Source organism: Lampetra planeri, chromosome 12, assembly GCF_965212315.1.
Source record: "Lampetra planeri chromosome 12, kcLamPlan1.2.h2, whole genome shotgun sequence".
In the NCBI taxonomy this organism is placed as follows: Eukaryota; Metazoa; Chordata; class Hyperoartia; order Petromyzontiformes; family Petromyzontidae; genus Lampetra; species Lampetra planeri.
In genome coordinates, this window is record NC_136118.1 from 6,606,604 (window position 1) to 6,876,934 (window position 270,331).

Genomic DNA, 270,331 nt, shown 5'->3' on the forward strand with positions numbered 1-270,331 from the left:
ACTTCTTAAATTAGTATGTGTCAGTGCCTGTGGTGTTGAAAAAGGGGTTAACCGTATAAATAAGTAATTGCTCTACAATCTAATCACTATAGTTTAAACTGTTTTATGGTGTCTTTTTGAGACATTAACCTTCTCGTGCTTCAGCTACTGAATTCATTTTCTAGAATTTATGGTGTAACATGACCAAATGGTTTCTGGACGATCATATACCATCTGTCTTCACCGTGGGAGAGACGTAATGAGCGTGTTTCAAGCCTAACCCAATGTTAGGTGTGGTCAATTTATCCAGTATGGTCTCTTTTTGAAAAAAGAAAATATTGGGTTGTCCTAAATATCTGACATTTGACTGCAGCTTTGCTGGTCATATGTCCTTAGACAGCATATTGTGAGCTGCTATTTATACTATATGACAAAAGGATTTTTACATTACTTTTTAAGCTGCAGGCTGTACGCTAAGAAGTGTGAAAGCAAATAAACGGGCTGTACAGCCACGTATTGACAAGGTGTCAAGCTGCCACAGTTTAATACAACTGAGAATTGCTGTTTAAATCTCATACTGTTTGCAGGGGGTCAAAAGAAAGATCTTGATTCATTGTGTGCTCAGTCCATCATTTTCTCATTAGACGTGTGCAGCAGTGCACATATGTCTCCTGGTAGGGGGCAATCTATAACAAGTTTGGGGGCAATTCTTCTAAACAAGTTAACTTGCAGTTGTGTAAGTGCATTTTTGACCAGGTCGCCAGTATTCCACATGAAGAGCCAACAAGTCAGGAGGCCAATGATCACCAAGCTGTGCTTGCACTACCGAAGAAGATATGTCCGTCTAAATTTTTGCTAAAAAGTATATTGCAATATATTTTCTTGGTTCTTTCGGTAAAGTCACGTAGAAGGGAAATAATAAAATAATAAAAATAAAACAGCAGAAAATAATTCTCACGACGTTTCGGCCACAACGCAAGCAGCCGTCCTCAGGTGAAGAACAGGTCTGTCGGAAAGACAGTGTCTGAATGAACACCACCAGGTTTGGCAGCGTATATTTAAGCTGGGTTGGAGGGGGAAGTTGCTTGCGTTGTGGCCGAAACGTCGTGAGAATGATTTTATTATGTTTTATTTTTATTATTTTATTATTTCCCTTTTACGTGACTTTACCGAAAGAACCAAGAAGATGAATCCCTGCAGTCACGAAAGCTTTAAATCGAAATATATTGCAATATGTTACATGCAAAACAAGATCATATAGAACGTGTCTTTTTTCATAGGTAAGTGTAATCGATTGCTTTCTTTCTGGTTGTCCAGTTGTATCATTTTCTAGTTTAATCATAAAAGAGGAAATAACTTGAGTATCGGAGCCTCAGCATGTGCTGTTTCTTGTTTGTTATCAGCGTATGTGTACGCATTTTGCAAATAACGATAACAACTGGAAAGAGAGTCTCCATTTCCTTTGTGACCCCCCAAACCATATTGTGGTGTTAAGCCTGAAACCAACAAAACGTGTGCACGTTTTTGGTAAGCTGATAACAAAAACAAACATTTACACATGTAGAACAACTGTGAAGTGCATACTATGATTTTGGAATCGCTTCTAATACTGAGTTTGATGTATTGTTATTTTCTCCTTAAATCGCCTCTCCACCCAAAAGCTTAAAATGATGCACTACATACATGTGCACTACATACATGTTTACTCGTGTTCTATGTGAAGCTAAAATTACACACAACGGTTCTTCTGAATAAATATTTGACACAGCAGACTGAAAATATAGTTACCAAACAATAAAATTGGCGCTATTGAACAGGATATATGTACCATGTGTCCCGAATGCTTATGCTGTAAAACATGTGATCATATCCGTTGCATTTTGCAAACGCGCTATAATTGCTGTACATCAGGAGCCAATTTCAAATCAACTCGCTGAAAGTTACAGCAACTATGTGACAAGTGGAACACTTGCATCAACAACGTGACTGAGGGTTTTATTCATATGCACTTTTCATTTGGAGAAAAGTCAGTCCCGAATTGTTGTTTCCCATCTGATTACCCACATTACCAACCAAAAAAGCCATAAAACCATAAAGCTGAGGTTGGGGGGGGGAATTTCCTGCCGATAAAAAAAATCACCCAGCTCTCGAGCAATCCTGGGAGGACCCGGAGGTTTTTAACAAAAATTAAACGCGAGCTGACAAGCACTCGACTACACAGCAACTCCGGGTGAGTTCATACCTTTGATCATTCTCACACGGATTATTGCTTCTGTTGTCATTTATAGATGAAAAATTATGGCTTTGAACAAATTGCGTTTCTCTTTCATGTGTTAAAATACGAAACTGTAAAAAATTACGAATGTTTAACATGCTCTACAGAATTGCAATATCAACACGGGTACACTAAATACAATAGTTGTGATGTATAGGTATTTAATTTATGTCATTATTTTTTCATACGCACGAATAAAAGCAGCACCACCACACATTCTGAACTTAGCTTTGACCTTCACAGACTCACCAAATGTCTACTAATAGTGCCTAAATTATCAATACGGGGCAAATTATACATTCATAATGCATACAAATGTATGTAAATGTAGCATGTACGTTATCTCTGTGTAGTACAATCAGGAAAATAATTATGTTGCAATTCTACGTTTTCAGATGCGCTTCTGCGGCCATCTGAAATGCCCTTGCTTCCAATATTAGAAAGCAACTGGATCTACGCGTTTTTCAATCTAGATTGAAAACTCATTTCTTTAGAACTGCTGTTTGTGTTTAGTTTATTGTTCTTCCCCGGCACCTCTGAGTAGCACGATTGGCTACGCACGGTTTGAAAGAAGTTCAACATACGTACATATATTCATGCGGGATGCTGCTGTATAGTGGTCAGCTCGCTTGACTTGCAATCCAAAGGTCGCCGGTAAGATCTCCCGGTGCAGGGTAAAAAGTGGGGCATGTTTTTGAATTCCCGCCCCCCCCCAACCTCCGTCCACTCAGCAGTATAAATAGGTACACCACAAAGAGTTGATTGGCTTGTGGTGGGGTAAAGTGTGGGTATTCCTACCTATTCCAAGACGTCTGGCCAGCATGCAAGAGTATGTCAACAATACTCTCTAGAGCTTCTCTAGGGATCCCTCTAATGGAGGCCATTTTGCCAGTAGTGGCGTTGGCGAGACAAATCATGGCTGCACCTTTAATCTTTACCTTAATACATATATATGCTGCAGTTGTCCCATTGTTTTCCAAAATCCCCAAAGCTTGATCATGGCTCATGATGATGAAGCTCGGGAAAATAAGATAAACTTTCTGAAAAGACAACCATTGATATTACAGTACTTGTGAAGTATTGGAAATGACGGCAGGAAACTCCTTGACGGGTAACACACTTCTTTTATTAAATCTTCACTTATCTCGATACAACGTGTGGTCTCTCTTCTTCCGAGTACGGTCACCATACACCGGTACAACTCGTAACTCTATTCTTCTTATAGCACACTGTGCCTGACTCGTGTAGACCCTCTGCCTCTGTCTACACTCTTCACTCGTCTCGTGTAGACTCTAGGCCTCTGGCTACACCCACATCACTCGTCTCGTGTAGACTCGTCTTGTGTAGACCCTATGCCTCTGGCTACACACACATCACTCGTCTCAGGTAGACTTGTCTCGTGTAGACTCTATACCTCTGGCTACACACACATCACTCGTCTCGTGTAGACTTGTCTCGTGTAGACTCTATACCTCTGGCTACACACACATCACTCGTCTTGTGTAGACTTGTCTCGTGTAGACTCTATACCTCTGGCTACACACTCTGCATGCTGACACTGCATGCTCACCCTACACTCCGCCTCTGGGTTACACAGAGTCCCGGTCCTCACAGGACTGCGGGACTAGGTACCGCAGGGCCCTATCTCTTCCTCTCCGTCTTCAGTCTTCGCTGGTTACACTCTCCCCGTGCGCCTGTGCGCATCACCTTATATAGTCCCTCCTCCCGGGAGACGGAGCGGATGCGGACCTCGATGCGAGCATCGCTCCTTAGCGAACCAATCACAACGCGCTATCTCTACGATCCTCTTTCCCCCAGCGCGTGTTTCCACTCACCAACCAATCACGCCGCGCTGCCACCCGATCACTCCCACACCAGCGCGTCACCGGCACCCAGCCAATCAGCACCACACAACCCACGATCCCGCGCTGACCCCTGATCCCTCACCGTCAGCGCGCGTCACCACACACACATCCAATCACGACGCGCTGGCACCTGATCGCCACCCCAGCGCGTATCACCACTACACTTGCATACAGTATTGCGGAAATATCAACCCGAAGTTGCATTTGTAATTTCCTTGTGGTTTAATGTTTTGCTACGATTAGAATATGTCTTGGCACTAAAGTCGGATATTAATCTTTCAGCTAATTGCATGTTTTTTTTTTCTGCGTGGCCTGCTGATAGCTCATTTCACGGTGTGAGGTTGACAATGGCAAAATGTTTGGGAGAAAAAATCATTTGCGAAGGATATTTGAGAAAGTCTCCTCCTCCAAATAAAATTGTCTTCAAAATATCGGTGAGCAACTTGTTGGCTGGGTTATCAAAGTGACTCGGCTCCCCAAGTCAAGCTACGTCTGTTGGCGCAAATGATTACTTTGAGTTGTAGACACCGCATTTAATAATTTTGTGTCAAACTGGGAACCCCCTATCATGAGAGGAGATTGCTTGCCTGCAATATTGGCAGTTCACCAGCATTGATTCAAGCAAGCCTGACTACTGATGAGATACTCTATGTCGAAACCAGTCCAGAGTTCGCTTGTGAAGAAACATTGCTGCTGAAACGATGTACTCCCAGAATGTCATGCCACTGCTGGGTTGTATAAGTAATACTTTCATATGTTTATGTGCACAGACAGATATATGGAGGATACAATTTGTCTAATTATTTATTTCATACTTGCGGAGTATGGATTGGGAGCAAAGGTTAACTTTATCAGGTGGAAAATTATGAACCCAGAGACCTGAGTTTTATTCCCGGCCATGGATGATTTCAGTTGGGAATGATATCTGAACCGATGCTACCCCTCTCCACCCGCAATTACGAAGCAGCTTCCATGAAATGTTTTTCAACATTGACTTAAAACGCGAACCATCATTTGAAAATTGAACCGCGGCAATAATGTGTTCAGCTGAGCGATCCTCCGCGAGATGTAATGAATCATTCTCGTGCTGGGAGTGAGTGTTTCTGTGTGGGCATTTAAATATACAGTAGACTACTGTGTTCCGACTTACGAACCGTTCGACTTACAAACGGGTCTCAGGAACGAATTGCTTTCCTAATTCGAGGGCTGCCAGTTAAATATTTCCTTTTTTCGTAATAAATATCGACATACTTGTTTTTCCATCGGTATGTTATGACTGTTTTGCAATGAACTATTTCATTTCTGCCCCTTAGAGATGCTGTCAAATGTTAATGCTCAACAAGAGCGATACTTGTTGCAGTATTTTTCAGTTCGATTATTACTGAAGGTGTAATACCCATAATACTACACGGCCGTCTGCTTTACAGTGGACGTTGAAGGTCCCCTGACGTCATTCGCAAGAGCAGGCCATTTGTGTGCCAGAGTCAGGGTCCACATTTTTTCCCGAATTCGGAAATTACCTGCACCTTACTCTATTAGGATTTTTCATAACAATCATCACCCTCTACTGGCATACTAACGCCTGCTTGCAGTCCAGGTGCTGCACATTGACAGCTAGCACTGTGGGTGCTGTTTAATATATGAGACGTGATTTAAAGTGTTTTGAGTTGTCCTGGTGTTTAGGGCGCTATACAAAAGACGATGATAATTTTTAATATTGAATCTGTATTTGATCAGAAGTATTTCCAAGTTCAAATAATGGTTTTAAATATATGGAATGCGATATAAAATAATGTACTTTTGGTAAAGTTTAGATAAACCTCTTTCAACTCTTCTCCAATGACTTTCTCCACGACCTGTAACTAAATGTTTTAAATTGTCATTTACTATTTGATATAGAAATCATTTTATATGTGTGTTCTTTCTCTGTGCAGATCTCCTGGAAGAAACGTTACTGTGTTCTTTGTCAAAATGAGCAAGGCAGTTACAGCTTTAAATATTACAAAGACGAAAAGGAATTCAAGGAAGGAAAGCCTCTTCTTGGGGAATTTAAAATAGGAACGTAAGCAAATAGCATCAGTTGTATTGGCACATCCATGTTATATTTATGTTTACCATATTATCTTGATTATAATTAGACACACTTCTCCTCCCCCTCCCCCCTTATTTTTTAAAGCAAGAGTTGGGGGTGCCTCTTAGAATCCACTCAGTGTGTGTCCTGTGTTGTATAACTCGATTGACTCTCGGCACAATTTTAGGATCTGTCTTACTTGCTGGAGAATTTTATAATCCGGAGAAAATGGTCAGGACGTTGCTGTGTAAAATAGTTGTTTTTTATTGTGTTAGCAATGAAACCTGGACATTATATGTTTTTTTATGTAATGACATTTGGGTGTATTTCAGATGTACCAATTAACAGAAACGTTGCCCCACTTTATTGACATCGCTTCTCTGCTATTTTCAGTCTGCAGGAGCTGACAGATATCCCTGAAGTCAGTGATGTATGGCTCATTGTGCCAAGCGTGATCATGCACAGAACAGAATCCGTTATATATTTTAAAACAGAAAGCCGTGAGCTCTTCCTCTTCGCCGAAGATAGGTAGGCCAAAGTCTTCTACACAACTCGTCGTGCAGTCCATTTGCAGTTGCTTCCAGGTTGTGAATAGAGATGAACCTTGCTTGATTCATAATTGATATTTGGGTTAGGCCACCTAATGATATGGACAAGTTGGTGTCGTCAAAACTCTCCACAACCCAACAAGTTAACTCGTCACATGTTGTATAAATGGTTAACCAAACGCCAATTGTTTTGTTTCATCATAGGGTAAGTTGAAGAACAATTCCCACAACGAAATTTATTTTAAACAACCCAAAAATATCTTATGAATTGTATCATTGGCTATTAAAAACTATGTGCAAAGTGGCGAACCTTCAAGATTAAGATGTCACCAAGATGTCAGCATGGCCAAAGTTGATGATACCACCACAACGCTTTCCACCCTCTGGTAGATTCCACAGTTGTTGCACAGCAGATATGCAACTTCCAAGATGTGTCCTAACAGTATACTACCATCTGGCCTTAGGTCTTCCCTTGGACGTCGAACTCATGGAGATAATTCCAATGTGTGTCTCGGAAATTGGCCCTCCCCCATGCTGCTCTCTTGAATAAGGTTTGCAATGAACCTTGGTGAGATTAAAATTGAGCTTTATCGATATTCTCGCTGTGGTGGCAAGATGTTATCTCTGTCACCTGGTATGCAGGAGGTCATGGGTTCGATCCAGACCCTGACGCCTGTATATTTGGAGTTTGCATGTTCTTCCCGTGGTTGCGTAGATTTGTATCCGAGTCCTCCGGTTTTTCCCTTTACATTTAGAAACATGCGTTTAGATTATTTGGCTGCTATACATTTTCACACGATAAGCCACTTCGTTGAGCTGTCATTTGTGGCCAGGTCGCTTCTGAAAAAGAGCTATACAGCTCAGTGGGCTTTACCTGGCAAATAAAAGAGTTTAGTAATATATTAGCAGCATAGTGATTCATACATATTTCATTGCATAATATTGATTGTAAAGCAGACGGTGCATGCTTCTAATCACAAGTGGAAGAAAGTGATATGTTTCAATTCGGATATTGTCCAATCGGTTCTCATTGCCCAAGCAGCCACTAGAGGCGCTATTATTCACAGTTATGTATTTTTAAAAAATCTATAATTAATCAAATGGTTACCCTGAATCGCGACAACGTGTTGCAATTACTAAATCATTTAGGGGTGAATTGTTCCACCTCTATTATAAATAGGAAACATATAACAGAATTAACATTCCACACGTGATTTACATATTACATTATTCTTTTTAAATTGTCATAAATGTAACTTTTGTTAAGAAATATACTGCATCTGTTCACTTGTGCAATGTTTCTACATTATGTTTTATGATCAGAGAGGAAACAAAAAAGTGGTACTTGGAACTAGAGAAAATTAAAATGTCAAAGGTGAGTAATGATACCATGTCGGATGTTTATATTTTTATCACCGCATTAAGTTAGCTACTTATGAAATTACACGTGGAATGCCGATCTCCAAATAATTGTACATTACTAATTGGATTATTATACTTATTTGATTTTCATGAAAAAGCAAACATAAATTTCAAGCTATTATCTTTTTCTCATCTGCTAACAAGAGGCAAAATGGCTATGTACGTTACAGTCATATGAGAGATGGAATGAACAAATGATTAATAAAGGTCCAAGGCTGGAGGACGTTTTAACAATTCTGGCAACTGCCTGATGATTCTGGTTGTAATTACCAGCGAAACATTGCACCCAATTGTTGTTGAATGTTTGGCTTGCTCCCCAACATGCCGGTGTGCTGAGGCAGTAATACATTGGCACATTTGTTCACGCGACATCTTTATTAAGTGGCTGCATAGGGTGGAGGAGGGTGTACAACACACACTTTACTTACACGATCCGACCCAAAAATCTATTATGAATCATAGCATTGGTCGTGAAACATATTGTACGTTTCCACACTGGTCAGTGGGGGAGATAACTGGTGAGGGTTGGTGGCATAGACGTTGAAGCATAAAAGTAAAGTACAGGTTTGCCTCGCTTAATCCGGATTCAGTCACACGTGGGACAACATTGTGGGACTGTTTGCGCGACTCGGCGGCAGCTGTCTCGTGTGTTTTCACTTTGTGCGCCCTTTTTTGGAACCGCATGAAGCGAGGAAAATCTGCAACAATAAATGTTGCTGAACTACCCTCTGCTCTCTGCTGACACTGTAACCTCACAGCAGCCCACCACCACACTTGTATTGTTCATGGATGTCACCCACCCAAGCACTATGCAGGCTCAATGCCAACTTATTCTTAGGCTTTTTTCGGTAAAGTCACGTAGGTAAATTTTTTAAATTAAAATTAATAAAAGTAAAATAAAATAAAAAATAAAATAAAAATCACGACGTTTCGGAGGCAACACAAGCTTCCGTCTTTAGGTGGAACCGTCACAGCACGCTTGCTGTACCTACGTGACTTTACCGAAAAAACCTAAGAATATGAATCCTTGCAGTCACGAAAGCTTCAAATCTAGAATCAATGCCTACTTAGCATCAGAGATCTGAAGAGAGTGGTTCCAGGTAATTTGATCTTAGGCGTAAAATGTTATATATATATCCAGTATGTTGTTACGTATACGACACATATATTTTCACAGAGTGAATACGAGTGCATGAATGTGAGACCAAGTCCACTGAAGCGGGTCAACACACATATAGAGAATCACCCACCGAAGATTTGCATTCAAAAGACCGTCTCATGCCCGCCGTGTCTCAAAGGAGGATTCTGCTCGTGTCATAGGCAGCTCACGGTGCCTCTGTCCAGCGAAAATGTAAGGAACTATGAGCAGACATAAATAGGTCAAGGTAAATGTGGAATGGCTTTCACGAGAAGAAGCTTGAGAGAGCCCCCTCTAGAGGGTATACAGAGTGGGCTTACTCTTCCACAATGGTCGTTCACTAACGGCAGAGGAGGGGATTATTTAAGAATATTGCGAACGTTCAATTTCCATGCCATGAGCTTGAACCAGTCACCGCGACATTCGATACAATATAAGACTTTGCTAAAATATTTTGTGAATCGGATTGATAATTATTAAATGTTGATATTATTCTGTACAATGTATTATTGTTTTGTTGATATATGTCACAAATATTAATTATTTAATTTGTTGTATGATGTTCACATATGTCAAAGGGTCCGAGCATCCACAATGCACCAATGGAGCTCATCACATTGAATGTCCCAGAGGCCAGACCATGTTCTGATCACTGCTGTAGACAGACCGAGAGCATGACGGTCGCACAACAAGAGACGGGTTTCCTGCATTCGGCTCGCGACATGCAAGACATTGATCCACGATCATATCCAGTGAATATCAGGGATGATAAACTACTAACGGGAATGTTCTCAGACGCTTTAAATCGCAAGTTAAGGTATAATGGGACTTTTTTTGCCAGTATCAAAGTTTGAAGAAATAATAATAAGTTTTACCCTTTCTCGCAATTAAACAGGTGTTTAGATGTTTGATTCCTTGCTAAAGGTTTATATTTGGTGTTTTAACATCTTAACACCTGTTATATTACCACAAAGGGTAAAACCTATTCTATTTTTTTACACGCTTTCTTTTAACTCACTCTGTTGTTGTTGTTGTATCCTCAAATCTTGTAACTTCCCAATGTGGTATCGACTGCAAACTTGGTATACTTATGTCATACTGATGACAATACTATATTCTATCATAAAAAATATATATATTTTTCAACATAATTTTTTTTATATGTTATGTTTCGGCTTGGGTCTAATTGTCCACGCTCAACTGACGTTGGCTGTATATCACCACGGTTCGTTATGGCAAGCTTCGGGGCCACTTCCTGGAGTTGTGGAGTTCTGCCATTACTAGTACAATTAATAAAAGCGTGTTTTGAAAACAGTTTTTTTAAAATATTACTTATCTATACTGAGGTATAATGCTTTTAAAAAAATCAGTATGAAGTTATTAAACACGCTGACGTAGTGTGGTTGGCATGGGCCATTGTGCAGGGAATTAAAATGACCCTGCCCCCCGCCTTCTTTGTAGCCTGGGGCCTGAGCACTCCAATCAGTGGGCCTCAGTGCTGTTGCAATGTCTGCACAACACTCGATAGCTAACCAACTGTGGGCACATCTCACCTTGTGGCACAAGCGTGGGTTCTACGTTTTCTGCGTGGATTATTATGGGTGGTGACGTGGCCAAGTAGCGGCGCGTTCGCCGCTTCTTGCAGAGGTTCATGGCTCGAATCCAACGGCCGCCCTGGTTATTACTGTGGTGTGTATTCACTATATTAATACGACCGTCGACTTCACGGTGAACGTTACAGATCCCATGACATAATTCGCAAAAGTAGGCTTTTGTGTGCTGGTGCCATGGTCCAAATTTGCTGATAAAAAAAAAATACTTGTAAATTATTAATTTGGGATTATATATCGTAAGAAATTGTGATAAGACTCAGTGAGGATTTCCTGGGTAAACAAGATTAATATATATACAATTTGCAATAAAAAAAATATAGATGTTGCAAAACATGAACAATGTTCTTTCTTCCTGTATGAAATGTGGCATCACTGTTACAGAAATCTGGAATCTGAAAAAGACATGAAAGAGGTTTCAAAGTGTATCACTCTGCAAGATGTAGAAAAAATTGCATTTGTTAAATTCCAGGAACAAATATGGTAAGTACTGCCATGAGAGAGCACAGTTCTACATTCTACTTTCATAATTTAAGGAATATAACACTTAATACCTGATAGTGCATACGAGAAAGTGTATGGGAAAGAGTTTACAATCTTACTGTGTAGGTTTCCATCCCTGTGGTGTGTTTTCCTGTTGCGTTGTTCGGCATTATATCACACAATTCACTCCATATCTTGGGAACTTCTTCCTGAACAACCTGTTGTGCAACCCGAAAACGCATCACAGAACTGTCAATCCGATTAAGAAGACGCATCCAACCGGCCACACTGACCTTTTCTGACCGAATACGATTGGATGCAGTGTTGCTGGCTGGAAGGTGGACCCAGGTTCGGAATTGAGTGAAATCCTGCACATAGGCGACTGGGTCATCACCGTGGGTGAAATGAAACCTCACAACCCCGAGGATATTTTATTCTTTGCAAACCGCTACGCCAAAAATAAGGTAAATGTTTACTATTGGTATCGCTTTGCACAATGGTGCTGAACAGCTCTCCGATGTTTTTGCAGCTTGTAGCGCGTGTTGTTCGGCACGATGCCTTATGTTTCTCTCTATGTGCTGGAAACTCCTTCAGTAACTAAATTCATTTCCCGAAGAAGCTCCCCACGCATGGAGAGAAGTATCACGCCGAAGAACACGTCGTGCCACCTGAAACACACCAGAAGGCGAAACGGCACAATGATATTGCATGTTGAAATGTGTTCGTTTCCATTTAGGTTACAGTACATATAGTCACATCATACTCTGGGAAAAACATTTGGTAAGGCTTGCTTAAAGAGCCTTTTCTTCTTATCTTAATATGGTGCCCATGGGAGTGGTGGTACAGTGGTTAGCAAACAGTTCCATTATTCTGGCTACATGAGTTCTATTCTTAGCCACAGCTAACATCAGTAGTGAGTGATTTACAAACTGGTCCTTGCCTACCACTCCTTCACCAACCTGTACTGACCAGTGTGGTGAACTATGGTCAAACAATCTCCTGTGATTGACACAGACAGGGCAGGCCATCTTCTAGCAGTGAATTAATAGACGTGGCAGCAAGGGTAGCAACTGCTGCCCTTGCTGCCATTGCGTGCGTTGCCAGGGCGACCACGGGGGTCGTGATCCTCGATTCAAACATCAACCGCCAAACGAAGTGCCCGATGTGCAGGGGTGCGGGCATCTAGATGACGAATCTGTCCAAAGAACGTCGTCCGCCTCTTAATAGACACGCTCAATGAATTGACCTATTTCATTCGCTGCCTGTGCGATGCAAGATATATATTTAGAGTTTTGTCACGTATACATGAAGATATTTGAACAGTTTATAAGGGAAATGCCATTCTTTTTTGGATGCATACATTTTTCAAATTTTGTAACATTCTACACTATTGCATAACATGTTTTTAACCATTAAAGGGTCAAAGTAGCCCTGTAGATCATTGAAAATTATCAGCCAAAACCTTTGCACGTTAATAATTGGAGAACAAATTAGGAAATATGTATACTGTAGTAAATTTACATCTCATGCAGTATGCATGGTGGTCAAGATGTTTTCATGAGACAAAAACTGGCTCAACCTAACATATGCATATTTTGGGTACATTATGTATAGAATACATCTCATTGTATGCCGGTTTCATCAAATCTAATTGTATTAAAATAATATTGGATGAGACTGCATATTTTAATATCCTTTTCTCAGAATGTTTTCACTACTTCTGATTGGATGATATACATATTCACATGCACACAATCATATAGTGTATCGGAAAGTTGGTGTCTGTGTGGTATTTTTATTCTAGATTTGAAGCTTTCGTGACTGCAAGGAATTTAAATCACGACGTTTAATTTATTTGTTTTCCTTTTTTAACCTACGTGACTTTACCGAAAAAACCAAAGAGGATAGTATTTTTACGTTGAGGATGTTTGCATATATGCCGTTGGCATAGTACTAACACACTTCTGTGTATAGATTCCGATCACCTTTGCTCGTCTCCCGCAAGGAAAATTGTTATTCGCCATCAAAACTGAAAACGAAGACTGGGGGATAGAGACCGAAGGACCTGTGGTATGTCACGCCTTCACATATTTTTGCACACAGCGTTGGTGTACGGTGCCTTTTCTGCAATATTTTGCTGTCTTTTCTTGGATATTCTGTTTTCACATAGTCACTTTAAGATGTTTTCTTGTTCATGTTTTTGTTTTTTGTTTGTTGCGGTTGCACCCGATTCAAGAGCCGAATGGCTCACAGGGCTATACCGAATAAATGAAATTGAACTTGTATAAACACCCATTAATGGAGTTGGCCATACATCCAAATCTAGGACCACAGAGTTTGGGAAATTGTTTTTCTGCTGATTAGAGCTGCCTCCCAACTTATCTGTGCTTTCACACATTTGCGGAATCTGCGCCATGTTACAAATTCTACTGATTTTAGGAGATTCATTCATTATGTTCGCAATGCTATTGCATTTCTACACACTACACCCGACTAAGTTTATACAGCGATGGGAAAATATGGAAGTCTATTTGGAAAAAAGGGATTATATGTTTTTTTCTTTTCAGATCAAGCACATAAAACCTCGTTCAGTGATAGCACAACATGGATTAAATCTACCAATATGCATCACGGACCAGAAAACAGTGCCTTGGCAAATAACGGAGATTAACTTCCACTCTATCAGTCTTGTTTCTGCTGATAAACATTCCACTCAGGTAAGCCATTCACTCCCAAATAGATGCATACGCACATCATACATAAAAACAAAAAATCTAACAAAAACATTGTAATATTTACGATTAATTTATCGTCGTATTTTCGTAAAAGTAAAACCTAAATTCACTCTGGCAAATGTCTCTCATGATGGCATCTTTACATCGCTATAAAATAGTTCAGTTGATTTAATTCAAGTTCATCGCCAGTGGTTTTTGCGATTTCCACAAAAAATGCAGAATTTGCTGTTTATTGCTTATGATCTTTGCAGCGTGTTGGGTGCCTCCTGAACAAATGTACCACCAAACTGTTGCTAGTGCTGCAGCCGAAGGACTATATTCAAGGGCTTGTGAGCGAGGTTGAAAAAATGTACCCCCAAAAGGAGTACGATACCGATATGCACTAACATTTATTGTTTCCCAGTCTCGTACTGCGCGATTCACGTATGTGTAGAGGCAAGGATATGAATCTTGCGTGCAAAATAAAAACGGATTCAGTCTTGTATTTAAAACAAGGTATTAACAAATCACAGCGTAAACAAATGGAGCTAATAAAATATAAGCCTCTCAGTCCCAAATGGACATATGCACACTCAAAGTGAGGAGTGACATTAAAGATGGAATGTTATTGTCAGGTGTGCATGTACTCGCTTTTTAAAAATATTTTTTGTAAGCTGGATTTTTTTTTATAATGCAACTTTTTTTTATCATTTAACACCTGCTTTAACCAACGTGTGCTTAGAATTTTTAAAGCTATATTTCCTGTCTATGTTAACGTGTTTATTATTACACTGGTTTGTGGTAAAGAAAACAGTTGTTACTATTTGTAGAAATATTTTTCTTATTATGTGATGTTAAAGCAGCACATGCCATTGTTAACTCTGTTCTGTATATTCAGGGTGGGCCAAATGTCAGGACACGTGGTTATTTTATTTGAACACTGGCATTAACATGTTTATATATGATTTAAGTTAATATTTGATCTATTATTAATATCTTTTTTCTTCTTTTTTTTAAGGCATCATCTCAAATCCCTCGTTTAAAAAATACTCGACCGAGAACCCTGAATGAATTGAGATTAAACATAATTGCTGAATGTTCAAAGATTACACCTCTAATCTTAAATAATGCCTACATTCATTTCGACAGATAATTCATGCATGCATTAACATTAATGGAAGTCAGTTTGAACATGTTAAAATAAATAAAATTACCCTTTGTGATTTGTTAAAATAAATATAACCCGTGTCTTGACTTTTGGGCCAACATGTCTTATTATAAGTGAGGTATCTTTATTGCCAATTCAATAAAATTTTATTGTTAATTCTTTGCTCTTTCAATTATTTGTTCACTTCAGTTTTCTACCGATTACCAAAAATAATAAAAATTCAAAGCAGCATCTGGAATTAGCCACGGCATTACCACTAGGCTTACACTGTTGTCACATCGATGGTGAAAATGTAGTGGTAATATTTGAATGTTCAAAACAAATTATGTTACAACTTGTTGTTTTCGCAAAAAAATCGGAAATTAAAATATTAGTGTAATACTCTTTGGTTATTTCGGTAAAGTCAGGTTGAAAAAATAAAACAAATCACGACGTTTCGATCGCAACACGAGCAATCCTCATCAGGTGGAACAACCACAGCAAGAAAAAATGCTGAAGTAGGCATGAGAGCTGCCGTGGCAAGAGGTTATATAGGTAGGAAAGGGGGGAGGAGCAAGGGGGGAGAAGAAGGGGGGGGGGGGGGCTGCGTGAGCGACAGGGGTAGAAGAAATGAGGCTGTGGGGGGGAAGTAGGCGGGGCTAGAAGTGGGAAGCTGGGGACACGGGGTAAAAGTAACTCGGAAAAATAGACTAGTACCCGGCAGGTATGATGGAATCAACCACAACCAGTTCAAGCTTTACCTGGTTAATAACATCCTTCCAATGATTCCTCAATTTGTATCCATCTTCTCGGTTGAAGTTATGTCTACGTTTATATATCTGGATGGCTTCATGACCAAAACTTTGATAGTTGCCCGAAGGTTTGCAGAGTACCTTGGTCTCGGGAAAAACAATATCATGCGAGCCCACAGCGTTATAACAATGGTCAGCCACGGCAGAGGTGTTGGTTCTGCCGTATTTCTTGCTGTGGTTGTTCCACTTGATGAGGATTGCTTGTGTTGCGATCGAAACGTCGTTATTTGTTTTATTTAATTTCTACCTACGTGACTTTACCGAAAGAACCAAAGAGTATGGATTCCTGCAGTCACGGAAGCGTCAAATCAAGATTAGTGTAATATTTTGAATAGTACTGTGCTGTGTGTATCAGGAACAGCTGAAATAAAATAATGGGCATGATTTGTGACAAAGAATGATTCGCTTTATAGGATAGTTTAGCAAGTCTAATCTCGAGATTTTGTTTTTTATATATTAGGTTAGGTAAATCACATAACATTTACCATTATTTTTTAAAATGCGAATACTGCACTGTATTACATATGGGGGTGGAGTGGAGATGCAGTGGTTAGCACACTGCACGATGAGCCTCGAGATCTAAGTTGTATTCCTGGCCATCAGTGGCAAGTGAAATCTGAACCGATCCTTGACCCCCACCCCACATTAGCCAGTGTGTGTTGAAGGATGGGCAAACACAATCCATGACCTATACTATGGGGAGGCCTTCAACCATCAGCGTACTGACAAAGGGTTGAAATAGCTATTTTTAAAAGTGTACAATATTACCTATTTTGAGATAAGCTTTAGTTGTTGTACTGTGTATGGAAATTCAGGAATGGTAATTGGAAAATGTGTTTTGTCATGCAATTACCTGGTAACATTTCACAGCGCACAAACAAAATGTACAACCATTTTCAAAATGAAATGAGGACACTGTTAAGGTAGACAGCTTTTTAATTTATGATAGAAAAACACACTTACAATCCCATAACAGTTTAGAAATTATGAAGTGATGTTGAAAAAATAATTAAAACCTTGATATTTTGTGTGTGAAAAACTTATATTTAAAAACGATAGAAACATAGAATCAACATATACATTATTCACCATATTTTGCTTAATATTTAACACCAATTCTTTTTATGCATTTGAAACATTTCTTTTTCTCATAATAAACTCTCAATGAGCAAAAATCTTTTTTTTTTACATGCGAAGATGTAAACCATATTTTAAAGGGTTGTATTTACCATTAAGTCACCTATTATTTAAGGAGGCTAAAGATCAATTAACACGGACATATTTGCAAAAAATAACATTGACGAAGGTACAATGAAAGCCAGTTTGTTAACTGTAGAATTCACGTGAAAAAATGGAGTAAATGTAAAAAGCCACACGTTTTTCCATTTAAACACCGCTGCCATAATCATGGACACAGGCTGATACATCACATATAATTCGATAATTGAATGGTCACACCAAGAGGTTTTGACTGGTCAAATATCAGTGTGAAAAAAAAACTGGCATCTCTTCATTGAAAATTGGCACTTGTATTCTGACAACTTAAAATTGTTCCACAAATTCTTTGGTTACCCTGAAATGGAACTTCCTATAAGTCTTCCTAAAATGACCATGTTGATCAGTTTCACTTGGAGCCACCGGTGGCAATGTTGAAGCGAGCATGTGTGTATCTTTCTACACACACACATACCTACGTTTTGTTTTAGAGAACTCTAAAGCCGAGAGTGAGACGCTCATTCACACACACACACCAATGAAAAAGTAAACCATCGCTACTGCTACAGCAACACGCATACGTTAAGCACGGGCGAGATGCACGTGTCTGTCGGTTTTTTTTTTTGACCAAATCACTATAAATGCACCAGGTCTCGTCAGAACGCAGGACTTTGGCCTGGCTAGTACATTGATGGGTTAACACCAGCGCTTGTCAGGTATTGTCGGCGTGGGACTACAGTGTGGTCATGCCGAGGTGGTTCTCCAGGTTCTCTAGTGTCCTCCCACGTGAAGTCAATCACTTATTTATGGTATTGGTCAAACATCACCATGTAGCCTGGCCCTCATGAAACAAAATGGTCTTGAGACTCATTGAGACTTTTGTGGTCAAATTATTTATATAATATTTCTTTCCGCTTGATTAATTTTTTGACAAATTGGGAATTTGGGTATTGACAACTGCACACGATGACCTACTCTGACAAATGTTGAGACAAGGCTTCTTAATGCCTAATATGTACAGGAGTTGGTGGTTGATTTTGGATCTCTTTCAGTTATTTAGGTAGCAGCAGCAGCAGCTTCTCACTGTCAAAACCATACAAACTGTTTCAGTGGTAATTGTGCTAACAGTAACACTACACAGATATGAAATATATACAGCGTACACTGTTGCATTAGTTTTAGATACTATGTACAGGGTAAGAAAAAAACGATTCTGTCAAAAACGTGTCTAAACAAAAAATGTGTGTTGAGATTTCTTTTAAACAGGCAGTTGTGACGATCTGTCTTATTCCTAATATTATGTTTACATTCCTGCAACCATCATCTTGATGTTATCCAGTGACAGTAAACGTTTTCTGTTCTGTAAAAAAAGAACTTTAAAACAGTTACAAAATTTCAGTAATGCGATCAATACATAACACCTAGCCAAAACATGAATGTCACGGAATGAGTGAGCTATGACTGTGGCATAAAATACACATTGCAATGTGTTGAAAAAAACATCCTCTTATTGAATGAAGCACAGAAGTGTGTGCAGTGCCTTGTGGCATCATCTCAAAAGCTGAGACTATATCAGAACTCCTGATGTATTCAGCATTCCTCAGCTCAATACATCCCAGTTGAGATGACGAAACTCCAATTAAACAAGCAGCAAGTTCGCATAGCCCTGTGCACTAGCTTTAACGTCTGCACTGCTCTTGGTCTTGATATTTACTGTAACATAACACGTGTATGGAGGGGGGGGGGGGGTGCTGGTGCAAGGGCGATATTTACCCCATGCGATGACGGCCTGAGTTGGTTCCCGGTCAAGGCTCACATCAGTAGCAAGCTATATATGAACTTTTGACGTCAAACTTTCGTGAATGCAGGAATTCATATTCTTGGTTCTTTCGGTAAAGTCACGTAAATAGAAAACAAAAAATCTAAAATAAAATTTCAATAAAAAAGTAAAGTGAAAAATAAATTGAAAATAATTAAAGCAAAAAACCCACCCGATGCAAAAAAGCAAAAAACCGCCTGATGAAGACGGGTTGTGTTGCAATCGAAACGTCGTGGGCTTTTTTATTTTATTATTTGAAATGTATACTCTTTGGTTCTTTCGGTAAAGTCACGTAGGTATAAAAATAAAATAAATCACGACGTTTAAAATAGTCTGCCTCAGCAGCAGGCTACGCTTTCCCACCTGATGACGGACGCTTGTGTTGCGCCCGAAACGTCGTGATTTATTTTATTTTTATACCTACGTGACTTTACCGAAAGAACCAGAGAGTATGGATTCCTGCAGTTACGAAAGCTTCAAAATCAATATTTGAAATGTATTTTTTTATTTCGTTATTTGTATTTTATTTTGATTATTTTTTTAGATTTTTTGTTTTCTATTTATGTGACTTTACCGAAAGAACCAAGAATATATATGAACTGGTCCTGTGCACACCCCACCCCCAACCGCCCCTTTCCAAGCTCACTGACCCGCACGGACCAGCGTGACAAAGGACGGTCATACAAAGGGTTGGTTAAATTATTTTCGTCGTTTTTGTTACGCACGTGTCTGGGGTGTTACTCTGATGCAAGCCATGCACTGCACACAGAGTGTCACAAAAAAACATTTATATTAGCACCGAAAGACAAATTAAAAAATATCTTCTTTATATTTGTTGAATTCAATCAGAAATGTGCCCAGATCTAAATGCACATTGGGAAAAACTGTTAAAAACCGCATTGATAGTATTTTTAATAGACACCTGCTGAATTATTACAAGTTATGAACGTTGATGACTTCTCACTGATGCACCAATTCCTAATCGGGATGGTTGAGTAAGTGCATTATAAACGTTTACATTAAATATTAAATTATCACCTATAAAAGGCACCTCACTGTATTAACAATTGCACATAGTAAAGCAAAACAATGAGAAGAAAAATAAAGAAAACCCCAAAGCTAGCAGTTTAATGTTAAAATGTCAGATAAAATACCGATCTGCACTACGAGAGTACGGGGAAACAGATTGCGATGTTCAACGGTTTAAGATTCCAACGAGACCAGGTGCTCAGCTCTCCGATCGTTTTCGGGTTGTACCGCCGTATTGTTCGGCACGACGTCCGACATTTCTTACCACGTGCTGGGAGAATCTACTCAATCCAGTTCCTGGCGAAATTCTGAGCACACGCGCCAAGTGAGACGTCGTTGCTCGGCACGATCCACGTGCCGAGCTTCGAGTCAGAAATCACAACCCGGAAACGCAACCCAAACGCAATTCGGATATTTATGTATGCACAGCACAACAGCCAAAACTTGCGCAGAAGTAACACTGGATACAACTGCATAACAACTGTCTAATTTAGAAAGTTGTTGTCCCAACCCGAAAAAAAAAATTGAAACGTGATCCTTGCATTTCTTTCAATGCAATGCACCACAAAACATGTGGATTGGGCAGAACTATTGCATACGTAAAAAAAAAACCGCGTACATCTACATCTTTCAAACACAAATACTGCCGTAAAGCGGCTGTTTATCGTAGTACTTGCGGCAGTTGCTACGTGTCCACAGAGAGGAAAGAAAGAACCGTGGCAAGAAACGCAATAGCGAGGGGGGGGGGGTGTGACAATTCTCTGGAACGCTTTGATGACTGTAGCGGCCACGAGTGGCTGCTCTGGGCAGGGATCACGTGAAACCCTTCCATGCAGGATATAAAAATTAAAAGGTGTAGCCCTGAAATTGCTCGCTCGTGCAATTTCTGGTGGAACGGCCTGCACTCGAGGGAGCTCGAGAGCACCCCTCCGCAGCAGGACATTTTTTTGTTATCTCCTCTTTCACTCTGGCCAGATGTCTTGGCAGAGGTGGCAGTACCCATACTTGACCGACCACACCTAGTAGCACAGTTGGCTATGTACGGTGCGATACAAGTTCAATGTACATATGTACGTGACCTGCCGATGGACGAACTATGTCTACCCGCTGAAATGACTTGGATGGACCGAAGCAGGGGAAGGGATTTCAGAAACATATCCAACGTTTCAACTGAAACACAGGGAGATTGAACTGGTGACCTTTTGGAAAGTCCAGTAAGCTAACCATTACATCACCGCAGCAGCATCTGTACAAGATGTGTGAATCGATAAACATTGATTGCACACATGATTTGATGCAGATATGATTTGATGCACACATTGGTTAGCTTAAGAGCTGATATTAACTAACAAATTAATGCATCAGTACACCTCTCCTCAACAGGACAACCTTTAGCTCATGTACTAACGAGTATCTTAAACAGCAAGATACAAGCAAAGCGACGCTTGATTTACACGCCATGAAATGTCTGCAGAACACACGTCGTTGTATAAAAGTCAGTTCATTTTCAGAGACATCACTTTACTTTGAGCAGAGATGATTTGGCTGCAGTTCCATAGACGTACATTTTTTTGTCAGTGTTTTCACAAAGTTGTTTTTTTAAATATAGATATTTTTTGTGGTTGATATACCGCATGCCACACCGCCACAGTGTAACCATCCACTTTGGATCCCGTCTCAGTTTGTCCCCTTCTTCTCCCACTCCTGTGAACGAGAGCAACATTTGTTCATTAGTAAATGTGAACATTCAATGACATTTTTAAATCCCTCTTAAACCACATGAGCTCTTAATTCTAGAATACACACTTAAAGTTTGCACATGTAATTAGCATTGCAACAGTTTTTTTGGAAACCTATCCATACAAATATTTCACAGCTTAAATTTACGTGTAAGCTTAGCCATAATTTCAGCAGGCATTCACAATAAAGCTTACCAATTAAACATGTCTGCATCGAAATTAATTGAGACATCGGCATGCAGTCAGGCATGCTGGAATACATGACAAAATGATCTAGGTTCAAACCACCAGTGACCTTAAATGAATCTTGACTTAAAGCTTTCGTGGCTGCAGGAATTCATATTATTTGGGTCTTTCGGTAAAGTCACGTAGATGGGTTCAAAGAAAAAAACAAAAAAGTACGACGTTTCGATCGCAACACAAGCGGTCGTCATCCTGAAAAAATATGACCTCAGATGAGATGTGATGTTCTTGAAGTCACAGTACAGATAATGTTGCCACTTCCGAGGAACAATTAAATGGGACAAATCATGGAGTGAATATCTCACGAAAAACACAAGTAGGGAGTAGTGTATGCTTACGCAATTGACAACTTTTAATGTCCTGGGAAGATTTAAAGATTTCCCAGGACAGCTACCTCAAGAAGATGATCTTGCAAAAAGTGGGACAAGGTAGCAACCAAAGCACAATACCTTGGCCTTTTGAATGACGTGGCCTCGGCCAGTTTGCGGTGCAGAATTCTGTTTCCTCTTGAGCATGGCCGCACAGTTGACGGGCAGCATCGCCATATCTGTGTCGCTGGGTTCTGGACTGGAGCCGAGGGAACTGCCACGCTTCACCCTCTGTACCTGGGGACTCTACAAAAAAAGATCGATGCAAGCTGGTTTAATTGTGTTGGGATTGTTTTGTCATTGACAAATGAGAAACGGCTTGACATCAAGCAGTTACTGTAGCCAAACCACGTTAACAACATAGCTTTTGCGCAATAATGTAAAACTTTATCATTATGCTTGTTTTCAGTTAGTCTCAAGACTGCAGTTTGGGTCAATTTTGCTATGTGGAGGACAAGGGGGAGTCCCAACAACCCCCCCAACCCCTCCAAACAAAAGATTCCTGATTGTTGTATGCCACGGATAATTTTTGAGATTTATTATAAATATTAAATTGTAAAAAATATACATACAATTTACCCTCTCCATTACTTTTAGCTAGGTGTGCCACTCAGAACAGGTAATTTATATCCATTGAACATATTTTGAAATTATATTTTTACAAGAAATCTTCTCGCAAAAGGAAAAAAACAACCAAGAGTACGCATGAACAGCAGAAGCAAGGTGAACGTTCACACAATGACCTGTAGAGGAGGGGAACCCACGACCTTCGGGTCGATGGTGATACCCAGCGAAGGACCTCCGGCCTGGGCCTTTTTCAGGCTCTCCTTGACCTCGGTGATCTTGAGCTCCAACTCTACACGCTCCTGCTCGCGCATCCGGCACTCGTCTTCGAGTTTGTGCAGTCGCTCCTCCAGCCTTCCGAGCCGCTGCTTGCCACCACCTGCAGCAAGTGCCACCGTTACAATGGCTGGAGGTCAGAGGTCAGAGCGCTGAGCCAGCACCGCTGATATCCTGGTTATGAATGTAGGCAGCCGCCTGTGATTAGACTGCTCAACCCAAGAAATGTGTTACAGGTAGGTACAACAGGTTCCACACTGCCCACCAGGGATTATTTTTCTGTCTGTCGTGCATAGCTCCTCCCAAACATGTACGCTCCCGGTTTGGTTGAAGTGCGTCACGTGACCGCGAGCTTTCTGTCGTGCACGAATGCGCTGTCCAACCAAGTTCCTACCTGCCCACTCTGAAGGAACGTGTTGATTATTATCTATCACAACTTGCACAGTGGTGTTTGTTGCTGGCTTTTCGTTCAGTGCTTAGCAACCATGATGGTCTCAAATAACAGCATGAAAAAAATATCCGTGACAAAAAAATGTTGTCCTGCACTTAATTGGCTAAATTCCTGCTCTGAGAATGAAAATATCAATTTGACCATCATGCAACAAACATTACTCTCACATACAGAGCAGGTGGGAAAGTTCTGCCCTCTACTGTGTGGACCAGAAGTCACTTGAAGAGATCTCTCAGAGGTAGCTCTGTGACATCCACTTCAGGTGAGCTCTTCTATAACTTGAAGGGTTGCACGGCTCTGCAAGAGATCCACTTACATTATGTTTCATGGAGTGACATCGATAGCCCAATCAGGATACAATTTGGATTAAATTACAAAATATATGTTAGCAAAAAAAAAACAATGGCTGGAGGCTGTCTCCAAAAATACACCCAAAAAGCATCAGGGACAGCCGGTCAGTGCTGGCTGCTGAACAATTTCAAGTCGTTAGAAAAGTGCTGCCCTGTGGCAAAATTTGCCTTTGAGGAGTCTTACTTTCTTAGCATGAAAGCTTCTCCGGAGAGTAGGCATTTATGCCAAAGAAAATGTAGAATGTCAAGTAATCTCAGAAAAAGCTCTGCATTTTCCTATTGTAATAAACAAAACATTTTATTACAGTCTCATGATTTACTAAAACAAGTTACAGATTATGAATGTGCATGAATATTTGAGATTGTGGAACATAAAATGAATTATTGTTGTAATTTATTTGATTTTGTTACACGGATGGTCCCATTTAGCCAGTTGTCTCACTATTTTAAAAGAGAGGTCCGTGATGTATGAGCACAACAGCAACATTTATAAAAGACAAAAATTGTTGAACATTTCGTGTTGTTATCTATTCCAAACTTATTTTTAGCCAATGGGGACCAACGCACGATGACACGACCATGTACATAATAATAATGATACCATATTAATTCTAGATTTGAAGCTTTCGTGACTGCAAGGATTCATATTCTTAGGTTTTTTCGGTAAAGTCACGTAGGTAAAAAAAAAATTAATAAAAGTAAAATAAAAATAAAAATGATACCATAGTTTAAGAAAACCAAGAAAAAAATGCACAACCAACTAAATCAAGAACTGTGTGGCGTCGCTGCAAGTTTCCAGAGTGTATGCCAGCGGCTGCCCACCCACCCACCCGTGCATTTCTCCATAGCCTCCTTGAGTTCCTTGCGCTGGGTCTTGAGTTGTGCCAGTTGGCATCGGAGACGTTCCTTCTTTTTCTCCAACTCCTCCTTTTCTGCCTGGAACCTCTTCGCGTCGGCCTCTGCACGATGCTTGCCGTAACGCTGCGAGTCTGCGTCTGATAGTAAATGCAGAGCGTGCATTTGACGTCGATTTTGCTTTTGGACTACAAGCGCAGTTCTGATTGAGCTGTATCGGTCAATCCTGGACAATCCAGCTAATATCAGTGGCGGGTGGCATCGTAACTGGTTCTAGGCCCTCCTTTTCACCAATCTGCACTGACCAGCATGGGGAAGTATGGCGATACAACCCCCATAAGGGGGGCGCCTCCGCCCAGCAGTAGATTGACAAAGGGGCTGCAAACTAAACGAATCGTATTTAGGGGTTAATAATTTATTATCAATATTATTAATTATGAATTGTAATTCAAAGCACATTAACATCAATGCAATACAGTTATGCATTTTTACAACACCAAAATAAATCCCTTGGATTGAATCACAAAAACTCAGCACATTCGTCAATAACACTGCCCTCAGAGGAAGAATGTGTAATTGTCAGCATTATCGACTGTGTCCAGGTTTTGTTACGTGTGCTTGTGCACCACCTCCGTAAATATGGTATCACAACATTTTAAAATATATATCACTTTATGAAATACATACCAGAGAAAACCCCACTTATTTTTTTCTAAGGGATACTTTATTCCATGCACGTGCCTTTAAAAGCAGGATATCTGGAGCCCTGTCTTAAGGCAGCAGCAAAGGCATTGGGATTGCGTTTCCTTCTTATCACGTGCTGGGCGTATGGAATTTGCAGCTCTCAAACGCATCTGCAAAAGCTAAACATAAGTGGCAGAGCAGCTTACTTGTGTCCACAGCAAAGTAAAGACATCTGTCATCAGTTTGGGTACTTTGGATATATCAGAAAGTGAAATTGCAAATACTTTCTAAACATTTACGCAGAGTCGCTGAGTTCAGTTCAGGAGAAGTGTTTGTTTTAAAAGCAGACGTATAAAATCAATAGATATTTACTGGAAGGATTCCTCTTGACAGTTGCGTTCTGTTGCGGTTTCTCCTTCTGTTCGCTCAGCGCTGCCGCTTGCTGTTTTACAGTTGTTCTTCTGCCTGTGACATAAATCTTCTTATCCTGCAAACAGCGGACATTAAATTTGTAAATCTATAATGAAAATGTTAAATATTTTAAAACCCTGAGAGTATTTTTTTTGGTGACCGCCAACTGTATCAAGCCTAAATTTAGTAAAAAAATAAACTTCAATAATAAAAATCCATTTAAATCAAACCCATTTAAATTTACTGCAGTAAAAGTGCCGTAAGAAGATTTACAATTCACCAGCCAGAAAAGCAATAAACTGCAGGAAAAAAAAATCGAAGCAGCAGTAGCAGCAAGCATCCTCGCACATTACCTGCTGCCTGCGATCCCGAGGCAGAGACTTGCCCCCCTGGTCACCAGCACTGGGTCCCGTGGGGGGCTTGCCCCCCAAACCCTGTGCTCGGCGTGTGCTCGGGGAGGGGCTCTGGTAGTGCAGAGGGTCAGAGCGCTGGCGGGACAGAGCAGCGTGTCTGCCCGCCTCCCCCTTCCCCTCCTGCAGGGGGCAGCCCAAGAGAAGCAGCAGCAGCAGCCGCCCGAGAGGGAAGAGCAGATTTAAATGAAAACAAAAGAGTGGGAAAACGAGCAGCATAGCTTACGCAGGTCAGCGTTTCCCGAACTCCAGTCATTATGCACCACCAAGGCACACCTTTTCATGTTTGCCAAGCTTCTCTGTGAAAGTGCAAATGAAGCCAAGCGCATGTTGCGTGCAAAACATCCCACAAGTGGCGTCGAGAGATTTCTGAATTTGAATCTGCGCTCTCTATGTTGCGACGGCCGTATTTACCAATCATCAGCCATGTGTAGCACATGTCAACTAAATTTGCAATTGATTGGAAAAGACTGATGAACGTGAAAAGTCAAACCATGCTGTGGGTTGTGAGGGCCGGAGTTTGGTAAACCCCGCTACAGGCAATCGTAGCACGAGCCAAAAGGGAATTTCTTCAGAGCAATTTGACCACTTGGCAGACGTTACATAATGGTCCTGTTGCATTGGACTCCTCTCTGACAACCAGTTTATCAGTGTGTCTGCATTGGACTTGATTGCCTTGAAAACACCCCTGACAGGATTTCAAATGAGCGGCAGATAGCATAACAAAGCATTAAAAGACAGTGTGGCATATGAAGGAAGCAGTGATTGAGTCATCAAAAGGTATGTGCATGCATGTGTTTTGCCTTTTTGTTGCTGCCAGGCTGTGCTAGAGCGGAGGCTTGGGCTAGGGTATGTCAACGTTGGATAAAAGTAAAACATCCCAGGCATGCGTTTTTTTCTATGGGTGATGGATGAGCACTATCCGATTGGCATGGCACGGTTGAAACATCGCAAGTGCCAATCCAGAAACAATGTATGTAAGCCGAGGTAAAATAAACTATGGTGTTTTTCTTACGTTTAAGCCGAAATAAAAGAACACAATGGTGTTTTTAACGTTAAAGAATTTATATTACACGAATAACATTCATAAGAGGTTTTTGGGTTAGATCGTGTAAAATATAAATGTGTCGTTAAACCCGCCACCACCCGACAAAGCCAATTAGTAAGGTTTGTCACGCAAACAAAATATGTCAATTAGTTACGAGTTCAGCACACCGGTATGTTGGTGAGTAAACCCACAACATTTACAATTCGAGTACAACGTTTCGCCTTAAAGACACAGCCAAACCTTACTAATTGGCTGTGTCGGGTGGTGGCGGGTTAAACGACACATTTATATATTTACACGATCGAACCAAAAACCTCTATTATGGATAATATTGGTCGCGAAAGCCGACATGTTAAATTGACAAATAACATTACTAAAAACCATTTGCACCTTGTTTGGCTGCTTGTAGGGACCATTAAGCGAAGCGTTCCGTCTCACACTTGTTTTGGAATCAACATTCCCGGCCGTAGACCTCTGTAACGTCCGGCTGTACGACAAAATAACACACGTTCTTTATTAGCTAGATATGAAAAAGTGACCTGAAATCCCTCTGGACTCCTGAAGTATCGCGTTTTGGCTTAGCTAAACATGAACCACTGAACTTGTAAAGATTCACCATGTAAAAATGCTAAATTTCTGTTTTAAGGCCAAGAACTACAGGACTAAAAGAATATATTTTATGCTGATGTCCCTGTTTATACAGCTGCAGGTTAGAGCTCTTCACTTGGATACGACAAGCAATAAAGCTACACGGGCTACAAAAAGCAGTTGTTATATCCTTCCAGAATGTGTTTTCAAAGCTGAGCCAAACACCTTCAAAGACAGAGAAATAATGCTGAGGTTTGGCTGCATTAGAGGGCATCGATTGAAGTGGATGAGTCACTCAAGGCAGACCTGTGCTGCGATTGAGATGCCTGGATTTGTCCCTGTGAGCAGCAGCATTTGGAAAAGGGTCAAAGGTGAAATAATACAATATCATAAACAACATGCTTGACTTTAATGGGAGAGTTATGGCTAATTGGTTCATTTGGTAGTCTCAGGTGACATTTTGCCAATAAAAAAAGACCTCCCACGGCTGAAATGACAACACAACTGACCCATAACCCAGATATGATTAATTTTGGGAAAACCTTGTTTTTCATAATATAACTGATGAAACAAATATCATCATAAAAACTATCCAAATTAAACTTGACTACGAAGTCAAACATTATGCTCACACTTTGTCCAAATGATGTTCAAAACTTTTAGCCATTTTGGAGGAATCTCTATATTTATCACAAATCACAATAATGTCCTCGGCACCTGACTTGCGGTGTACGGTGAATATTGCACGAAGAAAATGAGCTGCAACCAAGGCACACGCTGCGCACTCACGCCATCATTAAATGTACGATGAGAGACCGCGTCCCATGTATAATTGAGCGCGCCGCGGCAATTGAAGTGCCGGACGTCGAGACAGCTCGGGTCACCTGCAGGCGTCCTGCTCTGCCTCAAAGACGTGACCGAGGGCGTTGATGTCCACGTAGTCGTAGGGCAGGATGACGGGGTCAGTGCCTCCTCCGGCCTCCGACAGCACGAGCCCCAGCCAGCGAACCATCTCCGCGTTGCAGCCCGCCTGGCACATGCGGCGACACAGCAGGGCAGGCGGCGATGCCCTTAGTGAGCAACTACCCACCGACAGACAATGCTATAGAACGGTGGTTCTCAACTGGGGGGGGGACATGGACCCCTGGGGGTACACGTGGCAATGTCTCAGGGAGTTTGTGAGGTGATTTATAAATGTGTGAAATTATATTATACATGAGTCATTGGTGAATAATCATGTATGAATCTGCCAATATAAAATAACTGCGATACATTTGTAATCGTATGGTAACCCAGGACAATATAAAATACCTTTCTGAACTCATTGATAGGAGAGACAATGTGGTTTCAAAAACGTCTTGCATGCAGAGCGTCTGTGGTATTTCTTTGTATTCGCTTTCAGTTACTAGCTAGTTAGGATACCTCACAAAATGGACATTTGGTTAAAATATTCATGTTCATTATTCCTAAATATATTTCTCAGAACCATGTTGGGTCAATTTAACAAGGGGTGAAGTAGCCAAAAAAGGGTTGAGAACCACTGTCATATAATGTAGATCACCACCATCAGCCATGGTCAAATCCACTGCTGGATGAAGGTCTCCACGAGGCACCAATATTTTATCATGATCCTGCGATGTGACAATCCAACTAGAGCCTGTGTACGAGCGGATTTCATCGCGACGTCACCCTGGTGGGCGGTCTCTCTGACGCGTTATTATTCCTTCGCTGCAGACAGTAGACATTCATTGTCAAGAGGAGCGGTGACACAGCAGTAAGCGAGCTCCACTATGAACTCGGTGAACTAAGTTCGATTCTGGACCGTGGCTAACATCAGTGGCGAGTTATTTTGAAGGGGGTCAATATAAATCAGTGGGGCTATATATACATGGATGCATGAAAAGGAATGGAGGATTCGAACGGGCAGATTTTGGCCTTAGGCCCCAGTGCTGTCTCACACTCGTCATGACACCCACCATCAATGTTAATGCGCTGGCGAAAGCCTAGAGCCTCGTCACCCATAATGAGGTCAATCCTGTTCGACATTGCAGATGACGCAGGATTGAATCTGTGCCGTTTGTTTGGAAATTAAATTAAACGTTGAGGTATGAGGCATCATACGCAGACAGATGAAAATATTCTGTCGCGATAGTTAGCAAGCTCGTCTTAACTGAGGGTCACAATTCTATTCAATTATTTACACTTCTTTTTAACATTGTGGTGGCTGGTGAGGTAACATGGACCCATTAAATAAAATGTGATGCTCATATTGTGAGATTCATTGACGTAAATAGATGAAAGGATGCAATGTTAAACTCAGTAGTCATGATCTATCCACTGTCGGATGAAGCATTCTCCAAGGCGTGACCACCTCTAACAGTGTCACAATATAACAAACCATTAAGCACCTACACGGAAGCTGATCTCATCGCTCCATCTCCGTGGTCCGCGTCCTCTCGGTGCGTGTTCCCTGCTTTGGCCACCACATCATCAACAGTCTGGACGAGCGGCCATCATCCTGACTAGCAATGTGTACTGAACCCAGCCCTGAACAGGCCAAACATCTCAAACCCTCAAATGCGAAATATGTAAAGGAGCACGGACAGTTGCATGCTCGGACTTACACTGAGAGAGGTTTCACACAGATTGAAGATTTGAGAGCACAATGAGATAAAGATGCAGCCCTGCAATTGCTTGCTCATGCCACTTCTGGCAGATGGGTCACCACGAGAGGGAGATCTAGAGAGCCTCTCGAAAGGCCATTTGGTCTGCTCTTCCATGCTGGCCAAGCATTTTGAAAGACGTGGGGGTGCTCAGACGTCACCTCCACCACACGCAATCTGCCGACCGACTACCTGTGCTGTACCCATTTCAACTGCTGGGTGGACAGACGAGGGAAGATTTGATAAACTTGCACCATTGTTTCAACTGCCGCGTCAGGAGATTGAACCAACGTGGTGACCTCTGCATTGCAAGTCCAGTGTGCTCGCCATTGAACCACGGAAGTTTAGATGTGAAGAGCGCCGAAATGAAATTCGCATTTGATCGGAGATTTGCCGGCGACCAAATGTAACGGTCACTTAATATTGACAAAACAAACAGAAAGAGAGGACCGATAATCATGTACGTTTGAAACCATATGGGTAACACGATTGAAATAAAATACACTGCTCCACAACTGGAGCAATCGGTAACGTGTTTACGTTCGCTCTTACCCTTCCTTTTAATTATCTTTCTTCATACAGAGCTCTCACACCCCAGCCACTCCATCTCCTCTCCAAGCCGTTCCAATCGCCCCCCCCAATCTCCCCCACACCAACTGTCACCACGCACCTCCAGGGCAACGGCCTCCTGCCCATCGCGCAGGACGCGGAACGCGTACGGGTGCTTGGGGTCCATCCCGGGCAGCAGCTGGCAGCCGCCGAGCGGCACGGTGCTGGCGGGGACGGCCACTGCGGAGCGCCCCTCTCCTCGCTCCTTGTGCACGTGGAGCGCGCCGTCTTTAATATGGCACCACCGCTCACGCCACCGGCCCCCGATGAGGACCTGGAGGTATCCGCATGCCGAGGACTCCTCCTCCGACGAGGAGGGCTCCTCCGACAGCTTCTTCTTCTTGCCCAGCCCCATGAAGCGAGTGATCCGCTTGCCTGTGGCCTTGCTGACCGAGTCCTTGAGTTCGGCCAGACTCGTGCGCTTGCTTTTGTCTGCGGAGATTCCAGTTACGGGTTGAGGTTCAGACAAGCGTGACTTTTGCTGATGAGCCCCATGAGGTTGAAACTGGTCATGGGTTTGCTTGCTTTCAACGATTGCTCCTGATGGACACAATTTGTCTGGATGCACTATCGGATGTTTGCCGAAAGAAAAATACTGTGGGGAGGTTATACATTAAGTGCAATGTCACCACTCAGTCTGTTGCCCTCATAAGTCTGGACCGACCTTTCCCAGCCTGCCGTGCCGTCGACTCCCTGCCTTTGTTCAATTCCAGGTTCAAGACTTTCCTCATCTCCCTCTGTCTATGACCGACTACCTCTCTCTATGAAATACATATGCCGACTGTTTCTGCACAGCATCTTGAGATGCGGTCGCGTTTTGGCACCTTATGAATCCAAATTGTGAATTGCATATTTTAAGAAGAACAAAAGCCAATAGGCACGTACAGGACTGCTCAGCCAACAACGAGGTGATCACATTAATATCTCACTGTAAAAAAATAACCCCTTGTAAGTGTTGAATAGGAATGTTTAAGAAGATGAGGCAAGGAAATAGAGTACATATGTGTTCCATGAGAAATAATGTGAATTAAAATGCTTTAAACAATCACCTTTGTCTTTGCCATCAGTTCCATTCATCATGATAACTTCTTCTAAGCCATTCTTGCCAATCGTTCCCTCTTCAATTGCGATGTTTCTTTCCAACGAAGAGCTCTTAAAAACAAAATACCGATATAAGTAACACAACACCAAACACAAAGCACAATATTCAACACAATGTTGCAGCAGCATTGATTTGTGTCATGTGGTTTAATCAGAAAATTATTGCATTGTGAGAACCCCCCCCAGAATATTGCTTTTTTTGCTTTCAACAGGGACCCATTGGCTAGAGGGTGTGCTCCTGCCAGTAACGTCTGGTAAAGCAGCAGCGATATTTAATAAGGATGGCTCTGCTGGTGAGCCGAAAAAAATGACGCGGATTACATTTGTCTGAAAGCCAAGAGAGTGATGGACCAAAATATTTCATCTTCATGTGGAGACGCAGAAAGAAGATCTGTTTATAAGATATTACCCACACTGCTCAAGAACAACGCGTAATACGTTTGTATACGCTCTTCGTTCCAGTTCCTATATTAGGTACGACACAGATAGATATTACGTGGTGGTAGAGTCTCGAGTTCTGCAGTTTGATTGTGGAAGCTAGAGAACGCCACCTGCTGGACCGTGACTGAACGATAACAACAGAGAATGTGGCTAAAAGTGCACGGACAAGTGGAAAGCTCAAGCGGACCTTGTCCGTTTCCGCTCTTGACAGCGTGGACGTCGGTGATGGACAATCTATGTCCACAGTCCCTTCGCTCACCCCGCACACCTCCCGGATGATCTGCCCACATGCATACAAAATACATCATCATCATGAGCCTCGATCCATCCATTGCTTGATGAAGGCCTCCCAAAGCCGTCACCAACAGTCCATCAATACTGGTCTCATTGCGCCATCTTCATTTGGCTGGCACTCTGTCGTTAGTCTCGAACACCGTCCATCATTCCTTCTAGAATTGTGGCCTGTCCATGCCCACTTAACAGTTAATATGTTGTCTCTAACATGATCCATGTGTTCCTAACACTGGAATGGCACAAAGCACTGCAGGTAACAAAAATCATGACCCGTTCAGAGTACGTAACAAAAATAACATGTAAGCGATACTTTGTAGGTTTTCGTAGTTGTGCGGTACAGCTCTCCGATGCGTTTTCTCGTTTTAACACGTGTTGTTTGGGCTCAACGCCCGACGTTTTCCTCCCAGCACAAACAATCGAAACTACTAGGGATGAAACAACACGCGGCACGACCCGAACAAGAGCGCTCTCGAGGCAAACCGGGTGATGGATGGCGTACACCCACCTTGAACCACTCCTCCGCCTGCTCGGGACTTTGTGTGGCGAGCACCACGCCGTCAGTGCCGGGCGGCCCGTTTATCCGCAGCTCGTACTTGCGCTTCCTCACATCCTTGGGGGAGTATGCTACGCTGCAGCCCAGTAGCGGCAGGTCCAGCAGTGGCTGCTGATCCTTCGAGCTCTTGTAGCACTGTTGAAAGGAGCACGTCATCATTATCATCAGCAATACATTCCTGGATGAAGGCCTCCCCAAGTCATTGCTATCTCTCGTGGTCCTGCGACGCCATCGTCCAATTAGGATCTGTACGTGAGCTGATTTCATTGCTGTTGGTGTGTTGGTGGATGTCCTCTCAAGCACGTTCCCTCCCTGGGCTGCCACTCGATCATCATTCTAGGTCATCGGCCATCATCCCTACTAATGACGTGTCCTCCTACCCAAGCCCGCTTCCTTTTCCTGAAAGGCATAAATTCGTATAAAAACTCTCTGCAACGTCCTGCCACTTTATCTATCACATTGTGGCAGAAAGCAATACTGTCTTTGTCAAGGCACTGTTAAATTAGGCCAGTTCAGTCATGGGAGTTGTTTGACCATACTTCACCATGCTGGCTAGCGTGGATTGGTGAAATGGGGGGTGTACCCAGGACCATTTAAATCATCACTCACCACTGTGTAAAACCTGTGGATAGGAATCAAACTCAGGTTGCCAGGTTCATAGCACAGCGGTGAAGCAATGCGGCACCACTCACTCGTTGGGCTTAATGTGAAGATGGTACTCTTTGATGTTCATTCATTTGAAATTTGTTGACTATTTAACTGTCGTATTTTTACAATTCTCGATGGAGGCATGCTCAGTTGAAACTGCAAAAAAGAAAGGAATAAAAATCATACAACTACATGGCTTCTGCAATACTTTCCAGCGTATGTTGTTCTCAAGAAAAATTAGCGATGATGACGTTACGTTCTAAGTCACACAATGAGATGACGTAACACGGTGCATGATATGTTACCTCATCCCCTTGGTCGATGCGATGGATATCCTATGAGCTCTGGTTTTAAATCACCACATTTTGGGCAATCATTAGATGAATTTGGACAGTATACGCTAATAGTAACACAACCTTATGCTAACATTTTGTTATTAATGGATCACCTTTACCAGAGGTCTTACGACCCCCGCACTACAATCAGACACAAGAACAAAGCTAATGCATTAAGACTTTTGGATTCCTCTAGTATAAATACCTATTCCGATTCTGACTTTCAAAACTAAACCATTAAACTAAAATATGTTTATTTTACCAAGTCAGGGCCGCTGAGCTATATAGCTCTTTTTCAGAAGCGACCTGGCCACAAATGATAGTTAATGTAGAAACTTATAGTAGCCAAATACTCTAAACGCACATTTCTGAAAGTGGAGGGGAAAAACCGAAGCACCCGGATAAAAATCCACGTGACCACTGGGACAAAATGCAAACTACAAATATGCAGCAGGCGTCAAGGTCAGGATCGAACCCACGGTCTCCCTGCATACCAGGCGAGGCGGATAACATCTCGGCATTGCAGCGCCCAACCCGAGTTGGCGTATATAAAAAAAACAAAATCACGATTCAAAGCAATATCCCCACTTTTCCAGAGAAGCCTCACCAGAAGGTGAGTCTCCTTGATGACGCAGAGCTGACGAGACCACTGCCCAAAGCGTTTCTTGCGCAGCAGGAAGGCGCAGATGCGGCTGTCCTTCACCAGATTCATGGACGCCTCCTCAGAGGGCCACTGCCGAGTCAGTGTCTCCCCTTTGCCGTCCTCCTCCTCGTCGTCGTACGACTCGTAGGAGCTGCTCGCCACGTCCGAGTCATGGTCTATGGAAAACCGCATCCACCACATTTTTTTTTTACGTGGCATAGGCAGAGTTTGCCCACTTTTTCCCGGTGGAAAAAACCAAGACAAAATGATGGAAAGGAGAATATTTCACAAGACCAAAAGAGAGAAGAGTTAATTGCAAATGCATTGTTTTGAGTTGTGTATTATTATGTATATTACTAAAGAATGTTTAACGTCCTGAGAAAACGAACATAATTGCGAGGACAACTATCTCAAAAAGAGGATGACGCTAGGAAACCCAGGACAGGTGGCAACTCAAAGCATAGGTGGGCTTATGTATAAAGCAATGTTCGCATTTCTCCCTCTCTCTCCAACCACATATTTACCGCTAATGTAAAGCCGGGTGGTAACCCAGTCTCACGTTTGTTGTGGTCCGATTGAAGCATGGTGTGCACAGCTGCAATCGTAATTATCTTCATTTCCTCCAGGGTACAATTAGCACTCTTCACTCTCTAATGAAGACTGATGATCATGGCGGCAGCTGCTCATAGCAGTGAATGGCAACAGCCAGTCTGGGCCTGTCCCACACTGGAACGGTGCCAATTTGAAAGGTAGAAACCATGTATTAATCATTACACCTAACATGGTGCAATTTTAGGTTCGCAATATGCTCAAATATGGGCTGTATGAAGAAATGTTATCATTTTTAACGCATACAAGCATTGTGGGGCGGAAGCAGAGAGCAACGTGAGAAGTTTGTAACTTTTTAAATGACAATTCTGGAGGACAGAACCAAGAAGGTCGGGTGGGGGGTAAGGCGTTATTACAGAGCGCATCTCTAAAACGACGTGAATATTCCACAAATAACTACACAGGCGTTCATTTGTATGCAGGGGGGGAGGGGGGCAACATAGGCTTATCTGCATACACACAGGTGCAAGCGATGATTATGGCCAAATTCAATTTTCTCAAGGGTTTATTCTAGCTAAGGGGCTGTTAGTGGAGAAGAGATCCTCGTACTTTTGGGGTGACAGCTGTTTGCCAGCACCTGCCGCTCGTCCGCCTCTTCGTAGAACGCATCCTGAACAGGCCCCGTGCTTATTCCGTTGCTGTCTGCGAGTAAATAAGAGCGGGCAGCAGGCACAATTCGATTTAAACGCTTCTTAATGCTCCGGGATAACCAACTGCCGGAACATTTTTAGTCTTCATGTATTATGTTAATGGAATAGAGCCAAAGTTGGCTGGGATCTTCGCAACATGTGGTCTTGGGAGAACTCTACTGTTAAGTGTATTCTAAGGCTGCGAAAAACTGTGCATGCCGATAAATAATACAGAACCTGGGGGCTTTAATTCTACGAAAAGCATAAAGCCAGACCGAGCATTAAATAATATTTACATAACTTGCATAAGTTATCGCTTAGGAATGCACAGGCTACTTATTATATACGAACCATACCATGTCAGCGAAAACTATGGAAATGCATGTTCCTATTTAATGCGTCACATGCAAGGGCAAAACATTTGCCTTTGACCTGTCGGACACATTTTAAAAGCACCGCAGAAAAACGGCCTCACTTTTTTGCACGGCGATTTTAAAACATACTAAAATCTTATCAAAATCAGAAAGAATGTGAGCTTAAAATCAAACAAATGAGATACATTAAAATATTTTCAAACACAATCAGTGACTGCACTCTCACATAAGATATTTAAAGTGCGAATTCTCACAGGCTCCCAACTGTTATTCCATCGCTTTATAAACATTAATATTTTTCTTCCCCATATTCTAATGTGTTTTTTCAAAAGGCCGTTCTAATTTAACACGAGTCACAAGAGCGTGTTCTCTGAAGGCAATTCTTCTACATTATTTACTTGTATTTCATGAGTGTGGTGCACTGGATGCCACAAGCATACTTACTCATGTACATGGTGTATTGAGGCGCCCGACTTGGGGTTAAAGGGTCAGCCACTTCATAAGCATCATTTGCCCCAGCAGACAGACTGGCCCCCTCCTCCGCCTGCAAGCCACGAGACATTACATCATTGTGTGTGGGTCAGCACGCCAGTCTGTGTGACAAACTATTCTGTGGTGAAAGAACACGTAAACCTTGTTTACATTTTTTCTGTAAATGCTTCATGCGTTCATTCCGGAACTTGCACTATACCTGCACAAATGACCATAAAGCAGCGAAAACAAAGTTCAACTTTGCCAGTTTGGTTGAAAGGGAACGGTGTTTATTTTGAATAAGGAATGTTTGCTTTTAAAGAATTAATCTCAATGTAACGTCAGAAGCACAAGCAACAATGTTGTAAAACATTCCCCATGGTTGTTTAAAGCGAATTAACTCGTACATTCAACAAATGTCCTTGAACATACACGAAACATTTCGTGCTCATTCTATCAATTAATTTCAAGTTTCACTGGTTGTAAAGTTTTATCCTGTTACAGGTGCTGATTGAGTTCAGCAGGCACATTGTATGTGTAAGGGACCGTAAGGACATAGGAATGTTGTAGACGATGACGGCCGAATGGACACGGCGAGTCATCTTTCAGTGAACACCGGTGATTTATATCAGCCAAGGGAGAGAAGTTAACGCAGCAGCAGCAGCACCCCCTTCAATTTTGTGTTCAGGGTCAAAAGGAAACACAGACGCACAGTAAGACCACTCCTGAGACCCTCCACAGGGGGTTAGCCGCAATTGACAGAGGCGCTGTGCGCCATAGGTTGAGCATTCCTGAGTCTGGCTGCCTCTTCTCAAAGGTGACGGTGCATGTCAGGTTTTGGAGTGCTATAAGCCATGAAAACGGCTGTGATGTTTCTGTAACTCTTTCAGATAGCAGGATTCCATGCCGCCTGATCTTAAGCAGCCCTCTGCAAACGACGGTATCCTCAAAGTCTTTGTAATCAAACTGTGAATTTAAGTTTACACTTTAGGATGTATCATTGTCACATTGTACAGAGCTCTCGAGCATTCAGAATGGATCTAACAATGACAGTGTGTTATCTCATGCTATTGGTACTTAGTAGGTATGCAGCAAATTCACTTCCCCACAAAATTGTCATGGTTCAGCACCAAAATTCAATTCAGAAAAACATTATTTCACGTATATATTTTTTAAACCTCTCTTTTGTATTATTTCAAATTTTTTTGTCATGCAAATTTGTGTTCGCTCCATCAACCTTAATGAAACACAAGCGCATCATCAGCAAATAATTTGTATCATTTGTAATGAAAATATTCTTAAATGCACAAATTGCACTCATTTCAAACACAATAATCGCTTTCAATCAAAGAATGTATGCATTGATACATGCCTAGCACCGGTTGTACAGATTTCTACATCCGCCGATATGACTTTTGCTCACAGCCGCTCTGTCAATACGCTGCTGGAGAGAGAGGCTTCCCCGCCGTGCCGTATCCATCGTGAGGTTTGTTTCACCGCACTTCACCGCACCGCTCGTCAGTGCGGGTTGGTGAAGTGTGGCCCAGGGTCAGTTCAGATATCACTCTCCACTGATGCTAGCCATTCCAGCCCACCCAGGCACTTTCAAGTACACCCAGCAAACTCTTTAAGAGCACCCCCTGCGCACCTCAGGAATTGATAAACTTATGCAATGTGTACTTGTTTACGTTATTTATTTATCCGTATATATTTGAGTGACGTGCTTACATTTCCTATACTCTGCACTCCTATGGGTTGTTGCATTGTTGTTGTAACTTTCTGACCTAACCCCTGCTGTACATCTGTGAGAAAGAGTTTCATAGGCTCATCGGATTCCACCAGGATAAATAAATATTCTGATTCTGTTCCATCACTGGCCAATCTCATGTCCCCCACTTGCCAATCTCATGCATTACTGGTCTCCAAAATTGAGGACTTTGCATTATAACTTCCCAAGGTGTTGCCCAGCAACCACTGGTGAAATTTTCTAACATGGAATACAATGAAACCCAAAAAAGGCTATTTTAGCAAGTGTGTCAACTGAGGTGGTCACTGATTTACCACTTCCAGAATAACGTTGCATAAAAGAAAATGGACCACATTTCAACACATACCTTTAGTATTAACTGCGGTTATAAAATAAAAGTGGACTTATTTGCACCTGACCTTGAATTAGGCTAGGGTCTGCGCCAAAAACAATTCTGAGTTACAGATCGGGTAGCGCTGTTTGAGTCTCTGTCGGCATCTGGTGCCGCTCCAGGATCGTTTGAGCGTTGGGTATTTGCAGTTTCACAGCAGTGAACTTTTAACTGTAGCAGCAGCAGCAGCTGCCGTTGGTCTGCAATGTGACTCACTCTGCATGTTCTACATCTGTTCGTTCTCAACCCAACATATACATATAGAGTCTCAACCACAAAGACAGCCATAATCAATCTCATCTACCCGATTCTCCTGAATATTACACAGGTTTTTTTCACTTGTATTTTAAAGTAAAAGCTGGGGAATACGTCTTATAATTCAGTCGGTAGTTATGTTCGTGTGACCATATTTGTATAACTTTATTGACGGCGGACACAAGTTTATGTTGAACTTCTTTCGCACCATACATAACCAACCATGATAATCAGAGGAAGGACAACAAACTAAACACAAAAAGTAGTTCTAAAAAAATTAGTTCTCAATCTAGATTTAAAAGTGCATATCACCTGTGGCTTCCTAATATCAGAATGAGGAGCGTTCCAGACGGCCGCAGATTCGTATCTGAAAGCGCGCAATGCAGTAACTGTCTTTGTTCGATGGTTCGCCAAAAGCTGCTGTGAGGATGACCGGATTTTGCGTGATGGTTTCAGCTCCTTGATGAGATCCGCAAGTTGTGGTTCATTTTTTCTTCAATAACATTGACGATTATTTACAAGAGTAATTCACCATTGTGCAAGTGTGCACATATGTATATATGTATATGGCAGTACTCATTCCACCTTTATAGACCCACATTTTACTGAGTCATAATTAATCTTAGCTGCCTGAAGTTTCAAAGAGATTGTAAAAAAAAAATGCTGGACCATAGCCACATATAGCACTGCAGCTGTTCTACATAAGAAACATGCGGAGACTTTCACTCCCACGGGCAATTACCGGCACAACCCGCTCTATTTATAAATCAAAGTCTACTTAAATAAAAAAATATTTTTAACGAGTCATAATAGCATCAACAAATTGTTTACATTTTTTTTTTGCATTCAACAAAGTGATGTGTTCGTACAAGCTGTACAACGATATCACCAATAAAGTAAAGCAATTGCAATTGCTTCCTCACACCACTGCTGGTGGAGGGGGATTCCCTTAGAGAACTCCTTTGGAGGATATTTGACCTCCTGTTCAATGCTGGCCAGAGGACTTTGAAGCTTTTGGAGGGAATACCCACACTTTACTCCACCGCGTGCAATCTGCCAGTCGACAAACTCTGGTAAACTCATTTATACTTCTGGGTGAACAAAGGCAGGGGAAATTTCGATTTAAAGCTTTCGTGACTGCAGGGATTCATCTTCTTGGTTCTTTCGGTAAAGTCACGTAGAAGGGAAATCATAAAATAATAAAAATAATAAAAATAAAATATAATAAAATCATTCTCACGACGTTTCGGCCACAACACAAGCAGCCGTCCTCAGGTGAAGACCAGGTCTGTCGCTGACTCCCCGACAGACCTGGTCTTTACCTGAGGACGGCTGCTTGCGTTGTGGCCGAAACGTCGTGAGATTTATTTTATTATTTATTATTTTTATTATTTTTATCATTTTATTATTTCCCTTCTACGTGACTTAACCGAAAGAACCAAGAAAAAGGCATGGGAGTTTAAGAAACTTGCCCATTGTTTCAACGATCACGGCAGGAGATGGAATTGAACCAGTGACATCTGGATTGCAAGTCCATTACACCACAGCAGCATCCTATATCAGCGTTGAAAAATAATTAAATACAAAACGGGGTTCTCTTGATTGTCAGTTCTTTAGTGTAACAATGAGTTAACTTTTCTATGTAAATCACTCAAAATATACTTTTCTATGTTCATGTTACATGCATATCTTTATTTACATTTCAGGAAACAATTTGCTAACACACACAGATGAAATATTTTGTTTGATCTGAATTAACTCTTAGAGTGTTGAAGTAGAAAGAATGAAAACCTGCAACAGAATACAGCTAAAAATAAATTGCTCTTAGAAAACCGAGTTCAAAAATGAAGGTCGTTTTATAAATTTGGAAATTTAAGCACCACGACATTCTCAATAGAGCTCTGTTCGGGCTACCAAATCGTGTCTGAATATGCTATTGTGAGCTCCATATTCCTACGCAATTAGTTATGTGCCTGCTATGAAAAGAGGCACAGTTCATGCCAACCATTGGGCTTCCAAGCTTCCAAGAAAAGAATATGGAATTCATGAGTGATAATTTGCACAAAACCCTACATACAGAACCCAAACACTATTTTGGCTGGAATCGATCAAAGAATCAAAGAATGGCGGCCATACTTAATTTCAGCTTCGCTCTATGACAGCCAGCAATGGAAACTAAACAAATCTCCACCATCTACAGCGACGAAAGACGCTCAAGCCATCTTGTAGTTATCGCTCTGTACGCTGACATGTGTATTTTGAGACACCGACCGGCATTTAACCCCCTCAATGCACAATTCAGTTTTGTGAGTGAAGAGGCTTTTGGAGGGCGGCCAGCTTCTCTCCCACAGAAAGCTGCTGGGAGGACATGCCGAGGGGACACAGGGAAGCTTGTGCTGCCCCAAATGCTTTATGTGTGCACATGGCTACCGGAATTTATTTTGGAGCGACTGAGCTATAATATGAGAATAGGTTTTCCCCTTTTTTCTGGCAACAAAACAGTTGTTAGGATGTTAAAACATGAAACTGAAACCTTTTACAAGGAATCATGTCTGCATTAAACACAATACTTGTGGTCAGAATGCAAACAAGAAACGTACTTTGATAATATATGTTGGTACTGACAAAGGAGGCCCCATGATGAACTATTATGTATTGAGATTTAAAGCCGTTTCCTTATATACTAATTACCCAGAGAGCTTTGAACGATTAAATAACTGTTACTTAAAAAAAATCATAAAAAAATGTAAGGTCAGGGGCATATAATAATTCATTCTTTGTTTAAAGTTACAATATTAATTCTATACATGCTGAAATAAGAAAATACATTTTAATGTGTGCGTTTGTAAAATGATACTGCACAATGACAAAAAATATTTTTTTAGAAAACCACTGTAATCGTCACTACAGTATTTTTACTTTTTTTTACATTTCAGCTTCACCTGAATAATTTGGTCACATGCGAGCCACCGGTGAGTGAACACATGACCAGCAGTGAGGCACTGAGATTATTATAAACAGCAATAGTTCGGAAGAAGCTAAAATACTTTTTTTTAAAACTCAGGTTACTTTTAGGACCAAAATAACACCTTTAAACAACAAGCAAACAACATTTACCTGGAAGTACCATTGTCCTGTGACAAGCTTGCCTACTTAGGTTAGGGTTACCAAGAAAATAGCAGCATTTGTAATCCTTAAAGTGTTCCCTCACGTCACCAGCAAAGCAATATAGCAAACGCTCTATTGCTCTAGAAAATAATAAGGAAACCTGCTGATTAGACGATGAATTTCGAAACCAGGCCAGAGTTTTCTTTCGCTGAAATTATGCACTTCCAGAAGGCAGTGTGGCTGATGGAATAGGTAAGATTTAATTTACTTCATGTAGAGGGACGATTATGTGAAGGAAGCACATTTTGTCTTCAGTTATTTTATTGCTCTACAAGCTCATGTTCTCACCACGATAATGGGTGCCTTTTGCAATCGCACAAAGATCACACCTGACTTATCCAATCCTGATCTTGTGACCACACCTCTGCAAAGGCCAGCGTTGTTGTAGAGCAATGCTCGCCAATTCAGCCACACAACATTCGACATTGTCTCGAAAAAGACACATCTTGCCAAATGTGTTGCTGCACATAGTTCCCATGTTTTATTTTCATATGAATCAGCCTCCTATGGCCTTCGGGCATTGTTACATGTAACCTCAGACTCAGACCTGAGCAATGTGTGAAGAAATCCATATAATGTAGCCAATGGCATACAACATTATTTTTAAAAAAACTTTCCGCATATTCCGAGCAGATGCTTATTCGCGTTAAATATGAGCACACCCCATTTTGGCTTTAGAATGTGGGTGTGGTGAGGAGTTGTTTGCTTGGAAAGGTGCCAGTGTGTTTGCCTCAGGTAGTTTCTTTAGAAAAATTGGTAAAACTATATCACCATCTGGAAATGTACAGCCAGTCCCATGATTAGAGCATTCAGTCAGGCAAAGTAAAGACTGCATGCTCAATCAGTTAGGAGCTACAGGGAACAGTCAGTCATCGATAAGTGCCTGATTTCGCTACAGAGTATGATTACGTTTTGGCTATAAACCAGACACCGACATATCAAGCACTTGCACTGTGAAGAAAAAAAGAATGGGAATAAAATGCCCATCCCTTGTCCCAACATCACAATCCTCCATGGCTCTGAAATGTGTTATTCAGCTGTTAAAAAAAAGATACCCTAAACCTGCCAGACAGTGGTTAATCTCCTGTACCGTTGTGAAGCTCGATGTGCTTTATTTAGTACTGACAACTTTCACCGATTTCAAGCGAAAAAATGTCTTGAAACCCAAACAATAAACAGAACTTGTTTTACGTAACATTAAGTAAATAAAATGACATAACACAATTCTAGGTAATACCTCGCTCAAGATAAAGGCACTGCCAGTACCATCATAACAAATAACATTGATAAAAAAAACTCTTGGAACCTGTTCTGAGGCCCTCTGTGGGGTTATCGTTCTGACTTGCAAGCGAGAAATGTGGGAGAAATTCAAGGCAGGTGTTGTTTTCTGTATTGACTCACCAGCAGTAGAGGCAGTGGGATCTCTGGCAGCGGGATCTGAGGTCTGGCCGGAGCGCGGGATGCTTCTGATTTGTGGCCGGTGGGACGCCAGCAGTGTTCTGTGCAGAGGGGAGCCCGTGGGGATAAGGTCTCTTAGAAAAACCCACCGCGCTGACACTTGTGCCTCCTTTCCACTGCACAACCGAGCCATGCTGGTGCCATGGCCGAGCCGGCCCTGCGAAGCATGGTTTATAATCAGAGTCGTGCCACTGATGTTGCATATGAATGATTCGGTAATGCCATGCCATCAAAGTGTACTGACTGACGTCACACTAAATTTATATATGGTGAACTTCTTTTGCACCATACGTAGCAAACCCTGCTAATCATCGGAGGTACGGGGAAGTACAAACATTTCTAAATTTCCCCAACCCTGGTCCTACATGGCCTAAATCCAAATTCAGATGTCTCGTGATACCAGCGTATCACGGTTTGGTTGTGTGGCTCGGCAAGGCAAATAGCTGGTGGAAAAGAGCCAATACCTTGGGGCCCTCAGTCTTGTATGGCATGGATGTGCCAGTGGAAAAAATGGTATTGCCGTCATAATGGTGAATGCTTGCAAATGCTCAACTTAAAAAAAAAAGCATCACTGGCTCAATAAAAATCTAAGCAGAACAAAAGTCACGTACAACAAGTGCCAGAAACAAGTGGTGATATCTGTCGGAGGGACGCAACCGTAAAACACAGCAAAATGTATACTGTATAAGACAACTATTGCATATAGACCAAGTTCGATATGGTTAAATATAGAGATGGATGACAGCAGGCTAGTGTGTGCTCTTGAAAATCTGAGCTTGATAATGAAAAGTAGCAGAGCAATGTGCCTAAAGAAGATCTTTTTTTTTAATCCGAGTGTATTATCTAGTATGTAACTATGACATGGATCGAAACAAAGAAGCATGCAGAGGTATTTGCTTGGAATTATATTGAGAAACAAAATTAGGAGCACTTGGATTAGAGAACATACTACTGGACTGACCGACCCCGACTGGACATGTGTGAAAAAAGAGCTATGTAGCTCAACGGATTCCTCCAGTGTAAATAAAGATTATGATGTTTGAGACCAATCGACTGTAAAAAAAATGGAGGCTTGGGCAGAACACGTCGTTAAAAGAGATGATGGTCAGTGGTCAAGACTAATAATGGTGTGGCAGCCAAAGGAGAGAAACTTGCCCAGGCGTACGTCTACCGCGGAGATGGAGTTATTAAATCAGCTTGTGTGCAGATGGTCGATGCACTGTTACGTCGCAGGATCATGAGAGAGGGTGACATCTTGAGCAAGCCATCCTGAAGCAGTAGGTTAGTCTTGGCTAATGCTGATGATGTAGAGTGTTTAATTAACCAGTTATTAGGCATATAGCAATCCCTTGATTATTTAGGAATTCTTAAGTTTACAACACACGTGTCAAATCCTTTGTACAAAATAACACATGATTTTTACTAACTTATGCTGTATACATTGAGTTCGTGTATGTATGTTGAACTTCTTCCACACCGTGCATAGCAAACTATGCTAACCTGAGGCAGAAAACAACAAACTAAACACCCCTGCAGCCAAAAGAGGCGTAATATTCACCTCCAAAAAGCACAAAAATAAAATAGTATATGATCGAATCGCGACCAATGAAATGTGACAATTCATTGAAATGCAAGGGGAGAAGAACATCGTTACGTGCCTCACAAGTAGCACAATGCAATATTGATTTAAACAATGCAGAGAAACGGTGGGTGTATTCATATGATAGAGAAACGCCATTGGTCATACACACGCAGAGGGAAAGAGCAAGTTGTTTAGCATAGCTTTGGATAAGGGCAAAGTCGACTGTGGATTTGTGTGGATACATTGTGACCAGGGGGTGAAGAATGTCAATATCAGATGCAATGGTGGCGCAACGTTTCACTTTACTATATATAGCATTAGCGTGGCAAATAAACTCAAGGCCGCATTGTATTTACACGCACTATGCAGTGAGTTTATACTCTAGCATCTGTTTGTAATTTGTTTTTGCCGAATACTTAACGATGGTATGCTGAACTGCAAATTACACAACAAAAATCCCACACAGGTCAACTTGGACGTACGGAAACACACCGATGTAGACATGACGAAACTGGGCACAAGACATATGCATACACAATGCGTAGAAAAGACAATGGAAACCTGTACTAAATGACCACGTGTTAATCGACAACAATGGTTAAGTAGTGCTTCATATGAAATTATTTCAAGACAGGCCATAGCAAATTAAGGTTTAGACCGTTAGTGGTTACACGAGAGCCTTATAGATCTGGGCACATACCAAGAACTTGCCATAAGCTCGTTCCGTTTCTAGAAAGGTCATAGCTCATGTAAATGTACTCTTTGTCCTCCACTGTGGAGAGAGCAAGGGATTAAATGAGTGCAAACATCTGCGAGTTTTGCTTTACACACTAGGCTTCAAACGTAAAACAGGAGTAGCAGAGATAATTCGGTAAATTGAGAAACATCTTTTTAGGCAGTAAAACATTATAACTATTAATTCAAAAAAGTATATAATTATATAACTTTAATTATATCACTCTCTCTGTCTTTATATATTTGTACATAAGAGAATGCTTAAGTTTAATTTGTTAATATCACACATTAAATACACTCATCGTTTACAAAATAGCTTGATGACACGCATCATGTCAGACGGATACGAGGGGTGTGACAATGCATTGATTCATATCGATTCTTAATGCTTGCGATGTTTTTTGTTACATTTTTGGCCATACATCATACTTCGCTGCTGTGACAAATGTAGCCACTGGAGGCGCAACTATGCGTCGAGATGTTGAAACCACATTTTTTAATAAATTGCAATAATTAATACATTTCTGCAATGAGTGGCAGGGGGTAAATCATCACACCTGTAATGTCATGCTATGAGACGCTCGTGAGGTATACGTATGTTTGTTCAGTGCAAATGTTAAATATTTATCAAATAAAGACTAACTTGATGCCACAAAGCATAGCAGAAAGGCAAATAGAAATGATCCATCTATATTGTACTTCAAATATATTTGTAATGACCAATTTAATAGGATAGAGTTTTATATGCAAAAAATATAGCGTATTTATGTGCTCTGTAAAAGTTTTAAACATTAAGCTAACAACGACTTAATAACTTTAATTATCTGTTTGTTTCATAATGAAATGAGCCACGATGGGCCCAACTTGCAAGCGTAGTACACGGACAACAATACATTTTTGTGGATACGTTGGCTTTAATACAAAATGACAGCAAATGTCCCATTAAAAACATTGCTAAAGCAACAGCGGAATCCAGAGAAATACAAATTCCGCACACACTGCACTCTGGTCATATTGTAGAGTTAGCAGATTGCAGAGATTTTTCCCTTCACTAAATTATTGTTTTAAAAGCAGAGGCAATGTTTTTGCAGGTGGGTACACTAATTTGGCAGTCACCCACACACATATCCTCTTGGCTGCCATTTTACAAATCGTGTAAGTCTATCGTGGCCACTTATCTATAGTGCTTGTAGAATCTATCGGAAATGAGGCCTTGTACGTTACCATCTGGAGGCTGCAGCTTGCTCATCAACGCCACCACGACTGTCTTCTTCTCCTTGGTAGCTCCGCTCAGATGCTCTTTGTCGAGCATTACCAGCAGGGATCTTATCTCTGGCAACAGTTCTTCCAGCACTGAAAAAAGAAACAACGTGATGTAAATTGTCATTTAAGAAACGCAAAACCATGCTAAATATCATATCTAATGCCCTTTGCTGTCTGGTCACAGAGTGTGTTCATTAAATTAAGATATCTCCTCAAGTAGTTGAACGCAAGCTGTTTGTTCTTGTGTTTGTTGGGTAGAGAATTCCATGCCACAGCCCCCCCCCTCCGCCACCTTCTGAAAAGTACGCTCGGTGTGCCTCTCTTTAAGCGGGGTTCGTGAGACCACCGCGGATAGCGGTGTTGTCGTTTCTGATTAATTACTGGCGACAGGCGTGCACAACTACGACAAACACTTATACATAGTCAGCCAGAGATAATTATTCTTTAAATGCTGTGGAACTGGCAGACAATCATACACGCATGATATTCCGGAGTCCGTGATCGTATTGGCTCGTGCCAATGAGTAATACGGCTGTTGCATTCAAGAGAACGCTGATGATTGATTCAGCGTGTCCCGAAAGCAATTGGGGAATGGGAAAATATCGGCGTCGAAAATAATCCAAGGCAAGGTGATTCCTACTCCAGTGAGCATTTACAGCCCTGAGCCAGTGGAGGAGATTCCACATCCCTGTTGACTTCCCCAGAAAGTGGAACTTATTTTATCGATTCCAGAGGGATGATGGGCCGAGTCAACCCCCACCCCCCAATGAGGATATGAACTCGCCATTTCCAATTGTGAGCAAGCCACTCGGCAAGGGGAAAGCTTATGAATGAATGAATGACGAAATACAGCAACACATTTTATATTCATTTGAAATCCAAAACATCTCTTCATTCTTGACATTATATTTCACGAGCAAGATATCAAACGAGGCTCTATGCACTCAGAGAAGCATTTGTGAAACTTCTCCAAACCCCTCGTCGTCCCATCTTCTCTCAACACCAGAGCCGGCCCAGCCACTAAGCGACCCTTGCAATTGCAAAGGGCCCCGTGGCCAGCAGAGGGCCCCCCTAGAGTCACTGCTAGCTAGTGGGTGAAAAAAATCATACATCAAAGGGGCCTCCAACCAAATTTTGCTTAGGGCCCCCAAATGTCTAGGGCCGGTTCTGCTCAACACACACCGTCAATTCCTTTTGCACAGAGTCCCTTGTTGACTGTATTTTCAAGGGCTCACAAATTCCCATCAGCAGCACAGGTTGGAGGTAAATCTTTCGGGGTGACTTACAGCTACCACTTAGCCACACTACACAGACTCCACTGATGCGAAAACCAATCTTTAACTCCAAGTCCAGATTGAAAGGGGTGCTGTACATCCACCACACAGGTTAGTCTATAGGTAGTAAATAAGCTGTTTAACAAAACATTTCAAATTGTATTGGTGGTGTGGCTGTGTTGTGATTGGCGCATTGCTATCTAAAAAGCTGGCAACCTGAATTTGATTCCAGCTCATGGCGAAGAGCAGCGAATTATATCTGAACCAGTCCTGGGCTTCACCAACCATCCATTAACCAGTGCGGTGAGGTATGGTCAAACAACCCCCACACTCAGAGGAATGGCTACGCCTTCCTCCAGCAGTGGATTGATATAATATAACGGGCTGTACATTATTATCGTTATTCTAGTGCCAAAGCTTATACAGTAGCGAGGAGGAAAGCAATACAAACAAATATGAACGTTTTTATGCATTTCAAATACGAGTTGATATATCGTGCGATTTTACGGATTGAATGAATCACTTTCCACGGCTATCCTATTGAAAGGATTGCTTGTTATTTTCCCGTAATGTGCAGCCGTGCAAAGGGAGGAGTGGGCTGTTGGAAAGGCATGGGGGGCTGGGAGGGAGAAGAGGGAGCAGTGTGTGTGTGCTGGGGTCCACTGCTGCACAGGAAGGAAACCACGGGCCCTCCGCCCAAAACGTAAACAAGACCTCCATTTAACAATAACCTTGAAAGTCTCCAACTCAATTCCGCTAAAACCTAGCATGCAAGGACGTATATCAACGTCGTCTTTTGACGAATTTGATTGAAGACTAGGAACAACACACACACGCACACATAGCACAAAAGGTATCTGCTTTCTAATAAATGGCTGGATGTTGAAAATCACGAAAGTATTCCTTTAATATATATGATTGCCATGCTCAGCAAGTTTGCCCAGGCCGACCATGGCAAAGCAAAACAGAGGCTGACCTGCGGAGTTCCCATGAAGCACCCAGGGAAATAAACGTCACAAATGGGAAGCTCCACGATTTCGAAAATAAATTTCGGACAATCTTAATTTGGAGCTTTCGTGACTGCAGGAATTACTCTTTGGTTCTTTCGGTAAAGTCACGTATAAAGATAAAAAAAAATCAATTAAATAATAGCATACTACGACGTTTCGATTGCAACACAAGCAATCATCATCAGGTATAAATGAAATAGCAACAAAAATCTAACCAGAAAACTATAGACAGACATATAAGCAGACAGATATCACCAAGATATGTGTTGCTCTCTCTCTATGTATCTTGGTGATATCTGTCTGCTTATATGTCTGTCTTTTCTGGTTAGATTTTTGTTGCTATTTCATTTATACCTGATGATGATTGCTTGTGTTGCAATCGAAACGTCGTATGCTATTATTTAGTTTATTATTTTATCTTTATACGTGACTTTACCGAAAGAACCAAAGAGAAATTTCGGACACTTTAAAGATGTGCGTAATCATTAGCATAATCAGGATATGGATTGTTTTACTTGTGCATAGCATGTCACCCGAATAGGATTGTAATTTAGATATAAATAATGTGCCCACCTTTATTGATAAGGGAGACATTTTCATAAAATTTGGACTAATTTACTTTTTCACTCATATTGGTTCATTTAGGTGCGTGTAAGTGTCAAACTGTTCACTTATTCCACACATAGGCTTCATTTTCTAAGACTCAGCTTAATTAATACACCTTCAAAATTACATCCCATATGTATTATAAGTGTGGTTTTGAAATTTGCACTGTGAGAATTCCTACATTTCTTTTGTAACTGCTCCTGAAGTAGCAACTTCATAATGACCTAATATAGCAGTTGTGTTTGTTAATTAGAAGCTGGAATGATAAACAAACAAATCTGGATAAGTCATTAGAGTAAAGTAATTTCTGTCCGTGCAATTAAAATTATGCATTTCATTTTATTCTAACTTTAAAAGAGAAATCATGAAACACTTAAACCAATGTTTATTTAATCAAAACATAGTCCACTTAGTGAAAGCACAAGGACTCATAACTCAGGGTCCCCTTGAGTTTAGCCTGCACAGGATTTTGATTGTAAGGAGATAAGGAAATGTGGTCACAGACTGTGTACTTTATAAGTATAGCGATCTTTTGCCTCTCATAAAAATGTATCCTGGGTGGAAAATTGGATTTTTTTTGTATTTCATGTGCAATGATTTTAAATTGAACAATGATTTTCAACAGAATGCTCAATTTATTATATTAATTAGCAACTCTGCTTTAGTTCAAGACAAAGCCTTCCTTATAAAAACCATGTCAGCTAACTCATTTTGGTCTCTGCAAGTCGGTACCACTTTACCCCGAGTGAAACATGAGTTGGTGATCAAAGCTGCCTTTGGCGTTGCAGGAATTCTTCTTGAAATACGACAAATTGAGTGAGGAGGATCGCAGTTAAAAAGCAGCCGCTGGACCATGTCCAATGAGATTATATACGGACAGTCTGTCAAGGTCCTGGTGCACAAACACCAGAACAGACCGGCGCTCAAACCAAGCCTGCTCTGCACAAGGCAAGGAAGACTGAAATATGGTTATGAACCACTGATCACCATAGAAGCCAACCAGGGTCATAATCTGTCTGGGAGGTCCATGCAGACCAGTTTTTTTCCCCAGCATATTTTGACGCTTGGTTTTGTGTCCCAATTGTTCAAGTCAGCATTTTCATGTTTCTTCATCTCCTCCTCGGTGATCACACTGTGTGTTAAATGGACCGTGGCGGGTTACTCACTAATGGCCTGGGAAAGTTACATTGAGCCACACTGACAGGTATATGATTAACACAATTACGACTAAAGTTCGAAATTATGGCCATGGTTGACATCAAGTGGTGAGTGAAATCTGAACCGGTCTTGGGTTCCTCCTTTAGTAACTCGCCGCGGTGGCGAGATATTAACTACATCGCATGGTATGCAGGAGGTAGTGGGTTCAATCCTGATCTTGACGCCTGTATATTTGGAGTGTGCGTGTTATTTTCGTGGTTGCATGGATTTTTGTCGGGGTCCTCTGGTTTTTCCCTCCACATTTAGAATCAACATGCGTTTAAAACATTTGGCTGCTATACATTTCCACATGATCAGCCACTTCGTTGAGTTATCATGTCACCAGATTGCTTCTGAAAAAGAGCGATGTAGTTCAGCGGGCCTTCCCTGGTAAAATGAAAAATAGTTAGTAGTTAGTTCGTGGTGGAGAAAGGCAAATGATGGCCAACACGGCATGGCAGGTTTTTTTTGGCATAAGTAGATTGTCAATGGGCTACAAATTAATTATTGTTGTTTTTATGATTATTATTGCACATATGTACAAGCATATCGACACAAAGTACGTTACAGTAATTGTACATGACAACATGCGTTTAATTCTTCAATAAAAAACATGTGAAATGGCGACACAAGACATCCAGCAGCCGTGGCTGCCTTGCATTTAACTATTCCGATCCTACTACAAAGAATAGGAGTGTTTAATACCACACCCCCAGGCCAACATTCCAAATAGCCGCAAAAACAATGGTGGCTTTTTTTTGCATCAGTTTCCCCACTTACCACCCGAAGTGAATCAGAGCAGGGGGAGGACTGGTTGTATCTGACAGAAACACGACCGTGTCAGAACGGTCGTGTCGTAGCGGGGTGCCTCAAGAGTGCCTTTGTCTAAGCTCGAGTTTAGGGGCAGAGGAAGTCACCGGGGGTCTGACCACAAACACATACCTTGGGCTGTCTCTCTCACCTCCTTGCTGGGGTGGGGGTGGTTTGCTGAAGCCAGCACTTACTGAGCAAGCATGATCACAGACGTTTTGCAAAAGTGCCACAGCAGACCTCTGCTGGATTCATTTAAGGTGTTATGTGCCATAATAAATAATAATTGGAATGCATTACAGTGTGTTTTTATCTGCAGTTTATATTGTTGTTAAATGGTGTAGTTAACTTTCGGAAATATAAATATGTCTAGGACAGTGCGATAAAACTAGGCTGAAGACTTTTCCTCTTATCTTGTGTTTCCCCCATCTGTAAAGTGATTTTAATTGCATGTTACATTTAAAAAATACCTCCAATTTGTCCCTGTTGTGAACATCAGGATTTTCGTACTGCATCCAGAGATGCGTTTTAAATACATAAATAAACTGGCATTTTCCTACATTCAATTAAACACCGCTATATAAATCTGAATTGTATTCTAATGTACGTGCCAGACAACACCACACAAACACTTTTCTACCATTTGTATTAAACACAAACTTACACTGAAATTTATTGCAGGTGCAGTCGTGCATCAGTTTCCCCACTTACCACCCGAAGTGAATCAGAGCAGGAGGAGGACTGGTTGTATTTGCAACGTCCGGTAATTGCCACCACTGACCACGGTCTTTGGCTGCGGTCGTCCTTGTAAGAGCTGCCTGTTTAACTCCTCAATGTGCCATACCAGATGAAATACAGTCTGAGTGTTCACCCCACCCCCATAGTTACAAGAACTAAATCAATTCCATGCAAGGGCAATTTAAGGCATAAGGTACATATACCATGCCTTGTTTGTGAAACGATTCATTGTCATATGTTGTGTCTAAATATACCTGGGAGGTCTAGGCCCAAGAGATCTATCACATTGAGACCCCGAGGCAAAGATATTCTGGTTGGAAGCCCCCTGTCGGCCGAGCTAATAATGTATCGTGGGAACATTATCAAATTAGCGTCTTGTTCTTTGGAGGGGAAGTGCTGCCTACTGGCTTTTGGACGTAAAAGATCCCATGAAATCAAGCGTGAGAGCGTGCCAGCGTGCGTTGCAAGTCAAGGCTACAACCAAATCTGCCTGCAAATCTTTACACATTTGCTAAATATATATCTACCACACTTGAAGGTGGGAAAGAATCTCCTTGGACACAGCGTAACTAATCCAGTTTAAAAAATTTAATGGCATATGCGGAGCTTCACTGGCAACGCATTAGTAATGATACCTTATAAATCAGTTAAACCCAGGGCTTAATTTCAGCCGGTTCTGTACGGGTCAGCGACCCAGAAGATATTTTCACACCCAGCACACTACATCCAGCTTGCATGCCTCTCACCATGGCTGTGGCTACGAGTCATGTGCGTACTCCAATCTACCAGCAACCTTTAAATTTTATTCCGGAAGAAATGATGCTTGGTTGCTGCTAGAGAAAAAGTCTACGCTATAATCAGTCACCCCAAATTAAAATGCAAAGAGTGAACAGGTTGTGAATCTGCAATTGTTAAAGGTTTTTTTTTACGTTCTCAAGCTCCACAGGGAGCTTATTCCTGGATACACTTCAATCGTCCGCGTGGGATGCACCTTCATGAACGCTAGCTCTGCATGTTTGTCCACGTGGAGAAAGAGATGGAGACCAGGCCTGGCCTTTACTGATAAAAAAAAGATATTTGAAGAAAAAAAGATGGTGTGTGCCACATCTGTGATCTATGAGCTCTCTATTATTGTTTCAGCTTCTGATACTTAGAGACACTGTTGACATTATAGCCCCCTGTCAATCCACTGCTGGATGAAGGCCTCCCCGCTCCATGACATTTTCTTTGACAATACTTCACCATGCTAGTCTATATAGGCTGATGAAGAGGGATAGAGGGGGTGGGGGTCCTGGACCGCTTTAGGATCTCACTCCTCGTATATGTTAGCCGTGGCAGGGAATCAAACTCAGCTTGCTGGGTTTGTAGCACAATGCACTTAAAAGAGCACAACTACTCCCTCAAATGCTGACACTACTCAGGATTAACAGTCAACCAGAGGCAATGAGATATGCAAAAATAATGTTAGAATGGACGGAAAACATGCCAACATTTTAAACAAACCTGGCAAACCCCTAACAGGTCCAGACAAATGGATGTGGACTGGACTGTGGTATACTGATTAGACTGTGGTCAAAGTCTATCACTCTTTCATCCGATTCAAACTCCATGTGCCATCATGTCAAATTAAATGAATGCTAGATTAAAGGCTATAACAAGGCCCAGCTTGCCCTCTAAACAGAGACGGAGCTTAGGCAATCATTTAATTGAGTAGAGACTGGCATGAGTCACAGATGTGGAAAAAACATAGAAAGTGTAACCTTTCAGCTCAACAAAACCTTGAAGTTTCCAACCATGTACGTTATTACACTATGCCTTAATAGTTTTATGACAACATTCAAATCTTACACTATGCTATGAGCAGCATGGCCACTTAATAACTGCAGATGCTTCATCTTCAGCACGGCACTGTGTAATTCTGGATACTATAAAGGAATGGTGCAGCCAGTGCAGATTCAGACTAAAAATCAATGTTTTACGTTGATATGTGTTATATGTACAACATTGGCTTCAAATCATCCCTGCAGCCACCAAAGGTGCTTCTATTCACTTAAAAAATAATATTAATTATTGAATTTAATCGTGACCCTATTGTGAGAATTGACTGCATCGAGTCAAGCCACTGCTGCCATGCTGGTGGTCATGGGGTTTTGCTTGACCATATTTCACCATGCAAGTAAGTGTGATTTATGTACAATGAAGAAGGACCATTGCCTAAAACATTGCCGATTGTATCGTTTTTCTATTTCGGCAGTGTTAAGTGACGAATGTGTTGAGTTGTTTTGTTCAGTGTGGGTTGAAGGGAGGAACCTACGACCGATTCAGATACACAGTAATTCGTCACTTAGGCAGGGAATCAAACCTTGCATCGCTGTGTTCATAATGTGCGCTACAAGCGACTGTGCAACCGCTTAATCACATCTCGAAATCTGTAACTAAATTAAAAGCCACGCTTTTCCTTGCAACATTCGGTACAGTGCAATGATTGTTATAGACATAAATATTGAAAGCAAAACAATGCTCGCTGACGCACCGAAATGCCACATGCTGAATTACTTCACAAGGCAATGTGATCTTATATAAATAATTAATTGCCCGTTTCACCAACGAAACCAAGCGGAACACAATATATAAAGACCCTCTCTCCTCACACTTGTCTCACCGTGCCTCATAAATTATGTGCTACCTTCCCTGCGTTTTGCATTTGGTGCCGACAGACGAGCACCAAACCCAGACGCCCGTGGAAGGGCCCCCGCTTCACGAATGGTGACCTCTGCTCCGGAGGTCTGGGTGTGATGAGGATTGGCATTGACCACAAGTATAACCCGTAAAAACAAAGTTTTTCACTATAAATCCTTTACATGCGTGGCGGCTAGAGTCTTCTCGTCCTCTGGCTTGAGATGGCTGCCACCTATGGGTCAGATGATTGTCTGCCAGTATTAAGCAATTGGTAATTAAATATTTAATTTGTTTTCCCTAAACAGTGTAAAATTTTGGGAATTTTTTTTCACGAACATTAATTGTCTCGCACAACGAGTCTGTGTGGAAAATGTCAGCTCGATTGGATCACGGGAAGTGGGTTAAAGAACGACCGAAAGATTTGCACGGTCGTAAGCAAGCAAGCATGCAAGCAAGCAAGCACGCAAGCAAGCAAGCACGCAAGCAAGCAAGCACGCAAGCAAGCGAACTTAATATAAAGGATTTAAAAAAGAAGGCGGGTTTCTCTCTCTCTCTAAGGTAGTTTATTCAACAGCGGGTTAGAACAGCAAACACTATCGCAATGCAAAGGTTATTCAACTGCTGGAAGGGAGAACATGCAATTGAGAATTAAAACACGTGGCCCACTTAACGTGTTATTTTTTGTTCAAATAAGAAATCATAATTTGGATGTAGTGTAATGAAAATGAAGTGTACCTTTCATTCCCCCCCAAAAAAGCTAATGATATCACGAACCATACATTTCGTTGTTTGCGTTTAGAAACATTTGAAGAGGGTTATTCACTTTACATTGTAATAGTTGTATAGTTGTTTGTGAGACTATCACTAATCCACTAAATGATGGTCAAAGCAGAAAAAGTACTGTTCCATTTGTAATGAATTCATGCCACTCTTAAAATGAACATTATTCTGGGTGTACCACACATAGAAGGATCTGGCTTCCTCTCAAATAAATAGGAAGGTTCGAGTGTAGATTACATTGAAGGATGGAAACAGCTGGAAAAACAAACAAAAGCATGTTATCAAATTCTAATCAAAAAGTAACCCAGGAACTTTAAAAAGTGCAAATAAATAGAAATTATTTGGGATGTGCTAGTTATCATTTTACATTGAAGTAATCTCCTGACTTGCTTATGAGCTTTCATTTTTTTTATTCGTAGTTTACTTTACAGCCCTTTGCCACTTTTCTGCTGGATGAAGTTGTGGGGGATCTTTTACCACACTTCACGAGGTTGATGAAGGTGCTCAATCAGTTCCGATATCACGCGTTGCTGATGTCAGCCGTGGCTATAAATTGAACTCAGATTCTGGGGTTCATAACGACTACGCTAACCACTGCTCCACCGCTCCCCCCCCCCTTCATAATATAATTATTTAAATTAAGCTTCTCAAGCTGCTGTATAAAGAAGCCGAATTATAATAATGAACGTTTGCTCGTGAACATTGTCTCACACGTAAGGGTGCAACGTGTTGTAGAAGCTGCCCATGAGTATCTAAACAATTTTTTACTTAAAAGTGGTTGTGAAATTTTACATGCAGAAAGCTGGTCAAGCAGTCGAGGGCACATGTACACATGATGACAATAATCCCCTCCACCCTTTCTGGCAGCAAAATAACACTTTTACAATTCAACAAAGTCTGCTCGGCTTAAGACTAAATGAGAAACATGTGAGAGAGCAAACGGTCAAAATGTGAGCTACAGCGCGGTGGCCAGAGCTGAAATACTACAGCCATTGTTTCGGTCGAACAAGACCTGTATGCTGTTTACCACCACGACGCCATCAATAATGCCACCACACTGCTTACCAGTCACCTTATTTTTGCGAAATGTTCAGGGGTGGGGGAACCAACCAAATCTTAAAATACTGTAACACAAGGTCCACTTGAATAGCATGTTTAATCAAAGCCAACAACGATTTATGTCAGTGGGTTTAAAATGATTGCAGCCCAAAGCCACCGAGGAGGGCCCAGGTGGTAAATGGAGAAAGCTGATGCGGAGGGCATAAAGACGACCATCGCAGCACCCCAGGGCATGCTGGGATTTCTCATACTAATGTACCAGCTGGGGCAGCCCCTGATGGAACCACTCCCTGTTCCCAACCCCCACTCAGAGAAAGCCCTTAGCAGCCAACAAGGAGACTCCCCAGAGAAATCCAGTTCAACTGAACATCTCATATGGGCTAGCATGGGACACTTTTATTTTATTATTTGTATTTTCCTGTATACGCCCTGGTTTAAAACATATAAATGAAGCAGTAATAACACTCCCCTACAGTACTGGCAATGTTTTCACAGTTGTGCTGTATCGCTCTCCGATGTGCTTTTGGGTTGTACCGTGTGTCGTTCTGCATGATGTACGACGTTTCGCTCCACTTGGTGAGAGCTTATTTCAGGAAGTGAATTGAAGAAGTATGTCTAATGAAGCATCGAACATCGTTCTGAATAACACCCAAAGGCACATCGAAGAGCTAGTAAGCCCAATACTGTAAAAGTATGCACGTCTTGGCGAAGCGGTGTCTCATGCTCATACACAAAATAGCCAAATCAGCAGAGCTGCACGCGTTTTACTCACGAATGCGTCCCATGCGAATTAGCAGCACACTTCCCAGAACACTCCTGTTCAGCTGTCTGCATCTGCCATCAGCAAACCCTGTTTACAGACAGTATCAGTGCCCCACGTGTCTCTCAGTGTGTTTCATCCCATTGCAGCGCCCTACAATAAAACCACGCAGTGTGCACAAAACGAATACGATCGTAAATTATTTACAAACAGTGAAAGTGTCCCATTATAAAGTGAACATGAATGGAAATCAGCGTGTGTCAAGTGAAGGTTGCAGATGCCTTAGGTGAGATACTGCGAAGAAAAAAGTACGTTCCAAAAAGAGCATCAGTGTCTGTCGATCCGCAGCTTATCAGTTATCGCGTCGCCAACGTGGGGTGAAGGGTTATTTGGCTCCCATGACGTGGCCATGAGAGGCACATGGCTGTCGTCACACCTCCTCTTGCAGACGCTTCCTGTCCTCGCATTAATGCTGATGATGATGCAACGCTCGGGCAACACATCTTCACAACGACAGAACAAATCTTAAGGCTGATATGTAGTCAGCATTCACACATCATCACCAACATAGCATTAACCAGGAATTAGGCGAATCTACATTTTTTTTGCGTCTGATTTTCATTAACATTTCCAGTAACAGATATCGCGTAGGGCCTCGAGTCTGGCATAATTAGAAACATTGCTTTGGCATGTGGATGTTCACTGTTGCTTGGCAATAAAGCCCCAAAATGTGCTACGATAACACAGATAGAGCTGAGGGATTCACGTCTGGAGGGTCTATCTTGTTCTGCTGTGCAAATGCGGTCAATGAAGGAGTGTACTTAAATACAGTGCACACATCAGCTGTTTGTATGGAGGAGAGTGCAAGCAATGAGAACAGTGGGTATTTGTTAAACTTGAGAAGAAAAATTCGGGGCGATTATATATTGCACTAACCATCTTGTATATATCGACCCGTCACAGTGCTCTGAATGTGTATGGATATTACACTGGAGCGGCCTGTAATATAGTACACTATGTATGCATCCTTTGTTTACAGTGGCTGCATCTGTTGGGAAAAATAACATGTTAGCGGCCAAAAGAGGAAGCACTTGTGAATCCCACGAGAAGTCAGCTAATGATCAAAGGGATGTGCACAGTCGATGCCCCAAAATGTCTCACTATTTAGTGGCAACCACGAAATAAATGTGTCACCGAGGAAGAAATGCACGGCCCCTTTGCTAACCGTTAGTTTACCAAGTCCACTGGCCAAGACTGTACAAATTTGTGATCACCCAATAAAAAAAATATTCAGAAACGCACGAAATTACAGTCGATCGAAAAATGTGCGAAACAAGAGCAAAGGCTTAAATGTGATAAATTATTTGTGTGCCTATGCACGCATGACTGTGTGCACGATGCATTTCTGATGATTAAGGCACCTTGCTTCGGTGCTTTTTATGGGCACCGTTTTGTCAGTCAGCTGGGACGCAGTCACACTGGGCTTGGTGATCTCAGGAAGCAGCAGTGGAATGGCAGGATGTGGAAGAATCGCGTACATCCTCTGCAGGTCGAGTCTCATTTTCAGCCAGGACGTGACGGCTCTGCCATTGTTTCTAACCCTCACCTAATGGCATTTGACCTTTTGACAGGATGGCTTTCCACTACCAACAACACCGGTCGGAAAATGCACTCCGACAAGCGTAAGCAATTTCGCAACAGCTTTAAGACTGAAACATAATTCAGGCTTAATGGACATCAGGCTTCTGGGGCAACATGACATATGAAACCACTATTAAGTTTCCAGCTTATTTTTCAGGAGGCTTATTTTACGGTTTTGGTAAAAAAAAATATCATATGATGGTAAGGGTGATCTTAGCAGTTTTTGTTTAACGTTTAACTTTAAAACGCCTCATTGCTGATGATTGGCCCTCCCCCTCCACCTTCGACCCTTAGTGATATCACGATGTAAAAAAAGAAAGCCAGCACTGTGGCACTGGATCATTAATTTTGAGTGTTTCAGGAACGCAGACAATGCTTTCCGATTCATCAGCACACACAGGGTGTGTGCAAGTATACCATCGTGATTATACTGATTATGCATCAGAGATCAGAATCCATCAAGTGTGGCACAGGATATTTGTGTTTTTAAAAAAGACAATTACCGGTTGCAGAAGATACTGGTTGTCACGGTGACATACAAAAGCAAAAAACATAGTACAAAGATCTAATAAATAATCATATCAAGTCTACCCATTCTGTATATCAACATTTCCACACTGTGTACCTATTGTAAACATATTTTTGTATAATAATACAATGGCAGTACTCAATCTGCACTGTCTGAATTCATTGTATTTATTTGAAGAAAAAGACTACCAGTGATAATAATGCTTTTTATTTACTCAGGAAAACCATTCTGAGTCTCAACACTCTACCTTTCGAGGGTTCTGCGTGAGAATGTTTTATCATTTCCCTGAATGGTGTGTTTGACATGCACACGGTGTATCCGAACAATATCCAAGTACACAGGGAGGTAAAACCTCAAAAGCTCCACGTGGATTCGAGAATCTACCACCTATCGATCTCACAGCCCATGGCTACAACACTCGAGTGCGAGGGGTGCGAGTAGCAATCGTGACACATTTAGTTCTTCTTCAATAGCAACGGCAACACAGCTGGCTGAGAAAACCCGGGGGAAAGCCCTCCAGGGATCACAGAGACTGGAACTGAATCGGGGTCACTAGGGCAGAAGCAGTACACATATAGCCACTGCACACAACCCTGCTACTGCCGTATGCCTCCAATAGCGCCCGCATATCACACAATGTTTGTTTTCATTGAATGCCATCTGATAAAACGGGTTTTTTTTGGCCTGGTATATCAAAGCGGTTATCGATAGTTCGTATCGTACATAATAAACAAAGAGCCATGCTGCGGTGTTTACAGGATAATCTGCTGGACGAGCAATTCTGAGATGCCCGGTTGAAAACCCGGTCAAAGCAGTTGAATCTTTGGCCAAGTGATTTAATCAGACATTGCATCTCTTTGCCCATGGGTACAGCGCAGGATCGTGAGAGGTGGTGGAGGCGTGAGAAGGCCTTCATCCAGCAGTGAACTGGCCATGGCTGCTGCTGCTGATGATGATTATTATATTTCAATTGGTGGATCAGCAGCTGAGCCACTCGGCATTAGTCCCCATGATCAATCAGAGGCATATCTGCAGCCAGATGTCACTGGATTGAATTATGGCTCTTGGTGCACGTTCACATTAACCGTTTTGAAAAATGAGAAACACACAGAGACAAAAACCTAAAATAGTGGCCACACCACAAAGAGGGTGGCCACGGGATGTCGGAGGGCCTCCATTACCAGTGTTGTGGATGATGCCCGGGATACCACCTAGATAACCACCGATTTGTTTACATTTTCTTCTAATTGCCCAGCTCGTTATTGCAATTAAGTGAAAGAATTAAACGCCGTTTAAATATTGCTACACGACAGTACTGTTTGCCAAGGGCTTAGATTTTTGGGGGATTTAAACAGACAGTGACCAATCTGCGCTCTGTGTAATCCAGCACACAGCAGCCTAATGCATCTCAATCGCTGCGATTTAAGGATTAATGACATACATTGCACCATATTGCAGTGCAATGTGTTGTCTAACGATGCTGATTATGAGCATTGAATTATTGTACCGTGTCTTACAAAGAGATCTTCATCAACCCGGACTGACCAGTGTGGTGAAGTATGGTCAAGAAACCCCCACGATCCACACGGGCATGGGTCGAGGGGCCCTAGGGCCCTAATCCAGCAGTGGATTGACAACATGTCAGGATGGTTGTTCATGCATTCCGCTACGAATATTTACAATACTGTCCAGTGTTATAATGTAATAATACAATACAAACGAGGTTGCTGTGTTTTATTATGCAGTACATTACTGCTTGTCGATGCATCCACTGCATTGCTTCAAGGACAAAGTCACCGGGCTATGCACCCGAGGCTGGACAGCGATTTCAAGGGGTCACCGCCATGCACAGGAAGGTGGCCAAGTTGTGGGCAGCTGAGGTCAGTGTGGCCAAATCCATTACCGTATTGTACGGCAACATCTATGCGCTCCCCCAATTTCATCTATTGGACATCAGTGGGGTAAAAAAAAGGAGCTTTAAAATTCATTTGATACCTCCAGACGAAATAAATATTCTGATTCTGATCTCGCAGTAGTCAGATGTGCGGGGTGGTGCAAGCAACTCTTCCATGCCTGTGCGGCGTGGGGAGGTCTCTTCCTTCCAGCGGTGGACTGACAAAGCGCTGTTATAATGTGCATGAGATGCACGTCCAGGTAGTCCGACCGCTATTCAGTGTCGCACGCAACAAAGGGCATATAACAATAGGGTTGGTCATATCAAGTCTACCCATTCTGTGTCTCAAGATGAACAGGAACTCGGTGCAAAACGTGCTTTTTCCGAGCCCTGTAAACAATGCCATAGCACTCGCTACAACGTATTACATGGGTGTTATATATATCGACACACACACACAACGCGTTTAAATGGCACGTGTCTCGCACACAATGCGCGCGTGTTGTGTTGCACCTCTCATTCATTCATCCGTTCCGCTCACTCACGTGGGCGGGACTCGACGACGAGAACAGACCCAATGTAACGAACACAGCATCCGGCGGCTACAATGTTACATTCGTCTCCAACCTCCGCTGAACAATTCGCCACGTACCTTTCACCTTGTCCATGGCTCGCCTTCCGCGTGAGAGCAACACAGCTGAGAGGGCTGTGTCCCCCTTCGCAAGGGAGGAGGAGGAGGAACGCGGGCGGAGGAGGAGGATACAAATCTCTGCTGCTCACTCAACCCCGACCCGGGTAGGCCATGGAAGGGGTGTGGATTGTGGAAAGAGGGGTGGGGGTCCGGTCTCTTTTTGCTCCCTCCCATCTTCTCCCTCCCCTCCCCCTCCATTCCCTCCCCTCCCATCCATTCCCTCCCATCCCCTTCCTCCCCCTCACTTCCCTCCCCTCCCCATCCCTCCCCCTCCCACCCCCCTCCCAGCCTCTCCCTCCCTCCCCTCATCCCGTCCCATCGCATCCCCATCCCTTCCAACCCCTCCCATCCCATCCCTCCCTCCCTCCCTCCCCTCTCATCCCGTCCCATCCCCATCCCTCCCATCCAACCCCCTCCCATCCCTCCCATCCCTCTCATCCCATCCCTCCAACCCCCTCCCATCCCATCCCTCCCCTCCCTCCCTCCCAACCCCTCCCATCCCTCCAATCTCATCTCTCCCATCCCCTCCCATCCCTCCCTCCCTTCCCTCTCATCTCACCCCCTGCCATCTCCTCGCATCTCATCCCTCCCATTCCCTCCCCTCCCAACCCCTCCCCATCCTTCCCCTCCCTCCCCGGTGTTGCGAGCGGGGTTGGATGGAGGAGAACCAAGGTCGGGGCCACGCCCAGCTTCGGGGCTATTTACGCCTCATTGCCAGTCTCATCGGCAGCTTGATATCGTACTAACTGTAGTTGATATACATGTGTGTGTTGGGGGGGGGGGCACTCTGTCAGCGGATTGACAACAGGATCTGTATCTGAATCTTTATTTATCCTGGAGAAATCTATGAGATATCCGTATCTGGACATTCATCATCAAGGGCCGATTGTGATTCATCGTGCTGTAAAATGCGGGAGCTCAGCAGTGCAGTACAACAATGGATTTTTGCAACACTTTCCCTCTGCTGACCACACAGCAGCAGCAGCCGACCAAGCCGGGTCTATGCACGGCACGACGTGGCCGTCCAACAAAGCAAACCCTCGAGTTGTCGTCCTTGGCTTCCGAGATCTGACCAATTTAAACGCATTCCGCGAGAACTGGGCGTACGCATTAACAATGCCACGAAATCCATTCGTTGGGCTAATGTATTTCAATAATAAGCGGAGGCCTTTATTCAATAGCACGCACCCGAAAATGTTCATTTACACGCAGGTGAACAGCTTCCACGGGATCCTGCGTTCGGATGTTTGGCCGGTTCCCTTTGTGAGTGAGTTGTGCGTTGTGGAAAGACATTAGCGCACCCGGAGAAAAGCCCATCACGGATATGAGAGGACTGCTCCCAATCCGAGGGGATACTACACACGGGGTCTGCATGCACACACGGGGTTTGCATGCACACACGGGGTCTGCATGCACACACGGGGTCTGCATGCACACACGGGGTCTGCATGCACACACGGGGTCTGCATGCACACACGGGGTCTGCATGCACACACGGGGTCTGCATGCACACACGGGGTCTGCATGCACACACGGGGTCTGCATGCACACACGGGGTCTGCATGCACACACGGGGTCTGCATGCACACACGGGGTCTGCATGCACACACGGGGTCTGCATGCACACACGGGGTCTGCATGCACACACGGGGTCTGCATGCACACACGGGGTTTGTGAACAAGCTGGCTCGTTCCCTACCACCTCATGGGGATCTCGCAGTCCAGGTGAATGCCATATTGAGTTTCACAAATCTGCGTGATCCACAAAGCCTCAATTACCTCCAAAGTGCTGGGTTACAGGCATCCGCCACCCCTTAAAACCTTTTTACCTGCACTCATACGTGCCCATGAGCAGCTCTTCTGTCAATCCACTGCTGGATGAGTGTACTATACGGGTACTGCTACAGGAAGACCCCTTTCTCACAGTCACTAGTGACTGTATTTACATATTCAACAGCAGCATTCACATTGTTTTCACCGTGTAGATATGCATGGTATTTGTGAAAGTTAAAGAAAATGTAAATAGCTTAGAAAATGTAAATGTCACCAACATGTGCATCCTCTTTGTTGATATACACCAATGAGTTAATGTCCTTTGTGGTAGTATACAATGCACTATATGAATGCGCAGGCCTTTGCCAATCCACTGCTGGATGGATGCCATTTGTTGCGGGTCGTGGGGGTTATTTTGTTCATACTTCACTGCCCAGTTCGGTTTGGTGAAGCTCGTTTAATTAAAGTTGTATTGAAAGTGTTGAGCCTTTTAATTAGTCGCATAACTGACGTCTATATGGCTGCGTGCATGAAAATGCGTGTTGTTACCAGAGGTGTGGACTCGAGTCATGTGACTTGGACTCGAGTCAGACTCGAGTCATGAATTTGATGACTTGCGACTCGACTTGGACTTGCATAACAATGACTGTCCCACCTATGAGATGTGGACTCGAGTCATGTGACTTGGACTCGAGTCATGAATTTGATGACTTGCGACTCGACTTGGACTTGCATAACAATGACTTTGTCCCACCTCTGGTTGTTACACAACAGATCTTCAGCTATTGACTCCAGGGCAATACCTTACTACTTCAGCATTCCGAAAAGGTGCCTACACAGGTATTGGTGGGAATAGATGAGGTTCACCTGCATACTCGTATACATTTTACGACGACACGAATACTACACATCCTTTGTTGCCACTGTTTTCTGCACGAGCTTGCATTGTATGTTGTATTACCTACCGTATTTGTTTCCAGTTGTATTGTTTTTGCTATACTTGGCATACCATGTCTTCCTTGCAACACAAGAGACTTGTCGAAATGTCCACTCCTTTAGTTATTAAGTCGATGTACAACCCCCACTTTAAAATTTAATACACTGGGTGGATGTGGAAAATGGGGGTTATTTTAACCAAATTTTACCACGCCGGTCAGGGCGGGTTGGTTAAGGCAGAGAGAAATGTACAGTCCGAGAATGGCCATGTTATGTATCTATATAACGAAGTGCAGCACTTTGTTACCGTGAATAATTAATTCCTGTAATTTATAGTACATGCTTTGCCATTCCACCTTATGGAAAACCATATGAATTTTGAATTACGACATCTCAGAACCTCAATTCCCCTTATCCACAGATAATTATCTGTGCCACTATCATACAGCGCATTGTGCTGAACAGTATGTAGTAAATATTGCTGCATATTCGTCAAATGTTACATCAGATCGTTTTAACCGTTAGATTTCAACATCAACTACAACACGTGCCATATAGCACAGCACTGCACTCACGACTCCGCCTTTTGGTTAAGTTCCATAACCGTTTTTCGTCGGCGAAAGGAAGTGGTTATTTCTGGAATTCTACAAAATGCACATGTGGGCGGGCGTCACAGATGGATTAGGGTTGCAGTGGAGGAAGTGACATCAACATTGAGTAAACAAACTCCCAACAGTGGACAGAGAATGGTTGTTCAGTAGAGGTGCATCTATACACTATTTCTTAACTTTATATTAGCATGCAAATTGAATATTTAAGCATGCTACTTGTGGTTATTAAATGAAAGATGTATAGTACTGTAGTTGCATGTTAATTATAAAAAAAAAAACGATTTATTGTGCCAAGCTTTCAACTACTCCAGTTCCAAAATAATTTGCCAGGGAATTCTGTAAATCGTTTCTGCATTTTTAACAAAAAGCACACAATGTCGTTGCAGACTTTGAGGAAAAATGAACTGAATAGCACAAGGCCACTAACGTAATTGTTTGAAGGGAATAAAGTTGGTGGTGAAGACTCACAAAGGACTGGCAGCCAAAAGGAACACGCCCGGCCAGAGTTGGAACGATGAATCAGCTTGCGTGCAGATGGATTGTTGCATTGCGAAACTGTGCCAGATGGCGATGCTGGCTTTGGAAGGCCTTCATCCAGCAGTGGATAAATCATGGCCGATGATGAATGCAATTGCTCGTGGCTACATCATAACTATTTGGCAGATGACTTGGGGTAACCAGTTAATAGTAATGAATGAAACCATTCACGCTTTGAATTTCCACGAGGTCTGCCAATATAACACAATGTTTTCATGTCATTCAATGTATCATGTTCATAATCATAGCCCGACTCAAACAGTAGCTGTACTTTATTTTTTGTTCTTAAATAACCCATTGATATTTTTTTCCAAACATTTCTGGTACAGGTACTACTGTATTGGAAAAAAAAGAAAAATACTGTTTTAATGTTATCCAATATTTGCAACAAGGCATTGCGTTTCTAAGCCAGCCGCTCCAAACATGAAAACATACACCAAAAGCTCCGAAAACAGGTCTGCAGTGCCGACAGACGTGCAATTTGAAGCGATGCAAAAAACATTCTCCTTTTGAAGTATATTAAAGAAATGCTGGAAATTGCAGGTGAGCTGGGAGGTGGTTGCACAATTAAATTTGATGCAAGAGATAGAGCATTATCACAGAACACGCATTGGACACTTACGACAATTAGTGTGGGATAAACTCTAAAATTAATGAAAATATCAATGATTATTGAGACTATTAACATTTACATTTGACCAAATTCCGAAAAATGTTCACAACAAACTGTTTCATGCTGTGTTGAGCTTCAGGAATTTGAAACAATGAGAAAAACTTCCACAACTACATGGCTAGCCACTATACAGAAAAAAGAATGAAACAATAGGCACATCCAAAGCAGGTAAGCAAGCTGATATTACAGCCAAAGGGGTTTTGAATATACTTTACAATCAAACTGTTTGAGATGAACAAGATGAGCAGTCCAGAATCTTTATTGTTTATTCTACAAGCAATGGCACACACTTCGATAGGGACCGAAACAAAAAGGTGACGACACAGTTCTTAGGATGAGAATTAAGCTCGTGCATAGGGAAGAAGAATGCACCTTTGATAGGCTGACAGGGGTCAAGCCAGTTTCCACAATGACACACAAGTCTTGCTGCATGGCAAACGTTGGAGCAAAAGCCATTCTAAGCGAGGGCTACTGAAAGCAAAATCTGCTGTAGCAAATGGCCACTTCTGTACACCAATACACGTAAAGCACTGCAGCACCTCGGCGCTGCTACAGGTTCCTGAACGTACGGTCCCTGTGGCTCAACGTTAGTGCCAATTCCGCGCACAGGCAATGCAAGCTAAACACTGGGATTAAAATGAACGACACACGGTCTTTACGTTTAAGCATATACGCTTCCTATCTTACCATCCTGTCGTTTTACTATTACTGTACTGTGTAAGCATTTTTTTGTTTTTATTAATGCATTTTAAATGTGCACTATTACTCTGCCATATTAGCAAAGAATATGTGATATGCATCATAACTACTTTGGCAAACATTTAAATGCCCTTGTTTTTAGCAAGAAACTAAATTTCTAGATAATATATTATCATAATAATTATGCATACAGTATTCCTAAGAAATTAGAACTTCATTAGGGGTAATACATTCTTATTTCATAAAATGTCACAAATGGTTAATCTTTGTTAAAAATACATTGGCTAATAACTGTCTTAAAAAAGAGAAAACAAGTTAATGGTGGTGATTTGTGAGGCATTTTTTTGTCCTATAACAGCAAAGCAGGCACAGAAAGCATTATCACTACGACATATCGCACTCCACGATATACCAAATGAAACATCGGGCTTTAAAATAAGTATGGTTGTGTATGGTGATGTTAAGTAACTATTGACTTTCACTATGAAACAGAGCAAGTTCTCGTCATTTTGTGCTTAATAAAATACAATTTGTACATTTCAAAACTCTAAAAAGCTACTGAAAAAGTGAGCACAAAATACATTAAAATTTGTTCAGTGGAAATGTGTTTTTTGGTAAATTTAGATTTTTAAAAAGGAAAATATTGAATTTTAATATAGACATTCCCTTAGAAATTGATTGTTTCATAATGAAAAGTCAATATCATTTCTTTTTAAAATATATTATTTCTGTTGCCAAAAAGTTGGTACAATATTAAACGCATGACCAACTGTGTCAAAATATGATTGTCATTAACATAATTATTAACAAAGTAAAATGGAGAAATAATAATGTATTTATCACAATCTCGTAACTACAGTAGAATAATTCCAAGAGTTAAAATTAAAAGGAGACAATTATAAATAATCTTTACCAATACTTTCAACCACACAAATTCATTTTATTTGATGAGCATGAATAAAGAAAGTTGAAGCTAGAAGTGACAATCTTACATTTAGTTGGCTCTTTGCAGACTGCTTGTGTATTGTATTCTGTACAGTTTCCAGTGTAACTTTAGACTCGTCAAATGTCGTGGTTAAATTCTGCTTCACATGATAATATTAAGGTGTACACGTTTAAATAAGGGTATGTTAATTGTGGGTGTTTTTATGATGTAATAAGATATGCTACACTAAGCACTTAGTCCAAATACTGAAGTGTAGCTTTGTGAAATACATCAAAGCTGACTACAGGCTGCTTATTGTGGCAAGTCAGGCTACATTAATGAAAGCCAGAACATGATTAAATTTATATATGTAACATCAACTTCATATAACACATCATATAGTCACTCATCGGTATAAGTGTATGCTAAGTTTTCATCCCTAAAGATCACATGTTGAGTCTATTCTATGCTTACAAAATAAAACAGAAGCTAGATCTGCTTAAAACTGCAGCAAAGCATTTAGCTGTTGTAGCTCGTTAGTCTAACGGACAGCAGGTGACAACACCATCTCTAGACAGCAGCTAAAGGCAAACAGGTCATCATTACTACACCTATAGGTGTCGTGTGAATATTCGCCGTCGCCGCTATGAACTGCTAAGTGTCCTGGTAAAGCTTCAATTGCAGCACTATCACAGTGAGATGCCTTGGCAATGTGAGTGAGCGTTGTGGCAATATTACAGAATGCTTAACCTTTGTATAACATAGTCATACACTGAACACCTTCTACATTATTCCTTACAGCCGAATGCACTCGCATCGATCCACTGTGTGTACTCCTTGAACATGTATATGGGAGTACATCCCTTCAGTAACTGCATCTTTTCATGTAAGTCGTGGAAGCATATTATAGTATTTAACATCACACAAATTGCTTCCTCGACTGTAAATGTGTGCAGTTGCTACATACGATTCCTAAATATCTCTATGTCTTTCATGCAATTATCATTTTACCAAATAACAAGTCACTTGGTCTAAATCCAAAGTCGTCCTATGTGTGTGTTGTAATTATCTATGTACTATTTTATCCTTTATATGTAGTCTCATCATAGTGTTTGGCTATTTTTTTTAGCAATGTGCAGCATGGAGTGTCATCCCTGGTGATTAAATAAATTTATGACCACCGCGCCAAAAGCTATTACTTGTGACCGATTCTGCTTCCTCGAAGACTCTGCTGTGTTAGAACAGACGGGCCTTTTTCTTGAGGTCATTCTTCTTCCAGAGGGCCAGGCGATCAAACTCCTGGATGGTCATCCCAAAGATGTTGTCAAACTCTTCTGGGGACAGGTGGCGCTATAAAGAGAACATAAAAAATAATGGAAACACGTCTGTGTCACATTTTTTAAGATTAATGAACAATATTCATCTTCTTCTAAATAGTGACAGGAATGTGATAGATGGTAGTGGGCTGAGGAAGCCTTCTTCCAGCACTGGATTGACTATGACTGATTATGATGAAAGGGAGATGATTAAAATATTGTGAGAAAAAAAAATGCTTATTTTCATAAATCATAACCTTTAGTCAAATTAATGTACTGATCGTCCTATGAACCGCTCAATGTAAATATTCCATAATTGTTTTTATTAGAAAGAACAAACATGATTGAACTTAATACTCTGAGGGGAAGCTTCTATCTTTTACCTTTTTTAAAGTATTCAGATTGAACATCATAAAATGCATATTTTTTCCTTAAAAACCGCTTGAATCCAAAATATCTCAAAAACAATAAAAAATAGAACAATGGTTCTCACTTTATGCTGTTTAAAGCTCTATCAAACAAAAAAACACAATCTTATATTTTGAACGGTTTCTGAATGTTTTTGTGGCACTTAAAATTTAGATTTGGGGGCTTTAAAATGAACAATCTCCCATTTTCAGATTGTCTCCTGTAGTTTGTGTCCTAACAGCTACCTAGTACCAAATTTCAGCTTTCTACCCTGTCAGGAAATACCCGAGAGGTTTTTGAGACACAGATTAAGGTCTCTATTTATACAGATATATTACACAAACACACACCATTTCATGAACAATTGCACCATCTTTCCTGTTTGCCGGAGTACTGCACTTTCCAGAGAAAATATGTAGTATTACCTCTAGGCGGGCACGATCCACATCTCTGGGTAGCTTGGAGCGCACTCTGTTGGTCACGAGGAGTGCCTCATATGGATACACCTATGGTAGAACGTTTATTATGTGAGTCATCAACATCCACCGGAGCTCTGATAATATGAATTCAGCACATTCACACTGCATATCACCCATGTTTTTCCATGATTGTTTTTGAAAGTTAACCAAAACATGCTCAATAATTAAAGGCACACTTGTACATTTCCTCATCTATTCCACATCATGAAAATTGAATACTGACTTTTACGAAATTGTTAAGAACTTCAAACACTCATTCCTTAAATGATTAAAGTAATACATGTAACACTCCCACTAACAGGCAACTACCGACCACCAAGCCAATAAATAAATAAATAGCAAGAAGATGCATTCATTGGTGTAAAGTTACCATAAATGTTGAGATTAGTAACCAAGGATTTTTTAAAACTGAAATGAATAAATATTCTGTGCAATACTGGAGTGCAAAAAAATATACAATCACTTTTTTTTATTTAGCAAAACTGTATTATTAATAACCAATGAACCCACACCCAACAAATAGCATAGCTTGGTCATCTGAGCACATTACAATACTTTACACCAATGAGGGAGGGTGCGCAATACAGATGCTGCGCCTACCTTGTGCGCTAACAGAGAAGGCATGGAAACACCTTTCTCCATTCTGGGCACATGCATGACACCAGCATGCACTGGCTACAGGAAGACAAGACAAAGCCACGTGCAGCAGGGGAGCAGAGCAGCAGTCGAGCAGACACAACAAATGACAACAATTATTATAATTATGGCTGTAGCTAGCTTTGAGTACACCATCTTGCTCTGCCGAGTGATCACACAGAAGTGACGCCAACATCAGATTATAATCCAATTTGTCATGACAGTTTAGACATGACATTAATATTTTGGACCCAAGTGAACTTGGGATTCTAGATACAGCCATGAAAAGAAAAGGTCAAAAATATTCTCCCATGAAATGCAAAGGCCATGCATGAATATTGCATTCTGCAATGCCTTAAGGATTGGTGAACCTGAGCCAGGTTTCCAAACCAAATATATGTTCATTTGCAAAATCATAAATAGAATGCCAAAGAAACGGAAAGCATTGAAAGGTCTTTTCCACTTAACATTATCCCATGGAATGCTGTTAGGCAATGATAATTATTGCCACTGGTGTTTTAAAATTAAGTTTTTTTGCACACACTTGCATGCTATAGAAAGCATGCCCACTGCATATAGCTCCATGGGTTCACCTTAAGTGAACAGACCAAAAGAAACATATTTAGGAAAAGCTGTGAAAGGAACATGTCAGAAGAGAAAATGCAGCGATGATGCATTCTAACTGAATGACATTAAACGATAATCTTACCTTATATTCTGTAGTTGAACAACATGGAAAAAAACAAAACAAAATATGTAATGTTACATTATACATTCACATGTGGGGAATGCACAACTAAATAATAAATAACAGAACATTAACAAAGGTTTGGGTTATGAAACTTCATTTTATCCACAATTGCATAAAAATATACAAAAGAAGACACATGCTTGCCTCTGGTTCCCCAGCTGTCACTAAAGTTGTTGGATCCATACTGAGTGAAGTCCATTGACTGATGCTGCAAAAACACAAAAAAACTAAAATTAAGAAATTACATGACACACTGCATTACTAAACAATGCATTGTATCCGAGAAGAGACAAGGAATAAGGCAAGAATGGTACCCGTCTGACGGCAGCTAAAAAGTTAACTTGGATGATGAGGACATAAATTAAGGAGAGGAAACCCCCATCGGAAGAAAGGTGATCAAAGCCCAAGAGGAAAGTCTAGAAGAAGGCGGTGGTTCGAAGTGGTGAGCCATGATGAAGGAAACCAATGGAGCTATGCACTTTTAAATCCAGATTGAAAACGAATTTCTTTAGAGTTGCGTTTTGTGTTTAGTTGTTGTCCTTTCCCCGCACCTCTGATTAGCACAGTTGACTTCGTACAATGCGAAAGTTCAACATAAATCTTGACTTAAAGCTTTCGTGACTGCAGGAATTAATATTCTTTGGGTCTTTCGGTAAAGTCACGTAGATAGGTTCAAAGAAAAAAAAAATCTATGAGGTTTTGATCGCAACACAAGCCTTCATCATCTCCCTGATGACGAACGCTTGTGTCGCGATCGAATCGTCATAGTTTTTTGTTATTTTCTTTGAACCTATCTACGTGACTTTACCGAAAGACCCAATCGAATACAAGTTCAGCATACATATAGACATAAATGACTCTGCAGTGGATGTGGAGATGGCCCAGGACAGGAATGAGTGGAGAAGGGCAACTTTAAGAGAGACTTCTCATCAGGGGGGAATAACTGAAATAGCAAACGCTTAAGTGTCCGTATTACATTTCTAAGGGATTAAATTGTTATACTCTCTATTGGTAAATGAACTGCGCATTATTTCAATACTTTACCTGTCCAAACTCAAAGTAGTTGAGTGCAGCTAGGCCTGACGAGCCAAACCCAAGCGAGATGCGATAGCAGCAGGACATGCACGTGACAACCAATTACAACACCAAGTACGTTTAACAGAGTGGGCATGCACAAATAACAGCATCAAGATAGCCTTGAAATAAGTCTTAAAACAGACATTGTAATTCATAATATAGGTTTTTGGGTCAGATCGCGTTATCTAACAGGACCCTGCGGGGTGGGCTGGTAGGAACGAATAACCAAAGAATATAAACATAATGTATTATTACACTTGTTTAGCCAGAAAAGCCCCACTGAGTCTAAAGGTTTTTGTAGGGTCCTGCCAAGTGTTTGCAGTAGGGGGCGATGTTGCTACACCGAATCGGACGATACGAAGGGAGAGTGAGGCCTAGTTCTAGGCTTTAGGCCTAGCTGTAGGCGTTAGGCCGCTGTGAGTTAATTTGTAATTGAAATGTTTTAATTATTCATGTAAAAGCTTTAAATGTAAATGTTTCTATTTAAAAACATCAGGGAATGTAACATTGTAAAACATTAACTCCCTTTCACACACGCGGGGGTACGATACGAAGGGAGAGGTTGAGGCCTAGTTCTAGGCTTTAGGCCTAGCTGTAGGCTTTAGGCCGCCGTGAGTTAATTTAAAAATTAAATGTTTTTATTATTTAAGTAAAAGCTTTAAATTTAAATGTTTCTATTTAAAAGCATCAGGGAATGTAACATTGTTAAACATTAACTCCCTTGCACACACGCGGTGGTACGATACGAAGGGAGAGTGATAGACGTACTTCGAGGCTTTAGGCCTAGCTGTAGGCTTTAGGGCGCTGTGAGTTATTTTTTTATTTCAAAGTTTTAATTAAAAGCTATCTCAGGGAATTATAAGGGAATGTTACACTTGTTTAGCCAGGAAAGCCTCACTGAGTCTAAAGGTTTTTGTAGGGTCATGGCAAGTGTTTTCAGTAGGGAGCGATGTTGCTACACGTAATCGGACATCGGACGGACGGACGGACGATATAATTTTTTACTTTCAAAGTTTTAATTAAAAGCTATCTCAGGGAATTATAAGGGAATGTTACATGTGTTTAGCCAGGAAAGCCTCATTAATTTAAATGTTTTAATTAAAAGCTATCTGAGGGAATTATAAAGGAATGTTACACTTGTTTAGCCAGGAAAGCCTCACTGAGTCTAAAGGTTTTTGTAGGGTCATGCCAAGTGTTTGCAGTAGGGGGCGATGTTGCTACACGGACGGACGGACGGTCGGACGGACGGACGAAATAATCTATTGGTGGCTGGTCCACTTCGTTCCTACCAGTATAAATGTGTCGTAACCCTCCACCACCCGACATGGCCAAACAGTAAAAAATGTGTCACGTTTTTCAAAGGACAAAATAATTCACTTCTTTTTTTTTTAAATGCTGTTGATTCTCTCTACAGCACACCAGTGGGCTAAAGAAGTGAATTATTTTGTCCTTTGAAAAACGTGACACATTTTTACTGTTTGGCCGTGTCGGGTGGTGGAGGGTTACGACACATTTATAAATAACGCGATCTGACCCAAAAACCTAGATTATGAATAATATCCAAGACCATTTTACACGCTTTTTAAAATATATAACTGCACCTGAAATGAAAATTCCTCATCACTAAGGATGCTTTAATTTCTTAAAGTAAAAAAATGGTGGAAACAACAGCATTGTTATCTTGTCTAACAAAGAAACATTTTGCATTACATAGGCAGCACCTACTACTACTACCACCTCCTACAAATGCTCTCATTACTCATGACAGGAAGCATCAGGGGGGAAACGTAGGAAAAAGTAAAAAAGGCACAGATGAACGCGAGGCCTCCCGAGCTGTTGTCCTTACCCTCTGAATTCCGTTTGTGCCGTAGCCCGGAAGGGATGCGGTCTTGGAGGGGTCTACAGTGGGCACATAGGCGAGGAAGCAGACAACATGATGAGGGGAAGGATAGTGGGGACAAATGCAGGGGGGTTCAAAGCCTCCAATGCTGTGCCCTTGGCACTGAGCTGTGGGGGTCCTCAGTGGAATGGACTTTTCCAAAAGCCTTTAAATATTTTCAGGTATTCTCCAGTACTTTAAACAACAACAAAACGAAATTTATTTACTGTGTCGGTTTTCGTGGTTAGGCTGCAAAGCTCTCTGATGTGCTTTTTGGATTATTCGGTACGATGTCTTACGTTTCATTCCACGTGCCGCATACTTCTAGAAATTCTGGGACATAATGTTGAACTGCAGTACAAGCCAAAAAACTATTTGGAGAGCTTAACAATATTTTATGTTCCAGAGACATCCCACCTTTCATTGGGAAAAAGGACTGCTGAAGATGTGCTCAGTCAGGTCATTTCCAAGGGCACATGTTGCTCAATGCGCTACTCTGCCACAAGAGGGCAATCACTAAAAGCACAAACGCGTAATTGTGAATCCCGCCCTAGTTGGGACTAACTCAACAGGTACAAAATAAACACCCGTGTGTGTGTTTCTTTTCATGAGCTGTTAAGCAACGCATCTATGATCTACACAACTACATGTGCTGTGAACCTACCAGCTTCCCCAGAAGGCTGCACTGTCCGTGTGGGTGCTTACAAAACAGTTCCAACACAGAGAATACATTTGAGTTTCACACACATTACAGGTGACCAACAGAGAAAACCTCGGACAACTGCGACAATGATGGAAAATTTGTTTTAAGAAAAAAAACCATTAAGTAGATGTAAACCAGACTTTATAAGTGTACGTACATTCATACATACAAGGAATTATGTTACACACCATATTTTTTTTGTCCTACAGCATGTGTGCTGTGGCCAGTTAAAGAGTGTATAAATGTAACAAAACTAATTTCAGGCACACCAACAACATTACATATTATTTACAGAACTGTTAAAACAATTAAACGGTATTAGATGTAGCACAGCTTATATATGGGAAAAACATGAAAATAGTTGTATGTATACTGCTCGTTTGCAAGGAGTGACACCTGGGATGAACAAAAATCAGGACGATTTCATGGGAAGACAAGTATCTCTCAAGACCGGAAGAGGCAATAACTACACAAATACATTATCGAGCGGTGTATTATTATGCAACCGACAAAAAACTAAGAAATGTTAATGACCTGGGGACAGATTTTCCTCAAAATAGAGGATGATCCTGGGGAAAACAGGACTGGTGGCAACCATATTCTTCACACGCATTTTACTTTCCCTAACAGCATCGCGGCTAAGAAGAGACGATTATTGATTACAGTTCGTCAAACTCACAGGCATTGAGGGAGGTGTCGTGGCGCTTGCCGAGAGGTGACAGCCTGCTGCCGGCAGTGGGACTGCGCGATACCAACAAGCCGTCCTGTATATCAACTCCCTGGCCCTCCTTATCTTCCTTCAGAATCAGCTTGCCTAAGCCTGACTGCACCTGAAACACACACCGACACAATACACTTCAAAGCTTTACCCTTGACGCTGACACGTGAAGGTGAAACATGCGAGTTGACGAGTAGACTAGACAGGAGGGCAACTTCATTATAGATTTGAAGTTTTCGTGACTGCAGGGATCCATACTCTTTGGTTCTTTCGATAAAGTCACGTAGGTATAAAATATAACTACAGCAAGAAAATGTTTAGCTGAAGCTAAAAAAAATTATTGCTGTAGTTTTCACACCTGATGATGATTGCTATTGTTGCAATCAAAACGTCGTGATTTAATTTATATTTTATACCAACGTGACTTTACCGAAAGAACCAAAGAGTATAGGAGGGCAACAGCAAAGTTGTTATTGGCCTCTGGGCGAGATTTTGTCAAGGCACCGAAAGTGACAAGGTTACCTTGCCCAGCTCCTGCCCTTGTAGCTGCTTTCGCTTCTGTTTCTCTTCATCGTCCATGCTGGGCAAGGAAGGGGATTTCTTTCTCCATTCTGAACCTTTGCACACATTCAGAAACAAAGATACTCCACTTAGCCTTATAGATTATACGGGCAAGGGGTGATAGCAAGCATCTATTAATGCCGGAATGACCTTTACCAAACACCACCCGGACCACCATTCTCTCCCCAGTGCTAATGCTTTCACAATCCACCAAGTACTCAATTAAGACCGAGTCGACCTAGGGGAGGCCCAAGACAAGTCCTAATACTACTTGCCACTGACATTGTTCATGGCCAGGAATCGAACCCAAGTTACCAAGTTGTGTAGCTCTGTGTTAACTTCTGCACCACTCTGCTAACACTCTGCAATAACTCCCCCCTCATCTTCCTCCCTTTGCCCTGCCACCCCCACATAAGCACGTGCACACAGACAGTTTCTGTTAATCTTCCACGAGTGTCTCTTTGATGTTATGCTAGTATCAGTGATGCATGGAGAAGCTGGTTTGGTTTATGGCTCATGTGCAGTACGATGTACATTGTGTAACCATACGTGAAAATGTACAGACTTGTGTTGGCACGCACCTGCCATACTGTGCTCAGAGTTACCACCTCTGACGTACAAAAAAACGGGACAGCCATGAGAATAAGAACATCTCACAATATCTGAAGAGTGGAGAACTACAAGTAAATGGACTATGATAAAACTGACAAAACCAGGTATAGTTAATGTCCAAAGAAACCTTACAAATCTCCCAGACCAACTGCCTAAAAAAAAAAAAAGAGGACGATGATGGGAAAACCAGGACAGGAGGCGACGCTGATAGGTGCTGCGGGTGTACGTACCAAGGGAGGCGGTGGATGGTGGACACGGCCAGTGCTCGCTCTCAATTTTGGCAGGGACCTCAGGATCGGGGGCCTGCGCTGCCGGGAACTTGGCCGACTGTATAATTTCCTCGCTTGTCTTACGCTTTGCAGCCATCGCAGCTGGATCTGTGTGATTTGGGGAGAAAAAAATCTCAAGCTCAGAAAATGCACGCTTTAGTGCGCTGGTCACGCATTTGGATATATTATTGTGACTATTACAAGCATGACTCTAAAATAAAGCACCGTTTGATCTTCATGCACTTTTATGCCAAATAAGTCAATCATATCTGTGAATGGATATGTTGCTAATAATCTTATGATGCATTTTATTATCATTAATTAAATACAGCAGATTTTATATGTAAAAAACTACAAGAAAATGAGCATAACAAATGTAACTGTATTAAATGGCGTGGATAATAGAACTACGCATTTTTATAAAATGAGGAAACCAAAAACTTTAAGAGTTGTTTAATATTTTTAAAAAATCAGTATTATTAGGAGCAACCCATACTTACTTTGAAAAATGATGATCAGAGAGGTTAGCAGCCAGTTAATTGTTTAGAATTATGTGAGACAACACAAACAAAAACAAAAAGAAAGTAGAAAGTCAAAATAAAAAGTGAAATGCAACCCGAAAGCAATCATATTTTACACACACACACACAGTGCAACAACCAATACCTGGTATTAAAATGAAATCAACTCATGATATCTCAGCAAAAACATTCCGACAATATAGACCATGCAATTATTAAACAGTTTATTTGAGTAAGACAATTTGGAAAGATTGGTAAATTTTCATTAAAAAAAACACACTACCATCAACCATCATTATTCAATGTCGAACAGGTTAAAGCTTTACCGTGTTGTTTGTAGATTGGAGGCTTTTTGTAGATATTAAGTGAAGCATCTGTGAAGATAAATCAATTACGTTTAATAAAGTACACCAAGCATTGCTCTTGGAAGGGCGAGTAATAAATACAATTTCCAACTGAAATAATAATAAATAGTATTTATATTTGCACACAATCAGAAAAGCTAAACAAATTTGCAAACACAATCAATATGTTTTAACGTCGTTGTACATTGCATTGATGTACAGTTATTGTTGGAAAACTCACTCAACAATAGAATTTATACGAAATTGAAAGCTAAAACTTATTCAATTGAATGAATTATCTAAAGAGAAAACATGCAACAAACCACAAGACCAGAGCGACATCAATGGATGTAATGTGTTGCAAGAAGTGTTCTTTCATTTACACTGGACTGCGATTCCAATATTATAAAAGTGCACAAGAAACATCACAAAACACTATTAAAATGGAAGTTATAACACAAATGGAACAAGCCGTCGTCAGTTGTGGTTGGGGTCGAGTTTTTATGAATCTGATGACAGACATCTGGATAACATGGTGCTCGCAGATTCATATTTATTAGCCCTTTTTGACTTGATCCAAAAGCAACTCTTTAAGCCTTTGGTCATTTGCAGAAATGAAAAGACAGATGCACATGTGCTTGGCGGCGATGAATGGAACCCTGAAGTTTGAACACAGAGATGACTCTCTCTCTCTCTCTCTTTCCCCCCCCCCCCATCAGGCCCTGCAGTAGTTGGCCCTACCTGGAACGTGAAAGTGTTTGGGAGCCTGAGACAGTGTCGGAGTTTGGGGCCGGCTTTCGGACCAGAAGGGGAATGGTGAATTCCGCCCACTCATTGAGTCTGGCCCTTCGGCATCGACAGCACAGGAAGCAAATGAGAAGGTAAAGGGGGGGAAAAAAATCGCCAACGCAACGGAAATCAAACAATAACGGAGTCAAGTTTTGAAAAAGGAGGGAGAGGAAAAAAGCATGCAAATAATGTCAAAGGCCGCTGCAAGATGTTAGTTAAGCAGAAACGAATTCAGAGAAAGGGGGTCTCTTCTCCAGTTGCTCATTTCCAGTGTTCCAAAAGATCACAGAAGTGCTATTAACGAGGGGTTGTTTTTTTGTGAAAGTTTTTTTTTTGCGTTCCCTAGTGCTTATCAACAGCGCAGCACTGCTCATTTCAGTCTAATCTATTCAATAAACAATCCAGCCAAGTGACAATGTTTCAGGTTGGAAATTGAAACAGGGTGTTTGTGTTGAGGGTATAATGAGGAAAGAGACTACGTACGGTGCAATAACTCACCTCAAGAAAGAGCAAAACAAATCTTTTAAAAAATGTTAAATAGTAATGAGGCTAAATTTGGATTTGATCATGTATTTTGTTATTTATATTTGTATTGTTTAAAATATTTCAAGATTAAAACTTGATATTGGTATATACAAATTGGCCTCAAATGAGTCCATAAAAATAATATAATTGTTGAATAATCTAAAACAAGCGAATTGAAGATCGTTAACACAACGTGTCAGGCATTGAACAGTTAAGTAAACTCATGCGGGATATATCTGCACAGGGATAAAGCTGGGCACTCATGCTTTTCGTTTAAATGGCAGGCGTGTGGCCAAGTGTTTGTTTACAACTTGTGTGCAGACACCCTAAAAAGGGTAGCACATGCATTGCATTACACAGACTGCAAATGCCATTCGAAAAGCAACTGCATTGTACTGCATTTGCTTCCCCTTCCATCACGCCTAGAGTTTAGTATAAATACACATCGCCACTGCAAGTGTGTGTGCAAAACTGAAATTACACCGAAAGCTCAGACACAGCAAAACTTTCAATTAGAGCCACTCGGGGGGATGAGTTGAACATTGCGTGCGGGGGTGGGGGGGGGCAACCAATGCCAGAAACCTCCTCCCCTTACCTTTGATATTGGGCACATAGTTGTGTTTGTTGGGGGAAACGGGGCGGCTATTGATGGTGGTGGTGGAGTCAGTGTTGCTACTAACAGTACGTGACTGTGAGCGAGGCACACCGGATGACAGCGACTCTGCAAGCGATGACCATGCGTGTGCACGGGACAAGAAAGAGATAAGCATGATTCTGCGGTCTTTATTTAAATTGCTTTGCTAAATATAAAGCAGAAGAGTCGAAATATGCAAAGCATCTTTTTCATGATTTTAAATCCTCTTTTATAGCGAAACAAAGGCTGGAAATTACTTATTGAGAGGCTTAAAATGACTTATGAAGAAGCTGGAAATGACTCAAATTAGAAATAACCCTTGATTTCCCTTGGTAAATGTGAGGCACAATGTGTTTTTAGTTATTAGGATGGGGTATTACAGTACAATGTGATTTATAAATCAACCAATGCTTCACATACATCATCTAAAATTGACATGCTGAGCACAATGTAAGTGGTTATGCTTTCGTAAGTACCCAAAAATAAATATATGTGTGGGGGGGGAGGGGGTGATATATTTTTTTAACAAACAAAAAAAATCACAAGCTGCATCGGGTTCATTGCTGGAAACCAAAAAAACTGAGCGGCTTAAGGCGGTGGTGGGCACTCGTGGCAGCAGCTGGCAGTGACGTCGTATGGGATTAGACGACAGTTGCACAATCCCCCCCCCCCCCCTGTTGAGGGGAGGGCGAGGACACCACCTACGTAACCACTGCTACGAAAACTTCACTTTGTGGAAGGGTGGGGGGGGTCCGGGGGGGGGGGGGTCCGGGGGGGAGGCTGGCAGCTCAGCACACAGAGTCTCTGCTGGAGCTGAGGAGGGAAACAAGAGTCGGGCAAAGCACGCCTTGGCGAGAGAGACCGCGAGGCTCACCTGGGCGGTGGAAGTGCTGCGGGGAGCGTGCGGTGGGCGGCACGTAGTTGTGGCGGGCAAAGTGGGAGGCGTTGCCCGAGCTCTGGCTCAGGCGGCGCTCGCCGCGCTCCCTCCCGTCCTGGTAGCTCTGCAAGGACACAACGCGGTTCGTAATGCGTGAGCTTAACCTACGGGGAAAACATCAACAAATGTACACGCGTGATTGTAAACGGACACAAACATTTATTTGGACTGCATTACAATTTTGAAATTGATACAATATGTTCAGAGAAAACTAAGTATATTTTAGTTGTTTAAGCAGCGGTGGTTTATTGCACTGCGCTATGCACCCAGCGACCCGAGTTTGAGTCCTGGCCACGGTTAACAAGTAGCAGTGATGTCCGAATCGGCCTTGGGTGCTCTACCTTCACCAAGCCACAATGACTCGCGGAGTGAAGTATCGTCCAATAAGTTCATGACCGAAAGGCATGGGGAGGCAATCATTCAGAAGTGGGTTGACAAAGGGCTGTGCACTGTGATTAGCAATTTTAATTAAAAAAATATTTACGGCATTTGCATTTACGCCGACACATTCACTAGTCAATTGTGTTATTTTACATGTACACATTAATCTTCAACCCAATAAATGTCAGGCTGCCAATACGTGAGAATTGGCTCTCATTAGTCAGCGGGCATCATAATCTATGCCCCTATTATTTAAACCAATAAAAATAAGCTTGAAAACAAATGCATATATTGTACTGTACATGAAATATACACTCGCTTACTATACCATATATGCACTATGTATGTAAATATGAAGATTACATACAATGACACACACAACAACCCTTGGCCAAAATGGATGACAAACATGTATATTGTGTATACTTAAGGTATAAATAAGAGCTACCAGCATTCCAGCCAGTACTTTTTAAAAAATGCACAAATACAAAAACGACACACAGTTAGGTTTAGAAACCATACAATTATACAACAGCACCAAATAACATGTTGCATCATGTGATAAAGTAACCAGCAAACACAAATGTATGTATCTATGAACATACCGACACATACAATTGATATTTGTACACGCACAGCCCTTTGTTAATGCATTTTTGGATGAGGGCCTACCCATGCGGTGGAGGTTGTGGGGGGTTATTTGATCATAAAGGTGGGAGCACAGAAGTACAACACTAGATTTTGTTGCACTGCTTTCCACCATGTATTCCCATAGCAGCCTATAACAACCTGTCTGTGCATGGTGGTCACCCATTCAAGCAGTCCAGGCTCAATCCAGCCTAGAATCTGATTTGGTCATAGGCAATTGATATTTAGGCTGGCCAAAACTGTAGGTGGTACAATTCTGTTTTTTTTTATTTAACATGTTTAAACCCCCTTTACCTCATAAGACGGGGTCGGAGAGATGGTCCGTGGGGAGAGCTGGCAGCAGTGACACAGAGAACACGTGTGTTAGACCAAAGCAGAACGGCAAAAATTAGTGAGGTGGTGCAGTTATATCTGCAAGCCATTGTACACCCACCAGCCACACTCCAAAGTCGGGTTAGTGCAACGCTGAACACATTTTTTTTTCCCCGAGTCATGAGTTCTGCACAACATTTGGGTTTGGCCAGTGCAGCAACTGTGGCTCATTTTGGCATTTGCAAAACTCCAACAAGTACTGCTGCAGCGTGGCCTGCGGTCGAGCAGTGTTTTCATTCAACAGAGGCGTGCACAAAGCAACAGCCGCAGGTCACATTATAAATCAGCCAATGCTTTCTCTTATATATTTTGTAGCTCCGTTTCCTAAATCATACCTCCCCAACGCTCTGCCGTTCGCTAAGGCTGTAGCGTTCCTGGCGCTCATCCAGGCCGTAGCTAAAGTACGGCTCGTACGTAATCATGTCCGGGCGCTCGATCTCATAAATGGCTTTGACTTTGGGGATGGCGGCCAGGTTCCTGTAATCCAGAATCTCATTGTCCACTTTGGCCTAAAGTAGGGGAAGAGGGAAGGAGGGGGCGGGGGGGAGATCAAAGGGAAGACGAGGAGGGAATTGTAAAAGACCAGGAAAGGGTTCGGAACATTGGGTATAGGGGAGGGGATCAGGATGAAACAGGGGAAAATTAAGGAACAAGGCGCTACAACATTCTAGCAAAGAGACTTAGCTAATACCATCAGTGCAACATTCTGTAAACTGCATTGTGTGAGTATACTATTTTTATACACTACTCCAACATTTTCAATAATTATTATTATAGCATAAATGGTCACACACAATGCAGAAGTCAGACATTTTTAACTACTAGGATTGCCACCTCTGATATATTAAGAAAAAAACCCGGGACATATCATGGTGAGAAGAACGTCACAATACTGGAAGAGAGGATGATCGCATGTCAATCAGAATCAGAATATTTATTTATACTGAGAAACCCGATGAGCTATAAAGCGCTTATTCACAGATGTCCAGAAGGGGCGGTCAGAACATTACAACAACAAACAATACAAAAACATCAAAGGCATCAATCTTGAGCGGCGTATTGTTAAGCAAATTACTCCAAGCAACCATTTGAATGTCTTGGGAAGGACTTGCAGATTTCCCAGGACAACTAACTCAACTAAAGGACGATCCTGGGAAAACCAGGACAGGTGGCAACCCTATCGAGTACCGGCATTGCACTGCTCAAAGCATTTTCTACAAAGGGACCTAACGCCCCAGGCCAACGTTAAAGCTGCCACAGCAACAGGGGCCATCTGGGACTCACATATATGGTGTGCCCAGGAGAGCCGAGGCTGGAGCCTGGTCGCGAGGAGATGCTCTCCGATGAGGACCGGGTAGGCTGTTGGGGGGACACACAGCGAGAAGTGATTGCATTACACGGAGCCGCGTGCCATCATCATTCTTTTATGAGCTGCACAAAAGTGAATGGAATGATCACTGAATGGAAATATAACATTTAACAAAAATCTAATGCCACATGGGCATACATCACAAGGAGAAAAAGACTGATAAAAAACAAAAAACCGTGTATAGATATTACGTTGTTAAAGAGATATTCTTCAAAGATAATTCTATTGGTAACAGTTGTGGTGATATCCATTGTAAACAGCGTAATGAAATGCATCGCTTGAAGATTAAACTGTTCTGCAGGTTTGCTTGATGCTAAGCTTGAAACCAACTTGTTTTACATCATAGTGCTGGTTCATGTGATCAGACAATATGAATTTTCTTTTTACAAAACCTTTGCTCTTATTGAGTACTCTTTAAAGCAATATTTTTTCACCATCATGTAATATGAATTCATAAAAGACTACATGGTATTATAAACAGCCATCACTTAAAATGTAAAAATATGTTATTGTTCCAAACCACAAACATAATTTTCCACTTAAACATAGTATAGCATTAATAAAACTCAGCTCTGAACAAAATACACCTTTATACAGATGTGTGAAGATATGTCTGTAAAAATACATGATATAACAGGACATTTAAAGTCCACTGATAGGATCACAAATACGAGAATCAATTGCTAAAAAGGTGAGTTTGTGTCTTAAATAAACCGGGAAACAACACAGTTAAATATGAACATATTCTCAAACACAAACTAATTCAGTCTTATAGCTGGATGACTTAGAATTTTAATGAACTTAAAAAACATGTCAAAATATGTGGCTCAAATTAATTGCATTTTCAAGTGATGTATACGTGTGAGTAAGAACCATCCTCGCCATGTTAGAAACATTGTGATATACAGGTCAAATGTTTGTCTGGAGTGAACGCATTTTTTTTATCATAAAGGTATTAATGTGCGCAATGAACTCGCAACACGTTCAGAATCGTATAAGTTGTTAACGTGATATGTTGCGTAAATACCATCGTTAAAAAAATATCATACGGTAGCCAACATTAGAAAAATAATGAAGTTCAAGCTTGTCACCCACAGAGGGCGGACGAGACCAAGTCAGAATGAGCCTTGGAGAGAAAAAAAAACATATCCAGTAGGTGTCGCGTGTCTTGCTTGTCAAGCCAAGAGATGGGTGAGTTAAGACGTGAGGAATGGGGCGAGTGAAGGAAATTAGCAGTGAAATAACCCACGCATTAAGGCCCAGCCGGACAGCGTGGAAGCAGACAAACCTTTGGGCTGAAGCGCCAGCGAGGCTGGGGAGAGAGCTTCTACAGGCAGAAGGTACATGGCATCAGAGACAGCCAGACAGTAGGGCAGATTGGGTGTCAGAAGTCCTTTGCGATGTTGTGGGCGTTTGCATTCAAATTGTCACCGATGACTATATTCTGCAGATGTTGCCACTGTTGAGCTGTATGACCTCATGGATTGTGAGATACTATATTGAGCCCTGTAATTTACCGCGTAATTTGCACGTTTTAATGAAATGTGACACAGGTGGGATTTTGTCATTGAGGCACACTGCTCACAACGCGACCACAACGGTTCATGACCACACGGTTGGTAAAAGAAAATGTATTACCTTTTGTTTCTCCTCCGCCCTTTCTGCCCGCTTACACTCCGGGTGCCAGATGGAAGAGCCTTACATACAACACAATAAATAATGTCAACGTTTTCCACCAACACAAAACAACCCCCTTATTCGTACCATCAGCACCATTCCAAAGAGAACATGCCCACATTGCGGGAGAATCGTGTCCGCCACTCAACGCCGAGAGGGATCGGGCTCACCTTGCATGAACATCTCTTCCCCCTCGGAGAACATCTGCTTGCACCTGACGCATCGTGCGCAGCTCGGGTGGTAGTGTTTCTCCCCTGCCTGCGTGGACAAGCGGAGAGAGAGGGAGAGACGGAGCGTGACGTCAGCCACGTCACCCGTGTGTTAGGTCACTGACGGCCGTCAACCCAACTGGTCCTGAAAATGCAGAGTCAAAAAAACCACACACTCACACGCCACACGGACATTTTTCACATAAACAAACGAGCCGTGATTTATTAGAGATGGTACAAGAAATAAGCCCAGTGTAATGTAAATGAGTACAAATGTAGTTCCGGGTTTAGGGTTGTAAAAATATCACACGGTATGATGAAAATACATGTAACACTAAATCCAGTCAGACGAGTTCAACCGGGTGAGCTATTCTTTAACAACGATGAGCAAAGCAGTCATTACAGGGTGTACTTTATTATGATAATAAAGGGTGTGTTATTTCGGTTATATAAAAATAACTGCTGGAGAAAATACTTGTTATTGTAGACGTTAGAAATCGTATATCATTATTGTTGCTTGGATAAATGTAAAACTATTCACCGAAAACAACGACAATATTTCACTCGAACACAAAATGCCAAGGAATCATTTTCTACAGGTCACGCCGAGAGGTTTAATACCAACTGTACTTGCAGTACCGACCATGAAAGGAGCTATCGCATCAGGATGTAAACTGTGAAAAACATGCTGAACATCACAGTGATCAAATAATATCATCTGTCCTGTGGCAAATACATAGAGTCGGAAAAATCACGTTCTCCAAATACATTCATCAGGTACAAATTCATGTTGTGCAGAACCCCATTACATTTCTAAAGAATAACACGACTCAAATAGTCTCAACACAACAAAAATAAGACGCAGCAAAATGTGCCTGCATTATTCTTAATGAGAAGCAGCGCACTCCACTCTGCAGGTCTCTGCTTGTTTACAACCAAGCCACACATCTATCGGTTGTGGCTTGCCTCGAGAGCCACACTGCAAATGGCCGATTCATTTCTGAGACGTGCGATGTGCCAGAAGACACGACGTGTCGTCTGCCAGAGCCCTCTGTGTGTTCTCGCAGATAGAAACACACGTGTGTCTGAAAGGATTGGTGGGGGTTGCGGGCCATGTGAGTGGGGCATTTGCGCGCTGGGTCTGCAATCATGTTGTTTTAATCGATGTCCTTGTTGCAGGACAAGCAGCAAGCACTGTGCAATGGGCCATCCTCCTTTATATGTGTACCAATAAAGGGAACACGAGCGCGGCCTGTGCAAGAGTACCATTCTCACACTTCCCACACAGTGACAAAAAAAACCAAGCGTTTGATCTATTTTAAAATACGGTTTTGCATTATAAACATGCCAGTAAAACAAATCCAGAAACTCATTAAATATTGATTGAACGCTGACTCAAGTTATTTTTTGCTAAGTAGCATAGATACAAATGAGAATTACCTACTAAGGAGGGGACAGTCCAAAATGGATTTGATTAGTTTGTTTAAATATAGTCTAAAAGAAAGCACGTGAGATCATGCAAATGAAAAACACCTCACTTATTAAATAAATATGTCAATATAGTTTCAATAAATCTGGGATAAAGCGTGTGTGAGGTTTCATGAGATAATGTAAGATAACAAAAAATTGTATTTAACACTTTCAAGACATTTACTCAATCGCTGGAGTCCCACCCTTGAGAGGCCAACCAACTCACCGGCAGCACCACACCTGAGTGGTAAAACACCTCAGAGAGCGTAAGCCTGCTGCTCTTCAAGAGTCAGCTAAAAATTACAGGTAGCTATGAAGACAATTATTTGACAAAACTGTAATACGTTATCAATAAATAATTATGTTACAATTATAACAATGTTTTGCAAAACACTTATGAATGGAATTGGTCAATCAGTCCAATGCAGGACATGAAAATGAGCCTTGTGATTCTTCAATGAGAATGTATGTTGAACATCTTTCGCACCATATGTAGTCAACTGTGCTAATTGGAGGTGCGGATACAGCATTGCTATCATTAGTGTATTGTGGTATGCACAATTTGCAAATTAAAAAATGTTCAACACACCGAGGTAAAATTGATATTTAGTTTGAAAAACATTGCTGTAAAATAAACATATAATAATAGCGTAAAGTGATTACTTCTCAAGGACAAGAGCATCATTATCACAGGAATGAGGCTAGCAGTGCTGTTGTGATTGTGAAAGGTGCTACTGTAACATGGAGATAATCTCTCAACAATTTTTTGCTTTGCTGTTTCATTGGGTTTTTTTCCCCTTTCTACCAGTAAAAAATACCATACTATCTGTTCATTGTAGGAAGTCTACAATGAGAGACATTTTTCACTGCAGTGCTTTGATAAAGAAAAGTTTGGTAATACAAAACGATTCGTGACCAAGGTCGCTCGAGAAAATGAGACTATCTGGGTCCTCTTGAAATCTCACATGGTTATACCAAATAAACGTCAGACTCGATATATTAATATAATTTTGCATTGGTACAATTCATGTAAGGTAAATCGTAGTTGTACGGTAAGTCATAGGTATATGGTCCTGGCACGGTAATGAGACACCAATGATATTCTTTTTAAATGTATACATAGAGCATTCTATGTTTTGGCAATAATATCAAGCGCAATAATGTGAAGCACATCAATGCATAAATACATGAATGATTGCAACCTTTACTTATAGGGCCTGCATTTAGTAATTCTATCCCATGACTGATGCTTTAAAGCCTGCATTGTTTTTGCACTCACACCATGGAAGCAAATTTATGGCCCAATAAATAATGTCAGGAGCATGCATCAACACACATCCACTGAGGTTTTATAGCGTGAATCATGGGGCACCCAATAGCCAATACGAGTGCTGATTAAAATTCTAAACCGGTCCTCTTATAAATGTGCATCAAAGTGGGATGGCATTATTCTCCATTCACATATACAAATCCCATGTTCTTTTGTTTTAAATATATTGTATTCGTACTTGTTTTAACATATCACCAAGATTATATGCAAAAATGTCTAAACCAAGAAATTGGTTGAACAAATTTGAATAGAAGAATGGGCATTCCAGTGTGAAATGTGTTGCCAAGCCCAAGTGGTATTGTTCTCCCATGCATGGGAGGCCATGGGTTCACGTCTGCCTCCTGCCCAGGAAGATTACAATATAAATTAAACAGTGTTGGGGGGGGGGAATGTGTCCAACAGAGCATTTGCTGTGTGGCCATAAAAATCTAGATGGACAGGGCATGGTGGTCTTGAAGAATTTCCCTTTTATTAAAATTACAGAAGGTAACGACCTCGGTGTCTGTTAACGGTGCAGTGAGTATTTGACCTTAATTACTGGCACAAGTTAGAGCATATTGAGTATGTGCGGATGAAGATAGGTGGAAGACATATTTGCCACAAGAAACTCAACTCGTGAAGACCATTCATTCCTCTATTTTAACCATGTTCATTTAAAGCTTGACAACCTAAAATATAGTTTTTCTTGATATCGAATAAATGCAACACACCAAATTACAGAACAGAATTTCCACATCAATGAAGATACTAATCTGTACTTAAAAAAAAATAACACGTAGCAGTGTGAACCCACCTGTAAATGTTTATGAATAAGCAACATTACGTGCATTGAGTTGAATTTCCTAAATATATTACAAAGAATAGAATTTGAAAACTATCATGCACTAGCTAAGATCTGTTGTCGGTACATTGACAAAGCAACAAAATAAATGATTATATCATAACCAGCTAGAAAACAAGAATTCTACAGCAATTTTAATACACAATATTATGTTGACATAACATTCAAATTAATCCACTTTCCATTTGATTTCCAGAATTGTATGTTCACATTTATTTTCATTTTCAGCCAAATAACCCCACTATATTTACACTGTGCTTACTTGAGTCTGTGCAAAAGTCTCCGAACATATCTATATGTCAATGTTGCAAGTGCCCTCCTACCACAGTCCATCAGAGACACTTGCCTTGATGTTTGGCTTGACGTTTTTAAAAAGACGTTCACAGCACATAAGCATCTACTCGCTGTAAGTGTGCTGGTTATGCTCATTCAAATAACGCACTCTTGCGGTATAAAGTGAGGTCAGCAAAGCATGTGCCCAGCTGGGAATGTTTAACATGTTCAAAACACTGTTGTAATTCTGTGCGTATCGTAAACACATAAGCATAATTATACCTTGAAGGGCCAAATTAATTCATTCATATCATACACTGTACATTCACGTCATTATTTTCAAGGTCTCTCTAATCAGATTGAAAATGTTTGGTCTGCAAATAAATGCTATATTCCTGGTTTTTTTTTAGTACAAACCTTTTAACATGACATAAATGACGATTGTACTGAACATGCCACACCAAGCAAAGCAAAAATAAACATGTGCAATGTCCACAAATGCATTGTACTCTTCCCATAGCACACACGAGGCAAGCTGTAGCTATTTAAAACACAGTACAGTATTATCATATCATATGTATAAACTCGACGGTGAAATTAAAATAGATATCAAGATGCACAACATAATTTACATATACAACCGCATTTTTTCTGTTATCATAATATATGCTAGATTGTTCACGCGTTTCTCATAAATGCAAATGTGCAATTAGATTAAAAGCCAGGAAAGCAACCACTGATGTATTGGAAAACGACTGAATGATCCCCCACCATGCACAGCCAGAGATAAGGAGCTATATTAAAACCTCACCTCTTTCCTTTCCTCTCCACAGTCCTCTGTGACATTAGAATTCTGACTGTCCTCTTCCTTCGCATTTTTAAAGACAGGAGTCATGAAACGAGATAATTTCTGACAGGCGAATATGAACGAGAGGTGGCTCTGTGGTTAACAGCGTCGGGTAGATGAGTATTCCATGCACGAAAGGGGGAAAGGAGAGGTTTGCGACCGACGGAGGGGTTTTATCTCCATACGGAATGCTCAGTGCCGTTGCGGATGTGATGGCGCGTGTGTGGGTGGTGGTGTGCTGGTGTGGGTGTTTGCCTGTGTGCGAGCAGAAACTAATGAGACAGTGGCTCAGTCGATTTGCTGTACGGGAGAGGGGGGTGAACGTGCAACGTCCACCGAACCAAATAAAAGCACATCGTCCATTTGCAAATTGTGGACGCGTGTATTTTCAGGTGAGGTTGTAATGTGCAAGTTGAACACTTTGCACTCAAAACACGTTGTGAATAAGGTAATGTTTTTTTTTCTTCCAAGTTAACATCAATGACAAAATGAATGCGGTGCATTTTATTTTTCTTTGCAAATATTTTCATGTATTGTAACAGTGCTTCTTTGTTACTCTTTCCCCCAGAAATGTCCAAAAAATTTGAAGACAGGTCACAACTTTCATTATTATTAAACCAGTAATGTGTGTATTTAAGAATGCTTTACACAGCTATGAATTGCGACTGCGTAGATTTACCACTGCCAAACATTGGAAATGATGCTGAACACAACGGTATAACCTGAAGATGCATCACAGAGCTATACCAGCTATAGATTACTAGCTAAGACGAACAAAATATTAAAATAAAAGGAGCATCTGCATGTAGAGATGAATCGTAATATGGATCGGTAATGAAAGACAACTGTGACCGACATTGCACTCACACACGAGTCAGTGGCTCATTAAAATATGCCTGTTATTCAGCTCCTCTTCCAACATGAAATGTGGATATCCATTATTGTGTTAATGAAGTTGTATACCGGTGTAAATATGAATATTTAGACATGATATGCACGTTAATGTATCTGTAGTTGTTCACGTGAAATTTAAATATCACTAAGATACGAGGTTTTTTTACAATGTAAAATCCCCTATATATAATAATTTGGCATAAAAAAACAATATAGCTTTTAAATAACCAGAACCATACATACAAAATGCAATTCATTTTAAACCATTTCCAAAATTGTTGTTATCCTGTTTAAAAGCATCTATTAAATCACAGGTTAATTTAAATATTCCGAAGATAAATGTTGCACATGGTACACATAATTTCTTAGAATAACATATAAATACCGTTATATAGCCTTGATAAAAGGACTACAGTATATGTAAAATGCAAATTATCCAAAACCATTTGCAAAAATGTTGTTGAGGGTGTTTAAAGACATGCATGGAATGACAGCTGCATCATAAAAATATGTCAATTGACATAAAATCCCCTGGAGTCCGTAACCCTTAGCAGCTGACCCTTGGGGGGCCTTGCTTGGGTATTCCTCTCACTCGACCAATTTCCAAAGAGCATTCATCCTGCCTATGCCAATCTCCGAATGTTGTAAAAGCCCACACTTTAATAATGTGCAATCATTCACGGTTCCTTTAAAAATGAATTTCTCATTGGGAAATTTGCCAACCCGGTTTCGAGGCAAAATTAATTATTGCCTGGAAAATATACACGCCTGTGTGTTGCTTATGTGCCACAATGTAACACTGTTTTTATACCAGATTAGCAAAAGATTGGAGGCAAAATTGTTGTACCTGAAAATGTTTCTAGTTTTATCTGCACTGTGGCAGTCTACGTGTTAAATAACGTGCAATCAACTTTATGTGTCTAATATTACGGCGCTGCTTAAATGTTTTTGTTATTTTTCTTTGCGGTTTAAAAACAATTATTTGAAATTCATGATTGTTCTCCACCCATTAGCCATGCAGTGTATCAAAATACACCACCCAGACGTCTCGCTTATCACGGGTCCTATAAACTTAAAAAAAACTTTTTTTTTTACAGCTGATGAAATTCCAACAATACATTATGTAACTAAATGCTTGAAAATGTCAAAAATGTCCAACAAACTGGGCCAATCTTGCAACAACACAGCTGGAAACGGTAAAAGTAAGCTGGGCAACAAATATATTATCAGCCATGGTCAATCCACTGCTGGATGAATGCCCTCTTCACATCACACCGTCACCATCCCACAATGTGCTGAGATGCCAAAATTCATCTACACATTAACACATTCTGTTTTCCAAAAGCACTCCACTCCATCCTGTTCGTATTCGCCTCTTTTGTTTATAATTTTGATCCCAATCCACCTTAAATAACTGCCAAAAGGTACAAGTATTCTACTGTTTCTAGTTGCTGCAAAAAATATCTTCTGTAAAGAAGGAAGTTTAGAGACTTACACAACATGTTTAGCTGAAGCAAGAAAGAAACACGTGTTCCTGTGGGATTTACGCAAGGCTAGAGAACAGGGAAGCTCGAGCATGCCATTCTAATGTTGTCACTGAGAGTCAATTCAGTTGCCACAATATGCCAAGATCTGTTATTTTTATTACATTACAACAACCCGCAGTGACCAGTGTATTAAAGTATGGTCTAGCAACCCTCATGAGAGATACAGAATTTATAATCAGAATATTTATTTATAGTTACAACATTAATACAAAAACGATAGGAGTGCAAGGTATAGAAAAGGTAAGCAAGAACTAAAGTTGAATTTTGATTTAAAGCTTTCGTTTAATATTTGTATTATTTTATTATTTCCCTTCTACGTGACTTTACCGAAAGAACCAAGAATATAACTAAAGTTTAATTTAAAAATATAATGTAAAAAGTACAAATTACATAAGTACATACATTTCTGACGATTTTTTTTACACTAAATGTAAGCTTGGTCAAGGCAACAAAACAACAACAAAAACAGTTCCAGGCCACACCAGCAGTGGATTGACAAAGGGCTGATCATTATTATAATTACTAATCTCACTGCATCTGTGATTGTCCAATCTCACCAAGCCTTTGTTTAATGTGATTCACACATAATGTAAACCAAATAAAATGAGAAGCAAATATTAAACACGATCGCAAAACAAGACATATACTTACCATCTCCAAGTATTTCATAATGGCCAGGAAAGCAGCTAGACCAACAATACCACGTAGTTATAATTGTAAGCCACTAAACAATTAAACACTGCTGTCGTTGTTGGGTTTAACAAAATAAAACCTCCAATTCTCCTGCATGAGCAAAAAAGACGGCACCTATCCTAAACTCAAAAGACAGGTCACGCTGGATGCTTGAGTGACTGCTCACGGCATGCATGTGGGGCAGCCAACTGCAAACCTTCATTTTGGGTGGCCAATGGCTACATGGGGAGTGGCTTCACACAGGAACGAACAGAGGCAGCTGCACAGCAGAGATTGTGCTCAGTTAAACGTGTATTTCTTTTGTGACAAAGTAAGCCAGTCTTTCCTTCAAGTGTAAACCAAATAATCTATAACCTGCAGGTTGCTGAAACATTGAGATGTGTGACCTGTTTTGCTTGTTTAGACATTCCATGCGATCTTCGTTTCCCTCGATAAGAGGCTTTTCTTGCAACATTTTACTTTTCACCGATAGAGCACAACCATGCCCTGTCCCTATGGCTAGCATTCCTCTTCTGCAGTAATTATCACCGGCTCCACAGATAATTAACTCTGCAATGGTAAATGGTCACCAGATGTTACAAATGGTGCCCAAGAGTTTCTTAAATTGCCAAAGGTCACCGGTACAGTCTTGGCTATTTTGTAGACTACTCATGTTAATGTAAAGCCAGTTGATTTGTTGTTTAAATTTTTGTAAAAACCGAGTTTCTTAATTTGTTTCGTAAACCTCACAAGAGAGGAAGTGATCACGCCTGCCTCTGGATACATATATACCATTTTGTCTATTTGCCCATTCGCGAAATGCTGTACCCACTTTGAAAAACTGGTCTGGGGACTATAGAGACTAATCCACTAGCAATCTGTAGATATAGCGGTGGTAAACCAACATTTTTATTTGAACAAAACCCCTACTTATGTATGGAACAGTGTAGACCAGACTCCAGTTCGGCACGTACCTCGAGCACTTTCCCAGTGATGAACTTCCCGCACTCCTCGCACTTTATCCCAAACTGGCTCTGGTAGTCCTGCTCACAATATGGCACGCCATCCCTGTCCAGACATCGCATAAAAACCAAGTTAGAAAGAAATCATGCAACCGCAAAGAGGATTAAATACTGTCCAAACAGGTGTTTGTCTTTGGATGTCTCTGATCAGCAGTAAGACAACGGGTAGCTGTCAGGGTAAATTGCATTTGAATATTTTTAAGTGCTTTTTTTCTCTGGTTCGTCTAAGTTTTGGGAACCGCTTTGATCAATAGGGTAAGTGCAAAATTACAACAAAACTGCAGACTACAAGTTGGTTCATATTTGGATCATCTTTGGAAAAGTTATAGTGCCTCCCCCACAATTATGGAAGGGGAGAGCTGAAAAGCATAAACACTTTCACCCGAAGGTTCCAAAGTGTTAAAAACGATTAAAACAAATACATTCTTACAATTCAGAAAGTACAGGAATAGCATGTGAAGAAGACAGGTTAAACAACTGTACTCTGCATTCAGGATTTACATATTTCATTAGCTGGTTTATCATGCAACATTCACACCATAAAGCACCCACAGTTGAAAGAGATTCAGGGCTCAGCGGCACTCACTTGCTGATGTACTCGCCCGTGAGCACCTTGCCGCAGGTCTTGCATTTGAAGCAGCCAAGATGCCACTGTTTATCAAGTGCCAGCAGGGCTTGTCCGTTCATGATGTCACTGCCACAGCCAGTGCAGTCTGCAACACGCAAAGGAATGGATGAACAATGAACAATGTCATTGATACTTCCTGAATTTCCTATCTCGTTTACAGCCAGCGTAGGCCAATGCTTTATTCATGTTTTCAATGAATGCAGCATACACATTCACAATCATATACATTCAAAGCAATTTGTCAATCCACTGCTGAATGAAGATATCAAGGGGTGGGGAGGGTAAAAGGTTTGTTACATGAGGACTGAGGAATCGGTCATCGGTTTCATTGCACAGAGTGAGAAGAACTGCACCACTCAATGGCCACACATTATCATACACAATGTGGAATAATCAAACAGGTGAAACTGAAAAGTACATCGAGATACATGGACAGATGCATGCTTCGTATAACATTGAGAAACACAAATAAGAACACGCGGATCTGAGAAAAAATGTTGACTTAATAAAAGTAACTGTGTGTGAATAGGACACATTGCAAGAACAAACAATAGCCAAACGACAAGGCTGGTGATGAAATTACAGCCAAGGGATAACCCCCCCCCACCCGCCATTAGGATGGACCACCATGGAAAGGGGAGTGAAAAAATTAGCTCATGCACAGGAACGAGATGGATTGCGGCTGCACAGGATCATAAATGATTGCCGCAATGCAATCATCATTGGAATTTACTGATTTAACCAGGAGAGCGCCATGCCGAATCGGAGAACTCTTTTTCAGGAGGGTCTTGGGCATTGGGTTTTTTTTTTATTCAAACATGTTTTCATCCAATTAATCCATGTTTATACACATGGGAGGAAACCGGAGCACCCGGAGAAAACCCGCGCTTGTAAGGTGGCGACAATGTTATCCCCGTACAGATGGAAACTGTTGGCAACGAATCCATTGCTGTACTGCCTTCTGGCAACACAGGGTAATAATCGACACCTCGATAACCATGGGAAGGGGGTCTCACAACATTTGCGTTAGATCCACCAAACCTTGCCTCCGCAGTTCTGTATTTACAGGCATGTGCCTCCACTGTGGGGAAACCTTCATCCAGCAGTGGACAGATTATGGCTCATGATGATAAAACTACCAAGAACAGACGATTAAATTAAATGTATTTCCTCTTGTCCAATTGTGAAAACTGTCTTAAATATAAATTTCACGTAATAGTGTACATTGTAAAGTACCTTGTTAAAAATATACCCTAAATGCAGCTCACAGTGATACTGGATAACAGTTCACAGTTGAATACAAAATTTACACCAACGATAGGGTCATCTTAACACATTACATAAGTGTCTTTTCACAAGACTGAAGATTTTCAGATGACTTTGGCCCAACTACATTTCACAAAATATAACAATTATGCGGTCAATGTAAATACGACTGAAGTTGACTAATCTGGATGTTCTTACACAAAAAATCCAACAAAAAGCTGGTAATCTTAGCAGGCGCCACACGCAACAGCATGTATGGTAAAAATATAAATTAAGCAGGTTGGGTAAAAGATTTGTTACATGAGAAAATGTCAACGATTCATACTTACTGAACATGTTAACGATTGTTGTGCTTCCACGCTACAAAAATCCAGCTATTGTACAAAGCTAATGCGCTCGGAAACAATGACTTCAGAGTTTCCACCACCAACACACACACTAGGGCTGTGCTTCATATACTCACATGCTTGTTTATCACGAGCTTGCCCCTGAACACCAAGATAACCCCCTTTCCATCCATATTGTCCCCGGAGGGGATTTACTTGATGTAGCCACACACACACATCCTGAACATGCACTTCCTGCACATTCCCAAACTGAATATGAAGGCATGGGAAGTTATTCACGCAATGCCTGCTGCCGCTGCATTGCACCGTCGTTATTCTAATGGCGCAAATTCCAATCATTTTCTTGTGGCTTTGATTTGCGTTTTAAAGAATGCTTGTTTGATGAAAATGTGGTTGCAGTTCTACTCTGCAGTATGGCTGGCGGCATTCCAGGTGGCGATGGTAAAGCGATTGTTTTAGTCAAGCTAATGCACTATAATGATGTCAGGATGCAATAATGCAGTTATCCCCCAACATGAGGAGAACATTCATGGAACAGTCAAATTACGGAAGTATGGGCATGCTCATAGACATACCGTCGTTACTTACTCGGTATGTTTTGAATTTTACCTGGAAAAAACAACACAACGTTTACAAAAGTGTATTTCCCATTTTCCACTGACAGGGAGTTGCTGTATATACATGTTTAAAGGTAAAATGGTAATGGTGCATCCTGGAAATTACTTGCGCATGCCACTACTGGCAGAAGGTCCTCCACTAGAGAGAGCTGTAGATATAATCTCTAGAGGGTATTTGAACTAAACGTTTTGCAAGAGATCGGAGTGCCCACATTTGTACACTTTAGCCCACCAAACGCAACCTGGCAATTAACTGTCGTCTACCCATTTATATTTCGGGACGGACAGAGGTGGGGGCATTTTAGGAATCTTCCCATTGTTTCAACTCCCCGTGTCGGGAGATCGACCAAACGACGAACTATAGATTGCCACTCCGGTGTGCTGACTATTACGCCACAACCTTATATATTTTCAGTAATAATAAAAAAGACAAAACCAATTAAGAAAGATTTACATGTGCACATATTGTCAAAAATAGTGCAGATCCATCACAGGCAGGATGTTAGCATCTGTAATAAAAACATGGCTTTGGCTTTCGCATGATGGCAGGTGCATTGATTGATGGCCTTGGCAGCTGAGCAGCTGAGCAGCTGTGCAGTGTGGGTCAAGCGCTTACTGGTGGAAGCACCGATGTCCTTGGCATTGGTTGCGACAGGCTGGATGCAGCGCTGGCAGAGGCAGTCCTTCCCGTTGAAGGTCACGCGGTCCCCGGCTGGGAAAGGGCACCTGAAAAACACAGCACCGAGTGTAGGCGATGTTCGACTCATTAGTGGATTGAGTAGATGTAATCGCATGAGACGGCCAATCTAATTACACACCACCATGAATAAAAAGAAAACGATGAAAGGTTACAAGCCGAGTGGGTTATAATGCATCTAAATTTTATTCCACTTATCTCTTTATACGTATTCAAATTCATTGTTATTTAGTTTTCCTTAAGGATAAACTCAAACCAATTTTAATTGGCTGTTACAATATAGGTGTACATATAGATCCAAACGTATATTTTTTTGTTATATTAGGTGAAAATGAGAAATGTTAATTTAAATCACAGTCCATGATTTGTACACCAGCTTCAACAATATAATCTGCAATAATAACACGAACCAGATGGTGGCAGAGGAGCACAGTGGTGAAAACCAAACTGTGTCATAGTATATAATTAATATTGTTAAAATGCGCTTGAGAAAATTATATGAACTAATTGTTACCAATATTTTCAGTTTCGTTGATGATGGCGTTTTGTTATTTATATATTTTCACCCACACGCAAGGCCCTGCAAGTTGTTCATGTAAATGGCTTCTATTACACACAAAGTGCTTGCCACAAAAGAACCACAACACATTGCTGATCTCGTTAAGGAGCAAAAACCATTACACGAACTCCAGTCATCCTCACAGCGGCTTTTGGCTAACCATCGAACAAAAGATGGGCACTGCATCGCGCACTTTCAGACGCGCTTCTGCGGCCATCTGGAATGCTCTTCCTTCTGATATGAGGGAGCCACTGGAGCTATGCACTTTTAAATCAAGATTACAAACTAATTTCATTAGAACTGCTTTTTTTGTTTAGTGTGTTGTCCTTCCCCCGCACCTCCAATTAGCACAGTTGGCTACGTACGTGTGAAAAAAGTTTAACATGCATACATACATACGATCCACAAGCATGCACTTTCATAAATACAGTATATGAAGCAAGTCTCATGAGTAACATTATACTCATGAAATTGCAAGGTAAGAGGTCACCTGTCAATATTTTATTTACAGAGATATTTTGAATAGAGCAGGATTGAAATTGTCTGTCTAAATAAAATATAGGCCGGGATTCCCGGTAATATTAACAACCATACATATCAATCTTGATTTGAAGCTTTCGTGACTGCAGGAATCCAAATTCTCTTTGGTTCTTTTGGTAAAGTCACGTAGGTAGGAATAAAATAAAATAAATCACGACGTTTCGATCGCAACACAAGCAATCTTCATCAGGCGAGATAACCACAGCAAGAAAACTGCTGAAGTGGGCGAGAGAGCTGCCGTGGCAAGAGGTCAAATAGGCAAGAAAGGGGGAGGGGCAAGAGGGGAGAGAGAGGGGGGGGGGCAGAGATAGAGAGGGGGGGGCAAGCACTAGGGGGAGAAGTGCGGCTCGGGGGGGGGGGGAGTGGGCGGGGCTAGAAGTGGGAAGCTGCGTGTGGGACACACATCACTTTGATATGTTTGCTGTATCCGTTCAACAAATTATTATGAGAAAGAAAATCTGTTATCTGTATCATTATCAATGGATTTTTTTCGGTTGTCGAGTAAAATATAAATCCATAATACATATTTTATTAATATTATTAATAATAAAGCCAGACTGCAAAACGACAAACACAGTGCTGCATAAATAACTTTCTGCCACTGTTTTTTTCATGCTGCACTGTTAGAGCCTTAGAGGAGTTATCTTTTTTTACAAAATAGTACAAAATACTACTGAACATTTGCTTTCTTTGAAAGAGATCTATTTTCAGATAACAAATTACAGCATTATAACCTACGGAATGAGTGATAGTGTCGTGGTTAGCATGCTGCACTATGAACCCAGTGACTTGAGTTTTGATTCCTGGCCACAGAAAACATCAATTGCAAGTGACATCTCAACCGGTCCTGGGTGACACCCTTCACAAAGCCACACAGACAAGCGTGTGGTGAAGCATGGGCAAGAAAATCCCCATGACCGACATGGCATAGGGAGGCGTTCACCCAGCAGCGGATTGACAAAATGCTGTAAAATAATATTATCATGCTATGGAAGTAAAAATAACAAGTTATTTTTTAAACCTACATCTTAAAATGTGTGCAAGCAATAAAGAAAAAAAACTCGCGAGCATGGAAAGAGTTTCCAAAAAGCTGTTATGATCGTCTGCAAAAAGTTTGCGTCTTGAAATGTTTCATTTTTTTCCAGAAAAACACATAATTCTACGTGGAAAGTACAAATTGAATATCAAAACACAGAGCAGGAATAAAGAAAGGGTGGGCCTTCAAAATAGGGCAGTGTAATGTTATCACTAGGAAGTGAGATCGTTGATCATAGCAGCCTACTCCATTGTTAAGGAAATGCAATGGGGCCATACATTAGTTTTCTGAGTGGTAATACTCAAGCTAACTATAAATAATGTATTACGATAACACGACATGTTTGACAGTTCTGTTCTCTTCCTGAAGTGTGGTTTTATTTTTTCCATTAGAAGTGGAAAGAATATGTAAAGCTACATCAATTATGGAGCACTTATCAGTCTGCGTTAAAGGTAGTAGTTATGCCAATTCAAATGCCCATTTAGAAAGCACAGGCTATTCCATCATCTCGTGCACGGCTTTTCCCCTTCAGGTGCAATAAAGCTCTTGTACCCTTGGGCAAAAAATGGCTTATCGGTACCCTTCACGGTGGCATATGCTAGCAATTATATATTTGGAGAATGTTATCTCTAGATCACAAATATGTCGATAGCAAGATCACCATGGTGTTTCTATGGAAAATGTTTATTTAAGTAGGGCGCCAGTATGTTTGACAGAGAATATAAATTTAGAACAAAAAACCAACCATATTAAACATCTACGAAGTATGAAAATAAATAGAAAATGTGTTTATAAAACAAATGGTGTGCTTACGAAGCTTTTTGCCCATGGTGGACACTCGTAACATTTGCCACCCCAGGTGGCACCGACCAACCCACTGAGCTCATGGGCTAATGCCAAGCACAAGACTATACAGCCAGGCCACCGAGCCGAAAGTCCACTCAAGCTCGAGGAGACTGTAGATACCTGATAACATGGAGAGCGCGCCTATGTGTATGGTGTGTCATGTCTAAATACATCTCTCACAAGAAGACAACATATTTACAAGAAAAACAAAGCAAACATTGTTTGCCCTTGCACTACCGAATGGAAATTCCCCAAAGAAATAAAAATGTACACAGTGATTAATACCAGTAAAATAAAATATTACAGCAGGACACAAAATGACATCACCATACAGGTTGTAAGGAAGTTAAACAACTGTTGTTGCAATAAGATAGTGGAACATAAAAACCATTGTTTACAATGCGGTCATAAGGTGAAACCAACATGAGTTCAAAAATTAGGCTTTAGTGTCTGTGTAATCAGCAATTTATTGTACCCTAGGTGGACATGCATCACTGCCCGGGAATTAAACAAAAAATAAATGAACATGGATATGTCTTATTAGTCAAACACTTCCTTTGGTTATGGGAGGGGACCCAGAAAGGAAGAGGAAGGGAGTGTGGCGTTTACAATAAATACACTTACGAGACCGTAAAAAAAAATCACTGCTCTTTAAAAGCATTGCTGGCTGGACATTCTTGCATTATTTATCTAAATATACCTACATCTCTCGCACGCTCTACTGCCGCCTTGTTTTCAGCCACCCACTGCAAGAGTTTCTCAAGCTCCAATCTTTTTAACTCCCCATGGTGCAGCTACAGTTTTCCTAATTATCTATCTTTTCCAATGAAGTTTAAAATAAGCCAAGAGTTTCCCAGGTGGCTCAGGAGTCAGAACTGAGCAGGCACCGTTGAGATCCTGGGATCGAATCGAGAGCAGATGCTGATTAATAAGATGGGTTGATGGTCTCAGCTTGGTCACACATTAGAGTACAAAAAAAAACATCAATAAAATGTGTTTTTTCACTTAATTGGTTAAATTCCAACACTGAGCTTTTAACATTTTGCTTTGACTGACATGGGAATATCGAAGTCATGACCCAATTGTGGACATTTTAAGTGACCTTGGTAATAGTTATGTTGACGCCATCTCCTGAGGGGCATTCTGATGCAGTGGTGCACTGTAAGCTGTAAAGTTCCAAAGAAAAAAGGCTTTGTCTCATGACATAACACCATTACCAACATTGGAAGAAAATAGGAGAAACTATTAACAAACTGGAACAAAACAGGCTACAATCACAGAGAGCTGCACCACGGATTATGAAAACTAAACGATTGAGAAACACGGCAAAGTAGGATAAAGCTTGCCATACCATAGCACCCTACTTACACTTCTTCTCAGCCAACTTCTACAAGTCAATGGAACATGCCGGGTAGCTTACCTGCACACGGCGCACACGAAGCACTGCGGGTGGTAGGTCTTGCCGAGGGCCGTCACCACCTCCCCCTCCACAAAGTCCCCACAGCCTGTGCAGCGGGTGCCGTGCTGCTGCTGGTAGTCATGTGTGCAGAGGTACTCGCCGCTCTTCATGAAGAAGCCATTCTGGGCCAAGTCGCACCCGCACACTGAAGCAACAAAGACAAAGATCCCCTCGATTTATGCATGCTGAACTTCTTTCGCACCATACATAGCCAACCACGCTAATCGGAGGTGGGGGGGGGGACAAACTTAACACAAAAAATAGTTCCAAAGATTTCGATTTAAAGCTTTCATGACTGCAGGGATTCATCTTCTTGGTTCTTTCGGTAAAGTCACGTAGAAGGGAAATAATAAAATAATAAAAATAAAACATAATTTAATAATTCTCACGACGTTTCGGCCACAACGCATTCAAACGCTGTCTCCCTGACAGACCTGGTCTTCACCTGAGGACGGCTGCTTGCGTTGTGGCCGAAACGTCGTCAGAATTATTTTATTATGTTTTATTTTTATTATTTTATTATTTCCCTTCTACGTGACTTTACCGAAAGAACCAAGAAGATGAGTTCCAAAGATATTCGTTTTCAATTTAGATTTTAAACCTTAGAGACTAAATCTTGACTTAAAGCTTTCGTGACTGCAGGAATTCATATACTTTGGGTCTTTCGGTAAAGTCACGTAGATAGGTTCAAATAAAATAACAAAACGACGACATCATCCTGATGATGAACTGATGGACCAAGTGCTGTTAGCGAGCACCTATGAAGGCTGGCCACTGTGGCCGACGAGGGGGTGGGTGGCCAGCATCACGCCTGGTTGCCTTAGTCTCCCCAGTGGCGAGGTTTTTTTTTTACACATCGCACCAGATACTCATTTAATGCCGAGTCAACCTAGGGGAGGTCCAGGGCCGTTTCAGATGATTGTCAACAATGTTTGCCGTGAGCGGGAAGTAAACTCAGGTCGCCGGGCTCGTAGCACAGCGCGCCAAGCGCAACACTACCGCTCACCATACACTGAAGTAACACATACACACACGGCGGCAGCAACAAGAAAACATGCATCATACATTCACATCTTTGCAATTAATTACTGGATGCTTACAATTCGAGTCAGTCGAGAGCCAAGTCGAACACACAGATTATGTATGCACTGTTCTTGCTTGTAGGGTTTTTTTCCTTACTTGGAAAGGGCAATGGCTCAAAAATGTGAATTGTTTGTCAGTTGAATGATAATTGGTCAATAGATTTTATTACACGCTCGCAAGTATGTGGACAGAAATACGCTAGTCTTATGAAATTAGGTCAACATTCTTTCCATTGGATTTATGTCACGAAAAAAAGTGCATTAATGTTCATCGGAACTGCTTGGAAAGTCCAAAAGATTAGCAAGAGCATCTGGAAAGATGATAGCCAGGATTCAAGAGCTCAACACCTGATGTATGTTGACCACTGACAAGTATCAAGAGAGGCCTCAATAAACCAGACTGCTCATGCAAAGCAAAGAGTCTAGCTGATTTAATAACTACCATCTGTTTCTTCAGACTGAAGCAATATGATCACCGCCGAGCAAGTGGAGCTCTGTTACAAGTGGCGGTGCAGGAAGTCAGCAACACTTAGCTTCGATTTCCCAAAATGCCACCAGAAGTTATCAGAACTCTATCTGAGAATGTATTCGAACACATTCTCAAGTAGACAAACACATGGTAGGGATTCAACACAAGACCTATTTTAACTTTGAAAATAATAAAGAATGCTGGGTCTCTTTGCCAATGTGAATACTTAGCACAAATTACTTTCACTCCCATATGGGTGGTTGGTTAGTTCAAAAGTCAGAGCAACGAGCCAGCACAGCTTAAATCCTGGGCTTAAATCCAGGCAACATCTGATGAATAAAAAATAAATAAATGCATAAAAAATTATCTATAATAGATTTTTCACTAAATTTGGGTACATTACAGATCTCATCGTGAAAATAGTGGTTTCACGATCATGAGACAAACACAAATCTCATAGCACGTTGTGTGGAGAAATGCACCCTCTGTAGTGTAAAGCTTAAAAGGCCACTGATAAAAACATATCTTACGATCATGTACTGCCAGCAACATTGGGAAAAAGACCAAAACATCTGAGACTCTTTATATTTGAACTCATGAAATAAAAGTAGTTTTGAGCTGCATTTTGCGACTTGTTATTTCAACCAGACAGTAACAAGGGATGACTCACAGTAAACACCACACCTTGCTATAAATTCTAATTAATGTTCTTGTTATTGCTAAAGGAAGCTACCACGCACTAAAATTATATTCACCCTTCAACATGCAGCACATCTGATTTCCATTCCACTCACACTCTTTCGATATTTCCATGATGCTGTCATGTCTGTTTCTGCCAAAAAAATTTTTTATCTCACACGTGTACGCTTTCTTGTCCACCAAAAGCCAGGGAGAACAATCGGCACAAAGGCCGAACCGTGCTATAACAGAGCAGTCCATTGTCCTGGCCAAGGCCAAGACTGTAGAGACAGGAAAGAGAGGACTTCCTGGAAACCACCGGTTCCAGAACAAATAGATGCAAACAAGCCAACCGATGGATATGCATACAGTTCGGGGTTAAGGCTCTCTCTCTCTCTCATCTTCGCAATGTGCCGCGCAATGTTTTTTTCCTGTAATATCGCTGAGAGCGCCATACATCTGACTGACTTACACTATTGAGTGTACGGAATGTCAGTGATGTCTTGTTGATGTCATTCAACTTTCACCTTACATTCGGAGCTTTTATGCGTGACATAATCCGAGACCTTTAAGATCACTTAAGGCCTTTGTATTCACCTTCAATGGGCTTTAAGTATGGCTTTCCGTGATGTAGAATTTGATTTTAGTAGTACATTTCTCTGCGCAATGTTCTTATTGCTCACTGTTTGCAAGGAAAAGGCCAAATATTTATACCATGCAAAAGGCAGTTTTGCCACTGCAGACTAAAGGTTAGGACACACCACGATGCTACAATTCACACTTTCTTTAAAAATTCCAAGTAAAAAAATGTTCTTTCTGTCAACACAAATGTGGTTTCAACAACACTGTTTTTTGTCTTTAGAAGTTTTCCATACTGAACTTCTGGAATGTCATAAAATAAATCGACCTTAGTTCCTTATTGCCACATGCAACCCTCAACTGGACAAGCAGATTGAGAAACGAACAAACAATTTATAGTATTTGTTGGTATATCAGACAATTGGCCTTTCCATATTTACATCAACCAGCATCATTTGTTTAAGCAAGCTACCTCTAAACTGGGGATGACGGGGTCTCATCTAAAGCAGAGCCAGGCCTACCAAACAAATTCCCCTAGTTTACCAGATGTTATTGCTTCTAGCGCTTCCTCCAAATGACAGGGAATTGTCAACACAAAAACAGTGGCCAAAACTCATTATGCACTGTTGTGCAACATTCTGGCCAATAACATCAACTAATCAAATTCCATTCTTACTACCGGATGAGAGGATTACACTAACAGTTACTTGTCAAGATACGATTCGACGAGCCATTACACAAACACCATTTAGGGTTGGATTTGTTGACATCAAGTGCCACTGGCAGTAGATCACGTGGACAACGATGTCCTAAAATATAGTTATCCACCACTCAGCTTATAAGTTTGGTCTCTCAGTTTTGATTAGGTAATTAAAGAGTATGTGATGTTGAGTTTTTAAAAGATAATTAACTGGAGTATTATTTGCATGCCCACATGTGTAAAATGACATTGCAAATGTTGCATATACAGAGATTTTGGAATGCACAGGCATTCATTTAGCAAATTAAACATGAATCGTGGCATACAATAAAACAAGACATGTTTACTGAAAAAAGTAAAATAAACAGTAATTTATAAACCAGTAAACAAACACATTTTTGGCCGATGTGATTTTCCATTTGTGCCGCGGACAGCTCCAATCAAAGTAAAAAAAGAGTCCAACATTGCCAATCCTACAAACAGACAGAGCTCCTCCCGCTTGGAACACACCGACTCGAGCCAAAATCCTTCCTGTCGCGCTGTCCCCTCTTGCCATCGTACATTTCACTTCACCGGCTTATACGTGTCGTCCAAATGCACTGGTGGCATTTGCATTAACAACACAGGGAATGTGTTGGTAGCCGGCACTGAAAAACGTTCCCGATCGGGCGTTGCCGAGGGTGAGTTGCCCCCGGAGCGGCCGAGTGGCCGCTTGCCATACCGCGGCGAACAGATGAGTGCCGGCGATCTCTCAAGTTACCACCTCTCCGCACATTGCTGGAGCTTTTTTTTATTTCCAACAACACCTGCCCACATCAACCACAGCCTCTTGGCTTTGACATATGGCCACGTCACTATGCCTGTCTGTGCCATTGTTGCCTGTTCTTCTGTACGGATCACGTTGATGTTCTTTGCTCTGTGTTGATGCGCCATAAATCTCCCTTGTAAACTAGCTGGGTAACTGGCTAAATGGAACAAACCATTCAACAAACAAACATTGATTGCTTTTGTCAGTATGCCAACTGATCACGTGAACGTCCCATTGATGTAACGATAGCAAGGACCGATTTGTATTGACTGTCTAAATGTCAGTATATAACTTTTTTTCAAAGTTTATTCCAATTGTGCTCGAAAAACAATCTATTCAAGAATCTCACAGAGCAGCACATGCTGTGTGTGAGGGAATGTTTCATTAAAGAGATGTTCCATATTTCCTCTTATGAAAAATCATTCAAGTTGCTTTACTCTTCACACGATAGGTCGTACACTTTGTCATTATGCTCTGCAATTAGATTGCATGACAGTCAAACTAATATTGTTAATTATTATAGCTGGAATTATTTTTGTGGAGCCAATGGTGACCAGGCGGAGACTATTAACTTGTTTATCTTGAAGACCCAGTTTTATCATGGGTCGTTGCCTGGATTAAAACCATGGTTGTCAGCGGTATCAGCTCAACACTTGGCTATCCGAAACACTTGGCCACCTCAAGTCACATTTTCAAAGATCTACGAGAAGGAAGGAAGCGATGGTGAGGTGTGGTGGCATCAGTGGCCTTGACCACGATGACCTCTTAGCGTTGTTAGTACATTTATTCATGTCTTAACTAAGAGTAATGTGATGTACTAACCTTTCTAATTGAGCATCCGAAAGATTTACAGCACTGCCCCACATCACTGTATGACATTTCATTGTGTGGGACACTAAAACCATGAAAGCGTACGAGGCAGTAATCACAGACAACCATTGTGGTGGTTGCTAAGCAGGAAAAAATGAATGTGTAAAACTTTCAATGTTGTTTATCAATCTCACATTCATTCACTCCCATTTAATGATTGGCCTGAAGCTGCTCGCAGCATGTTCTGTTTCACATTTCAAATGATTGCTTGTCAAGGGTTGCTCTAAGACACAGTGTGATGTGTTCTCCAAAAGCCACACCTTGCATTAAACAAGTGATGTCACCAAGAGATGGCTATACCGACTATGATGGCTTACAACATTCACTGCTTGGTTCTCTAACTTATTTCTAACATATAACAAAACATTTGATCGACTTAAGGCACGCATTTAATTATCATGCTTCTAAAGGAAACCACAAATAGGCTACACTGTGATGTTAAGCGATGACTTCCATTGCTTACAACCAAATCACACTGAATGCGCTGAATCTTCTCAGATATCATAGAAGCTAAGGTGGGATGAGTGCTTTAAATGAATTACTAGTGCATAATAAGTGTTGTAGGTATGAGGCAGTGGGCTGCGATATTGCTAGATGGGAATAAGCAATGGGCTTAGTCCACGTGCAGATTTAACTTTTTGCTTCTCTCTATGGATTGAATCTGTGCGGAAGTTTTTTTAATTTGTAGATATGGATTTTCTCCAGGTATTCCAGTTTACTTCCACGTCAAACATTGATAAATGAATTTACCCAACATTCCATCGTAGCGAGATCCTCCAGCGAAGCTTTCGTGGTTATATAAATCACTACGGCCAATGCAATCATTAATTAATGTTGACATGAGAACAAACAGTACATTTATTGCAGACATCTCTAGTACACTTGTTTAAATGCTCATGACTCAAGCAGAGGCGTAAAATGTTACACCTATAACATAGTCACACTCTCATCTCACTACACTCATCTCCAAGGAATCTGTGTTTCCAATAGTCTGGTAGGGTGAAACATGGGAGTGTGAAATTCAATACCTCTGTCTGAGCAAGTAGGGATTGGAACACTATGAAGCTATCTCTGTTCATTATTATTTGGGCACATTTCCTTCGGGACATGAAACGATTTGCCACCCCATCGTGATTTTATGAACTGGCACGATTCAAGGTCGCGATTCAATTCAGGGACAACTTTATCGTTCCTGACCATGCGCTGAATGTCATGGCTCTAGTGGCTGCAAGGGCCACATGAACCAATTGCATTACAACGTATACATTTAGAAAAGACAATTGTTACACGCAATATATTGTACATTTTGAAGGTTACAGCCCTTCTCAATATACTGCTGGATGAGGATCTCGCCACGCCGTGCCGGGTCATGGCGACTGTTCACGCGTTACACCAGCATGTGTTGATATATACCCGACAACGGCGATCACCATTAGCATGTGATATCTGAACCACCTTTCACCAAGCCATAAACTCATGACCGACATGGCACGAGGAGGCCTTCATCCAACAGTGTATCGATAAAGGGTTGGGAATCATAATTGTTTTTTAATCAATTGGTGCATCGTTAGATGCCTACCGTCCTTTATACCAATAAAGGGAAACCCCTTGCTGAAGTTGTATGGCTATGATCTACAAATGTATATATCAAATCAATAACTGTATTATGATAGAGATATTCACCACTGCACATCAAATAAAAACGAATGCTTTAGCAGTGGTGCTGCACCATTATCACCTTTGAATAATTAATAAGCAAAATAATGTACGGCGCTTTGTCTTTCCACTGCTAGATGAAGGCCACACACTATTATCTGATAACAGAAAAAATACACAGTGTAAGTGGCTGTGTGGCGCAATCACCCATATTTAGGGGAAAGAAGGGCAGAGTCAATGGATGGCTTATAGTTGCAGATCGCACTCTACGGTGAGATGCCTCACATTACGTACCCACATGTTTTGGCAGTGCGGTTCTTGTCTTTGGCTTAAGTGTAAAAAAACACTCCTATGGCTTCAGTGCCAGGGTTATGCGGTTTAAACGAATAGAGCCATACTTTCTAAATGACTAACTAAATGACAACCACTTATTTATTGGTTTTACGCATTTTACGATTTACCCCTCCCCGTGCCCCTTCCTCCTCCTGGTGATGCAATAAAATGTCACAAAATGGGATTACAATTCGGTTTAAATATTTATTTTTGCATTTGTAGTCAAATTTGGTTTTGGTTACTGTATTATCCAACATGTAACATTATACTCTCATTTACATATAAGTTGTATATTTTGTAAATGCATCGATTCTTACATGCAAGATTTGATGCATGTGTAGCGATACATTGTATTGCATTGTACTTCACAATAACTACTGATTTATAAATAAAATAAGCAGCCAACGAGTCTGTGATGTATAATAAAAAACCTGAAATATGGTTTGAGTTTTCAGGAATGTTAGATAATTTATATATATACTGTACTGCAGTTCATTCAAAAACAACGAGTGCATTTTATACTCTGCGGCTTTTCCACAGAAATAAGCGTATGTCAAAGTGAAGGTTGACACACGATGCACCGAGAAGCATATCATGTTTTGTCATGTCCGTGCTTGTCCAGCCCCGGCTGAGAACTGGGATTAATCTCATTGTTTGGTTCAAAGGTGCCAGCATTGAAAATGTAATGGGCTGGGTCTAAACACTGGGCACGATTATGTATACCTCATAATGCACCCTTTATGTGTGCGTGATGCGTACGTGTAGTCGTAGTAATAATAATACTTTGCACTTATAAGGTGCCTTTCACAAAGAGTCTCAAAGAGTCTCAAAGAGTCTCAAAGCGCCCTTTGTCGATCCACTGCTGGGTGACTATGCAGGTCTTTTATTTGACCATACTTCACCGAGATGGTCAGTGCACATGGTAAAGGTGGGGAGCATTGGATTTGTTTTTTTTCGCAACCTAACCTGCATCAGTGCAGCCCTATGACAACCTGTATGTGCACTGTGGCCACTTATCCAATCACTATCCAGGCCAAAACCTGACTAGCTTAAGGGACCTGACAAGGCCTGGTGCATTCCGATTGATCTTATAATAGGTGTTTGTCTTAGAGGATCTTAAACTGCGTTATTCAGTTGTGTTTCTTCAATGGGCACTGAACTATTACGGTGGTGCAATATTTTAGATAACATGAAAAACAATCAGCATAATGCAACACTGCCCACATAATTTTAAATTACATATTAGACAGCTGTTACGATACTGAAGTAAATACAAATTGGTAGCACATTTCCAGGGCACTGCATCTCAATGAATCTGCAAAAATTAGAGGATTAGAGCAGAGCTTCCAAATTCAGGATCAGCTTTTAATAAATGCGTTTGCTGAGTAGCAAACATCCATCAACATGCGTATTATTTAATCAATTACCATACTGAGCGCATGGTGGTAAGCTATCCAATACTTTCTCAGATAATGTTTGAGTTGACAACAAGAGAAAGACAAATATTGTTGAAGGTAATGTCTCATGCAGTCCAACGTCGCATATGTGACCATCACATATCCACCGTGACCAATTAACCACCCTCACTCAGTGCAGTATATGGTATTACTGTAAGTTTCTATACAGTACTTCTTCACATATCCAACCTTTTCACATACCCGCCGACACCTCCGTCCCCAGCAAGTTATATATGTGGCAGGGTATTGCACAACAAACGCTTGTAAATTCTAAACATGGCAGTGGACAGGCAGTGACCTGAGGTATGGCACGGGCTCTCGTAAGTTCAAGACGCTGCATGGGGTGCATGCATGGGCTGCATTGGTCGCATAGCAATGTGCACACCGACATGTCCCAGAGGTTCTGCATTGTGAACCATGTGTGCCTACATGCCGCTAAAAAGGGTGTGGCCAAACCCGATACATGCCCGCTGTATAACATCTGACCTGCAACACAACCCTTCACGCGCAGGCTCAAATCTGCCGGTGGTGTTTATGAAAACAAGTCCTCTTCGCTATATTGGATGACTGTAGTGTGAATTTTTTAGAGCGGTGTAACCGCACATGCATGACCGGATTAGGGTATAGTCTGCAGAGGCACAAGTTTATGGACCCCTTAGTTGACAAAGAATCTATCTCTGTTGGGGGCATGATGCATCAGGAGTGAGTGAACAATAGACCACCTGCACATGCCAAATTCGTGCCGAAGTGGAAGAACCACTTTTGAAATGTACAATGCACAGATAAATCATACAATTCTCAATGTTAACAGTTATTTTCCGTGCCAATACGTCATCATATAATTCTATTGTGACACTTAGGTCAGTGGATAGAAATGATGGAAGACTTAAAATACCTAGAGTAATGGTCATCAAAGCATGCATATTCGAATGATGTGGTAATGTTATTGAGGCAGAAATTGTGGCGCAGTGGTTAGCACAATGCACCATGAACCAAGCCACCAGCGGTAGATTTCCTGGACATGGCTAACAAGAGTGGTGAGTGATATCTGGACAAGTCCTGGACCACCCCCTCTTCTTTTGCAACCCACATTGAACAGCGTGGTGAAATATTGGCAAATAACATTCACGACTGACATGGCATGGAAAGTTTGTTATGGTTATCCAGTCGTCAATCGACTAAGGGTTCCAATTATTTAATTACTTATAACTTACATTGCAACTGCAGATATACACGTGGTATACTTAGAAGACCTACAGTATTTGTAATCAATTCGCGATTTTTTATAACTTAGTAATAATATTAGAATTGAAAAAACAAATACAGATAAAGTTTATCTTCACAGTTTTTTGACAAGGAATGCAAGAATGGCTTATTGTTTAAAATCTTATATTTCATAAACATGGGAGTGAAAATACACATGAATGGGTGCATATAATGAGATTGTTCATGCACACTCTCCACATGAATAAGTATGAACACCAAGCATTATTGTGGTGAAAACAGATGCTAGATACTCTGCTGAAGCAGATACAGTTTATTTCTGCATCACTTACCAAACATCTCGGCACATATACGACATTATGAAATCTATATTTCACTTTGTCAACAGCCAGCACTTTTAAATTTTAGCTCCACTACAGGGCACAGAGCATTGGGAATGCCACCATGCAGTTGTATCGAAAAATAACAGATGCTTTTACTTAAGCTTGTAACTGCTTCTTACCGAAGAGGAAAACCAGCCAAAAACTCAATGTGGAAAAAAGGCACATTTACATTGTAATATATCAATATTATACATGTACAATAAATGTTTTATGCATTCGCTATATATTTTTTAATGTAATATATCACAACTGACAATTGTACGTTTAGCTATATTTTCCAAACAGATTTGGCGACAATGCATCCAGGCATCTGAATGCCCCTTGTGGTGTGCAACCATTGAACAGAACAGCTGTAGAGGCTCACTTGTTAAGTAAATTTATTGCAGTGTTTTACAAAACATAAAAAATACTTTATGAAGTCCCTAGATCAGTGTTCCTCAACTCCAGTCTTCATAACAAAGGGGGGGGGGGGCACAGGAGGTCATTCGGATTGGATTTGAGTAAACACTGCCCGAGAAGAAGCAGGCGGCACGGTGATTAGCCATTACAGGTGGCACATATCAACTTTAGACACTCACAGCGTGCCAATAATAGCGGGTCTATTTTAGTAGAGATACTTTAAACTTGAAAATGAATTTGTATCCATTTATATATTCTAATCGTGTGCATTCAGTGCCACGTGAGTCCTTCTGCTTGCGTTTCCAACATTTTGACACATGATAGCCTACTCTTAGTTTTTTCGGTAAAGTCACGTAGGTAAAGAACTCGCATCTTGGAATCCCTGCCTCACTTGATACAGCAAATCTGGCTGTGACGGTCCCACCTGATGACGGAGACTTGTGTTGCCTCCGAAACGTCGTGATTTTTATTATTTTAGTTTTATAAATTTTAATTTCATTTTTTACCTACGTGACTTGACCGAAAAAACTAAGAGTATGAATCCTTGCAGTCACGAAAGCTTCAAATCTAGAACATGATAGCCTCACAAGGATGTAATGTGTCCATTCTGGTGGGGGGGGGGAGGGATTACCTTTGCAAATGAAGCATTTGATGTGAAAGTGGCGATCCTGCACACGCAGTGCCTCTCCCTTGCAGGGCTCCGAGCATTTGTGGCACAATATGGGCGGCTTGTCCTTGCCCGAGGTTGGGGGCTGGGCTGCATCTTGCTTCGGGGCCACTGGGGAGTTAAGCATCATGAGAGGGGGTCAGAAGGAGCTGTTACAAATGAGTACATTTTTCGTAAAGTTACTTTTTAAGCTGGCAACAAATCACCCCGCATTGTCAAAAGTCGTCAAGAATCTTCTTTTAAAAACGTATTTAAATCCAAATTATCCACAACTATTTAAACAAATGGGGGAGAAATGTTAATATCTTCAGAAAATGCTGATGGGAAAAAAAACACATTTCATCGTAAATTCCTGAGACTATGACGCAGAATGTGGGTGGAGCGCGTGTCATACTTTGAGAATACTATTACCACCACGCGACTGACCTCATAGGGATACAAAGCATTGCCTGTCAGTTTCCACGCATGACGAATATGATGTCAAGATGTTACAATGCCTCGAAAAATGTGACAAACAGGTGGCATAGTTAACCGGGAAAGGGGTTGGGAGAAGAAAACGTGTAACCCTTGCGCTTCCGTGTGGAAAACAAATAAACAGCCCGGCCACTTTGGAGAATTCAGATTAAATCCTTGTGAAGGCTTCATAGTCACAACAACAGCCCCAAACTATGCCTTGGTGATCTGATTAAGCCATAGTCCAGACTTAGCGGGTGGTGGCTCCACAGACTTTGATCACGGTGGGATAATTGTAGTCACCTGCACTGCACCGATAATTTGGAACTCAGTCCTGCGCATAAGCCGACAAGTGGACCTACATCTTCACAATGGCTTTTCCAGAATGATTAATATTTTATTGCGACAGGAGACTACTGCTTTGTTGCATTTTTTTAAATATATTTTTCTGTTCAATATCATAGCGTCTCATTCAATTATCTACCCTGAGATTTGGTTCAACCCGGGAGCTCAATATAAGAATACATTATTTGTAATAATTCTGTGACCGAACATTCATCACATTTCATCTTCAAGTATCAAAACTCTATGCATACATATACATGGTGGTGGCATTCGAGATCGTGGTTGCTTAGGGTATCAATCTAAATCATAATAAGTCAGAGCCGTTTGTAAATCCACTGCTGAATGACAGTCTCGACCATGCCTCTCAGTCATGGGGGTTGTTTGACCATACTTAGCCAGACTGGTCCGTATGGGTTGGTGAAGGGTAGGCCAATTCCGGTTCCAGGTTCATAAATCCCTCGACCGATGTTATCGGTGGCGTGGGAATCAAACTCAGCTTTGCTGGGTTCATAATGTGATGTGCTGACCTTTTGGCCACCACCCCACCAACAGAAAATATTGGGGGATGGGCAGGGGGCACAAATAATGCATTTTACTGGTACCCCCTAACTACCCATAACAAAGTGGCAGAGGTGGGACAAAGTCATTGTTATGCAAGTACAAGTCGAGTCGCAAGTCATCAAATTCATGACTCGAGTCTGACTCGAGTCCAAGTCACATGACTCGAGTCCACATCTCATAGGTGGGACAAAGTCATTGTTATGCAAGTCCAAGTCGAGTCGCAAGTCATCAAATTCATGACTCGAGTCTGACTCGAGTCCAAGTCACATGACTCGAGTCCACACCTCTGCAAAGTGGTCAGAAACATCTCTTGAAATGCTGCCTAGGGCTCTTTCATTGTACTGTAAACCCAGCACGTGAGCCAAAACAACGCATGGTTGTGTTGACAGATGTAGTAAATAAAAGAAATTGCTTGTGTCTACTGATGGTTAAAAGTACTTGGGGGGAAAATAACATCAGAATGTTTTAAAATGTATCTTCATCAAATATAAGGAAGCCTTTTACATAATTTAATGTTGCAGATCGAATCCCTACTATAGGGAAGAAGCAAAGCCATGCAAGAAAATAGATTCGCCAAATGTCATTAAAGGATTGTATTGGATTCTCATCAAATAAATGCATGTGTACATTATTCAGGGGTGTAGCAATTTCTCACCCCTAATATATTGTACAAGACAGGGACCACAAATGCAGTTTCCTGTAAACGTAAAAACGATGGTGTTGCATGTCCCATAAGTTATTATCTCATGCCAAACCATGTATCTTTTTGCTGTCGAATTCTGACACTGAAATGTAGAGTTAAATAGTTAAATTGGGAGCTCGTAAAACAAAAAATAAATATTATTGTACCGTCAAAGCTGCTCTTAAGGTGATTTTTGACAAATATTTATCAGTGAAGAGTTGTAAATTGGCAAATGCATTTGTCACAACCACAATTTATTACATGTCAGACTAATTTCTTAAATTTGAAACTAATTTTAAAAACCATTCATTAGGTAATATTTTCTAAATGTAATTCTCATCAGGCCCCAAGGTATATCGTGTAGCTTCTCTTCTCTGGCAGCATTACTTAAAATGATAGTGTGAAATGTTAATCTGTACTCTGAGCTATATTTGTACATTGTGTATTGCACGGGGCCAGTCTCTAATTATAAAACACATCCACACAAAGCATTCCAGAGCAGCTACATGCAACCCACAAAGTATACCAAAGTAAATATCTCACACTGTTTACACAAAGCTGCACCTCTCTCAAGGCAATACCCCAACATCATAAACTCCCTTGGCATTCTGATGCAGGCAAAACAAAAAAAGAGAGATCCCTTCCACAAATAAACACTGGCCCAATGCATGGTTGCTTTTTCCGTACATGTTTACTGTTCAACGTAACCCAACGCTGCCACGTTCCTTATCTAATGTGGATGCCAGCTGCCCTACGCTGGCTCATCTCCCTGGCGAAATCACAGAGCCAGCATTCACAAACGACCAGGGGAGTTGCTTTGCAAGTCTGATTGTGCACATGGGTCCACGCAGCTCTGTAATCCTTCAAAGGCCTTAGCACTCTAATTAAGTTTGGCACAAATTGCATCAATCAACTTTGAGGTACGTAACAGATTTGCAAACCTAACCGCTAATTTTGAGACGAAATAATGGTATTGCGTTTAAGGTTGCGGATATTATGGGTCATGTAATTTTCGAATTATTGCGTTGTTGTTCTGTGAAAACGTTCGCTTGCTTTAGAGGCCTTCATCCAGTAGTGGACAGTGGTTGACGGTATTGAACTGTTTTAGCAGCAGTAATGGTGTCACCCCGAGCAAATGTCCTTCGGGCGAATATGGACAGCTTTCAAAATATCAGGATATGATTTATATTGCTCATTGCAATGCACAAGGGTGATTGCACAATATCCATTAGCGCTCAGCACAGCGGACACAAAAAGCTACCGCATCGCAAAAAGCCACCACATCACCGCTTTGTTTTGCCATATGTCAGCACCTCCCACTGAACACTTACTCCCACAAGGATATGAGACGATGAAACACGAAGCGTATTTATTATTTTTCACTATTAGGTTAGTTAACTTAAAAGGGAAATGTGGTCATGGTAGAAAATCTAACAAGCTAATATATTTAATGAACTGGAAACACAAATCGATACAAATGCTAACGACTATAGTAACTAAGAAAATACATTCACCAAATACGAATTACTGCAGTGCATATATTATATATTTTAAAAGTTATTTATGCTTTCCTAGAAGTACAAATATTTGTGTAAACATTTTGAAAAATGCTAATTTAAAAAACTTGAAACAAAGAATAAGGCGATTGGAATGCTCCAAAAAAAGATTTTATTTCCGTAATTGAAATGCTCTGCTGCATTCTCCTCTTCTATTCCCTAACGAGCCAATTACATCCACTTTAACACCAGTTCCTTCCTGTCCATTTTAATAATAGGTTTGTGAATGAGCAAGCTTTTATTAAACACAAATTCTGTACATTAAGACCGGATGTTGACGTGGTGTAATGGTTAGCACTGTGGACTTGCAATATGGTATGATTCGATCTCCTGGAAAAAAATCGGCGAGTTTCTTAACTCTTTCCCGTTCCAACGACGTACAATTTTTCTTCCAAATTCTATTCCGATTTTTGCACGTTTATGTCAGCGGAACGGAATAGATTCCGAATGGAACGGAATCGATTCCCAACTGAATCAGAAGTAAAAGGCCACGCGGGAGGGCGTGGCATAGTTTGACGCCAGCTATCAGTGTGGTGGTGTCACTACAGTTCTCTGCGGGGAGTATATGTCTTTAAAAACAGCTGTGCTACGCAAATTAACGCCGAACCGCTTGCGCGTTCCGAATTTCAGCGGTGAACGGGACCCACCCTGCAACTTGCAAACGTCTCGGTAGGGGAAACGGTAAAATCCCCCCTACCTCTGTCCTATCAGTAATATGAATGGGTACTCCACAGTTAGTCGATGGACAGGTTACGTGCGGTGGGGTAACACGTGGGTACTCCGACCTCTTCCAAGATTCTAGATTTGAAGCTTTCGTGACTGCAAGGATTCATATTCTTAGGTTTTTTTGGTAAAGTGACGTAGGTAAAAAAATTTAATAAAAGTAAAATTAAAATAAAATAAAAATCACGACGTTTCGGAGGCAACACAAGCTTCCTTCTTCAGGTGGAACCGTCACAGCACGATAGCTGTATCATGTGAGAGAAATTCCAAGAAACAGTATTTGTATATATACTGGTTGAGGGTGGGAGGAGCCAAGGTAGGCCCTGAATATAATTTTTTTCAGGGCCTACCTTGGCTCCTCCTACCCTCAACCAGTATATATACAAATACTGTTTCTTGGAATTTCTCTCACTTGATACAGCTATCGTGCTGTGACGGTTCCACCTGAAGACGGAAGCTTGTGTTGCCTCCGAAACGTCGTGATTTTTATTTTTTATTTTATTTTAATTTTACTTTTATTAATTTTTTTACCTACGTGACTTTACCGTAAAAACCTAAGAATACTCTTCCAAGATGTCTAGCCAGAATGGAAGAGTAGGCTAAAAATGCCCAATAGAGGTGCTCTCTAGGGTTTCCCCTACTGGAGGCCCTACCCCCACAGCATGAGCAACTCCCTGCAGGGCTGCACCTTTACCTTTAATAAGACGACCGACGATTTGAACCCCATAATAAAATATAAAAAGTTAAATTATACGTATATTTCAAAGCCAAGCGTGAAAGTATGCCACTGTCAGTTTCTCCTCGTACAGTATATATAACACTGTCAAACTGCTCTGATCGGTAAAGTCTGTGGTGTTGGACAGATTCACAAATTTTACCATTATCTGTGAATTGGCACTCCCATTAGCAGATATTTCATATGTAAGAGGAAGGAGTCATGGAAAGTCACTACATTTATCCCTATTATCCGTGAGAATCCACAGATTACAGAGATGTAGAAGACGATGATGGGAGCCTAAGATGATGGTGACAGATGAACATGATAACTTCCGTCCCTAACGTAAATGCTACCACTACCATCGCCTCCCGCTGCTGATGATTGATGAAGACATTGATGATGGTGGCTTCAAACACCAGTCACTGTCACTGAAACGGCTAATGGGACGCGTGTTAGAGTGGCATCCCAAAAGGTCAGCTATCACTTAAAAGTCGGCACAGTTTTGCCTCGGCGAAAGATGGTGCCGTGGTGGCAATATGTTAACTATCTCGCCTGGTATGCAGGAGGTCACGTGGACTTTTCTCCAGGTCCTCTGATTTTTCCCTCCACATTTAGAAACATGTGTTTAGTGCATTTGACTGGTGTAAATTTCCACATAAGCCACTTCGTTGAGCTATTATTTTTTGCCAGGTCGCTTCTGAAAAAATAGCTATAAAGCTCATTGGGCCTGACCTGGTAAAATAGAAATAGTTTAGATTTAGTTTAGTTTATAGGCGGGACATCGTAGGACACCTCACGGGACAGTGACAATAGACCAACAACTGCGGAATCAAGATGACGATGAAAATGTGTGATCGCATTTGATGATGTTGAGGATAATCTTGTTTTTCCTGACATCTTCAGTTGCTGTCAATGCTGCCGCAGTCATAAAGTCCAGATCAGTACGTTATGCTCCAGTACACTGCACTGTAGCAAGGAGCAAATGTATGATACACAGAGTGATCTCTGATAACGGTTGTGGTACTATGTGCTAAAATAAATCGAATGACTCACCATTATCACTGATAAAGAGTTGTTTTTCCAATGTATTTTAGGAAGAATGTTTGTTTTATGTGCAAATGTATCTACTATGGGGTTCATTTAAAATGTAGTATTTTGGGCACGTGGCAACTTGGAAGCCATGAGATGGCAGTATTGTTACCCCCTGATTTGTTTCCTCCCAGTAATGTGGTTTCCTCCCACATGTCAAACACGCATTTATGGTATTGGCCAAACATCAAAACGCAGAACCTTCCAGTAAATATTATCTTGGTACTCAATGAGGCTTTTCCTGGGTGATTGGTATTCACACAATTGGCATAATTTTTGAAACAACAAATCACACATAGTATGCACCCAATAGACTGTATTAATGGTGGTTTAATATTAATACCAATAGGTTTTTTATCACTGCAATATGGAAAAGTAATATGGAACAATATCCTTGCTTTCCGAGGTTTAATGAAGTGGCTCAAAGCTGTAAATGTAGGTTGAGTTTGAGGATACCAACAGTATTGTAGTTTAGAAATTGATGTTCAGGAAACAAGACAGCAATACAAATGTAAACACCCTTTGCTCCTAACTATTCCCATTGTTTTAAAAATTTGTCCTTGAAGACCACAGGGCAAGCACCATCCAAGCCGTGGTTTCCACAAACATGGAATTAAATGAATGCCTTAAGCTTGCATTAATGAGAAAAGCTCACTGCAAACTGTTATCAATATGGTGTTCTACATTGACAAAATGCGTCACTATAATTTTTTACCAAAATGAATGCTCAAGAAACACAACTCCACCAAAATGTTGTGAAACAACAACTGTTGGGACGACTTGACGAATACGTACAATACGTGATGCCAAATTGACAGTTGTTAGCATGCTGAACTTTGAACCCCAGCCACAGAGTTTTATTCCAAGCCACGGTTAACATCAGTGTCAAGTGATATCAAAACCAGTCCTACCCTTCCCCACACTTCTCCAACCCTTGCTGACCAGTGCAGTGAATGATGATAAAAATGGCATGGCGAGGCCTTCGCATATAGATTGAGAATTACTCGTATTTATGATGTATTATTTTATACAGAGTATCTACATATTACAAATCACAATACTGTTTTTTTGGGTTAGATCGCGTAAATATATGTGTTGTTAAACCCGCCACCACCCGACAGCCAACTAGTAAGGTTTGGTCACGGCAACAGAACATGCCAATTCGTTGCTAGTACTGCACACCGGTGTGTTGGAGAGCAAAGCCACAACATTTACAATCCGAGTACGACATTTCACCAATAATTACAACTAGCTTCATCAGGCGACAGCCAGATTTGTTACAAATACTGTATCTTGTAAATAACCTAACTCCTTGAAGGAAAATGTGTTCTGCTTCGAGTTAATTCCTTGGGATAGCCAAGCCATGAACTTAAGACCACCCCACTTTAACATTTTATGTTCATTCTTAACATAACCTAAATTCCTGTGGCCATCCATAATTCCGTCCATTGCAGCAGCCTAAACCACTGGGGTTAACTAACAAATGCATGTTCACTTGGGTAATGAAAACATGATCTAGAAATACTTTAAACAATGTACTCTATTGCAATTTTCATTGTTGACTGTCAGTCCAACTCACTGCAGAATGTCAGTGTTTTCAGATTAGATTTACAATGTAATACAATTAAAGACATTACACAATAAAACACTGATAAGGATTTACAAAATAATATTGAAAGCTTTAAGAATTTCCACCATTAAATGTTACCCTTACCTAGTTTATTGTATGCTGGGTGGATGATCTGTCATTGTTAGATGATGACATGACTAGTTCAACTGTCATTGATATCAAATTAACAGCACGTTTAGGATTTACAACACGGAATTATATTCTCAGTACTGTATGATAGATTAAATAATTATCGGGCCTTTGCCACCAAACTGCTGGATGAAGCTCCCACCCCCCATGTGATGTGAGGCACGTGGGTTTGTTTGACTATATTTCACCATGCTGGGCATTCCAAGTTATGTTGGTTCAGTGGATATCACTCACCACTGATGTTTTCCATGGTTGGGAATCAAAACGCAGGTCGCCTAGTTCACAATCCAATGCCATAACCACTGTGCCACCACTCCCACCACTGTACTACAGTGTCTAGTTGACTGTACATGCACGTTTACATTTTTTTACCACAATAGACTATCAATATGTAATTTCTAGAACCTCTAACACGTAAAAAAATAAAACCCATAAAATATAAATCCTTATGCGGTTTGGAAAAATGAGCCCCTTGTAGTGCACACAAATAGAATGGCATAACATGCATGCCGGAGGCTGCTATTTTTTGCATGCCACAGAGTGCATCCTCTTGTCGCTGTTTGTGGGCGGTCACACACACGTACACGTCACAAAGGTAGGGGAAGTGTTGGAAAGGGGCCAGGAATTTTTGAGATTTGCCAAAAATAAACCGAGCAGGCAATTAACTGGTGGCGCCGATGAGTGCACGCGGCTGGGGCGGCTGGCCGACAGCTAACGTCACCGATATCAATAGACGTGCTCGGAATTCATAATCCCGCCTACGGGAAGCACAGTTCACTCCGCATGCATTTATAGGGCAACTCGAATAATGAGAATGCGGCAGAGATGTTAGTTACCACTGAATCAAAGATGCCATTATCACAACGTATTTAAATACTACAATAGTAGTATATATAGGCTCTTTGTCAAACCACTGCTGGGTGAAGGCCTCCTCTACATGCCATGTTGGGCATTGGGGTTGTGTGACCGTACTTTACCACACTAGGCAGTGCATGTCGGTAAGAGGGGGCCTAGGAATGGTTCAGACATTGACACTCATCACTGATGTTAGCCTTGGCCAGAAATCGAACACAGGTCTCTCTGGGTTCATAGCAATGTACTCACCAATGTGCCACTACTCCCACGTCAATAACATATTTAAGTTAACATAGATCACAACGATTGGTGTTGGTCATATAATATGTATGTACCTGAATTACACTGCTCCCATACAGTACAATGTTTTATAGCTCCTTTATTGTGCTTTGAATAAAATCCACCCAAGGCTTTCGTATAGAGGTGAAATATTCATAATCCAGATTTCTGGAATCTTCATCCGAACGTCTGCTTCCCGTCCCGAGAGCCCTGAGAGGGGAAGGCAGCAGGACGTGTGGGGATGCTAGAGACCGGGGTATATTTACATAATGTGGAATGTGCCCGGCATGTAAGAGGCGATCTTAATTTAGGAGCTTTCGTGACTGCAGGAATTATTCTTTGGTTCTTTTCGGTTAAGTCACGTGTAAAAATAAAATAATAAATTAAAATAACATTATTTTAAAATAACATTATTTTAATTTATTATTTTATTTTTAGACGTGACTTAACCGAAAAGAACCAAAGAATGTAAGAGGCGATTTTGGAACTTGAGAACCCAACATCACAAAGTTTTGGTGATGGGAATATATTCCGAACAACAAAATAGAGATGCAAACAAATATTGTACATACTCATTTGGGTGCGGCAGTGGCGCAGTGGTTATCCCGTTGCAATACTAATCCAGCGACCGGAGTTCGATTCACGACCCAGCTAGCAGCAACGGTGAATGATACTGAACAGGTCCTGGTATCCCCCGTTCACTGACCAGCATGGTGGTCAGTGCAGCAACTTTATTTTTTTACCAAGGCCCTCCGTGGATCATTCTTGTAAAAAAAGGGTTTTTTTCGTTTTCGACCAGTAAAATTTGTCACCGGTCACATATTCCTGCAACATGTAAAGCGTGTACCGATACTTGTAGCGCGATTGATATAACCACGATTGTAACTAACATCTGTACTGTATAACATCTGTACCATCGCAGGACGCCCATGAAATAAAGCCCAACATCTTATCGGGCCCTTCGTGCTGAAATTAATAAAATCTAAATCTATAATCTTACGGCTGAAAGTTTCATACCAGTGTCAACAAATAAATACATTAATCAACACCATGAGGAGCCTTCACCAAGCAGTATATTTACAAAGGAATGTTACGTAGATGTACAAATTATTATTGCTTCAAATGTCATGCAACATATCTGATTCCCTTCATTCAGTTCAATGGTGATTCATTTTAGAGCCTCCAGATTCAATATATGCACAATCCTGTATGGAGAAAAACTAAAGCAGAAGGGCCATAGATGTGATATTAAAAAGCAATCATCATTACCAAAACAATTTAACCAAAATTGTATTGATTCCATGTAATAGCCTTGCTGCAATATTGCACCATGTTCCAGTTTACCCTTTGGCATCTCACAAAGGAAAATAAACGACTGTCAAATTATGCCGAATAAAAAATATTCAACGTGAAGCAAAGTACCATACAGTAACAACAAAAATCACCTTCCGTTTTGCGTTTGTCATATCAGTTTCCTCTCATTTAGAGGAATGTTTGCATTTTTACTTGTCAGTAACATAAATCCGTACTGGAAGAGCATGAAAAACATTGAATGCTTTTAAAAGGGGGCACTGTGCTGAAATGCCCTGTTTGCAAGACAACGGATAGAAATGTTAAGTTATTACCAAAGCATATTTTTTACGATCACATTGCACGTACACGAAATATGCTTTGAGGTTAACTTTCAGCTACTTGACATAATTTAGCAGCTGTGAAGGAGGCTGTGTTTATAGCAGACAGATGTCACTGCCAACCTTTGAATTCCTCCGAATGGCTGCTTTTTTTCGGCCAAAGCAAGACATTTAACACATACCAGCGTTATCACACATCACAACATACCCCAGCCAAGTACGTTTAAAAGATTACACCTATGATCGGCATGGCCATTTATTCAAGCCACTGCATCTGAAATAATAGCCCAACACCAATTTGCCATATATGCATCAAGTTATAATTTGCGCATGAATGTGGCCATTTATTTCGGTGGCAATTCATTTCCACGAACGCTCCTGAGCGCACAACAACACAGTGTGTGAAACGGAGTCACGTGACTGATGGAAAATCGTACGCAGGTAAAAATGTGTGAATCTAAAATAAGCACCATTATAGGGCTGCCGCTGTTGCCGTCAAGTGACGAACGCCCAAAATTATTCCATAAAATTGCAAATTATGGAATAAAAATGGGCGGTGGGTGGGAAACATCACCACTACAATTACACGTCGTGATGAGTCAAAATGTTTAAAGCCCTTGTCAATGTCACCATCGTAATGGCAAATCGTACTGCACGCCACACAGGTAACATTCCAACACATTTGGATGCTGTATAAATCCACAGCGTATAGTGCATTGTAACACTCTCTCTCTCGAGGTTTTTTTTTCAACCAACATGTGTTCTGCAGCCATAATGCACCATGATTTATAGAGCTTAGCCAAGAATTAACATATTCTGAAACGGACTACATGCAGAAATGTTTGCAGTCTATACATTATAATGACAACAGCCACGCCACAGAACAACAAAGCAGACTCATCTTATTTTTTTTACCTTGTCCGTCCAGAACCACCATTAGCACCGGTTGTCTTCTCGATTGCCGGAGGAAAAAAAAGGGGGGCGGCGGGGCCCGGGGCGCGCAATCCTCCTCGCGCGCAAAACGAGTGAGCGTCTCTTTTATTGACACGGGTGAATCCAACTCGCAGCAGCAGCAGCCGCTGTGTCAAACGCTGCTGCCCCCACAAGGTTCCGAGCGAGAGCTTGAATGCGGATCCTCCCCACACGCCCCTCGGCAGAAGCGACGAGGCAGGACCAGCTAGCGTCACGCCCAGCAGGCGGACAAGCAACCCACGCACGCACGCACGCGCACCCTGCGCACGTATTGCGTTTCGTCATGGGCTCTCTGATAATTCGGCACAGCTGCAATCTGTCGTCAGACTGTTCCCACCCCAACCCACCCACTCCTACCCCAACCCCCCAATGGATGGCTGCCTCATCTGCTCTCTGCACCCCCCCCATCCCCCAAGCATGCTGCGACGACGCTTTGCACCCCCGCTCCTGCACACGAGCAGGCGCATGATGGGTGCGGCTCGGCTGAAGCATTTCAGTGCGGCCAAATCGAGTCTCCATTCACGCCATGAGCTTATCAGTGTTAGGCGAGGAAACACAGGCCCCCCCCCTCCCCAGCACAACAAAAAAAGATAGAGACATGTCGTTTGCGACTGATAGTTAACCGTGGAAGTAACGGTCTCCTTGAGATATTTGAATCAATAAACAGCTACATATGTACATATGTACATAATTTGACATTACACTGTGCCAATCTTGTATACGATTATTGTACTTGGATTATTGGATTATTAATGTAAATGTAATGAAAAATGAGATTTGGTTTGACTATTTATAATTGTTATAAACATGCCAAAATAATGAAATTCAATGTCATTCATCATGTGTCCATGTTTAAGTCACCATGATCGGCACTGAAACATATACATTAAACAGCAGGTAAGAGAATAGTGCATGTTCCTATGTAAAAATGCATCGACTCATCGATTAATATTCTTTCTTTAGCTCACCATACACACATCGATCCATCAGTGAAAAATCAATATTTTTGGATGCGTAGAGCAGTATAAATGGGCACACCGAAATAAATTGATTGGCTGGTGGCATGTTGATATTCTAAAGTGGGGGTGCTCCCATCACTTTAAACAAGTCTGGCCAATATGGAAGAGTAGGCCAAATACCTTCTAGCAGCTCTCGAGAACTCTCTTTAGTGGAGGCTCTTCTGCCAGTAGTGGCGTAAGCAAGCAACTGCAGAGCTGAAATATTTGCCCTTTGTTATGAGTAGCGCATAAATGCACATCCTAAATGTTGACCTTTTACTGAAAATGTTTTCTAGATTTATTTACTTTTTGTTCAGACATGTCAGAAATCGTAAGGGCAAGTGTCAATGTTTTCACTTGAAAATCTGTCATGAGAGAAAACTGAAATGACAAAAAATTAAATGGTGAAAATCAGATTTGTTTTTATTGTATGGTAATGCATTTTGAACAAAAAAATGTTAATGTCATATTTTTTTACGTGGGAAATCACTCATAGCAGCAGTGGTGCGTTTATGCATCTGCCAATCAGTTTGATTTCCACTCACAGCTAACGTCAAGCGTGATATCTGAACCAGTACTCGGCAACTCTTTCACAAACTCTCATTAACCAACGCGGGGAAGTATGCTTTTATAATCCCCATGACCAACACAGCTTAGGGAGGGCTTTATCCAGCAGTAGACTGACCCAGGGTGGTAAATCAATTATTTATTAAGTAATTTATGAGCTATTAATAGCTCATTAATTAATAGCTCATAAATGGGGATTGAGCATACTTATTATCGCAGAAGTGACTTAAAGTGTTTCAACTTAGAAAGCTTTGTGGATTTTATGCCATTGGCCAACTGCTAGGCCCATTGAATGGGATATCCTCACAATGGGAAAGGTAATTACACTTCAATCAAAATATCTAAAACAAACTTTTGGGATTCATGAAAAAATAACGCTGATGATTCTCTCAACCACAGTGAGCCCATTATCTGACAACACCCACGATGCAACATCACCTACCAGAACATTTCAGACACTCCCTGTAAACCTCAATATATTCTCAAGGAGGCAAATCACCCAAAATGTCAAAATCGTACTTTCCTCTCAGTGCCAGTACAGGCGTGTCTCACTTAACGACCGAGACACGTTGCACGAAAATTACTCGGCAAACGAAAACGTGAAATGACCATTAGCTCCCGTGTTAAAAGCTGAGCTACGTTTCAGGCACATTTTCCACTTTTGAACAATTTTGTTTACGTGTGAAATACGAATTATAATTTTTAAATAAAGTAATAAAACATCAAATGCAACACTTACACATTAAGGACCACAGTGCAATATCTCCCATATAGCCTTCACAGACTGTTGGAGCAAGTGCTGTTAGCGAGCGCCGATGAAGACCGGTCAGGCACACGATGGGTGGGTGGCCAGCACCATGACCGGCCGCCTTTGTCTCACTAGTGGCGATGATTACACACCAGGTACTCATTTGAGGCTGAGTCCACCTAGGAGAGGCCCAGGACCGGTTCAGATAATCGTCACTGGTGTTGGCCATAAGCGGGAATCGAACTTGGGTCGCCAGGTTCGAAGCGTTACATGCTAACCGCTACCCAACCGCAACAACATAACGCGTTATCTCCCCCTGCCCACCCATTAGTGCCACCATACAACCAAACACATGCGCACTCAGCACAGGAGAGTTGGTAAACAAACAGCTGCGGGCCATCATGTGCCTGCTATCAATCGGTATCTGGTCGATAAGCAAATTTTTTTTCTCGTTTTGCAAACAAATGGTTCTCAATTCAAATTGTTCGTTATAGCGAATTTTCGTAGAAAGAACACTAGTTAAGCGAGACTCACCTGTATTCTTATTAATCAACCTGCTCTTTTATCTAAAAAATACTCTAACCTGGATGAATACCTGACAGCGAGAAGAGGCAAAGCGAGTGGTAGCAATGGCACAAACAACAGCATTTGCACAACTCTACCAGAAGCTTCACAACATAGGAGGCGAGAAAATAGTATACCGTTTGGCAAGGGCCAGAGAGAGAAAGACCATGGACCACGTGAATCTCGTTAAGAACAGTGAAGGATGAACAATCTTAGATGAAATAAAGGTTAGAGAGAGATGGAAAGAGTACTTTGAGAAGTTGCTGAATCTGGAAAACCCAAGACGCGAAATGCTTGATGAACATCAAGGAATTTAAGTAGTTGCAGATACTCGAGCCAGATACTATAACCAGATACTATAAACAGAGAAGAGGGAGTGGAGGTTCTGGGGAGCATGAAACATCAAAGAGTTGAAGTAGTTACAGAGACTATAGCCAGAGAAGAGGTAGTGGAGGCCTCTGGGGAGCATGACACATCAAAGAATTGAAGTAGTTGCAGATACTATAACCAGAGAAGAGGTGGTGGAAGCTCTGGGGAGCATGAAACATCAAAAGGCAGTGGGGCCACATGAGATTCCAATTGATGTGTTTAAATTAATGGGAGTGAAGGGGGATGAAATATTTATGGGGCTGTTTGGGAAAATCTGGATGGAGAAGACAATGCCGGATGCGTGGAGAGAGAATACATTGGTTCCCATCTTTAAAGGGAAAGGCGATGTACAAGAGTGTGGGAACTACACAGGAATAGCCTTGATGAGTCATACCATGATACTCTGAGAAAGGTTCATGAAAAGGAGACTGAGGAAGCTCGTGGATATTGGCGAGATTCAAACAAGGAAGGTCAACAATGTATGCAATCTTTGCACTGAAAGTATAGATAGATAAGTTCAGAGAGAAGAAACAGGACCTGCACATGGTGTTTATTGATCAAGAGAAAGCACAAAACAGTGTGCCGAGAGACCTCATCAGGTGGCGTATGAGAAGAGGTATTCCTCAGGTACATGTCCGGCTGATCCAGGATATGTATGAAGGAGGGAAAATGCGTGTGCAAAACAGCTGTGGGGTGTCGGAGAGCTTTTAAGTCAAGCGGGAGTGAAGCAAGGATCCGTCCTGAGTCCCTTCCTGTTCATCCTGGTGCTGGACACATTAACGAGAGATATTCAGAGGGAGTTCCCCTGGTGTATGCTGTTTGCAGGCGATATTGTGCTATGTGATGAAAGCAGAGGGGTAGTGGAAGATGATTTGAAGATCTGGGTTCAAAAGATTGAAGGTAATGGGTTGAGGATCAGTCGGACAAATACGGAGTACATGGTGGCAAATTTCAGTGGAAATAATGCAGAAGGATTGCAAATTGAAAGTGACCAGTTAATGTTAATGAACAAGTTTAAGTACCTGGGTGCAACGATGTGTGCTGACGGATCACTAGGAGAGACGAGAACAAGGGCTGGATGGCTGAAATGGCGAGAGATGACTGGTATGGTGTGCGATAAGAGGGTCCTCCCCACTTTGGTTGAAGGGAAAAGTGTACAAGACGGTGGTGAGGCCGGTGCTGTTTTATGGGGCCAAGTGCTGGACACAAGAAAGAGGAAGGACCAAGCTATGGCAGTCACAGAGATGAGAATGTTGTGGTTGATGTTGGGTTTAACAAGGAAGGACAGGGTGAGAAATGAACAAGTGAGAGGAAAACTCAAGGTGGTAGAAATCACAGAGAAAATGAGAAAGGCCAGTGTGGTTCAGTCATGTTGACAGACAACATGAAAATTAAGTGGGACAGAAGGTGCAAGTGGAAGGAAAGAGATCAAGAGGAAGGCAGAAGAGGTGGAGCGATGTGGTGCGATCGGACATGGTGGCCCGAGGAGCTGAAAGAGAGATGGCGGAGGACAGGGCAGTGTGGAGAAGGTTGGCAAAGACAGCGGACCCCACATGAGTGGGAAAAAAGCGTGGAAAAAATTAACCCGTAAAAACAAAGTTTTTCACTATAAATCCTTTATATGCGTGTTCAATGGGCCACAACCCAGCCCACATTGGTCTTTGAAACGGGCGGCTAGAGTCCTCTCGTCCTCTGGCTTGAGATGGCTGCCACCTATGGGTCAGATGATTGCCTGCCACCATTAAGCAATTGGTAATTTAATATAAAAAAAAATTCCTAAAAAGTGTAAAATTTTGGAAAAAAAATTTCACGAAAATAAATTGTCACGCACAACGAGTCTGTGTGCAAAATGTCAGCTCGATTGGATCACGGGAAGTGGGTTAAAAAACGACCGAAAGATTTGCACGGTCGTAAGCGCGCAAGCAAGTGAACTTAATAAAGGATTTAAAAAGAAGAAGACCCTTACCTCTTCTCGGACGTCTGGCCAGCATGGAAGACCATGTTAAATACCTTCAAGAGGGCCTCTCTGTATGTGCCCTTCCACTCGCATTGGCAAGCAAAAACAGGACTTCACATTTACCTACTTAACTTAATGTAATTTCACTTAAGCAGACATCCCATACCTGTCATAATGTTCTGCTACACTGTCCTGCAATCAGCTACGTATGTCATATCCTGGATGAGATTCAATTCAAAACCTACTATTACTCGGTTTTCCACTTGACTTTTGTACTCATCTCCATCACAACTATGTCTGGGGACAAGTGTATTTATTTGTAATGAATGACATTCGTGTGAATGTTTACCAGTCAGCTGCCACTAGGCAAAGGAAAAAGAGGCCTCGTGGTGGCACTGATGGGTGGGTGGGGGAGCGGTGGTTTGGGGTGGCAGCGATAATTAATTAATTGCAGACGCCGAGGACAAGGCAAGCACTGTGGGTCTTTATGTGTGGTATTACATTTGATGTTTTATTACTTTATTTTTTTAATTATAATTTATTTCTAACGTAATTTTTTTTTTCAAAAATGTAATATTTTGGGGCTGAAACGTAGCTCACCTTTCAACCTGGGAGTCAATGGGAAAAATTATAATTTAACGAGTTTTCACTTCACGAGCAATTTTCGTGCAACGCATGTCACTCGTTCGGCGAGACATACCTATATTTGCGCAAAACGTAACACTCTACCGTCATAGTAATCCATGACAGTGGATGTCAATGTTATCTCGGGTTACCCTCATACGGAGTGGTGAAGGCACTAAACAAATACACGATAGCCCTACACAGCTGTGGGACAGCAAACATTCCCACCACGGCTTACAGCAGGGACGGTCAAACTTTAGCTCACCAGCCGCATGCAGTTCCCAGGCAGTTCAAGTGCAGCTTGATACAGGTGGAGCTAATTTGTAACATGTTCATATCCATCCTATTTGAAATAATAAAAATGTGTGCAAAGCAATAGCGGATCCAGACATGAGTACGGTAATCCTGACGCTCTCACAGATTTCTAAATTCAAAACTCAACAGCCAAAAAGCATGACCGAATTGGCCATGTGACCACCCAATGTAAGCTACTCGGCATTTTGCTTGTGTATAAAACTAAAAGAATAATTTGTATTTTACCAGGTAAAGTCCACAGAGTTGTACAGCTCTTTTTTTGGAAGCGACCTGGCCACGGATGACAGCTCAACAAAGTGGCCTATCGTTTGCCAGTACAAAAAATATGAGAATAGGTTTTCCCCTTTTTTCTAGAAACAAACAGGTGTTAAGATGTTGAATTAAAGCTTTCGTGACTGCAGGAATTCATATTCTTTGGGTCTTTCGGAAAAGCCACGTAGATAGAATTTTTTTTTTTTAAATATCACGACGTTTCGATCGCAACACAAGCAATCGTCATCAGGTGAAAAAAGATAGCGGGAGAGCTGCTGAGGCAACTTCTCCCGCTGAGGCAGCTCTCCTGCTAGATTTTTTCACCTGATGACAATTGCTTGTGTTGCGATCGAAACACCGTGATTTTTTTTTTCTATCTACTTGGCTTTACCGAAAGACCCAAAGGTGTTAAGATATTATAACACCAAACTGAAACCTTTTACAAGAAATCATGTCTGCATTAACCACAATACTTGTGGTCAGAATGCAAAAAAAAACGTACTCTGATAATTTATGCATGGTCCTTGAAACTGATTGGTCCACACCAGACAGCTTTCTTTTGAGCCTAGTCTCAAAACGGTGTTAGACCAGAGGACGCCAAAAGACCAGGGGATGCCAAAAGGACATTTATAGCAGCCAAATACTCTAAAACGCATGATTATAAATGTGGAGGGGAAAAACTTAAGGACCCGGATAAAAACCCACACGACCACGGGGAGAACATGCAAAGTCCAAATATACAGGCATCAGGGTCGGGATTGAACCCACGACCTCCTGTGTACTAGGTGAGGTAGTTAACATTTTACCACTGCTGCACCTAATGCACCTCGTAGGGCCCAATTTTTCCCCCCACTCCGCTGCATATACAGCTTCTGACTCGTTAAACCAACCCTATCTGTAATTAAAATGCAATTTAAAACTAATCAAACACCACCTGGCGATCGTCTCGTATGCTTAATCGCAGTACAATAAACAAGCATAGCAATGTGATATAATATAGCCACAACGACATCCAATGCAAAATAAATGACATTTAGTCACTTAACTACATCGTTTTATGATTTCCATGTTTAATGCCATTTCTTAATTTACTTCATTTGTTGTAGTTTTGCATGTTAAAAGTATTAAAATCATACATTACATGTGAAAATCCACAGTCCTATGTTAATCCACAGCTGAATGAGGGCCCTTCTAAAACATGCAGGTTTGTATGGGTTATTGACCATTCTTCACCATGCTGGTCAGTGCAGGTTTGTGAAGATAGGGAGCATAGATGCACAGTACAATGGATTTTGCTGCACTGCCCTCTGCTGCCCTCAATGCAGCACAAGCCCCACAAACTGCCTGTACCAGGGATCGGCAACAAAAAGAGCCATTTTTTTCGAATTATAAAAAAAACCTAAATATTTCAAGAGCCACAATGCTGGTAAATGCAAGACGGTCCTTATTAAATAATGTCACGAAGAAGCAGTGCTTAAAGAAGCGCGTGTGGCTCCGGAACCGCAGGTTGCATACCCTTGCCCATGGTGAACTGGACTCGCATGGGCCATTGTAAACTGGATTTTCATGGTAAACTGGACTTCCATGGTCAGGGGTTAGCAACCAAAATAACAATAAGCGCCATTTTTTCCAAGTGGCACACTGAACCAAAAACTCACCGTGGGCCCAGGTGGGTAGGAATGCGTTATAGCCGTAAGATAATTCACAATCCCTTGCTTATACTGCACTATACTTATTTTGTGGAGAAGGACATTAATTGGTGCTAAAATGTGTTAGTGTGTCCATGACTCTGTGTGTCTCCATGTCTGTGTCTTCATGTCTCCGTGTATATCTCCATGTCTCCGTGTATCTCCATGTCTCAGTGTGTGTTTCCGTGTTTGTTTGCCCAACTGCACATGCATGACCGAAGCAGTTGAGAGGGCCTGGGGTCTGGGCTGACAGCTGTCGGTCACACTGTGTCACGAGCAATGGAGGGAAGGGTGGGGGGGGGGGCCTTGAAGTTTTTTCGTGGAATTCCGAAAATAATGTGGCACATTTCGATTTAAAGCTTTCGTGACTGCAGGGATTCATCTTCTTGGTTCTTTCGGTAAAGTCACGTAGAAGGGAAGTAATAAAATAATAAAAAATAAAACATAATAGAATACAATAATTGACCTGAAGACGGCTGCTTGCGTTGTAGCCGAAACGTCGTGAGAATTATTGTATTTTATTATGTTTTATTTTTATTATTTTATTACTTCCCTTCTACGTGACTTTACCGAAAGAACCAAAAAGAATGTGGCACATCTTGGACTTCGCTGCAGCACATCCATGTGCCCCGTGGCACACCAATTGCAAGCACCGTCTTTTGTTACAGATGTTGTACAATAATAGGGTTTTTCCATTATTACTATTACGGTATAATTTAAATAAACATGTATTCAATATCACATTCTGCAGCACTCAGTCCAACTTCAAGTTAAGCCAAGCACACCTCTTTACCCCCCGAAGATTTAATCAAACTTCTCACGATTACCCCAACTGTATGTGCCAAGTCAACATTAACCTGATAATCTTCACACGGAAATCGGCACCACTCCACCTTAAGTCTCACAGAAACCTATACAAGAATGCAGCCAATGTTGGCACACTGGAACGCCCAAAATTAAACGTTACTTAACTGCCTCCCGGCCTTCAATGTGGCAGCCCGAGATGTTATTCTTTAATTAACTCCAATATAAGAAGAACAACAGGTCTGCAATAGCAAACACTGCAAGTTAATCACTTAATTACACGTGCATCTATCATCAATAGTTACAGTAACATGTAATGCGTAATACAGCTGTTGATACGACAGGGCAGGTTCAACCCATTGCAGTCGGCGTACCGGATGTTCCACAGCACTGAGACGGCTCTACAAAAGATCACTGCTGACCTCTGCAAGATCATGGATGACCGGTGCACCGCAGCATTGGTTGGCCTTGATCTCTCCGCTGCCTTCGACACCGTCGACCATGAGATATTCATCAGGCGGCTAAGGTCAAGGTTCGATATATCGGGTACGGCACCGGGGTGGATTGAGTCATACCTACATCGATCACAGTTCATCAAGCTGGGTAACAAACAGTCATTGCCTATGCCCTGCCTAGTTGGCGTGCCTATTTTCAACATACGTCTCTCCGATCACTGATGTCATCTTATGGCATAACATCAAGTTCCATCAATATATGCTGATGACATGGAGGCTTGGTGGTGAATGATTTTCCAATGCTGTAAAATATTATTTCAGAAGCCACTGGAGCTTTGCACTTTAAAATCTAGATTTTAAACTGATTCCTTTAGAACTGCTTTTTGTGTTTCATTTGTTGTCCTTCCCCCGCACCTTCGATTAGCACAGTTAGCTACGTACGTTCAGAAAAAAAGTTCAACTAAACATTCATACATTATAAGACAAATTCAGACAAATCCTGGGTGCTATGAATATAAGTAGCCTTAAGAAAGCAGTTGCAAATGTAAAGTATAGTAAATACTGTCGCAATGACATTTATTCTACTGTATGTCTTAGTTGTCACAAGCATTTGCATTAAATATACACCACCTATATGATTTACGGGAACATCTGAATATTGGACATCCTTTCCCAAACATTTATAGATCTGGGTATATAGCAACGCAATTAGTTGGGCCATATTTCCCTGAATCTGAAAGTGAGTGGTACATACTCATTAATCATTTATATTCCCTTTCATGGTCTGTGTCCTTGGAAGTGGCAATCACTCAAAGATGGAAATGAGGTTCGCATACATTCAAGCAGGCACAAGCCATGGACCACAAAAGGTTTAGCTTTAATAGTTCCACATTTACATAAAATATTAGCCTCGTCTAAAGTGTGTATCCCAGTCTTATTAATTATCATCCATAAGCCTGCATTGCCGTATAGCAATTTATCCTACAGGAATCTATAAGCCCATTTTAACAACGTATCGGAATGCTTCAGGCATCCTAGATTTTTCACATTTGAACAACAGTTAGCTTTCCTGTGAGGAAATATTCGTAGATTAAAGTTGCTATATAAAAGGGTTGACCGAACACAGAATAGCTTGACGACGTGAGAGATTGGTGCCAGAAAGACATACACAAGACAGAGGAAATTGGAAACAAATTATGAAATGTGCAGTGGACACCTACAGGCTATCTGCCCGTGGATAATGATGACAAAAGGGGTTTAACTATGAAGTGCATCACACTACAATGATACGTAATGTACAAATTGTGCTGTTACTTTATTTACTTATTAGAGCTGGGCTGTCTGATTGCATACGTAATTGAGTATATCGATGATTGGTTCCATTGCTGGACGAATCGGTTAACACGACAGTAGCCGGGTGGCCAAAAAGTCTCACCCACGTGTGACGCTGGACGGGAGATAATGGGAGGGGCCTTATGACGTCATTTATATCATGAGCCGCGTCACGTTGGGCATAGTTTGTAGGGGCGGCCGCTATTTTTAAAGGGTCCGAGTAAGCAGAGGACAAAAAAGGTGTCGATTGTTAATAATTTTTTGATTGATTGACAAAACTAAATCATCGTAGTTTTAAACATTTTTAAATCGTATATACAGTGTGTTTGCCCTTTATTATATGCCATAGACATACACTACTGAGTAGATAAGCACTAATTCAGTTACATATTGGGCACAGACTCAGTTGAAGGCAATAGGATTTTTTTCTCTGGGGGAATGATACTAAACATAGATGATGGTATATTTTTTTAGTGACATGATGGAGGCACTGGATTGATCTGCCCGTCTCCCATCTGTTATTAGATTTAGACATACTGTACTGATTTCCAAGTAACCAGAGCAGAAGAACTTGTACACCTGCAGTGACCAAATCAGATATAATCTATCGGCACTTTAACACCTCATCGAATATCCATTGTATGCTAGTGTGCATATTTTATGCAAATTTTACACTTAGGTCAATTGAGTGCACAAAACTCTACGTAAGTGCCAAATAAAAAACAAAACTAGAAAAACAATGAAATGACAAAATAGAATCCTCAAATGGACATAAAACCTTGAATTATGACAATTCATGGAATAGATGGAAGGGGCCTGAGAGTGAATCGTTGCACGTGTAATATTTTACAAATTTACACACAAAGCTTCGTAAACCGGATGTTATTCGAAAGGTAATGTAATGAACGCAAACAATAAAAACATTTATATGTTAAAATGTGTTGATTTCTCACATTTTGATTGTAACTGTCATAAATGACCATTAACTTTGGGGTGCAATACAACACCTGGCCATATGTTTTTTTTATCCTGTGGCATAATTAAAATGACACTTGGGCTGGTGGAGAACGATTGCAAATACTGTAGGATATTACTTGTATACACTCCATCCTGTAATTTACTTTTCAACGGAATAAATTACACCGATTTTAATCAATAACCTACCGATAATTCACGATCTAAAACATTCATAACAAATATTATACACTATTCTTAATCCATGGCTAAAAGCAGGGGCGCTGAAAAGTCCAATCATTGTTTAACCATGATACCAGTGCGAGGGGGCATGTCAAGACGATGGTTTCACCAAGCATTATGAAATGCCACAAGATTTTAAAATTCCGTGCTAGGATTTGGCCAAGAGGCAACAATTTAAACCCTAGCTCCCTATTGATACATACGCATTATCTCCAACTGGGACGAGAAATGTGTGGTGTATTGAAAGCCATTTAGACAGCTTACCTGAACAACAATTACGATCCAACCCAGGGGCCAAAACATTTAGTAATTTTTATGAAAGCAAACGCACACTGTAGCAAAACACAAGCTGGCAGTCACCATCTCTTACCAAGTACAGCAAATTCACAACAAGAATAGATGAGGACTCATTCAAAAATACTGTAATACTATACATGATTGGTGTTCATCTTCTTGGTTCTTTCGGTAAAGTGACGTAGAAGGGAAGTAATAAAATAATAAAAATAAAACATAATAAAAATAAAATAATTCTCACGACGTTTCGGCCACAACGTTATGATTCATCTTCTGCCCCTTACCCTGGCATTTCATGGATGCGAGCCATTTACATTTGTTTTGTCCCTGTACACGTAGCTTCTCGTGATTAGCGCCGAACAACACCAGTGAGCGAGACGGCACAACCATAAAACAACTTTGCAGCGTTATGTTTTTTTACTTCAATGAACCTAAGCACAACTCGAAGCAGACATTGTGCATTTGTAGCCTCAAGAATCTCTATTTATTAACAAATCGACGCATCATTACACCGCTACAATACATTACTAAATTTGGCTTATTTAATTTGTGGAAATTAACTGTTATTTGTGGGGGGAAGGAAAATATTTGGCCACACCTCAGCATTATGAGTCATAATTACAATGTAACCGAGGCCTGGTTGGCAAATAGTAACAGACACGCTGGAAAGAACATTTATGAACGCTACACATGTGCACTTTGTGACTGCAGGAGTTAACTGTGTCGGAGCTTATTGGGCAACTCCAGTTAACTAAAATTAGGCACAAGACACTCAGCCACGGTCCCCCTATAATAAAGAAGAAAAAAGCATCCACCGCATCTGAATGATCAAGACCTATGTTACCTTATTTGCCAAATCCAAAATTAATATTAGCTATTTGTTCCACAATTAGTTAAATCCCAGATGAATAACAATAATTAGAAATTGACTTGAACTGTATTCCCAACAAGACACTTTGTTTCTAAAAACAACCCATTGTGACCTGCGACTTCAACCGATCATTTAAACGGGCATAATCACACACTTGTACCTACAAGGCAGGTACATAGCAAGATAAAAATAGAGTTTGTAACAGTGTTTGCTTTATTAATGTACTTGTCTGAAAAGTGATCGCACTCGCACCATGCTGGTCCCGCATACTCACATGACACAACAGCCCCCCCCACCCAAGCTGAATTAATTTCCATTCTATGCAATATTTATGCACAGCTCATGCGTTTGCATTAAACTCAAATGCCAATTTGCATTTAGCTTGGACAGCCAAAACAACTACACTGGAACAATTTCACATACGGTATTAAACGGTATTAAACATTAGCGTCCACGGATTACACAAACAAGCCCTTTCACAATATTTGTATTTGAACTGTGATGCTGCTTACCCTGTAGCTTAGCAAGTGTCGGAGAATCAGATATGCTGTTGTCAACGTGGCCCTGTTCGTCGCCACCAAGGACCGGCCTTGGGGAGTGCTGCTCTTGGTCCGAACGTTGTTCTCCCGGTGACACGGGGAGGCACTCGGCGGAGCTTGCGCTCCTTCGCTCCTCTGCTTTCCTGCTGTGGCCTGACCCGCACAGCCGGCCCAGTGTGTTCATGCTCAGAAAAGACGGCATCCTAAAAACTACTCGCCACTACCAGCCTTTATTAAACAAAAATGTCAGATTAAAAAAACCAATACGGTTATACTGAGAAAGTAAAAAAGAACTCAACTCCAAAAATTATGGTCATCAAATGCTTCGAATCTATCGGAGACCATTAAGTGTGCGGTGGACGTGAATAACTAAATGGCGTAGTGCGTTTCAGAGCCTCTGTCCCTATTACTCAATCTCCTAGCAGAGGCTTATCAGATTAAACAAGGCCATGTTAAGTCAGCTGACATGGCTTTCATTCTAATTCTAGACAGTTATCTGGAATTAGACATTGAACCCTGACTACACGATGTACCTGACCAACTATTCCGGTGGCAACCAAATGCAATAATCGATAAAAGCGATTTGCTATATTATCAGCAAAATTTGTCAACAAAAAAAACAGTGCAATAAGATGCAAATTAACAAGGCGTTAAATAACATCAGTTGCTAAAATCGTAGTCATTTTAAAGAACACATTTCATCCTTAAAAAAACATAATTAATTTGTAGAATGATATAAATGTTCACAGAATTATAAATAACTCTTAATCTAATTTTAATTGTGCTTCCCGTGCAGCTTTGCACTTCACTTACACTGTATATATTGTGCGTTAAACCCAGTAACGACAACTACGTAGGTTCCTTTAGAAAACACACTCATGGCTTTCTCAAGGACAATCCTGTAAACCTTTATTACCGTATAAATGATGCAAAACACATACCCCCAGCTATTGTAAAACATTTAGTACTGCAGGGAGGGGGGCAGAAACACTGCGCACTTGCACCTGACAAGTCGAAGCGTAACGCGGCGCAAAAAGGTAAGCGTACAGGTATTTTACTGTATATGTAATTCAACACGAACCTCCGCAGATGAAGAAGTAAATGAGGAGGACAGCTCCTGCTATGACTGTTGTAATAATAAGAACAAGGTTGTCCAAAGGATCGAACATTTCACAGCATACATTTACCTCTACCCCGCCACCAGCACACCTTTCAGCCAAGCCACTCTGCTTCAACACCGGAAGAAACCTGGCACTCACAACGTAGTACGTCATGCAACCATATAAACAAAGGGGTGTTCTGAAACCCCAGTGAGATCCATCCCACCATAAACCGGTTTTTCATTCAGAAGATACAGTATTCCTTTTTGTGTGCCATCCAGCCAATTCAAGACCAGCCACATTTTCTACTTTTTGTAGACACGCCCAATGGGTTTTAAAGCTGACATGGAAATACCGTAACATCTAAGCAACTTTTTGCGTCATAATTGTGGCGGTGGGCTCGAAATTTACTTGCAGCTAGGTAGAGTACTTGCCTATGGTTCAATCGCCTGGAATGCGGCTTGATCTTGCCAGATCTGGGGACCTGAATCGTTCTTGGATGGGCAACTTCCGAGCCACGACAGGTTGTTAGAGGCAACGTTGTGGGCAGGAGAAGGCAGTGCCACAAAATCCAATATTGTATGCTCCCCGTGCCTTTACCAACCCACACTGAATAGCATTGTGAATTATGGTAAAAAAAACACCCACAACCAGGCACAAGTGTGGGGAGACCTTAATCCAGCAGTGGATTTACAAAAAGTGCTGTTCCACGTACAGTACTGTAATGGAACACGCCTGAAGTAAATACCTGTAATGAGTGTTAATGGCAGCAATAACAAATTAAAATGTGTTAGGCTGGTGGCAGATCGTAGTTGGCAGTGGCTCCAGTGCAAATATTTACTAAATGAAGTCTCCTGTTGTAAGCTTGGGGCATGGGTTCCTCAGGTCCGTGGGTCACCGGTGCAAATGCACCACCTACACATTGGACAGCTCTGCCACTGAGTTCGGTCTACCAAACCTCAAATTACCCTAGTTCTCTGCTGAGGTTACACAAGTCTACTAGTGCATGGTATCAGTAATTCATTTCCTTACTCTCTTAGAAATGTAGTTGGGGGGGGGGGGTAAGAACAGGCAGAATAAACACTGCCGAGCAAATAAAAGGCAATGAATGATATTACTCAGCAGGGTTGACCACAACATTGTGAGATCCAAACTTCGCACAACCCAACAGTATTGCACAACATGTGTATCGGCCACCGTCAGTGTTTATCACTTGTGGTTGTTTTTTTTCACAATTTCTCAGAGCGATAGGCGCTGATAAACCATGGCCACGTGTTCCTAAAACCACTGATCCCTCTCTTCTATGCCGACTATCTTTATACTATGCAGAAATATTATTTCGCGTAAATGAAATTCATACAACATGTAAATAGTACAAGGATTATGATGACTAATGCATACTTTCTTAGCAGCTTTTTCATGGTATAATGCAACTGTAAAATAAAAAAATAAGCACAAAAAGAGCACTTTGAAGCACTGACACGTTGCCACTTGAGTGACGCTGAAATAAGGGTGGCAAATGTGCTGGAAACAGCCACCAGGGCGATTACATCGGCAGACCCTCGATAAACATGCACAGCATGGCTCCATGACCATTAACGTGACTAACACATCCTCTACAACAACACTGTTACTGGGCCGCCAGTCTTGTGACGCAGAAGGTGAAAATGAGACCCTGAAATACCAGACCCAGTGGCACTGGTGCATTCTACGTACGTCGTGTACTCGCAAGTGCTTATTGCACTACACGAGGAACCGTGCTAACGGAAACGGCGATTGATATCTGAAGCCAGTTTGTAACCCCTCTCCTACACCAATCCACACCACCCAATGTGATAGAATATGGCTTGGGGAGGCTTTCATCCAGCAGTATACATACCATATACGGGGGAATACAGTGTTTTATAAAACAGGACACACACTATCGTGGTGCTACGTGGCGGGAGGAAGAGGTCATTGCCGTAAATCCTCTTTTGTACGGTGCTTGCTGTGCCAAAACATCTATTCTCCCCACCTGAATTAACCCTCACTGTTGAGTATGGCGAAATGACCCGCAGGACCTGCATGACAGGGGGGAGGGTCTAATGCAGCAGTGGGTTTGGATGTATTTACAATAGTATGGCTAAATATGATCCTGTCGTGGTTAGGGCCTGATGAATTAAAGTTGAACTCAGAGGACGCAAAGCTCTGCAAGAGAAGTGTCGAAACGGAGGAGGTGGGAGCATTCCGTGTGAGGGGAACACGGGATGGTGGGTAATGGAGAAGACAGCCAAATGGGATTCGATGGGAGACATGACTACTTACTTAACGAGCACGTTCGATACTGCAAAACCAACATACGATATCACAATATTCACATGACCATAACTTTATGGCAGCCATTACCGAGGAATTTACAGTTTATTACACTACACTATATGGTTCATATTCCATCAAAATCAAACACGGATGCCACATACTTTCTGGTCCGAAATAAATCTGGCAAAAAAAGATTTCAACATAAATCGCATAGTGCAATGGGAAATGTTTTTAGCGCAAAAAAAATTACGTTGCCGTGTCCGCAATATTATATTCTCCAAGGAATCCCGAAACTTTGACCAGCCAGATGAAACTAGCCACAACTGCACCAAAATACACATGATCACCATGACTCAGGCCATGACACGTGAGACGGCCACATACTCGAGCTCATTGGGAAGCTTAGCGTCATGTCCTTGGCAAAGTAAGGTCAGACCCTTGGAATGAATGCTAGGGTTCGCATTCTAAAAGCATCAGCAAAGCTCTTGGGACCACGGAATGCCATCACAACCCTCTCTCACGGAGTGCATTTTTATGATTTACTGTTAAAGATTTATAAAAAAAACGATAACGACTGCTTTAAATTGCAGCCGAAGTTTATTAATAATGGTCGGAACATTTCTTCAGAGTGTTGGCGATAAAGCGACATCTTATTACGTATAAAAAAACCTGGGACTGGGCTCCAGATCGATTGTATTATCCCAGATGTCCATTTTACACTTATCGTGCACTATTTATGCAAAATTGAAAAATGTACTGCATTGGAAAAAGATTACCTCCACTATGTGTATCATCCTACTAATACAGATACATACTGTAATTTAAACGTATCAAAGTTACCGTACGGCAAGTAACTTACAACCATACTGCCTAACCCCACTTCATATTCAGGGAATATTAAATGACTGTCGTGTCATGTACACGGCCCAATATTTTTGTTCAAAAGGACTTCAGGGACCAATCACCTGCGCATAACACACTGGTGTTTCATTTGAAACTTCCTCAATCTGTCCATGTGGACTTAAGCCGTGTATCACCTTACAGTGTATAACAGCAAAGTGGTGCAGTGGAAATACCACCAGCACCGCAGCAATCCACCCCCTACTCTGCCAAGTGCAGTAGTAGCTCTCAAAATATCCCACAGCCACATGTGTTATAGGCTGTCCGACACAGTGCATCAAGAGCCAACTCCGAGCAGTAAAAATAGATATTACCTGCTATCACCATCGTTACCACTAAGAAACATGCTCCCTAACAATAACATGAAATAAAAAGCAATTGCTGGTACGATTATACCTGATTATTGTTACTCTGTCAAGATCAAAAATAAGCTACAGTAATACTCAGACACCCTTTGTTATAGCTAAATACTACAGCAGAACTCATCCGCAGTGATGTGGGCAGGAACATTGCAGATTCTTTAAATGTCATCTTGTCCGTAAATATACTCTACTTGTACGTGAAAATCTGCAGCTAATCACGGATAACAGCAAGAATACGGCTGCGGATCAGTTTGCACGGACCATGCATCTCTTGAGGACTATAGGAGTCGCAAGTAATAGGGTCACGGATAAAAGGAGTTATACTCTACTCGATATGCATAAACATGTAGTGTGTATCAGTGGAGATATGACATTGTGCTATAATTATGGTAAATAGTATTTGTAGGATTTCGATATGGTAAGGAAAGGTACTATATTTCTATGTTTGTGCTTTGTAAGATTCCCTGAACGGTCCCAATATCGAAGCGAATTCATACATTTCTCAACACAAAGCGAGTGCACCGTGTATTGCAGAAAGGCAGCACTGTACAGGATAATGAAATGGAATTGGATGCCCACAAGAGGACACAGTAAGGGCACGTCTTGGGGCACTGAAATAAATTAAATTATGCTGAAACACACAAACCACGGACATCCTTCATTTTGACATTAATCTGCCACGTGCACAGTTTTATTTTGCGAGAGATTCCCATCAGTACTGTATTAATAATCAATTCAGTCTTCAAAATAAAGCACTTTCAGTTGTCGAACTTTAATTACCATTTAGCAGAGAAGTTTCAATAAGATATCCAGCACAAGGTTTAGTGATAGCAATAGGGTACTATACGAAGAGTCGTGGATCATTCCAGCCTTACATTGCACGCATTATGGCATAGTTGGACATCATCGTTACCCCAGGGCAAACGCTATGCATATTTATAAATAACAATGCATATGGATGGACACACCTGTGGGGACATCTTGAAAACACACACATTATGAAGACGCCACCATAACGCTGAAGTGCAGTATGCAATACTGTACAGAGTCCGGGCATGTACATTGTATTTGAGAACGCTACTGCACATACGGTATTTGGTCACTCAACGCTGTACCAAAGAGCCCCACAGAGAGCATGTTGAAATACATGGGGTTGGGTTACTACACACTGACGTGATGGAAAAAAACTGACCCAAGGACATTAATACAAAACATCTCCCCGTGAAATGTCTTTTGCTGACAAAAAAGCCAAGTAATTAGGAGATCCCCACGGCGCATCTAACAAACTGTTGCCCAATTTAGTTCCAGAGTTTTGTTTTCATACGTTAGTAAGACGTGGTGTCCTTGTGTTGGTACAAAAGCCACAATCTTACGACGGGGAAAATCCTGATGTTTCGTTTGAGATCACAAAAGCAGGAAACTCAAACATAACAAGGCACCAACCGACAATTGTCTTATAGAAAAGGGGGGGGGGGGGACTATTATGGGGAAAATGGCTTGACTCTGCCAAAGACTATATGTACCCGTACACTCCATGTGATGTGGTATTTAGCAATACAGCACATATTGCATTTTCTAAAAGTGTTTTTCAATTAACAACATACGCAGAATTCTTGGGACGCTGTGGATTTGAGATGTGCGAAATTATCCGAATGGCATGAGTTTTATTTCAAGCCATGGCTAACAATGCAATTAGTAGCTGGTGATATCTGAACCAGACCTGGGCAGCATCACCATCACCAACCCAAACCTGACCAGCGTGGTAAAGTATGTGCACTGTATTGACAAAGGGCTGTAATTTAAAAAATACTATTTGACAATTTATTTATCCAGAATTGCAAGAATATAAAAGTGTATTATCTAGCTGACTGATATGTGAACAGAATTCATAAAAAGAAAGGTTATTCTCGGGGTTTTTATGCAACTGTCATGCCTTTTGTTCAACCTATAAAATGAAAGACTGCACTGCAATGTATTGTACTGCAATTTTTTATGTTTAGATGTTTGAACGTGGATGGTTTCAAGGCTCACCTGCCCTTCTAATTCTATTTTTTTTTATGAAGACACTCAAACATTGTTCCATTCATGCTGTAATGTCTTAATGACAAAAGCATATCATTATTTTGGAGATTTACACTACGATTTTACGACACCTGCATTCACACCCTCATACCTTTCAACCAAATCTCATCCACTTATGAACCTTTTGCACCATTCATGTGCATTCATGCGTGACAGACACATACTGTACAACCAAAATGTACAGCTCACATCCTATATATTTCACTTGGATTGACAATTTCTTTCAAAAGACACCCACACAAAGCTGCCCCATAGTACAAGACCCAGACTGCTTTGCGCAGCTGCAATGTCCCTTCACGCACAGGAGTTGGCAACTGTTCCCAAGACCACTTCGCAAGCTTTTTTTAGATTTTCTTATTCTTTCATGAATACATAAGGCAAAAATGTGCTGGTTAACCTTGAATTACCTTCATATTCAATCACTGCAAGTGCTCTGAACAGTAACGTAATGAAGTACAAGTACTCTTCAGTATTAGTCTCAATATAAAATAGATACACAGTAAAACTTGACATTATTTCGATACATTAACGTTTTAAACATAAAGTACCTTAATATTCACTGAAGAACCTGAAATTTGCCTCTGTAATTGTATAAAAAAATATATATTTTGACGTGGAGTTTTTCATATATTAATTATGAAATAAAATACAGTTTTACAATTGTTTTTTTACTTTGGAATAGTTACTGTACATATTGGAATAGTTACTATACATATTGGGATAATGTTATATCCACAACTCAAAATCGATTCGTGGGAATGCCTATTACGTGCAGAATTTATTTTATTATCCATGTTTTTTAAATAAATAAATTGCCCAAAAGTGGAGGAATATTTACCCTATTATCCGAGTCTTCCCATGGATAGGAGGAATCACTTAGAAGTGGCAATGAGGATGATGGCACCAATGATGATGATACACTACATATTATTTTCGCATCTTCCATTTATCTGCACTGGACAGCAAACAGGAATAGTTACTCAGTAGTGGTGGTATCCTGGAACCGCCAAATTCTTAATCCTTTTATCCACGCATAACTGCACGGATAAGAATAAAATGTGAGGAAAAATGTGACTAACAGGATCCACGAATGCCACTCCAAACAAGATGGATAAGATGAGTTTCGCCGTATGTGCTTCCATCCAGCTGAGGATCTTTCACTTGTTTTCACAAAAACACCCCTTAAACCATTCCCGAAGAGACAATTGTCAGATGTTTTTACACAATACTAGAGACTACCCTTTTGCCCGTCCAAGGACGACGGGTGTATTTCAGCAAATCTGAAACTTGCAAGCGAAAAGCAGACCGCGACGTGATATTTATTGCATCAATTCGTGTGCAATTTGTAAGGCAGCGGTGACACAGACTTATTTAATTGTAAGGTTATAATCCCTTGGTCATCATGACGTCCTTTTTACTTCTATGTCTCAACAGCGTTACGGAGATCACGTGACGTGAGGCTTCTGCCTTCGTAGTGAGGGTTGTGAGTTGACGTCGAGGAGGGGGGAGGAGGCGCCTCGCCCCCCCCCCCCATGTGGAGTGACGTCACCAGCTAATTAATATTAATGTTGGGGGGGGGTGTCCACTTGGGAAGACGTCACCTCTTCATGATTATTAATGTGGGGCTGCTCAATGTGGAGTGATGTCGTCTGCTCATGATTATTAATGAGGGTGGGGGGTGCTACATGTGGAGTGATGTCACCCGCTCATGATTATTAATGAGGGGATCCATATGGAGGACGTGGAGTGACGTCACGCACAGGTCACACAGACATTCTTGGCTCATTATAGTAGTAAATAGTCCATCAGCAAGTTGCATGTGGTGTGATAAAGAATGGGTACTCCCATCGCTTCCAAGACGTCTGGCTAACGTGCAATAGTGGTTCGGGCAAACATTTATAGGGCTGCACATTTACCTTTTACTGTACAATGCATGTACAGTAAAACCTTGGATTGCAAGTAACTTGGTCTGCGAGTGTTTTGCAAGACGAGCACATTTTTAAAATAAATATTAATTTGATAAACGAGCGAGGTCTTGCAATACGAGTAGCACGTGTATACGCTTTGTCTGCCGAGCGTCACGTGATCACAACTGATATACGAGTGCTTTGATATACGAGTGCTTTGGATTACAAACACCTTTCCGTAATGAATTATGCTCGCAATCCAAGGTTTTATTGTATTTATAAAAATCCAAGATAAATACATCTAAGCTTGTAAAAGTGTCCAGTATTAATCAATAGCGCCACCTATCTGCAACAGTTACATTTTATAACATACCCAGTGCTGCTGCATCTTATTTCAGTGGGAGTTTCAGTTACAGCAATTCACATCCACACACAATTCTTGTAACGGATTGTGTTTGTTACGTAAAACAGCGTCTATAAAATAAGCAAAATAACAGGTCAATATGACAATGTATACTTAATTTTACTGTAAACTCGGAAGAGGTGAAGTCGGGTAACGTAAACACGCAAACTTGTGCCAAGTAGTTGCAATGACACACGGCTTTGTAGCCGTATCCTGTGCGACGGTAATAGTATTATTTGAATAAGCTGACATTTCCGAACAAAGATGGTCTCTATTCACGTGAATCAAACTAAAGTAGAGTGAAATACAGACCTGCAATGAAAAATATGAGAAAAAGCAAGCGTATAAGTGCTCGTATCCATCCATGACGTTTATGATGTGTGCATGGTCTGAGAAAACTCATTATCTGCGGCTCTTTTCTGCCTATTATCCAAGATTGTTTGCTGTTTTTCCTCTCCTCTGTAGATTTTTTTAGCGGATAAGAGTCACCACACGGTGTAGTAGTCTGAGCTTATTACCCACAATTATGCAGCTATTTTTTCCCCGAAAGATAAGTGGAGTAGATTTGCACATACTGTGTAACATCATGGATAATAGGATGTGCGATGTGCATCCCCCACATCACCGTAGTTAAAAGAGTCCTAACGTACTGCTGTTATTAAGAAGGCAACTGCACAACCAATGGTGTTCGCAGAAATGAACAATACAGTACTAAACACAGAACCTTAAGAACATTATCCAAGCTCGAAAACACCTGGACAAGTTAAGCACGGCAGGACAACATCATGAAAGCTTAAGCCGACTTTAAACAGCACAACGGAGGCACAGCAGCAGTCCCGATAAACATAAAGGCTGTACAAAAATAATGTTTTTAAGCACAATTAAGTTGAAATAACACCATCAAATAAGTTTCAATTTCAGTGGTGTCAATACAAAAACAACTTTTAATTATTTTTTTATTCAAGTAAATTCAAATTTAACGCTACAATCTACATAGTAAATGGAAAACATAATACATACTGCATGGATCGCAATATTAATAATGCTAAATCTGTCCTGCATCGCACATAAATACTATATATATCCCGTACTCATCCCCGGAGAATGAATTTGGTTGTCATGGTGGAATGAACCACTATAAGTAATTTATACCCACAATTACCAAAAGAGGGTGCTGTATAACGCAATGAAACATGCGGTACAGCTCTGCTGTACGTGTAACTATGTACAAAGTCACAAGCTCCCTTTCCAAAAGAACATTTCTCACAAACGCATGACTGACATTGTCACTCATCAGCAAATAGCACAAACTATGATCTTTCCACACTGCGTCATGCATTTTTTCACAGGTTAAACAACAAAAAACCAGACAGAACATGGACTGGATAACCCCCCACCCACCACTAAAGCAGCAAGCAGGCTTTACATTGAAATGTTCATTCGTTGACCTTTCGTCCTCATAGCTGACTGTTAGTCAACATTGACAATGTAATTTAAAAGCCCACCGTGGTTAGAGCTTCTCTGAAAACGAAACAAACCGGCTACCCAAAACAACCGTGCTAAGGTATAAATCTGTGTTGGCAAGCTTCCACGACAGGAAATATCAGTACGTGTATCTTCGTAAATTGTATAAGTGTTGATCCATTTGAAATCCGTCCGTAACGTATTGTGTTATAGCAATGCGAAATATGGAAATAACGTGGCAAATGCAGTGCTAATTCAATGAAGACCAAATACTCTGAAGTATGTACACAACACAAACACCACCGATCGTCTGAATCGTAAAACGTGAGATCAAACATAAGGGTAGAAGAATATTTAATGAATGTCTAAACGCTTCGCTAAAAGTATCAAAAGGTAAAGTGGGTAAACATGTATTTGGCAATCATACAAAACATGCTCAATTAATAATGCAGTCAGGCTCCAAGGAATCTGGGATAGAGGTTCAGTTACGAACAGAGATACCAGCAAGACCTAGTCCATCTCTGATTGCAATGCATAATTGAATTATTCATGTTCATTCTATGCCAGTAAATGTTCATACATTAAAATCCAAAGAACACCACGGAAACATTTGGAATGGTTTAGCCTGGAATTTGTCATGAAATAATTCACCATAAAAGTAGACATTTTTTCAAACGGTGAGCCAAAAAATATAAAGTAAACAATGGTACATCTGCAGAATCCAGCTGCAGTGCATTATGTGTTTATTGGCAAGGAAATTCGAATTTCCATATAAGAATAACGCACGAATAGAAAGGCCGTCCTGCAATAAAAATTATTAACCCTCTCGTGACTGAATTATTAAAATAACATACTGATTTTAGGAGTGAAAAGGAGTATTACCCCAAATGTGTTGAGAATGTTTAATATAATTTCATGGAACCTATGATATACATTATAGTACATAAATAATGAGAGGGTTACATTATTTACATTTTAATTGAAAAGGTTCGTGTGTTTTTGACAAATGCTATTCAGGTCCCAGTGGTGTCATTGGATAGAATGACGTGGAAGTCCTACCAATTGATGCTGAAGCCATCCAATCAATGACAGTGAACCCTCTAATGGCGTGGGCCAATTACTCTGAAATTAAATGACATATGGCTGAATTAAGTCCCTCTCATTTCCATAAACCTAGTGACACCCTTTTTATGTGCTCCAGGAAGGTTCTTTTAAATAGTTAGGTTCATAAGGTCACGAGTCAAAGTTTAACCACGAGCTTCCACGAATAAACAAACTAAAGAATTCCAAGCTGGCATCCAGTTGTGCAGATGGTGAAACATGAGGTGCTATGGTCATACATTGTAAACTCAAACAAGGAGTAGTTCTTCTGAATGTCGTACTGCATAAAGCAATATGCTCAGGAAAACACAATGTACAGGACACTGTACATTATTTTTGAAACTTAATTACTCTAACTTAATTCCAATACTTAATTACCCAAGCTAAGCAATTGCATTACTATACATTCTGCTGAAGTTATGCATTTCCAGAAGGCTGTGGAGCCAATGTGTTGTGCAAAAATACTTCTTTATATATTTTATGTGAAGAGACATATGAAGGACAAATGTTAAGTATATTGATGGGTACATGCACAAGCTCACGGGTGCCAACGTCTGGCTTTCTAAGTTGAATATTGGAGTTATATCTGAACTGGTTCTAAGCCCTCTCCTTCACCAACCTGCACTGACCACTTTGGTTAAGTACGGTCAAACAACCCCATGACCTACACAGCATGGGAGGGAGGTTTTCATCATGCTATAGACTGACAAATATCTGTAGATATGTATAGCAAACTATCAACTTTTCCGAAGGGAAAGAACATTTCTAGGCAAAACATTACCAAGACAAAGAAATTGCCATCTAAGTCAAGGACTTGTATTTGGATGCTATTCTACAAAGAGCCAAAAAGCTTTCCACAGGTCCCAGACACAAACACTGCAGTATCACATAAAAAATACACCCCAACAGCAAAACGTTAACTACAATTAAAGAGGCATTTTAATGTTAGCTCGTAAAGTAACTGGATAAGTATGCTGAATTACAAACACATTTACAGTTTTACAACTAAATAGTGCATCTATGATTGTGTTGATGTAAACATTAATACAATTTTTGTTTACAAAAAAACTACAGCAAAAACAGTCTACTACAGAATATATTAAAAACATACTTAAGAATTAGTTGGTTACTTTTCTATAATTTATTTCATTTCACAAACAACAAAAATAGCTAAATAAGTTTGATAATTACTTGCTTCCTAAAAACAACCATTCTGGTCAGCGGTCATCATACAAAGACGGGCTAATTAAAAACAGCATCACGACACCGGTACCTTGCATTGTGTCAGCTGGCTTTGCGTTAATGCCCTCTTTGGCATCCCATTAGGAGATAGACGAAAGCCCTGTCCATCAAACCCCGAGAGTGAGCGGTGGCACCTCTCACACCGGCACACAAATGCAGTGGCCCCTATTAGGATTTCACCATCGCTCTCCTATGCAGGGGCACTGTATGACAGAACCGCACCTTTTCTGTGGCTGGTGTGGCTGTGGAAGAGACCATTTTTCACGAGCAGCCAGGGGGCCCTACCACTTTTGATGTTAGCCGACATTTAACCAAGAGCCTACCATGAAGACAGGCTTTGTGTTGTGGACGCAGACACTTGATCCACATTTGCATATGAATGTTTTAGGACATTTTAACATCTCATTTTGAGTTATGTCAAAAAGTAGATCTTACACATTGAATGTAAAGGCTCTACCAAGCCTAGAACGTGGAGTGATGTTCATTATATAACAGCACCTTGTACACATCATGCATAATTTGTAAATAGCGAAAAATGTATTTATGAATATGTATCATGCTAAATTTGACATTCACATTACGAACTTGAATAATCGCATTCCCACGGGCTAATAGATGGAACAGCAGTGTTGCAAAAACAGCCATCACCCAAAACAAACTGAATATAATGGATCACTATGCTGCTTTGTTTGGTGGATTAGTCCAGATTACACAGGCTCGCTATTGTAGAGGACACAGTCATCTTTTAATGTTCATACAATGACCGCTGGGTTCCTAATGCCTACGGGAAAGATGACATGGCAAAATGTCACATTTGTGTGTTGCCTGCAGCTTTGTTAGTTGATAGCACAACACAAGGGCATCTCAGTCATCCACCTGATCATATTCCCCAGGTTAAATTTACACCAACAATTCAAAGTCAATGCAGATGGAGATTAGGTAGACCCTTTGATAAATTAATATACTACCTGCCAGATCTACTGAGCTCAAACATGGGATGGTACAAGTCTAGGCAGTTGAGACAGGAGAAAGCAAGACATTTGGAAGATCAAGGGCATGTGGGGGTTGTAGTGCGTGGGGGTTGATGGCTTGGTGCTTTGAGAGGAGTGGAGTCGGAATTACAGCTGCTTTCATTTACACGCTGCCCATAAAGGTATCATCCATTATTAATAAGACAGAAGATTGAGCTTAGTTTATACAACTATACACGCTTGGTATTGTGAATTTTTAACAAATGAGTTATCACTCTAACCCACCCATGTCTGTTGGCGACAAACATCGTATCTAGATTTTAGAGTCCCAGGTGCTTGCCAACATCTCAGGTGTGATTGTTTGGAATGCTTCTGATACAGACACCCTGTATATTTGCTTAGGAATTAACTGGACATAATGTGTCAATCAGAGCCGCTGTATTCAAAGAGATTACTTTCTTGCCTCAACTGACCCACAGTTTGAATCCCAATCTGGTGCTGTGTAATATAAACAATAGAAGGCAAAGGTGCAGAGAATACAATATAGACATGCTGGATACATGTTTATGGCCAAGAGGGAAACTCATAATAACAATAAGTGTGTTTACGAGACTAAAGTAATAATTGTGTTTGTAAATATATTTCTTAATAGGTTTTCGCAGTTGTGCCGTATAAATTATCCGATGTGTTTTTGGGTTTTACCGCCTGTTGTCCAGCATAACGTTTGACGTTTTTATCCGTGTTTTGGGAGCTTCTTCAGGAACAGAAGCACATTGGAAAAAAAAATGTTGGACATCATGTCGAACAAAACTCAGTGCAACCCAAAAACACATCAGAGAGTTGCTGGTAAATGTTCAGGCGCACAGCATGAGTTATACATAATCTAATAACCACAGCTACGGTGTTAACATTCAGCGGTTCAACATTCGAGCAGAAGGGTTAACCTCAATTGTCAGAGATTAGGTGGCGAAGGTGTAAAGTTGGAAAACCGCATGAAATTGTGCGCATTTAAAATATATATTTTGCATTACAACTCGCGTGAGAACACGGCCGATTGGCCCAAAACAACGAACATTCCGCAGTGCTTGAGATTCAGCACCACCGTGCAGCACTGCGCACATCCCAAGCAAGGAATCCCAGACATGACAAGGCAGTGTGAGCCGTGACGTCAGTGAAACGGGTCTCCCTCTACACACGATGTCACCTTGATGTGCTCAGTCTCAAATACACATGTATTTAGTTTGTATTTACACCATAACGCAGCTGCAGCATCAACTGATCTTGAACGTTTTCTATCCTACCTGTATGCGTTTAACTCGGGAGTAGTATTTGAACAAATACGAGCTTGTTTTTATGAATGTTTGAGTGCACGACCAGAGTATGCAAGTAATTATGTTCGTAAAATTACAAAGTATAAGTATTACATTGCCTAAACGTATGCACTTATGACCAAGTCAGCGTGAATGCGCTCAGTCTTGACAAATCTCAGACGCCAAGCAAGGTTGTGATAGTGCTTTGATGGGTGTCACATGGGCTGCTGCAAAACCAGCTCCGACAGAGGACGGCTGCTTGTGATGTGGCCAAAACGTTGTGATAATTTTATTATGTTTTATTTTTATTATTTTATTATTCCCTTCTACGTGACTTTACCGAAAGATCCAAGAATATGAATCCCTGCAGTCACGAAAGCTTTAAATCGAAATCATTGTTGTACTATACCATGCTCCACATTTATGCACCCCGCTTACACCAAAACTGTTCAGCATGGTGAAGTATGGGTCAAACACCACAACCTACACAGCATTGTCAGGCCGTCATCAAAAGGCCTGCACATGTACAAACCCATGCAGTATTACAATTATGACATTTCCACAAACGTTTAGCAACGTTGCTTTGTTGTATGATTGGGAGACTTTAGCTTGTTCATTGAAAACGTGTAAAAAGCACTTACAGTATTACCGTAGGCCAATGTACAATTTGCCCACCAGCATGCATTTCTTTCCACATACTGTAGTTGTCATGACAAACACAATGGCATGCTATGTGAATCACATAGCATGCATATTACACACGGTGCATGAGCATCGTCGTGCAGCCAAGCAAGTGAAAAAAAGATCACAAAGTATGAAAGAATGCAGAATGGTGACATTTCCCACGTTACATAATTGTTTACAATTGGCTTGGACCAGCTTCAATTTAATTACACTGCTTACTTTTTGTCTCAATGAGCTTTCACCTGGGACCCAAGCAGCTGAGTTACATGAACTTTCTCAAGCATCACTATACCTGCAACTGGTGCCTTCAAGGTTAAGCAATCACTAAACCATATTTATGATTGACGCTTCTTAGTTATGACATTATAGGGGCTTAAATGTCTTTAGAGATTAATTAAATAGATGGACAGTTGACTTCAGTAATTGGCAAATGAAAGGCAAAGACGTTTTAAAAATGGGATTTAAATGCACGAAAAAACTCGCTATTTTAACTGAAACTATAGCCCCTATTACTCGTGCATTTGTAAAAGGTCCTTTACATTTTTCCTACTAAGTACCACCAGGTGAGACAGAATTGGTTTGCGAACAAAAGTACGGGATTTGCTACAGCGTAGGTTTTCACGGTTATGCTGTATCGCTTTTTCTAATCCATTTCACGTTGTACCACAAGTGTTGTTCGCTACAATGCCTGACGTTTTGCTTCATGTGCTGGGAGCTTCTTCAGAAACTTTCTGGAGAGCTTCAATTCCTGTAAAGACTTCCAACACGTGGAGCAAACACGTAGGACATCACCCCGAACAACACACGGTACAACCAGAACGCACATCGGAGAGCATTCAAATTATTCAGCTGTGGACCAGCTCATCGTATTTACATTGTTTTCCTTTGTAAACAATGAAAAGGCACTTGACTTCTGGATATTGATGCAGTCATTAAAGCTCTCACAACGCAAGGCCATTTAGAATATAAAAACCACAACCCAATTAACAATGGAACAGCTACATTGAGAGTGCATGGACAAGTACCATTAAACGCAGTATTAGGAGACTCAGAAAAGGAGACAGGAGACATTAAAATGTTTTTTTCTTCTGAAAATATAGCCATTGCAGATTAGCCATTGCGCCATTGCAGATTTGCTGTTTATATAATTTAGTCAGTATAACACAAAATTGCACTTAACTGCAGGAAATGATAGATATTTATTTTTAAGAGATACGAACAAATTTCATCAGTGTGTATTATCCATGATATAATATATGGATCCAAAACATGGACATAAAAAATGAACAAATGAGAACGCACAAAGAAGCGTGAATAGATGCATGCTTGGAATGACACTGCCAGACAAGAGACATTTGCGTATATAGAACAAATGAACCTTATGGCGGGACCATGGGGTCCTGAATAAACATAAGTCAAAATCGTCATTAATAAATACATTTTTGGCGACTCCGTCCCACCGCGCACATAAACGGCGCGGATCACTTTGTTGTCATGTCACGCCCAAGTGCAGCAGCGAGGACGAATGCGCAGAAGAAACAAAACTTTGAAACTTTGATTATCGCATCGTGTAGAGCTCGTCGAGAGGAATGGATTGCCGTGTCGTTCGCCTTCAACAGACATAAAATCACGTCGCAACGCAGTTTATGCGAGAGCCGGGGGCTTATGGGACCCCGGGGTCCCGCCATAAGGTTTATATGCAAATTAGATATATTGACAGCTCATAAAAGTGGGCTTTGGGGCCGTCCATAAATGACGTCACGCGATTTTGGACGATTTTTGACCCCCCCCCCATTTCGTCACACGGCGTCATAAAAAGTCAGACCCCCCTCAACTATGACGTCACAAAGCTCTGCCCCCCCCCTCCAAAAAAAACATGCTTCAAATCGCTTTAAACTATTGTCATCGTAGTGCGTATTTAATGTGGCGCTGCACTCTGATGTTGTAGGAGAAAACATTTATTAAAAAGTCTATTTTAATTAAGTAGAACGTGTCGTCTATATTTATTTAAAGTTGCGCATTATGATGTGACGTCACATTTCTCAAACCCCCCACCCCCCTCGTCACACATCGTCACAAACACCTGACCCCCTCCCCCCTAGGTGTGTGACGTCATTTATGGACAGCCCCTTTGGCAGGACTCGTCGCTGTCAATAATGGTGACCGGTGGTCGATACTAATGACGGAGTGGCAGCCCAAAGGAGAGAACGCGCCTAAGAAAGCGTCTATGATGGGAGATGGAGTGATGAAATCATCTCGTGTACAAGAACTCCATAGGCTGTCGCAGCAGCAGACCGGGAGAGATAGCCCACGGCTTGGAGAGGGCCCTTCATTCAGCAGTGGATGTACATCACTGCTGATGATGGTGATGCTGTTCATGCTGTTTATCCTGTTTCACAGCACTCCTCTGTTCCACAGCACAAATAAGGCATTAGGTTGCATGTTGGCCAGACAAATAAGGATGAGATCATTGAGAACAGAGAATGTTGCGTGACAGCCTGCAACTGAGAAAAAAAGGACTCCAAACAATGTTTACTCTGAATAAATAGTGTATCTATGTGCAGAATTGTCCACAATGGGCACATCAACACAGGGAACCATCTATGGTGCAGATTTTTCAAACGCACAGCACTAACAGGAGAAACTCCTCTTATCCGTGACCCTCTTCGCCGCAAAACATTTTATCAAGGAGAGCTGTAGAATTCGAGAAAACTCCAATTATCCACGGATATATTCTTCGTATTATCCGTAACTAACTACCGCTTTTTTCATCCTGAATTGCGAAGCGGTTATCGTTCGTGAATGTGTTCGCCGATAAGTTGAATATGAAATTCATCCCATTATCCGTGGTCTATGTTTGCGGATAAATGGAGCAAATTCGCGGATAATAGGATCGGTGTTGATCGTCCCCCATATCACCATCCATTGTTTTAAATAATTAACATCCCGTGTTCTCAGACTTAATCCACATCAACAATACACTACACGCTCACGATACAATCGCCATCATCATCATCACCCATTGTCAATCCACTGGGTGGATTGGTTGAAAACCCTTAGCATTCAAAACCTGTATGGGTGTTTTCACATCTTTGCCGTACCAAAAGGAGGCTAGAAGAAGCCACACACTGCTGGATGAACACAATATACACACACACACAAAAACAAAGTGTCACGGGTACAAGCGAAACACCAGTCGGAAGTCATCACGCCGAGCCGGTGGCAATTACTGGCGCGTGTGCGAATATGCAATGCGGAGATTGCTCCGAGTACCATCATCCATTCTCCAAACTCGTGCCAATAAAAACACACACATCATCATCATCATCGCAGGTTTTTAACAAAGCCACGTAAGCTCACGAACGCAAAATAGAAGGAGATGCTCACCGATGGTGCTCATGGTCAGGCGACGTTGTGTCTTTCCGGAACACGTGCGGTGGGGAACGCTTCTTCTTCTTCGTCGCTTTGCTGGGCTGTGAGCCTGTGACTGTCGTAGCCTGCGAATCCGTCCTTGGCGCTGCGTTTGTCGCACAGCAGCCGTCATGACCGGAATGCCGAACCGCGAGAGCTCGAGCCCGCCCCCAGCGAGATGTCGGTGAAGACGCAGCGACCCCTCGCGGACACGGCGAGAGAAGCACGCCACAGGCACGATCACGAGCCACCAGCAGCCATCGTCAGCACCAGCAGCACGGGCATCACCACGACCAGCATCACCACCACGACCATCGTCACCACTGCAATCAACACCACCCTCATCATTAACATCAGCAAGATCACCACCACAACCAGCGTCATCATCACCACGACCATCATCACCACGACCATCATCACCACGACCATCATCACCACGACCATCATCACCACGACCATCATCACCACGACCATCATCACCACGACCATCATCACCACGACCATCATCACCACGACCATCATCACCACGACCATCATCACCACTGCGATCAACACCACCCTCATCATTAACATCAGCAAGATCACCACCACAACCAGCGTCATCATCACCATCACCACGAACATCATCACCACCACGACCATCATCACCACTGCAATCAACACCACCACCACCACCCTCATCATCAGCATCAGCAAGATCACCATCACAACCAGCATCATCATCACCATCACCACGAACATCATCACCACTACCATCAACATCAACACCACCACCACCCTCATCATCAACATCAGGAAGATCACCATCACAACCAGCATCATCATCACCATCACCACGAACATCATCACCACTACCATCAACACCACCACCATCCTCATCATCAATACCAGCAGCAGCACGATCATCACTACCACGATTATCACGACCATCATCATCACCATGCAACACCATTATTACCACCACGATCGGCACCACTACCATCATCACCACCAACCCCAGCAGCGTCGCGATCACATTCTCAGCGCAACATGGCAACACATTAAGACGCAGCAATATACTTGACTTGGCTTCTCCTTATCTCGAAAAAACTGGACTGCACTTCGTCGTGTTAGAACTCCCGTACGCACAGAAGGTGCGGTAAGCTCCTACGTAAGTGGGGAATTATGGAATTGCTTAACTGAAGCGTGCAATCCATCCCACACATCACCGACAATTGCCCAGGTGGTACGAATTTAATCCATCGCCCAGATGCCATCGAATGGATTTCCAAGCTCAACACACAATTATAAACTCGTCCGATGCTTTCCGAATGCCATACCAAAGAAGTAACGCAAACCAAGCTCTGTGTGGCCAAAGCTGTCGAGCAGTCGCATAGCAAGTGTTAAGTGTGCAGGCGGTGCAACTGCGCCGGTCTACAAGATGGAGAGAGAGAGTAACAAAGGGGAAGCACCCATTTCATTCCTTTGCACGAGGGCCCATTATGTGTAAATTACAGTCAAATAGTGGTATGTAGTTCACTGCTATTTCATTACTGTTTCAAATGTGCTTGTATTCTGTGTGTGGTCTTTTGTCTTGTGATACGACAGATATCTCCTTGTGAGAATGTCAAAATACATTCAAACGTATTTACAAGAACACTTTTGCTGCACTGTTATTACACATATTCTCGATTTAGTAAATATCTTGTATCTTCATCACGGGACCTCCTTTCCCAGTACCAAAATATAAAAATAGGGTTTTCCCCTTTTTTCTCGCAAACAAAACTGCAACATTTTTACAAGAAATCATGTCTGCATTAACCACAACACTTGTGGTCAGAATGAAAACAAAAAACATACTCTGATAATATATGCATTGTCCTTGGAACTGCTTGGTCCACACCAGAGACAACTTTCTTTTAAGCCTCGTCTCAAACTGTGTTAGACCAGATGACGCCTTTTGTCCCTGGTATGGAGCAATCAGTTTCAAGGACAATGCATATATTATCAGAGTATGTTTTTGTTTGTATTGTGACGGCAAGTATTGTGGTTAATGCAGACATGATTCCTTGTAAAAAGGTTTCAGCTTTGTTGCCAGAAAAAAGGGGAAAAATATATTCGTATATCTTCTTGCTGAAGCTTACAGCAATCAACATTCCTTGAATACCATTCCTGTTATTTCTGGCTTGATGTTTTTTTTATTGTGTCATACCCTGCCTGGTGCAGCGGTGGCCAATACGTGGATCGCAATTCACGGGTAGATCGCGAAAGATTTTGTGGATCTCGAGACAAATCAGAACACTAATATTTGCATGCAACAATTTTCGTTACGGCTGATGGCAAATACAAAAATAAACCGAACTCATTCATTCAAAACATAACTTCCATCAATAGATGGCGCTAGTACGTTATGTCTGCTGTATATGTATTACGGGGTTACATCCATTCGGGTAACTGTTGGGTCATAAGCTTTCTGATGGGTCTCAGAAACAGTTGAAATCCACCAAAATGGACCTTCACAGTGGCTGGGTGTATTGGTCACAGTTGTTGGCGTGATGAGTTGGATGTTACATATGGTCTGTATCCTCGTCTTAAAATTACAGCTACAATTGCTTAGGTCATAGGTGGTGTACACATATCGACTGCATTATTCACAAAAAAAACATTTTGTTTCGAAATACGAGCCTGTACGAGGAGGCAAAAAGACTCACGAGTGGAGACGCTTCTGCCAGCAGTGACGTGAGCAGTGCCTTTCCCTTTAGCAGCACACTCTGTACGGATGTCTAAACAAAGCCAAAGCTTGCCATTACCCCCCATTGAGTTATGGGCAAGGGTACATTGATGATCTGTTCTAGCGCACCGAACGTAAGTGGTCAGTCTGAACTTTCCACCCTGCCCTCCCACATTCTCTCTTTAAGCGACCGGTTTCCCCAGGCCCATCGGCATTCGCGTGTGGGTGTCAGTGACGCACCTGCATTTCCATTTTTTGTCACCCGACCCCCAAAGGTGGCAACGCTGGCCTCGTGCTCAGCGAACGCTGCTGCGCGTTGCACGTCAATTGAACGGCCACGTACCAAATATAGAATTGCAATGCCAGCCCACCGCATGTAGAGTTGACAAAGGGCCAGGGTTGTGTGAAAAGTTGACGCTTCCGTGCCGACAGGTGGAGCCCCAGGTGACCGTAGGGAGGAGCCAGGTGACCGTGTGGATCGCACTCGCACGTGGGGCTGCGTTGGGTTGTTTGGAGGAGGTGGTGGTTGGATTGGACCAGGGGGTTGTTTGGCAAGGGGGCAGATGGGTGTCCTTCGGATCGAGGAAGTCGCATCGAGTGGGCTTAAAGATGTTTGGAGCAGGTAGGTATTCCGCGGGTTGGATTTTGGATCAGGCATTTCATGATGGGGTACGGCAAGATATTTGGAGGAGTTAAGCATGTCGGAAAGATTGGCGGCTTGTTGGGTGAGGTCGTGCTGTTGATTTGGTGAAATTGTTCAGAGGAGATACAAGGTGACTGGTGGTATCAGTTGGCTGCAACGTGGGCTGGCCTGGGTGTACAGTCAGGAATTGTACGTAGGTCGTGGGTTGGGCAGGGTATCATTGTTTGTCAAATGTCATGGGTTGGGCTGTGGGTGTTTGTCGGAGGTTGTGGGTTGGGCTGATAGCTTGTGTAAGCGAGGGAAGGATCTTGTGGCGTCAGTGGAAGCACAGGCAGGAGGAGCTCCCTTGCGCTACACGTTCTGCGGTGAGATGCACTTTAGAAAGAGGGTTTCCATGTTCAATGCATTTAATTTAAATCACACGTGGCCACGGTTCCATGGTAAAAGAATGACAGCATGGGACAGAACCTGATAATTGCAATATTTGGCAATAATCATTTGGGCTAAATGTTATTACACAATGTTGGTGTGATACACACAAGCCAATTTTAGCACTACGTCTCATGTATCCTTACATTGCGGTTATGCCATTACAGTACTATTGAATCACCTGCATACATACTACTTATGAACTTTATAATCAATATTCACGAAAATACATTTAAACTAAGACTTATACTGTGTCTGTACTTGCTTAGTCATGTTTGGATTTTTTAATATATTTTTTTAATATATTACAAACATAGTATATACATACTGTATGTTGTCTTCAAATTTACAGTAGAGAGGCCTGTCTAGAGTAATGTGCACTGAAGCAACCTTGCAAAAAGTTAACTTTACACTAAGTTTGGTGTTTGTAGTAAGTTGTGTAAAGCAGATGTCATTTTTCCCGCATTACGTGAATTATTGAGTTCTACTGAAATGACGCACATTGAATTGACAGTTTTTTTACAGTAAATAATAAAAAACCACGCTCTTTGTAAATACACAAAGAGCTTATTGTATTATTAAGAGCCTCCTCATGCCATGTCAGTATAGTTTTATGACCATACGTTACCATGCCGGTGATTGCGAGTTGGTGAACAACAGATGGGGAGGAGGCAGGACAAATTTAGATATCGCACGCCACTCGTGTTGGCCATGACCAAGAATCTAATTGTGCCCGGGTCCATACCATTATTCGTTAACCACTGAACCACCAGGTCACCCCCAGGTAAATTAAAATACCCAACATTTGTGACTTGAACAAACAAGGATGACAAACTCGGTACGATAGAACCACAACATTCCTATCTTAGATCATGGGGAAATTAAATAATAACATGACGTGGCATTCCATATGCTGTATTGCTTAACCCAAGATTGTTATGCAGTTCAGTTTTTATACAGTATATATTTGCAGTACTTATTGTAACTTGGGACATGTAAATGCTCGTTTATGATACTCAACATAATGTTTCGAGCACGCTCTATCACTAATCCGGTAATAAATACCTTCTGTATGCATGTGTGGTATGCAGCACTTCCTATGTATGACGCATACAGACAGGTGTTATGTTGTTAAGAATGTATGTAACAGAAAACCTTCAATGGATCACATGGACACATTTGTTCATAAATACTATACGGTGAATGTGAGAGATTCGTATGTGTCCCCACTGGACGACAGTATGCACATAGTAACCATAGAGTTTGTGACAATAAGAAGTCGTCATTATTTTCAGCCATTGTCTATCCACTTCTGGATGGATGCCTCCCTACTCCACCGACCATCCCCCACAGTCTGTGAGACCACAATCCGTCTCACTCCTGGACATGAGCCGATCTCATCGCTCCATCTGTTCTGTGGTCTTCCTCTCGAGCGCATTCTCTCATTTGGCTGCAGTTACATCACCAGGCTCCCTCCATCATCCCTTCTAGGCACCATGTCCCCTGCCCAAGCCCCCCTTATTCCCTTAACATTTTATGGTTTTGTACAGTCCTGTATTTCATGGTGTGGTTAGTGCTGAGAAAGTAAGTCATCAGTGGGTCCGAGGCAGTGTTGTTTGCATAGTGTACTAATGGCAATGCCATCAATCAGTCACTAAAAAGGCAGGATGCCTGCTTAGCGATTAGAACACTGACTGGGCTTTTGCAACTTCCTTTCTGAGAAGCCCAGTAGCTGACTTCAGCACTCTGCTCTTTACAGGAATCTTCCGGTTATGAGTCAATATGCCTTCATGAGAGCAGACCAAGCACAAAGGTGATTGATGAAAGCAATTCTCAGTGGGTGGTACTATGGTTTTGAAATGCGTGTCCTAATGAAACGTGTCCATGGTGTTATTATATTAATACACCGGGAGACACTTGACCTGACGTGCAAGCATTTGTATTCAGACTCTAACAATGCCGAACAAAAGGGCCATCATAAAAATCAACAGTATAAATGGGTGTGTGTACATTTTCCAGTTATCAATCATAATGAGCGTATGAGTATTGCATTTCTAATAGAAAATATGGGGTTGGTGCCCATGACTGATGGTTCTTTTAAAAACTAGCAGGACAAAAACATCTAAATTGAACCTCGTATTTACATCACGCCAGTGGAATATTAGTACAATTTTACCGTTGTCGTTACCTCATTTCCTGTTCTATAAACAGTGGAACATGGCCGACTGATTTTAAGCAAGATTAATCCGTAACACTACAATTGCAGAATGCTGCCGTGCTGGAATGGTCAGCACACTGGACTTGCAACCCAGAGATCACTGGTTTCATCTCTTGGCGTGGCAGTTGAAAACAAAGAGCAGGTTCCTTAAATTCCCCTGCCTCTGTGCATCTACCGGTATGAATTGTTACACCACAGTTCATCGGCAGGACGCTTGTGGCCGGTTTAATCGTGGGAATTCCCATCACTTCCAATACCTCTGGCCAGCGTGGAATGTTAGGTTAAAATGCCCTCGAGTCCCCTCGAGTTGAAGCCCTTCAAATAGCAGTGGCCTGAGCAACCACTCCAGAGCTGAACCTGTACTAGTATCACCGTGACCACAGTTGCATTGTATTGCGATGTTACACGTTCAAGAAATAAACTCAATAGTGATTGAAAGCGGTGGAATAAAGAAAGGGGGGTTAGCACACTGCCCTAGGAACCTGGTGACCCAACCCGCACTGACCATCACAGTAAAACATGACTGACATGGTGTGTAGCAAGCAGAGGTGTGGACTCGAGTCATGTGACTTGGACTCGAGTCAGACTCGAGTCATGAATTTGATGACTTGCGACTCGACTTGGACTTGCATAACAATGACTTTGTCCCACCTATGAGATGTGGACTCGAGTCATGTGACTTGGACTCGAGTCAGACTCGAGTCATGAATTTGATGACTTGCGACTCGACTTGGACTTGCATAACAATGACTTTGTCCCACCTCTGGTAGCAAGGCCACAACAGTGGATTAACAAAGGGCTGTATTTTTTGTGTTAGTATTGCTTCATGTAAGTAAGATGGTCATATCGTATAGCAGCATATATTCTAGCTGTAATGGGAGTTGTGTTTTCATTGTTTTTGACAAAGGGATGTATTTTATGTATTATTGCTGTATGTAAGTAAGATGGATCACATTGTATAGCAGTGTATGTGGTGGCTCTTTTATTCTAGCTGTAATGGGAGTTGTGTTTTCATTTTTAAGTGGATAAAACAATGTAACTTAAGCCAAACACTTCGGCGCTAAACATTCACAACATTGCTCTTGTGACGGGCAGGGATAGGGCTTACTCTAGATTTCCATGACAACTGTTGCTCATTGAACTCCTGCAAAGGTAGAGTATTATTAGCGGAATGCATACCATAGCGAGAAAGAAGATGTGCTTCTTTCCCGAGTAGTTTTAAAATGAGATTTAAATAAAGTCACATTTTCCCCCCCAGTTATATGCCCTTGCTAAGCCTAGATGACAAACAAATAATGTTTTTCGTATTCATTTTGTCATTCTGAAGAAGGTCGATTGCAATGTGTAGCCCTTGCTATAGCCTCAAGGGGTAAAGATGTGTTTTCATAAACTCTGTTTTACACTAACCAGGCACGTGCTCACCGTTGAGCTATTGTGCTATTGTGTGGATGAATTTACGCCAAGATATGGGCTCAGTTACTCAGTGACGAAGGAGTTGTACTTTAGAGGTCTGTTTGTCGGGCAGTGCGGCACAATTTGTTCAGTCGAAGAAGTAAGTGAGCATGACACAAGCCAGACGTGTGGGATTGTTTGAAAACTTTTGGTACATGGGCCGCAAGTGTACCTTGTTTATCTACTTTGAAACAAGTGCATACATGTTAAAGAGGTAGGTACACTGTTTTAATTATATTATTGTGTATGACTATGTTCAGTATCTGAATGCCAATGCCGAGGTTTGCTAGCAATGAAAGGGGCTTCAAGAGATAATATAAGTACAATATTTATTGTTTACATTACCTCTGTAAACAGCAAAGCATGGCAGATTGATTTTAATCAAGAATAATCCATAACACTAGCTATAATATACTGTTCTAATTGTATTTCCTGAAGGATGAACACATCAAGTTTACTGTGTTTTAAATACAATCTTAAGTAAAGTTTTATTTAATTATATTGTTTTATATTTTCTACACTTGATGGTGAAAATGTAATAAATGAGGTATGATTTCTTTATTTATAAAATATACAGATTCCTATACTGTCATAAACTGTACGAAACAATACATTTTAGCTTTGTTGATAATGTAGCAGTGATTTTTTTAAAGCCAAATTTTCTCTGTACCAATTTAATAACTAAAAATATATGTCATCATAATTTTGACTTTGTAAGAATGGTGTACTGCTCTACATTAGTATTTACAGTGCGTCAGTGATAACTGCAGAATGTGTTTCAGGCCTCATTGTCAATGTTGTACAATCAGTTTGCGCATTTTACTTCAGATTGTAAAGAAGTGCAACAGTAAAGTGTTGGCAAAGAAGATTCATTTTTTGGTTCTGGGAGTTTTCACAATGTAATTACTCATTCCTTTGTTTATATTGGGGATTATCTGAAATTAATCAACGCGTGAAAGCAGTCTTAAATATAAGAAGCGTGCAAGTTAGCACACGCAAATCCAGCACGAGTAAAAGATGGATTTACCACCTGACAAAGGAAACCAATCGTTCTATGGAACAGGCCGCAACGCCTCCCGTTTGGGTCAACTTCGTCTTCCTGGAAAGTTGTCACCTGAAAAGTTTGCGCCCGTGAAAGACCAGGCAGATGAAGGTGCAGGGGGAAAACAATTTGACTTCCGCGCAAGTGCCCTTGTGTCAAAAGACGTGGAATATACACGAGCAACAAAGGTCACAAAGGCTGATATGTATAGTGGTCTGATATATGAACGAGGCTCAAAACTAGAGAACAAATATGTAAACCCATCGATGGACGTGAAGCTCAGCCAACAAAGTGATGCCAGTTTGTCTTCGTTGCCACAAATCAAAACTGATTCATACAGCATTTACAAGAGTCATCCACACAAGGATAAAGGTGGAAACGCTGGCCAGAGCGGACTGCAACAGATACAACTGAATACGACTTTGCAAAGAGAAGCTGATGATGAACAATCCGATATTGAATGTGCACAGACACACGAAGCTTATGAAAACAACAGGAGTGCATTTTTACAATCAAAACGTATTGCACATACCTCAATGGAAAACAGTGCAAGTTTAATGATTAGAGACCGTGGCAGAGACACAGACGTTTACAGAAATTTCGATAAACAATTTAATCGGAAAGATGCCTCATTCTTGCCAAAAACATTTTATGCACCGTCTCTTGATGAGCACACGGAGATGATGACAGGTCATACCCCTAGCATCCGAACGACCGCAGAGATGGAAAATAGTGTGGCATCACCATTAATAAATGAGGATGAAGGCCTTTTGTTAAGAGACAACTTTTCACGAAAAAAGACCGATCATCCTCTCAGTGCTTCGGTTGACCACAGGCCAGTGATGGAGCACCGAGTCATCACAAACGACTTGCCAACGTCAAAGGTTGACGCATTACCGTCACACGACGGCTTGCAGGAATCTGATTTAGATGACAGCGGTCAACATTTTGAAAGCATGTTTGATCTTGGTCGTGTTCAGAAGAAACGAAACCACACATATGAAAGTAAAACCATTCATTTTAAGACTTCATATTCCAACGATTATTCTCCGAAACAGGATTTAAATGACAGAAATGAACAGTTGACATATGCCGGTGATCTCTCAGCTGGAAAGCAAACGTACATACAGAGCTACCCAATGTCACTGCCAAAGAGTGAGAACTCTCCAAACACTGATGTGGATAACAGTAATGTAGGATTGGGTAATAATGGTGATCAATCAGTTGCTTCAAAGAGCCAAACCTACAAACCCAACTGCTCGAGTTCACACCCCGAGTTAAGCCCTCCAGAAGAGAGATGTTCAGTCTCTGATTTAGATGAGAGTAATAAACAGTCGAGTAACAATGGCGATGATCCAGTTGTTTTACAAAGCCAGCAATGCACACTCAGTTACCGTAAAGACATTTCTGGGTTATTTCCTTTACATGGGAGCTGTGCAGACTCTGATTTAGATGACAGTAATGGAGGGTTGAGTAGCAATGTTCATTATAAAGCCCCTTTGGACAACGTTGCCAAAGCGTATGACTTTCCAAACCCAAACTCTATGTTATTACTTAAAAATGATAGGTTTCCAGGTATTGTTTTAGATGGCGGTCATGAACACTTGCACGCCAAGTGTGGTCACACATCATTGCACAGCAACTTAAGACATGATGTAAAACAATTAAATCATAAGCTGCTACATTCAGATGATGACTTTGCATATTCTGAATCTTATAAAAGTGAAAATAATGAGCAGCTGCATAACCTCAATGATCATACGTGCCTCTTAGATAAGTCGATGTGTACAAGGCATTTTGAAAAAATAATTTCTGCATCAACTCACATAAGTGAGAGCTCTTCATGTTCTGATTCAGATAGCAACAACAAGAACTTGAATAAGGCTATCCGTAAACAACAAACAGAGAATCAGATTGACACTCAAGGGTCGCCAAGTAGATCATACACACCGCCAGGTTTATATCCAGTTGATCACCCACATGGACTGTGTAAGGGTAGTGGCAAGTTCATTAACACGATTGATCAGACACTTGATCTGGAAATGGAAAAAGAATTTCCATTAATTACCCCCAATGAAGGATATTCATTTGACAATACGTCACATCATTTGGATGATGACAATGAATCACTTAGTATCACAGACTCAGAATGTTTGGATAGACCAGGAATTCAGGATGATGGTCCCATTTTTAAAACAGTGATTTCTGACAGGCACTCAGATGAATCACCTGAAGGGACAGAATATTCTAGAGATTCAAAAGTTAATTTGCCACCAAGAAAACGGACACAATCTCCAAGCACCAGACCTATGGAAAGTGAGAGAAAACATTCATCTCGAGCTGAGCATTCGCATGCGAAGAAGAATGAACTCTCAATTTCGCCAGATGATTTTGCCTCTTGTCGATGTAAGAACTACACGTTGAAAGCATTACATAAACTGATCGCAGGAAACTACGAATCAGACGAATCTGGGAATGAGTTAACCTGTTTAGAATTTTCCAATAGCCAACAAATTGCAAATGAGACCGAGCTCAATGGTGAGGATGCGCATTCAAAGACAGCATCAACAGGTGAGAAAGTAAGTCTGAGCAATCCTATAAAACGGACATGTATATTTATATACAGTACACATGTACAGAACTCTCATCCATGGTGATGTGGGGGACGAATTTTGTGGATTATATTATCTGCTGGTTTTTTCCACAAATTGACTCAACTTGTGCACAGGAAAGAATGTCGATATTAGGAAGGAAATAATAGATAATAGGAGCTTTTGCGGATCCTACAGCAGGGCCGGATTAAGGTTCTTGTAGGCCCTATGCACTTCTGTTTCGTAAGCCTTCAGTCATAACTCTTCAGAGTTGGTACTGCCCATCTTACTACCACCGCTGTCACTCGCTTGTTTCACGTGTACTTCATCCAGCCACTGGACATATGTCGTTACTACTGATACGTTCATTATTTAGTCAGTGCCCTAATTCGATGGGAGCGCGCTGTGTGCCGCAGATAAGCAGATTTAATTTGAAATTGTTGGGGAAAAAAACAAGGTAAGCTTAAAAATATTATAAGCGACTCTGCCTCTTTGTATGTCCACTGCCTATCCTTGCTATATAAATATACTTATTCAAGAAGATATCTTGGTAAAAAAAATTATAATGTAAACAAAAAAAGCATTTTTAGTTTTCATAGGCCCTCGGCACAATGCCTACTGTGGCCTGTTGGATAATATGGCCCTGCCCTACAGCTCCTGCTGATAATAGGAGTCGCGGGTAACACGGTTGCGGATAAGATACGTTCTATATATACAGTACAGTATATCTTAAGATGCTCACACAAGACTCAAAAGTAAATTTTGTAAGTAGTCATTCATACTGTATATTTGCACAATACAATTATAAGTTAAGTAATGTAACTGTGACTTTTATTGTGGTAGGAGTGGCGTTCAAAAAGCAACAGACATATCAAAAGCTGGATTCAACTCAAGTGGATTCATTGCATATGGTTAAGAGATTGTTTCATACAGGTATAGTAATCGATACTTATAAATAATGTATTACAAGTGTCTAAAAAAACATCAATCATTCAATTCATTGGCTGACCATAAATAATTTAAATACAATGCAAAACTCTTGGGAAGTGGTCCGAAAATTATTTTATTCAATTGTTAATGCCAGTGATACATGGACATACACAGATCGTTTTTTTTTAACCACTGCTGGATGAGGGTCTCCCCACACACACCATGTTGATCTTGGGGTTTATCTGACCTTAACCTCGCCAGGCTCAATGTCGGTTGGTGAAGGTGGTGGGGGGGGCGTAGACGTTGAGGGGTATAACATTCTGTACAATGGATTTTTCTGTACTTCTTTCTGCTGCTCACAGTGTAGCCAGGCTCCAGCCTGATTAGCTGTTATCTGAAGGGATCGGTGCATTTCGGCTGATTTAATCACAGAGCAGTAATGCATAGGCAGCATATTGTGTTCATATATATATGCCAACACAGATAATTATCTCATGTGCATGCCTCGAAGCGTAGAATCAGCTCAAGTGTGTAATGTCTGATCAATCTGCTCAGCGTTACATTACCGCGTTAATGGGAGGGCTCCCAGGCCTCTAGCATTGCTTAATCTTCTACGTGGCTCTGCTTAATCACAGCAAATATTTCCTTTGTTTTAGTATTTCTGACATGGGGATTGTAGATACAAAACAATGTATTTCTAAATTTGCGAAAAAATATTAAACATGGTGGGAAGGGAGTGCAGTAATTGCCATGTAGATTATTGAGGGTATAGTAGGGATAGGAAGCTAATGAAGAAATCCACCCCGGGGCTATTATTGCATTACAAATAGCAAAAACAAGACCTCGGGGTGCTTTGCGCATAATGTACGCAGAGAAGGCGGAGGTTGGCAGCTGCAACTCTGATGAATCTCCTTAAGTGCATTGCCTTGGTGTGCATGTCTGTGTGTGTGTGTTGCTGTTTGGCGAGCAGGAGTGTAATAGTTAGCGCACTGCGCTGCGAGTTAAATTTCAGCTCACTGCCAACATCAGCGACGAATAACTGAGCCTGTGCAAGGCTTCCCCGAGGTAGAATAAGCCTCAAATGCTCGCTAACAGCGCTTGGCCCAACAGTCTGCGTGGTTGCAGAGGGACCTTTGTGTTGCATGCCGCTGTGCGTTCACACAGAGCTGATGTTGAGACTGACGGCGGCATGGAAAGACTCCGGAGAGCTGCACGAGGCGTGCCAAGAGAGGCTGCGGGACAATCTGCGTCTGATGGAGAGTGAGCCCGCTGAGCTGACGGCACTCTTCCACGTGAGCTTGCATTGTCACGAGGGGCAATTTCGTGTATCTCTACCTTAACTAATCACGTGTGTAGTACATGTGCTGTTGTATGGGGTTTTTATTCCCATGGGAGTGGTGGGGGGAGGGATGCTTGAGGTAGTGCACTACTTGTGACCTTGAGTTTGATTCCTAGCCATGGCTGACGTTGCAATGGCGAGTGCTATCTGAACCAGTGCTGGGCCCGTTCTTCTCTTCACCAACTCGCACTGACCGTTGTGGTGAAGTATGGTCAAACAAACCCTGATGGACGACATTGCACGGGAACGCCTTCATCCAGCGGTGGTTTGACTAAGGGCTGAACATAATTATTCAGAAATGTTTTGCATGAATTTATTTTTTAAAAAACATGTTTAGTCGTGCTGATTATATTTTTCTCAAATAATAAGTATGCAGTATGATTATGGCTGTTTCATTTTGTGGAGCATTGTTTACACTTCCATAAGTATATTCAAAAAGCGTATAAGGGCCACCAAAACTACCGGAGTGAATATTTCGTTCATAAATGAAACAGTAAAATTGCTCATCGTGCAAGGGGGAATAATTCAATACCTTGGGATGAGATTTCATGTCAATTTCTGTGCCATACGCCTGTTGGATCAGTGCCATGCGCCCTGAGCAACAGCCAGTTGTTTGCTCAGTTTCTAATGACACTGCAGTTTTGTGAGCACAACTAATGACAACGGCCTATTCATTTCACTCCACACCTAATCCTGTGACTGTATGGCCCTACATGCATAGCCTTGGCTGCAGTGAAATTTAAGGTAAATATGTTGTAATACCCTCAACAATGTTGGTCATGTGTACAATTCAAAATAATGTCCACTATAGTTAAAGTTTTGTGAGGATTAAACTAGCGAGTAAGCGTTACCTTACATTAAAATCTACAATAGGCACTGTGTCAAATGTTGTATGTGTTTTGAAAGTAAATAATTATGATGTATAGCCCTTTTGTCGATTCAATGCGGCATGCTTGAAGGCTTCCCAATATTTTTGTTTGGTCATGGTGGGATTTGTTTGACCATACTTCACCATGCTGGTCAGCTCGGGTTGCTCAAGCAGGGGTCCAGGACCAGTTAAGATATTTAACAAGAAATAATTGGGGTGAAGCCATGGTGTAATGGTTAGTGAGTGATAGTCCTTACCACCCCTACCCCTATCACCAACCCACACTGATCAGCATGGTGAAGTGTATATGGTTATATAACGCACATGTCCAACACAGTGTGGGGAGGACTTCACCCAGTCGAGTATTAACAAAGTGGTGTGCATTATTATTGTTGTGGGAAAGAATGGCGAAATGATAAGAACGTCGTTAACATTGCAGTGTGGACTTTTGATTTTGCAGGAGCTGTCAGTGCGTCTCCTCTCCATCCACAGCGACTCAGACTCCATAGCCATCACGTTCAACACAGCAGAGGAACTCGGGAAATTCACAAATTACTACTCCCTGGGCAAGAAATTCCACGCATATTCATTTGTTTTTTTGTGCTAATTTATTTCCAAATGTGTAGTCATTGCCCATTTGTTTTAGATTTTGGGGCATTATTCTCCTTTTAAATGCTTATTGTCATCTGCAGGGCTCGTGAGTGAGTGCCTGAAAATTGCTCTGTTGAGCGACGCTGTCTGGCTTATGGATCCCTCTGAAGACCAAGTGACGGTACAAATTGACATGAACGATGAGAGCATGAGGAAGATGCACCTCAGCCTTCTGCTTCAGGAAGGTAACATTCAAAATAACCATCATCAGCAGTAGCCACGATCAATAAAGGCCTGCCCCAAGCCATTTCCATATCGTAATCAATCTCACACCTACACGGGAGTCACTTCATCGCTCCATCTCCTTGGTGTATAACCTCTTGACCACGTTTCCTCCCCAGGCTGGCCCTCCAACTCGCCACCTCCCTTTGTTATTCTCAAGCACAGGCCATCATCCCTACTGAGTGACGTGTAATGCCCAAAGCCACTTGACAGCCAATAGGGTGTATTTATGCCTTCAACCTGAGCTTATTCTCTAATCCATGTATATCTTCTCTCTGGCAATGTGATTCCAAGCATGGATTGCTACAGAATGCAGTGTTTTATACCTGCAATCTTTGATTTTAAAATTAGTTTTGAAAATCGCCCTAGTAAGGACTAGTGCTTTCGAATGGTGCAGTGAGCTGATATTCTTTACGTTATATATTCCACCAGGTACACGACGTTCACTTTAATAACACGCAGCTTAACATAAGTCAACAAACTGGTGGGTACGTTCTGCTTTTCTTTGACCGTTGCTTGTTGGAACGATCGTTCTTGACCCATCTGCGGAGGGTTTCGTCTGGCCGCTGCGGCGGCGACGCTAGACCCCCCCGCGTTGTTCTTTCCCCCCGCCCCCTCCCCAGGTAGGTTTCACGTGCGTGCTTGGAAGTCGTCCGCGAAGGCGTCGGGGGATGAGTTGGCGTTGGCGGAGGGAGAGGTGCTCCTGGTGGAGCGAGCGCAGGGCACGGGGGCGTGGTGGACGGGGCGAGCCGTCTCCTCCACCAAGCAGGGCCTCATCCCGAGGTCGGCGGTGGAGCCACTGCAGCACTTTCACCAGTGAGTGTGCGTTGGCGGGCCAGTAAGCTGTGCGTGCCAAGAACAGCCCCTTCAATTGTTTTTGTAATTCAAATTAACGTTAATCTTTAGCTAAGAATTAACATTTTAACAGGAATAAAATAAATTTCCAAAATTTAATTATCGCTGCAATGATTTCAAGTTCATACCACGATTACATGCGCCTATGTATGTGTTTTTTCCCTCCCTGTTTTCTTGTTTTAGGTGGTTCTTGAAAAGTAATTCAATCTCAGACTGTCTCAAGCACAAGTCATCATTGTCAGAAAATGGCAAAATGGGTAAGTTCTCTCCCCAGCCCTGCCTTATTTCAAATTCTCGTTCCCATTTCTAAATTATTACCGAATTAAAATCTTTAAAACTCTCCATACACTCTTTCTCCCCATGTGTCCCTGTCCCCTTTCACTCAATCGCTCTGTTGCAGGGACGGGGTCATGTGTGGCAACCACAGACTACAAGGCGGAGTGTGGAGATGAGCTGAGCTTTAAGCAGGGCGACCACATTGAGGTGGAGGGCCTGTTCATCCCGGGCTTGCATTGGTTCATGGGAAAGGTCACTTCTACAGAGCGAGTGGGCTTTGTTCGGATGAGCTGTGTACGGCCCGACCAAATCACAGACACGTCAGTACTGTACGAATTGTCATTACATTTCCTTTGTAATCAGTAGCTACAGGCTGCATTTGCTGTACACTAATGCTGTTGAGTGATTATGTTTAGTTGTGAAATTAAGATTACGTACGAAACGTTAATTTGTTTTTTGCAGGAAAGGTGCCTTTCTTCACAGATCGGAGAGGTTTCATCGCAGTGGCCTGGATGAGTGCACAGCGCAGCATTGTTACGAATTCCTGTCACGGTTGACCGGAACTGACATCAGCACAGTCTACAGGATATGTAGGAGTGCCCTTCTCTCATCATCGCACATGCAAAAACACTTGAGTATTTATGCTGTCTACAAGGTGGTGCTGTGCTGATAACAAGTAGGGCTCCAGTAGTAATAATAATACAAAGATAGCTTGTAATACAATGTTTAAATCACATGCGTAATGTTGTAGTATTCTTTGCGGTAAGATTACAAAAGGTTGAAGTGGTTAGTGTTCAACGTTATCATGTCGTGCTTACCAAATGAAAAATATACACAGGATGTACATCAATATAATGGCCGTTATAAAATAAAGTGGTAAATTCGATTTATTCATTTCAGATCAAGAATCTCATTCTGATGTAGGAACAGACCTCAACAAACCAGGTTGGTAAATATGATTGAACATTAAATTCATGAATTTGTATTGCAGGTGCCATACACTTCTTCATTTTGTTTTCACATAAATATTTACAAGTAATCTTGTTTCAATGTATTATTCGGTTCGATTATCCGATTAACCCTGTTCTGTGTCTACCATAGATCCTGTTGTCAAAAGCATGAGATCTTGCAGTCAAGATACAAAGGAATCATTTGAATTCGAAACAATCCTCAAACTTGGTCTCAATGACCACGTTTTGGAGAATACTTTTCCCCACGAGAAATTCAAAGATGCAAGTGTGGCAGAGGAGTCTCAACTTTGGTTCTCAGTGGAACTTACAAAATGCGGTGACGATTCAGACAACGAAAACTGGTCGACAAACAGTGAGACCCTAATCCAATTCCTCCTGTTTCTAAATACGCCGGAGTACAGGAGAGAGTTTGCAGTGCTCTACAGGGAAGACAGCCCTTTCCTTTACTCGCTGTTGAGAGGTCACTCCGATGACACGGAGTTGGTGCGCTTTCTTGAGCTTGCCCGTGAGATGGCCAAGAAGGGAGGCATGCAGTGGGCTCAGAGCCGAACCTGCTTCCTCTTGGGCCGAGCTTGCTCCAGGCAAGGAAAGTTCTCCCAAGCCCGCGTTTACTACGAGGAGTCACTTAGCATGACAGATGGAGATTTCCCGGATATGTGTCTCATGGCTGCACTCTACACAAACCTGACCTCAATGTACCTCAAAGTGATGAACAAAGAAAAGGCGACAGCGATGATGGAAAAGACGGCAATTCTCCTGGTAAGCCTCCCAGGAAAATGCATTGGGTCATCTTCAGCGCAGGACATCCTCAAACACCTTCTCAGCAAAGTGATCTTTCAGAATGACTTGCGCTTGGAAGGAAGGATCTGTTTTCTCATCGCCGAATCTTTGCTCAACCTGAATAGAGCTGACGAGGCACTGCCGTACATAGAACGACTTCAAGATCTTACAAATCATTTCCAGCAGTTGAGCAATAAATACACCTCATCGTATTACTTTCTCCTCAACCGTTTGTACGCCACAAGCTTCCTGAGGCTATCTTTTGGCAGCATGATGCGTGCCTGCGACTGTGACCAGATGACAATCACTGAGTGCATCAGATGTGTGGAACTGATTGTGAAAAGCGAGGGAACGATACAGAACAGACAGTCGCGTCGCACCACAATGTCACCGCTGTGCGCGCCGTTCCTTTACAAGGCTCTGCAAAAGCCGCTTGAGGAAGAACACAAATGTCTTCACAATTCTGTTCACAATTACGCCCATCTCAGTCTCGCTGAACTCTACCTGCAACAGCACAAAGTTAAGGACGCCATGTGTCACCTCAACAAAGTCAATGCGGTCAGAGCGGTCTCTTCAGCAGGAGAAGCAGCAGCGGCATTCTTCCTCAAACTCGCCTGGATGTACATCAGGGTTGACTGTCTCTCCGTTGCTACACAAATCCTCGAAAATCCAGAACTTGGCTCCCAATCCGCTGGCGTCGTACACAATCTCCTGGGCATAGTGCATGCAAGACATCACAACATACCTAAGGCTGCAACACATTTCCAAAGTGCCTTAGCGGTGGCTGAGAGTTGTGGTGAAGAAACAAATGTGGCCATCTGCTATGGAAACTTGGGGTTCCTTGCAGTCAACGCCAAGGCTCATCTCTTTGCTGAAATTTGCTTTTTAAAGGCTGTACACAAATACTTTGCAGCAAGTAACCGTGACCATGAGGAGTGGTTTAATCAAGTTCTTGTCAAATTGGGACAAAATTTCTACACTCGAGGAAGTCCCAGTGAGGGATTACAGTGTTACGAAATGGCACTTCTCATCGCGTTGAAAGAAAATGATGTCAGAGGTTTGTTAAAAGAAACATTGAACTTGCCACACATGCAACGGCATAGTCGCCAATCATTTAATATGTAACGGGGCAAGACGTCTCAACAGTTGAAATCACCACATGGCTGTCCACCCAGCAGTACAGATTGGTACACAGAAGTTAGTTGATCTGCAGGTTGTGTGTAGCGGGGTTAAATGTGGGTACTCCCATCTATTCCACGATGTCTGGCCTGTGCGGAAGAGTAGGGAACAGAGGTCGCAAACGGGTTTTGATTCCTTACCCCCCGTACCCGTACCCAGCCGCACCAGGGTCGCAAACGGGTTTTGATTCCTTACCCCCCGTACCCGTACCCAGCCGCACCAGGGTCGCAAACGGGTTTTGATTCCTTACCCCCCGTACCCGTACCCAGCCGCACCAGGGTCGCAAACGGGTTTTGATTCCTTACCCCCCGTACCCGTACCCAGCCGCACCAGGGTCGCAAACGGGTTTTGATTCCTTACCCCCCGTACCCGTACCCAGCCGCACCAGGGTCGCAAACGGGTTTTGATTCCTTACCCCCCGTACCCGTACCCAGCCGCACCAGGGTCGCAAACGGGTTTTGATTCCTTACCCCCCGTACCCGTACCCAGCCGCACCAGGGTCGCAAACGGGTTTTGATTCCTTACCCCCCGTACCCGTACCCAGCCGCACCAGGGTCGCAAACGGGTTTTGATTCCTTACCCCCCGTACCCGTACCCAGCCGCACCAGGGTCGCAAACGGGTTTTGATTCCTTACCCGTACCCGTACCCAGCCGCACCAGGGTCGCAAACGGGTACCCGTACCCATACCCGGCCGTACCCGTACCCTACCCGTACCCGGCCGGGTACGGGTAGGGTACGGGTATCGGGTACCTGATTGCGACCTCTGGGATGAAGCCATGTTGCAGGCGCGGGTGGGTTGATTCTAGGAACTTGAATTGTGAGAAGAGACAAGACGTTGGGAAATGAGTGACAAACGGTGACTCACCAGTGACTCACGGCCTACCCGTACCTGTACCCGGCCGCACCAGGGTCGCAAACGGGTACCCGTACCCGGCCGGGTACGGGTAGCCGGGTATCGGGTAGGGTACGGGTATCGGGTACCCGGTTGCAACTTCTGGTAGGAAGCATACCCCTCTGCTGGCCATTCTGCCAACAGTGGCGTGAAGAAGCAAATGCAGGGCTGCACATTTAGCGTTTACAATGAATTTAAGCTGCAAGTGTTAATTATTCTTTATTTTTACGACAGGTCAGATACATGTGACTGCACTCCTTTGCCAGCAGTATTCATCCCAAAAGAATGACCTGCAATGCATCATCTATTATGAACATCAGCTCAACTTGGCTCGCAGCTCTCGTGACAAGCGGCTGGAGGGTGACACGCTCCAAATCCTGAGTCAGATATACCACGAATTGGGAAAATTCAGGTATTGCATTCTGTGTTACCTTTGTAGTGTTTAACACCATAGTGTCACTGTGTCTAGTATTTCAAGAGGGCTTCCATATCACAAAACTGTTTCTATTATGTATATTATATGCTATTAATTGTATTTATTTAATATATAGCATCATTATTGCCCGATGACCAAATTACGTTAAATGCATCTGATCTCAGAAGCTAAGTAGGGTTAAGCCTGCATAGCGCTGGATGGCAGAACGTTGTTCACAAAACAGGTTGTTATAGGCTACAGACCTATGTGGTGGGCAGCAGAGGGCAGTACAGGAACATCCGACGTCGTGGTGTACTTCTATGCTCCCACGTCTATTCACCCCATCTTCTCCAACCCTTTCCTGACCAACGTGGTGAAATATGGTCATATAATCCTCACGACTCGCAAGGTCAAATGACTCAGTCGTGGATTGACTGTCGGGTGTTGTACTTGTTGTACATGTACTATCGTGGTTGGTATGCTTTATTATAATATATTGCTGAACGGTATGACATGCACAGCAAGCTGTTGATGACCATAACATGAGAGCATGTGGTTTAAAATAGGTTTTGCTGTTCCTACAATGATTTACAACTCTTTTGAAGGAATTCAAACGGTTAATAATTAACACGGCTAAATATTTGACTGAAGTATAATGCTAATTTAGTGCTTACACTGTTGATTTATGCAAATGTTTTGAAGGTGGCTAGTCTGACATTTCATGTAAGATGTAAAGGGCCAAAATCTGTTGGTATTTATTTTTGTGTGAAAAATCCATAACTCATGTACCGTTTATACATTACATTCACTTGATAATATACTTGTTAATGATTTACAACTCAGGTTTAAAGCCTTAATGCGTTATCTCTGTCGTGGAGGGACTCACTCTCATAAAGATGATCCAAAATGACATTTTGAAAAATACATTTTGTTTTGACTAGGGACATATTCCGATCTAAATGTTTCCCAAAACTTGGCAATGAAAGACTATCACTAAGTAGAAAAGCCTTTTTTCCCCATGGCAATGATACCACACATCATGTGCCTCCATCCTGATGCCATGTGACACCATCTCACGATCTGGCTCAACAGCCTAACGTTATTCATCATCATTAGCCAAGCTCAATCCACTGCTAAACGAAGACCTTCCCAAGCCAATGCTATCTCTCATGGCCTCGTAATGCAACAATCCATCTCACTCTTGCACTCACGCAGTTCTCATCACTCCACATAAATGGTGGACGTACTCTTGGGCATGTTTCCTCCCTGTGCTGTCATTTCATAATTGTCTTGACCATTAGCTATCATTCCTTCTTGGGACATGTTTTTTTGCCCAAAGCCACTTACAGCAGTCAATAACATATCTTTTTCCTGCGCGTGTTACCCAATACATTACGTGTATTCCTATTTACGTCTAAATATAATTCCAGTGTGCATCTCTCCATTCATCCGAGTGCACTTTTCAGTTTTGTTCCATTTTACCCATTAGTGTCCATTCACGATCCGTGTTACAGCAGGTGATATGCATTAATTCAACAAAAATGAAATACTTCAGAGCACAAGCACATGTTGAAAAGCATTACAGAAATAATGCACATGCATGATTTTTCTTACTTGTTTAATTTATCAGATTAGTTTACTGGGTCTAAATTGTGTTTACAATTGACCATATATAGCATTCACAATCAGCGTAAATCTGCATAAATTTTCCATTTAAACACCGTGATGTAATGCACGTGTCAGGGATTACAGAAAGGCTGTGAAGTACGTGAAACGCAGCCTGGCCATTTTCATTGACCTTCGGGAAATGGAAAGGACAGCTGAGGCATGGCTGCTGGCAGGGACCATCTACAGCAAACTTGGCCAGAATGAGATTGTGGACCTGCATCTACAGGTCAGGAAACGCCTCTCCTGCAACTATGATGACAGTAATTCTTCTTGCAAGGCCATGGTATAACCTTGCCCTCCTGCTCCATCGTAATAATTCTTTGTTTTTACTGTTCTTATATTTTGCAGTTGGGCAGTTCTACATTTCATAAATACATATCCGACACTATAAAGATGTGGGTAGTATGATCGTTATTGTGGCTTTTTTTTTACTTGAGTATAGTATGTCAACCAATTAGGCTGCTAATTCAGACAGAAATCATTTGCCCACTGTTGTTGATAACGAATAAATGCAGACATTGCCTTCCACTCAGGAAAAGTGATTGTATAAATATATACCATATAAATAGCACTGCATATGAATGATTTTGAAATTTTGACTGTGAATTTGCCCATTAGTAAAACTGCCATGATATTCATACAATCACCATGACGATTAAAAGATTAGGCCCCATTATGAGTTAATATTAAACATAATTTAGTACCGTACAACGGTAAATGGGCTGATATGAGCATTACTTAATAAGTATTGTACATCTGTACTCCTTGACCAAATTCTATATCTTACTCATTTTATAAAGTTACTTTTAAAAAATAGAATACGACGTTTCGATTGCAACACAAGCAATCATCATCAGGTATAATGAAATAGCGACATAATATCTAACCAGAAAACTATAGACAGACATATTAGCAGACAGATATCACAAGATACATACATAGCGAGAGCAACACAGGTGACAGAGAGGGGTGATCGTCTCTGTGGGGTGGCCTTAAATAGACAGAGGGGGGGCGGAGGCAGAGAGAGGGAGGGGGGTTAGAAAAAATTAGCATATCAATGAGTGGTCCAAAAGAAAACGTGGTGCTGCGAGTACGATGGCACAGCAAGCAAGCCTGAAAATCAGGAGAAAGACACACTAAAATTAAATAACCTAGTAAAATATCGAAATGTAATGTAATACAACACAGAGGGTCGGTCAACACACAATTAACGCATAGCCTGGTTGATTACGTATTTCAAAGATTGCTAAGTTAGAATTTAAGTGTGAACATTCTAAAGAGGACACAGGCAGATAAAACAAGTCGCCAGAGAGAGAGAAAAAAGATAAGCTTAAAACTTCCCCGTAGAAGTGGTTCAATCTTAATTTTAGAACTTTCGTGACTGCAGGAATTATTATTTGGTTCTTTCGGTTAAGTCACGTCTAAAGATAAAATAATAAATTAAATTAAATAATAGAATACGACGTTTCGATTGCAACACAAGCAATCATCATCAGGTATAATGAAATAGCGACATAATATCTAACCAGAAAACTATAGACAGACATATTAGCAGACAGATATCACAAGATACATACATAGCGAGAGCAACACAGGTGACAGAGAGGGGTGATCGTCTCTGTGGGGTGGCCTTAAATAGACAGAGGGGGGGGCGGAGGCAGAGAGAGGGAGGGGGGTTAGAAAAAATTAGCATATCAATGAGTGGTCCAAAAGAAAACGTGGTGCTGCGAGTACGATGGCACAGCAAGCAAGCCTGAAAATCAGGAGAAAGACACACTAAAATTAAATAACCTAGTAAAATATCGAAATGTAATGTAATACAACACAGAGGGTCGGTCAACACACAACGCATAGCCTGGTTGATTACGTATTTCAAAGATTGCTAAGTTAGAATTTAAGTGTGAACATTCTAAAGAGGACACAGGCAGATAAAACAAGTCGCCAGAGAGAGAGAAAAAAGATAAGCTTAAAACTTCCCCGTAGAAGTGGTTCAATCTTAATTTTAGAACTTTCGTGACTGCAGGAATTATTATTTGGTTCTTTCGGTTAAGTCACGTCTAAAGATAAAATAATAAATTAAATTAAATAATAGAATACGACGTTTCGATTGCAACACAAGCAATCATCATCAGGTATAATGAAATAGCGACATAATATCTAACCAGAAAACTATAGACAGACATATTAGCAGACAGATATCACAAGATACATACATAGCGAGAGCAACACAGGTGACAGAGAGGGGTGATCGTCTCTGTGGGGTGGCCTTAAATATGTCTGTCTATAGTTTTCTGGTTAGATATTATGTCGCTATTTCATTATACCTGATGATGATTGCTTGTGTTGCAATCGAAACGTCGTATTCTATTATTTAATTTAATTTATTATTTTATCTTTAGACGTGACTTAACCGAAAGAACCAAATAATAATTCCTGCAGTCACGAAAGTTCTAAAATTAAGATTGAACCACTTCTACGGGGAAGTTTTAAGCTTATCTTTTTTCTCTCTCTCTGGCGACTTGTTTTATCTGCCTGTGTCCTCTTTAGAATGTTCACACTTAAATTCTAACTTAGCAATCTTTGAAATACGTAATCAACCAGGCTATGCGTTAATTGTGTGTTGACCGACCCTCTGTGTTGTATTACATTACATTTCGATATTTTACTAGGTTATTTAATTTTAGTGTGTCTTTCTCCTGATTTTCAGGCTTGCTTGCTGTGCCATCGTACTCGCAGCACCACGTTTTCTTTTGGACCACTCATTGATATGCTAATTTTTTCTAACCCCCCTCCCTCTCTCTGCCTCCGCCCCCCCTCTGTCTATTTAAGGCCACCCCACAGAGACGATCACCCCTCTCTGTCACCTGTGTTGCTCTCGCTATGTATGTATCTTGTGATATCTGTCTGCTAATATGTCTGTCTATAGTTTTCTGGTTAGATATTATGTCGCTATTTCATTATACCTGATGATGATTGCTTGTGTTGCAATCGAAACGTCGTATTCTATTATTTAATTTAATTTATTATTTTATCTTTAGACGTGACTTAACCGAAAGAACCAAATAATAATTCCTGCAGTCACGAAAGTTCTAAAATTAAGATTACTTTTAAAAATCATGAACCCATTATGAAATCATCATCAATTGGAACAAGCATCCGCTTAAAATACACGACACAATGCAATTTATGTTCCAGTAAAGTATAAAGCCATGGTTGTTGTGTTACTTATCAGATGGCAGTGGAGGTTGCCCTAACCCTGGGACAGGTTGAGTGTGCCTTGCATGTCTACGAAGCTGCTGGAGATGTGTTTTTCAACAGCAACAGGGAACCAGAAAAAGCCGTTGGTTTCTATGAGGTGAGTACTGAGTACATGATTATAACATTGTAGAGGGCAAATAGAGGTACGATCCGTTACTAACAAACGAAAATGTGGGTTTTGAGTTTGGTATAGAAAACCATAGATCCACACACACACCGACTTGGTAGTAAGATTTATTGTATGAGATTCATCCTTCTTATAATCCACGTCCATCATGGTGATAGCGACGGACATCCTATCCAGATTTGGAAGCATCCCAGGTGTTTGCCATCAACTCCTGTGCGATTGTTTAAATTGTTTCTGCCGCGTGCTGTTGAGGATCACTCAACAGCACCTATACATTGCACTACTACTCACGAAGAATGTCCCACTCAACTCTCTCATCAACCAACAGGAAAGTGGGTTCCCACACGCTGCATCTACAGGTCAGGAAACATTGGCTGTTAGAGAGGATCTCAATGGAACCCTGCCACAATAACTGATGTGGACAAAGTGGACTGATGTCGAAAGACCTAACGGCAATGGATTTTTTTGTGTAGGGTTACGGGAAATATAACAGTGTTGTCCCAAAATATGTAATCTTAAGTGGTCTTCAATAACACATAACATAATTGTTCGAAACAATCACACCTGAGGTTTAGCAAATGCCCGATATGCTCTTCAATACAATGTGTGTCACCACTGCCCTGGTGGACATGTAGGTGTTTATAGAGATTGTATTTACATGATAAAATGTTCACACGACCAATTATGTGTGTATATGTGCGTACTTTTTTTTTACATAGCTCAAACTGCTGTCCAATTATAATAATTTTCTAACAGCTGACACCTTTGTTGACACCTTGTAGCACGAAGCAATGACATGACGATGCTATTTATCATGAAATTTAACATTTATTTCAGTGCTGTTGTCAATGAAAGCCCTACTTAATGCCGTAATACACTTTCCGTCGAACAGGACCACGCTCTGCCACTTGCCAGACACCTCGGAGACAAGCGGAGAGAGTTAAGGCTTTGCCACAAGCTGTCAGAGCTGCATTGCCAGTTGGGAAATCCTCATCAAGTCACGATGCATAGCACCGACGCTCTGCAGTTAAGCGTGGAGCTTGGTACATACCGTTCTATTTCATATATTTTTTCACCGTTCATGAACCCATTTTCTTAACTGCTTTTTTTGTCCGCCTAATGACATTCCAATTGTGTTACTGGCATCGCCTCAGAAAGGTGAAGAAACTATCGTTTAGAAATATGCAGCTAGCAGTGTATTACTTGGATCAAAACCATTATTTTCATTCTAGTCACAGAGCTGGAATTTCGCCAGATCAAGAGGAAACTAACCCAATTATTGGTGCAGTTATTATCATACTATTTGGTTAACCTTGTGATGCAGATGCTATGCTTTATCACAGTAATATTAACATAAGCATGGTAACGTGTGCAAATATCAGCAGATACCAGTGTCGACTGTTACTTAACTCCGCTAGGGGGCAGAACAACCATATATCGTGAGATGTGGACTGTCCTGATTTGCTGGGAAATCTGACAGAATTCTAAGTCTTCTCTTAGTCAAATGCGGCCATCAACATACAAACTAGCCTGCGCGTAATTACCACAATGAAGTAGATACAGTTATTGTACCATACTTCACCACGCTAGTCAGGGCAGGTTGGCAAGGGCAGGAGCATAGGCTCCGAAGCATAGCATTACAGTGCGAAAATATATTTTGCAGCACTACCATCTGCTGTGCAGACAGCCCGATATCGCACAGAGTGTCCAAGAAAAGTACCGCAAAACACTTCATTGTGAAATACTGAGATACAGTTTACGACTTTTAAAAAGTTACTTAAGAAACCGGCTGTGCTCGCCAGAACTGCCTGCCTGCCTCAAGGTCACAGGAATCCAACACGTTACACGATAATAGTGGGAACGCGCCTACACGTGTGAACTTATTGCAGTAGCACAGTGGTCAGCACACTGCACTACGAACCCCGGCGCCCTGGATTCCATTCTCAGCCATGACTAACGTCGGCGGTGATCATATATTTCGGTCAAAGGCTTCCCCTAGGCTGACTCAGCCTTAAAAATAGCACCTGATGCGGTGTGTAAACAGCAGCACTGGGGAAGACATACTTGGCCCGAACGGGGTTCTGACCACCTCCACCACAACCACCACCCCACACGCGCCGTGCCGGTGATGGCGGGGTGCTTGTTAACGGCACTTGCAGAAGGTGGGGGTGGGAATTCTTTGACTTAGTTTTAAACTCGTTTGCAGGGGACGGCCTGAGCGAGAAGGTGACGTACCATCGGCTGGGCTTGGCGTGCGTTCAACAGGCGCGCTTCCAGCTGGCCGAGCATCACTTTCTGCGTGCGCTGTCGCTGTGCACCTCGTGCCGGCTCTCCCACGACGAGCTCTACTACTGCATGCACGGCTGCCTAAGGCTCGGAGACTTGGCCTCCGACAAGCTCACGGTAGGAGGAATTGGTCTTGTCACCCGAGACCACTCTTCCCGGGACCGCGATTATTTTTTAATATTTTTTTTTTTACACCTGGCCAGCATGGAGCTCCATTTGCTTCTCTGTAATGTGAGGGTGGGAGGCACGATAATGCTGATGAAGATGATCCAATACGAATTAAATGTTAGGGTATAGTTGTGTTGCTATTAAAGACTTTGTAGAAAACCAATTGATGAAAGGGTTGTTCCAAAAAAACAGTTAAAAGGAATTGCCCTGGCAGCCGAGGGACACATGCCTCCCCTCCCAATGACACCATTATGGGTGATGTCACCTTGGTCACCTTGTCCGATGACTCACGCCATGTGCCATATGACATCCCGTTGTGTGGCCAAGAGCGCAATATATCTATTGCCAACTTTGATAACAGAGCAGCAGCAATATATAAGTAAGGTCCAAGTATGTGTTGGAAAGTGTTACGGATTTGAAGCTTTCGTGACTGCAGGAATCCATACTCTTTGGTTCTTTCGGTATAAAATTTTATTTTATACCTACGTGACTTTACCGAAAGAACGAAAGAGTATAGGTGTTACGGAATTCATGCACATGCATGTTTTTTCTTTTTTGTTTCAGTCATATTTTGAGTGGTTGTGTTCGGCATGATGTCGCCAATTTGGGTTCGCGACCGTGCTATGTGGTATTTTGTACAGCCCCTCTCTCCCGGTTGTTTAAGAGTTGTTTCCACTTAATATTAATGAGCTGCTTTACAAAAAGTAAATTAACTTCGGGAATGTTAAGGCTCATCTCCCCAGCGTTTCGATGACTCGTCATGCTTTTGTTCTGCAATTACCTTCAGCGATTAAATGTTTTCGTCTAATTTGTATTGCAGTCCATTTGTCTTTTTCTCTTTATTGTTCATGAAGTTACGTCTACTCCATTAGCCTAAGTTTAACCCTCGCTTATTACTTACATATAAATGACATATCTACTATACGATTGAATCTTATATAATTCTACGCATTTGTCCTGGGTATGAGAATTTATTTTAATCGATCAAGCAAAGTGTCACTACCTGGCTAATGAATGCAAGCATAGAAAAGAACGTTACATCGCAACAACTTTGCTTCTCAACATTATCTTTTTCCAGGCATATATTTTAGTCTATTTGTAATGTCTTTAAGACAATCTACATCATTAGATAAAAAAAACTTAACATTTTTATGGTGTGAATTCCATATTCTGCTATAAAAAAAATTACGTCTTATAAAGCAGTCTGCAGGTGCTCACTGCACAGAGCCCCTTAACGCTTATTGGAAGCAGCTTGGAGCAGGAGGCATTCTTTGGCAATGAACACAGTCATTTGCGTGCAGCATCCAATTTAGAGAGTGGCCCTACCACTGTAAACGCTTGACCACAATAAATTCCACCACTGAACCAACTTAATTTTTTTTTATTATTCTTATAAACAGTGCTGGTTTTTGTCCCATTTTATCTTATCCCACCAGACCACAGAAGATGCCCTTGCCTATTACAACATGGCCCTGCTGGCAGCGCTGGAGCTGGGCAACAAGCAGCTGCAACTGAGGCTGTACGAGCGCCTGGCATCCGTCTACCACAATCAGGTGTTGGACCGGGTGCGCTCACTGCATCTGTACCAGCAGGCGCGAGCCCTGGCCAACGAGCTCAACGTCAAGCGCATCAATCTGGGCCGGAAGCCAACAACGTCCATGCCATCGAAGCAACGCTTCTAGAGCCGTCACAGGCCATGATACACTGGGGTAAAAGAGTAAAGGTGCAGCGCAGCAATGGCTTGCTCATGATGCTGCTGGCAGAAGGGGCTTCACTAGAAGGAAATCTAGAAAGCCCCGCGAGAGGGTATTTGGCCTACTCTTCCATGCTGGCCAGACGTCTTGGAAGAGGTGGGAGTACCCGCACCTCCGATTAGCCCCCACACCTTCGCTTAACGTACATATCTACCCACACTATACCCAAACCACACACAATCTGCCGATCAAATGTGGGGGATCCATTTATACTTTTGGTTGGACAGAGGCAGGGGGATCAAACCGACAACCTCCGTAGTTTAAGTCCAGTGCGCTAACAAAACTTTGGTAACGTTACCAAATTTCTGTGAGGCTCAGCCGGAAACACGGGGAGCTTGCGGCTCCTCGCTCGGTCAGCTCCGCCCGTGTCTACATAGCCACGCCTACTCCATCGCCATGAACCCCGCCCACACAGTGAGAGGGTCTCCCTCGTGCTTTTGACATTGGCCCCATTTACTACCTCGTATCAACCCCACCTACTGCTCATGTAACCCCACCCTATGCCCCCGTATCGTAAGTCGAGCATTCGACCAGAAATATTTCGACCAGGAGAAGAAGAAAAAAAAATCGAGATTTTGGCAAAAGCTTTTGGATACTAGAAAAGTATTTCTTAAGCCAGGACCGTCTTGGCCAAACAAGGACGTTTGGTAGTTTTTACTGGAGACATTCTTAGGTAATTGTTGGCAAAAATCGGCCCCAGCAATGGTTACCACACAATTTTATTTGGTGAAAATATTAAGTTGCCAAATTTGCTGCCCTCAGTGGACAACTGGGATAGACATTCACATGGTCACTCAAAGGTGCAGTCAGCAAACACAGTTCCCACGAAACCGTATTGTTTGGCTAGACAGAACTCTGTTACTGTCCGATTGCCTAATCAGTAAGTAATAGCTGCCCTTATGTTTTCCAAGGGACGATGGCCATGAAGGATTGCTAACATGTCGGCCGAGTGTATCATGGCCTTCAGGATCACTCACAAGGTTGTTGTTTTTAGACAAGATGGGACAGTTGCCATCAGACAGCTGAAAGTGTGGGCCAGTGTTCTTCACAATGTCGTTACTGTGTTTAATATATTTTACAAGTCATTTCACATTCAATGAATCTCATGTAAAGTTTATGCATTGATTTATGGTTAAATAGAGTGATATTAGTAGATAATTAAAATATATATGATTAAAATGTAATGTCAAAATACACAAACACGAAAAATTTCATTTAACATATTTGTACCTTTTCTACTGTTTGCCTATTGCACTGTGTATATATTTTAAATATTAAGATAATATTGAAGAAAATAAACATTTACGTCGAACATGATTTATCAGGCAGAATAAACAAAGAATGTATTTATATATCTGCTGCTATATTTACAAAAGCCATTATGAAAATTGAAATATTAAGATTGATTTTTATTCAAGCTACTGGCTATTAGTAAGCAAAGCAATTTAAAAGGTGATGTATTTATGCCATTAAGTATTGCACTGATGTATTCGATGTATGATGATTGTTAATCATGGTTTCTCGTGAGTCGCATGAGAAGTTGAACTCCATTTTAATCGTGAAAATTAGCTTGCAAACAACTTGATGTATAACTGAGATATGTTCGTCATCAGTACGACACTGTTCATTGTTAACATTGCTACGTATGTAACGTGACACTGAACATGCGATTGCCAATTCAATTATGGCAGAAACATTTTTATGTTAACATTTTCTCTTTGTGTGATCATTTGAAGCATCCGAATCACAACTCTTATTTTTATCGGGATAGTTTGTGGTGATAAAATATTCACTTTATTAAACACAAATAGCAAAACATGAAAAAACGATATATATTTTAATGGTTTTAACAAACAGCTATGTTCTTCCTCCAGTGTAATGGTAGCCAGCGTGAACGTCATTCCGCCTAATTCCTGTGCAGGAAACATAAAAAAAAAATACAATATTATAAAACATATTTCATTCTTGCCATATAAATCAATAAAGCAATGCCTCAGCAGCATATCTGTGTATCTCATTAAGGTGTGTTTTTTTATCCTAGGGTATAGTATATATGGATATAGCGGTGTACTGGTGGCGCAGTGGTTAGCACCCTGTGTTATGAACCCTGGGTTTCATTCCTGCAGAGTGCTGTCTTCAGTGGCAAGTAATATCTGAAACCATCTTGGGCACCCCCCTTTACAAACCTGCACTGACCAGCGTGGTTAGCCATGGTCAAACAATAGAGAAGCATTCATTAGTAAATTGATTGACGGATATACATTACAATACATAAACATTGCCTCTGACCAAATCACCCATAATGTTCACGATCTCGTTTAGATGTTGGAAGCTAAGCAGAGTTGAGTATAGTGCTTGGATGCATGACCACCAAGCAACATGATTTCCAGTCGACGTGGTTGGTAAGGTTGAAGACAATACAGTACAGCAAAATCAATCATTGTACTGAACTTCTATGCTTACACATTTTTGCTACCATATATTTACCACCATGGTATAGTCAAATAGCCACAGCCACCTGCTGGTGGAGAAACCCTCATCTAGTAGGGGATTGACAAAAGGCCTGTACAAGTACAAGTACATACATATTTTTTAAAAAGCATACCGTCCATAATACAGGTTTTTTTGTGTCTTAAATCGCGTAAATATAAATGTGTCGTTAAACTCGGCACCACCCGACACAGCCAATTAGTAAGGTTTGTCACGTAAACGGAACATGCCAATGCGTTACTAGTACAGCACACCCGGTGTGTTGGGAGAGAGTAAATCCACAGCATTGACAATCTGAGTACGAGTGTAAAGGATAGCCGACACAAGATTGCAGGGGTCTCGTCCTTTAATCCTTTTCTTCCATCCACACCTGTCCCCAGCCATCCCAATATCGTTCCCGCCAAAGGCCCCCTCTTCCCGCCCGTTCTCTCCTTATATCTCCTCGATCACCCCTCCCACTAACCCACCTATTGGTGGGAATCCTTCCCCTGACACCCCTACACGAGCATAGCGTGTAAGTTGCGAGTTTACTCACGGTGCTCACAGTGAGGCCCATCCCAACCCACACATTGGCAGTGGTAGCTGCCGGTGAGCAGTGAGCACATTCCTCCATTCGTGCAGGGGTTTGGCAAGCAGGGGCTGGTCGGCTGCTTGGATTCTGCATGGAAAATGTGTTTGCAAAATTATCGAAAGAAAGCCCTGAGTAAAACTTGAATTGTCATATTCTTTGGGTCTTTCGGTAAAAGTCTCGTCGATAGGTTCAAAGAAAATAACAAAAAACTACGACGTCTTGATCGCAACACAAGCGTTCGCCATCAGGAAGACGAACGCTTGTGTTGCGATCGAAACGTTGAAGTTTTTTTTTATATTTTTGGTTATTTTATTTGAACTTATCAACGTGACTTTCCCGAAAGACCCAAAGAATATGAATTCCTGCAGTCACGAAGGCTTTAAGTCAAAATTGAATTGTCATTGTATTATCATTTTCATTGCCGTCTTTCTCCAGTTTTACCACAAGGGTGTCATTGGTGTCATGTCGCAGGAGTGGAATGAGGATATAATTTCAGCTGGGACTGTCCAGGTGAGTGACCTTAAAATACTTTCTCACCCAACACACCACGTCCACAATGCCTCTTGCGATGGCTGTCGTTACTAGTCGCGTGCATAGTCCAGTATATGAACGAGCTGGAATTTATTCAGGGAAAATGGAACCATTGGTGTTAGAGAACAGCCCATGGAAGCAGATACCACAGAGATACCACTGAGCCCCTTTAAAGTGACCTCTGACCTACAGAGTAGGGGGAAGCACTTTCCCACTATGCCACATAACCGTAAAACTAACATTTAGAGTTCTCAGGCTACAGTTTTGTCAAATGAAGTGCAAAGCAAAATCTTGACTTGAAGCTTTCGTGACTGCAGGAATTCATATTATTTGGGTCTTTCGGTAAAGTCACGTAGAACAAATAAATGTACAATTTTTTTACAAAAAACTACAACGTTTCGATCACAACACAAGCAATCGTCATGGAAACGTAGTTTTTTTGTAAAAAAAATGTAAAAATAAATTGTTCCACGTGACTTTATCGAATGACCCAAAGAATATGCAAAGCAAAATGTTATCCGATGTATATCAGCATGTGGTTTAATCACAAGTGACTGACAGTATTCAAACTCTGCTTCTCAGCAGTGCCAGCACAGCGATATGACCTCTGAACCATCTGACCACCTTGTCAAATGGCATTTAAATGAAAGCTGTCTCTGGTGTGGACCAGTGAGTTTCAAGGACAATGCATATATTATCAGTGTGTTTTTTTGCATTCTGACCACAAGCATTGTGGTAAATGCAGACGTGATTCCTTGAAAAAGGTTTCAGTTTGGTGTTTTAACATCTTAACACCTATTTTGTTGCCAGAAAAAAGGGGAAAACCCTATTATCAATGTTTTTACACTTAACTTTTACACAGTTTACCAGATACACCAGAAAACTAAGAAATAAATTATTTAATATGAATGTCATTAAATATGACATACATTCATGATGAAATATACCTAAAAAAGTAAACATATATTTTTTATAATGTGCATCTTGTTAAAAAACGGGATACCTTCACAGATCCTCCAGATGACATTGTCCATGTAGTGCTTTAGCGTGTTGTAGGAAGGGATCGAAATAACATCGCTGGGCTGCGCAGTGATCCAGAGCCTGCGATTGGCATCCCCCACGCTGACGAGGATTACGGACACCCCGTTGCTCAGCAGCGTCGTGACGGGCCCCACGACGTCGTCCGCACTCAGCCCGTCCGTCACCACCACGACGACCTTCCGCACGCCGGGACGAGCTCCCCTGTGCACCGTGAGGAGCTCATCGGCCACGAAGCCGAGTGCTCTCCCGATGAGCGCGAGGCCGCCGAGGAACGGCGCGGTGGACAGCGCTCGCTTCATCCGGCTCTCGCTGTCATACGTGTCCAGGTGGAAGAGCGCGCGCGGTTTGGTGCTGTAAATCACCGCCGCCACCTGAGCGAGGTCACGGTCGATGTCGAATTGCGACACGGAGTCCTTCACAAACTCCTTGACGCTGCGGAAATTTTGCTGGCCCATGCTTGCAGACGAGTCGAGGACAAAGATGACGTCCAAAGGTCTGGAATAACATCCTGTAGACATATGTTTATCTGATGATGTTTCGTGTTGTGAAAGACACCAAAACAACGCAATAACAAGCTTTTGTTTTAACATTCATTGTTAAAGATATCTCAATAAGTAATTATACAAATCTTCATCTAAAACATACATGCAACTGGAATTAAATTACAGATAACGTGTACGTTTTTGTGCACTGACAGTCTCACAAAGAGCACGTTGCACATTTATCATACATGACAGCTAAACGAAATGCCAAATAACACACAAACACACAATATGTACATAAAATATGTCTACTATGACTTTAAATTGTCTACTCGCAAACATTTATCCGGGACCGTTATTCATCATCAGACTTTCAGCACCTTGTGAATTGAGACTGCAGATCCGGCTCCTCAGCTCCATCACCTTGTTGTACAAGTCCAGCGGGTCTCTGAAAGGCAGCGCATTCAGCGGCGTCGCAATGCTCTGTAGCTCCGCGCGGACTTGCTCGCTCCCCACAGCGAGGAGGAAAATCTCCCTCTCTCGGGCGAACTGGGCCGGCGGAGCGACCGCGTCGCGCGACCTGGAGTTGGTGAGCACCACCACGGCGTGCGGGACCTCCTGCCTGGAGCCGGTCTCCGCCCTGAACTCCAGCTGGGCCACGTGGGCCAAAGCGCCGCCTGTGTTGGTGTTGCCGCCACGGTACTTGACGGCGTCGATGCTGCGGACGAGGCTCGTGTAACCGGCATGCTGACCCAAGGTGAACTCCACGTGCACCGTGTCGGAGTACTGCATGAAGCCGATAAGAATGCTCGGGGAGGTCTGCAGAAGGCTGTGGATGACCCGCTTCACAAAGGCCTTGGCACGAAGGAAGCCCTCGAGGCCCATGCTCCACGAGCCGTCCACTAGGAACAGCAGGTCCACGGCACAGCCCGCAGCCACGCTTGGCACTGGGTGGTCGGGCGCACGTCCGCCGGGAATGGCAGCCGAATGAGCAGAGAGAAGACTAAATAACTTCATCGATATCCATGAATTAATACATGTCACTTGCTCGAAATGCCGTTTGGCAATTATTCCAAAAAAATTATTCAGGACCAACAATGGTTGCCACTGTCCGAGCTTTCTCAGGAATGTCCTCTATTTGAGGTGGCTATCCTTGGAAACTTGTAAGTCCTCGTGGGGCATTTTTTGTAAATTTAATAATGCACTGCACAAGACATAACTATTCTGGTGTTGTGACATATTGTTCTTCCCATGATATGCCCAGACTTTTGTACCTCAGAGGTAGCAACCCTCGGACCGACAGACAAATAAGCTAATCTCTTGTTAATAGGAATATTTTGGTGTGATAAGTAATCATTTATTCTCTAAATTCCCCATGGTAAGTATAAATAAACATTCTGATTCTAATCATTTTGAATTAAAAAACAGCAGACTGTTCCATATGCTACAATAATTCTCTCCAACAGCCAGTGGAAACACAGGGCTACATTAACATTTCGTTGAAAAATCTGAAACACAATGCCTCAACAACTCTACCCATTGTTGGCAATGGAGACATCAATACAGTTTCGCCAGAAATCTCATGAACATTTGTCAAAATTTGTATCTGGCCCAAAGTTGTAACCACAGAGCCCATGGCTTTGTGCTGAAGCCTAGCAATGTTATTTACAAGTGGCTTAATAAAAAAAGACTCGCATTCCACTGTTGTTTTTAATGACATGCAATGCAATGCATATATTTAATAGTGGACGACTTACCTAAAAACTGGGTCCCACCTTGAAATGAGAACATAACATGATAATGGTTGGCTTTATGGAAGAAATAAAACAGCACCACCTTCTTGCAAAAACACCCACAGGGACGATTACACACATGACACGTAATATCTGCCGTGTGCTATGACGCTGTGCAGTGCTTTGGTGCAATTTAATGCGCAAAACATCAAAAAAAGTAAAACACCATCCGTATACACACTGCGGGCTACTAAAAGCTTAAATGCGTATTTTCATTGCACTCACCGCAGTCCCTGTGGCTTCCAAACCCAAGGGGGCAGAGGCAACTGTACGCCTCAACTCCTTCAGCCACACACGTGCCCCCATTCTGACATGGATTGGGGTCACACGGGTCTACGGAGCAAGCGATGACAAATAAAAAAAAACAAGTACACTACAAAACTGCATCCAAAAATGGAAAAAACATGAACTGCCCTAATGGCTCTGGGAGTCATCCTCTTTGTATTGGAGCACTGAACCAGTGCAATTTAGGTGCAGGGTTTAAACCGCAATTACTTATGCCCTCACAGAAACATCATCTCATAAAAAATAGCTTTTTCACTTAATTCAGTCAGGCTTAGCTCTTAGTGTTAACATTTACAATGTATTGTATAAGTGATACGCGACAAAAATCTCTTTTCACATATCATGGACGCGCGCAATGTACAGCATTCGGTTAGAGAGGTCTTTTGAAGTGACTTCTATTTGTCTTCTAAACCAGTTGTGAAGAGTACATTTTCTGAGACCATTCCCCAAACGTTGTGTTTGGTTACCCATTGACATCTCTCAAATGCTGAACCATTAAGAGGGCCTAATTTCAGCTGGGTCGGTACGGGTCAGTGACCCAGAACACCGCATCAAGTATACCGCTCACTATGGCCTACTGCAGTCTACCAGCAACCCAGAACATTTTCAGTCAGAAATGAAACCCTGGATGATCATACGCAACAACTAATTTGCAGCCCTTTGTAAATTTACTTTTGGAATGAGGGCCTGCCCAAACGATTGTCAGTCGTGGGGTTGTTTGATTAAACTTCCACTGGTCACTTGCGTATGGGAGAGGGGAGGGGAAGGCCCATGACTGGTTGACATATCAATCGTCATCGATGTTAGATGCGGCCGGCAATCAAACTCAGTGCGTTAACCACTCCAGCACCGCTCCACCTGGGACATTATAGGTGCTAAAATAAGTACAATAAAAAACAGGGATAAAAAGGAAACAATTTTGCTTTCCATACAAATGAATTGGTACATCGTGAACAACATAACGATGTTACAGGTCGTACTCACCTGGGCACAGAGTACGGTAGCACCGACTCTGATGGACGTTACGTATTCTCTTCCACCTGTACACAGTGACACGTTTTTCTTATTGCGTGTTCCATAAACACGCACAATTACAGAGAACTTTGGGCCTCCGATAGATTTTTAGGGTTATACCGCGTATTGTTCAGTATATAATAATTACATTTTATATAGCGTCATTCAAGAAATTGCATTGCACAATGCTGCACATACATTTTTTAGTTCCGTACACAGATATTGCAAAAACAAAACCCCACTGCTTAGTAAAAAAAATCCATAACGAGAAAAAAATGCACATAAAAAAATATTCTCAGAGAAAATTCATTTAAATAAATAAATCCGTTCGGCCAATTAGACAATAATGAAAATTCTTATTTTCCAGCGTATGCCAGGACAAATATATAGGCATGATGTCCGACGTTTCGCTCCACGTGCTGGGAGGTTTTTCAGGAGCTGTCAGTTTCATCCCAGATGTTACGTGATGAAGATGCTCCCAGGATGTAGAGCAAAATGTCAGACATCAACGAAAACATACCAGAGTCATATAGCAAAACCGAAAATACCCACACAGTTGTAAAATAACTTTGATTTATAAAATCAGCTTTTAGCTAATTCTTTGTTGACTTGTTGCGTTGTTTAACTTTATTTTTCCTGCGAAAAAATAACTACACCGGAGTAGGTGAGAGTGACCTCATTTTGATTAATGGAATTAGCCGCAGGCATCCGAGTTAAATTTGCTCCCGTGATGGAAAAAAATAGTCCCCTAATGCACAGTTATTGCCGTATGGCCTCAAGGTTAAACGATCGCTGGCTTTTTTCGTGCAACACCGAAGGTTTCACGTGTTATATAAGAAATAAAATAATCAAAAAAGAATAAAAACACATTTTGACAACATGAAAACACCTCCATTGATTTTTGTGCTAAATAACTACGTTATCGTACCCATCAAAAATGCATGTGTGCCCCTGCGTGTCAACATCCTTCATTGTGAAGAGACAACCAAAGTAGAAAAAATGAATGTTGATGTCGTCCCTGTGATATATAATAGCTCTGGTTCTGCCTTTGGCGCCGCCTTGCTACTGTGGCCATGTACACGGGCTCGTCCTTGCACTACCTTTGGTCGTCAAGTTAAAATCAGAATGACGGAGAAACATCTTTCAATGTACTGCTGGTAGTATGACGACGACGATGATGATGATGGAGACGTCTATCAATCAATAAAAAAAATATGATGACGTTGATGATATTGATGATTTTTTTCAATATTGTAAGTTTAGCCCTCTGCCAATATTTGTCTTGAGAGAGCAATCACAACCAACCAATCAAACCCGTTAAATCCCTGTGTCAGATCTCCAGGCGAGCTCACGCGATCCGCAAAAACTTAGGGCAGCATTTTTAGAAAGGGGAAATATTTAATGCTGATTTGTTCCGAATTGCTCATCTTCGTTCCTACTGTGGGTAATTGAGTTGTACTGCGCAATAACAAACATCTTTCAATAAATCGATAGTAGAGTAATACGTGTACATGTACAACCCTTGTTGTCAATCCACTGCTGGATGAGGGCTATTCTATGTCGTGAAAGTAATGGGGGTTATTTAAGCAGACTTCACTACGCTGGTCAGTGTGAGTTGGTGAAGGTGAGGAGTATAGACATTGAAGCATAGTACAGTACAACAATATATTTTGTTGCACTGACCTCTGCTTCCCACAATGTAGTCCCATAGCAGCCTACAACACTTTTTTGATGCATGACTGTCCCCTATTTCATACATTATCCATGATCACCCCTACATTGCATCCATGATGTGACAGGATTGGGCACTTTCCAAGTTATTTGATCATCAGTACAAGTATGACAGGTAAAGGTGCAGCCCTGAAATTCCTTGTTCACGCCACTGCTGACGGGTCTCCGCTACAAAAAGCTCTAGAGAACATCTCTAGAGCGGTATTTGGCCTACTCTTCTACGCTGACCAGACTTCTTGAAGAATATAGCCTTATAACAGTGCACAAATACACGTTTCCTCAGTATATGGCATGTACGTGCTTACGCGTAGTATGGACAGAAGGTCGCATACGGCTTCCCGGAGAGTTGTCCTCTTTTGCCCTTCCAGCAGGCGTGACTGCCGCGATATTCCTGCACGGACTCCACGCTCGTGCGCAGGCAAATGCGTGACTCCACCTTGCAGGCTGACAGCGAGGCACAAGCACCCACCAGGGGCTCGCGCACATCCAAGCGATTCATTTGAAACATTTCATTATATAACATTTATTATTATTAAATGTGGAATATAGTAATGCATCAACCGCCTCCGCCTATAACTTCCTAGCCTCTCCCACACAAAAATGTTGCAGTCGTAATTTAAAGCGTTACCTATAATGGATGAATGATGGATAAAAGTATTCGATTTTTCAGATCTGCGATTCAATTATGTCGTACAGGAGACCAAATATAGCTGTTAGGGTTTGTGTTCTCCAATTTTCTACGTCCAGTTTTTATAACAAATTTTTGTTAACATTTTTTGCCCTCTTTCCCAATTTGAACTTGATTGTGCTATGTGTCATGCAATGAGATGAAAAATCCTTTCGGATCTGGCAGAGCAGTGCAGCCCTTCATGCTAAAAAACGACCCACCCAATCGAGCTCAGCTCTACACAGCAGGGAGCAGCACATCGCTCATTGCACGGTGATGGAAGTGATATTTTTTATTTCTCTTGAGTGTAATCAAGTTTAATGTGGCGTGATATTTGTGCATTGGTGACTGGGCTGACACAATTAACTCACTAAATACACTTATGAAACCAGTTTAATTATAGATGGCACATGGAATCGAACTCAAGAATTCAACAGTGCTAGCACCTCAGTCACACTTAAAACTACGTGCACAAATTCGTCGCATTATTAAAGTGCGATGTGTCTGTGCACAGGTAATAAGCGTAGGGAAGGTGTGCATATTCAGAATTAGAAGGTGTGAAACAAAATTAGCAATGCACTTGCTATATACAGTAATGAGAAAAAGGTGTTAATGCTATACCATTATTAAGCCGCAGAAATAACAGATAGTGGCCCAAGTGATTATAATTATAGATTTAAAGTACCTATATTATTACATTATCGAATACAAATAGTCCTCATCATCTGCCACTAAGCAAAAAACACAATATAAAAAGTAATCCAATACGGTATAACAACATTACGCGCGTACTTTCCATTTGTGAAAAAGCCGATTATTCTCTGCTTTGTAAAAAGAAAAAGAAATCCAATAATGTGAACACTTAAAGCAATGGCCCAAAACAGACTGGAGGATCGCAACGCACAAATGTCCTGATTCTATTTTTTATCTCGCATTTATCTACCAACTGTCTATTACTCCCCCAAAGCAGGAGACCTTTTAAGTTGGTAGAGCTCTTTGCACGAAAACTTTTTTTAAATAACACTGTCTGTACTCACAACACAGAGCAACACAAGCACTAAAAAGAGATATTTCAGAGATTCACCCAGGGAGCGGTAGAAGGGGTTTATCAGCAAAACCACAATGCTAGGTAAAACATTGTAACAAAGAATGTGCTTATTTTTTTAACATTCCGCTTTCCCTGATAAACAAAAGAATACATTTGCATATTTGCCCATGACGCAAAAACTTAATTTGATCGGCTCTGTCAAGTGGTGGACGGTTAAGAGTTCAGAATTGACATCGTGCCGAACGCGACAATCTAACCCAAAAATAACCAAATTATTTACTACTATAATGAGCCAAGAATGTCTGTGTGTCCCGCGCGTGACGTCACTCCACGTCGGCCAGCCCCCCTCATTAATACTCATGAACAGGTGACGTTCTCCACATGGACACCCCCTCATTAATAATCATGAGTGGGTGACGTCACTCCACATGCAGCACCCCCCCTCATTAATAATCATGAGCAGGTGACGTCACTCCACATCGAACAGCTCCCTATATTGATAATCATGAAGAGGTGACGTTTTCCAAATAGACACCGCTCTATCATTAATATTAATTAGCTGTTGACGTCACTCCACATGGGGGGGGGGCGAGGCACCTCCTCTCCCCTCCTCAGCATCAACTTGCAACCCTTACTACAAAGGCAGAACCCTCACGTAACGCGATCTCCGTAACGCTATTGAGACATCGAAGTAAAAAGGACGTCATGATGAACAAGGGATCATAACCTTTAAATGAAAGAAGTCAGTGTCACCACGGCCTTACAAATTGCACACGAATTGATGCAATGAATATCACATTGCGGTGTCTGCTTTTCGCTTGCAAGTTTCAGATTTACTGAAATACAACCGTCGTCCTTGGACGGGCAAAAGGCTAGTGAATCATAATAGTGGTCGTGAAAGCCTACGTATAAAATTAACAGGAGACATTATTCCCCCCCCCTCCCCTCCAACAACCTTTACTGGGTACGCCATTGAAACCCATCTCATCGCATTTCCATTGGAGTCAATAAAAGCGTGCGTAAGGTACTTACACGGGTGCACATCCGAGCACACGGTGGCCTGTGTGAGCGTTGTGTAAAGGCCATTGAGTGCGTCGTTGTAATGCTCCGCGAAGAACACGTGCATGTCATCGGGGTCACTCGCCATTCTATTTAATTCTTCCCACCTACAGCATTGGACAACGGCCGTGTGCAGAATAAAAAAAAAAGCTTCATCACCATGCAAGCACTTCAAACGTTCTTCACGTATCTCAAATATCGCTCATTTTTAATGCCACTACCCCACCATACGTTTTAACACATTCTCAATCAAAGTGTCACGGTCGACGGCAATGCAATGAAAACCATCAAACTGGGATGATAAATAAAATAAACGAACCCGAGTGAGGTTTCTCCACAGATGTGTTGGTCTATCAGCCCATTGGGCAAATGCTGATGGTTATGTTATAATCTTCAGCGTTTGTCTAATGGATACAGACTCTAGGCCGATTTCGATTTTTCTGGGTCTCATCGGCAGCGTTAGAATTTTGGAACAAATACTGCTGGTTGTGACGCATTATGCCTTACCCGAGAATTTTCACTACAGTGCAGAATGAGCTTTAATACAATATTAAATATAAACTCGTACAGCCCATTAATCAATCCATTGCTGTATGATGGCCACACCACGCCTTGCGAGTCATGGCATATATTTGAGCATACTTCACCACAACAGTCAGTGGCAGGTTGATATAGGCGGGGAGTATAGGCTCAGGAGCATAGCGGTAAGGTACAACAATAGATATTATCGCATTGCCATCTACTGCCCACCACATAGCCCTGGAGCCCCTAAAATAGCCTGTGTTGTGGACGGAGGTCACCCATCCCAGTACTATCCAGACTCAGCTCTGCTCTGCTTAGCCGGGTTGATATACTACTACTAAAACACAGCTCTCTCATTGACATGCTAATTTCTCTGCTTCAGCAGACCCACCTCTCTTTCTATTTAAGGCCTTAGCACAGAGGCGTTGGGTCTCTCTGTGTCTTTGTTGTGTGTCTCTCTCTGTGTGTCCCTGTTGTGTGTCTATCTCTGTGTGTCTCTGTGTTGTCTCTCTCTGCTTGTGTGTCTGTCTGTGTGTCCCCGTGTCTGTGTTTTGTCTCTCTCTCAAATTTAGCAATCTTTGGAAGAACGTAACCACCAGGTAAGGTGCTGACTGTTGTGTTAGCCGACTCTCTGTGTTGTATTGCATTGTTCTTCAAAGTTCACTAGGTTTGTTTACTACCTGATGACGATTGCTTGTGTTGCAATTGAAACGTCGTATTCTATTATTGAATGTATTTTCTTTCTACGTGACTTTACCGAAAGAACCAAAGAGTAATACTACTTCTTCTTGGTTCTTTCGGTAAAGTCACGTAGAAGGGAAATAATAAAATAATACAAATAAAACATAATAAAATAATTCTCACGACGTTGCGGCCACAACGCAAGCAGCCGTCCTCAGGTGAAGAATGAACCTTCACTTGACTTTACCGAAAGAACCAAGAAGATGAATCCCTGCAGTCACGAAAGCTTTAAATAGTAATATTACTACTACTACATTAAATATGCAGCTCCAAATTATGAATGCCCGTTCATAGAAGATCAGCGAGGTGTTCTGGCAGGACGCACGCAGGGTGGCGGATCCCGACGGCGAACACAGTCAGGCCGCTGTTGCGCGCGTGCTTTGCAGCCAACGTCGCGTTGTCCTGAGACTTGCCGTCCGTGAGCAGGACCAGAATCTTGGGGATGCCCTCTCGACCGCCCGGGAAGCCCTTGCGCAGCACGTACTTGATGCTTCGCCCCGTCTCTGTACCACCCCCACTGGCAGTGAACAAGCCACGTGATATACACGTGTAAGGCATACAGCATAATAATAATAATCATCATTATTTCATAGTTGTTTTTTTTTTTGGTAAAGTCACGTAGGTAAAAAATTAAAATAAATTATATTACGACGTTTCGGAGGCAACACAAGTTTCGGTCTTCAGGTGGAACCGTCACAGCAAAATTACTGTATCATCACTGACATTAATCGTGCCAGGCAACCCAACTCAGGTTGCTGTGTTCCATAGCACGGTGCGCTAACCACGATTCCACTGCTCACTACGTGTGTACTCATTCCACGATTTCATTCTGATTATTACGGTTAAGTATACTTAACCGTAATTTATATTAATAACGTACATAAACAGAATATTATGGCATATGAACAAATTACTAAACGCGATAATAATAGAATGCCGAAGTATGAACAACACGAAACTCACCGGAATGCTATTCTTGCTATAGCTTCCTTTGCTTCCTCTCTCGTAGGGTACACATCCAGAGCAAACTCCAGCCTGGGCTTGGAGCTATACTGAACGATGCCAAGTTGCACCTGTAGTGAGTGACACATTAAATTGTCATCTAAAGACAAAAAACGCTTCACGATGCACAATTTACCCCAAATTCAACTCTTACCATAAACCGTATTTTGCCCCGACTTGAAAACAGAAAAAAAATCACAAACGGCAGTTTATTTGTCCATCAAACTTCAAGAGACAATAGTGAAGTAATGAAGAGTAATTATGTAATGGCTTTGAGGCTGCCGACTGACTATTTGGACGGTGGCTCGTCGGGCACCACAGGCAGTGATTGACATGACCTCCAAACAATCATCCGCGTGCCCAGCATTCCTTTCAATGCGGGATACCCAGGCGCCGCAAGATTGCACCTGGCTGAGAGGTGTTTGCTCAGTTCATTAAATCATCCACCCGGTTTGCCCTGTGGGAAAGCGCCCATCATGCAGAGTACACATGATCTCACCCGATCCGGATTGATGTCAAGCATATTGCAGAGGTTGGAGGCGAAGCGCTTCGAGCGTTCAAAGCTGACTTTTCCAATGCTGTATGAACCGTCCATTAGCAGCAGGATGTCCACAGCGGCAGAGCATTGCACCACTGGGAGACAGAGGCAATGACAACATTGAGAAACAATGGCTTCACTGTATCCGCTTGAGCATCATTTAGTTTAGCAATGTCGATGGAATAGTGCGTTAGCTTCACAACATTATCCTTTTTTCACTTCTTTAAAAGCTAATGGCCATGCCAGCAGCACACTCGTGTAATTAAAATAAAATCGTCCACACAGATATATAGTTTCTTTAATTAACGTCCGTAATAATCTGTTTTAATAGCTTTTTGCCAGAGATAGGAAGAAAGAGCTGTGCATTAGGCTACGTGTAATATGTCTTCATTAAGAGCCGTTGACCTACACTTTCCAGACATGTCGATTTGTATTATGGTCTCTCGGTCTGCAACCAGCACCTGCATGGAGATGGCTGGACACACTGAGAAAAGATAAGGGAGACCCGTGTAGGTTATGTATATTGCAGGCATACTTCTCAGGCTAATATTAATCCATCTACATATAAATATTAAATAACATTTCCAGGAAAGCATTGCGAACATAATATATCATACTGTGGCAATGTTAGTTCAAAGTGAACAGCATCATATTTTTTTTTCATTTTGAACACCAACACACAAATTTTCAACCTCGGTATTTGGTATTTTATAGGGATTCAAACATATTTCAGTTGGCGCTTCCATGTTCAAACAGCACATGTCATAACGTACTTTAATTCCTGGTACAAGTGATGAGCAATATAGACAATATATCTAACTTATTTCACAAACTATAAATGACAGCATAGTAAACTGAAACACCACAAGGACAGAAGAATGACATGTTGGCTAAAGTATTTAAAGTAGCCATTATCCAATAATACGTGAACATATTAATATTAAAACGAGTGTCTAAAAAAAATTGTTCTTACCCTGTAAAACCAACAGGATCATCATTACCAAAAGGGTTAGCATTTCTGTTGTCCTTCTCCCGCAGCTCCGATTAACACGGTTGGCTACGTACGGTGCGAAAGAAGTTCAACACACATACATTGCGTCGTTGATGGTCTTCACACTCTGGAGAAAGGAGAAAAAAGGTCAAACAGATTCGCGAAATGTATTTAGTCTCTGCAGCAGCAGCAGCAATAGCCGTAGTCACTATTTGCTCTTGCATACCCTTAGACAACTCGTAATTATGCTATCTCAAACACTTTCTCAAGGAGCTGGCCACTGATAAGTGGAACTTTAAGATAACGGGTAGGGCAAAGGCTTCGAGACTTTCATAATAAATGGTTCACCTAATCAGAGCAGCTTTAAGATGACCGGCAATGGAGGCAAAATCTCAGTGGCAGATAGTGGAAAGAGCCCGGCGATATGCGTGCTGGGTGTGGGAACCTCCCTTCGTTTTTACTTTTTAGCCTCAGGTGTGTGTCTTCATCCGACCTACAGTGTTGAGTTTGTGTTCATGCTTACTGTATCTGTGTTGCCACTATGCGTTGCTCATTATTTATGCCCCTTTTGCTTTTGAGCCGATTTACGCATTCCCCTCGACTCGCAAAGTTCCGGTGCTTTGATAAGACGCGAGTGATAGCGCCGTACAAGAATAGTAGCGAGATAGAGCCGTGAGATTCATCGCGCCTTCCATTTTCAGGAGAGACTGTTGTCAACAAAAATAAATTATTGAATTCTAGTCTGTTCCCCAGATCAATAAGTCAAAGACAAAGTGTGCTATTTAAAACCACAGACATTTATCGCGCTTCAGCAATCTCGGCGGAGCCAAAATGAAAACAACACCAGCACTTGTAAACACAACCTGCTGTGGTCATCAGTGCCCTTCTAGCATTGCGTCATAGCACTTAGACATGCACACTAAGTTTCCTATCAAAACACGATTTTTAATATGACAAGCTGTAAGAGTGCAGCAGCAGCATAACATAATTTGTTTTCGCTCTTCTTTAAGTTTAGATTACTGTTACAAATGCATCGAGTGTGCTGGTACATACCTCCAGTGTCCAGCCAGTGCACGGCAGCTTGTCTTTTCGCCCGTCTGTGGATGCCTCAAGGTGCGCACACATTCTTTTCCACGCCTATCCCTATCGTTAAGTTGCGAGTTATTATTATTACTACACACATACCTTGCAGTATTTAATACCTCGTTTGCTGTTTGATTCTTACACTGGCATTACACCCCATTCTCGTGTCCTGTACTAATTACGTCCAGTGAATCAATTGTACAACTTGACATGGCGTCATCATTAGCAGCCAGGATTAATCCACTGATGGGTGAATGTCTTACCAAGCCGTTGTCATTCCTAACGATTCTGCGATGTAAAAATCCACATAGTGCCTGCACCTGAGATGATTTCTTCGCTCCACCGCCAAGGCAGACATTCCCACGGGCAAGTTCCATCCTTTGACTGCCACTCCATCATTATTCTCCACCATTGCTATGAAGGTGTGCAGGAAACGCAAATTTGTATGTGTGGCATTCAACTCAGATCAAGTGTATTTTTTTTAAAGAACTGTGGATGTTGTATACCACCGCTTGCCTATGTCTTCGCACAGAACTCTCTGATCAATATTGTTAATATACAGTAATTCAGTCACCTGTGACTGGCAGCCAGTTGAAGTGCACTGCAGTACATGTACCGCCTACATGTAAAGAAGCCACGGTGTTTGGTATGCCTAGTTCTAAAAAACTAAAGAAGTAGAAATTCTTGTTTTGTTCTTCACTTGAAACACGTGTCTTGCTGTTCCAACTGTTAAGTGGTGCACGGGTAATTCCAGTGCTGCTAAAATAAGCAACCTCAAGGGCAGATTATCTTGGTCTCATGTTTTCACTTGTCTCGAAGGGGGCATTGGAATGTGCACATTTACAGCATAATGACGAGGACCAGTGAAATTATTTGAGAACCCCAAAAGCTTAATATTTGGCAAATAAATTTTTTTAAATGTATACTTTAATTGATATTCATATCCGCACGAGCTGATGGAAATTAAACACTGAAAACAAATCAAATTAATATCTGGAAGTTAATACAAGTTTGATATTTCGGGTTCGGCTGCGTGTTGAGCATTTATACACTCTTTGTGAGTTGGAGTGAGGAATCCCACCTGCTCTACCCTTATATGTTATCGTCTGCATCCTGGTTATCCTGTCAGCCCCCAGGACTCATGTGAAGAACACACTCGGATTACAAGGCGTTCGGAAAAACCTGCGTGCTGAACTGGAAGTTAAATTCTAAATGTGATAAATACCAAATCACTCACTGTTCCCATTATTCTCACACATTCCACCATGTCCGATTATTCCATGTGCCACATTACAAAGAAATATTTATGAAGACATATATAGATTTGTTTTATTTATAGGTGAATCCTGGAGAATGGGAATACTAATTGAGGTCGTACGATCAATTTATTAAAGCGAGCAAGAGGTTTTTTAATATTTATTTTTCAATGACAATGGAACCCTTGTGCCAAGGAAGCAGTGTCTGCCAATAAATGCTTGCCATTTTTAAGGATTAAATATGTCCCCTGCGAAACCTTTTTCTCTGACAGAAGTCGGAAAAAATTGCAGAAATGTTTAAAATTCTATTTTTTTACAGAGAAAAAGACAGCACATTTTTCACAAGGGCATTGTAAGAGTAACCTAATACACCATATGGAAGCATTCATAGTTCATACAATTATCGCAGTGTTACACGTAATTGAATATTATGTAATAAAGATATTTCTTGCCCAATGGTAAGCAAGCTTGTTTTTCATCCCAGAGTTTCATTTCACTAAAAAAGAAACCTTCGTGCCATAATAATGTGCTATGGGATATTACATCGCCAAGTTTTGTTAATATGAAAAATATCTGATAGTACCAGCTTCCACAATTATTTTGGTATCATAACCAATTTCGGAGGTATCCTCACTGTTTCTAAGTAGATAATTCTCTAAAAATAGTGAATTGGTCTGGTTCTGAAATTGATTATCTGCATGGAAGAAAACTTGATAGAAAATCCGGATAAATTGACGCGATCTAACCTAAGAAAAAAACTGTACTATGGACAATCAATCTGAGATTAGTTTAACCCTTGAATTATGGTCATAATATGAATACAAAATGTCAGACCTTTCTCAATCAACTGCTGGATGATGGCCTCCCCATGCCATATTTGGCCGTGTGGGTTTGTTTGATCATACTTCACCATGCTGGTTAAAACCGGTTGCGTGAAGGGGGCCAAGTCCGGTCCAGAAATCACTCACTCGCCACTGATGTTAACTGCAGCCAGGAATTTAACTCATTTCGCTGGTTTCCTAGCACGATGTACGTACCGTTGCACCGCTGCTACTCCCACCTAACCTTTCATTATCAGCCACTATCTACTGCTGGGTGAAAGCCTCCCTAATGCGTCACTGTATCCCTTGTGGGTTACCCGATACAACACTCCTTCTCGCTCCTGCACGTGAGTTTATCTCATCGCTCCATCTTCACGGCGGATTTCTTCTCGGGTGTGTTTACGTCTTTGGCTACCACTCCATTGTTAGTTTCGACCAATGGCTAGCATCTCTTCTAACGAAGTGTCCGGTCAAAACCCACTTACTCTTCTTAAGTCAATATGATGCGTTTGGGTCTCTGATCCATGTTATTATTTCTGTCTCACATTGTAATTCCACGCTTGAAGATCTTGTTTCTTTGCATACTTGTCAGCTTCTTTATCAATGTCCATGTTTTTGGTTCATATCTCTGCTGATTATGAAGCTTCATTATTATGGGCACATTGTAATTTTGCTTTTCACTATCAGGTCGTTTTTTCAACCTGCTCTAATCCACCTCTTTATTTCATCATTCTAAGCATTTTATATTTAAATTGTATTACATTTTTGCATTCTTTAGCTTTATTTGTTTAAAATGTTTTGCTGTACTGTTGTTGTCTAAGGTATCTCTTTAAAGAGTGCCCTTCTGTGGAGTTGCAGTGGGTTCCCCTAGAATGGTTTTAAAATATAGGAATGACTGACACATTGAGACCAACTCTCGACTGGTGTCAACTTTCTGAGTCTCATCAGCAGTCAGGCCTGCTTTTTTTTGTTTATCAAAGTGAAAGGAATATCTACTGACCACAATGCTCGTGTTGATTAAAGATAACATTGCTTATATTTGATTTTTCACTTCAAATAACCAAACATATTTTATTTTAAGATATGTGCTTTTTTGTCCCACTCATTGTTTTTAACCCTATCTTATCTGTGTAATGCCATGAAATTGCTTGTATTTTATGCATTATACCAAAAAAATTCCATTGCAGCTTACTTTTTGTGATACAATAGGAAAGAAAGGGCTTTAAACTACATTTTATCTCCATGCACAAAAACATAATTTCCGAGTGAACAAAAGACACATTATTCTCTGCTGTACTTGATATGCGATATGATATACATTTCATATGCTTGGAAATATGTGTCGGCCTTAAAATTGAATTCGTTTCGTAATAGAATCTCTCTCTATCTGTCTAAGATGTGTGTGTGTCTGGTCTGTATTATATTGTACTACTATTACTTTCGCTACTTAAACATGCAACCTAGCAAACATCCACAATCCTGAAACACGACTTGCAAATTAATTAATTGGGATTGCACACAGCAACATCGCCCCTTGCTGCAAAAACTTGGCAGGACCCTGCTGATCAACAGGCTTGAGTGACGCTTTTCTGAGTAAGCGATCGAAACAAACTCTATATATACAAATATCACCCAGGCCCCCATTATTAATACAAACTTGATGTCTGTGTGGGCTTTTTCCTGCTGAAATTCAGCGGTTGGTGATGACAAAGTTAATTTTCTATTCATGTAACCATTTGTTTTCGAATTGCAATTTTATTTTATACGTTGAGATCGACATGCTCTTGTGATGGCTCCATATAATCATAACTTAATTATATTAACATGGGGATACATGCCAAATTTTTTTTATATTTACAACTAAAGGTATTGTCCTCAGGGTAATCTGGATATTGTGCCAGCGCTAATCAATTAGTATACATACGATTATCACACAGATTTCACGGAACAACCAGTGTACTTGATCACATCACACATGAACTTTCACATTAATGTGTTTTTGTTTTATTTACAGCCAAAATATTAATACACCCTCAACAGCTGCATGATTCAATGTCAGGTTTAACCAGGTCATGCCATTTAAAATTAATTAAACAAATGCATCTTCTTGGTTCTTTCGGTAAAGTCACGTAGAATGGAAATAATAAAATAATAAAAATATTACATAATAAAATAATTCTCACGACGTTTCCATTCTACGTGACTTTACCGAAAGAACCAAGAAGATGAATCCCTGCAGTCACGAAAGCTTTAAATCGAAATTTAAACAAATGCAGTTAAATGCAAAGAGAATTTTTTTTTTAAAATGAACGAAAAAAACTATCAAGAGAACCCTTGAATGTTGTACATACCATGCTCTTCATGGGCTGGCTGAGACCCTACTTCCCTTCATTTCTCTATTCTGGTGTGTAAACTGTGTTTATTTATTATATTTTGCACATGGGAAAAATTGATTGCTTAAAAAATTCCAGTCCCAAACGGTTTGGTATCGGGTATTTATATCCCACAAGACCAATCCTTTTTTTACAAATGAAAAACACATTGAAAGCACATTTAACAGCCAGCCCTGTGAAAAAACTATCCGTAAGGATTTAGTGGATCTTTTTTGTTTATACTGGACGAAATTCATTCATTTGTGATTGGTGACTTTGTGGACTTTACATGCATGTTATTTCACAACTGAACCAGCACAACCAGCTTGAAAGACGCAATCATTGGTCAGCATTGACCCAATGGCCCAGCTGGAGCACGGGATTCATTCTTATCACCGGCTCTTGTTTGGGCTAAGTAAACCAAGAAGTTGAAATGTCAAATCTTCTGCACTGAAAAATATTCCAGCTTTAACTAGCGACGGTTTGCCCAACAGCCAAAGGAGGGAACAAGGCCGAGATTACATCCGCCGCGGAGATGTCACAATGAGAACAGCTCTTGTGCAGCCAAATCACCCCAGACGTGCCCAAACTTGTCAGACCCTCAGCGTCTACGCAGAACTGAGCTCGTTTCGTACTTGGGTGGGTGATCACCGGAGGCTTGAAAGGTGCTCCAGGGGCGGGGCTGCGATTTGGCCAGGCGACGGCAGTACCTTGGCAGATCTCATCGACTAAGCAGGTTTGAGTCTGGATAGTGTTTGGATTTCAGTTTTCAGTTTAATTTATTTGGTATAGCCCTGTGAGCCATTCGGCTCTCGAATCGGATGCAACCGCAACAAACCAAAAACAAAAACATGAACAAGAAAACATCTTAAAGTGACTAAGCGCAAACAGAAAAATCCAGGAAACAACAGCAAAAAATCTTCCAGAAAAAAGCACCGTACACCAACGCTGTGTGCAAAAATCCTAGTGGGATGCAAGTCAAACAACAAACAGCCACAAAACAACTTAGATTAAAGCCATCATTCTAACTCCGTACTACAACAAACAAACATGGCCAAACCAAAAAACTTTTCGAAATCACCAAAATAAAGCCATGAAAGCAATGTAACAGTGATCCTAGAAACTGTGACTGAAATTTCACAATAAACAACATAAACAACATGTACCACCAAAACCCTGTAGCCATAGCTGGCTGCATGCGTCACTCCACAACAGTAGATGGGTGGCAAGTCCAGCAAACACTCATTGTAGTCTGTACTATGCTCCATTGTATATGCTCTCCACATTCACCAAACCGACGGATCAGTGTGGGAAAGCCTACTTCCAGAAATGGATTTACACAAGGGCTTTACACGTTTATATTACAACAATCTTTTAGGAGTTAACCTACAATCAGGGAGAAAAAATACATTTAATGTTAATTTCCAAAATCTCATTCTTTATGCTGTTGAGCAGTTTTCAGATTATTTATCTGTCCTTAGCTTGTACTTCGCCCTGCATATCAGAGTAGAAAAACTAATTACATGCTGTGTTGGAGCATTACGGGTATTAAAATAGATTTCAGTTCGTCACACCAGATAAAATTTAAATACATTTTAGGAATTCAGCCTGTGTGATTTCTGGACCGTAGGCTGATAAATAGGGCCTATTTGTTGGCCGATGGACGAAGGGATGTGTGCTTGGAATTACATTGAGGGACAGAAAGAGGAGCACATGGATCAGATAACGGACTCAGGTTAATCACATCATCTACTACTATAATGAGCCAATAATGTCTGTGGGCAACGCTCGTGACGTCACTCCACGTCGACCAGCCCCCCTCATTAATAATCATGAAAAGGTTACGTCCTCCACATGGACACCCCCCCCCTCATTAATAATCATGAGCGGGTGATGTCACTCCACATCGAAAAGCCCCCCTCATTAATAATCATGAAGAGGTGACGTCTTCCAAATGGACACCCCCCCCCTCACAACCCTCACTACAAAGGCAGAACCCTCATGTCACGCGATCTCCGTCACGCTGTTGAGACATCGAAGTAAAAAGGACGTCATGATGAACAATGGATTATAACCTTTAAATTAAATAAGTCTGTGTCACCGCGCCCTTACAAATTGCACACGAATTGATGCAATAAATATCAAGTTGCGGTCTGCTTTTCGCTTGCAAGTTTCAGATTTACTGCAATACACCCGTCGTCCTTGGACGGGCAAAAGGCTAGTCTAAGAATAATTATGTGAGTGGCAGCCAAGGTATTGCAGGCATCCATAGTACATCCACTGAGGAGATGGAGCGATTGAAAACAGTTTGTGTGCAGAAGCTAGGTAGATGGTTACATCGTCGGATCATGAAATAATGCGGCAATTTGGGGAGCCCTTCGTCCAGCAGCGGATGGACCATGGTTAATAATGATGATGGGAAAATGGGGAGTCTGTTGAGACGAAAATTGAACATCAGCAGAGGGCAGCACCGTTGCAGAGAGCATTGCACTATTGTGATGATCATTTACAACTCAATGCAATGCTGAAAACATACAACGACACACATACTCTGTGTGCATTGGTCAGCTAAAGCAAATCAACAGCATCTACACCAAACATGGCTGTATATTTTTGCCAAAGTATCCAGGACAGAATTATAGCTCTTAGCTTAGCAAAGTAGTGTCGGGGGAGCTGAAGGGGGCCGATCCCCAGCCTTGCGAAAGTCTCACCGCCCCCCCTACGCCCCGCTTCAAGTTTCATTTATTATGTATAGCCCTGTGAGCCATGTGGCTCTTAAGTCTATAGTCTTACAGTCAAATCAAAAAATTATGTTTCAAAATGGAACGATAGTGGTGGATTTTCTTTTTAGCCTTTGTTCGTGTACATGGCGGGTGAGAACTAGAGCAGCATGCACCAGAGGCAAAAGCAGACTCTCTCGTTGCTCGTTCTATTCGGCATTTAACGTTCGCTAAACGTTCGTTTAGCGTTCGTTTAAAGTTTGCTTAGCAATGACTGTGCCCCCCCGCCTCCGAAGTTTGTGTATGTCGCCCCGCCTTTAAACAAGGTGATGCTAAGGGCTGTGTTGAATGGAGTTAACCTCTAATTCAGCACCCAATGCCTATACAAACGTGAGCGAATTGGTAGCACGGCTAGGTAGATACATTCACGGAATTGACCCATCTAAATGGAACAAACCTGTCTTGTTTACAGTTCTTGTAGCCTGCCATGAGAACGTGTGCGTTTAAGAGAAGGCGTTTGATGACAATACCGTTTAGACTATGCAACGCGTATGTGGCACATTAGGAATGGGCCACTCTTTTAATTATTTCCTTGTGCAGCAAGGGGGGAGTAAAGTGTGGTTCTGTGAAAGTCCTGATGTGCTGTGCAGTCAATCGATGCATGTGTGTACACCAGCATACGATAACGGAGTTGGGCCTGTAGGGGGCTGGCAGGGTTATTGATTAACCGCACTTATACACCAGTCACATGGTTAACGGCGACTCAGTTGAAGAATTGCTGCGTGTGACACACGTGCTGTTGCATCTTACAGATTAACCACAATAAATGTTTTTGCCCTCGATTTGCCCTCGATCTGGAGCACCTGCCCACGTCCTTCATTTCGAGCATACCGTTTTGGAATGTCTGGCTATATTCTTTTGTAGCCATTAGAACCAGGGTGCTAAATGAAAAAAAAAACTGTTCCTGTCAACGCAATTGAGAAATGTGCGGCGACAGGTGACAGGCGTGACACGCCGAGACTCCGGGAGAGAAAAAAAAACGCGGTTTGCAAAATGAGGCCGGTCTCATTTAATCGGAACGTGTCGCGCAATGTTGTGGGAGAGTTCTCTGTTGTTGACAGTTCACACTCACGTTGTAAAGGCTCTTAAATATTTATTTCAACCATTCTTTATTTTGTGAAATAACACATTTTGGTTTATTTTAAAAATATATTTTTAAAGTACACCATCATCAGCCATGGTCATCCACTGCTGGATGAAGGCCTCCCGATCCTGCGATGTATATAATCAACTTGGCACCTGCACACGAACTTATCTCATAGCTCCGTCTCCCCAGAGGGTGTCCTTCAGTAATAGGGTTGCATAAATTATTCACATTCTACTGCTTGACTCGCTGCCACCTGTAGCTCAAGTGAACATTTTTTTCTCTGTTTGTTTTTGCTTAATGAAGTCTCAACATTTAGTGGAACACCGATTCAGTGTTAAACTCGCATTGCACGCACAGCCCTTAAGTGGCTTGGATATCCACGCTGAGCGTATGTGCATTGGTAATTGCAGCAGCAGATCAGAACGCTCATACAGCTCATCGTTTCTGTAAATTGGACAGTCAGGATAAATGAATGAAATTCCACCTTTGACACAATACTGCTGCAGGACCAATCACCACACCTAGGTGCACATCGCCAGTCATAGAAAGTGATAAATTAAAACGTAAAACCCGCCTTGGTATTCTCCTGTCGAAATGTTGTAAACATGGAAATACATACAGTGTACATTAGACAGAGGTAATTACAATGATTCAATCTGTAATAGTTATTTAATACAATCAGGTTTAGTACATGCATTATAGAATATAAGTATGTACTAAACCATTTGAATGCTCAAGTAATGTTGCAATTACGTTTACAATTTACAAGAGAGCGACATACAACGTAAATCGGTTATTACATGACATAAAACCACTATACCTATGCATATTAAATTGAAAAACGTACTTTAATATCGACAAGTGTGGTGTCAAATTATGAATGGAGAAGCATTTTAATGCATACGTATGCTTAAAGGACAAATTATTTTTTAATAACCAAATCTGATTCCAGGCACCGCGGTGGCGAGATGATATCCCCCTTACCTGGTATGCAGGAGGTCGTGGGTTCAATCCCGATGTGACACCTGTATATTCGGAGTGTGCGTGTCTCTCTCCTTGTGGTCGCGTGGATCTTCTTCTGGTTTTTCCCTCCACATTTAGAATCAACATTCGTTTTGGCTGCTATAAATTTCCACATGCTAAGCCACTTCGTTGAGCTATCATTTATGGCCAGGTCGCATCTGAAAAAGAGCTATATAGTTCAGTGGGTCTCACCTGCATAAATAAAAATAGCGTACATAGTTTATATTACATTTCACCTGATTGTTCCGTTTAAAAAAAATGTACATTTTAGCACCAACCCATTGCCCATCAGTATGCTCCAAGGAAATGTGTGCTTAAATATGTTACAGAGATAAGAGGTGTTCTGCTAAATATTCACAGAGCTGAATGTTTGTTATAATGTCAATGCAAGCTGTGTGTCCCGTAACAATGCTTTCACTGCACCCGATAGTAGATACACATGCTCGCAGCATACTCGAAATTTCGTCAAATGGCATGCTACATGCGAAATCTGCGTGGGTTTAAAGTGATTTTTTAAAAAGCTTTCTGCACACCCTGGTAATCATTTGTGACCGTATCCACGAACAAAGCTAGGAATGGGTGCTTGATAGGTTGTCATGACAATTAATAACCAGCTCATACCAATTTGTCACACACTCTACAGAATAGACTTAACTGGGACCCATTCTTTCTAAATCTAAGTAGGCCTTTTAAAAATACCTTCAGGTGTGGTTTTCGTTGAGATCGTAAATAACCACTTGGTAATTCTCAGGTGAATGTAAATGGAAGGCCTATTTCTGCAATACAACACTACAAGTGTATTCTCTGGTACTGTGCAATATACTGACAATCATTGACTATACATATATAACGAAAAAAAAAATGAATTTAAGAAATCTCTAAAAATATATATACAGTATTAAAAATTTCGATTTAAAGCTTTCGTGACTGCAGGGATTCATCTTCTTGGTTCTTTCGGTAAAGTCACGTAGAAGGGAAGTAATAAAATAATAAAAATATTATATTATTGTATTATGTTTTATTTTTATTATTTTATTACTTCCTTTCTACGTGACTTTACCGAAAGAACCAAGAAGGAGTATTAAAAATGTCAGCTTTCTATCATTTGCAGAGGATATTTATGGCGGCAGCGGTGGCGAAGCGGTTCGAGATTCCCTGCCACTGCTAACATCAGCGGAGAGTGATTTCTGAACTGGTCTTGGCCCCCATCACCAACTTCCACAGACCAACGTGGTGAAGACCGACGCTGCGTGGCGAGGTCTTTACTCAGCAGTGGATCCACAAAGGGTTATCGATTACCGTATTGTTCTGTATTAATTCATGGCTTTGCAGATAATAACGACATTTTAAAATCCATAGCATTTCCAATTATTGCACTAGACATGTATGTTGTTATTAAACTGTGGACAGTGTCTGCTTTGTTGCTGTTAACATCCGATATGCCCATAGTAATTAAGCAGTTATGTACACATATTAGCTTCAATACCACGTGATGCCAAGCAAATGTAAAAATGTATATTTTTGTAATAAAACAGGAAATGGGATGTTCGTTGCATTAATAGGAAATGCGCCACTAATTTCTTTGAAAACGCTCAAATAAAGCAGCTTGCACAATTTCTTTAGTTATATATTTTTGAGATTTTACTGTTATACAGTAAGGAGATGTTAATTTGCTCCTATATTGCCATGCTATTTTAAAGGATATTCTCATTAACTGTTACTCCTTAAGCTGCAACGTACGATTGCATGAAAACGTATTTTAACGCATTGTTTAACACTGCTATTTCACAAGAGAATACATGTGATGACGTTGGTGGATAGCACACTGCACGATGAAACCCGGAGTACCTGAGTCCAATTCCCAACTATGGCTAACATCAGTGGTGACTCGTATGCGAACTTGTCATTGGTTCCCCCACCTTCACCAACCCGCACCGACCAGCATGGCGAAATATCGTGAAACAATTCCCATAACCGACATGCATGGAGAGGCCTTAATCCAGCGGTGCGTTGACAAAGAGCTGTACATTTTAAAACAAATTTTTACGGAAAAATACCATGAATATACAGTGCCTAATACCATACTTGCCAGAGGTCTCTTGGTAAAAGAACACAGTGGCCCTGATGATAGGTTGTGAAAGGGAATACAGTCGGGTGATTGTCTCTTTCTAAAGTCATGGTGGCAGTGCTGCCTATGTGAGTGTCTCTCACCATGACATGTTTACCATTTAAGAAAAGTGAAAAGTCAAAGTTCAATATCTCAGTACCTCACCAGCGCTGATTTGTTTAGTATAACAGTGGCAGAAGCATTGATGTTAATACTTTAGCTCTGGCAGAAGATCCCCAAATAATACGTTTGTAGGTAACATGCTGCCCCCACTAAAATAAGAATAATTTATTTTTATCCAAATGAAAGAAGATGAAGGTTAGGGAGCGTAGAGCACACCAGCTATGCAACTCTTCACCCTCCCAGCAATACCATGAAATGTCAAGATTTGGGCTCGCTTTTCGATGTTATCTTTCATTTGTACTCTTTGGTCTTGTACATTGCCTTATTTGCAGGGACGTGTTTTGATTGTCCGTCTCACTGTACCTCTCATTCAGGTGATTGATGTCCCCGAGATCCCGTGTAGACTCTGTGGGGATCTTTGCCTCATTTTAATTGTCGCTCTCGTGTGTACTATTGTTCATTTATATTGTATGGTCTTGTTTATGGTACACTCTCTTTGTTTGTTCTTTCTTGTTTGCTCTTCTCTCGTTTGTATTTACCATCTCATTTTGTAATTTTTCTCTCATTTGCTCAGTTCGCCTGAGTATAAATGAACCGCTTAACTCCCAAAAATCTTACATAATGAATTCCTGCATGGCGCATTAACATATAATTAACAGAACACAGGCTACTAATTTTAAATTACACCCAATTAATGTCAGTGTAAATGTGCACAGTTAACAATGCAAATATGTCGAATTTGACACTAAAACAACATAAAAACAGCAGACACTTAATGGGTAACTTAAGCTACAAATTAAATTTTACATAAAAGTTATAATTTTATGGTGATAACGCCCAACTAAAATTGGTAATTATTGAACAAAACTTGAAATCTAATATAACTGAACTAATTACCTCTGAATGAGTGGTTATTTCGTTCATAAATATTCACACTTTTAAACGCTTTAGGGCGTTTTTTCAGACCCTTTATCAAACCACTGATAGATGAAATGCCTCCCGACAGCAAAATGGTCATTGAGGCTGTTTGACCATACTTCACCACACTGGTCAATGCGGACTGGTGAAGTGGACGGCGTCCAAGACCAGTTCAGATATCATTGGCTACCGGTGATAGCTGTAACCTAGGAATTGAACTCAGGTTTGTGGGGTTTTTTTAGTACAGTGCGTAAACCATTGCGAACGCCCTTCCCAAGCCATTTCATAGTATGGCAACAAACCAGAACACCATGAAACAATATATTTATTTAAAATATTACATATTATGTTGCTCCACAACCATACACATTTCCAAACAATCGTGTAAATTACACAACACAAGAGCTGTGCATGTATGCACCATTTACGAAACTGCTTGTTAGTTTGTGACCGTGTGCACATTTGTCCGAAAGTGGCTTACTCATCATTCCCCTAACGCAAAAATGGACTTTGGCAACCGTATAAAATTATAAACATAGCAACATGCTAATTAAATTAGCGCAGGATTGTTTGAGGATTAAACATTATTTTATGCATATACTTAAACGGTTAGGTCAAACAAACACTATTGACAAAGTGAATGCCAAAGGGCACGATTCCATGCAACCCACAGTGAATATCAAACACCCCCTGCCACGACAGCGGCATAAGGATGGTAAACAAACGGCCTAAGCCATAATGGCAAACAGGCAGCGATCCAGACCAAATGGGAACATCATGCAAACTCTCTCACGGCCAAAACCAACGACGTTACGAAACAAAAAACGTGAAATAAGCCCCAACTGGCACCCATGGAATGTATCACCGCGGTGACTGGCTGAGAAATACAAATTACGAAAGTCACCACTTCGTGTAAATCACACGATAGCTGAATGTATGTCACATTCGGAAGCGGAGAGAGACGAGACACAGCCCCACTACTAACCTTGTGTCTCCTCTGGCCAAAATGCACCTACCTCTCCTATGCATACATTTATACAGAGGACATATTCAGCAGTGTATTCAATTGCAATGGGACAATACGTGTCGATGCTTATAAATGGGTGTGTCATTTGACTCGTGATAACAAACTACTGTAGTTATAAGCACATTGAGATTCAATGGTGATAAATTACTTACTTCAAGGGAATGTATTCACCCCACAAAGATGTTAATATTTTAATTTGGGAAATTAAAATTAAGCAATCTTGTAAACAATAACAATTGCTGTGTTTATGTTAACGTAACGATAACACAATATCTACCACATTAATGATAAACTGTAGGCGTGTGAAGCAAGTGTAAGGGTTGGGAAAGAGATGGACAAAATCTTGACTTAAAACTTTCGTGACTGCAGGAATTCATATTCTTTGAGTATTTCAGTACAGTCATGTAGATAGGTTCAAATGAATTAATTAGCGCAGGATTGGCAAAAAAAAGGCTGACGACGACAGCTTGTGTTGCGATCGAAACATCGTAGTTTTTGTTCATTTTATTTGTATTAACTTGAACCTATCTACGCGACTTTACCGAAAGACTCGAATAATATGGACAAAATCATTGAGCCTATCTAATGTATAATTTTGACAATATTGTGCCTGGCTAGTGTACATGGTAGGCATGATAAGCAGCACCAAAGAAAATTAAGTTAATTGTAAGATCAAAATTTGAAATAAACGAAATATCAAAGGCTTTCAAATATCACTCTGGAGCAGTCTATGAGACGTTCTCAGGACAAACATTTCTACGTGCAGATTAAACTAATTATTTGGTGATGCTGCGTTGGCAGTGCTGCACAAAACACAAATAACTTAACAAATTCATCACTCACACTGTGCCCTTGAAAGGAAAATTACATAGAATAATAAGTGACATTCTTCATAGCACATACATCGATATTATCAGTGTGTTATACATACGTATAATATATAGATATGGCAGGCTCAACCCAAGTAGTGACACAATTGATTATTAATCGGCAATATTAACTTTAAAAATTTTGTTCGTGTCATTTTGTTATAGATAGATCAGTTGCACGCGTGTAAGGTATGTTCAATGGGGTGCAGCCTGCTAAAATTAACTAAGCTGCCTCTAGCTCATGTTTTGTTGTGCTCGTTGCATGCTAGTTACCAGTGTGTGTGTGTGTGTTTACTACAATCGAGTGTGATACAATGGTGTTCCCTCGTGGAAAATTATACAACACAGTTTGACATGTATTACTAGCCTTATATACACGGCGGTAATGAAGTAGATCAATGTGTGTAATCACGGATAGTTAAAAAAACTGAATTTGGACATTGTTTAATGCCTTCATTACACACAGGGGAGGTCAGGGTGCCTGAAATTTTGCACCGTCTGGAAACCCTGGATGGTTAATGCATGCTGGCGTCTGGTTTCTCTGCCCTGTGTCAGCCCGGGGTACACGAGATAGCCCACACATCACCGGTGCTGACAAACCTTTTAAGTTTTCACAAAGGAAAACAATCGTTTCACGTGGAATTCAGGTGAAAACGTTGAACTCTGTCTGATATGTCTGTGATATGTCTGGTCGCAGACCATAACGTCACGTGCTTCTGTATTGCACAAAAGTTCCACGGAGTTTGTACGTGCAACTTCTTTTCATTGCTTTAGCTTTACGTCGTGTCTGAAAATGACGTCGTCAGCTGTGATAAAAAAAAATCTTGATCGTGCTGGGTTGATGCTGATGAAGGTGCCCTTACGAACACCGGCATGCCCCCGCGTACACGTGCACGTACCCTTTTGTCTAGTCACTGCTGAACGAGGGGGTCCCCATTCCACATGGGTCACGGGGGTTATTTAACCAAACTTCACTACTTCGATCACTGTGAAATGACTCTCTTCTTCCCATCGCTGCCCATTCCTGTTTATTGGTGGCCTCCCAAGATGCGTATAAACCTGGGTTAAAAGGAATCGAAAAAAAATATGTGGACCCTTCTCCCTTCCCTTAACACTCTCTCCCACCACCCACCCCTTGCCCCCCCTCTTCCCCTACCTTTCCCACATTCATCCCCATATCTCCCCGCCCCCTAATTAATAGAAAACCTATGATGACCTCTCATGTGAATTGTAAATGCAAACCACGACACGGCAATATATATATACTCGGACACATTTTATATCACGTGTATTTTAATTGTTGAACTACAAATATAACATTTTATAACAAAAACAGAGTCTACAATGTCTCTTTCCTACTTTCAGTGCAAATTTGATAAAACCGTCTTCAACATGCTTAGGAAACATATGGTAATTAAACATATATTTTAATGTGAACAAGATGTACCCCATTTTAAATTCACAGCTTAGTGTACAGCCATATATTTAAAAAAAAAAAGATGAAAACACCAGAATGCCAGAACTCTGTGGAGAGAAAACTGTCGTTAAAGCTTCCAATCGGACAGGACACACTGATAGGTGGAAATATGCAACAGTATCACGAGCCAGTGTGCAAACTGGATGGATTATGGAATGACACTCGGTAAATAGGATGGTGACTCTGAGATTGCCTTGTTTGTACTTGCTGTTGACACTGAGCTGGGATTACATACGGGAGCCTCGTTTTGTTCTCAGTTTTGTAGATATATTTAGCAGTCCACACATTAACATGGGCTTCTTTTATAAATAAAACAAAGGATTGCATAAAAAATGGAATATGCTTTGAATGAACACATCACTCCAAGGTTGCAATGCTTGGATACCTTGTATTGACTGGGGATTATTGACCGGATTAGTACCAGTCTGCTTCGAGACAGATAATTCGGCTTGAGATGGTGAACACTGAGATCATTAGAAACCTTAATGAGCAGAATTTTTTAGGGCTTCCAGTAGCAATCAAGGATGGGGCACTGCAAGAGACATGAAGTAAGATATCAAGTAAACGCAATTAGGTGCCTTATGCTGGAGTATGTTTGTCACTCAGTCAGTTTGCACAGTGACGATGCTTGGCTATTTTGCCAAGTTATTTATACAGGCCACAGCACAAGCAGCTGTGTAGTGGCTAGCAAGCTGGACTTGTAATCTCAAGGTTGCTAGTTCAATAAAAATGTTACAGTGTGGCAGATGGAATAATGGACAAGTTTCTCAATCCCCCTATCTCTGTCGACTCACAAGTATAAATTTGTACAACCATAGTTAGTAGTTGACCGTCAATTTGTGTGTGCTGGGATCAAATATAGGTACTCCTACCTCTTTCAAGAAATCTGGGCATCGTGAAAGATGAGGACAATTAGCCTCTAGACGAGTTCTCTAGAGCTCTCTCTAATCGAGATCCTTCCAACAGGAGTGGCATAAGCAAGTCGAGAAGTCCTCCTTGAAAAATAATGAATATTACATCTCAATGGGCTATCTTCTAATTACAATACAAGTAATTGAATTGAACACGTAAAATATTGTACTACGTGTGCATAAAACACACACGTACAAATCTATGTCATCACCATAATTAGAATGTATTTTTTATTACAGATCAGGTCTTCATAGGCCGAAGCACCATTTCCAGAAGCATTATTTGTAGCATATGTACCTTTATATTCTTTGGGGCTTTCGGTAAAGTCACGAAGATAGGTACAAATTAATAAAAATAATAAATATACAAAAACTACATATGTAGCTTTCATTTTCAGACAAGATAGTGTTATTAAGGATGATGGTGATAACATATTGCCAGTCAATATAACCGTAAAACATATGGAGGTGGAGCGTACGCAGAGTGGTTAGCATACTGCACCATGAACTCGGCAATTTGAGCTCAATTCCTGGCCACAATTAACATCAGTGGCAAGTGATATCTGAATCGGTCCTTGGCGCCTCCCCATCACGAACCCGCCATGCCCAGCGTGGTGAAGTGTGCTTAAATAGCCCCTATGATTGACACTGTGTGGAGAGGCCTTCATCCAGCTGTGGATTGACTAAGGGCTGTAAATCATCATTATTATTTATACACTCTTTCATTCATGTTGGAATATACAAAATGAATATACACGGTACTGTATTTAAGGGCATTTTTGCTTCAAAGACGCAGATTAATTAATATTTAACGAGCATTTATTTTGTAAATTACTCCATAACTACATTGTAATTAGTGCTGTGCAGCAGAACAGTTTCATAAATGGTGGCCTCATGAGTAAAACAAACTTCGTAATGTCTAGCTATTCTTAACAACTTAAATAGAGAGAGACTTGCTTTTTTATTTACAGTTTATGCATTTAAATAATTTAAAATTATACAAAATATCAACTTGCAATATTAGGTAATGTTGCATTTAAAAATATCCACTTAGATGGTATAATATAGCCAACAAAATTGCTTACGTCAATAGAATTTAGAATGACTATTTAACACCACTAGTATGCTCATATAAAGTTATTTTTCTCAGAAGAATTTCTGAAACAATACATCAAATATGTCTCGTGATTTGCCTCCATGCAGTAACATTCTTGAGATAACATCGTTTCAGACAAAGTATCGTTGTAGACACAACATTTTCACACAAAAACAATGAAATCCCAACTGGATTGAGATGGTTCTACATTTTGCATCGACCTACAGAGGTCAAATTGGTTTTCTTGAACTGTCGCGGAAGAGTGGAAGCACATTGTTCATCTGTAAAAAAAAATAAGCTACTTAAAGAGAATGAAAAGCTACGTTTTTGATAAATGACATCCGGTGGTAGAATCATTGATCACTGCGTGCAAGATATATTTCTTTCCACTTCTCGTGGAACTTTTTTTAGAGCTGTAACTGAAAACAATATTCTCAAAATACATTTGTATGTCGCTCTGCATTGTCAAATTTAGTGTTCAAAAAGCACTCCATCCTGCCACTTTATTTAATCAATTAAATATTGATCCACTTTCAAAGAATGCCTGAGCTATGAATATCCTTTTTGTGTTTCTGTTGGGCACATTAATTCGCAGCCATTAAAAAGAAACAATTACATTTTGGAAAACGACAAGTTGTTCATCTTATTAAAAATGCTCTTTCTCCTGCAGTCAGTGAATCGGCGGATTATTGAGTAGTAGTGTGATCCCTGTGTATTGTGGCCTTCGTAACTGGTTGTGGCCTTAGTGGTTGAGAGGCACTGATCTACGAGACTGATTGAAGTGCATCGTGCAGGGACTATCTGGTGTGGGTCTTGCTGGAGCCACCACTGCCCTGTTTGACCAGCATAGCAGAACCCAGACAGGTTATGTTGTAAAATCACCTTGGTGGTGTGTTCCCTGATTTCCATTCTCATTCTTTTGCTGATGGGTCCCATTGTGAAACAATGTAACATGTAATTTATGCATTTTTTAAATCACACTCTTTGTCGTTCTTAAAACTCTGGAATTTCACAAACTTTGGTATTTCACTCTTTTTTTTATTAGTTGTAGATTTACTCTTATTTTGCTTGTATGGTATAATCATAATTTAACTGCTAATTTGGTGATTACAATAGCTACCTGTGAATCTGGAGAAAAGTATGCTTTCTCGATTAGTCTGATTTTTTAATTAACAAAAAAATACAATGTGTTCTACAAATAACAATGAAGCCACAAAGAATTGTATCTACAAGTCTCTTGTGAATCCACTCCTGGGTGATGGCCTCCATACACCCCCTGGGGGTAATGTGACTATACCTCACCAGGCTGGTCAGTGAAGATTAGTGATGGTGGGGAAGCATAGCTGCAAGAGCATAGAAATACGGAACAAGAAAGTATATTGCTGCACTGGCCTCTTTCTGTCCACCACTCAGCATCACACCTGAAAAAAGGTGTCAGTTTTGTTGCCAGATAAAAGGGTAAAAAAACAATTATCATATTTTGCTACTGGCAAAGGAGGTTCCAATGGTGCCTATAACACCTGTCATGCATGACGATTGCCCAACCAAGAATCATACAGGCTCAAGCCTGCTTAGCTTTTGAGATCGGATGAGATGGGGAGCATTCTTGGTGAGTTGGTCATAGATATGAAATCATCGGTTCATATTACTGTGAAGATGCACAATTATACACAAGCTAAATTCAAATGTAGTATCAATTTACAGTACTGTATTAATCTAATCGCAATGCATTTCAGGCGTTTCATTGTAATCCATTTATACTCTTTCCAATTTTGGTTTTGTTTAAGCTTTGGCATAAATTCAAAATGTATTTGCTTACATTGTGTGCCAGGAAAAAATTCATTGGAGAACAATTCTTTCGCATGTGCGATTAAATAAAGAAATAGCTCTCTGTGGAGTAGTCATGCAGAGCGATTGATCTTATTTGTTTTTCCAAGTAAGTCTTTGTAAGCATTTTAGAACTTACAACATACGTTTATAAAAAATATTTCATGACCAGGACAAAGCTGCCTGATTGCGTTAGTAACGTCCAGGCCATGTGTGGGAACTGCCTAATCACTATCTTTCCATAACAAACCGGAGCAAATAATTCAAACTCTTATCTTTTTTTGTTAGCCAGACAAAATTATGACTTTGGAGAAAAAATTATCGTTAACATTTGTACGACTAAGGACACATTTTCTACAATTCCGAGAAGTAATGTGCATGGAACATTGGGTTAGGTAAACAAATAAAAAATAAATAAAATTTAAGCTTTAAAAGGACATCAAAATCCATTCCAGAACATTTTATCCATAAGGCTGTGTCCTCAAGCTGAGGGTAAGGGTCACACGTAGATAATCTGTCAGCTGAAAGGCAGGAATTAATAGATCTCCGGTGGATATGAGCACAGGGCTGGCACAAATGCGCGTAGTTTTAGCCGCAAAATTACTTTAATGATCTGCAGCCATGCAGCACATGCATGAGACGGTCTACAGAGAAGCTGTGTGATCCAAATACAAGAACCAAACCTAATCCCCACTCAATAATGTCATTGTGTTACCAACCGCCCTATAGCATTGGGCAGTGGAGGGGGGGCTAGTGGTGGCTGGATGCCTCCAATGGAAGGCTCAGCCTCTTTTCTACATTGTAATAGTCATTTCAATAATGTTTTCATCATATTTATCCCAACTGACAATCGATGGGCAATGCAGCCTTTGCTCATACATGGGGCGCGAGTGAGAATTAGGGCAGAATGCCCGATAAACTAGAAGCAGATCATGAGCACTCATTCTGTATAGCGTTGTAACCTTGGTTTAAAGTTTGTTTAACATTGACTGTGACGTGCCCCCACTGATGTTTTGGATGCCCCACCCCCTTTAAACAAGAGCCACATCACTGTGTGCTCTCTGCATTGCGAAGTCCACAGGAAGCTCTGTGCAGTGATATCTTAGCGTGCTCTGTAAACTTGTATTCATAAATGGATGCGTCGTTATACCCAGAAAAATATTTAATTATTTTGTTTATGAAACCACATGGGATATGTGGGTTTTCAGGATCCACAAGCCTCAGTATAGGCGACATGCAGGCATTAAACGTGTTTACTGGCCTGCCACGGACTCATTCTTGTGATTTTTATTTCATTTTTATTTTACTTTTATTAATTTAAATTTTTTACCTACGTGACTTTACCGAAAAAAAACTAAAAATATGAATCCTTGCAGTCACGAAAGCTTCAAATCTAGATTCATTCTTGCCTACCTCTTTCCTCTCTGCACTCACTCGACTTCCCTCCATGCACTCTTCACTCCAGTAATGAAGGGATTCTGCAAATCTCCCAGTAAACACCTACTACCTGCCCATGTTCAAGTCCAGGCTCAAGACATTCTTATTCTCCTCTACATACGATGGTCTCTTTGTCTTTATAAAATAAATACATGAACACCACCCTCTCTCCCCAAGATACCCATGTCCCGCTATTTTGTACAGCGTCTTCGGATGCGGTTACATTTATACGGCATCGAGGCTACCCATCTAATTTGTATTCTGTTGGGTTTAAATTAAACAATTTGTGATACTGAGTTAGCAGTGGTGCACAAGCACAAATAACAAAAAAACAACTCTACACGATCACCAGTAACACTACTCCAAAGAGGAAACACAACAGATGTTTTGGGCAATGACCCTTCTTCATAGCAGATTAATCAACTCTGTCTGTACAGAAGAGCTAATTGTGCAATTTTATTTTTATTTTTAGGGTAAAGTGTTATTGATGGATGTGATGGGTTTGTGTTTAGGTTACTTGCCTTGCCGTCAAAGCTTGACAGTATCAGACATCGCATCCAAGCATCTGACGTTTTGCAAAATCACGTGCGTGGACTGTTTCTAAAGCTAAACTGTCAGAACTGAAAGCTCCCACTTCACTTTCGATCGTCATTAATATCGCCACAAATAAAATAATCCACTTCATAGTTAAGATATATTGCACATGATATTTGAAATCACTTAAGTATGTTAAGTTATTGTTTTTTTCCCTTAAACTGATACGCAAAGAAAATATACAAAACAAAGCAGTATCAATGCTTCCGCTAATTGTCTAGTGGCCGTATGGATTCATTTAAAATACTGAAATTGGTAAAATTATTGTCTGCTATGAGTGATTTATTCACATTTGACACAACTAAGCCATAATGAACATGCATCTTCATTCTCTATGAATATAATGAAACACTTAATAAGGTGGAGTAACATCTAACATTTATTTGACAATAAGTGACTGAGAATCTAGTTGACAGCTGCCAAATTTAGCCACGCCATGCACACTCCAGCAAGAGCGAGTCATTTGGAGGTCAGCACTCACTGTCAACCGAAGAAAGGCCTTTAGATTCGTCACCGAGTGATTGTACGGATGAGGAGTCTGGAATGACGTGGTGGTGGTGCAATGCCTTCTTTGAAGTCTGTTGGTGAGAGACGCCACACAAAACACACCCGAATATCTTTAATAGCCCACATTTAGGAGTCAGATATATTCTCAACTACACAGGTCCCTTATGTGTGAGAGAGCTAGCCCAATGCCTTCCATTAACACCAACATTTTTCTGATATCAAAATGTCAAAGTTGTTGAATCACATTTTTCACTGTGTTGTGGGATATTCTACAATGGGCGAATGACCTGTCTATTTTATTTAATATGGAAGATATTAAAATGCTCCTATGAGAAGGTATGCCGTTATGTTCCATTTGCCATGGCTGAACGTGGCAACTGACTCACCTTGGGGAAGGGAGGGGAGCTTTCAAAATACTCGGGAAAAACTTTCACGACAAATCTATGTATATATATAAACACACACACAAGGCAATGCCTGTAAATAAACAAAAACATACTACTGTATAGACTTATGCACCACACATGCATGACCGTAGGTTCCGAATTACACAGTGGGGTGATGTTGTTTTAAACCATTGGGTCGCGTCATCACACCACATTCACGTGACAAAAATAGTATCGGAACACCTTGGCTCAATATCAACATTCTTCCAACTGCTGCCGCCTTTGCACTCTTTCATGCTTGGCACAATTCAAGGTATGATAACCACGTGCCTTCTCTTATATACGACATTCCAAATGTGGCATGGTGGCAAACTGCAATGTGGTAGTTCAAGAGAACACTCGCGAATACATAATTAATTTGCGTCATCATAGATTGTTTTGAAGTACTTCATATACCATTATACATCTCAATGCACTTGCGAAATGGTGTTACGTGTGAACCAAATTCCTACATCTTCTTGGTTCTTTCGGTAAAGTCACGTAGAATGGAAATAATAAAATAATAAAAATAAAGCATAATAAAATAATTCTCACGACGTTTCGGCCACAACGCAAGCAGCCGTCCTGCTTGCGTTGTGACCGAACGGCTGCTTGCGTTGTGGCCAAAACGTCGTGAGAATTATTTTTATTTTTTTATTTTTTTTATTTTATTTTTTCCATTCTACGTGACTTTACCGAAAGAACCAAGAAGATGAATCCCTGCAGTCACGAAAGCTTTAAATCGAAAAATCAAATTCCTACAGTTTAATCAATCCATCAAGAAGCGATTGCCAAAGAAACACACAGACGCGTGCAATGATTCATAATACAGCTTTGGGTTAGATAACGTGAGTACAATTCCAACAATGTGTCTCGTACACCCTCGCCCACCCGACAGCCAAATTAATAGAATTGGAATGTGAAAAAACACACCGGTATGCTGACGAGCAATCCACAAACATTTAACAATTAGGTACGATGCTTCGCTAGGTAGTTTCAGCCAACATCATCAGGCGACTGTCATAAAGGTAACTCCTGTATTGGAAATGTCAGAATTTGCCTGGGCAGTAAATAATCAATGCCCAAAAGGTGACGCCACACTTTGGCCTTAAATATGCGATGTAATCTAATTTAGACCCAGTATCGGCGGAGATTTCCACTCAAAGACTTCGTATCCATTTTGACCACGTTACGTTTTTTAAATCCTCCCCATTGTCGCACAAGGGAACGCATAAAGCGCGTGTGGGATTTTTGACACCTTCTGACGGGCTCGATCACTGTAAGAAAGGGTCTTTAATTGCTTATTTATTCCCTCGAGCCACTAGCTCACCAGTGGTCAGTAACCTCCCTATCATTCTTCTATCGCTACTACGATGAGGTTATTATTCTCGTGAACGTCACTCATTGATTCCGCCACCCAATCTGTGGACTCGCTCTGCCAGACTCACTGCTTTCGTCTCGCCCACGCTGCATTCAACCACCACCACCAACCACCACTGCAGGTCCCAACGTTTCTCTTTTGATAAAAAAAAAATTCCCCCTCGCACTGCTGCACTTTGAAAATCCTTCCCATCGTTTCGTTCCCCCGAGCCCTTATATCTCTGCTCAATCCAGAAACGCATTAACTCGTTATCATTCACCTCCGAATAGCACGGTTGTCTTCAGTGTTGGTGTACTATGCCTTTTCTGCAATATTCTGCTGTCTTTTCTTGGATTTTCTGTTTGCACATTGTCACTTTAAGATATTGTCTTGTTCATGTTTTTGTTTGTTGCGGTTGCACCCGATTCAAGAGCCGAATGGTTCACAGGGCTATACCTAATAAATGAACTTGAACTTGATGTGGTGCAAAGGAAGTTCAACATACATACATCACAACTGGACAGTGCTGTTTGTTGCTGGCCGTCTGATGCTTCAGGCCTTTAGACATGTGCTCAGAAACTGTATAGAACGTTATAATAAGCAGTGGGTTTTTTTTTTAAATCCATATCTATCTTTTCAATGATGCCCGATTTGCTGCTACGTTGAAAGGTTGCCCACAATGTCAGGTCCCAGATTGATTGTGGAAGGTGGAGTCGAGCTCTACCTCTGAAGTCAAACTTTACCTCTGTAAGGCAAAGCAATGAGACGAACAAAATTCTACTTTTACAAATACGACTGCTGCTGCCTTGGCGTGTGACAAAATGAAAAATGTTTGTGGAAATCCAATATTTTGATGGATTAGTGCAGCACCTCTTTTTTTGCAACCACCAATGACTGACTGTATTAAAAATTAAACGAACCATTTTGTGGATTGCGATTATCGTGATGCATTCCACCCACATTACGCATGTCACCGTAAATTAAATCCTTTGATTTCCTTCTATTCGGCAACCTTAGAAGCTCGGATGTTTTGGGTAAAAAATTTTAAAATCAAAATGAGCCTGGGGCTTACACTCAAAATAGTGCTCGATATGTATGCACAGACATACACACAGACACTTCATTTGCATAACCAGATATGTTGTCATATGGGTTTTATATAATTAAGCGCTATAATGAACGAACACACCAGCTACTTTACACACATGCTGTGCAGTCTCTTCACACTTTTAACTGGAACAGTCTGGAACACCATTCCGGGAATTAATTTGGCACGGTACATCCATCTCAGGCTTAATGTTGTCCTCATGGCGCTGTGGTGGTGTGTATGAATATAGGATACGATCATATAGGATTATTACAGATAGGCATATCTTGTGCTCTTACATCGATAATCCACATCGTAAGCCAGCCTCGCAAGCGCTCCAGAAAATAATCGAGTGAGCATGTTAATCCCTGATCACTCGCAGTCTGGTCGTAGTTGAGAATAACAAAGGTGATGGGAAAGAAAGAGCCCAAACTGACAGACTATCCATTGGAATTTGACGAGGCAGGAGGGGGTGCTCACTGCAAAGCCAAGAAGGGGCTGCATCGATTGTACGTACATTAGAACATGTCACGCATGACCTTGAACGCGTTGCTATACTTGGCTGGAGGACGCGCCGTCTTACTTCTCATGAGGCAGGTACAGAACCTGCACAAGAATAGTTGTAATAACAACAACAACAACAATTTACATCCGTGTGAAAATCCCATGCAATAAGAAGGCTTCTTCACACCTCACAGTAGCGAAGTTCGTTTGTCCATACTTTGCCACACTGGTCAGTGTTGGTTGCAAAATGAGGGTTCCAGGACTGTTCCAGTTAACACAAATCGTCATTATTGGCCATAATCAATTCACTGCTAGATGAAGTCCTCCCCAAGCCGCCGACATCATCGTCATTTCACAATCCCGCGAAGCAGAAATGCACCTCGCACCTGTGCACACGCTAATTCCATCTCTGCAGGACGTCGTATACTGTGGAGATATGGTCTCAACCTCTCAATATCTATCTATTTTTTATCTACTGTATGTAAATTCAAGTCTCACTGTTCAATTGCACGGTTCCCTTTAAAATAAAGAACTTGGCCTGAGGACACTCATTAATGTATATAATCCCCCCTGATCAGATTCGATGGTTTCCATTCATTTCATCGGCTTAACTGATGCCAAATTCTCCACTTCCCCAAGACATTCATCAATTACCTTTTCACGACCATTATTTATGTCACAATAGCGTTCACAAATGTATGACATCGTTAATCACAATATATGAGCTTACAATGCAGCACAGTAGTCTGTAAGAGTGATAACAATATGGAAGGGGACTTGCCACCTTAGGAAGCCTACGCAGAGCTGCAGTCTACCCTCGTGTATTGCTAAATGGTACCGTTGGACAGGTGATCCACGTGAAATATATCCACTGCTCGACGAAGGCCTCCCCACACCGTATCAATCCTGGTGGTTCTATGACACTTCACCACGCTGGTCAGTGTATATCGCCAAAAGAAGGGCAGGATCGATTCAGGTTTCACTTCCCAGTGATGTTAGCTATGGCTTGGAATCGAACCCAGGTTTGACACGTTCGTAGCGGCAGGACACCCCACTTGTAAATTCCACCAAATATGTTTTTTCACGAAGTCATCTTTCATGAAGCACAGATATTTCATCTCAGTGTCAATATGAGCTTAAAACGTGGCTAGTAACGTGTGAAAGGAGTATGCTGCATGCAGAGCTGCCGCTGAAATAACTTTGCTAAGGGCACTGTGTCACACACTCATTCCCTTCTCCTGTCATCCCCATACGAAATGACTGGAAGGTCAATACACACAGTCGTGATTCATTTTATTATTCTGCTTAGAGGTTGGAAGAAAAAAAGGTGGCTATATTTAGAATGGGAATGACGCACTTGGCCTGAAGGTGATGTCATCAGGTCCAATCAGAAAAATCCAAAGCTACAACGTTTATCATTACCGTGTATCTCACATTTTCCGCATTATGTAAACTTACCGATCACAAATTATTATTATAAGGGTTACTATTCACAGCGGTTTCATGGATAGTAAAAAAAAGCACATGCTCAAATTAATACGCTCTTTGTGTAGATGGAGGTTTTTATAATTATATTAACAACATAACGCGGTAAACAGACGAGCACAAGAATCAGCTGCTTAGTTACACACACCGCACGTTTCTATTTCATTTCACCCGCAAACTTCGGAAATGTTTTCATACCGGGCATTCGCTATTGTATGTCCGTTCGCCAGTAACACAACTATAACATATTCTTGGTTATTTCGGTAAAGCCACGTAGAAGGGAAATAAAAAAAAATAAAACAATAAGATAAAAGTCTCACGACGTTTCGGCCACAACGCAAGCAGCCGTCCTCAGGTGAAGAACAGGGCTGTCGGAAAAACAGGACCTGTTCTTCACCTGAGGACGGCTGCTTGCGTTGTGGTCGAAACGTCGTGAACATTTTATCTTATTACGTTTTATTATTTATTATGATTATTATTTTATTTCCCTTCTACGTGAATTTACCGAAAGAACCAAGAATATGAATCAATGCAGTCACGAAAGCTTTAAAACAAATATAACAGTTGGCAGCGACTTAATAATATTTAACAAAAATAAACAAAAAAACACACAGCACTCCACCCAGAGTGCACGGCAAAGTATCTAGCAAACAAGTACAGAATCAGAATACTTATTTATACTTGAGAAATCCGATGGGGCAGGTCAGAACGTTACAACAATGTAAAAACACGATAGGAGTGCAAAGTATAGGAAAGTTAAACAAATCACCAAAAAAATCCACAAATAAAACTAAACTATGTTTTCCTATCTTACCAGGTAAAGCCCACTTAGCTATTAGCCTCTAATTCAAAAGCGACCTGGCGACAACCGACAGCTTAACGAAGTGGCTTATCACGTGGACATTTATAGCAGCAAAACATGAATCTAAACGCATGTTTCTAAATGCACACTGTGGCAGCGGGACAAGCTGGAAGGATTTGACACCAACGACGAGAGAAGCGTAGCAGACAGACAGCCTCGTAAACGAGGATGTCGTGAGGTGGGAGCTCACGCTGTCTGCTGCCGGCTCTGCAGCCCAACTGTTGCCAGAACTTTTTTTTTTATAGCGAGCGAATAAATAAAAAACTGAAACAAACAAAAAAATATTTCACCAATCACTAAGCTATATATAGTAGCTCCTTCTCAGAAGTGGCCTGGCCACAAATGATAACTCTACGAATTGGCTCATCGTGTGGAAATTTAAAGTAGCCAAATTATCTAAACGCATGTTTTTAAATTGTGGAGTGAAAAACCAGAGGACCCGGAGAAAAATATCCACGACTACGGGGAGAGAGACACGAAAACTCCAAATATACAAGCGTCAGGGTCGGGATCGAACCCAGGACCTCATTCGTACGAGGCAAGGGATGTAGCCTCTCGTCCACTGTGGTGCCCCATGTGAGTGTAATAAAAGACTTGACCACGATCTCTGGCTCAGTGTCCTTTATTCGGTCCGTACTGCGTTCCCACACGGCTGTCTCTCTTATTCTCTCTGTGCTGGTTCCGATGTCACTCCAGTCCACATCAGCAGCCCCGCTGCTGTTCTTGTCGCTCTTGCAGCCCCACAGCAGCTCCGCTGCTGTACTCTCACACAGCTTCCTTGGCTGTTCCTGCTGCAGCTCTGACAGCCTCGTGCTGTCTCGCCTTCTCGTCGCTCCTGCGACTCTTGGCAGCCACCCCGCTGCCCCTCACACACAGCCTTACTGCCTATCTCTATCTGCAGCTTTACACCTCCCAGTAGCTCCCTACTGTTCCCAGGGTTGGCTCCCGCTTCTGACGGTGCCCCCTCGGCTCGTACGCCCGCGTGGCCCCACACCTTTCCATTCACACCCCGACTGCCTTCTCCTTCCGGTTTACCCGCTTAAGGACCCCCTACCTTTCACCCACGTCACCTGGCTCCGCCTCCTCGTGACGTCACATCCGGAAGGTCGCTTTCGCCCGCATTACACCACCCTCCCCCATAGAAAAAACCCAGCCGACCTCGGCTGAACAACACCAAAGCGTAATGCGGTGAACCGACCTTCCCCCTTAAAGGACACTAAGCATGCAATATAACAACAAGAACAACACACAAGTAACATCGACGAACGTACGAAAGCATGCGATAAATACGACGGCAAGAACAAGAACAATAACAACATACAATCAACGAAACGTAAGCGATTTGGAACGAGTGCAGGTCGCCGGCCCGTCCCGGACGGTCGGCGGCCCACTTGTAGAACGGGGACGCGATGGAACACGAGAAATGACAGGGGGTAATTCCCCTGCTGCGATTGGAAGTCCACCGACATCTCGTGTCCCTGACGAATCAGTCTTGGTCGTATTCCGCGAATGCGCCTGCAGCGGGGTCGGAAGGGTCGCCGGGCTTGAAGGTACCGCAGCCCTGGCAGGTGCCCTCCGAACAGGCCCACTCCTCCCCCGCGGTGTCACGGTCGGCCTGTCTGGAACAGGTACGACAGGCGCTCTAGCAAGATCAATGGACGCAGGTGGGGAAGAGTCAGAGTCAGCAGCAACAGACCCCGGCAAGGCAACATTGGGAGATGACGCATCACGTAGGGGAGCAACATATGGTTTCAACCGCGACGTATGAACAAACCAACGGCGAGAACCAAACTGAACGCGCGCCGACTGTGGATTGGGAACCTCAATGAGGCGCACAGGACCATGCCAAGGTTTGTGCAATTTAGGAGAGGTCCCCGGCCGCACCTGCGGGCAATGGAGCCAGGCCAGGTCTCCCACCTTCCAGGGGCACTCCCCCTCAGACCGCCGAGCATACCGCTCGTTCCGGGCCTGGGCTTTGGCCGTAGCCACGCGGGCGTTTTCCCGCGCCTCCGTAACCCGGCGAACCGTGTCCTGAATGTATTCAGGGAGTGGTTTACGAGGTCCCTTCACCCCAGTACCCAATTGCACATCCACCGGAGGCACGTTTTCCCGACCATACATAAGGTAAAACGGCGAATACCCTGTAGCCGCATGGGGCGTCATCCTGTACGCCGAAAGCACTCCGGGGATGTGCAGATCCCAATCCGATTGCTGTTCACTCACAGTATGGCAAAGCATGGCAGACAATGTCCTGTTCAGCCGCTCAACCATACCATCCGTCTGCGGATGGTATGGAGATGTCCGTATCTTCTTAGTCCCAAGGCCTGCGCACACTTCAGCCAATAATTTAGAAGAGAAATTTCGGCCCTGGTCCGTGAGGAGTCTCTCCGGCGCCCCCTTGTCCATAATGTACCCAAACAAAAAGGCGTCGGTGATGGCCGCGGCCGACTGATCGGGCAACGGCCAGGCCATCGGCCAACGGGAGAGATACTCAACCCCTACCAGCAAATATTTATTTCCCCTCGCCGATGGTGGGAAGGGTCCCAATATGTCCAGTGCCACCAATTCATTGACTCGAGACACCTGAATCGACTGGAGAGGCGGCACGTAAGGATGTTTAGGCGGCTTACGCCGGGCGCATTCAGGGCACGCGCGCACGTGCCCTACGACATCTGTCGCCATGCCGTGCCAAAAATAATGACGTTGTAACGTCAACAAGGTCTTCTGCACCCCTAAATGCAATAGTGTGTCACAATGGAGAGTTCTAATCAACTCAAATCGCAAGGACGTTGGTACCACCACACGCCAGCTTTCCTGGAACCTTTCTTGCCACATAAGTAGACCATCTCGGAGAGCGGTTCGCGGCCCCACAGCCGAACTCGGACTCCCATTGTCCCTCATAGACCGCTTCCGCATGGACAACAACGACTCGTCCATCATCTGTTCCCGAATCCAGACAGACCGCGGCAGATTCAAAACCCCATCAGTCGGTCCCGGTTCCATCGGAGTATCCGACTTCCCGACGGCCAACGTAAGCGGCTGAGGGGGGTTCAGAATCGGCGAACACCTATGCGTCCCCGACGCACATTTACAAGGGGCGCGCCCTGGTAATCTGGAAAGTGCGTCAGCGTTCGCATGGCGCACTCCCTTCCGATGTTGAATTTGGAAGGAAAATTCCTGCAGCGTGTCCAACCAACGTGCCCACTGTCCCGATGGCTGGTCCATTTTAAGTGCATATTGCAAGGCCGCATGATCCGTACGCACAATAAAAGAACGACCGTAAAGGTACGGTCGAAATTGCCGTAGGAAAAAAACAACCGCCAAAAGTTCTCTACGAGTGACACAGTAGCGTGTTTCCGCAGGCGACAAGACTCGGCTACCATACGCCACGACGCGCTCTACGCCCCCTTTAGACTGTGATAATACCGCCCCAATACCTGTGTCACTCGCGTCCGTATCAAGAATGAAAGGGCGATCAAAATCGGGATAATCCAATGTCGGGGCCGTAGCCAATAGATCACGCAGACTCCGAAAGGCCGCCTCTTCCGGCTCTCCCCAAACAAATTTCCGTCCTTTACCCGTAAGGAGATGCAAGGGCCTCGCAATCGTCGCAAACCCCGGCACAAATCTTCGGTAATACGAGGCAAATCCCAAAAACCGCCGAACATCCCCCACAGAGGCCGGAGTCGGCCAATCCCGGACACACGCCGTCTTTTCCGGATCCGTGGACACCCCCTCTGCACTCACAATGTGCCCCAAATAACGGACGGACCGTTGCAGTAGGTGGCATTTCTTTGGTTTGAATTTCAAATTGGCAGAGCGCATCCTCGTGAACACTGTCTCCAGCCGCGTTAAATGTTCCTCAAATGTGCGGCTGAACACAATAATATCGTCCAAATATATAAGACACGTCTCCCACTGCAACCCCGTCAAAACGAGCTCCATCAATCTTTGAAATGTAGCAGGGGCCGCATTCAATCCCATCGGGAGGCAGTTGAATTGAAATAACCCCTGCGGCGTACGGAATGCGGTTTTCTCCCGTGAGGACTCGTCAAGGGGAAGCTGCCAAAATCCCGAAGAGAGGTCCAGTGTGGAAAAGAACTTAGCCCCCGACAATGCGTCAAGGGAGTCGTCCATACGCGGCAGGGGGTACGCATCTGCCACCGATATCTTATTCAATTTCCGGAAATCGACACAAAATCGCAAGTTGCCATCCTTTTTCTTAACCAAGACCACAGGAGCGCCCCATGGGCTGTTAGATGGCGATATAATGTCCGCAGCCAACATGTCTTCCACCGCCCCCCGAACGTGTTCTCGCTCCGCTGGACTCATCCGATGCGAATTTAACCGAATAGGGGCAGCGTCGCCCGTCTCAATGTGATGGGAAAGCAACGATGTGCGTCCCAAATCCAAATCGTCGGAGCTGAACACATCCGAATACGTCAGCAACAATTTACGTAGCGCATCACGTTGCCCCACAGACAGGGAAGAATTTTCGTCACATAAGGTAGCGATCCAACGATTATCCGAACCCCTTGGCTCGGAAACACCAGCGACCACTCCTCGGCGATGCGGACAATCGTGCGTCGCAAACGCCGTAGTGGCATGTGCCACAACCGTACCGGCCAGAACACGGATGTTTTCCACCCCCGCATTAAGCACCTGTAAAACCGGTAATTGATCCGGCCGGACGATGGTCTGTGCCCCAACTAACGCCAATCCCGTTGTTATCGTGGCGGATGGTGACAACAAGACCCCTAATGCTCCTAGCCGATTGGGCAGGGGCTTCCGATACCGCAAGGGTATAAGCATCTGTGAACCAGGTGGGATGTCCACAGATGCGACGGACAGCGCCTGCACCTGTACGGCCGAAGCAGGTCGCCCCCAGGGCGACGGCAGAAACGAGATTCGACGGCCCCCCGGCAATTCAATACAATTCTCATTGATTTTAATCAAAATGGGCATCTTAGCCAAAAAATCCGTGCCTAGTAAGCAAGGAACCGCCAAAGATCTCGATATTAACACAACGCCCGAAGCCGACACATCCCCTATAGATATCTTAGCATCCACCTGGCCCACGATACCCATACTACCCCCGTTCGCAGCGACGCAAGACCCATAAACCGGACGCACAGCCCCCGGCGGAATGCCCAACAGATGGAAAATGACATCCGATATAATAGTCGCAGACGCTCCCGAGTCGACCAAAATGCGCACGTCCACACCTTGTATGGACCCCGGTACAGTGGACGAACCCGTAGCGGCCGCGACAACTCTCCGTGCCAATTTGCGCCACTGCGTAACTGACTGACAAGGCCCCGTCGATGGCCTTTCTTTAACAACAACAATAGGATCGCGCAACAAAGGTGGTGGGTGAGGTGTAAAGCCTTGCCGAGTGTCTGGTGCGTGCCGACATGCCTGTTTCGGAGGTTCCTTGGTCGGCTTGTCCGGTGTTGTGGGCTCCTGCTGCGGCGGACCCGGGAAGCGGGCCCAGCAATCTTTGGCGTAATGGCCCCTACGGCCGCAGCGGAAGCAATCGGCCTCGTTGCGCCGAAGCGCAGGTCTTGCATCCCGGCGGCCCCGTCCCGATGGCGTAGTGCGCGGCCCCGGCCTTCCGCGTCCCGACCATGGAGAGGAGGCAGCCGTCAGCTCCTGTGGACCCCGCTCATCCGGCACATAGATTGCCCTTGTGGGGTCCCACCCCATCGCGCCTCCTTCCTTGACGGGCCCACCCGTCCATGCCACCACTTGCTTCCAGCGACGGAGATTAAACTGCGCATCCAGACACTTTGCTGCCGCCCGGGACGTGAGCTTCTCATGCCCACACACAGGCATGGGGATCCCCAGATCCCGAGACAGCTCCAGCATTTTTCCCAATATGAGAGGCTCGAGCAGATCCTGTGGCGTGTCAGGATATGCTGCCATGGCCAGCTCCAACACCGCACCCCTGAACGCCACGGGCGATTCTTCGGGTGCTCGTTGTCGTTGAGCGAATCGCCGATGCGCGTCGTCAGGTGGCTCATAGGCGTCGGCCATTTCCTCAAAAACTCCACATAAAGTCTTCTTCTTATCGGCCGTTATGGAACGGAAAAATCGAACAGATTCGTCGTCCAGTAGAGTCGGCAACACTTCCAAGGCCTCCGCATCGGTCCATCTTGCTGAACGAACCGCCGCCAAAAATCGGCAGGCGAAAGCGCTCCAATCGCCCCCGATAGAGAATTCCTTAACTGTAGTAAGGTGGCGACTTCGACTCCTCTTTACGCCGTCTTCCAATGATGGTTGTTCTGGAGGCAAATTCAAAATGGCGTCGGCCCGCGGCGTGGCCAAGATGGCGGTTTGGCGCCGCGGAGCGCGCAAGATGGCGTCTTCTTGCCGCGTGGCCAATGGCGGCGGCAGGGCAGGCAACGTGGCGGCCCGTGGAGCACCTTCTCATTCCATCGTCGTCCTTGGCGTAACGAGGTGACATAGATGCGCCAGGACGTCCTTGAGTGTCTCCAGTTGTTCTGCCACCTGTTGCCATCTTTGGTCAGCGTCCGATGTTGTTGACGGACCCGCCATCGCGCCGACATCTTCCACGCCCGTCCCCGTGCTCGCCTCAGCAGGGCTCTCCTCCACCACCCCAGCAGAATCCGTGGTCGGAGGGAATTCGTCGTCGTCGGACGAAGAAGCCGATGCTGGCGCCGGGGGAATTTTCTTCCTTACTTGCTTAGACATGCCGTTTCACTTCTGACCCCAGTGTAATAAAAGACTTGACCACGATCTCTGGCTCAGTGTCCTTTATTCGGTCCGTACTGCGTTCCCACATGGCTGTCTCTCTTATTCTCTCTGTGCTGGTTCCGATGTCACTCCAGTCCACATCAGCAGCCCCGCTGCTGTTCTTGTCGCTCTTGCAGCCCCACAGCAGCTCCGCTGCTGTACTCTCACACAGCTTCCTTGGCTGTTCCTGCTGCAGCTCTGACAGCCTCGTGCTGTCTCGCCTTCTCGTCGCTCCTGCGACTCTTGGCAGCCACCCCGCTGCCCCTCACACACAGCCTTACTGCCTATCTCTATCTGCAGCTTTACACCTCCCAGTAGCTCCCTACTGTTCCCAGGGTTGGCTCCCGCTTCTGACGGTGCCCCCTCGGCTCGTACGCCCGCGTGGCCCCACACCTTTCCATTCACACCCCGACTGCCTTCTCCTTCCGGTTTACCCGCTTAAGGACCCCCTACCTTTCACCCACGTCACCTGGCTCCGCCTCCTCGTGACGTCACATCCGGAAGGTCGCTTTCGCCCGCATTACATGAGCATCCCAACACAATTGCAATTAAACAATTTCAATAATTTGCTTTAAGAGTAGTGTTTCAACTCTTTTAGAAAGTCGCATGCAAAACACGTACTTAGGCAAATCTAGCGTGGATGCTTTAATTTCTAAGTTTTTATTCTTTATCCACTTATTGCAGGTACATTATGCACCCTGACCAGTGTGGTGAAGTACTGTGGATTAACCCCCATGACCCGTACGGTGTGGGAAGGCCTTCATACAGCAGTGGATTGACAACAGTGCTGGTTACGTACGTGTATCCTTTGCACGTGTCAGTGAATATCATATTTCCTGAAGATTATATTTTTTGTGATACCAAGACAGAGTGTACCTTTTGAGAAAGAGAATATATTTATTTACATGTAACCAATTGTATGTATATTCTTAGGTTTTTTCGGTAAAGTCACGTAGGTAAAAATTTTAAATTAATAAAAGTAAAATAAAACAAAATAAAAAAATAAAAATAAAAATCACGACGTTTCGGAAGCAACACAAGCCTCCGTCTTCAGGTGGAACCGTCACAGCCACGACAGCTGTATCAAGTAAATGAGAGAGAAATTCTTTCGCACGGTATGTAGCCAACCATGCTAATCAGAGGTGTGGGGGAAGGACAACAAACTAAGCACAAAAAGCAATTCAAAAGAAATTAGTTTTTAATCTAGATTTAAAAGTGCATAGCTCCATTGACTTTTTAATATCGGAAGGAAGAGTGTTCCAGACGGCCGCTGAAGCGCATCTGAAAGCGCGCGATGCAGTGAGCGTCTTTGTTCAATTGTTGGCCAGAAGCCGCTGCGAGGATGACCGGAGTTTGCGTGATGATTTATGTCCCTTGACACAAAGCTATTTTGGCAATTGAGGAGTTAACGTAAAAAAATCCTTGAGTTCCCGGGAGAACTACAGGAGTCCACTAGGTCACTCTGCCTCGGATTAATCTGGATGTCTAAATTTGCTGTGTGACTCAGTGAGCAAATAAATTACATGATACAAAGCATGCGACCTTTGACTTCTAATAATCCTACTGGGCTTCGAAATCAGTCCCCTTTTATCACCCCAATTAACTCCATTAACATTTCAGAGCTGTGGTGGGTTTTCTGTCTTCCCTAATCAGAAATAAATAAGCAATTGTTAAGAAAAAAGAATTGTCCTGCTGATCGGCATGACAATGTTTTGATTTATTAATTGCAACAATGTTCAAAACAAAGACGACAAGATCTGCTTTGGTATTCACATGACAATTCAACAAATTCAGTTACGGAAAGCATATTTAGATATTTTAACAGTACATTTAAAACTATACGATATTTTACAAATACATGCGACACAAAGCCAACATATGTGGTTATGATATATCTTTTTTTCAGTTACCGAAGAAAAAACCTGACACCAACAATCTTTGGTTCAAAAAGTACAATGACGCAGACTCCTTTGATTTGGACATCTAAACACAACTGAGGCCGACAAATGACCATATGTAAGGAGTATGAAGTAGAGGTAATAAGTGGATTGACAGCAATAAAGGACGAGGACTCCAAAGAGAAAATTTTAATTATAATAACACAATTTGTAGCGCACACAAATTTCGCGCATAGGACAATTTATCGTGCGATCTTGAACTTGCAGACAGGGCAACGGCTCACGGTTCCTTGTGTGCCAGCCTGAACACGCCCATCTACATAGTTCTTTTTTCAGAAGTGACCCGGCCACAAATAATAGCTCAACGAAGTGGCTTATGTGGAAATTTATAGCAGCCAAATTCTCTGAAGGCATGTTTCTAAATGTGGAGATAAAACCCAGAGAAGCTGGAGAAAAATCCACGTGACCACAGGGAGAACATGCGAACTACAAATATACAGGCTTCATGGTCAGGATCGAACTCACAACCTCATGTATACCAGGCAAGGTAGTTAACATCTCGCCACTGAAAGATAGAAGGCGTTTGCATGCTTGGAGTGGGAGGCTGTAGATCTACACCGAGTATTCGCCATGACCAGCCAGAGAAATTACAGGGTGAAAGAAGTCACCGTGTGATGAGTGATGGAAGAGGAGAGAGAGACAGACCCCTGGATACATTGCCAAGGGTCTGCACAGTCCTGCAGAACATGTTTGATATTTCCATTCGCCATGCAACGATGCAATGAATTAATTATTAAAGTTGATACGCGCATTAATTTGAAAATTAAACATTCTTGAGAATGGAAAAATGGTCAGGAGATACAGGCCAACATAAAGGTCTGCTAGCCATGAGAGGGCTTACAGTAGCGACTTCGTGTAGTTTTACTATTCCTCCGATGAAGGAGTGCAGAATGCAGTCGTTTACTATACGGTCCATAGTTTGAGTTGTATGGCCAGAATTGCACTGTGACATGTATGAAGGAGATGTGCACATTGGCCTGTTGATGTTCTGATGCGGTTAATTTTACACCAGAGTCTTCGACGAATGTCAAAGCCAGGAGGTGCGAAGTTTGGATCTCGAATGAGGTGTTTATTCTGGGCGTCCGCGTTGTTCCACTCTGTTTGCAGGCATTCTTCCGCATCTGGGTGGGATTCTAGGATGGTGACGGCAGCGCTATCCCAGAAGGGGAATCTGAACTTGAGTTGGTGGCGAGGTACGTTGTTGAGGTGTTGTTTGTTGGGTAGGTTGTTCTCATTGACAACAGACCTGTAAACTCCCTTGCAATTTGCATGTTTCTGCAGATTTTCGGTGGCAGAATGTTTGCGAGAACAGACAGCCAGACTTTCGGTGTTGGTTTCAGTGTTCTGGTTATGATGTGCATCGTGTTATTTAATTGTGCATCTAACAGTTGTTGGTGTGAGCTCCTGGGACCAGGCTAGAATGCAGTACTCTGCAACTGAGTAGATCAGTGATTGCGCAGCAGTTCACAACACATCAGCTGAGGCATCCCAGGTTGTTCCTCAAAGTTTCTGTAGCAGGGTGACTCTTGATTTGGTCGTTTCACTGATCTGTTTTATGTGGGGCTTGAAGGTCAGGCTGCTATCCATGGTAACCCTTCGATATCCTGGGCTGGCGTCATAGCACACTGAGTTATCACAGATGGAAACAAATGTCAGCATGTTATAATATGCAATTTAGTCTAGATTTGTTCTAGATTTGAAAGAGTAATATGCAATTCATAACATAAAATATACGCTTATGTTACATTTATACTCGTGGAGAAAATTAAACAAACAAGACGTCAAAATCTGAATGCAAATTAGATGTTTTTTTATTTCCACACTGATCACCGAGCAGGTGTGGACAAACAACCCCTTCAAGCAGCAATGGATTGATAAAGGGATAAAATACCTGCCGTCGACCCGCATACAACTGCAGCTGTGTGGCGAGTGAGAATGCAACATCATTTTATAATTGTTCCAGGTGCATGAATGATGCATTAAGCTATTAAGAAGTTTCTGCCATCTTCATCATTGCTCGGTCGAGTTAACATGCAGCCTGCATGAATAATGTATTATCCACAATTAGAGAGGCAACTTACTCGGCCCCTTGTAGTACACGAAGCTCTCAGATTTGGAGATTAATTGAATGCCAAAAGAATAGATACATAGAGTCAGTATTTATTTCCGAGAAGACATTTTATTCTGGCATTGTGGTTTCATGGACTTGCTTTATCAATCATAAGCAATTAAACCAATTTCGCATCAAGATAAAAATGTGTGATTGATTTAAAAAAGACCACTTGCATAGTTGGCATAAACATCAATTAAAATGTACCGAAAGCATTTTGAAAATTAAATGATTTTCTTACAATAGTTTTTGCTTTTCATAACGATGCATCATTGTTATTTTTTCTCAATAGCATAGGATTGAAACTAATGAAAATCACCTCCAACATCCTCTCTCAGTACCAAACACAGCAAATCAAACCCGGAAGAGAAAAAATCCTATAAACATTGAATATAAATTATTAAAATTGACTTCCACATAAAGCATCTTGTGGAGATTTATTTGATCGAAAAGTGTGACAAATGCACTCACATGAAGGGTTAATTCAACGGTGCACTAAAAATGCTTGCGATATGAAATATAAATGACTACGCTTCAAGCATTATAATGTACATTATTTGTATGCAAAATAACAATCAACGCTTGTCCCCTGTGAACCACAGTTGCTTTCCCTTCCTTACACGTGTAATGGAATAATGCACACACACGGGGGTCCACAGTCCAATGCTGCTGCCCTTTAGTAAACGTGAATTGCCAAGAGAATTGGCTCTCACTGCACGTGGCTTGGACGCAATTCACAGCTGTGTGCAATACTATAAATGGGAGTTATCTTTGTTAAATGTCACGCGACTGTGCATCAAGGGGAACGCATCAGGTGCGTTCGAAATGAAACCCACAACATTTACAATTTGAGTACGACGTTTCGCTGGTGATTACAATCAGTTTCATCAGGCGATTAGCCACAATTTCTGTTGTGTTGAAGTTGTATCTAATTGCCACGTTTTGTTTACGTGACAAACCTTACTAATTGGCTGTGTCGGGTGGTAACAGGTTAAACGGCACATTTATATATTTATGCGATCTAACCCAAAAAAAACCTTCATTATGGATAATATTGGCTGCGAAAGCCTCTGTGTTAAATTCTTACTCAAAATCGGGAATACAACTCTGGTGGTCGCATTCATGGTGCATTTGTGAACCACATCCTCCACTACTCCGCTGGAGACTAATGTTTAGAGTATGGTCATTATTACTTTTGCGATACAAGCAGCCCACAAACGATGTGTCTATACTGCAATGACTGGTAAATGTGTCAACACAGACGGAACAATTCCATAAATGCATAACCACGCAAATGCATCGCATGCAAATATAAAATGTAAATAACATTCACTACGTTGCACTCGACAAATAATGATGTATCATTTGATTTTCTCTCTGTCTCTGTGTTGTCTCTCGAGTATTTTCTGCAGTCACGAAAGCTCCAAATCTCTCATTGACATGCTAATTTCTCTACCCCCCCCCCCCTCTCTCTCTGCCCCCCTCTCTCTCTCTCTATTTTATGCCTCGACACAGAAGCGTTGTTTCTCTGTGTGCCTATGTGTGTGTCTCTGTGTTGTCTCTCTCTGCTTATGTCTGTCTATGTCTCCGTGTCTGTGTTTTGTCTCTCTCTAAAATGTAGCACTCTTTGGAAGAACGTTAATCAACCAGGTAGGGTGATGACTGTTATGTTAGCCGACTCTCTGTGTTGTATTGCATTACATTTCTAAAACTAGGTTTGTTTTTTCTCATTCATTCGTACCTGATGATGATTGCTTGTGTTGCAATTGAAACGTCGTATTCTATAATTTAATTTATTTTCTTTCGACGTGACTTTACCGAAAGAACCAAAAAGTAATTTCTACAGTTATTAAAGCTCCAAATCAAGTTTAATGATATATAAGTTAAGATAAACGAAGCACTGTAGTTATAAAAAATCAAACAATGCATGCTGAAAGCACTTTCAGCTCTGGGTGTGCTGTGCATCTATGAAATGATTTCACTGAGAAGTAAACGTCTTTGTTTACACTAAGTGGGTTATTTTAGCAGCACAGCAATAAAGTGCCATACTCGACAACATCCTGACAAAAAAAATATGGATATCAGCAAAAAAATCACGTATTTAATATTTTCGCTCCCCCACTAAAAATATATATATTTTGTGCCTGCAACAGTGGCAACATTTTTTACGGTTGCAATGTCCTTTGTAGATGTTCTGGGCACATACAGGCCGTGATAAAACAATATTTGCACCCTACTTGGCACCAGGATTCAACTGGAATGAATTGGAGTCGAACGCAGTCAATGGAATATTTCCTGCCAACGGTTTTTTTTTTGCCGACATCCGTGAACGTCCAACGTGGCTCGAAGGTGGCAGCCTGCCTCGGTTATTGGATTCTACGCTTCAAGGGGTGTTCGTCAAGAACTTCTCATCACACCGCACATCGATTAATGTTTCCAGATGATGGAAAGGATATCACAAAAATGACAATAGAAACATGCATCTTTTAGAGAGTGTTTCTATAATGATCTACAACTTAGCCTTTTCAATTCCATGCATGTCAGCTGAAAAGAATCACAAGGTGTACCTTGTGTCTGGCGGACAAGCTTTAAAGTGGCAATGATGTTTCCTGAACGATTATTTTACTGCAGACTGGAATTAAAATACGTGAACCGCAATGTAAAAGTAATCTGCGCAAGATGGCAAGCTGACAGTAATTCTTTGAAATGTAATCTCGAAAGAGGCAACCGTCTACCGTGAATGCAATTCTGGTCCAATGTTAGGAGCATGTTTAACAGATAATTGGTTGTAATCAATTCTTATTTTACTTGCAAATTTCAGTACTGTTGCAGTTGGGCAACATAAGGAAAAATTGATCTTCAACTGCAGGAACTGAAAATGTACAAACACAAATGGTGTAAATAAACCTCGTGTTCACCTGTAAATATAATTTAACTTAATGTTAAAATAACAATTAATACTTTTTGGTAAAAAAAAGAATATTTCTTATATATAATAAGCACATGTGCCTTTCACATTTTATTTAGAATATCATATGTAAAAAAAAATCTAATCATAAGAAAGGGCTAAATATTTATATACTTATTTTTATAAGTTCAAATATTAATAACCATTTTCATCATGTCAAAATTACAGCCTGCCTTTAATTAATAAGGCGTTGTGGCAACATAACTAATGATGATCAGTATTGAACATCTCATGCTTTTGTCCATTCATTTCAAATTAAATGCAATTTTTACTGAATCTCAGTGGCACAAGGCACATACACTGGATCTTTATAGGTATTAAAATTGTTCTTTGTCACTCCCCACACAACTACCTTTTGGCTATTATTTTCAAGGGCAGGGCACTTCTAAGACACTTAATGATTGCTCATTTGCAGTAGAATCCAAAGGCACATGGAAATAAAACTGCACAGGTTGTACATTTGAAATCTTAATATCCTATTTGTGCTAATCTATTGAACAACAACATTAAAATTGTAAATATTTATCAAAATAGAATGTTTATTGCCCTGAATGATAATAGAATTTCAATGCATCAACTCCCCAGGAACAACGCATTTAAATGTTGTTCACATTATTTTCTGATTGAATGCCATACCATTTGCTGTTACGATAAATACATTTAAATCTTGACTTAAAGCTTTCGTGACTGCAGGAATTCATACTCTTTGGGTCTTTCGGTAAAGTCACGTAGATAGAAATTTTTTTTTACGACGTTTCGATCGCAACACGAGCAATCGTCCTCAGGTGAAAAAATATAGTAAGAGAGCTGGCGAAGCAGGGTGTTATATAGGCCTGAGATGGGTGCAGCCCAAGGGTAAGTGGGCGGGGTTAGAGAATGAAGATCGAGGGCACCCCAAAGCTATTGGGCTGGCCATTGTATTGTGAGAGATTAGCATGTCAATGTAGCCACCGCCACATCGAGGAATGCAACTCAGAGAGTCGAAAAGAACTACTAACATCGGCAGGTAGGATGGAAACATCACAGTCAGTTATGACTTAACCTGGTTAATAACGTGCTTCCAATGATTGCTCAGTTTGTACCCATCTTCTCGGTTGAAATTTTGTCTGTGTTTATATATCTGGATGGCTTCATGAACGAATTTTTGTTAATAGCCGGTAGGTTTGCAGAGTACCTTCGTCTTGGAGAAATCAATTTCGTGTGTGCCCACAGCGTTAAAACAATTATCAGCCATGGCCGAGGTATTGGTCCTACCATGTTTCAGATCTGCCTTATGTTTACGACATGTCGCTTAGTTTCCCCAATGTAACTACTGCCGCAGACGCCGGGGTATTGCATGTCAGGGATCACATCCTTCACAGATGGGATCAGATCACGAATTTTATGTACTGTGTTGAATCGAACCTGGATCTTGTGTTTGCTCATGATTTTGGAAATATTTTTGGTAACCCCTGCTATGTATGGCAAGGTGATGGTTTTGATTGGGTCCTCAGATGGTTCTCTCCCAATGGTTGGGGTGATAGCTTTACGGATTGTGTAGTCCGAATATCCATTCATGTTGAGGGCTTGGTGTACGTGCTCAGTTCACTGGCTAGGTGGTGATGAAAGACCCAAAGAGTATAAAACATTTTTAAAGTGCACGATTTATGTCGTCGCTGCTTTATGTATCAATGATAATTTGCATTTTACTACTTGATATGGCATCTTAACTTTCAGATACTACTTCAACTTGAGACAAAAATGATTAATTTTCAGCCATTTCTATCCACTGCTAGATGAAGGCCTCCCTATGCGGTGTCGGCCATGACTACAGTTTGCCATGCTGGCCAGATATCACAACTCCTGACTTTAGCTGTGCACAGGAATTTAACTTAGCACCCCCCCCCCGTATTAGCACAGTACATTAACCAATCCACCACCCATCCACTGTAAACATTCCAAATTCTGTTTGGCACAAATAAAACCATCCTGTATTTAACAGGGAGAAAACCAGCAATGACGTGTATTCTTTTTCTTTCATGAGAAATATCCAAGACCTGAAAACGTGTACGTAGGTCTGTAATTGGCACTGCTGATGTTGCCGTCAGCCTGTAACTTCCCACTGCTGAGAAAATGCCTCCCCCCCCCCACCACTTTTCTTCCATTCCTTGGTTGTTCCTTTCCAGGAGTCACCTTCAAATTTTTTAATTTCAAATGACAATTCTAATAATTACTGGCAAAACGTTGTACTCGAATTGTAAATGTTGTGGGTTTACTCTCCAACACACTGGTGTGCTGAAATCGTAACTAATTTGCATGTTTGTTTACTTGACAAATCTTACTAATTGGCTGTGTCAGGTGGTGACGGGTTTAACGACACATTTATATTTACGCGATCTAACCCAAAAACCTCTAATATAGATAATATTGGTCGCGAACGCATACATGTCGAACTCCCAATTATAACAATTCACTTAAATTATATATACGGATATATTTAATTATTCAGAAGCCAAAATATTGGGTTTCAGCTCTGATACAAGTGCACAATGACATGCAATTGCAAACTTTAACAACTACTTGAGATCAAACCAAAATCCTTGACGATGACCTACATGAATTGCTGGGTGCCTGCAAATATCACACTACTGTATAGTTCACTCGGTTATCCAGCTTTGTGGTTACTCCCAAAAGAGGGCCTAAAATGCCAAAGTAGAGTTATTGATTAGAAATATATATAAATAACATTACCACGACCATTAAGGAGAGAAAGCAATGGTTTGGCTGACGATGATGACATAGAATACATATTTTGATTAATTATGGCAGGTTAATAACAACAAAAACAACAGTTAAACATTGTGTAATTACAAATAATATATGCATCATACTGATAACATAAGTCAGTATCCAGGATGGAATGTACAGAAACTATTATTTTATTTTGTGTTCATCCTCCACATAAAAAGGATCCTGCCGTGGTGTAATGGTTAGCAAACTGGACCTACAATCCCGATGTAAATGGTTCCATCTCCAGGCGTGGCAGTTAAAATAATGGATACGTTTCTTAAATCCCCTCCATCCCTGCTGCTGTCCATTCCGCAGTATACATGGCACACCTCAGTTTTGTTGTTGTGTTTAGTTTGTTGTCCTTTCCCTGCACCTCCGATTAGCACGGTTGGCTACGTACTGTGCGAAGGAAGTTCAACATACATACATAGAGTCGATTGGCAGGTCACGTGTTGTGGGGTAAAGTGTGGGTACTCCTAGCACTTTAAAGACCTCTGGTCAACTTAAAAGAGTAGGCCACAAAACGAACGAGAGGGGGTCTCAGGTTTCTTTAAACAGAAGCCTCTTCTGCCAAAAGTTTAGTGAGCAAGACACTGCACTTTCACCTTATGTCGACAATTCACATCCACAGAGAGTACACATGAAGGTACTGCTCATTATCAACAATCTACGGTATCTGTACAAACAGCAGCGGGTTAAGTGGTGCATGAAACAAATCATAACATGTGCAACACGACCAGATGGAATCCCAGAGTACTATTGTCTGCAGAGTTTGTATTATTGTTATTTGTGAGTTTTGGACACAGGTGAATATCTTGCAATGGAAAAGCACTTTACAGCACAGTCGGACGTCACTTACCCACTCTCTGTCAGACCAAGATGTAAGTGAAAAGGTCAGAAAAGTGAACATCAATAGCGAATGACAGTTACACCGTGCACAAAGATGTTACCAGACAAAAAGCAAACTGCTTTAAAGGTGGGAAAATGCTTGACTGAACTTCGGAAATAAGAAAATGTAAACGGAATTAAGAATACAATGTATAAGAGAGGGCGGATTTGTCACCCTGTAGTATAAATACAAATTCACCTTGTAGATAAACTAGATTGTAAGTATAATTCTCGTTTATACCTAGAAGAGTTGCTATTCAGAATTCCGCAGGTGAGCCTTTTGTTAAGTCGTCCCAAATAAAGAATGCGAATGTGCCTTCAACACCTGTGGAGTAATTGTGGTGGTTAAACTCAGCCAAGTTGTAGTGGGTACGATCATGTGTGTGTGTACCACTTGTCTCCGGGCCACCGTGTCGCTGCTACAACAAACACCAACTGCTCGTTTCCTCAGAACCACCCATTGCCTGGCACAACTCAGTGTAAGGGATCGCTTAAGTTAATGATTTTAATTTTAGTTTGTAAGTTGTTTTTGCCGTCGTTCTGTGTGTGTGGGCCGAAAATTATTTTGCTGACGTTATCATGTCCTTTATACGCGACTACGGCTGTGAGGACCGATGCGTGAGTGGTGTTCTTTCCCACAGTGGTTGGAACGTTATGTTCAGTCGTACTTAATATGACGTCTTTTATCACTGCTAATCTTGCCAGGTGGCAGAGTGAGTGGTTCGCAATCATAAAGACGCGAGTTAAAATCCTGGTTGGGTGGTTAAGTCAGCACATCACCCCTCCGGGGTGGATAAAATGAGTAAGTCAGCAGTGGTTGTTGTCTTCTGGATAGACTCACCCCCGATATAGGTATATGGAATTTCCACCACTGCATCAGGACTGCAAATAGAAGATGAGCACTGCCTCATTCCTCAGTTGAGGAGGAAATCACATTGACTTGTAATCATACAAGACTCGAGTTTTGAAAATTAATTGTCTGTTTACAAGAAGAATGTGCCCATTGCATTTACATTTATATGTAAAAAAAAACACGTGGAATTATTACAATTAACAGTTGTACGTACATTTACAGCAGCTGGTAAATATTACTCCGTGTCAACAAAATAATATTTCTGTGTCAACAAAAAAAGCATTGAGTCCATAAACAAATCACCTAGAATGCGCTCGATCTCGTCAGATCTCAGAGCTAAGCAGGGTTGAGCCCTGACGACAATACTTGTGTAGTGTCGTCTGTGCGTGCGGGTGGCGTGCGACGCGCACACAATCAGCCAGAGACGAGGTGGTCGCAGGAGGCACCGCTCTGCCCTCTTTATTCGTTGTTGTTGCTGAGCTCACGCCAACACTCGGGCCCCCGTCTCTCCCACACATGACCCCGCTGCCGCACGACCCCACCCAGACACGACCCTGTCCGCATTGGACCAACGGCGTCAACCGGGACAGCCAACCACTGTCCGGCCACGCAATGCCTGGGTGAAGGCAGCAGCGACGAGGGCGACGACAGCGACAGCGACGACGAGACAAATCCAATCCCAGCACCGGCAGCACAGAGCTCTCGCTCTCTGCTGCTTATATTTCCCCTTGACTCTGCCCGAGCTGCGCCTCCCTTCTCGAACCCTCTAGATGGTTCCAGGGGCTTCCACACGAGATCTATCATGACCCATGCCCCAATTCCTCCGCCCTTCCGGCACACCCACGTATATGCTCAGCGGCGTGTGCGCTATGTGCCCACTTGCAGTTTCTGTTGCTGTCCAATAGTCAGCGCTATGGCACTACATCACCCCCCACCCTGTTAAAAAAAACAGCCGTCCTGGCTGTTAACACAGCAGCAACAACCGGCGGCAGGCAGGGCAACACCCTTAACCCGAGGAACATCAACGACAAAAAAACCCACAAAAAATCCCTCACAATCCTGTTACAACCGCAACATCTCCTGCATCAACAACACGTTCCACTGTTCCCGGGTGCCCGCTCCAATAACAAACCAACACTTCCCTACACGGCATCCTCAAACTCGCGAACCGGCGACTCTCTCACAGCCCCCCATCCGCGAATAGGCGACCCTCCCCACACACACGTGGCACCTCGAGCTCGCAAATTGGCACATCGCCTCCATTCCCCTTTTACCCAGGCCCTTAACCCCAACACCCCTTCACCCCCCGAGTCCCCTTGGCGCAAGGGAGAGTCCCTCCATTCGGGGACATAGCTCACGTGATCTGGTCCATGGCGCCGGTTACCCCCGTACCAGCAGGGTCCTGCACCTCCGGAACCTGGAGGGCCAAGAGACGATGGAGATGGAGTCATCGGCTCAAAGGGCATGGCTCCTCGCCGCTCGGCATCGCCCACCAGGTCCGGTCCCCGAGGCCTCACACTTGGCAGTCTCGGTAGGCCCCAGAGACCTGGTCCAACAGGGCTTAAGTTGACTGTGCCGGCGGCCCAACGAGCACGGATGACTCCCCGATGTCACTTGTCACCCCGGCAGTCCGCAGCAGTGTGGCTCGACCGACCACACACGAAGCACTTTGGCACAGCTCTCCACGGCAGAGGGAGCTGCTCCCACCGCGAGTCCTCCCGCGGGGATGTCAGTCCTTGGGCCCTTCCTGATTTCCACTGCCACCATATCTTGCAAATTCCATGCTGCGGCCTCTCACCTTGTCCGCTGCTGTCACTCCTCGTGGACTTGGATGGTTATGGTCACCGTCGAGGCGGAGGGCAGGGCAACCCTCAATCTCCTCACCAGCCCCCGCAGCCTTGCTGCCACACGAAGGTCGAGTGCCCCCTCACCCATGAGTGGGTATCCCTCCTGTCCCAGCACCAGCAGCACTGCTCAGAAGGCGTAGGGCGTCTCGTCCTCCCTCCGCTCCCTCTGAAGGAATCTCGTGCGAGCCTCCCATGCCAGATCAGGAGCGGCCATTTGCAGATCCCACACTCACCGCGCTTCCTCAGCGTGCTCCCACTCTCACCTCAAAATGGCGCCCCTCGGTCACGGGAGGTCCTCCAATGACAAAATGGTGCCCACCATGTGCATGGTCTCCCATCCGGAGCCCCCTGCTCCCGCTGCGACGGCAGCTCCCGCTCCATTTTCCCTGCTCTCCTCTGCACCGCCCCCTGGGGTCTGCACCTCGTGCCGGCCCGCGCCCCTCTGCACATGGCCATGGCGGTTTCCTGCCATGCTGCTTGGTCGGCGCTTGACCAGGGGAAATCTCAGCCGCTGTCTCCGTCGACGTGCAGCTTCCACTCTTTCTCGGTCGATGCGCAGCCCCCGTTTTCTCTGTCGACGTGCAGTTGCTCTCTCTCCGACAACTCGCAACTACTCTCTCTTCATCGACGCCCATCTGCTCTCTCTCTGTTGACGTGTAACCACTCCTACAGTCAACACCCAGCCGCTCCCTCTCTGTCCGTCGACGTGCAGCCTCTCCCGCCATCGACGCCCAGCAGCCATGGGTTCTTTTTTAACCGGGTTCCCGGATCCCGGAGCTGTCAGAGGGTCTACCGTTTTGCTGTCTTCATCCCGACATCCCGACATCCCGACGGCACTACTGGTGGGTTTTTTTTCACCCCACTTCTGACACCAAATGTAGTGTCGTCTGTGTGTGTGGGTGGCATGCGACACACACACAGTTAGCCGGAGACGAGGTGGTCGCAGGAGGCACCGCTCTGCCCTCTTTATTCGTTGTTGTTGCCGAGCTCACGCCACCACTCAGGCCCCCTCTCTCTCCCACACACGACCCCGCTGCCGCACGACCCATCCCCGACATGACCCTGCCCGCATTGCACTGATGGCATCAACCGGGACAGTCAACTACTGTCCGGCCGCGCAATGTCCGAGCGAATGCAGCAGCAACGAAGGCGGCGACAACGACAGCGACGACGAGACGAGTCCAATCCCAGGACCAGCAGCCAAGAGCTAGCGCTGTCCGCTGCTTTTATTCCCCTCGGTGCAGCTTTGGCTCCATCCGAGCCACGCCTCCTGTCTAGAACCCTCTAGAGGGTTCCAGGGGCTTCCACACGAGGTCTATCATGACCCTTGCCCCAGTTCCTCCGCCCTACCAGCACACCCGTGCCCACCTGCAGTTGCTGCTGCTGTCCAACAGTAGACGCTATGTTCCTACACTTGTAAGGGCGACAACCGTGCATAACAAGTGTTATAGGCTGTGGGGTTGTCAGCAGCAGATTGCAGTACAGAAAAATCCAATATTGCACTGCACCTCTATGCTCCCCAACTTCACCAATCTGCACAAATCAGTGTGATGACCCCCGTCCCCCCCACGATCCGCATGATGTGAGGACCCCTTTAGCCAGCAGTGGATTTGACAAAGAGATGCACTGTACATGTGCGTATGCTTAAACAAAATGAGTGGGGAAATAGTTCAAGACTCATCAAATGTGGGCGTGGAAATCTCAAAAGATGACTGTTGTTGCTATGACCACCATGAAATTTTATATTGTGCACATCAAATGTAATAACTTACGGTGAAATATGATAAATTTCACCTTAAAATTGCATTTTTAGTTATATAAAACAAAAAACTTAACTATTTTTATTTATCAGGTAAAGCTCACTGAGCTATACAGTATAGCTCTTTTTCAGAAGCGATCTGGCCACAAATTATAGCTCATCGAAGTGGCTTATGACGTGGAAATGTATAGCAACCAAATACCCGACATGCATGTTTTTAAATGTAGAGGGAAAAACCAGAGGACCCGGATAAAAATCCACACATCCACGGGGAGTACATACAAACTCAAAATATATAGGCGTCAGGGTCGGGATCGAACCCACGACCCCCGTATATCAAGCGAGGTAGTTAACATCTTACCACTGTGGCACCCAATTGTCATTTATTACATTGGATGAATAGTAATAATACTAACAACAACACTTTAATCTGACAGACGATAGCTCACACTGCGGTAGCAACGATTGCTCAAGGAAAGACTTCTGGATTTTGGGGAATACACGAAAGATCTTCCCGTAAGTTGGCAGGCAAAGTGCGTTGTTATTCCTGGCAGCACACAAGGCATTCCACGTGTTAATTCTCCCCAATAATTCAACAGACTCGAGGAACAACAATTTGTATCTTGCAGCTGTTTACTATTCTGCACTAAAGGATTTTAGATAAGTGAGACAAGGTTTCCAGCACTAATTTGTTTTTAAATCTATCAACGGTTTTGTACATTTGAGTTAAATATGTCTGAATTCTGATTTCTGATGTGTAGAATTTCACATACATTCTGTATCAACAGGATATACGGCCATCGAGCACCTAACACAAACAAAACCAAAGAGAGCCACATGGCAGTTTTCATCCATATTAGGTCACATTTGCAATACGATGTTTGTTAAATCTATCATCTCCATGTACTGCTGTGCTCAGCCCGTGTTATCTTCAGGGAATAATGTTTTGATCCACACATCATGTGTGTGGAATTGACCAAGGTAAGGTCATACAAGGTCATTTGTCTTTCATGAATCCCACAGACCCAAAATACTTTGGTTGATGTAATGCTCTGCAGAAAGAGAATAAATGGTTCGGCCACAACACACCACTCATTTCACCTGAGTGCTGCTGCTGGGGTTGGTGGACTGTGTTAAGGATGAGAGGCTGATTGGATAATCTACATCTACTTAAATCGGCCTCTGAAACCGAGATACATCCATCCGTGAAATGTGAAACCCTCAGTGTACCATTTACTACATCACAGATGTTGAAGGACGATTTTTTTTGTTATAAATGAGGTGCTGAAAATAGTAACGACGTAAGAGTAGGCTCGATTTGTTTATAGTGTAATGACAACGTATAACCTGAGAGACGAGAGTGAAAATTAAGTGCATTAACGTGTAGCCATAATTAGATGTGATATGAATCCCAAAATGTATCGAGACAAATTTGAGTCTGTGTGTAATTACACAAGATCTTGTTTGCAAAACACATAATAAACACATGCCAAGTGTAAGTTAATAAAGCACGCGTTAGACGCGAGGTGTGAATTTTGACTCCAAATTGGAATACGTGAAATCGATACCTTTTCAAATCAGCCAATACAAATAGCGCAATGCATATCATAAAATGCCAATCAAACTTGTATCTCATTACCATTAATCACGTAGAAAAGAAGAAAAAAAGACAAGTAAAATTGACAATGTAAATTAATAATGAAATGCGATAGCAAGGATAATTTATAAAGCAGCAGGGGGCACTGTGAGCAGATAGTAATAAATTTGATTTACAAAACAGTTCCTTCTGTATCTCCGCCTGAATAAAAAAAAGTACATCTAAAAACAGAACGTATCTCTGTGCAAAACCTATTGAATGACAGTTACTGATTTTATATTCTTTCTTTATGTTTTTTCAATAGGGGGTGATTGTCAGCTTTGCTACGATGTCCTCTAGTTTTTTGAGAACGACTGCTTGGGTTGACATCTTTCAAAAGTGATGGGCGGCGATTTTAGCATTTTGGATACCACCTCGGCGACGTCAAGAATAAAATAGTTAGCGTTATATGCAACATAACTATACCATAGCAACATAATTATACCATGCATGGCATGGGAAATAACCTATGTGTTTTTTCATTTTGACATCACCTGGGACGGTTTATGAAGTCTATATAATTATATAATTAATCAGTTACCAACTCTCTTGATTAGGTGGCTCCCTCGGCGTGCAAAGTCTGACTATTCTCAGCAGAAGATAAGTTCACTTGGCTGAGCATCATTGCCAAAAAACAAATCTGCTAGCTGACGAAATTTCCTTCAACTGATCAGAAATACAATATCACCAAGCAATCTATGGAGGTCAAGAAATCTGATCTAGTTAATGACATTGAAATTGCCAAGAGCCGACCTCGGGAATTCTATTCAGGGTTCGTAAATCGTCTAAACCCTCAATCTACCAACAGGCTCTTCCCAATTCAGTGGAAACGTGTGAAGCCATTTTTATATATATGTTGAGTAGTTGTTGTGGTTGTAGACGGAGGTACTCGGAGACGGAGGTGAGTTAGGGGCTTCCGCCAGGGTTTATTAACACATATCACTATCCCTGGTTCCCTCTTTACCCCTTCTACTATCCCCGTTCCTCCAGTGACCCCGCTTACGTCACGGGGTCTCCCTTAAATACCCTAGGAGGGGTGACGTCACGTGCACTGCCCAGCGCGCGCGACCCCACGTCCCGTGATGTCACCGCACCGGACAGCGCACACGACGCCACCACTCTCCTCTACTCCTCTACATATATAACAAAATTCACGATCTTCGAATGTCCCATTTACAAAACCTCGATTCAAGCCCCATTAGGATTTTCAGGAGAGAGGCCCAGGGTCCCACTGGTTGTATGAGTTCAGACAAAGTTGCATTGTCCAAGCTCATAGTAAACCTTGCTAAAATGAAGCCCACCTTCTGTTATAGGGATCCGTGTCCTTCAGCACTGGTCAAACAAAGTTATTCAATTCTTGGTTCGTTTCGGACAAAAAATGTCAACTAATTATTTTCTCAAGGTATATATGTCATCAGAGCCTGAAACTCGCATTTGTTTCTCTATACTTAAAGAAAGAAAATCTGGATCATAGTCCCTTAATAAGTGTTATCCTATATCTACCGTTTTTAGGCAAACATGATGCTTTGCAGATACATTAAGCATCTGTCCTCTGGTGAACCTCTTGACACTAATCACTCTGGTTTCCTACGTTGTCATCGTACCGTAATGAGACAGCTTACCTTGTGTGCTGTTGATGAGTTAGTTACTCCATATGCCGGATGAAAGTAGTTCGGCTATATTTCGATTTAAAGCTTTCGTGACTGCAGGGATTCATCTTCTTGGTTCTTTCGGTAAAGTCACGTAGAAGGGAAGTAATAAAAGAATAAAAATAAAATTCTCACGACGTTTCGGCCACAACGCAAGCAGCCGTCCTCAGGCGAAGAACAGGTCTGTCGAGAAGACAGACTCTGTCTTCTCGACAGACCTGTTCTTCAGACTCTGTCTTCTCGACAGACCTGTTCTTCACCTGAGGACGGCTGCTTGCGTTGTGGCCGAAACGTCGTGAGAATTATTTTATTCATAATCAACGATTTTTGGGTTTAGATCGCGTTATTTATAAATGTGTCGTAACCCTCCACCACCCGACACGGCCAATCCAGCATCATCGGGCAATTCGCCAGAATTCTGGCGAATTGCCCGATGATGCTGGATGCAATTACCAGCGAAACGTCGTACTCAAATTGTAAATGTTGTGGTTTCACGCTTCAACACACCGGTGGGCTAAAGCAGTGAACTATTTGTCTTTTGTCAACGTGACACTTTTTTACTGATTGGCCGTGTCGGGTGGTGGAGGGTTACGACACATTTATAAATAACGCGATCTAAACCCAAAAATCGTTGATTATGAACAATATTGGTCGCGAAAGCCTACGTGTTAAACAGAATTATTTTATTATGTTTTATTTTTATTATTTTATTATTTCCATTCTACGTGACTTTACCGAAAGAACCAAGAAGACTCTTGACACTAATCACTCTGGTCTCCTACTTTGTCATCGTACCGTAATGAGACAGCTTACCTTGTGTGCTGTTGATGAGTTAGTTACTCCATATGCTGTAGTTCGGCTATGTTAATCCTGCTAGACCTCTCAGCGGCATTTGACACAATACTGCAGAGGGTGGAGCAGGACGTGGGAATCTGTGGGACCACCTAAACTGGTTGAGGTGGTTTCTGACCGATCGCTCCCAAAAAAAAGAACAATGGGTCCCTGTTTTTTTGCAGCCTGGCCAGCCACCTGTGCAGTCCCGCAGGGGCCCATATTATCGCCCCTGATTTCGATTTAGAGCTTTCGTGACTGCAGGGATTCATCTTCTTGGTTCTTTCGGTAAAGTCACGTAGAAGGGAAATAATAAAATAATAAAAATAAAACATAATAAAATAAAATTTTAATAAAATAAAATTGTGTAATGTTTTATTTTTATTATTTTATTATTTCCCTTCTACGTGACTTTACCGAAGATCTCCCCTGATGTTAAACATTCATCTTAAGCGACTGGGGGGGACTGATCAGGTCACGCGGCCTTTATTTTCACCAGTATGCTGATAACACTCAGCTATATACAGTACCTTGAAATTCTGGATGAGTAGGACTGCATTACTCTCTCTACTTGGTCTGTCTGACATCAGCAGCTGGATGTCTCTCAATCTGTTGAAACTTGACCCAGGCAAACTGGAATACCTAGCGGTTGGGCTGACGTCTATACTTGATGACCTGAGGAGGATGTAATCGTTGTTGACCATCGATGGAGCTTCTCCCCTACTCGTCAATTGCACTAACAGTCTGGGATTGATCTTCTTGGTTCTTTCGGTAAAGTCACGTAGAATGGAAATAATAAAATAATAACAATAAAACATAATAAAATTATTCTTACGACGTTTCGGCCACAACGCAAGCAGCCGTTGTGGCCGACATACCTGTTCTTCACCTGAGGACGGCTGCTTGCGTTGTGGCCGAAAACGTCGTGAGAATTATTTAATGTTTTATTTTTATTATTTTATTATTTCCACTCTACGTGACTTTACCGAAAGAACCAAGAAGATGAATCCCTGCAGTCACGAAAGCTTTAAATCGAAAAGTCTGGGATTGGTGTAAGAATATTCCCCGTAATTTTCTGCCCCAGATTAAACAAGGAGTAAAAACCTGTACGTTCAATCTACAGACGATCAAACCATATGAAACCATGTCTCTCTGATGGGGATTGTACTCCCGTTCTGAGTGCCCCTTGTAACATCTCATCACGATGTCCAGTCAGACTGATCGAGACCTCAGCTCCACTCTTGACCGGCCGATCCCGTCGCCTATCGCGACACAAATCTCACAAACTTCACTGGACCTCCGTTGGCTTCCAGTTGAGCTCCGTGCACAGAGCAATCTGAATACAATTGTCTCCTCACTATTTGACAAGGAGAAACTGCAGCCCTACAATCCTATCGGAGGTTTGAGGTCCTCACATACCGTGTCTTGCGTTTTGTGTTTAGTTTGTTGTCCTTCCCCCGCACCTCCGATTAGCACGCTTGGCTACGTACGGTGAAAAAGAAGTTCAACATACATACGTGTCTCTGGGTCCGCCTCGATATCATCAAGCACGTAATGGAGCTCAGGTTTTTTTCAGTTCTTGGTCCTCGGATGTGTAACACTCGCTGTACCCTTTTAGAAAGAAACGAAAAACGTTATTATTTCGTACATTGTTTGAACTCATTTCGGAGAAGTTGCATATTTTTGTAAAGGGGCAGTTTCATTGACATATATGTTGAGCATTTTGAAGAAGCTACTATTAATATGCCTGGCCACTGAAACATGTGAGTACTGTGTGTTATTTCTTGCGCATTTGTTTTTGTGACTTTTACTTTAAGTTGTTTTGCTAGAATGTTGCGCCGCTCAAAAACCTCTTTGTGGTCTGTTGCGGTGTAGATATCTTTAAATAAATAACAAAACTCGCTAAAAAAAATTCATGCACGTGCCTACAAACACGCAAGGAGTGGCTGATTGACCGCGATATTTATTGTGTTTTCCTGTAAACGAAAAACTAACCTTTTGATACAAATGCACACTGTACACACCTTACCGGTTCCTGAATGGCTAACGATAACACATTTTTATAGCAATATTGCACAAAATGGATATGTGAATCGAATATCAATATATTTGGTAATGCTTTCTGAAAAAAGCTACCAATTGAAAATATGATATTGTTATAACCATGTTTAAAGGGGATAGCATACAAACACTGAGGGGGAGCAAGATACAGTCAATGTTAAACAAGCTTTCAATAAAACGTGAAATGCTAAAGCATGTGTAATGACTGTCGACTGTCATGTATACGAGGAAAGGCTGTTACCAACATCTGTAATATAACTACAAGGAGGGGGGCTGAGACTTGAGCAGGGGGGCTCAGACCCCCCCCCAATCCCCCCACCTGACACGATGACGTTTGGATACAAGCACATATATGGAATGTGCTTGTTTTTTTTCTATTACTCTTTTAGTCAGCGCTTGTATAGTCTGACAGTGATCATATGTGATGGTGAGTGTGGTGATTTCTTAGTTACTACGTGCAGATGGTATCTGACAAGTGTGTGATTGTATTTGACAAAGGTCGCCACACTCAATACCTCGTGCTGGCTTCCATTATGAAAGGCACTTTACAAATTAAATGCTGTCACTTTGTTACATCATTTATTCGACACATTTCTAGACAGTTATTTGAGGCCAGCTGCCAATAGTTCATATTAGATCTGCGTAAGTTGGAAATATGATTTATATTTTATTTCTGCTAGCTAATTATTTCACAAAGATTACATTCCCTAGTAATTTAAAACTCGCGTTGGACCCATGAATCACATCTGGTTTCATGATAACAATGAGCCTGTAATCTGTCAGTGGCAGCTTGGTTTTAATCACGTGATCCCAATCCCTAACGGTTTAAGCAGGTAAGTGCCCAAGTACAATTAAATCTGCTTCTTCCAGGCCAAACTGAACAAAAATAATAGCCCTCTATATACCAACGAGAGCCCCACTGAGTCTCACGATTATTCATCATTAGTGTTCTGCATTGGGATATTTGGCCAATTCTATCGACGACTGTTTGGATTGAATATAATGTGCGTTCATAAGTAAAATGTAAGGGGCAGGTTAAGACAATATTATTTTCACCTGACAAATAGTATTAATATTTCTCAAGAGTACAGTGTTTTAGAAAGGACCTGATACATTCTAAAGGGCACACTAAGTGCCAGATGTTCCTGGGAGTCACTGAGGGCTCTTAAACCTGATTGTACTCCTCCCATCGTGTCTTCCCTTCTCGTAACCCCTTGCTTCACCCAGACAACACTGGCCTCATGGTCTTCCTTCCTGCCACATCTCCCACCCACCCCACCACAGCCTTATCCACCATTATATCTGCTTTGCTGGCTGGAGTTCATATACCATGCATTCTTAGGGACTGTCATTTTATTACACGATTACCAAATATTTTAACGGTGTTTTTAAACAACTTTCAAAACAAATTCCAGTTGTGAAACACATACAATTGAGATAACATTTTGGCCATTCATAAATTTTCCGCGTGTTCTCCAGGGGTGAATCAAATGCATCAGCAGGATCCTTCAGCCACTCGTTTCACCACATCGTGTGCGAGAGGACAAAATGCCACGTGGGTGACATCACACGTGCGCAACATCAAACCAAGGCTCTGCCTTCCCATAGACCACACGACTGCAACACCGGACATGGTCTTCAGGAAAGGTGCATTTGGACGGCTCAGAAGCTGTATATATGAGAAATGCGTTAACAGCAAGGGAAGCTACACTTCCCCCCTGAGCAAGTGGTGCAATGTTGGATACATCGTTTCGTTTGTGGTTATGAGACATAATCTTGCCTTGGATGTTGCTACATATAAAGAAGTATCGAAAAATATATATATATAAAACCATGAATATTTTAATAGTTAAAACATCAACGTTACATTTCTGAAGTGCTATCTGTAAGTAAAAAGTACACATGTTGATTTCCAAAATGTACGTATTTTCTATCCACATGCTTGAATAAAGTCAACATTCAAATCAGTTTGCATACCATAAATGATGCTATTGTTAAATGCGGACAAGTTTATAAGGTCAGTTTAAAACTTCTCACAGGGTGGGTTGTGGGACTTGACATCTTGTGGAATATTTAACCAAAGCTAATATCTAAATACATCCGACAGATAGACCACGAATGCAAAGAGTAGTCATTGATGGCAGTGTCTGTGGTGTCAATATACAACAGAACTACACATCAATGGTGATCAGGAAGGTGCATTCCAGGTGCTAAGGTCATAGGCATCATTTGGTCATCTTGTAAAGTCTTGGAAGCTAAGTAGGATTAAGCCTGGGTGGCGTGTGTATGGATGCCCATGTGCATAACAGGTATAATGTGTTGTGGGATTACATTGTGGGTAGCAGAGGGAAGTACAGCAAAATAAATTGTACTGTACTCTTCTATGCTCCCGTGTCGATGCTCCCCACCTTCACCAACCAGCACTAACCAGTGTGGTGAAGAAGTAGGGTCATTCAAATAACCCCCAACACCTTGAAGAAATATGGAGGCCCTCATCCAGCAGTGGATTAACATAAGCGATATACATGTACATTATACAGGCGTTGCAACACATTTTTGCAGGGTGTGCCGAGACCTTTAGCACAAATGCAGGTGTCCGTCATTCGCAGATAACTGGGTTAATTTTGGCACAACTGAAATTTACCAGTTTCGAGGAGCCTTGCGATTGTTCTGCCAGGTGTGAGATTGTAAGATAGTTGCAAAAGCTATGTCCAATCAAGTGACACTACTTCAGCCCGGTCTAAGCTGGGTCCAGCAGCTCTAAGGGCAAAAACCATACAAGCATTTCATTTTTTTCTTAAGATCTAATCGGTGTGGTGTCATTTGCACAGGAGAGTGGAGCCCACTTCTATGAAGTGTAACATCAACGCTATCTCGCCAGCAAACAGGAACCCATGATTCATGTCATTTTGTGAATCAATTCACGTGCGTGCATTATAATCAACATTACCTACCACTGCATCGGGATGTGGTTTCCAGAGCTGAACCATTTGTTCTTTCCGATAGGAAATGTGCAATGTATGGTTCCTTATATTTTGGGTGCAATGCATGAACAAATTGAGTTCCTTAATGTTTTTTTGTTGCAAATGTGACTGATTTTGCCACAGTGGTGGATTGGTTCGCACACTGGAATTGCTCTGCAGAGGTCTTTGGTTCACTTTCCCGGCAGAGCAGTTGAAACAACAGTGACAATTTTTTAATCCCTGCCACCTCTGTTCACTCAATGTAATAAATGGGCACATCACTGTTAGTTGATCGGCAGGTCCCATGTGGCAGAGTAAAGTGTTGCGTACTCGCACCTCTTCACAAATAGTTGGTCTGCATGCAATAGTAGGACAAATGCCCTCTAGAGTTATTTGAAATCCTTTTCGTGGAGGGCTCCTCTGAAAAGAGTGGTGTGAGCAAGTAATTGCTGGGATGCACCTTTCCCTTTCTAGATAGACAAACAGGTAAGGCCCTCTGAGCGATCTCGCTCTTTTTCAGAAAGGACCTGGACCCAAATTATATCTCAAGTGGCTTATCATGTGGAAATATATAGCAGCCACATACATGACAAGTACAGCATCACATGATGCAAATTACACTGGAAAGGTCCATCCCAACCAAAGATGTAATTAACAGTTACAATTATTGACTATATTAATACTTAGGCATTCAATAGTGGCTTTTCAGATCATAATAATAGTTCAATTATGTAATAATGCCCATGGTTTGTGGTGCAATTGCACCACTTGCACACACTTCATAGCCCTGCCACGTCTCTGAGTATAATCTCAACTATTCACTTTTGATCTTTTGTTAATGTCTTTTTAAATTCCATGTTTCTGATCCACATATATAACGCATATCATAGGAAGTAGCATACACTAAATTAAAACTGAATTCTCCAGGCACATTGGTATGACGTTTGCATTACCAAGTTCGGTTTATCAAATAGCATTCCATTCTGCATTAAACCTCCTCTTTACTTCATAATTATTCTTTTTATCCCAAGGTATACATACTCTCCTAATGACTGTTTAAAAAAGTAAGTGGGCTTGAGCAGGACACATAACTGGTCAATGGTCAAAACTAATGATAGAATGTCAGCCGAAGGAGGCAACACAATTGAGAGGACATCTACCAAAGAGATGGAGCAAGATAAATTGGCGTGTGTGGAGGAGCTATATGGATGGTTGCACTGCGAGACCGTAATGGGGTGGCAACAGGCTGGGGCGACTTTCATCCAGCAGTGAATCGATCATGGCTGATGACCATGATGATGACACAAACCCATTATTTTCAAAAGGTACAGGCAAAGGTTCAGACGATAGATATGAATGCCTCCAGGCTTGCTTCTGAGCATATTACGGAGAACCTAATGTAAACGGTAACTCAGCCAGCTCATCAACGTTATGTTATAACAAATCATATTACGTACTTTTTACGTTTATTTTTTCGTTGACTAATGCCAGTAATATTTTCCTGACAAATTCACCTGTACACAGCATTCACGACTTCCACGTGTGATAAAATTTCTTGCAACATTCTGTCAAAATGTGTGTATGTCTTCTCTCTCCCTGTTTAACGTTCTGTATATGATTATTTAATTTCTCCCGACATCTCGCATCTGCTTATCTCAACTGTTTTTCTGAACTTGAAGACATTGCTCCATTTGACACAATGGTAAAATCCCTAATGCTCTGTACAAATAAAAAACAAGCAACATGTGGGGTATTGTATTGGTTTCACATTGCTGTGAAATCCATGTTGGCTGAAATGATTACTTTTATACTTACCAATGTATATATATGGTTCTATCTTTATGTGGATGCTATTTTTCTTATTCGGTGTCAATAACCAATTCTAAAATAATACTAATAATGTACAGCCCTTTGTCTCTACTATTTTAACTTTTTTCTTTTATTTTACCAAGTAAAGCCCAGTGAAATATATAGATATTTTTCAGAAGAGACTTGGCCACAAATGATAGCTCAATGGAGTGGCTTATCATGTGGAAATGTATAGCAGCCAAATACTCTCAACGCATGTTTCTGAATGTGGAGGGGAAAATGAGAGAAACATCCATGCGGCCACCGGGAGAACGTGCAAACTACAAATATACAGGCATCAAGGGTCCGGATCAAACCCATTGGCCTCCTGTACACCAGGCGCGGTAGTTAACGTGTCGCCACCGCAGCGCCCCGCTGCTGGAAGAAGGCCTCCCCATGTTGTATTGGCTATGGGGGTTGTTTGATCATACTTCTCCATGCTGGTCAGTGCAGGGTGGTGCAGGGTGGTGAAGGGACTAGAACCGGTTTGGATAAACCACTCGCTACTGATGTTAGCAGTGGCTGGGAATAAAACGCAAGTTGCTGGGTTTAGAGCGCAGTGCACTAACCCGCTGTGCCTTCACTCTAGCCATATACAGTTCCTTAAATACTTAGGATCAATGTTGGGTGAAGTTATTACTATTATATTTGCTAATATACGGGAGCTGTCTTTACTGTGTCATTAAGAAATTATCACAATATTAATTATTTGATATCACTATCGTAAAGGAGTATGTATGATTACAAGCTTTTGTTACTGCAGAAAAAACGATTTATTTAAAATGTATTGTCTGAATTTTATTTGAGAAAGTCTACCCACATTTGAATACGTTCGACTGTTTCGAATATTTATAGCATTCTACAGTTATACACGGATCCACCACTCACTGGATTTTCATCAGGAATGGCACTGTCCAAGGACGTGTGCCAAACAAAAACGCAAAGAGCATGAATACGTGGCAGACTGCCACATTGATTAAGATGCCAACATTCAGTGGATGTTTTACGCGTACCAAACACTTTGTATATTAAACCAACACTCAAACAGGTGCCCCACTGCACACTTTAATGTGAACATTTAACAGAAAATGTTTCCCCCGTAAACTGTTTAACTTGTTTGCCTTTAACTCTTAGCTTTCCCAAACCCATTATCATAATAATGTAACCATATGCACCTTTAAAAATACATGTGTCTACTTAATAAAAATATATAGAAAAAAAAATGCATGAAAATTAACAATAAACAGAGTGAAGAGATTTATATGGTTTCTAGTGTTTATATTTTCTTTTCCAGTGAGGTTCATAAAAAAGGAATGCAAATTCCAAAAATATTATGTAAATTGCACCATGCAATGCGGCGTTTAGGCAAGTTTTTTTTGCACACAAAAATTACTTGTTTCTGTAATGGAATTTTTTTGGCAAAATCCTTCGACGAGACTGGAACACTGATTGTAAACGATGCCCACAGAGTTGGAGAGATAATATTTTAGCTCAAATAACAGCTGCCATTCGTGGACCTACTTCTGACTCATTCATTCCTTTGCCTATCGAACCCTGCAGCAATATATTCCACACAGCGTGACTACTTTTTTTAATCACTGAGTCTAAAAAAATAAAACTCAGCTCAAACTTTTTTTAAAACATGTACATAAAACAACGTTTTTGAATACTTTACATAAATCTACATGTTTCATGATTCAATATACATTGATATTATAATACTGGCACACAGTGTTATCCAAATGATGACGCACTTGTTTTCCCTGTAATTGAAATACAAAGTTGTAGGTGCTTATTATAATGTGGTAGGGGTACGTG

General features: G+C 41.8%; 5 protein-coding genes and 1 long non-coding RNA gene across 25 annotated transcripts; 3 read left to right on the forward strand and 3 right to left on the reverse strand.

Moving 5' to 3' along the window:
- Positions 1–1,095: 1,095 nt before the first annotated feature.
- Positions 1,096–15,429, forward strand: LOC144721589 (uncharacterized). 2 transcript variants are annotated; one of them, XM_078599333.1, is made up of 12 exons: positions 1,096–2,209; positions 2,650–4,553; positions 6,054–6,181; positions 6,584–6,718; positions 8,062–8,113; positions 9,338–9,511; positions 9,877–10,115; positions 11,293–11,391; positions 11,714–11,855; positions 13,366–13,461; positions 13,959–14,108; positions 15,124–15,429. In XM_078599333.1, the coding sequence occupies exons 2-12, from the start codon at positions 4,410–4,412 to the stop codon at positions 15,256–15,258; spliced, it is 1,494 nt and encodes a 497-aa protein (XP_078455459.1). In that variant the 5' UTR covers positions 1,096–2,209; positions 2,650–4,409; the 3' UTR covers positions 15,259–15,429. The 2 variants fall into 2 exon arrangements, with proteins under 2 accessions (XP_078455459.1, XP_078455458.1); XM_078599332.1 differs by having other exon boundaries at positions 1,405–2,209; positions 14,378–15,429.
- Positions 15,430–16,982: 1,553 nt separating this feature from the next.
- On the reverse strand, positions 16,983–63,904 carry LOC144721585 (actin filament-associated protein 1-like). Of its 4 annotated transcripts, XM_078599320.1 has the most exons (19): positions 63,713–63,903; positions 48,045–48,173; positions 46,786–46,857; positions 44,447–44,544; positions 37,458–37,557; positions 36,560–36,652; positions 35,366–35,577; positions 33,728–33,910; positions 33,116–33,208; positions 32,436–32,538; positions 31,448–31,818; positions 28,999–29,144; positions 27,917–28,013; positions 26,422–26,601; positions 26,030–26,144; positions 24,949–25,113; positions 23,221–23,420; positions 22,559–22,723; positions 16,983–21,831 (listed from the first exon to the last, which is right to left on the reverse strand). In XM_078599320.1, the coding sequence occupies exons 1-19, from the start codon at positions 63,726–63,728 to the stop codon at positions 21,805–21,807; spliced, it is 2,565 nt and encodes an 854-aa protein (XP_078455446.1). In that variant the 5' UTR covers positions 63,729–63,903; the 3' UTR covers positions 16,983–21,804. The 4 variants fall into 4 exon arrangements, with proteins under 4 accessions (XP_078455446.1, XP_078455445.1, XP_078455447.1 ...); XM_078599319.1 differs by having other exon boundaries at positions 16,983–22,723; positions 63,713–63,904; XM_078599321.1 differs by lacking the exon at positions 46,786–46,857 and having other exon boundaries at positions 16,983–22,723; positions 63,713–63,904.
- Positions 63,905–68,524: 4,620 nt separating this feature from the next.
- LOC144721594 (actin-binding LIM protein 1-like) lies at positions 68,525–161,315 on the reverse strand. 8 transcript variants are annotated; one of them, XM_078599348.1, is made up of 23 exons: positions 160,325–161,315; positions 141,087–141,266; positions 115,881–116,027; positions 104,573–104,756; positions 100,091–100,200; positions 97,203–97,329; positions 96,569–96,662; positions 87,682–87,769; positions 87,473–87,531; positions 85,750–85,824; positions 84,801–84,974; positions 84,388–84,426; positions 83,002–83,128; positions 80,162–80,209; positions 79,276–79,416; positions 78,395–78,489; positions 77,834–77,984; positions 77,116–77,151; positions 76,419–76,471; positions 73,640–73,703; positions 73,454–73,461; positions 72,055–72,135; positions 68,525–71,255 (listed from the first exon to the last, which is right to left on the reverse strand). In XM_078599348.1, the coding sequence occupies exons 1-23, from the start codon at positions 161,298–161,300 to the stop codon at positions 71,142–71,144; spliced, it is 3,171 nt and encodes a 1,056-aa protein (XP_078455474.1). In that variant the 5' UTR covers positions 161,301–161,315; the 3' UTR covers positions 68,525–71,141. The 8 variants fall into 8 exon arrangements, with proteins under 8 accessions (XP_078455474.1, XP_078455473.1, XP_078455479.1 ...); XM_078599347.1 differs by having other exon boundaries at positions 79,276–79,422; XM_078599353.1 differs by lacking the exon at positions 160,325–161,315 and adding an exon at positions 154,004–154,118 and having other exon boundaries at positions 79,276–79,422.
- A 2,126-nt stretch (positions 161,316–163,441) lies between these two features.
- LOC144721593 (SH3 domain and tetratricopeptide repeat-containing protein 1-like) lies at positions 163,442–192,075 on the forward strand. 8 transcript variants are annotated; one of them, XM_078599342.1, is made up of 18 exons: positions 164,085–168,014; positions 168,629–171,413; positions 172,277–172,366; positions 173,528–173,655; positions 175,031–175,136; positions 175,263–175,406; positions 176,067–176,259; positions 176,482–176,555; positions 176,699–176,903; positions 177,037–177,164; positions 177,475–177,519; positions 177,676–179,382; positions 180,632–180,809; positions 182,556–182,763; positions 185,713–185,835; positions 186,758–186,908; positions 188,072–188,268; positions 189,756–192,075. In XM_078599342.1, exons 2-18 carry the CDS (start codon positions 168,818–168,820, stop codon positions 189,999–190,001), a joined length of 6,519 nt encoding a protein of 2,172 aa, XP_078455468.1. In that variant the 5' UTR covers positions 164,085–168,014; positions 168,629–168,817; the 3' UTR covers positions 190,002–192,075. The 8 variants fall into 8 exon arrangements, with proteins under 8 accessions (XP_078455472.1, XP_078455470.1, XP_078455468.1 ...); XM_078599338.1 differs by having other exon boundaries at positions 188,131–188,268; XM_078599341.1 differs by having other exon boundaries at positions 164,086–168,014; positions 182,556–182,706; positions 188,131–188,268.
- VWA2 (von Willebrand factor A domain containing 2) lies at positions 191,115–206,848 on the reverse strand. The gene is made up of 14 exons (XM_078599355.1): positions 206,562–206,848; positions 205,998–206,072; positions 205,550–205,683; positions 205,012–205,121; positions 204,374–204,565; positions 202,759–202,892; positions 200,317–200,455; positions 198,251–198,306; positions 197,207–197,314; positions 196,946–196,963; positions 195,569–196,135; positions 194,669–195,214; positions 193,099–193,221; positions 191,115–191,986 (listed from the first exon to the last, which is right to left on the reverse strand). The coding sequence occupies exons 1-14, from the start codon at positions 206,602–206,604 to the stop codon at positions 191,931–191,933; spliced, it is 2,301 nt and encodes a 766-aa protein (XP_078455481.1). The 5' UTR covers positions 206,605–206,848; the 3' UTR covers positions 191,115–191,930.
- Positions 192,301–199,501, forward strand: LOC144721598 (uncharacterized). 2 transcript variants are annotated; one of them, XR_013585928.1, is made up of 3 exons: positions 192,301–192,475; positions 193,570–193,644; positions 194,756–199,501. It is a non-coding gene; the product is annotated as an uncharacterized LOC144721598 (long non-coding RNA). The 2 variants fall into 2 exon arrangements; XR_013585927.1 differs by having other exon boundaries at positions 193,570–199,501.
- Positions 206,849–270,331: the final 63,483 nt, after the last annotated feature.

Coding starts and splice junctions, on each gene's coding strand:
- LOC144721594 (XM_078599347.1), bottom strand. CDS start 161,300: ATGGTGTTGCATGGTGATGATGATGGTCGTGATAATCGTGGTAGTGAT. Junction 87,532..87,681: donor GGAAGAGATGTTCATGCAAG/GTGAGCCCGATC, acceptor GTTGTATGTAAG/GCTCTTCCATCTGGCACCCG. Junction 73,704..76,418: donor GCACAAACGGAATTCAGAGG/GTAAGGACAACA, acceptor GTGTTTTTGCAG/CATCAGTCAATGGACTTCAC.
- LOC144721585 (XM_078599319.1), bottom strand. Junction 36,653..37,457: donor TCAATACACCATGTACATGA/GTAAGTATGCTT, acceptor ATTTACTCGCAG/ACAGCAACGGAATAAGCACG. Junction 33,911..35,365: donor TCAAGGAGACTCACCTTCTG/GTGAGGCTTCTC, acceptor TCCTTTCAACAG/TGCTACAAGAGCTCGAAGGA.
- VWA2 (XM_078599355.1), bottom strand. CDS start 206,604: ATGCTAACCCTTTTGGTAATGATGATCCTGTTGGTTTTACAGG. Junction 205,684..205,997: donor AATCGACATGTCTGGAAAGT/GTAGGTCAACGG, acceptor TCTGTCTCCCAG/TGGTGCAATGCTCTGCCGCT. Junction 193,222..194,668: donor CATCTGGAGGATCTGTGAAG/GTATCCCGTTTT, acceptor TTTTCCATGCAG/AATCCAAGCAGCCGACCAGC.
- LOC144721589 (XM_078599333.1), top strand. CDS start 4,410: ATGTTTTTTTTTTCTGCGTGGCCTGCTGATAGCTCATTTCACGGTGTG. Junction 8,114..9,337: donor AGAAAATTAAAATGTCAAAG/GTGAGTAATGAT, acceptor ATATTTTCACAG/AGTGAATACGAGTGCATGAA. Junction 10,116..11,292: donor GCTTTAAATCGCAAGTTAAG/GTATAATGGGAC, acceptor TCACTGTTACAG/AAATCTGGAATCTGAAAAAG.
- LOC144721593 (XM_078599338.1), top strand. CDS start 168,818: ATGGATTTACCACCTGACAAAGGAAACCAATCGTTCTATGGAACAGGC. Junction 172,367..173,527: donor TAAGAGATTGTTTCATACAG/GTATAGTAATCG, acceptor GCGTTCACACAG/AGCTGATGTTGAGACTGACG. Junction 180,810..182,555: donor CACGAATTGGGAAAATTCAG/GTATTGCATTCT, acceptor TGCACGTGTCAG/GGATTACAGAAAGGCTGTGA.